This window comes from Hippopotamus amphibius, chromosome 5 (genome assembly GCF_030028045.1).
Source record: "Hippopotamus amphibius kiboko isolate mHipAmp2 chromosome 5, mHipAmp2.hap2, whole genome shotgun sequence".
NCBI classification, from domain to species: Eukaryota; Metazoa; Chordata; class Mammalia; order Artiodactyla; family Hippopotamidae; genus Hippopotamus; species Hippopotamus amphibius.
This window is the reverse complement of record NC_080190.1, coordinates 14,759,603-15,047,960: the sequence shown is the minus strand read 5'-3', so window position 1 is coordinate 15,047,960 and position 288,358 is coordinate 14,759,603. Positions and strand designations below refer to the sequence as shown.

Sequence of the window (288,358 nt, the reverse complement as noted above, 5' to 3'; positions counted from 1 at the left end):
CTGAATGAACTTTTTGGCCAACTCAATAATTGCGTTTTCTTGCATCTTACAATTTAACAATGCTCACTCTTTTTTTTTTTTGTACAGTTGATTTGTGGTTGACAGAAAGCATCCCTTATAGACTAGCTCATCCATTTTTCACTGAAATCCTATGAGAGGGGCTGACCGTGGAGGATTAGCTTCAGTTTTTCAGATGACCAAAGTGAGGTTCAGAGTGGCGTACACCATAGCACTTATCATCTTGACTGCATTTCCATCCCATTTTATGCTTTACTTACCACGGCTAGTTGTCTTTTCATGCACATGCGTCCCCATAACTAGACTATAAGTTCTTGAGAGCAGGGATCTCGTCCCTGAAGCTGTGGTCAGTACAGTGAGGTTATTGGACCCAGGCTTCTCGCAAAGAAACAGTGTTGAGGGGGAAGTAGCCCATGTGATGGGGAAACTTCCAGGTAACACAGGGTAAGAATTGGATCTAAAGAGAGGAACAGGACAACTGAGGCCCAAGCGAGTAATCAAGAAAGTACTTAATAGATTAGAATCCATGACAGAGCATTCTAGGCACAATTTTGCTCTTACAAGCCAAACCTCTGGTGTCTAAAAAGCAAAATAAGGAAGTTTTCAGAATAGTTGTAAGAAAGCATAGGGGTTATCCAGTTTGCTTGCTGGCCATAATCCTGAACTTCCTGCAAATGTAACACGTCTAGTAAAATGCAGTGGGATCATATTGCAAACCAACCAGTATAGTCAGGAAAAGCATGACCTTCTGAGTATAACATTTCAGAATTAGTAAATTTAGAACTAGGGAGTGCCAGGGAAAGGGTATCAAAGATAATCATAACCTTACAAAAATTATCTCCCACAAAACTGGAGGGTACTTCTTCTGTTCATAGGCTTCTCGGAGTCTCAACCCATCAGCAGGGAAATGAGAACTTCTTATATGCCTCCAGTCAGCTCAGACAGCAGGAGTGTACTTGAAAAGACGGTCTCCCAGACTTCAGGCAGCCCTTATGAAGGCTGGATGAATTTTGTCACATGCCTGGTATTATTAAGGAAAATATGTTGGTTTCAATGATCTCAACCTCTTGGTCAGTCTTACCTTGATATACTCCACTTGAATACTCCACTTTATTCCTACTTCTAGGTTCCCATCGTAAAACTAAGATTTTTTTAAATCCTAGATTTCTCAACTCTTTTTCATAAAAAAAGAAGAATCATGACTGTGAAGACTACTGTGATTTGCAGACTATGTCCATAAACGTATAACCGAAAGACCAATTGATGAAGCTTCACTTGTGTGTGACAAGTCTCCTGTGATCTAGGAGTAAAATATGTGATAGCAATATCATGGAGTAGACATTTTTTCTAGTGGCAGGGAGAGGACTAGGAAGCACTGCAGGGTTGCGTCTTGGATGCTCAGTGCTGTTCATTGTACACACAGATAATACTGATGGTCACGAATGTTAAGTGTTGATGCTTTACGTGCACCTTGTCATTTAGGCTTTCTAACAAATAATAGAGCACTATTACTCTTCATTTACCTATTCTCAAAGATAAGGCAACAGAAGCAGAGGGGTTAATAACTTGCTCAGAGTCACCAAGACAGCAAATGGGGGAGTGAGGATTCAAACACAGGTCTGCCTGCCTCTGGAGCCCCAGCGCTTAAGCATTTTGCCATCTCATCTCTCTCAATGGCTCTCTTGCTCTCCAGTAAGACCTAGGCTCTCAAAAGAGGATGTGTCGTGGTTGATGACGCTTCCTCTGGGTTGACCTCATACTTGTGTCATATTCTTTCAGATATGTTTCTGGTGGGGGAATAAAATTTGGCTGGTTTCCATGAAAAAAAAAAAAAAAAAAAAAAGACCTAGACTCTGAACAGGTTCTCTGCTAACCACAGGAAGGTAGGTTTGCACAGATCCAGCCTGGGACTGCTGGAGACAGGGACTATTCATTACCATCTCAGAGCAAGGTAAATCAGCATACGACCTTGGCCTCATTAGCATAAGGCTCAATCTCCTCAGGTTGCCAGTCTTGGCCAATTACACTTTTATTATAAGCAGCTGTTATGTTTGTGATTCCCAGGTTACTCATAGCTAAACATGAGTAATAAACTGATAGCAACTACTGGAGCGATGCCGACAATTAGCTTGCCTCAGGTCCAAGGGCAAAACAGTCTTAAGTGTCCTACTGACACTTTAGCTCCAGGACAAACAAGTCGGTCTGCCACTGGAACTGCCTTAAGCTAGATTACATTTTCCAGGTGAAAACACTTAGGGTGGTAGGCCTGCATAGGTGTAGGTAAAGAGAGAGATGCTTACGGCAGATCAGAGGGTTTCTTTCTATTCTGTGGGCTTGTTTCATTTTTATGGAAGATCTCAAGTGTGACAAAATAGCTCCAAAGAGTTACTGTTTATAAACGTTTGTCATGAATGTTAGAAATCTTGACATGTCATAATAGTTTATGTATATATATGTGTTTAACTTATGTGTTTAAAAAGAAGCAGAAAGGAAACACTATGGCCCAGTGGAAAATATCTGAGATCCTGTGGTTTCTAACCTTTTGCGGTTTGATGTTCAACAACACATTATTAGAAAATCCTTTAGGGGTTTGCTATTCAATAATACAAAACAAAACAAAAAATGAGACAACCATAAATAAATCCTATCTAGCTGATTTAAATTATGGAGCTCATGCAGCTTGAGCAAACCCTCTTCCTTTAGCCACGGTGTGATTCTTCTTGATTGAGAATCGAGTTTCTGAGCTCTTTCTTAGAGAATGAAATTACAAAACACAAGATAGCAGATTTTTAAAAAATTGTCCCCAGGTATCCCTGCTGAATATCAAGTGACTGGGTCAGAAACTCAGTTGGAAACTCTGCTTCAGGAAGAGCAGAACAAATCCCCCTTGCCTGGGAAGCCAAACAGAGCATTGTTTTAGTTCCGTAGGAGATGATGACAATGGAATAGGACATTGTCCCGGGTAATGGTCTCCTGCTGGTGGGGAACCGTGGAGGCAAAACCGAGGTGCTCAGCAAAAACAAACACGGGGCTGAACTGCTACCTTCTTTTTAAAGCAAACACTGTTGATCCTGGAACCAAGCCCCTCCCAGCAGCTTCCATTCAGTTAGAAAAGTCTTGCTTTTGGAGGCGCTCTGGGCTGGGGTGTCGCTGAGTGGGGAGGCGGGGTACAGAGGCTAACTGGCTCTACTGTTCCTGAATTGCTGGCTTCAGAGACAGGCTTTGGGGACCATTTTGAATTTCACCAGCTGCTGGACAAAACAGGCTTTCCATAAAAACACAATCCCTGCATCACGCGTCGGTACCAGATGAGTTCTCCCTGTCCCCACATCTCACTCTCACCCCCTCCCGTTTTAGGACTGCTGATCACACTGATGTACTTTGTGTTAGCCAAGTTCCACATCTGAGAAAACCTTTATTTTTTAAAGTATTAATCAGAGATGCCCAAAGACAAAAACCAATAATCCATTTCTTTGACACAGAAAGTCAGTACCTTCCCTTTTTTCTCTTTTTTCCTTGTAAAATAATATTAAATGTAGAGTCTCTAATGTGTATCTCAAAACATAATTTAAACCAGATAAAAAATGGAAATGATGGAAATTTTGAAATTTTAGAAAATAACAAATATCCTTTCATACTTGAAACAAAACATAAATAAAAATTCATGGCCAAAGTCGTCCTTCAGCCAACTGAAGCTTTTGTAGCAAACAGTTCAAACTCTACCACACAGATGGAAAATAGTTCATCCGAATACAAGCTGGCACTATTCTTTCAATCCACAAACTTCTACAATCTCCATTAAAGCTGCGTGGCATTCAAAAGTTGAGGTCCAATTCATCTTTGCTGTTAATGAGACATTTTGCAAGCGTATTTTTTTCTTGGGAAAAATTTTTGAATTGGACAAAACAAATGGGAAGTGGATATTTAAAAAAAAAAAACAAAAAACAACTCCTGCCTGGTCTAGTGATTGACTTGCTTAGAATTCTCTGGGCAAGCATTTCATTTCCTGATAACTGCCATTTCCCCTCCCATCCCAAATTCCCTCTCCTTGGGGCAGACACAGGTCATGGAAATACTAATTTGTTCTGCCGGAATTCCCTTCTTCAAGTGTTTCAAGAAGAGAATTATTTCATATCAGCTGTCAGGGTGTCCTTCCAACTTTTCCTTTTCCTCTAAAAACAGGTTTTCCTACAAAGAAGGATGCCAGAGAGATTGTCAGTTATAGGAATGAGGCATTTGGGGTTAGACACACAACTTTTTGATGTTTTGTATGGCCACTATTTGCGTTTTATAATGTCGCTAGCAGAAAAGGATCCTGACATGAATGCCTAATGGAGGGTGGCAATTTATATTTGTCTTACAGTAGTGAATCCGATATTGCTAATTTAAAGACATTCTTTTTTAAAAAATCAATGAGAAGATGTTTTCGCCCTCAGTTACTTGTATATGATTATCTCATTTTTCTCCTGCACCATCCTGGATTGACTTCCTTGGTTAAAGGATACTCCTTTAACCTGTGGGTGAGAAAAGGCATCAGTTAATTTTGAAGGTGTTTTGAAAATTGGTTCAGTAATGTAAATCACCATCATAGAAAGCTCAAGTGAGAGAAGAATAAATGGGGAGAATGGTAAGCAAGGAGAGCTAGTTTGAAGTACAGGAATAAAGTTGAGGGGAAAAGTAAAAATTATATAGGGACAGAAAAACTCTTTAATTTGAAGATCTAGTTGTTAAAGCACAAAATTAGAGTGTAAGAATTCAGATTCGACAGACAGTTCAAATTGTTACTAACAATATGGAGAGAAACTAAAGCATACAGCTTTCGGGTAAATCCCAGGTACTCAGAACTGGCTAAACAAAACGATCTCTGGAAAAGGAGTGAAAATTAGTAACAAATAGAAAGGTTCACAGACACGGTGGACAAGTCCGATGGCACTGCCTCCTCGTCCTCAATATCTGAGTGCCTCCTGCAAAACAAGGGACTCTTTTAATTTTGTCTTCATCCTCCATGAATCTGGCTAGTTTTTGCCTCTGCCTCATCTTGTCAGCACGTCCAGAATATTTGCTGGGTTTTACACTGATCCCACGTCCAAAATCCCGTCCACTCTGATAGCAGTGAGATGCAGAAACCTGCATTTCTTCTGGACTTGCCATAAAGCAGAGTTCTCCAGGAATGCAAAATTTCCCTCCTGAGAACCCTGATTCAAGAACAGGAAAGTCCAGGTACCCAGGAAAATTTAAAAAAAAATGCTCAATTCAAAGATTCTGGCAGGAAATTGCTGGTTGTGAAGGTTGTGCTCCAACTTCTGCTTTTTAAAAAGTCCCAGAAACATTATATTTAATGTGCAATTTCTCTAAGAAAAAGTTCATGGGAATTATTTTAAAGTTTTAGGGAAGTCTATTTGGTAAAGGTGGAACGTTTTCAACTTCAGAGACTTTTTTTAAGGAAACATTTCAATCACTTTAATATATACTTTAAAAGCAATTTAATATATACTTTAAAAGCAATAACTGTAGCCCTCTGATGACTAAGGCTACGCTGAACTTTCTAAGCTGAAACATCCATCCTTGTATTCAGGGAAAGTCCTCTCAGCAATTTTGAAAAATATTAAAAATAGAGAAGCAATTGTAAAATCACTTTCACCTATGCAATATCCTTTTTCATGACTGTTTCCAAATTACATAGGTAGGGTTACAGATTTTCACAAACACAGTTTCATTTGTGATAGTTATGTGGCTGAAATTCCAGGCTGCTATTTCATTCTATTGAAAGGTATAGGGCTATCTTTGCTCGCTCTTCCTCCTGTTGCTTAAACTAGCCAAGAAAATGTCAGGAAATTAAGAGGAATGTAAAACAGGAGGTAGAGATCATATTTAGAGGACTGAAATCCACCACATGGGAAAAATTAGGTTGATAATAGTTGGGGTTAACTCCCTGCTCCAAGTCCTCCATCTGTGCAATGGGCTAACGTCCCTGGGCTGGGAATGTCTGAGGCTGAAGAAAGAAGCCCTCAGCCGCTACAGAGATGCTAAGAAAACAGCCAACTGTCTCCTGACTTAGACTGTTTGAAAGCTTTCTGGCCTCTCCGTGGAAGCCGACCCAAATCCTCCCGGTGTCAGTTTGCCTTCTAGAAGCAATAAGATACGTGCATGGATCTGGGCAGTGCTTACATTTTTAGTTTATTGGCTTTATGAGGGTTGTTTGGGACTCTCTGCGATAAGCTGCAGAAGAGTGGGGGGCGGGGGACGAGGTGGGGAGGAAAGGAGCTGGCGAGGAAGAGAGTAAGAGAGATAAGCAGGGGGGTGGAAACCCAGGAGGGAAAGGAAATGCCGAAGGCGGAGAACGCTGCCAGAGGAGGGACTGGTAAGAGGTAGGGCGGGACCCGGGGCTGCGTACCGAGCGAGAGGGCCCGGGCTGGGCTCTGTTCGTGCTCGCCTCTAAGCCCTGGGCCGAGCCCGCCGCAGCCGAGCTGGGTCGCTTTGCTCGGCCTCCGCCCACGGCCCCACTGCCCACCCCCAGCCCCATCCGTCCCATCCTAGGTGGCCGCCTCGGGGAGGTAGGATCCGCGAGGATGCTGAGCTCTGCCCGCCTTCGGCCGGGTATCTGCACCAGCCAAGACTGAGCCGCGACGGGGGCAGCCGAGACCGGGTGGCTCGCCAGGCTGGGAGGTGGTGTTTGCAGGCGGGGAGGAGACAGGGGCCACTCGGGGCCTCCCTGAGCACCGCGGGCCGGGCTGGGGGCCGGAGTGAAGATGCGAGTCGGGCTCCTGGTTCTGCTTCTTGCTGGCGGCCGCCGAGCGCGAAGTGCAACCGCGCGAGCCCGCCGCTCCCTCGGTGTCGGCAGTCCTTCCCCCGCGCTGGGGAGGCCCCCCACCAAGTTCTGAATCGCGACGATCTCGGGGACCCGGTACGGATGGCCACGTGGGGCCCGGGAGTCGAGCGGAGAGGGAGGCGGTCTGCGCGCCTCGACCTCCCCCGCGCGCCGATGGCTCGGAGCGCAAGGGCCCCTCCCAGAGCGGGGGTCCCCGCCCGCCCCGCGACCTCACCTCGGCGTCGGGCCCCGCCTTGGGCCGCGAGCATAGAGGTCAGGCGCGGGCTCCGCAGCGGCCGCATCCCCAGCCAGCCCAGAGGCGCCTTCTCACCCTTTCCTCCCTAGGTCGGGGACCCAAACTCCCGGATCCCCGTGTGCGAGGCGGCGGCGACGGCGGGGAAGACAAAACAGTCCAAGCTTTTCGCCCGAGGCGCCAGAGGAACTTCTCCGGGGCGCCCCAGGTTCGGGAGTGTCGCCTCCCCCAGTGACTTGCGGGAGTGGGTGCAAGGCTGGGCCTCTTGACAGTTTCATCGCTACTTCTAATTTCTCCTTCGCTTTGCACTGGGGGAGCTGCCCCCTCCTCTTGGAGAAAGAGGTCGCGCCTGCACCCAAAGGGAATCCTCAGGTGACCTGGGGAGTGGGGCTGTCCGCCCTTGGTGCGCGACCAGGGGCCAGAAGTTAGAAGTTTCTGTTGCATCAGAGAAACACACGGTGTCGAGAACAAACTTATAGTAGGATTGGGCCTAAATTTAATTTTTAAAAAAAAGGTCTCAAATTGTCCAGTTTGCCTTTTTGCTTTTACTGAAAATATTACTATTTCTCAGTGGCAGAGAGGGGATGAAAGGTGATGGATGGGTCACCCTATGCTGGCGTTTAGTTTACCTTCATTTCCTTCTTTTCTCCTGCAGTTGTCCCAGCAGTGTCCACATAAAATATTTCCTTCTGTAGAACCCTTGCAATAGAATCGGATTTTTCTATTTGGATGATTCTACGTCAAAGACGGTCGGCGGCGGCCTCCGGCTTTGCCAGTGATTAACAGAAGGACATTTCCTACAATAAGGTAGAGTCAATGCAGTGCCCACAAGCCATTGATTTCCACCCCTGTGTCGTCAGCTTGTTGTTCACTTTCTCTTAAGATTATGGCAATAATCATAATAATAATAACCAGGACACAAACAGCTCCTGAGAAGTCGCTTGTAACTACCTCTTCTTGGAGGTGAGACACACGCACACCACCCTGTGGACCTGTGTTTTATTTTTGCCAAAGGAGCGGCAGAATTGCCTGAGTTTTTAAAAAATGATCTATTTACAGACTTGCTAATGCCTTTGCAGAAATCCTGTTTATCAGCCCCATAGTTGTGACAGGGTTAGAAAACCATTTTAAACTGTTAATCGGCCACAAAAGGGTCCCAGATTGATGCCTTTCACTTACCTTTGAAAGGCTATAAAAGCGATGCTGTACATTGGGATGAAATTAGACAGGACAAAATCATTACCTTGACTTCCCACAATAAAGACAGCCTTAAAGAGGGGCTATTGATGGTTTCAAATTACATAACGGTGGTTTATAAGTTCTTCCTCTGGGCTCACAGAAAGCAATTTTAAAGTGTGAATTCTTCAAAGAACAGTCACTGGCATTCAGATACTGACATGCAGCTGCCTTTTAATTTTATTTATTGCAAAACGGCTATTGAGGAAAAAAAGAGAAACACAAAAACAAAAATCCCAGCAAGAGCAGGCCGAGCCCAAAGAGAATCATGTTCGGGTTATATTTCACCAAGCTCCCTGGGCGCACACTTGGTCCGGGAGCTCGGAGTGCGCGACCTTTCCCTCTACGCCAGGACAGGGAATGGAATTCACAGCCTCGCCGGTGGGAAGAGCCCTGCGAACGTCACCGGGTCCTGTCTGTCCACTGCTTCTGCAGGTTTAAAATCTGGGCACAGCCTCCTCTAGGCTAGAAGGAAAGGCCTTCCCCACACAGCACCGATTCCGGGGGTGGGGTGGGCCTGGGGCTGGGTCCTGGCGCTAAAGGTCAGCCTTCTCACCCCCCACCCCTCTGGACTGGCTCCAACCTGGCCGACGGTGGGCCTCCACCTTACATCTGCCATTTCCTCCGACCGAATTCTACGTAAATCCGTAAATCCGGTAGGCGATCGAAAGCTAGCGACCCTTTTCTTTGCTCTCAAAGGGGCATCTGCATTTTCTCAGGCCGTCTCCTCAGACCCCATCCTCCTTGTAACCCCACCCTTGCACGCAAGGCCTGCAAAATCCCTTTGGGACACCCCGCCGCCCCAGCTTCCGCTTCTTTAGGACCAAGTCAGTGGTCGAAAACCAACCAGGTAGCCTGTCCTTATCGCGCAAAATCATTCGCGCAAAAAAATATCGCCGCACCGAGCCCCGCGCGGAGGGAGAGGAGCGCGACCCTTTAGCATATTCGCGCAAGAGGGCTGTTGGGGTCAGGAACGCTCAAGGAGCAACTTTGCAGCGCATTTGAGAGACCAGAGGGGAATCGGGGAATAGGCGGCAAGCTGGGGTTCGGCCACATTCGCTGCGCAGCACTGCCCCCTGGTATCCTGCGCCGAAACTGCCCCGCTAGACGGCTGTGGATCTCCCCCTCCGCGGCCGGGACCAACATTTTCTCCTTTCTTGGCCACAAACCCTGCCAGAGAAGCTGCCCCGGAGGCCTCAGAAAAGCCCTCGTGCCGAGCTCCAAAGCGTTCCTCCCCGCCACGGCCTAGGCACTCACCTCCCCAAAGAGGACTCAGGGCGCGGGCTGCCGGAACCAGGCCCCCAGTGTGGCCCGCGCGCCTTCTTGACTCTGGCACCCAAGTCCGGACTGATGTCTACTCAGAAGGCGGCTGGAGATGTGGGGGCTGCCAGGAGGCCTGGACTACAGGCCTGGGCGAGCGGGGACTTGTGTACGCAGAGACTCATTTGGGATTGGGAATGTTCATTCTGTAATGAACACCAGCTCTGTGGGCTTTTTTTTTTTTGGCATCTGGGCTTTGCAGAGAAGAAAGCGGGAGGCAGAGTGGGGTTCTTCCTCCCACCCCTAAGTGGGAGAGTTGGGCAAGGTACCAGGTGACCCACTCCAAACACCAGGGCACGACTGGGGAGGACCCAGAATCCTGCCCAGTTTGTCCCCTCATACTGGCCCTGGTTTCCTGCAGGGACGGAGGTGGGGGTGAGGTGGGGGGGTGGGGACTGCCCTCTTCTCCAACCCATTCTGGGCATCTGGTGCCCTGCATGGATAGCAGGCCCAAGCCCCAAGACACCCACTACCACCTGGAGGATTGGTCCCAGGCTTGGGGGCTAGGCTTGATGGAGAGGTAGGTGTTTAGATCACTGGACACAGGGAAGGAGCTTGGGCTCCAGAACCAGATCCGTTTGGGGTTCCAGCTGGGTCACTCGCTGATTGTGTGACCTTGAGATGTTTGGCCTCTCTGTACATCATTTTCCTTGTAAGTTTTTCAGGGATGTTGTGAGAATTAATTGAGATAATGTCCTTAAAGAGCCAGCATGTGCTCAAAGTCACCGTTGGTAATTGCAGGTGTTCCTTTCAGGAAAGTGCCTTAGAAAGCATCCTGTAAGGAGGGTGCCTGCAGCACCACACTGGTGCTAACTCCAGTTTTCAGGAGGGGAGGATACAGAGCAATGACAGCCCTGAAGGCTGTGCACTGGCTTCCCAACACTTCTTGTGTCTCTTCCACCGGGGCCCAGACTTTGCTGGAAGGGAGGACTTTGCTCACTTCCCTCAGCTCTGGGAAGCTAGTCATCCTCACTTACGATGGATGAGAACACTGGCCTAACCCCTGTCGTGCACCCAGCCTTAACCTGTGCCAGACACAGGCCTAAGAGCTGTGCATTCACTATCCCATTTCATCTTCACAGTGCTGGGACAGAAGTAGTTAATTTTTTAAGTCTCCATTTTACAGAGCAGGAAACAGCTCAGAGAGATTGGGTAACTTGCCCAAGATCACACAGCGCGGTTAAGCGGCACAGCAGGGATTTGGACCAAAGTTTTTTTTTTTCCCCAGAGGCCAAGCCCTCTCAGGTGTGGACATTAGAAAGCATAAGCTTTCGCTCTTCGGCTTCCACTCACTCTACATACTTTAAACTGCAATTTGCTCTTCCCTGCGTTGGCGCGGGCGGACGCTGAGACACGCTGCCGGGAGTCTCAGGCCTTGGTGCGCATTTCCACTCAGTTAATTAGTTCCGGGGCGTCCTGAGACTCTTTGGTCGAGTCCTCTTCGATCTCGAGTCCTCTGGGCGACCTCAGACCAGACTGACCCACCCGAGCACTGGGACAGAGGTCCGCGGAAGAAACCTCTCCCCTCCCTGGAGGCTCAGCTCAGCGGTCCAGAAGAAACCGTTTAAGAACTCAGGTGAGGCCAGGCCTGCTGAGTCCCAAGGAGGCGCGGGGAGGAGCACGGAGGGGGAAAACTTCGGGACTCCTCCGGGTGCCCAAGCCGCGCAGGGGCTCCCTCGCTCCCCCACCCTCAGCGAAGCTCTCTAGGACCGAGGGTGGTGGTGGGAGGGGGCCATTGTGTGTCATCGTGGGTCCGCGGCGCAGGGCACCGTCGCTAAGAGGCAGTCAGCTACCGAGACCCCGTTGAGAATGGACTTGGACTTGGAGTTCCTGAGCCAGCGGCTTCCTAGAGCTGTCCCTGAGCCCCACCCCCACCCCCGTCTAATGAGCGTCTCCTGGGTGCCAGGCCCCGCGCCCAGCCCTCTCCCCCAGACACTGTCAATTTCCAGGCCCACCCCAGGGCCCCCACTCTCTATCCTACCCCCTGCCCTCCCGTGGGGCCGAGTCGAGGGCGCCCCCAGCGCTGCTCAGAGTGAGCTTTCCGGTGGGGCCCGCCGCTTTCCAGGCTGAGCCAGGTCGCACCCAGCCCACCCTTCACCCGACAGCTGCCACCCGGCCCAGCCCCGCCGTCGGGCCGCACGGGGCGGGGCGCCCCCTGGCGCCAGGAAGCTGCGCTCGCTCGCCGCCCTTGCGGCTCCGGGCTGAGGCGGTGGCCTTGACCACCCTCCCACTTCCCACGGGTGTGGCCAGCTTCGTCCCCAGAGGCCGTCCGAGAGTCGCTCAAGGCTTTCCTTGATTGGCCCGGGCGCGCGGCTGTCCCCAAGCCCTCCACATTCCCCAGCAGCAGGCCTGGTCCTCCCTGATTAGAAATCAGCGATGCCAGATACTACCCTTCCCCCTCCCCCACCCCTCCCCCTCCCCCACCCCACCCCTCCTCTCCCCCACCCCACCCCACCCCTCCCCTCCCCCACCTCACCCCACCCCCACCCCGTCCAGCTTAATGGGACGCTAGGCCGCTAGGCGGCAAGCGCTGTGGTTGAGAAAAGACAAAACCCACCCCCGCAAGTTGAGGGGGTGAAGGAAAACTGTATTCATATGGGTTTTCGAAAAGAAAATGCCCCCATTCCACCACCACAAACACCCTCGTATCCACCGCCCCTTGCCCGTGTCTTGTGAACCTGAAGGGCAAATATGCCGCAACCTTCTCTGCTGTCACACGTGTGTGTGTCCCCGATGCCATCTGCCCACGTCTCTGTGTGAAGTAACTTCTCTCCCTCGAAAATCCCACCGGGAAGATGAGATGGAGAGAGATGGCTCATCCGAACCAGGCTCTGGAGGAAAACGCCCTGAGAGCTGTTCAGAAACCCAGCGAGCTTCATTTTCACTGAAATTCCTGGTTAAAGCTTCTTGGGTTTCATGCGTGTTGCAAGTCTGGGATCAGAACGACCTGGATTTGAATCTTGATTTTGTCCCTTAATAGCTGAATGACTTGGGCAAATTACCTTCTCTCTAAGCGCCAGTTTTCTCTCCTATTACAAGGGTGTTACCTCACTAGTTGTCATGAGGATGAAAGAATCATGCTTGTGAAGAGCTTAGGATAGGCCAGGGAACTGTATCTTGATGATTTCTCCTAAAACCAGAGTTCAATGAGACTTTAGCTAATGAAGTTTTGAAAATTGAATTTGATTTGGACTCAGTGATTGAGACTGGAGGCAGAGATGTTATTATGAGGTCAGTTTTTAATCCTGGGAGGGCTGAACTCACAAATGAGCATTAGTTGGGGTGAAAGTCTGCATCAGTGAGAATAAGTAAGGCTGGGAGTTGGGACCTTAGGGTTCTCCAAGGACCCCCCCACACCTAAGAGTTTTCTTGTACCTGCCTTGGGGCAGGGTTGGTCTTTCTGCTTTGTACTCTTGTACCCAACAGGGAGCCAGGCACTCCTGGTCAGTGCTGCCTGATGAATGGATGGTCTGTTTGATCATTCCAAATGGGACCTTACACGGGTTATCTCTCCCTTGGCTTCATTAATTCCCACCTTCTCTGAATGGGTCAAATTCCCCTGTCATATGCTCTCAGGGGACCATACCCCTTCTCTTCAGGAGGACTTACCACTGTTAAAACTTCACATTTATTTGTGTGATCATCAGATTGTCTTTCTTTTGCTGTAAGCTCCACGACTGTTTTCTTGTCCCTGTATTCTCAACAGTTAATACAATGGAAAATGGCTGAATGGCAACGAAATGGCTTTTTTTGTAGCTAGATTCAGAAAGTAGTTTAACCCTACCCCTCACCCTAATTAGCAGTCATAGTAGGTAATTCACAATACACTCTTTCAATATGTTGTAAAGAAATTAGCCTCCAAATGCACTACCAGGCAAGCTGTTCTAGAGGTGACAGAATAGAAAGGCACACAGACCACGTTAAATGCTTAAATCTCACAGATTATTGGATGAATTTAAAACACACAGGGAAAAGGAAGAGGAAAGAGATGGGGTAGGTTAGCACCAATACAATAAGGTGTAAGGCGGTGGAAGGACCAGTTTCAGAATCATGGGTTGTGTAATATGCAATGTTCATGTCCCCTTCTCCCTCCCCTCCCCCACTTTCCATATTAATCTTCCCCCTTAGTGACGTGGTTACAAGGACTAGAGTTGGGGGTGAGTAATGGAATAACAGACAGGAGGTGCCCAAGGCAATAACGTACACTTTCACCATTAGAGAGCCATGGTCAAGTTCACCTGGCCACAGCAGGAGCTCTACTATTAGCTTGCTGAACATCTACGGGTTTAGCTGTGCTTCATGGGCAGAACACAATTGGGACCAGAATGAGTATCACCAATGGGCAGCTGGATTAGAGGATAACAAAGCTGCCAGTCCAGAGATGGCACGATTGTACCTTATGATTTGGTCTTTTCGTCTCTGTGTAGTTAGCACTCCGGTTTGTTCTACTGTATTTTCTGTTTATTCTGTCCATCATCTTTAACATGTCATGCAGGTTGCTGATTTGCCTGCATGTGAATTCTGCCTGTGTCCCACAAGCTACTTGTGACTCATCCTCTATACTGAATACATCCTGTGTACTGCTTATATTTCATAGTCTACTGACTTGCTTACTATCACACTTATGAGTTTAATCCGTCCCGTTTGTTTTTCTTGTCTTCTGGAACATGATTCAGTATTCTCAAGTAACACAGCACACACACGTTACACAGCACGTTTATTAAATGCCCACTATGTGCTAAACATCATGCTGGGCAGCCTTCCATTTAGTGGAAAGACATAATCAAAGAATCCACACAGTCAGATGAAATGTGATAAAAGCCAGAAAGCTGGGGTGGAGGTGGGGGAAATCCGCTGTCCCAGGAATGTGAGATGAGCAGTCAGGGAGAGCTACCCAGAGGAGGTGGCATTTGAGCTGAGATCTGAAAGGAGAGCGCCATAGTCCTGAGGTTTCAGAAATTCCTAATAAACGAACATCAAGGTCTGTTATTTCCCCCATCTCCGTTTTGAGTCATGTTTAGCCTGTTTTCCACCCGATTTTCCAAGGGAACACTAACCTGTTCTAGTCCCCCAAATGCGCAAATGTTATGTTTTACACAACAATAAGAATGAAACACACCTATTGGCAAAAGACACTGCAGAACAGTGTTTAGGCTTATAAATGGTTCTAACTGGGATCAACAGCCTATAATTAGACTTTAACAATCCGAGAGAGGAGTAATGTGCACCCTGCAGGACAGATTGGCGTCTTTTTCTTTAGTTCTGCAGGTTTGGTGGGTAGATTGGCCCCCGACTTCCCTCCTACAATAACTGTCCCACCGAGGTAAACATGTCACAAACAAGAACAATGAGATCACCAATAATATAACACTAATACTATAAACAAAAGAAACGCCACCTTCGGCTCTGGTGGAATGAAAAACATAATGTGGACCAACTAACAGGGCTATTTAAAAAACAAATTACTCACGGCCAAGCTTCTTAGCTCTCCAAACACAATTTTCTGGGAACCTCAGTACAAGAAGTTTTTCCTGAAAGGGACCCGCCTCTGCTGCTTTTTTTGGACGGCGCTTGCTTACAGCTCTGAGGCCTTGGACAAAGAAGAAAATGCCCCACACAGACCCACCTTGATGCTTATTCTCATTTATTCCTCCTTATTTCCCCCCAAATCGAGACATTTCTAGGGTCACAGGTTACTGTGAATGGAGAGTCTGCAAGCGCATCCCCACAATGACATTTTCCAGAAACTTCAGGCTTTTCCCAAATGCCAGAGCCCTCTGATCACAGGCCACACTTCCTTGATAAGGACCTTTTTCTATATTTTCTTAAAGAATGTATAAATGGGTAACAGAATATTAGTTGTAGTGGAATTTTTAGAAATTACTTGGTCTATCGCCTTCATTTTGTAAATGAGAAGACAGACTCCAGGTGCAGACTACAAGACATGAAAGGCTTTGCTGTGAAGAAAGTGCAACATATTCTTATATAAATACATGAGACAGACTTGGTTGGGTATCAAGCAAAGTGCCTGGCTGGTTTTGTCTGGGTATTACAATTTACCGCCATTCCATGAATCAACTCATCGGACCAAGGGATGAGTAACCAGCATCCTCAATTAGCTTTCTTATGACTTGACAAGAGGGACAGAGACAAGGACCAAGCCCACTGTCTAGAACTGGAATGAATGTGTTTGTAATGGGATGACTGGTGTTTGTAGTAGAAAAGATGTTACACTGGATAGGACCTTTGAGCCAACTCAAAACTGACACAAGGAATGAAAGGCCTTTACATTGGATCACATAAAAAAAAGTCCAGGGAAATACCCATTCCAGGCATAGCTATATCTGGAGACCAGTGGTATCATCAGGTAGTGACTCTCTTGCATTCCTCATGGTGACAGGATTGCTGCCAGATACTCCAAGCCTGCATCCTTCCAGCTTTAATTGCTGCGAATGAGAGTGCTTATCTCTCTTTTTTTAAAATTTATTTATTCACTTATTGGCTGTGTTGGGTCTTCGTTGCTGCACATGGGCTTTCTTTAGTTGCGGCAAGCAGGGGCTACTCTTCATTGTGGTGTGGGCGCTCCTCATTGTGGTGGCTTCTCTTGTTGCTGAGAATGGACTCTAGGCACACAGGTTTCAGTAGTTGTGGCACATGGGCTCAATAATTGTGGCTCATGGGCTCTAGAGCACAGGCTCAATAGTTGTGGCACATGGGCTTAGTTGCTCCGCAGTATGTGGTATCTTCCTGGGGCAGAGATTGAACCTGTGTCCCTTGCATTGGCAGGCATATTCTTAACCACTGCGCCACCTAGGAAGTCCCAAGTGCCTGTTTCTTAATGATCACAGCAGGAGTCTCAGTGCTTCTGATTGGGCCATGTGCTCATGCCTCAATCAATCACTGTGGCCAAGAGAAAGCAAGGCTCCAAATGCTCAAGTCTGAGTTGCATGTCTATTCCTGACACAGGTGAAACATGATACTGAATATGAGGGAGAGCAGTCACTCTTAGGAAAATTGAGGTATTGGGAGAAAGCAGACAGGGTGATGGCTAGCAAAACAAAAGACATCCACCATAGATGCAAAATTGGATACAAGATATTACTTAGAGCCCTCTAGTGGCAGCACCAGGTCATGTGGGTTCTGGAGTCCAGATGGTTATCCAGAGATTCCCCCAAGCTCAGGCACAGCTACTTGATCAATATGAAGTGCCTCAGATTAGCATTGTCTCCTCCATGTGTCAGGCTTGTAAAATCAATAGTTCGATTTCAGGACTATCAATTCTACAGATTTGTAATATGGTTCCTGATTCACCAGACTTTTGGATGCTGGCAAGCCTCAGTTTCCTCATCTGTCTAATGGGGATAATACAATGAAAGTGAAAGCTTTTTGCAAACCATAAAATACCATTCAGAGGACATGAGGGTGGCTGGGGAGGTCAGGGTCCACAGACACAAAACTAATGGCATGGATGTTCTAGGCCATTTCAGATGAGGTGCAAGCTGATGTGTAGGTGAAAACCACAGTTAAGGGATCTACTCATCCCTGAACCAAAACCCTGTGTGCACCTGTTTCAAAGAGAGTGTGAGTTTTTGACCATGCATGAGAAGAAAGGAAACGCAAATGCACTCTTCATTCACAGAGCCCCAGAGGGCAAGAACATCGTCCATCCACCTCAGGTGAGTCGCGAATGTCACCTGAGGCCTAGGGAAAGAAGATAAGACCTAGGACAGCAGCAGCCCCTTGTTGGTCCTGTCACCTGACTTGGCAAGCACTCAGGAGGTGCCACTCTGGGAACAGGTGCTGGTGCAGGCCAGGGGGGCACCAGCACATGTGGGGGGGGGTGGGGCGTGAACCCAGAGCGGTGATTCCAGTCACCTATCAGCCTTCCAGGAGAAGCCTAGGGGACATCTGTCTTTGGATACCTTTCCAGATGTCTCCAGGGGCAACTGCCATTATTGAGAGGTCATGCATTCCTCTGATGTCCCCTGAGTACAGGAACAGTACACCTGACCATGTTGACAAATACAGTTCCCTGTTGGCCTACTGGCCTTCTTCGAGTCTGGAGCTCACAACAGCAATCTGTGCTGAAACCCCAAACCTGAAAATCCAGGCCAATTCCTTCTGTCCCCTCCCCAGCTCTGCTAGGTTGCCCCCTAGGTTCTGCACGAAAACCAAAGGCCCATGGGCCCAAGGGAACATCCCTCTTCACAGTTCTGTCTCCAAACAAGTTAAAAAAAAAAAGGGAAATTTCTGCAGGAGCAAAGTACTCTTGAGAAGAAGGAAAAAGCAGTTCTGACATCCTCACATGGTAATAAGGATGAAAACCTCGTGAACTCCAGCTATTCTAATCAACAAGTGATCTAAGCTGGGGTTTGTCATTCTCTTGGATACGGGTGCAGCATCTCCTCCCTGGGGAATCTCGTCGCTTCACCCTGGCAACGGAATACCCCGCTGCCGTATCCCCATCCCGACTGAGATGAGGATCTGCAGTAAAAAGAAGGCACGTGGAATCTAGTAGCTGCAAGCAATTTCCAATTTAATTTCAATGCCTGTATCACAGTCTGTCACGTCAGTGTTGTCATATGTTCACAGGGTAGCTTGGAAAAGAGGAGGGAGCCTGAGGGGTGGGGCTGGCACTCCTGCTGCTGTTGGAGACAGAATCTGGGTTTGGTTCTGGTTAGGAGAGCAGTTCCGGAGGCTGTGAATCCAGGCAGGGAGAATGCTGGTGTCTGACCCTCTGGAGACTGCACTATGGGCAGAGTGTAAAGGCAGGACTCCTGCTTTGGGGATCATCTGAGTCTGAAATATTCATGGGAAACTCGTGGAGGAGGGCAGCTATTCTGTAAACCTGCAGATCCAGCATCATTCCATCATGTGTACTTGTCACAAATGAGGAGTGAAGTAAAACTGTTAGGGGGTTTTAACTGGTGTTCGGACTTGCTGAAAGCAGAGAGCTGCGTTTTCCCCCTCTGCCTTCATAAACGCCAAGGAAGCAAAATTCAGACTTGTTCTTTGAGCTCCCTCTGGTGGCAATTACCAAAAATAATCCAGCTCTGTGGGTTTTGCGGGGAGTTGGCGACACAGTAGCAGCCTGTGTTTTCAGTAAGAAGTTAAAAGGAGAAAAGATCCTCTACCCTTTGAGTAGTGGGGCAAAAGGTCCGCTGTTCCCCCCTGCAAGGTTCAGATTCTGAGGAGTTGGAATTCATCTGGATGTGCGTGTATCCTGGGGTGAATGATTCCTGCAGAGGACTTGGAAATCTGCCCTGTGCTGCTTTGGGGCTCGTATTCTTATTTACCCTTTCCTAGATTGATCTCAGTTTCCCAACCAGACTGGCAGCCTCTCCAGCACTGAGATGACATCTTAATCACCTTTGAAGGACACCTCCTTCCCTCCAGCATCTAGCAGGGGGCTTTGCTGATTGGAGTGCTTCCTGCAGGAATGCTAGAGCCGGGGCAGGTCACAAGGTGAACTGCAGTGCGCTGCTGAGGCTGATGCTGGGTGACCGGCCGCATCAGCTGCTTGCCTGCCCCGTGTCCACTGTGTTCTCATAGGTCTTGACAGAAGGTGACGGCTTTGACTGCTCGTCAGCCCCGCGTGGATACAAGTCTCCAGTCACTGCTCTCAGACCACCAGCTCTGATTCTGAGCGCTGGGCTTTTCTGCTAATGCTTTTTGCCTTGGGAGATGGAGGCCAGGAGCAGCACGGCCGGAGTGCAAAGGCAGCACTGGGGTTGGAAGAGAAACCTGCTGCAAGAATCACAGGGAGAAGTGCTCATGTCAACACACGGACACGACTTGCTCTGAAAGCGCAAGGAAAGGGCAAGGAAAGCTTGAGAGAGCAGGAGGCGGTGGCACCCCGAGCATCAGACATGAAAACACGAGACCCGGGTTCCAGGCCTCGCCCTGTGGCTCTGGGCTGCTCCATGATCCCAATGTCTATATTTATATAAACTTGATGGACATGTTTTCCAAAGATCCTTTTCCAGATCCAATATTCTTTTCAACATACATACTATGTATTTTTAAATAGCTGATGATATGTTTAGCGGCCTGGGGATATTTGCTACCACTTTCAGTGATGAAGACTGGAACCTGCAACTCAAGAATTCTAATTTGTCTTCTTAACTGGTGGGGCATTGCCTGGACACCACTGCCACCTTGTGGCAGTGAGTCTAATTTTGTAGGGTGGTGAGTTCAACAATTTACAAAGCCTTTTTAAACTTGGGTTAATAAAGGGGTTGGAGACTGTCCCCAGTGCTTTACTCATGCCTGGAAAGAATGCATGCTTGTAACTAGATCAGATGCTTTAGTCATTCACCCCTTTAATGCCTTGACCTTACTTCAAGATAGTAATTTAGAGGGAATCTTTAAGTGGATTTATAGCCAGACTTATAGTGGATTTAAGTGACTTAAATCCACTCATGTATCGACTCACAGATTAAAATTTGCAAGCTTCCGAGACCTGGTACACTGCTACTTCACGATGGATTCATTAAAAGGAGAAATGGCACTAAGTACTGGTGGTACTTGTAGTTATTAAACATCCCATTTGTCTGAAGACCATTTTTTCTTTTTTCTTTTGATTGAGGTTAGATTTACATAACATAAAATCAACCATTTTTAGAAATTGAAGTATAGTTGATTTACAGTGTTGTGTTAGTTTCTGGTGTGCAGCAGTGATACACACACATGTATGCGCACACACATGTATTCTTTTTCATATTCTTTTCCATTATGGTTTATAAAATCAACCATTTTAAAGTGAGAGGTTCAGTGGCATTTAGCACATTCATAATGTTATGTGAATGTGCTAGTTCCAAAACACTTTCATCATCTCAAAAGAAAACTCCCATACCTATGCAATTAGTCCCCATTCCCCATTCTCCCTGGTACCTGGAAATCATCAATTTGCTTTCTGTCTCTATAATTAACCTTATTCTAGTACATGAAATGGAATCATACTATATTTGTCCTTTTGTATCTGGCTTCTTTCACCTAGTGTAAGGTTTTTGAGGCTCATACACCTTGTAGCATGTAACAGTACTTCATTCCTTTTTATGGCTGGATAATATTCTATTATATGTATATCACTCATCCACTGATGCCATTTGGGTTGTTTCCACCTTTGGGCTATTGTGGATCGTGGTGCTATGAACATCCATGTACAAGTATGTGCTTGAGTCCCTGTGTTCAATTCTTTGGTGTATGTATCTAGGAGTGGAATTTCTGGGTCATATAGTAATTCTGTGTTTAACTTTTTGATGAACTGAGTCTTCAGGAAGATGACATGTTCTAGCATCTAACAATTCCTATCAACTCCTTGTTTACTCTCGTGGATCTGCTGCAGGTTTGCCAGCTGGCTGGTGTGCCTTTGCTTGGGTCGGGGTGTGGTCTCTCATTGGCTCCACGTGTCTGGAACAAACAGCTCCCAAAGATGCTCTTTGTAATGTGCATAGCAGAAGCCCAATCCATGCAAGCACATTAAAAAGCCATTTCTGGCATCACATCTGCTACCATTTCATTGGCCAAAGTCTCATGGCCAAGCCCAACTTTAATGGAAAGGGGATGTAATAGTGTTGGCTCTGTTGGGAGGCACTGCAAAGTCACAGCCCTGATGGTGTGGCTGTATCATGGTCTTAGAGGCAAAGAGTAAGGAACAGGAACAATTGTACTCCCCACCATCCCCAATAAGGCTGTTATCTCTTTGCTGGGGTTATTTTAAATACTTAACTTACTTTTTCTATGTCATGTTTACATTGTATCAAAGACATTCAAGATCTTGATGCAAATGTGTTTGCACTGTGGGATGTTTGTAGTTAGAGAACCCTGAAATCACAGGGCCAGGGCAGCCAAGCATCCTGACTGCCAGAAACGCCTCTGGGGAAGCTGGGCTTACACGGGGCAGAAACCTCCCGTCTCCTTTAACCCAGGTCTCTTAAGGAATGTGAGTCAATAAGTGGCATAAATTATTCACCTCAAGGAACATTCTCAGAAATGAACAGCAGCTGGAGAAATCACCAGCAGGATATTCATTCTTTTCAGTGTTTGGACCTCTGTTCACCTTCTGAATGGCCGGGCAATTCTAAACTATTAACAATTCAGATCTCAGAGTAGAATGAATGTAAGCTGTGCTGAGATTTCAAGGCAACTCCGAATTTCCTTTTCCGCCTCTTCTGCAGGGTCAGGGTAACAAGCATGTAGACACAGTCTTGTTTGTGGGAGATGCCACAGGCCCCCTCTGTGATGTGATCTCAGGGCTGTGGAAAGGGCCTATCCTCTGTTCAAAAAGGTCTTTTCTACCTGTCTTCCAAGATATCAGAAATTCATTCCATCTCTGTAAACCATTCTGAGGGCTTTGCCTGTTTGGAAGATTGCTTTCAGAATGCAAAACCTTAGGTGCAAAGGGGAGGAAAATTAACATTTATCAGATACCTATTATGTGGATACATCCTCACCCACAAGATAGATGCACTGCATTTGCAGATTTGCTTTATTAGTTTTTCCTTTTAAGTAATTAGTATATCATAGAAATATGTAATATTGGAAAATAAAAGGTAAAAAAAAAGTGTCTGCATTTCAGCCTTCAGAGATGATCTCTGGTAGTGGTGTGGTGTATAACCCTCCAGGATTTTCTCTATGCTGATGCCCACCTGTATTTGCATCTCACATGACCTGTCAGTGGCACCTGACTGGGCTGATGACTCTAGGCTGTCCTGGCTTCAGAGATGGAATCCCCCATGATTCCTCACTTACTGCTCTGGCTGCCTGATCTCAGTGGCTTCTGTAGGTTTCTCCTCTTCTTGCCCCATGTGTTGGAGTTTCTCAGGGCTCAGCCACAGAGCATCTTCTCTACTCATTCTACACGTATTGGGAAGTCTTGTTCACTCCTTAACCATCTCTATGTACCATCATATACTATCTGCCCAATTATTGATCTCTAGCCTTCTTCTCTCTTCTGAGCTCTGACCTAAATACCAAACTGGCTTTTGACATTTTTCACTTGTATGTCTTACAGGAACTCCAAACTTACTTTAAACAAAAGTGAAATGTTGATCTCTCCTTCAAAATCTGCTGCTCCTCCATCTCAGAAATGGGACCTCCGTCTCCTGAATTGTGATGATATTTTCCTCTTCCTCATTCCCCTCACTCAATCCATCATTAAATCCTGTCAATTCTGCCTGCAGATATATCCGCATATTATGATATTCACATTTTATCAAATCTAAGATGTGTTGCTTCTGGCACTTAATCTTACCAGAAAGTGTCAATGGAATGTTTTCACCACACAACAACCTCACGATTGTTTCATGGTTGATAGCAATTAAAAGATGCTAGTGATTGAAGAATATGTCTTGATTTCAGAGAAGTATAAATGTGAAAATACGTGGCTCTTAGGGCGGGTGAAATAGAGAATCTTAAATCCATCTCTGTCAGCACTATTCTAGCCTAAAGCCATCTTCCATCTGGAGTTCCTGTCTCTTCTCTCAGACCTCACATTTATCCGTCCTCAAGGCTTCTGTTCTCCCATTCATTCATTTGTAAGTCCAAAATATATCTGGATTCCAATAACTTCTCACTATCTTCCCTGATATGACCCTAGTACAGGCCCCACCATCTCTTACCTGGACAACTGGTCTACATGCCTCCTCCACCAAGCCAGAGGGATCTTTCTAAAAAGTGAACCAACCACATCACCCACCCTTCATCTCAACACTCTCCAAAGGTTTCCAGTTGTTGCCTGGGATACACTGCATGGCCATCAAGGGCCATGATGGGGGTCATACTGAGGGTCCCCCGTCTGCTGCTCCATCCTCATTGGTCTCCATTTGGTACCTTGCTCCCTGTGCTCCAGCCACCTGGGTTTCACTCATTGCCATCTGAAGGTTTTTGCATTTGCCATCTGTCTCCTTCAAAAGCTCTCATCCTGGGTCTTTGCACAATAGGCATCAGCTCAAATGTCCGTTCTGAGGAGAGGCCTTTCCCAGACCAGCCTCACTAAAGCTGCTTCCCTATGTCCACTCCCATCAGCCCCCTCTCACCACTGAGTCACATTTGACCACATTTAATACCCAATAGTATCTGATTCATGTATTTATTTCTTTTTCTCCCCTCCTGAGAATGTAAGCTCCTTGAGGGCAGACACTCGGTCTTGTTCCCTGCTACCACCTCAGCACCTTAGTGCTTAGCACAGAGCAGGCGCTCAATAAATATTGATGAAATGTTTGGTTGATGTAATTTCCCAGTGCCTACTTCCTCTTTTGACCGTCACCTCTCCTCCTAAACTCATTTGCTAGACAGACTGACCTTTTAAAAGCAAAAATTCGGACCATGTTACTGCTCATTGCAACACTCAAGTAATGCTTTAGCAGCATCCCACTATATCTGATCTGTTGTAATTTCATTCAGTTCAGAATTCTTTCTAGTTTCCCTTGTGACTTCTTTGACTTATGGGTTATTCAGAAATATGTTAGTTTCCAAATATCTAGGGGACTCCCAGTTATCTTTTTGATTTTTAATTTAATTCCACAGTGACCAAAGAACATACTTTGTATGACTGAGATCATTTTACACTTATTGACACTTGTTTTATGATGCCCAAATATGATCCATCTCCATAAACGTTCCATGTGCACTTGAGAAGAATATGTATTCTGTGGTTGTGAGGAGGAATTTTCTGCAAACGTCAATTAATCGATTTGGTTGATAGTGTTGTTCAAGTCCACTATGTCCTTACTGACTTTTTGCCTACTTGTATCAACTGTTTAAAGAGGGGTATTGAAATTTCCAACTACAGTTGTGGATTTGTTTATTTCTCCTTGAATTTTATTAGTTTTTGTTTGATATATTTTGTAACAGTCTTTATTTTAAAGTCTGTTTTGTCTGATATGAGTATTGCTACTCCCACTTTCTTTTGATTTCTATTTGCATGGAATACCTTTTTTCATCCCCTCACTTTCAGTCTGTATGTGTCTCTAGATCTGAAGTGGGTCTCTCATAGATAACATACATACAGGTCTTGTTTTTGTATCCATTTAGTCTATGTCTTTTGGTTGGAGTACTTAATCCATATACGTTTAAAGTAATTATTGATACATATGTTCTTATTGCCATTTTGTTAATTGTTTTGGATTTGCTTTAGTAGGTCTTTTTTCTTCTTTTCCTCTTTTGTTCCCTTCTCTTGTGATTTGATGACTATCTTTAGTGTTGTGTTTGAGTCCCTTTTTATTTTTTGTGTGTATATCTATTATAGATTTTCCATTTGTGGTTACCATGAGGTTTTGATATAGTGGTCTATATGTATACATGATTGTTTTAAGTTGCTGATCTCTTAATTTCAAATGCATTTCAAATATCCTGCATATGTATTCTCCTCCTCTCACAGTTACTGGTTTTGATATCACATTTGTATGTGGATGATTTCCTACCTTTACTGTATGTTTGCCTTTACCAATGAGCTTTCCTATTTCATAATTTTCTTGTTTCTAGTTGTGGCCTTTACTTTTCTGCTTAGAGAAGTTCCTTTTGTTGTAAAGCGAGTTTGGTGGTGCTGAATTCTTTTAGCTTTTGCTTGTCTGTAAAGCTTTTGTTTTCTCTGTCAAATCTGAATGAGAGCCTTGCTGGAGTAGAGTATTCTTGGTTGTTGGTTTTTCCCTTTCATCACTTTAAATATATCATGCTACTCCCTTCTGAACTGCAGAGTTTCTGCTGAAAAATCAGCTAATAGTCTTATGGGGATTCCCATGTATGTTATTTGTTACCTTTCCCTTATTGCTTTTAATATTTTTCTGTCTTCAATTTTTATCAATTTGATTACTATGTGACTTGGCATGTTCCTCCTTGGGTTAATCCTGTATGGAACTCTGTGCTTCCTGGACTTGAGTGACTGTTTCCTTTCCCATGTCAGGAAAGTTTTCAGCTATTATCTCTTCAAATATCTTCTCAGGCCCTTTCTCTTCCTCTTCTCTTTCTGGGACCCTTATAGTGCGAATGTTAGTGCATTTGACATTGTCCCAGAAGTCTCTTAAACTGTTCTCATTTCTTTTCATTCTTTTTTCTTTATTCTGTTCTGCAGCAGTGATTTCCACCACTCTGTCTTCCAGCTCAATGATTCATTCTTCTGCCTTGTTTATCTGCAATTGATTCCTTCTAATATGTTTTTCATTTCAGTTATTGTATTCTTCAACTTTGTTTGGTTGTTCTTTATATTTTCTAACTCTTTTCTAAAAACTTCTTGCAACTCTTGCTCTGTGCATCCATTCTTTTCCCAAGTTCTTGGATCATCTTTATGATCTTTACTCTGAACTCTTTCTCAGGTATTTCATGTATTTTAAAGCTTAAGAGAAATCCATTTGACTATATGTCTTCTTGATTAATTGACCCCTTTATGATTATGAAATGACCTTCATTATCTCTGCTAATATCCTTTGCTCTGAAATCTATTTTATCTGATATTAACATAGCCATTAAAGTCTTTTCTTTTGATCAGTGTTAACATGGTATATCTTTCTCCATTCTTCTAACCTATTTGTGTCTTTATGTTTAAAGTGTGTTTCTTGTAGATAGCATCTTGCTTTTGTGTGTGTGTGTGTGTGTGTGGTTTTTGGTTTTGGTTTTGGTTTTGTTTGTATTTTTTGGCCATGTGGCACAGCTTGCAGGATCTTAGTTCCCCAACCAGGGGTCAAACCCAGGCCCATAACAGTGAAAGCTCAGAGTCCTAACCACTAGACCACCAGGGAATTCAGAGAATTCTGGGATCTTGTTTTTTAATTCAATCTGACAATCTATGCCATTTTATTGGGATGTTTAAACCATATATATTTAATGGGATTATTGTTATGGTTAGTTTTAAGTCTATTATCTTGCTATTTATTTTTTATTTGTCCTTTTCTCTGTGGATCACTATTTTTTGTTGCCTAATGTTCAGATTTGTTTGTTTGTTTGTTTTCTTTCTTTCTTTCTTTCTTTTTTTATATTGTTTCATTGTCTTTTTTCCCCCTGGTAAGTCTTATCCCTGTTATTCCATCTTAATTGGACCTATTGACTGTCTTTGAATTCATTAGTTCTTTCTTTTGTTGTGTCTGTGTCCTCAATTAAACCCATCCAGTAAGTTAAAAGAAAAATAGACTATTTTGGGTGCAGTTTTAGGTTCACAGCAAAATTGACCAAAGTACAAGGGAGTTCTCACATACCTCCTGCCCTAATACATGCACAACTTCCCTTGCTGTCAAGATCTTACACCAGAGTGGTACCTTTGTTACAACTGATGAACCTACATTGATACATCATTATCATCCAAAATCTGTAGTTTATATCAGGGTTCACTCTTGGTGTTGTACATTCTTTGGGTTTTGATAACTGTATAATGACATATATCCACCAATACAGTATCATGCAGAATAATTCCATTGCCGTAAAAATCATCTATGCTGTCTATTCATCCCTCCCTACCCCCTACCCCCTGGCAAGCACTGATCTTTTTACTCTTGCCATAGTTTTGCCTTTTCCAGAATATCACATAGTTGGTATCATTCAGTATGTAACCTTTTTTATTTGGCTTCTTTTACATAGTAATATGCTTTTAAGGCACCTCCATGTCTTTTCATGGCTTGATAGCTCATTTTCTTTTTAGCACCAAATAATAATCCATTGGTTGTATTGCAGTTAATTTATTCATTCATTGTTTTTTAAAATTTTTAAAAATTTATTTATTTATTTATGTTTTACATTGGGTCTTGGTTGCTGTGTGTGCACTTTCTCTAGTTGTGGCGAGCAGGGACTACTCTTCATTGTGGTGCAAGCTTCTCATTGCTGTGGCTTCTCTTGTTGCAGAGTACGGGCTCTAGGCACGTGGGCTTCAGTAATTGTGGTTTGCAGGCTCTAGAGTGCAGACTCAGTAGTTGTGGCACATGGGCTTAGTTGCTCTGCAGCATGTGGGATCTTCCCGGACCAGGGCTTGAACCAGTGTTCCCTGCATTGGCAGGCAGATTCTTAACCACTGTGCCACCAGGGAAGTCCCCTATCCATTCATCTATTCAAACACATCTTGATTGCTTCCAACTTTTGGCAATTATCAATAAGGCTGCTGTAAACATCCACATGCAGGTTCCTGTGTAGGTGTAAGTTTTTGACTCCTTTGGAGATGTACCAAGGAGTGTGATTGCTGGATTATATGGTAAGAGTGTGTTTAATTTTGTAAAAAATTACCAAACTGTCTTCCAAAGTATCTGTACCATTTTGCATTCCCACCAGCAATGAATGAGAATTCCTGTTGCTCTATATCCTCACCAGCATTTGGTGTTGGCAGTGTTCCAGAATTGGGCCATTCTAACAGGTGTGTAGTGGTATGTCATTGTTGTTTTAATTTGAAATCCCCCAATGACATACGGTGCTGAGCATGTTTTCAAATGTGTATTTGTACCTGTATATATCCTTTGAAGTGTCTGTTCAGATCTTTTGGCCATTTTTAAATCAGATTGTTCTTTTTCTTTTTAAAAATTAATAAAAATATTTTATTTTATTTTCCAGCTTTATTGAAATATAACTGACATATAACACTATGTAAGTTTAAGGTATATACTATGTTGATTTGATACTCATATATATTGCAAAATGAGGTTGTTCTTTTCCTTATTATTGAGTTTTAAGAGTTCTTTATGTATTTTGGATAAATCCTTTATCAGTCATGTCTTTTGCAAATATCTTCTCCCAGTCTATGGCTTGTCTTCTCATTTTCAGTAAGTTTTAAATTTCATATTTTTAAATTTTAAATTCTAGAATATCTTTTTGATTGTCTTTTTTATAGTTATAGATTCTCTGTTAACATTGTTCATTCATCCATTTGTCAACCTTTCCTTCTGTTTTCTTTAACATGTTAGCTATAATTATGTTAAAGTAATTGTCTGCTTACTCTAACATCTGGATTTTATGTGGGTCCACTTCCCCCCCCACTTGACTATGTTCACAATTTCTTCTCAATATGTCTATTAGTTTTTTATTGGGTGCTGAGCAGGCAGAATGGAAACCTCCATACCCCAACATTCTAGAATAATAGAAATCACAAAAAAACCCAAACAAAAAGCAAAACCTCAAACAAGAACATCACCCCTTGAATTTATATAGTGCTTTAGAGTTCCCAAAGTACTTTGAAAGCTTTTTACTTTTTGGCTTTCCTCATTTTTCCCTCACCAACCAGGACAATTAATTTTAGGCTATGATAACAAGTCATCTCCAAGAGGAAATTTTATGAAAGTCCTTGTCAAAGACTCAGAGATGTGCATCTCCATCCACAAGGGTGGCGACTTAGCAGCAGTCTCAGGATGTCGTTGCTCTGTTAGTGTGGTTGTGGTCAATTGTGTCCTCATAGTCAATTCTCCCCTTCTTCCTGGGCAGTTGCCACCTGCTAGATACTACATTTACATTTCCAGGTGACCTTGTGACTAGGTGTGACAGAATTCTCATCAACTGAACATGAGCAGAAATGATGTGTGCAATTTCCATTTCACTGGCTTAAAAGGAAAGCGGTCATCCTGAGTTTCTCTTTCCCTTCTCTTGAGCTAGAACAGGGATGAGCCTGAGTCCAAGTTTAAGTGTGCAGTTGGGGATGATGCCTTAGGGCAGTGCTTCTCAGACTTTAGTGTGCTTTAGAATCACCTGAGGGCTTGATCACAGTGCTGGGTCCCACCCCCAGAGTTTTGAATTCAGTAGGTCTGGGGTGGGGCCCCAAAACTTCCATTTCTTACAAGTTCCCAAATGATGGTCATGGCATTCTCACAGAGACCACACTTTGAAAACTGCTGCCCTAGGACATGGTGGGGGGGGGTGGGGGGCAACAAGATGGAAAGACTCTGGTGCTTAATGACTGGATGGAGTGGAGCTGCTGCAACAACATGGAACTCTTGCTTCCAGACTGTTATGCAAGAGATCGGTACACTTCCATTTCTTTTAAGCCACTATATATATTTTTTGTCCTCTTGTTAAAGCAACTTCGCCTTTATCCCACCTCGGACATAGGGTGATTGCCAAGAAAGGAACAGTGATCTGCAGGCAGGTTTTTGGCCAGTGATGGCCTTAAGGTTTAATTTCCTCTTTGGTCCTATATGTCCACCTTTCTCTGAAGGAATCATCCTTTTCCCGTAGGCCCTACTGTGTGGACAGCAGGCCACATGTCCCTATTTCCATGCCAAAGCCATACAACTTGATTGCAACGTAGCAATTTGATTTTAGGAACCAATGCCATGTTTAATGTAGGAGTGTAATTGGCTTCTCATTATTTTTGAAAGAACTGGTGGGTTCTTGTGACTGAGAAATCCACTCTCTGATTACTCATCCTCTCTTAAGAGTGAGAAATAGACACGCACACATATACACACAGATTGAGAGAGAGAGAGAGAGAGAGAGGGAGGGAGGGAGAACACTGTGGCCATGTCTCTCTCCAGGGCAGCCTGTGGCAGGAGAAAGCACAATGGCCAATGCAATGCTGCACCTTAGGGGTGAGGGTGGGGCTGCCCAGGTCAGGCTCTTCCTCCTCCCCTCCTAAATTGGAAGAAGTCCTCCTTGGCTGCTGTGGTAACACCACCCCCCTCTCCACTGCGTACCCACAGGTGGGGTATACCCCTGTCTGGAGTGAAGTACCCCATTGGGTTCCAGGAGACCAGGAGGTGGCCTCAAAGCTTGATTTTATTTTACCTGCATCTTATGCACCTGTGTTCTCTGCAAAAAAAGCCACTTGTTTAGAAGGGGGAAAATCCTTGCTATTATTTCCATCCACCCTTACCCCCACCTCCAGAACTAGAAAATCTGACCTCAGTTCAATCCACTACCGTGGATATGCTCTTGTCTGGCTGTTATTGAGCTCTTCCTTTAAAGTATTTTTTAAAAAGATTTATTTATTTAGTTAGTTTTGACTGCATTGGGTCTTTGTTGCTGCGCTAGGGTTTTCTCTAGTTGTGGAGAGCAAGGGCTACTCTTTGCTACAGTGAAAGGGCTTCTCAGTGCCGTAGCTTCTCAGTAGTTGTGGCTCATGGGCTCTAGAGCGCAGGCTCAGTCGTCGGTAGTCGTGGCACATGGGCTTAGTTGCTTCGCGGCATGTGGGATCTTCCCAGACCAGGGACAGAACCTGTGTCTTCTACGTTGGCAGGCAGATTCTTAACCACTGTGCCACCAAGGAAGCCCCTCCTTTGATGTATTTTGAGTGCTTTCTCTTTCATGAGGGCTGCTGGGGCCACTCCAGCTCACAGCGTCTCTTTCTTCTGACTCCATAAACCACGTAGTATTTGCATCTCACTCTGTAATTCATCCATCTCTCTATATAAGCACATAAACGCATGTATCTACATCCTCTCCTTTGATAGACATGAGGGACCCAAATTTCCCTCACATCATCTAGTCTCTAGCTGACCCTCAGGAAGTGCTTCTTGTCTGGTCCATCTGACACCTCATTAGGAGAGAGATTTAGGCTTCAGGAAGAGGTGGGCCTCTAGCTACCCTGTCTCACTTCCTCCCTAGGAAAAGGGGCCGGATAACCTATGGGACTGTAGGAAAATTTCTCCTTTCTAAAGACAAAAGAAACTCAGATCACCTCAAAGGAGTTGCGTGTAGTGGAGAGGGGTGGCTGTATTTCATGACCCTGACTTTATCCACAAGAGTCTCCTTTTCTTGTGGGTTCTTACCCATTCCTGCTGCTACCATCACATTGGCCGAAATGTGGTGAAAAGACTTGTACACACACATTGAGTAACATGCAACCAGATAATCTGGCCAATGAGCTGGAGCTCACTTACTGTCAGTTTGTGGCCATCACAGGGTCCTTCTCTTCCCAGCAATCTGTTGACCTCCAGCAGGTGCATAGCATCTTGATGCCCATCACCAAAGGTGATGAGTACACAGGCTCTGTTATTCTCTACACTCGTCTAGATGTTTGAAATATGTCTTCTAGAAAGAGTTAAAAAGAGGAGTACAAATACACTTTCTGACCTCTACCATCTAACACTTTCATCCATTAACAATGCTCCCAAACACATTAAAGAGCACTCAGAATGCATTACGTAATAAATAACAGATGACTTATGCATTCTTATCTTCAAATGTTGATTCTTGACTTAAGTAAATAATGATGGGTGCACACTAAGTTGTTGTTCCAAAGCAATGGCCAGGAGAGACATACTGTGTTCATGGCCTGGAGGGCTCAACACAGTAAGAGGTTGAGTCTCCCCACATTGATCTATGGGTCTAATGCAAATCCTATCAAAATCCCAGTAAGGTTTCATGTAGACATAGATAAGATTATTTAAAAACTTCAATAGTAAGGCCTTTTCTTTTTTTTTTTTAATTGCAGTATAGTTGATTTACAATGTTGTGTTAGTTTCAGGTGCGCAGCAAAATGATTCAGTTATCTATTATGTATTCTTTTTCAGATTCTTTTCCCTTAGAGGTTATTACAAGATATTGAGGACAGTTCCCTGTGCTATACAGTAGGTCCTTAAGGTAAAAGGGCCTTAAAGTAGCTAAAACAATCATGAAAAAGAAGAATAAGGTAGGAGGAATCACTATACCTGCTGTTAAGGCTTTCACACAGTGGGGGCAGGGAGGAAGATGGGTAGCCATCCGGTGACCCACTACTTTTTTTTTTTTTTTTCACATAAGGAAGCATTTATTTGAGGTTTAACATGAAATCATACAAATAAAATTTGTATAAACACAAATCCACATCGAGTCATAACACATATAGCAAAAGACAAAGTAAAAACAAAGGAAACTAACTGGCGGCTATATACAGTTGGACACCGTTGTGTCTTGTACACTAGAAAGTCTTTTACAAAATAGTCATCTTAGATCAACAGAAGACCAACCTTCAATGTCGTCCTGCAAGATGGGTTACTTTAGCGACCTCTTCCTGTTTTCTCCAACGTCCCCTTTTAGTATGGCTGGTGATTATTTTCGTGATTGCCACCCCCTCGAGATGCCTTGCCACAAGTGCTCTGTTGGCCACTGTAGTCTGCATATCCCTGTCCATATTCCTAGTTTCCATAGTTATACCCAGTATAATCAGAGCCGCCACAGCCCCTACAGTTTTGATCACCACCATAGGCACTATTGTAATTTCCATATCCTTGATCATAATAGTTATTAAATCCTTGGTTCCAGTTCTGGCCCTGACCCCGGCCACGACCCCTAGTACCACCTCGTCCACCAGCTGCAGCACCTCTTCCTCCTTTTTGTTGTTGCCGTTGCTGCCTATATACCTCTTTGGGTTGTGCAACTTTGATTTCACACTTCCCAGAACCAATTTGATGATATCTGCTTTCTAACAATGTCTTTACTGGCTCTTCGTCTGTATATGTTATAAAACAAAATCCTCTTCTTTCATTTGTTTTTGTATCCATGGGAAGTTTGATATTTTCAATCTCTCCAAAGGCTCCAAAATATTCTTTAATTTGTTCTTCGGAAGTATCTGGGCTCAATCCACCCACAAAAACCTTTTTTGGGGGTTCCTTCCCTTTTAAAGCTTTGGCCCTTTTAGGGTCTTATCAATTTGCCATCCAGTTTGTGTTCTTTCAGTTCCAAAACCTTATCAACACTAGCAGCATCTTTGAAAAGCACAAATCCAAATCCTCTTGATCGTCCAGTGACTGGATCTGTTTTAATTGTGCAGTCTACAACGTCCCCAAATCGAGACAAATATTCAGTCAGATCTTTCTTGCTTGTATCCCAGCTCAAGCCTCCAATAAACATTTTACCGTCATCCTGCTGATTCTTGCTCGCGTTGATCTTCGATCCCTCTGCGAATTCCTCTGTGCTGCTGTACTGGCTCCTGTCTTCCATAGCGGCGGAGTTGCCGGCCGGGAGGTGCTGGCGCGCAGTCCGTGTCGCAGCAGCAGCGGCGGCGGAACGTTGTATGGAGCGGGATTTAAAATGGCGGCGGAAGAGCGGTGACCCACTTCTTATCCACCTGTGTCTGTGCATGGACACACATAAGCAAGTCCGACCTGGAAAGGCTATGGTAACGAGGACTCAGACCCTTCAGGAATGCGCATTCGGGTCCTGCCTTTGGGAAATCCACTGAAAGCAGTCAAAGGTGGCAGAGGGGGAGGAGAATTTAGAATGAGTAGGGGAGTAGGGAGACCACGAAAATCAGCTGCAGTCCTGAGTTCAGCTGCCGTGGAGGCTGTGCTTGGTCCTACTAACCTTTCTTTCTGAGTTTGCCTTCAGGGGGTCAGTGCAACTTCCTAGAAACCATCCAAACTTACCCTTGTATCCCATCATTCCTCCCTATGGTTTAAATGCCTGAACTGTTGCACCTGCACACCACCCCAGCTCACCACTGGCGGGAGTTTAACAACTGGATGGCCACCTTGAGCCCAAAGCTGCCTGCACTCCTTCTGCTTACCAGTGGGTACTGAGCGACCCAGCGCTGAAACCCCACGCAAGACCCTGCTCTCAGATCACTCCTGTTGCGACTCGTGCAGGTTGGATCCTCTGCGAAGCAGACACAGAGAAAGGGATCCAAAAGCTCTGCTTATTGGGAAGCAAACGAGAAGCGAGGAAGCAGGATGGGACAAGAGGAGCCTTCATATCACGCTGCAGACCTGACAAAATCTCTGGCAGACCAACGGAGAGCAGAGATTTCGGGTTGGAGGGGTCCGGCAGGCGGCAGAAATGGTGACGCTCTTGTACCCCCATTGCTCAGCCACTGGACAGGCGCTTTTTGGAGAATAGGGCCTGAAAGCTGAGGCAAACCCCGAAAGAATGAAGAGCTGGAGGCTGTCAGGAAGCGTGCTCCCCGAAGCGGCATGGAGAATCCTCTCACTAAGGGGGATCTAAACGTGCACACATCGCCACGTCCGCCATCTGGGGCACGTGTTTTCTCTCGTGGCAGAGACAGGGCACAGGGCAGCAAGTCCCACGATACATTCGCGTTTCAGGCCTCTGCTTACATCATGTCTGCTAACACCTGACTGGCTGGAACAAGTCACGTGGCTTCGTCCAATGCTAAGAAGCGAGGAAGTGTGCTCCGCCCACCTCGAGGCCAAGGCAAGGCGGGGTGTGCGAGCAGGGGATGAAGCATTGGAACCGATAATTAGATCCACACAGGATAAAGGCCTTTTGTAAACTGTGGAGCTCTGGCCGCACTAATTACTATTATTTCTACCTGTCCAAGAGTCAGGGTACCAGAGACAACCCCAAGGAAGGATGCTCACTTGGCTAAAAACCAAAAGTCTCGTTTGGTACCTGGAAATGAAAAGTGCAACCTCTGGATGGGAAAGGCCAAAGCACAAAGCAACCAGCACATAATCCTCCCAAAGCCCCTGAAGGGCAGCTCCCGGACTGGCCAGGCTGCTGGGCGTGGATCAATAACAATTTGGGGCACTCGAGGGGGTGCTATCTGAGAAATTCGCAGGAACTGACCGCTCAGCGAGTGCTGGCTGCTGCCCCAGTCCTTGGGGGAACCGCTGGCACCATCCACTTAGCGCTGGAACTCGGCCGTTCTCGGAGCACTCCCCCTCCTCCTCCTCCTCCTGGAAGGGCCTCTGGGCTCCTGCCTCTTCCAGCAGCTCCTGTCTTGCCCACTCCTGGGAGGATGGAAGCTGCGGGGCCGCCTCAGGATAGGAGGTGCTGCTGGGAGGCCCTGGAGAAGCTCTTCCCTCGCGTCTGCTTCCTCTGCTCCCTGGTGACCTATGCACTGGTGGGTGCTGCACTCTTCTCAGCCATTGAGGGCAGTCAGAACCTGGGGGCAGATGACTCAGAGTTTGAGGAGTTCTTGGAGAATCTCTGTGACATCTTGAAATGCAACAGAACAGGTAGGTGGCTCACCTGGGCAAGGGGGGCTTTTTCTCTCTGGGTGAAGGCAGCCCTCAGAGAGCAGAGGGCTGCCTTGTAAGAAGCTGAGTCTGGGAGCCCTCTGCTTGCGTGCTGCCGACTCCTGGCTGACCTTAGGCAAGTGACTTCTCTCTGAGCCTCAGTTTTCCCCTCTGTAAAATGGGAGTGGCAATAATTGATGGCCTCTCAGGTTGATGTAAAGAATGTAGGAAAAGCACTGAGCAGCCAGTGGGCGCTTCCTTTCCTTTGCCTCAGCTCCCAGCCCCTCCTCAGACCTGAAGGCTCTGAGAAGGATGAATTGCTGGAGGTTTCATTAGGTGGGGTGGCATGGATGGGTGACCAGATCTAGAGTTGAGGGTTCTTAGGCTGGTCCCCGGAACTGCCTGCCCTACCCCATGATTCAGTTCACAGGGACTGGAATTCAAGGAACAATCCAAATTGGACCGCTAAGATAGCAGCCTGCCCCCTGCTTTCCTACTTCTTGTTTTAAGCAGTGTTTTTTGTGGTCGGACTCAGGGGCGGGAGGAGGGGCTGTAAGAAGAACTTGGGTCCTGGTTCCAGTCCCCGTTGCTCTCCCAGTTTGCTGTGTGATCTGGGGCAGAGTAATAGCCCTCTCTGGGTCTCATTTGGTCAAAGAGAAGAAGGCCCGCAGTCTCAGGCCTGCCGATCACAGGGACCCTGTGGGAAGCAGATGAGATAATGGGCACTTTATAGACGTCCTTATTGCTTTTCATTCATACTTGCCACTTATTTCCAGCCTGCAAAAATGTATTCAACAGAACAAGATAAAATAATAGAGAGTAAATAACAGACAAAGGAAAAACAGACTCTGAAGTTCAGGGGAAGAATAGGGTCCCATGGTACAACAGGTCCTCATCCAGGCTGTTAATGACTCCTCTGACCTGTGGGAGGTCCTTTCAGTGGAGATGGACCAGAGGCTGGTCACAGGCGGCAGAGTCTCCCCTCCGTGGAAGGTCCTACTCCTTCTCTCTGCATCTGTGCCAGACAGACACACACCTACTCAGCTGACCCAAGAGATGCCATCTGTCATCAGACATCATGAGCCATCACTGGGTCCAGACTGTCAACCAGTTCAGGGCTTTCCAAACCTGGCCATCAGAGTCACCCAGGGAGCTTGTCTAAACTACGCATTCCCAGGCTTTTCCCCAAATCCACTTAATCAGGATCTCCAGGGTTGAGCTGGGAATCTTATTTTTAATAAGTTTCCTGGGTGATTCTGATGCACAGACTGGTATGGGAAAACAGAGCTGGTCCATCCCCATTTTATACCGATTTTCAGTGGAGATTAAACTGCTCAATAAGTGCTGGCTTAGTGCAGACCCCGTGCCAAGTGCTTTCCACGTACTATCTCACTTAATCCACCCATGAGGTGGGTGTGAATTGGCCCCCTTTTACACATCAGGAAACTGAGGCACTGGGAGTTAAACAACATGCGCAAGGTCACCCACTAGAAAATGGAGCCAGGGATTCAACCCCAGGCATTTAGATTCCAAAGCTAGAGCTTTTCACCACCACGTCATGCTGCCTCCTAGACGGGGAAACTGAGGCTCAGAAAGAAGCCTCTTGTCCACGGCTACAGGGACTAGTCAGGGTCAGAACTGGGTCTAGATTGCAGGTGTCTGGACTGCCAGGTTGGTGCCCATTCAAATGAGTGGTGACTTCCAGCTTTGCCAGGCTCCGTGATATCTTCTTACAACTGTACCAGCTGGCGGGTGGCTTCTGGGATCCCCAAACCCACTGACTACCAGGCCAGAGGAACCTCCCTGAGAAACCAGGGCCCCCAAGCCTGCCTTCACCAAGGCTTCGCAGACGTCCTCAGGCAGCTGACTGCAGCATGGTCACCACACTCCATCAGCTTAACGGCTTCCAGGAGGGGGTATGGTTTGCAGTCATGACACAGCTTGCCTTTCATAAAAGCCTTTTTCTTTCAGTTTTCAAGATCCTGGTGAGAGAGACAGCGCAGAAGTTCATAGGCCCCTTTGCAATGCTCAGAAAGTTCAGAAAGGCCGCAGGGCGATTCCATGGCTGAGATTGGGCCAGACCCCTGTGGGCCGCTCTCTTGGGTGCTCGACCCATGGGGTTATGTGGCCTCCTAATCTCTGCAGATGCTGAAGCAGGACCTAAACTGAAGAGGACTTTGAAAAAAGGGCTCCGAGACCCTCCAATTACTGTCAATGGGGCCACAATGCAGGGGGTGTGGTCCCTGGGGAAGACACCCCTTCACCTGGGCGGGCCCTGTTTTAAAGTGTGGAACCTTCTCTGTCACTCTGGTTGTCTCTTTCTGGAGTTGAGGACGGCAGGAAGCGGGATCTTGGGAAGCTGCTGCAGAAGGTGAAGCCTCAGTGGTTTAGCAGGTCTGAAGACTGGTCGTTCCTGGGCTCACTCTTTTTCTGCTGCACAGTGATCAGCACAGTGGGTAAGTCCAGGGGCAAGGGCAGGCCTTAGAGAGAAAGCTGGGGGTGGGGGCGGGGGCCCCTTGTTGGGGATGCTGAAGTGTTCAATTTATTTAGCGCAAGAAACGGCAGTGGAGGGGCCTACCCTGTGCTCAGGGAGACAGCAGTGAGCAGGGCTGCCATTGGCCCATTTGTGTGAATTAGGAAAGAATCCCCTTCCTTCAGGTGGGGGTAGCCCCATCCCCAGGTGGAGGCCCTGGTGAGCCAGGTGTGGGCTGCGTCTCGGCTTCTTCTCTCTTGGTGAGCGCTCTTGTACAGAACACAACCTGCCACGCAGCTGCCTGCCCAGGTTCCTGGACGCGGGGGCCACCCAACAGGGTCAGTGTGACGTGCTCAGGGTATCGCGGGAGCACAGCTACCCCAGCCTTGGGGCCGGGGAGTGGGTTTCAGAGTCACCAGCATATTGATGACAACGGACTCCGAGGGAATGAAGGAGGGCATGGCGTGGAGAGGGAGGACCCAGCCAGGGCAGGACTGGGAGCGCGAACAATGAGGTCGAAGAGGAAGCAGAGCTGCAGCGCTGGCAGAGCTGGCAGTGCCCGCAGGGGCCGTGCTAAGCTGCCTCCTCCAGTGCCCACAGTGAACCCGGTTGGGGAGCCTGAGCCCAGAGAGGTGATGTCAGGGGCCGAGGTCACGCTGTGAGTGCTGCTGGTGCCCACAGTACCCACTGAGACTCCAAGTCCAGTGCTCTTTCCCCAAGGTAGGCGGCCAGCTCCGCAGGCCTGTGGGGTGCGGTGGGGACTCTGCCTGCCTCTGCTCAGGGAGCCCCAGGGAGAGCCTGGCTGCGCCTGGGACACAGGGGCCGCTCAGTTTCCTGTGTCCCTTTGGAGTGGGTGATGGTGCCCGGAAGGGATGGACCGGAAGGCCGGGAGGAGCTGGCCTCACCCTCTCTCCTGCACTGGCTTTACACATGTCTCTAGCCTCCAGGCGAGGGGAAGACTCCTCTGTGCAAGTCCTGGTCCCAGGGACGTCCCTTCCAGAACCCGTGGCAGAGGGGAGGGTGTGGGGGCACCGCTGCTTGCCCACAGTGACCACTTGCACCTTTAAAGTGGGCTCTGTGGACCCTCAGAGCCACGGATCCGCCCCTCGGTGGCCGCACAAAGGGTGCGCTCCTGGGTGACAGAGGACATGGGAACTGAGCTGTGGAGATGGCCCTTGCTGGCTTCTTCCCTGCTTCCTTCCCTTCCTCTTTCCTTCCTTCCCTCCCTGCCTTCTCCCTCCGTTCCTTCCTTCCCTCTTTCCTTGCTTCCTTCTTTCCTTCCTTCCTTAATTAACAAATCCTGAACGCCTGTGATTACGACAGCAGCAGCTGCACTGGCTAACGTGTATTTAAGACTCACCGGGATCCATTTTAGGTTCTTTGTGATGATGAGCCCGTTTAAACCTCGCAACAACCCTGAGGGAGCTGCTGTTACTATTCCCACTCTCTCGGTGGGGAAACGGAGGCAGGGCAGGTCCACCATTTTTGCGAGGTGACACAGCTCATGTGTGTCTGGGCCCAGGCTCTCTGGGTCTTAACCTGAAACCCCACAGCCTCTCTGTACATGATTTTTCCTGTGCCTGGCACGGGGCTGAACTAGCTGGACGCCTCCCTGCCCTCGTGGAGCTCCAGGTCTAATGAGGGGAACGGTGAACAGCTAAGCACACAGACGGGCTGAAGAGGAGAAGCTCGGGCTGTGGAGGCGGGCGGAGCAGGATGGGTGGGGGGTTTGTCCTGATTCGTGGGGAGGGGGGTGAGGCTTGTCTGCAGAAGTGACATTTGAGCTGAAGGATCTGTGAAGATTAACCAGGCAAAGAAGGCTGAGAGAGCTTTCCAGCTGGACAGCAGGCAAAACTCTGGGGCTTAGAGGCCCCTCGAGGAAGAGACCACTGAGGCTGGCAGGCTGGAAGGAGTGGGGCTGGTCTTGCACCCGGGCACCGTGTCTCTGGGGGCCCTAGCTTCCACTTGCGGTGCAGCAGCAGGGAGGGCCAGGTGGGAGGGGCCAGGCCAGGGCTGGCAGGGGGGCGGGGGTCACAGGAGTGAAGGTAGTGGAGCAGCCCTCAGCCACAGGTCAGGGCTCCTGGGTCAGCGTCCCCACCAGGAGTGTGACCCATTGCTCAGCTCCTGCCCCTCTTGGGCAGCAAAAAGAACTGGGGCCCCATCTTCATTCAAGAGAATACTGATCCCCGCGGTGGGGGCTGGGTTCACAAGGACCATGGCTGGGCACTGGTCCCGAGGTCCCCTCGCACTCAGGGTGGAGGTGGAGCACGGTGGCCAGCTGCGGACTCTGGAGGCCAGCCATCTGGGGTCAGAGCTGTGTGACCATAGTGAGCGTGTAGCCGGTCTGAGCCTTGCTCCCGAATCTATAACTCCCCCCAGACCTGCCTCTCAGGGTCAGCGTGGGGGTCAGCTGACAGTCATATACATAAGTGACAGCCGGGGTGCCTTCACCTGCCACTAGCAGAAAGCCCAACACAACTGGCTTAAACTACAAGGAAAATGTGTCACCTCCCAAGTGAGACGTCTAGTGGGAGACAGCTCTTGGACTGCTTGATGTGCAGCTCAGCTGTGACATTGACCATCAGGTTCTCTCCATCCTGCTCAGAGGGTCACCAGATGGCCGCCAAGGTTCACGTCCCATCGGGGCATGATCCCGTCTCATAGAGAAAAGGCTGGATGTCATACTCAGCAAGGAGCTCTTCTCAGAAGCCTCCCACCCCCAAGCCTGTCCCTGGCAAGGGGATTGGAATAGCAGGATGACTTAGACCGATTGGATCTATCCCTGAATCCGGTGAGGGAGCAGCGGCATTCCAGGGAGAGATGGGGGAATGGCTGCTGGGTGGACAGCTTGTGTCTACTGCAACACGCCTTATTAGATGGGTACGTATGCTTGTGTCCAAGGGCGCTCCCGTGTGGTTTCTTTCAGAACCAGTCTCGTTCACCTGACGGCTGATACAAAGCAGGGACAGGTAAAGGACAGAAAGAATAATGGTAACTTAATAGCTGCACTACTGAGCACTTACCGGCGCCAGGCATTGTGTTCATTTGCTTTATGTGCATGATTTTTTTTTAATTCTCACGACAGCCCTACAAGGTAGGTGCTGTGACTGTTCCGTTCAGCAGTGACCTTGGGCTCTGGGAGGGAAGTCGTTTTGAGCAAGGCAGAAGCAGGACGCAGCTGGCCTTTTCAGGGACCCCAGAGCTCGAGGGAATGCTTTGAGGGAAAAACAGTTATAGGGGATTAGCAAGTGCAAGAAAAAGACTGGAAGCAAAAGGGCTTGAGAGTATGGGGTTTCGTTAGTTTTCTTCTCAAGAACAAAAGGGGACTGATCTAACGCAGCATGTTTTAGTCTGGGCATTATTGGCATCTTGGACTAGAGGATTCTTTGTGGTGGGGGCTGTTCTGTGCATTCATTGTAGGATGTTAAGAAGTATCCCTAGCCTCTACCTACTAGAGGCACCCACCTTTTCCCGTGCTGTCTCCACCAATTGCATCAGTCAAAAATGTCTCCAGACATTGCCAGATGTCCCTTGGGGGGCAAAATTGCCCCCTGTTGAGAACCACTGATGTAAAAAAATGGTTACCAAAGCATGGTGCCTGGACCAGTGGCGTGAGCATCACCAGAGAACTTATTAGAAATGTGAATTAATTCTCAGGCCCCATCCTAGACCTGCTGAGTCAGAACTATGGATGTGGGGCCAGTGATTTGTGTTGTAACTGGTTGTCCACGTGACTCTGATGCATGCAGATGTTTGAGAAGCACTCTTCCAGGGCAAGTGTTCACAGGCCAGACTGCACATCAGGATCACCTGGGTATCTTTTACACGCCCCCATGCCTGGACCCCACACCAATCAAGTCAGACGTACTAGGGACAGGCTCAGGCATCAGTATTTTTCAGAGCCCCAGGTGATTCTAATTGTCGTCCAGGCTGTGAACCACTGATCTAATGGAAATGCATTAGCCTGGTTTATATCCCAAGAAAATGGTGCTGCCACTCATGGTACAAGTCCATTAGGACATCACGCCATCCAGTAATTATAACTGGAAGAGGATGCTGGGGAAGGTTCTGCACTGCCCGTAATCAGTAATAGTCCTGCTGGTATACTGCTTCCTGCCCTGCATCTCTGGGTCACCAGAAATGCACCTGGCCTTGATGCTGAAAAAGGGACCCCTGACAGGTATGAGTTTGGTCACTCCCCAGTCATTCTCAATTGGGTCAGCCCCCTTGGACTAGGAAGTGCATGGGCTGTTAAATACTCACAGGCTAAGTGGCATGGACTGATGGAATTGGAATGTATGCATGCATTGTAAGAAGTAATATGATTTTCCATTACGCGTTTCAGCATTCAGAAATTGGGTAGGCAATACATTTCCTTCACAGGGGCCTGTGCTCTCTGAGACTTCCTTGGTGCGATCTCTGCAACGTGGCATGTCCTCTGGACTGTGAACATATTCCTCCAGAGGCAGCCACAGTGATTTTGTTTATGAGCCACTAAACCGACCTTTGCCAAGGCAAGCATGTGGGGGGAGGTCTTTGGGCGAGGGGCGCACACCCGTGTCGGCCGTGGGCTGTGCGACCCTGGGCAAGTCACCTGACTCCCTTGTTCCTTGTCCATTAAATGCAGTAATACCGGTGGTTGCCAGCATTGGATGTTCTGCTCTGTGGGGAATTCTGACTCTAAAATGCACCTTACTCCATAAACCCTGTAAGAAATGCGATATTCTTTTCTTTAAGTAAAATAGATCTCACCCTGGGACTCCATCCTGGAGGTTGGGGGCTTCCACTGGGGAGCCTCTCCTGACTTTCCCAGGGGTGCATGAGAGCTGAGGGCTTCCAGGCAACACTTGGAAAACGGGGGGGGGGGGTCCCTGCCTGTGGGCCCTGCTGCTGTGGTCCCTAAGGACTGCCGGCCCTACAGCGCCCATGGCGAGCTCAGGCACGGGAATCTTGCTGACACCAGGGCCTGGACTCCTCCAAGACTCCATGGCCAGGGCTCCCTGAGCTCCTGCCCCCCCACCCCCCCGACAAGGGGCTCCAGGCTCCCTCCTCTCTCTTCTTCCCTGCTCCGGAGAATCTCTCGTCACCCTCCACACCCACCCTGGCTAGAGTGACCAACTCCCTGGTGTGCCCGAGGCTGCCATGGTTTTAGCACTTAAGGGTTTACCAGAACATGAGACTTTCAGTCTTGGGCACATTGGGCCATTGGTCATCCTATCCAGGGCCACCCCCCCGTCCCCCTCCCCCTCCCTCTCCCTGAGACTCCACCCCACCCCGATCCCCTTAGTGGTTCTGGGCTTTCACTGAAGCCTGGACAAGAAGCTGTCCTGAGGTCACTTGTGCAACCTCCTGTCCCTGAGGGAAAGGCCAAGCTGCTGGAGACCCGCAGGGAACGGGGAAGGGAAAGAGAGGCGGCAGAAACCCTGGGCACCCTCAGCAGGTCCTGCCCTGTGGAACAAGCCTGGGCTTCTGATGGGAGGTTCAGCCAATGCGGGCTCACTCCTGACCCTGGTGCTGCCGGGTCCTGCCAGACAGGGAGCAGAGGGATGTCAGAGCCCACAGCACAAGCTGTTGGAGCTTCTGGCGTGCGCAAGCCCTGAGCCTTCAACCAAGAGGGAGGAGCTTCTGTATTTAATGCCTGTGTTTTAATTTTTGATGTCATAAAGAATGATTAATACAGAAGACTCCAGCCCAATTATGTAAATTAATTGAAAGGCAATTCCCAAGGTGGGGAAGCTTTGCTTCCCGCTTGACTAGGAGCTCCCAGAGGGTGTGGCCTCCGCCTGTTCCTCACTGTACCCCCTTCCCACCCACCAAAGCCTGGCTTTACGTAGGTGCTCAATAAATGCGAATCAAGGATGGATGCCTTTGCTCTAATCTGATGGGCTGCTCTTTTACGCCTTGTTACTGATCTCCGCTTGTAATTGCATACTCACTAGGGTGGTTACTTGATTCGTATCTGCCTCCCCGACTAAAGCAGAAGCTCAGCGAGGTTAGACCCCACGTCTGCTCTGCTCACCACTGTGCCCCAGCGCGTGCAGTAAGCACACGTGTGCACGAACAACATGAATGCACACAGAGTTCACCACCCCGCCGTCAAATAGTACCTCATGGAAGCAGTGAGGGTGGCGTGGAGTGCCCTGGGGGGATGCAAACTGGTGGGACCTGGTGAGTGGCACAGCCCTCTCCCAGAACCCTGATGAAGATGGGCCAGCCGGACCCCATGCGTGTGCCTGGAGAGCGGAGGCTGAGGCCAGAGTTCGCACTGGAAGCTGCGGCCCTGGAGGAGGTTGGGGCTTAGCCAGCCCAGGAGTTGCCTCCCAATTAATTTACGTAACTGGGCTGGGGTTTCTGTATTAATCATCCTTTATGATATCAAAAATTAAACACAGGCATTAAATACAGAAGCTTCTCCCTCCTTGCTGAAGGCACCGAGCTTGCCCACTCCAGAAGCTCCAACGGCTTGTGCTGTGGAGTTTGACCTCCCTCTGCTCCTGCGCCTCTGTACACATGAGGGTGGGGGCTGGAGTGATGGGAGGAGGGGGCTCCTGAAGAGCATGGAGGCCTCAGCCCACCCCTCTCTTTGCTTGGCTGACCTGTTGGAGGGTCCTGCCGCGTTGGTGCTCCTGACCCAGCAGAGGGAGCTGGCTTGGGAGCTGATGGCCCTGGGGGTTTGACCCCCAACTCCACACTTTATCACACGTGTGCTCTTGGCTAAGTCGCTTCACTTCTCTGAGCCTCAGTTTCCCCATCTGTAATGGTGATAATACCCACCAAAGAAGGCTCGTTAATACCCAGCCCACAGTAAATGCTCAAAAAACAGCTGTTATTATTAGAATGAGGACACCAACCTCCTGAGAATGACACATGGTCTCTTGTAATCCTTCCAGCTGGTCAATGTACAAAGCAGGGACTGTCATCCCCATTTTACAGATAAGAAACCTGAAAATGTGCACAGTCATGTAACTTTCTAGTAGCTGGCAGAGCTGGAATTGGAAATGAGGCTGGGAAGATTCTAGATGCTGGGGTCCTCAACACTTCACTATCATTTATGAACATGTTTGTCTGACCCACTAAACCACAAATGGCTCTGAGGGCAGCAATTGTATTTTAGTCACTGTCCACCTTTCTACTGTCACAGATACCATGCACACTGCTGTACATGCCACAGGCACATAATAATTGCCTAGTATATAGAAACAAACATAGAGACTCAGACATCCCAGGAAGGACAGGGTGGCTTCTTAAAAACCAACATGTTCATGGAGGATGATGGAGTGATGGGTATGATTGCAAAGCCAGCATATCCTGTCACCTGTGCTCATCCTGTTCGTCCAGGTGAGCTGGGCCCATCCTCTTTCAGATGCTCAGGAACAGCAAAATGCAAGGCAGTCAGCTCACTCCCAAACATGGGCTTGTCTCCTGCCAAGGACATTTCAGGTCAAAGAGCTGGACAAGAGTTGTTCCTTATCCTAAAGAGAACTGGGTCTTACGTCCTGTGCCCCCACCGAAGCAGACCCAACATCAGACAAGCAGGTGAAAGTTTTAAGATGAATATTTTTAAACATGCTATGTAAAATGTCATATGCCAGGGAAAGGAAATGGCAGAAGGTCTCTTTAAGGCTTGTTGAGCTGGGGAGGGGGAAGAGCAGCCAACAATCCCGGGCTCTGTCCTCTTTTTCAGGTTACGGCCATACCTACCCTGTCACCAGGCTCGGCAAGTACCTGTGCATGCTCTACGCTCTCTTTGGCATCCCCCTGATGTTCCTGGTCCTCACGGACATAGGTGACATCCTGGCAACCATCCTATCCACGTCCTACAACCGATTCCGAAAACTCCCTTTCCTCCCCCTTCTGCTTCCCAAGTGGTACTCTGGACCTCCCTGCAAAAGAGGACCTGACACCAGTCCCGTGGACGAAGCCGTCCCAAGGACTGTCATCAGTGACCCAGAGCTCCCGGGCCCCAAACCTGCCCCCTCAGCTCCAAGCAGCAACATGGAGCTGTTCGAGAGACTTCTAGTACAAGAAAAAGAGAACACACTGCAGGTGCCCCCTCAGGCCATGGAGAGGAGCTCCTCGTGTCCTGAGCTGGTGTCCGGGAGACTCTCGTACTCCGTCATCAGCAACCTGGATGAGGTGGGGCAGCAGGTGGAGAGGCTGGACATCCCCCTCCCCGTCATTGTCCTCGTGGTCTTCGCCTACATTTCCTGTGCGGCCGCCATCCTCCCCATGTGGGAGAAGGAGATGAACTTTGAAAACGCCTTCTACTTCTGCTTTGTCACACTGACCACCATTGGGTTTGGGGACATCGTTTTAGAACACCCTCACTTCTTCTTGTTCTTCTCCATCTATATCATCGTTGGGATGGAGATTGTGTGCATTGCTTTCAGGTTGGTGCAAAACAGGCTGATTCACATCTACAAAAATCTCTTGCTCTTCTTTGCAAATGGGAAGTTTCACAATCCTGTGAAAAAGTGAAGGCTCCACTGAGTCTTGTATGATGCTGCTGCCCCAGCTGGCTGTCTTGTCTCGTCTTTCGGGGCAGTGTAGTTAGAACCGGTGGCACTGCAGCCTGTCACCTGGGACCTCAGAGTCACATCCTGCATGACAGCTGATTTCAGTCTCGAGGCCCTGCAGAAATGTGGCCAATGCCCTTCCTATCAGGACATTCGCCAAAAATTGTCACCATCCTTCAAAGTCTAATTAATTGCCCTGTCTTCATTTTTCAAAAGCCCCACCTAATGGAGATGAAACTACCTGACAGATGTCACTGGATTTCTTGCAGCAAGAGAAAAAAATTACCTTTGTATTTGCAGTGTGCACTTTCAGCTAAATTAAAATCTTCCCGTGCTGCTCCCCATTTACCCCTGATAAAACACAGCTAGTCTGAGCCACCACTTTTCTTGAATAACTGCATGAATGGGATCAGCCCAATCCCAGCTCTTGTAAAATATACTTATGGCACTGAGAGGAGTTGTCACCTGTGTTCACAGGGGCCTGGGATAGTTCCTGATTGCCAGATTCGGTGTAGACCAGTGTTCCCACCAAGCAGCACATGATTGCACCTCCTGAATGAGTTGGCATGTGAAAGTGTTGATGCTTTCGTGAGTGGTTGGATACGTGAAAGGGTTGGCACCCATTGGTGGATATACTTGGGAGCTGTTCATGAATGAGCTGGCATGTGAGTGGGGCATCTGTGTGGCAGATAGGTAGGTGCCCCACCCATATGGCCTGGTACTCCAGCTCCCTTTGCCTGAGGACTTTCTCTGGCCACTAAAGCATAGGCATGCACAGGGCAGGCTAGATGTGCCAAGGAGTTAACGCTCATGGGAGCATCCCTGAGACACTGACTGATGAGGGCGGGTGGATGTATGGCCTCAGCTGCTTGCCCCTCCCGTGGGATAACGTTCAACACTGTCTCCCCGAGTTCCCCAGGGGAACTGTCAGCTACAGTTGGCACTCGCCACTGGCATTTGCCATCTACCTCTACAAAGATGAAATCCTGTGCTGCTGCAGCTGCTGACTGTCAATGCCCCCCTGAAAGGTGTTCAGGGTGGAGAGCTGAAATGAGGCACTCTGTGCTCTGGGAAACACTGGCAGAACAGGTCTTTAGATAGATATTTTCAGGAGCCAACTTTATGGGCCCAATTCTTGTATCTCCTCATCTAGAAAAACACCAAAATCCTTCATGGTGACAACTGCTCCTTGTGACGAGCCAGCATGAGACTAGCAGAAACCTTCTGTAAACAATCTGTGCTTGATTGCATGTTTTTCCCTTTCACCAAAACCACATATATACTGATCTTCCCCCCGCCTCTTTGGAACAGTTTCTCAGAGCTATCTGGGATGCTGTCTTCCAGGCTGCAGTCCTCATTTTGCCCCAAATAAAACTTAACTTCCAACTCTCATGGTGTGCATTTTTTTAAGTCGACAGAATCAAGCCTCACTTGCCCGTGAATGCACCCAGTACGGCCTCCTTCATTTCTCTGTCTCCTGTGTCCACTCCTCTTGAGATCACCCCCAGATAACCCACTTGCACCAAAGCCTTGTCTCAGAGTCGCTCTTGAGGACCCCAGCCTGGGAGAAGATGTACCAAATCATGTATGAACTGGCTGACTCATGCCTGGAGTAGTACAAGAGTTGCACGGTTTCCATGGTCAGTTATTAGAAATGTCTCACTGGAGAGAATCCAAGTTTCTTAAATGCTTTTTGAGAGAATCTTGGAAAAACCAACTTGTGTCCTGTGATTGGCCAAATCAGTCAGCTCCTGGGTAAAGGGTGAATTTTGCTCCAGGGTATAGAACAAAAATTGCAAGAACCAATGAAAAGTGCCAGGGGGTTCCAGTTTGAAAAGAAAGGAAGCCAGCTCTCTGAGGGGGCTGCATGCCTTCCTTTCTGTATCTTTCCTCCTTTTCCCCCAAACTGTTAAGTTTTTTGCCCCTTCAGTTCTTTAAGACCTACCTCAGGAAATGGAATTGATATGGTGTGAACAAGAACCACTGAAAGATGTGGGATTTCAGGCAGCAGCCACTGGGACTAGAGTTTTTGAGGAGATTCCTGACATCCCTGAAGTCACAGTCGCCCAGTTTCTGTGCAGCAAAGCCCCTCAAACCCAAAGGTAATCAAGACTGGCCACTCCCGTGAGAGCACAGGATCGGATTCAAAGTTCAGTTCAGCAAACATTCATTGAATGCTTGCTGTTTTCCAGGCTCAGAGAGGATTCCAAAGACAATCAGGCATATCCTCAGAAAGCTGGAGGTAATTACAGGTGATGTTCAACCTCTCAGCCCCTCCCTTTCCAGGGCGGTAGAGAGTCCTGTTCAAATGCAAACATGCCGTTTGTCAGGGACACAGAGTATGCAAAGGAAAGGTCACAATCATTGGCTTATTTCCTCTGCTGGTGGATATTCTGCAGTTCTGAGGAAATGGTCCAGCGTGCCTCCCTACTCCTCATTTCTTGCCTGTCTGCCCCACGCACCCCATGTTCCATCACCTTGGGCTTTTCACTCCACAGTCCTGGGCAGGAATTCATTCCTCCAAGCCTTTGCTTGGTGGTTCTCAACTTTGCCTGTACACTGACACCTGGGGGCTTCAAAGAATTCATGTGTCTCCCCATCCCTCTCCCCTGAGATCCCGAAGTCATTGGTTGGGAGTGCCGCCAGGCTTTTTATTTATTTAAAAAAATTTTTTTTAAATTTTATTTATTTATTAATTATTTTGGGGGGGTACACCAAGTTCAATCATCTGTTTTTATACATATATTCCGTAATTCCCTCCCTTCCTTGACTCCCCCCCCCTTGAGTTCCCCCCACCCTCCCCGCCCCAGTCCTCTAAGGCATCTTCCATCCTCGAGTTGGACTCCCTTTGTTATACAACAACTTCCCACTGACTATCTATTTTACAGTTGGTAGTATATATATGTCTGTGCTACTCTCTTGCTTCGTCTCAGCTTCCCCTTCACCCCCTGCCCCCTCCCAAATATTTAAAAAAGTATTTACTTCTTTAATTTTTGGCTGCGTCAGGTCTTAGTTGTAGCATGCGGGATCTCTCGTTGTGGGCTCAGGAGCTGCGGCACGCGCTGGCTTGGGCGTGTGGGATCTTAGTCCCCCAAATGGATCAAATCTGCATCCCCTGTATTGGGAGGCAGACTCTTAACCACTGGACCACCAGGGAAATCCCACACCTGGGCTTTTTAAAAGGTCCCCAACCAATCCCAGTGTGTGGTCAGAGTTGAGAAACTCGCACTAGCTGTTGTCTCAGCCTGAATGCCCTTCTCCCTTCTAGGACCTATGAAGGCGTAAGTTCATGCCTCAGCCCACATGTCCCCTCCTCTGGGTGGTGTCCCCTGACTCCTGGTCTCCCCCATGCTCCAACTGCATCCACCATAACGCCTTCCTCTGTTACAGGATTGTAACTAGGGCCTCTCCAAACTTAGAGCTGCCCAAATGAAATGATGTTTTTTGGTCACCAGTGTTCTCTCTTTTAATCCTCCCATCCGCCCCTCGCAGTGTCTGCCACTTGCGGGAGAACTCTGGGCAGAGCTTAGCTGCACAAATGCCAAGGAGAGCAGCTACCACTTAACCAGACCGCTGCCACATCCAGACCCCAAGCTGGGTCCTTCCCCGAGTGGCCACCAGGTGGCGTCGCCAGACCGCGCGGACCCCGCGCTCCGAGGCCAGCAGGTGGCGTCTGCGCCGCCCGGCGCCTCGAAGGAAGAGGCCTCCGGGAATGGGTGTCTCCCCCTCCCGCCCCCGCCCCTAGCCCCGTGGTCCCCTGGGAAGGGAAGCGTCGGACCCCCGGGGAAGCAACATCTCGGACCATGTTCTCAGAGCAGCCCTCTCAAGGGGGCCCCTCAGCTGTCCCGCATCTCTCACATCGCGTCCTTCCAAAACTCGCATCAGTGCCTGAAATGTTACCACTTGAGTCTCAGCCACTTGACAGGTGGCGTCCTGTCAGTAACTCTGCCACTAGCTCCCTTTCACCCTGGATGCTTCTCAGATCCTCCGGCCTCATTTGGGAGAGCAGGGCCTTCCAGAACTTAACGAACTTGCAAGAAAGACACCTGGAATCTTCTACAATGTGCAGGTGCCCTGTCCCACCTGAAATCTGCTGGGTCAGAGGCCCTGGAGGTGATGCCCGAGAATGGCTGTGTTGTTGGGGCTGTGGTTCCTGTTCTGTTTCTCAGCAGCTGCGCATTCTCAGTGAGAACCACTGTCCTAAGTGGGAGCGGGCAGAGGCCCAGGACCAGGCCAGCTCTGACCGGAAGGGGCTTGGGGGGGCCTAGTGCTTCCTGGGAGGGCTGCTGGGGACAGAGGGACTAGGAGTCAGAAGACCTGGCCGGAGAGGCCGTCCTGACTGTGACCTTGCTTCTGAGTCTCTCCAGAGAGGAGGGGATTGGCCCGGGCGGCCCCTGTGGTGGTGGCGACCCCCGGGGTTTGAGTAGCTGCTGCTTTGATGGGTGGGAAGGCGGTCTGACCTGATTGCCTAGGAGACTGGCTTATGGGCTGCTGGATGCCTTGCTCTGACCTTGGCCTCAGCTTGGGAGGGTGCCTGGCAAATGGGAAGAAGCTTTAATGAGCTTTAATGAGCAACTAATACATGCCAGGCTCTCTGTCTGTGTTACACACTTAAACTTTTTGTTGTATTTGAGTGGTTCATGGTGAAATGGCCCTGGCACAGTGCTGGTGTGTAGTAGGTCCTCGGTATATGTCTGTTGCATGGATAAATCCCTATGACTAATCTACACAGAAGGTAAATATTGGTGCTCAGATCAGAGCCTTTGTCCCTGAGCACTTGTGCCAGACCACTGGAGTGGGCTCTGCTCAGGACTGCCGGAACCTTCCCTAACACTATCCCCTCCCTAGTTGGGGTGGACCAGGCCGAGCCCCAGAAGGTGGTGCTTGCAACAAAGGGTCAGAGACTTCCACTCACTCTGATCAAGGTCAGTGTGTCAAAAGCAGAGGTGATTTACCCAGAAATGGATGAAGCTTCTGCTCAGGGTCCTGGCTCCACCCTGATGGTCTGCTCACGCATTTGTATATTTTTGTATTTGTCGGCGTTTTAATTTGCTATTTTTTCTCATTCTAAATAAGTATTCATATTCAAACCTAGTTTTGGCTGGGTTTTGTATTTTTTTCTTAAAGAGGGACCGTTAAATTGAATAAACATCCACAAACCTACCCCTGGCAGACAGGTACTCAACAGAAGGAAATGCCGTCCACCCCTTCAGCCAGCCTCCTGCTGACCCAGTGTCCTCCCCAGGCAGGGGTCCAGCCACTTTGCCATTGGCCACTGGATGCCCTGCAGCCACATCAATGGCCTCACAGGCACACAGTGAATACCTTAGGTTGAGCCACAAACTAACAAGATCTGTGCCCTGGTTTCTGCCTGGTGGTGAGACTGCCCACTGCCCAGAGACACCCCCAAAGAAAGTGACTGATACAAAGAGGCAAGAGGAAGGTACTCAGATGCCAGCCCAGAAACTTCCCCAGGAACACCCTCAATGTGCTGACCAGGAAGAGACAGTGCAGCCTCATGGTTAGGGCCTTTGCCTGTGAAGACAGGCAGCCTGGTACCTACTTCAAAGGGCTGTCATGAGGATTGAACAAGATAATCCATGTGAAGTGCTATAGCCCAGCTTTACAAGCGCCTAAAAAATTCCTAGTTTTCTCCATTACTATGATCAGGAGGCAAAAAATGCCGTGTTTCTGCTTTCTCCAGCACCACCCCTCCGCCAAGTGACTGGGGAAAAGGGTGCATTTAGTCAGCTTGCAGGACACTCAGTGAGCCCCACTGATCCTGGGGCGGTCCCAATCCTGTGGGCTCATGCAGTAAGGGCCCCAGGTGGGGCACCTTCAGTGGCTAACACCCCGGCACACGTGGGGTGGAGGCACTCTTCCTCGGCTTCCCACTTGGTACCCTGAGGTCTCTGGACGTGACTGCATCCTTCTTCCCCCAACCTGTGTTTGTCTCTTTCTCTTGGTTCCCACAACACCACGTTGCCTGATGCTCTGTCTCTGATGGCTCTTTGGGCTCCAGGGCTTACACCTTGGACCCTTTGTTTCTTCCCTGTTTCTACTCCGTCCCTTTGGTCTCATCCACTCTGGTGGATAAAAACACCATCTCCAGTCCTGGCTTTTCCCAGAACTGCAGACTCACAACTGCTTCCCCAGCACCTCTTCCCCCTCCCCCTCCCTCGCCCCCTCAACAAGTGCAAGAAGGAGCTCTAACCTCTCCCGGGGCCCTGCTCCACCCCATCCATCCTGCAGTGGCAGCCCCAGCCTTCCAGTTGCTCAGGCCACATGCCTGGGAGGCTGTCTTGACTCTGCTTTCTTCTCTCTTTCGCTCTGACTTGAGAGGCAAGTGTGCAGCTTTTAAGAAGCGCACCCCCCCCCAGTCTTGCGTGTACCTCCCAGCGATTCTGATGCAGCTGACTTCAGGAGGGGCCTGGCATTTGCAGATTTTAGAGGTTCTCAGGTGACTCTGGATGCTGCTTCATTCATTTACACAGAACAAGCTTTTGTTCAATGACTGTGTGCCAGGCACTGAGGTATAGCTCTTAAGAAGAGCACTTCTGATGCCCAGGCATGTAGCTGGTGCTCATGTGTGTTGAGGTGGAGGTGGTGACCCAGACCTCCCTCCCCCAACAGAGAAACCATAACACAGCTGGATGACCAAGGGTCAGGCTGAGCGGGTGCTCAGACTCCCCACCCACCATAGCCCCTCTGTCTCCCCCACCCCCTGCTTCCTGGAGTTGGGCTGTCAGGGTTGGGCAGGCTGGGCAGTTTGGTTGTTGCCATGGTGACCGATGTGCATCTATCTGTTCAGCAGAGAACTTTGAAGTTGACTTGGATGCAGGACAACAAAGGGCACCTCCATCTTGGATGCAAATTATGGCTTCTTTTCATCCTCTTGAGCTCTTTACTGCTGTGCTTTTGTTCTTGCCATTTAGATCAGAGAATAAAACCCTTTCAAATGCTATAAATTCAAGACATAGGCAATTAAGGGACTTCTCTGAGGTTCAAGCTCCCTTTTAGTCTCTTTGGAAAGCAACTTCATGTGTGGAAAAACAGATGACCCCCACAGAGACAGTCAACATTGCTTGTATGTCACTATCCAATAAGTATTTACTAAGCACTTACTATGTGCTAGGACTTGGGGTGGGGTTGGGGTGCTGGGGTTTCAGTGTGGTACAAGACCAATCAGGTCTCTGCTCCCTCAGAGCTTATGGTCAGGACTGCATCTCCAGGCCTCAGTTTCCCCAGAGTACAAGGGGGCTGAAGTAGCCAATGGGTTTTCATACAGAGTTTTCTGAAACCCAGGCAAAGATCCCAGTCACTTACCTCCATTTTGACCTGAGTAGCTTGGCTTTGCTCTGTTTTATATATTTTGCTTCCCTGTAACATTTTGGTTGAAGAAAGAAGTCCATAAGTTAAAAAAGAGGGAGGGAGAGAGAGACAGGACAGAGACAGAGAGAGACAGACAGACAGAGAGACAGAGAGAGACAGAGAGAGAGAGAGAGTTAGGAATGAAAACCACTGGCCAAGGATTCACTAAGGCTCTCTCCAGATGGAATGTTCTGTGATGCAGATGCTAAGGAGACTGCAGGTTCTCCAGGCTGTTGGGCCACATAGAGACTGAAACACAGAAAGAAGTGCATTGGAAGGAATACACAGAAGGAAGGCAGTGTGTAAACCTGCCTGGGGTGATGACATCCTGCCTTCATTTTAAACAAAGAAAGGTCCCATTTGTTTCTTTTGATTTTATTTCCATGATTCTAGGAGGTGGGTCAAAAAGGATCTTGCTTTGATGGATGTCATCAAGTGTTCTGCCTATGTTTTCCTCTAGGAGTTTTATAGTGTCTGGCCTTACATGTAGGTCTTTAATCCATTTGGAGTTTATTTTTGTGTATGGTGTTAGGAAGTGTTCTAATTTCATTCTTTTACATGTTGCTGTCCAATTTTCCCAGCACCACTTATTGAAGAGGCTGTCTTTTTTGCATTGTATATTCTTGCCTCCTTTGTCAAAGATAAGGTGCCCATATGTGTTTGGGCTTACCTCTAAGTTCTCTATTCTATTCCATTGATCTTCCTTTCTATTTTTGTGCCAGTACCATACTGTCTTGATCACTATGGCCTTGTAGTATAGTTTGAAGTCAGGAAGCCTGATTCCACCAACTCCATTTTTCCGTCTCAAGATTGCTTTGGCTATTCAGGGTCTTTTGCGTTTCCATACAAATTGTAAGATTTCTTGCTCTAGTTCTGTGAAAAATGCCATTGGTAATTTGATGGGGATTGCATTGAATCTGTAAATTGCTTTGGGTAGTACAGTCATTTTCACTATGTTGATTCTTCCAGTCCAGGAACATGGTATGTCTCTCCATCTGTTTGTGTCGTCTTTTGAAAGGAACCTGGCTCAGACAGCAGTGGAAAGAGAACAAATCCTGTTCTGTTTCTTTCCGAGTAGATCCAGGGCTTCTCTCCTAAGGCATCTGCTTTCTCAGACTCTGGATCCCACGTCGAGGCCCCGCCCTTGCCCTGCCCCTCTTTCCCCGCCTCTCGCTCGCCTCCACACGCCCACCCTGTGATTGATGTCCGGGTCTGTCCCATCCCTCCAGCTGGACTGTGCTTTCTCAGGGCAGGATGCTTGTTGAAGAAATGTTAGTAGATGAGGTGCTGGGGCCCCGTTGGTGCTACTTATTCTCTGGGCCCCACTCTCACCCTGAGCCTTTCCTGGGTTTTCTCTTGAAATGCAGGAGGGCCCGGGGCGGGGGGTGGGGTGGGGTGGGGTGGAGGCGGGCCCTCTGTCACCTTCCTTCCCTCCCTCGGCAGCATCCTCCCTTCCTTCTTCCCAACACGTGACTGAGGGACACCAGGCCCCATTACAAAGGCTACCTGAGTGTTCCCCCAAAGTCAATCACAGGGTCCGGCCAATCCTGTGTAGAGCCGTCGCGCTCCCTGGGCCGGCTCGAGGGTCGCGCCGGTATTGTTACCCCTAGGCTGAGTCGTCTCATATTCAGACTTCTCTCTGAAGTCCAAATTGATGCAAAGAGCAAAGAGAGATTTCGGAAGCGAGAACAGCTTCTATCTAAATACCCTGAACTTGGCGAAGTTACCCCACTGTGTGGGACTGTTGACACGTGCTCTCTTGCCTGATCATGGCCAGGTGGGTCAGGAGATCAGGGGCGCTCAGGTTCTCTGCACGGTCCTGGCACACAGTGGGCCTGCAGTAGAGATGGCAGGATGAGCTGTTTGCCTCTGGATGTGTAGGCTCAGCAGCCACTTGGCTTTACCAGCTTTGGGGAATCCCTTCCTTCTGGGGTTGTGTGGGGTTCAGTGTCACCAGCAATCTTGCTAACCAGCCCCTCCCTCATCTCTGGGGAGATGTGAGCTGTGGGGAGTGGAGGGAAAAGCCTGTGTCAAGATCTGAAGCACGCCCTTCTGTCGGCACACAATTTACAACCCATTTCACCTTCTCATATTATATGTGCATAAAGACCTTAAAAAAAACTTTAAAAATTAGCAACATGTATTCACACAACTATTTTGGAAAGCATTTGACGTTTGCTGGGAAGGGTGACGCTGTGGGCATCCCACGAGCCAGCAGTTTCCCTCCCAGCCACGGACCCTGAAGAAACTCGGGCCCTGCATCTCCACAGCAGTGTTGCTAATAACAGCCCCACATGTGGGACACCCCAATGTCCAGAATGAACAAAGAAATTGCAATATGGTCCCACAGTGGAATACTATACAGCAGTGAACAGAAATGAACTTTAGGTATACATGATGCAGATGAAGCTCACCAGTGATATTGATGAGACTGAAAAGGAACCGGATAGAGAAGGAACATCTACAGGATGATTCCACTTATAAAAAAAAAAAAAAAAAAAAAACAGGCAAACCTCAGTTATATTTTTAGGGAAACACCATAGGCAGTAGAATTGTGAAAAGAGCAAGAAATAGAAAATCTAACAAGTCAGGAGTCTAGGGGAAAGGAGGTGATTGTGACAGAGGAGAGGCCCCTGGGAGCTCCGGGCCTTCCAGCTGAGTTTTCTATCTTGACCCCGGGGCAGAGGGGTTGCATGAGGCTCACTGAACAATTATTTTTTACACTATAAACATATGTTTTGTGCCCTCTTCTATATGTACGATATATTCCATAATAAAGATAAGAGAAAGCAGCAATAGAAGCTTGTGGTAAACAACAGTTCAAAAAAATTGGAGAGGCCTACTGCAATGAGAAGCCCAGGCCCTGCAGCAGAGTAGCCCCTGCTTGCTGCAACTAGAGAAAGCCCGCACGCAGCACCAAAGAGCCCATGCAGCCCCCCCAAAATTAATAATAATAATAAAATATAAAAAGAATACGAAAAGAAATTGGAAGGGCATAAAGTTACCCGTGGAGAGTAAAAATCTCCACCCTCCTACTCTCTCCTCCCCCCCCTGCTATTTTTAGTTCCCAGAACTAAATACAGTCAGTACCTTGTGGGTTGACCATCACCCACCCAGGACTGAGCCGTCTGCATTCTGTCTGCATGAGTGCACGTGCGTGCAGCCTTTTTGGTAACTTCACTTGTTTTCTTAAATGGCTCACAGCAGACACACTGTCCTGTGAGCTTTGATTTCACAAATCAAAGAGTGAAAAATGAAGAATGAAGAATGTCTTGGATACTTTTCCGTGGTAAACCCTGCACGACCTCATCTTCTGAAGTGGCCACTGGCTACTTCACCGTAAGGGTGACCACCACTTACTTTCACAGGCCCCAACATGCCGACACTCAGGAGGCTTCCAGATTTTTCCTATTGCAATTCTAAAGTCACACAAGTGACTTGACATACAAATGTCAACTAATCTTTGAAAGATTTCTCACCCTTAAATATTTTCTCTCATTTAGGGGATTTGGCAAAGTCCTGGGGTTGCGGAAGATACTCAGTCTCTCCATGTGGCCATTTTAAAGGGATTCGTTTTCTGCTCTCCTCAGAGGAATTAGGGTGACAAAATCTGGAACTTCAAAAATAAGACATAGCAGAGAACGACCTGCCTATTTAACCTGCAGGAAATGAAATAAAGTAATCATGATTGGAACTCTGAAAAAAAAAAAAAAAGACTTAGAAAGTCACCCAGGTAACAGCAGCTGTGGCCACCTGTGCAAAAAGGGTGGACCAGAACCTTCCCAAAACCTCCTAGAAAAGGGACAGCTCTCCTGTGTGTGTGTGTGTGTGCGTGTGCATGTGTGTATGTGTTCACATGTATGCACGTGTGTGAGGGTGTGTGTGTGTGTGAGTGTGTGTTTCCCTGTGGCACCCAAACACTGGTTTTGCAGGGAGACAACATCTTCTACAACAACAGTCAATGTAAATCCAATTGGACATAATGACTGGATTTTTCTCGCCCCTCAGAGATGGTGACAGTGATTCCTCAGATGCCTTTTAGTTACAGACAAGTTTCTGAACAAAATAATTAGGTTTGGGGCTTTGCAGTCTGCCCTATTGGACTATTGATTATCCACTAAAATCTCCTGCCCTGCGGATGTCTGGGTGTGCGGTCAGCACAGCAAGTGAGTGAAGACAGCTCTGAGCGGGGGGTGGGGAGGTGGGGGCGCGAGCCTCCACAGAGCTGCGTCCCTCGTCCCTCCCAGCATCCTCTGCTGCTGAGGACCACCTGTGGGCACCCACCTGTCAGCCCTGCCAGTGTTGCACATTAGCTGTCCCCAAACCGCAAAGGCCCAGGAAGCAGAGTTCCAGTCCTCGCTGCCCTGACCTCACACCTGTGTGACCTCAGGCAAGGCTCTGTTCCTCTCTGAGTCTTGCTTTTTCTTGTGGAGAAGGCAGCCATTAGACTCAATAACCTCCGAGGCACCTTCCAGCACGGATGTTCTATCCCCGCACTATCCAGTGGAAATATACTGTGAGCCACAAACTCCAGCCACATGGGTCATTTAATTTCTAGCAGCCATGTTTTAAAAAAGTAAAAAGCAACAGATGAAATTAGTTTTAATAATATATTTTGTTTAACCCGGTGTCTCTAAGATATTATTGTTTCAGCATGTAACAATACTAAACATTAATGAAATTCTTTACATTTTTTCATATTAAGTCTTTGAAATGCGGTGTGTATTTTATACATACAGCACATCTCAGTTTGGCCTGTGGCACTTCAGGTGCTCCGTGGCCACGGGTGGTGAGTGACTGCTGGACTGGACGGGGCAGGTCTACCCGGTCACGTGCAGATGAGGACACTGAGGCAGACCCACTGGGACAGATGACTCTGCCCAGGTCCCTCACTGTGTGTTCGATGCTGGTCTCAGGGATCTACTCTGTACAGTGCACTGAGAGAGACGGAGAGGAAGGAATTACTGCCTTTGCCATCAAGGGGCTAATGATCCAGTTGGAAAAAAAGAAAAATTATTGGAAGCCCAGATGAACCTATTGGGGAACAGTGCTGGCTGGTAGGTGCTTTTGTGGGGAACAGGCCATCAGGGCTTTGTGTGTTCTTAGAGGTAGACGCCCAGGGCAGGCTGTGGGTCTTCCCAGGCCTGACATCGTATGGAGAGAGGACTTGGGTTGGGCTACGAATAAGATTTGAAAAGTCAGAGGGATGAGGAAAGCACGAGTAATGTCTATTGCTGGGGCACTGGGGGGGCCAGTCTGATGAGAGCAGAGAGTGGGAACTAGGGGTGCGATGGGGTGGACTGTGGACGACCCTAAGCCTAAAACATAGGCAGAAGTGTTTACACAAGAGTATTAGGGCGCCACCCCAGGCTCTTGAGCGGGCAGGGGCTCGCCGGAAGCAGTGGTTCACTGAGATCCGCTGAGTCACTGGTGGGCTGGAGGCAGCACCCGGGGCCAGGGAGCGGGCGAGGGGGCTGCTGGTGCAGGAGGTGGTGACCTGGATTAGCGGTAAGAGGAAAGAGGAGGCATTCTACAGAATCAGAGGACGCCTCTCCCATGGCCACGGGCCTTTGGCTTCGATGGTGAGAACCTGACCGTGCGAGGACATCTGGGCATTTTGCTTCCTGCTGGCCTCCCCTTCCCAAGGGCAGGAAGCTCCTTCTGCAGGGATGGATCTGCCTAAGCAAAGACTCAGAGTCAAGAAGGAACAGAGGTTGGGGGGCTGGGGGGCGGGATGGCTGCAGGTAACTGCTGGGGAGGGAGGGGGCATGAATGACTCAATTATTTGAGGCTTTAACCAGCAGAGACAGTAATTCCTTATGGGGTCATAAATTGAGTGGGTTTTTTGGTGAGTTGGTGGGATAGTGGGAAAAAGGTTTTTCAAGCCCAACTAGGTAGGAGGAGGCAGGGGCTTGGGTAGGTAGAAGAAAAGGGGTGGAAGTGCAGGTGGAGGATGTCACTTTTGCAAAGGCACATGAGCTGGACTGGGCATAGCACTTTGCTGGCTCTAGACAGCCTGTGAGAATAGAGGTCAATTCCACGAGTTACCCACAGAGGGCGCGCACTGCTTAAGTGATCAGGGAACCTGAGTCAACCACTGCATTTATTGATACTTTGTGCCAGGCAGCATGAGGCTTGGGGGGGGCTGGGGGTGACATGGGGACCAAGATACTAGAGGCCCTGCCCTGGACTTAGCTTGCGTGGTGGAGGGATGCAAAAGTCAGACATTAATCGCAGTCACATTGGTAAAATTGTGATTAGGAGAAGTACCAGGAATGAAATATATAGTACAGGGGACAAATGCATAGGGTTCAGGGAGGACTTCCCTGAGAAGAAATACTTTTCAATCCATTTCCTTTCAACCTACCTATGTCTTGATCTGAGACATAAAGGCTAAGGGGGAACTAACTAGTTAAAAGGGGGAAGAGGGAAGGACATTCTAGGCAGCAGAAATGGCCTGAGCAAAGGCTCTGGGGTGAGAAGGTGCACAGGATGTATGAACAGATGGGAAACTAGGAGTGAGAAAGATAATCAGACAGAGGGAGAGGAAGAACTCGCACGAAGAAGGAATGGAGAGTGCAAAGGCCCTGAGGCAGAGAACCCTACTGAAAGGAGCCCTTTGTGTCTGGAGGGGGATGACAGGGGCCAAGTGACATAGGAAGTGTGGAGGCTGCATGACCAGGATGGGAAGGGCCTCCAGGCCAGGGGTCCTCAGGCTGCAATGCTGGGACCCTCGTGATACACAAAGACATCTGAAGCCATGTAAGAGCCCAGATAATTATAAGGGAATCCAATTTTAGATCAGAGGCAAGAGCAATGTGGCAAAAGAAGATGGAAACCGGACCAGGCAGTTCCTGTTGGGCCACATTGAAGATGTTTGACATTATCCCAAGTGCAAGGCCATTGAAGGTTTAGATAGGGAGTGGTGTGACCACCCTTGTGTTTTGGAGCTCTCTCAAGCTGGTGGCTTGTGGGAGGCCTGGGTGGCTGTCAGAGTAGCCACTGGGGATGATTGCAGAAGTCCAGGCAAGAGCAGAGAATTGAGGCATAAAGCTGATGAAACGCTGCCCTTCACAGCTGGCTGGCTCCTCTGCAGGCTTCAATTACAGCAAATGTCCTCAGACAGGTTAGTGATTCTATTAAAGTGGCCAAACCTGGAGACCCACATTTTACAGATAATACTGCATGAAGCCAGTTAATTCAGTGATTGAATTATTAAGTTAGAGCATCTATGACTTAATTTCATTGGCCGTCAGCAAGGTCTTCTTCAAGTAAATTGACATTTGCTTTGCCATTCTGTCTTAAAACGAGAACAGTAGATTTGGTTAAATTTTATAGAGAAAATGTGCCTTTGCAGTATGCAGAAGAAATCAGAAGAGAATGAAAATAAAATGCATTTTTTTTTTTCTAATTGTAGCCTCACTCTTTATGTGTGTGTTCAACAACAGATAGAGCTGGCTTCAAGGAGGAAAAAAAATTCTCTAGGACAGATCCTGGCTGAGACCTTCCATGAGCACTTGAAAAGAATGTGAAATCTGCTACTTGTTCAGGGTAAATAAGTCTCAATTAAACCAAGGAGGTTGGTGGCATCATTTTGATCTTCTACCTCTGCTGATTTTTTGGTCTAGGTGTTAGATTCCCCCAATCTGGATTGTGAAATTGTCTTTTTCTCTCTCTAATTCCGTCTGGCTTTGTTTCTTACATTTTGAAGCTCTACTGTTGGGCGTATACACATTATCATTCTTATGTCTTCTAGTGAATTGACCACTTTTATCATTACGAAAGCTCCTTCTTTACATCACCATTTAAAGTTTTGTTTTGAAATCTGTTTTGTCTGATGTTAATGAAGTTACTTTAGCCCTTTTATGCTTAGTTACCTCATAGTGTTTTTTTCATCCATTTACTTTCAACCTACCTGTGTCTTTATGTTTGGAGTCTCCTATAGACAGCATAGAGGCGGGACTGTTTTTAAAAAAATCTATTCTGACAATTTCTGTCTTTTCATTGTGTGTCCCTGAACGCAATTTCATTTCTAATATAGCTGGATTTTAATCTATCATTTTATTTTTTGTTTTCTACTTGACTCCTCTGGTTTTTTTGTTTGTTTGTTTTTTTCTCCTCTGTTCCTCCTTTCCTGCCTTTTACAAGTATTTGAATACTTTACAGAATCCCATGTAATTAAAATTTTCCTGTTAGCTCTTTCACTATTCTTTGTATAACGCTTACAGTGGTTGCCCTAGAGATTACAATACACATCCTTCACACTTTACAGTCCATTTACAGCTAATAAGATACCACGTCACATAAAATACGGGAATCTGGCCACTTTATAGCCCCACAACCACCCTCATCCTTTAAGTTATAGTTATTATAAGTAACATATCTACCCATATAAGGCCCTCAGTTATAATTTTAAATGTTATAATTTTAAACAGTTAAAAGTTTATAAAGAAGATAAGAGGGAAAAGGCAAAAAACAACAAAATAAGACAGAAGACCACCTGTGTCTTTTGCATTCAGCCAGAGAGCTTACTTTTTCCCGATGCTCTCCGTTCTTTCTGGGACCTCGTTTCCCATCTGCTCTCATTTCCCGTCAGTCTGGCTTGAGACAAAGCACAGCCCTGCCTGCCCCGGGAGATGTAACCCACAAGCAGCCTGTGTGCTCAGAACAGCCAACTCTGTACTGAAAGGCTTTGCCTTCTCTAGGCATACACAGGCCACAGCCCCCTTTGGGGAAAACCACGTGCACAGGAAGTTGAGTTGATTATCTGTCTCAGCTCTGAGCATATTATCATCATTGGTCTTTGCCAGGCCCATTTCTTGGTTTATTTCCACTTTTTTCCCCCACTTTCCCACTTCATCCTGGATGCTCACTCCTCGGCCCCTCCCCTGCAAAGGCACCCACTCTAATGGGCTTATTACGGACCCTTGAATAGAAACGAAGCCTCCAAAATAGGTGGTGCTCTCTGTGCTTTTACTGAACCAACATGGACACTTGCTACAGAACTTGCTCTCCTCCTTCCTTCAGTACTCAAGACTTAGTAAAATCTGTGCACAGACACGCGGGTAATCCCTTCTACATGGCGCTCCACCGTGAGCATCCTCCACATTTCACTTATTTATTCCCTAGTGATGGAAACAGAGGTTGCCACCGACAACATTGCAGTGACTACTCTAGCTCTTCCCCCTTAGGGATTTGCCTGAGATGTGGACAGGGAGAGACATAACTGGATCAGAAGGCGCACGCTGACTTAATTTCACCTAGCACTCCTGATTGCTTTCCAGAGAGGCTGCACCAGTCCCCTCTCCACCCCGAAGGAAAGGGTCCCCATTTCCTTACATCTTCACCAACAAGAGGCATTTATCCAACTTTTTAGTTTTTGCAGTCCAATGGGTGTAGTGCTACATCTTCCTCTCATTTTATTATTTATTTACTTATTTATATTTATTTATTTATTGGCTGTGTTGGGCGTTTGTTGCTGTGCGTGGGCTTTCTCTAGGTGCGGTGAGCGGGGGCTACTCTTCATTGTGGTGCATGGGCTTCTCATTGCGGTGGCTTCTCTTGCAGGCTGTAGGTGCGTGGGCTTCAGTAGTTGTGGCGCCCGGGGTTCGTTGCTCCGCGGCATGTGGGATCTTCCCGGACCAGGGCTTGAACCAGTATCCCCTGCACTGGCAGGCAGATTCTGAACCGCTGCGCCACCGGGGAAGTCCCACCTCCCTCTCATTTTAATTGGTGTTTCTCTGATCACTAGCGGGTCTGAGTGTCTCTTCGTGAGCTTGGGAGACATTGGGGCTCCCTCTTCTATGAAGAGCCTGCTCCACCCTGTGCCTGGCTCCCCACTGGGTACTCCACCTCCTTGCTCGACCCATGTGTTAACCAACGTGCCAGGTTTTGCTGGCCCACGAACCATCACGCCTCTTCAGGATGCTGTTGTTCATTTCTGCTCGGATGCATTGTTTGCATTTCACAGCGTAATGCCCAGGTCATAAGTTTGTTTTCCTTATTTCCAAGTTTTCTGGTGGGGGGAGCACCTGAGGATTTTCCGCATGGACCGCCTATACCTTCCAGGTATCAGCACTTTCACTTTCCCAAGGCCAGGGAACACAAAGTGTGAGCATCTGCTATGTGCCAGGTACTATGTGAAGGTCATCTCCCTTGATCTCCAAACAACTCTGTTGGGGGGCCTCTTATCATGTTTGAGTGACACATGAGAAACTGAGGCACATAAACGTTTAGTAACCTGCCCCAATTCACAGAATTGTAAAAGTGACACAAGTGACACAAAACTATGCCATCCATAGCTTAAACTCATGTTAGTTTATCTTGAATAATGCCTATTTCAAATAACCGATATGTTCCAGAAAGCTCCATGTCTTATCTTTCTTAAACATTGAAATTTAGTGAAAAAAGTCAACCCCGGTGGTACCTTTGTACCTTTCCAGTCCCCAGTGTTTGAAAAGGGTGGCTGAGCTCTGCAGTTTGAGTGCCCAGGAAAAGCAAATAAATGTTTGTGTTCACTAGGGGGCTTCCTCAAAGCCTGGTCCTGGAGGAGTGACCTCCAGTGGGGAGAGAGGAAGGAATGTAACCTTGGCCTTCCTGCAAAGGTGCTTCTCTCTCTGGTTCCCAAGGCTCTGTTTCAGAAGGGAACCTGACCTACCCAGAGCACATCATCTTTGCAGATATTTAATGAGCATCAGCTGCATTCTGGAACCTTGGTGATGACCAAGAAGAGTATCCTCAGTCCTGATACCTGGGTAGACAGAGATAACTGATCACACTTATGGGAGCATTGTTCCTCACAGACAGACATATGCTGGAGGAAGTAACAGTTCCACGAGGATTTATAAAAGAAGGGGAAATGTCTGATACTTGGGAGGGGTGTCCATGAAAGAAGTATCCCCCTAAGAAGTGGCATTAGGGCTGGTAATGAAGAATGAGAAGGTGATAACTAGAAGAAGAAGAGGAAGAACTTCCTAGGCAGAGAATGTACAAAGGCCTTGGGGTACGAAAACACTGAGAGGAACCAGTGTGGCTGGATGGGGAAGACAGGGGCTGAGTCGATTAAGAGGCTACAGAGTCCCAAATTCCCAGATCAGATAGGGCTGCCTCCCTGGTTGGCTCTTCAACCTGCTACTTCAGGACATGGGGTATATATGAAGACTTCCCAAGCCATAGGAAACCCTCAATTTCCATATGTCCTGTATTTAAAAACTGATGTGGCTGAGATGGACCCAGGTAGAGATGCGAGGATTCTCTTTTATCACCTCCCCTTTCAAAAATCTCCTGTCTCCCACTGGACAAGGAAAGGCTTACCTCCCATCCAACCTGACTCTTACCACTTTTCTGCCTCACATTGTTCTGAGGCATAAAAACATGCAGAGAAAATATGGTTTCTCTTCTATTAAGGCTCCAAAAATCCTCTCCCCACCCATCTCATTAGGTAATGCACTTCTAATACAATTTTGTGTGTGTGTTTAATATTTATCAAAATTCATATCATTTATATACTACTAATAATTGTTATAATAACACAATCTTAGAGAGAATTTTAAAACTTAGAACCTTATGGCCATAAGAAAAATTTAAAAAGCATATTCATGTATTTGTTGCAGTTCATATACAAGATAAGGTGGTGAATACAGAATTTAAATAATAAAAACATTACAGTTGGATAAAATTCTGTTGAAAGTGGAAAGAAAATATACCTTGAAGGCATAAAGGAAATAATGTGAATTTTTTGAGTGTTGAAAAGAAACTTGTTTGTATTTTTAAATATAATATGGGAGTTTTATAATCCACTGGCTACATTTAAAAGAGAGCTATAACGGTTTTAAATATAAAGGTGAATATACATGATACACCCCCAAACTATTTACATTTATGATAAAAGAACATTTTAAATGCCAAATGAGAAATATGTGAGGCATACCTATCTTTTTAAAGACTCTTTTGGGGGGGTCAACAAAAAGTGTGAAGACACTGTTGTAGGCCATGGTGCTCGAGGGGTGGTGGCAGAGATCAGGAGGAGGGGCACAGGGACTGGCATTTTCCCTAGTGCCAGATTCCTCCAGCTGGCTGGGCTGGAGTTGGTGTGGCTTCCTGTGTTCACTGTTGTGGTGTGGCTACCAGACGTGTAAGGACCCCAAGGATGGGGATTTTGTCTCTTTGGGCCATTAATGTCTCTCCAGTAGCAACCGCAGTGCCTGGCACATAGTAATGCTCAACAAACATTTGTTGGACAGATGAGTGGTGGGTGCTGACTCACCTGGTGCCAGGCACTGTGTTAAGGGATCCCCACTTAATCCTCACAACAACCCCGTAGTATGTCCAACTGGCATCCCCATTTCAGAGATGGGGAAACTAAGGCACGGAGAGGATACATAATGTCCTTGAGGTCACCAATCAAGGACGTAGTGGACTGGGACCCAGGCATCCCAGGGCCTGGATCTGTGTTCTGAAACTCCAGGTACTTTGGGGCACCCCTTGAACGTGATACCCTTCACAGCCATCTTAAACAGCTCCCTGCCATCTGTTCTCTCCTCCTAAGTGGTTTTCCTTCTCTCCTCCCTGTTTAATATTTAAGTTGCACACATCCTGGGACATCCTGGAGTCCCCATGTTACTGACCTACTTACTTATCCAACCATTTTTCTCACATCGGGGGCAGCACAGGGGGTGTCTGGAAGGAAGTAAGGAGGTGCAGAGAGCGGGGAGCCGCACACATCACCCTGCTGCTCTAAGCAGCCTCCAGCTGACAAGCAAACATTAATAAAACAAGGCCAGACTCTACTGCGGAGGCTGCAGCAGATAACGTTTATTCTAAGTGGCTTTCCAAGAAAACAGCTCCTGCTCCTCCCGCCCCCTAGAAGGGTCTTCAAAGCTCCAGCTATGTCAGGAGAATGTCTGTTTCTTTTCTGGTTATAAAATGGAGGGACTTGGAAATCAAAGGTGGGCTCCTACTCCTTGGTACTGAGGATGACAGCTCCAGATCCGCCACAAACAGGCACTTTGCCTGTTTTAACCATCTTTTCAACTGGAATCCCTGGGGAAAACACTGAGGGGAAAGGACTACAGCACACAGGGCCTGAGGCAGCTGCCCGCTAAGCCCTTTTACTAAGGCACCAGGCACTCACCTAGTCTCCAGTGTCCCCTGCTCAGGGTGACATGGTCCTACTTCCTGAGACCCGGACTCGGGGCCTGGGGCCCACACATCCCCTCTTTCACTGTGGGGTGACACTGAGAGATGTCCCCCTTTCCCCCTGTTTCCACATCACCATCTGGAGGGTACCCGAGGACCCGATGGTTAAAGACTCTAAGTGGCACCCTGCATCGTGACCGGAGGGGGAGAGGGGAGGGGTGGGGGTGGGGTGCAGAGTGGCTTCTCCAGGAAAGCGATCTGTCCGCGGCTCTCAACACCCTAAGCACCTCTTTCTCTATCACACTCACTAGCCTTCATGTCCTCAAGGCTGTTTTCAGGAACAGGGAGGCTCAAAGAGAGCTTTAGCTCCTAACTGGGGCCAGATGAAAGCACTGATCCCTGACTCCTTCCCTTGGCCCCGACCCCTGGACCCTTGACCCCTCGCCCCGGTGCTTCCGACATACGCCCTCTGCGACCCATCCACTTCACCCGGGCCCGGGTTCCCAGGGCGCACGGTCAACCGCAGGGGCAGGGGCGAGGGTCTGCTCAGGACTGGGTGACCTCAGGGGCCGGGCGAAGAGCCGGGGCGGGGACAGGAAGGGGGCGGCTACCCCCGCTCCGCGCCGGCCGTGACGTCAGAGCCGGACCCGGTAAACTGAGCGGCGGCGGCCAGGTGCTGGGGCGGAGACGGCGACCCGGAGTCGCCCGGACGGACAGAGCCCACGGCGCCCAAGGCAGGCAGCCGCAGACCACCCGAGGTAACGCCGACTCCGCTCCCGGCCCGCGGGGCTCGGCGCTGGGGGACGGATCGCCGCCCGGGCGCGGGGGAGAGCGGGGCCCGGCCAAGGGCAGGCGGAGCCCCCCGAGGCGCCGCGCGCGGGGCTCCGGGCCGTCTTGGGAAACCCGGGACGCGCAGGACGCAGGGTGCGCTGGGGTCCCGCGGCGGTTTCCGAGCGCGCTCGGGGTGAAGCGGGACCCGCGGGGAGAGCCGGGCGGCGCCCGGGATCGGACCCCGACGGCGCTCGCGGGCGTTATCAGCGAGGAGCGCAGGTGCGGGTGAGAGCGCGCTCGCCGCAGGTGAGCCGAGGGTGGGATGCCCGGGACCGTCCGGCGCCGCCTGGTGCGCGCCGCTCCTCGTGCGCCCCTTCGGCGGCCGGGCCGGGCGAGGTCTGGGTCCTGGGGTTGAGGGAGCCCGCAGCCCGGCAGGGCCCCTGACCGCGCGCCGCGCCCGCAGCCGAGCCCCGCAGCCAAGCCCCAGAGCCATGGCCCTGAGCGAGCTAGCGCTGCTCCGCCGGCTGCGGGAGAGCCGCCACTCGAGGAAGCTCATCCTGTTCATCGTGTTCCTCGCGCTGCTGCTGGATAACATGCTGCTCACCGTCGTGGGTACGTACGGACGGGGCGTCCCCTCCCCGGGCACCCCTTCCCTGGGCGCCCCACTTACCGGAGAGCCGTTCGGGAAAAGTTGGAGAACACGCTTTGCAAAAATACATTTCCCAAGCCTGCCGCGCCTAGGCTAGTAGCCCCGCTTGTGGCTTCGTTTTCCTGGCGGTCTGGTCAAAAAATGCGACATCAGATAAAACCCAGAACTTCTGTTTCCTCCTGATAATTTCCTGCTTCCCCTTGTCACTTTCAACGCGATGAAAAAAAAAAAATCTATTAAGGAGGAGCAATTCCCAGCACTCCAAATAATGGTATAGTAATTATTATGCCACCGGTAAAGGTGGGTTAATAATGTGGTCTGTCACCTAAAGGAATTGGTTAACATCCCTCCCTGCATAAAAGGAAGGGGCATTTAAATGCAGCGATTCTGAAAATGACTTGACATGGAGACATTACAGGATCCGTATCTAGAGCAATTTTAACAGTATTGGCTTTTATCTTTTTCCTATAATGGATTTTTGAAAAACTAAATCATTGACATCCAGTTCCCTTAACAGCAACAAATTTGACCTGCTTTTCCTTAAAAATATCCCAATTTTTAATGAATAAAAAATGATTTTTTAAAAGGGTTATTTCCCTTCTCTCCATTTAAGGTTCTCTCTTCATAGTTTTCAGAGCATCACATAGTCAGGATTTCACTTCCAGGAATATCAGAGCTGTGGGGATCATCCTGGTTCAGTAACAAGGGCCTGAGTCCTCCTTTGTCTTGAACGCTCTGTGATACACATGCCCAAAGCTTTGATTACATCAGTTTTTCTTTTCCTCTATGAGAGTCTCAGGAAGTCTTGAGTCTCCCAGGTTGTATGAAACATTGCAGCTTCCCAACTCAAGTAATAGAAAGATGAAGTGGGCCTGTTGCAGAATTTCCGAATTATTACTTCCTGCAGGTTTATTTTTTTCTAAGACACATAATGAAATTTAGGTTTCTGTTTCCTTGATTCATTCACTTAAAGGTCTTTCTAGCCTCTTTCTGAGAAGCAGTGGTTGACCCCAGGTCAGCACTGACTAGACTTCAGACTGCATCTGGCTTTCCTAACATATTTCTGTGAAGGGAAGGCCCACAAAGGACAGGGATCTCTGGGCGGGTCAGGTCTGCCCAGCAGCTGGCCCCCGAGAGAGCTCTCACAGCCTCTGGGGCTTTGTTCGCAGAGCTAAACAATGTGAAATTGTTCAGTGTCGGCTCAGAGGTCCCATTCCTGAGGCAGACAACGCCCCTTCTCTGGCCTCATTTAGCGTTTGACAAGACCACAGTTTTGCTGGCTTTGGCCCCGGGGGGAGGGTTTCGTTGTCATCACTACTCTCCTGCATTTGTCCCCAGTCCCCATCATCCCAAGTTACTTGTATAGCATCGAGCATGAGAAAGATGCGAAAGAAATCCAGACCGCCAAGCCAGCGCTCACAACCTCCACCTCGGGCGGCTTCCAGAACATCTTCTCCTATTACGACAACTCCACCGTGGTCGCCGGCAACAACACCGGCAGCCTTCAGGGGGCGCTGCTGCACGAGGCCACCACGCTGCGCCCAGTGACCAACGTGTCCGCCGCCGCTTCCGACTGTCCCAGCGGAGACAAAGACCTCCTGAATGAGAACGTGCAGGTCGGCCTCTTGTTTGCCTCGAAGGCCACCGTCCAGCTCCTCACCAACCCGTTCATAGGGCTGTTGACCAACAGGTAGGTTATATCATTTTGGTCAAAGACTCTGATATTTATATTGCTCCAGATCACTTCCCCCTGGGATTTTGTTTCTCCTTCATTGATCAGAATCAGGAGAACCACAGCTGGGGAAAAATCCAGTCTCCTTTGCCTTACATTTATGTCCTTAGGCAGTCACGCTTTCCCATCTGGTCCTCCTTTTCGTTGCCACCACGGCCATCATCGTGGGATTGTACGTGCCACGCGGCTTTCTCTTCTCTTCTTCCTCTGGTCACGCACTTCCTAATAGACAGCCGAGGTGGTCTCCCTCAGAGCTGGCGTGGTCAAGGCTCACGTGGGTGGCCAGGTGGGGCACGTGGCACGTAGTCTGCAGTCCTGCTGCGTATGTGAGCCATCTCGCTGACACTGGGGTCCTGGCCAGCGTGCTGGTTCTTCCCCTGCCACTCACTGAGCTGCAGCCACGTGGGCAAAGGGAAGAGAATTTTCTTCTGGATAATTCAAGCGGCCCAAACTGGCTTTATCTTCATCCGGATGTCCTGGAGTCTTTGGGGACCCTCATTATTTTGAATAATTGTTCACATTTCCGTTGTTGGTGGCCACCCAGCAAGTGTTTGTTCTTCTACAGCTGAGGTGGCCCAGCTCTGCCTGGTATGTGGGGGCTCCAAGCCCAGGGCGGGGGCTTGCCGAGGCGGGGAGGGGGCGGCCGCTGCACAGAGTGGGAGCTGGTACCGTGTGAGCGGTGGTGTGGGCTGCTGCATAACAGTGTGACCCCAAAGGCAGACATGTGACAAGTGGGGCAGGGGGCGGCGCCCAGAGTCCTCCCTGTGAACCAGGCCGAGCAGCACGAACAGAGACGAGGACTAGAGACGGAAAAGAGAACAAAAAAGGGGGCCGGGGTGAACTGAGGAAGGGAGGGCTGGGGGGACCAGGCGGGGCTGAGCTCTAAGAGGCCTCACGTGCTAGATGAGAGAGGCGTAGGGGTTTGTCTGGGGAGCACTTGGGAGCCACTAGAGGCTCCAAAGCCAAACTGAAACATCAGGTAGCTGAGTGCAGCTTTAAGCAGGTCAGCCCAGTACCCGCTGTAGGCTGGGAGCTGGGGGGTGGGGGGGGGTCTGTACATTTACCAGGCTTTGGCGTTGGGAAAGGTAAAGCAGGGCAGGCTGGACCTTTTACTAAAATATTATTAAACATTTCAAGATGGCAACAACAGAAGCATTGAACCAAGCAGGGGACCCTTCTCAGAGTGGGAACCTGTGTGACTGAGAGTGGGGCCAGCTCTGGAGCGGGGAGGGTGTCTATGAGGTGATGAGGCCGGGGGTGGTGGCAGGGGCTCAGAGAGGGGACGGCAGATCCACCTTCCTCAGCACAAGCCATCCTCTGCCACAGAGGTTGCTGGTAATGTACCCATGGTGAGTTGAATGGAAGCACATTTTCAACTTCTGAGATTTGATTTTCTGGACTGGGTAGTGCCACTGAGTCCATTTTAACCATCCCAGGCCGCATCCAGCCTGCAGTCTGTTGTGCAGTGTTATCAAGCTGCTGCATAAAATGCGGAGCAAATTAACGTAGGATGGTGGGCTGACTGGGAGCCCACCAAGAGGCACCATTATTAAGGTCACGTTCAGCGGTTCCTCTGTTCTTCAGGAGGAAAGCCAAACAGACCTCCATAGTTACCGGGTTTTCTTTCTTTTCTCAAGCCTAAGAGCGCTTCTTAAAATGCATCTGGTGTAATTGCAGAAAACAGCTCAGGGTTTTGTATTCTGAGAAAGCAAACAGCTCAAATACTATATGGGAAAATTGAGGACATTATTGTAATAACCCCTTGCCAATCACTTGGGCATGAATGTCACTAGCTGTACAGTGTAATACTTAGAAACTCAGCTGAAATGATGTGAGTGTTCCAATCTTCCAAATGTAATGGCAAATGAAAAGCTTAAAAAAAAAATTCCATTTTTGTTTTTAATGCTTTGCTTATGCCACGGGGAAGCAGCTTGTTTAAAGCCAGTGAGACCTTTCCCCTAGTCAGTATTCCAAATGCTTTGACATTGCGGCCACCTGAGGCTCATGTTTGAGGCTCCAAAGAAATCATCTTCCAAGAGAAAACTAATTTCCTTTAGTGACCTGTGAAATTCAGTCTATTTGTAGGGTGACTAATCCACTTTGGAATTTATGGATGGAGAGCAACGTTTTAATCCCTAGCTGATTTCTCCCACCTCTCCAGCAAATTTCAAAATAATCTTCATCTTCTAGCATTGCCTTGTAATGTGGAAATGCAAACAAGTTTTAATATGGATGTAGGCAAAACAGTTGAACAATCTCTGTGGTCCCCCCCAAATGATCATGATAAGTTATTTTTGTCTAATATTTTCCAAGCCAAGGAGATATGAATTTGGGGACTTACAGCATTTCTGGGCACTCCACGGCTCTGCTCGGAGAAGTGATGAGTGTGTTGCCCTTTACAGACTCTTCCCTTGTGAGCCATTGCAAATAGCCTTTTGATGTAATTTGTGCCAATCACATCTGCAATTACCAACAAGACGTGTGACTCACATTTTCAGTATTGTAAGGAAGTGAGTTTAAGATAGCACTTTACACTTGGTTAATATGTTTCTGATTAAAGAGTAGTTAAAACATGAAGCATCAGATCTGGAGGAGACTTTAGCAAAAGCTTTTGGGTCCGTCTTAGTATTTTATAGGCAAAGGTGTTTGCCACTCAGGAGGAGAAAGCATTTGTGCAGACTCCCTGGCCAAAGGCTTCCTCCCTTCTTTCCACCTGCTTACTGTTACACAGTTTGTACCTTTGGCTACGAAATATAAATAATACAGGTCAAAATCTGCCTTTTTTGCATCTACGTGGGCTCTTCGTGGTTGTACCAGGCTGCATGAGGAAAGGTCCAAACAGTGAGTTGTTGGGTGCTATTTTTATTCAATGGGAGGGAGTTTAGGAAAAGTCAGCCTAGTATTTGGGACGTGGATTCTCCCTCAACTCCCTGGCCCTAGAAAAATGTCTTTTTCTAGCCCATGATGTGAGCTGGTCCATCTTTGCAATGTCTCCGCAGTGCTTCTGACAGTGGGGAAAATAAAGGCCTCCTGCATCCCCAAAGGTGTGTGGGGAGCTCCCTAGAGACAGGCTGGTTGGAGCTATTCCTTTCTAAAGCTTCTTGTCATAAGCAGGATCCACTCTGAAACGAGATACCCAACATCACACAGGTCAGAACCCAAACCCCCATGTTACAACCCAGAGCCCCACAATTCATGGTCACGATGCTGCCGTGTGAGTGGCTTTGTGGTGATACAGGAGGCAGGCTGCCTGTCTGTTTTAAATATTGGATAAGGTCTCGTGCTAAACCCTGAAACTGAAAAATAACTCTTGGGAAGCTTTTAAATGCTCATTGGCTGTTAATATGACACAAGTAATTCTGTTTCATTTATTCTTTTTTTTTTTTAATTTATTTATTGGCTGTGTTGGGTCTTCATTGCTGCGTGTGTGCTTTCTCTAGTCGTGGCGAGCGGGGGCTACCCTTCATTGTGGTGCATGGGCTCCTCATTGCAGTGGCTTCTCTTGTTGTGGTTCACAGGCTCTAGAGCACAGGCTCAGTAGTTGTGGTGCATGGGCTTAGTCGCTCTGTGGCATGTGGGATCTTCCCGGACCAGGGCTTGAACCCGTGTCCCCTGCCTTGGCAGGCGGATTCTTAACCACTGCACCACTAGGGAAGTCCCTCACTTATTCTTTAAGTGCTATATTTTCACTGAATGATATGTGACCAGATAGAGAGCAAAGGACCTTTTGATTTTGGCGCGTGTGGTGATCACAGTTCCAATAACACACTTTCCAAAGCCCATGGGCGCCTTGCCTGACTTGATTTCCATCTATGAGGCTTGTGTGACTTATGTTCTAATATCATTTTAACTATTCATGATTGCAGTTGTGAGTAAAAGGGGGTAGAAGGACTTATGCTAGCAATACCTGTTGTCATTTGGCCCAGCAAGTGGCTTTTAGACATATACACACATGAAAGGAGTGATCCAAGCCAGTGAAAACAATGTGAAAACCACCTTTACATTTCTCTCTTCTGTAAATCAGGTTAAGAATGAGGCATCATGGTCTTCACTTGCTTAACATAAGGCTTACATAGTGGTTGCATCTTTAGACCCAAGATTTTGCAGACAAACCCAGCGGCTTGGGAAAGGGTTAGCACCGGGGACGGGGGAGGGAATGGCTCCCTCCTCAGCTTGTCACTGTGTCAGTGGTCTGCTTCTTCTCAAGCTGGTGTCAGTGGCTTAATTTATTTCCATAGTTACCTAGTATCTTTGAAAGCCAGTTATTTTTCCGCACAAATCTTAGCTAACATCTGAACGCCAGGGAGAAAGCTGCAGGGCATGAAATCACTACAAAATCTACTGTGGGTTTTTCTTTTTTTCCTCTAGCTTCAGGCAATTGGTCTGAAGTGGGCTTTGTAGGAATAAGCAGTGACCTTTTCAAAAAGCGTCTCCGTGAAGAGGGAAACCAGTTATTCTGGAAAAGGATCTCCCATCCTAGATGTTGTTAGGATGGTGGAGATGGTGTGATGGAGTCTTTGCTTCGAAATCAGAAGAAGCTGGCCGTGGAATTGGGTACTTCTCATGGGAGCAAAGCCCTCACATGACCTGTGTGTCAGTGAACACCTGGGAGAGTAAGAAATCTCCAAGGCTCGCGTAACTCACCATGCACATCTAATAGCTGAAAAAGACCCAGGGGCTAAACCTAAGAATTTTGTTTAATTTATGAAATGGTTGACCATAAGTTTCCGAGTATATCCTAGCAAATGTAAGATATCTTTCCATTTTCTGCTGTTCACCTTTTAGGAGTATGTTGAAATCATTGAAAAGGGAGATGTCACCTCTTGTCTCGTCTGGTGACAGTTTGTACCCTTCCTGATCCCCTACTCTGTGTCCTTGCTTTTGTCACTTAACACAGCAGAGGGAACCCAGGTCTTTGCAAGCCTGGGATGAGAGCTGACATTAATCTCTATGGTAAAGACAATCTAATTCGTAGCATTAGGGAACAAGTATAGGTTGCCAGTGACAATTTAGGGGCACGATGGGGTTTCTCTGCTGACTGTGATATGTAATGAATATAACTTTTATTGCTTTGCATTTTTCTCTAGGACTCAAATATATGATTTTTATTCTTATTCAATTGGATTAACTGCTCCCTGATGCTCTATGGAAGATGCCTGTGGGCCAGGATGACTCATGAGGGGGTGATAACAGGATAGTCGGTTAAGGGTTTGCTATATCAGACGTGGCTCTGCTTAGTAGCACTTTAATTGAGATGGCATTGAACTGGGACAAGAGGCCGTATCAGACACTTATGACTAATGTCAGTTGAGGTTCTGTCCATTTAGGAGACATTGTGGGGAAGGAGAAAGGACGTGGCGATCTGCCCATCACTCAATGACCCTGGGGCCTTGGGCAAGTCTCCTGAGATGGGTGTTCAGGGGGCTGGGAGAATCTGTGGATGGGGAGCTGGGAGCTGCCCATTGGGCTGCATTGGCCTTGGGGCTCAGCTCCAGGGAAGGACACTGCCGAGCACTTTCCACTGGGTAGTCCTGCCAGCGGCTTGGCCCGTGTTGAAAGCCTAGGGCACACGTGTCTGGTAATGAGAAGGAAGCAGTGGGAGCCCAGTGGCATCAGAAGTGACTGGCTTGCTCTGCGACGGTGGGTGAGCTGCTCACTTCTACCTCTGAACCTTGGCTTTCTCATCCAAGTTGGGGGTCTGGACTGGCCAGCTTTTGAGTTTCTTTCTAGCTTTGCCATTTGGATATTACATTCATGCTTTATCAAAACCCCAAAGGAATTAAAACACAAAACAGTAGATAAAGCATTTTTCAAGAAAACACAGCACCTGGCCTTGGTAAAAAGAATCCTCTGTAAGCACACAGCCCTGTTGGTACGGAGGCACCTGGTTTTAAAAGATACTGTGGACCCTGAGTTCCATTCACCCCGTGTGAACCTCTGCTCCTGTGACTGGTGTCCCCACCAAAGTGTATGCTAGCGGGACCTGGCACACCTTAGACACGCGGGATATGCCCATTGCCCTGAATTTGGGGTAAGTTACTTAAATTCCTTGAGCCTCAATGTGGCCATCTGAAAATAGGGATAAAGCCAGCTATCCTGGAATTCTCACGGAATTGTGGTGAGAATCACAGGTGACCCTGCATGCTTATATAGCCTCTGGGAGTGCTGGAGCCTCCTGGTAAGAAGGAGCCCACTCCCGCTGTGTCCTGCCGGGTGACCTTGGCCAGTGGCCGGGCTGTAGACTGGAGATAATATTGCTGGTATTCCAATAGCTTTGACATATGTATGGTTTTCCAAGTAGGATGTTGAAAGGGATGAGAAGCCTGTGTTTATTGCAGGGCAGTTGTATGTACGTTCTTCCCCCAGACATACAATAGTTGCTGAGAAAATAAACTGCCTGTGAGTTCTCTCTGAGCCTCCTGGCAGTTTCCTTCGTCAGTACTCAGCAGTGCCGTGTTGGACCTGGTGGTGTGAATGGGTTTCTTTGCCTACATGAATAAGAGCACAGAGCAGTCAGCTCAGGACTAGTTGAGACCAGAGAAGCTGCCATTTCGTGGCATCTGAACTGCAGTTCAGAACCCTGGTGTCTTTCCTAGGTCACCAGATTGGCTTCAAGCCCTGCTTTGCGAATTATGAGCTCATTTCAGGTCACAGTAGAGGAGTCTTTGCCTGGGTTTGTAGGAGGGCGACTGCCTGGGAATGCCATGATTTTGCGATGCTATTGGTTTCTGGATGCACACGAAACAGTTAAAAATATGTTGTAACTGTGACCAGCACTTTTAGAAGGGTTGTCAATATTTAAAGCCACATATGCCTTTTGGCTACCTGAGGTGGTAGCAAAGTTTGCAAGGAAAAGTCCTGGACTGGACGGAATGGTCATGAATGAAATTAGCCCTAGGACACTTGACAAGTCAATTTTTTGTAGCTGTTTCCTCATCTGTAAATGGGGAGGTGGTTGTCTGCCCTTACCAAATCATTGGGCTTATGGGTGTAAGTGCTTGGAGAATGGAGTGTAACCTTTAGGCAGAGGTACTGTTGTTATGATTTTTTATTCAAGCCTAGAATAGGGGAGCTCTCCCAGGCTGTGTGACTGGGACTCAGGGTTCCTTGTTCCTCATTTGCTTTCTCTCTAGGATCTGGAGGGTCTGGGACTGGAAGGAGATGAGCCTGAAGATGCTCAGGGCTATTCTGGGCTGACACAGACCTCCTCTAGGGCAGTAGCTCGGCCAGTGCTGGCCCCTCTTAGGCCGGATGGTGGCGAGAAGGAAGCTGCCTTCACTCTCATGCCCCGTCCATATGGCAGGGACCAACCTGCTTGCTTAATCTGCAGAAACAGAGAGGTAAAAAGGAAGAGAATGAGGGAGGAAACAAAATTTCTGAAGCACTTTTTCTGTGCTGGGTGCCCCAGTAGCAGTTTAACATTTCATACCCACTCCAGCTCTGGGAGGTGGATAGTGGTCTCTCTGTGGGACTGAGGGGTGATTTCTCTGGGTCGGGTGGCAGGGCCAGGTGTGTAGCCAGGGGTGTGATAACCAGGAGGCCAAGGTCTCCCCACCTCGCCTGCCCGCCTGGTAGCAGGGCCCTGTATGGACAATGGTCTTACAGAGCAAATAGGATGCTGAATTTTTGCACAGAAAACAAGGTCTGTCTTTCTCAGCTGGTTTCATCGGGGTCAACGTGAAGACAGATCTGAAAATTTCCTTGCTTCCTAATGTCTCCTAGATGTAGTCCCATTGTGTCTGCTGCCTGTTGAATCACTTGATGACCTTTTACTAGAATCATTTGATTGTAGCTCTCCCTTTGGGGAAGTTCTAGCAAAGACTATAATTAAAGAAATTTTTACAAAATGATGGAAACGGGCTGTGTATTTGAACATGTTCTGGGTTACTTGCCAATATTTTATTAACATTCATTCCAGAGAAATTTCAGAGTGGCAGTCCGTAAATGTATTCACGTTCCGAGACAGTCAAACACGAAAAGGTCACGTAGGAAGCACCAACTGTATGGATTTTTAGAAAAGTTGACCAAACACTTATCTACCTGATCCCAAAGGGTAAGCAGGAGAGACTCAATATAAAGGCTTAAAAAAATGCAAAGCAGTCACCAGGTTTTCATTGTGGTTCTGTTTTGCAGAATCGGCTATCCAATTCCAATGTTCACGGGATTCTGCATCATGTTTGTTTCAACAGTTAGTAAGTGTCTGACGTTTGCCTTCTGAGTGTGGGTCACCGGGTGGGCTCTGACCACCACCAGCTGGGAGTTGAGAACACAGCCAGCGGGGTGGGGTGGGGGGGGGTGTTTTGGCAAAGACTGCAGAAAGAAGTCGATAGGAGAGGTCTTCAAGAAGCAAAAGCACAAGGCGGTTAACATGGAAATACCCCATCGGATAGAGGGAGACCTTCAGAAGGTCCCTGTCTGAGCCGATTTGGTCGCAGCACTGACCTGGGCCGGCTGCTCTCTCCGCAGTGTTCGCCTTCTCCCGCAGCTACGCCTTCCTGCTGATCGCCAGGTCCCTGCAGGGCATCGGCTCCTCCTGCTCCTCTGTAGCCGGTAGGTGTGGACATGCCTAAGTCAGTGCCCTGGGCGTCTTCTGTCCGCCGGAGGGGCCACTGGCATTGCCCTGGCTGGTGGCCCTTTACAGAATGAGCTGGAATAATTCAGGGAATCGAGGTGTTGGTGGTGGTGGCTTGTGGTGGGTTCTTGGGGAAGGTACCACCTTCTCGTTGGCTGCTGCTTGGCCTCATGGTTTCTTGGTCTGGCAGGTGTGGGAAGACCACAGTCTGGGCGGGGGCGGGGCGGGGGGAGGGCAAGTCGTGATTATTCTGTTGCGCCCAGAGCTTGGCCGTCACCGTTTCTTTTCCTGCTTAGGGATGGGCATGCTGGCCAGCGTGTACACGGATGACGAGGAGAGAGGCAACGCCATGGGGATTGCCCTGGGAGGCCTGGCCATGGGGGTCTTAGGTGGGTGACAGCCACCTGGGAGGAGGGGCCTATCTGGCGTTGGGCAGGGAACCCCTTTCACACTACTGTCCTCTGTTTCCTCCCTAATTTCATGGAGCCTTTGAAAAATGGTGGGAAGGGTCCTGACCTGGGAGGACCTGGGCTCCCCAGACCTCCCTCTCGGGCCCAGATGTAAAACCAAGTCTTGAACAGGATGGTCGGCCAAGGTCCCTCCCCGCCAACGTTCTCTGAGTTACCATCGCATCTGAGCCCCTTCCCACTTTCTGAGGCTGCCTCCCCCACCTGCCCTGGCTGAGCTCCCGGACCAGGTGCAGACACCTTCCCTGAGAGATCCGAGTCCCCTCCGCTCTCTGTTACCCTCCTGGCCTTCGTCTGGGAGCCCGCAGTCCCTGTCTGTGCAGCTTTGTAAGGACCATGAAGTCTTCACGGGTCCATTTTCCCATGCACTTCTGTGGCCTGGGTCTTGTTTCTCTCTGACCTTTGCTTTGGGGGTGATTCCATGTCTCAGGTGTGAAACCACTTGGAGGAAGTTGCCAGGGCAACCTCACACTCCTGAGGAGAATGTAGGGTGGCTACCCCACGTAGTGTTTGGAACAAAGTAGAGGGAGAAATGCAAGAGATGCGAGATGGTTGGGGGTGGTCGTCAGTCCCGGGCCTGGCACCGGCCCCTCTCTCTCTTCCTTGCAGTGGGCCCCCCCTTTGGGAGTGTGCTGTATGAGTTTGTGGGGAAGACAGCTCCATTCCTGGTGCTGGCTGCCCTGGTGCTCTTGGATGGAGGTGAGTGAGCCCATGTGAACCCCTTGGCCGTGACCTTGGGGGCCATGAACTTGGCATCCCTGTGGGCAGGTGTTTGGGGCCACATCTCTGTTTTTTTCCTCCCATAGCTATTCAGCTCCTTGTGCTCCAGCCGTCCCGGGTGCAGCCAGAGGTGAGCGGCAGGGGAAGGTGGGCGCTGTGGTGGCCGTGAGGCCTCCCCTAACCCCTGTTTTCCTGACAGAGCCAGAAGGGGACGCCGCTCACCACCCTGCTGAAGGACCCGTACATCCTCATCGCTGCAGGTGGGGCTCCCCCAGCACCCCTGGTTCTTCCCAGCCAAGGGGTCGGGGTGGATGGCCAGGGCCAGTGTTCATTTTGCTTCCGGAAACGTCGGGCTGTAGAAAAACGTAAAAGGCACAACGAGGTTATACGTCAGAAGGAATGGTTTTCTTCTGTCATTGATTTCTGACGCAGCCAAGCTCCTTTGTTGTTTTTCATATGGGGCAAAGATGTCTGAGTCACAGAGATGCCCTCCACAGAGGACTGTTTGGAGCCAAACTTGCTCACCGTGTTTGTGTCAGAGGCCGTCATTGTTTGTCCTTGAACTTCCGGAACGGGTCCGTGGCCTCCCTGCAGGCGTCTTAGGTGGGCGGTCTGATTCACCTTGGTGTCTGTGAACGCATAGAGACGGACAGCAGGGCCCCGGCGGGCCGAGGGCTGCCTCCGTCTCCGCAGAGGGCATCCTGTGCAGTGGCAGACAGGCCGCCGCAAGACACCCTTTGGATTCTTGGTTGAGATGGGCTCAGAGGATGCCCTGGGGCACGGTGCCTCTTGCGGATCCAGCCGAGCGACTGTCCGCCCAGGACCATCCCCGTGACACAGGCCTGGCGCTGCCTGGGCCGGACACAGGGGTCAGCAGCGGCCCTTGGCACCAGGCCAGGGCGGGCAGCCGTGCAGGGTGGCCTCGGGTCGGGTCGGGTGTGTCGAAGCAGCCGTCACGGACACTGGGGCTGGGGGGAGCCTGGGTGAACTGGGGCGCGCCCTGCCTGAGGGCACTCGGATTCAGCCGCTGTCCAAACCCCAGGCTGGTTCTGTTAAGCTGTCTGCGGCTGGGTTTGGTCCGGGCCACACGTACGAGGCCCCGGTCTAGACCTTGTCTGTCATGCCTGTTGACCAAAGGGTTATAAGCCTGGTGTGGTGACCTCCTCATGCAGGGGGACCTCCCTGTGCCCCCAGCAAGACACAGGGAACATTCCAGAGCTGAGAGTCCCCTGGAGTCCTGGCTCTTCAAGCTGGGTGTGAGGACCTGTGTGGTGAGAGATGGGGGCCCAGAGATGTGACTCACTGCCCCTCGGGGCACACGTGTGGGCAGGCCGTGCTGTCTGGGCCCTCACTGCCCCTGCCCACCCATGGAGGAAATACAGAGATCCAGCCAGCACTGAATGTCAGGCCGTCAGCCGGTCTAGGTGGCCTGGGTGGCTGGGGGTGGGGGTGAGGGGGGTGGAGTTGTGGGCCAGGTGGTGTCTCATTAGTACCCCTGGGATTTAGTTTACAGAGGTGACTGAGTAATGAGATGACACGGAGAGCTTAAGAGCACCAAAGGAAGATTTTGTTATGTTTCCAGAGAAAAGGGGGCAGGCCACGTCGCTCAGGGCCACGTGGGGAGGCACCAGGTTTGCTCAGGAGGCAGAAAGGAGCAAGGGGAAGACCCAGGCCAGAATCTAGAAGTTGCCATGGGAAATTGGAGTTTCCACGGGAAAGGTAGGGCAGGGTAAGCAGCTTAGGATTGGCTAGTTTAAATAAGTCCAGTCTGGGTGCTCTCCCCGGTTGCCTGGGTGGATTTAGGGCAGGGGATACTGGTGAGGTGGGTCAGAGTTAGATAAAGAAGGGACTCAGAGTATGGGCTCTGGATCACAGGGAAGACAGGAGCAACTCAGGTTGTGAGTTCGGCCCCGTAATCAGCGTCAAATAGACAAATACAGAATCTAAGAAAACACGGAACAGGTGGGCGAGCGGAGTCCAGCCATTTCAGCATCATTTTTATGTTCTGTCTTTAATGTTACAAGGAATGAAAATACCTTTCATCGTATGTAAGCACCTTGATTATGACTGTACGATGTTCTTTGAGTCAGGAGTCTGGCAAATTAGAGGTTCTGCAGCGCACAGCACAGGAAGCTCTTAGAATAGCGGGGACAGCAATGTGTGTTTTTTTTCCCAGGTGGTTCTACATTTACAAAGGGTTCTGGTTAACACAGTGATAATGGATGTTTGCATGGATACCCTATAGGTGTAGTTGACTCAAAAAAATCCCTCAACAGCACATTTGTACTTAATGCACTGGAATTTTGGGCAACCAAGGCCATCATTAGAAACATCTGTGTTTGTTGTACAGTAAAACATAGGTGTTGGACTTCCCTGGTGGTGCAGTGGTTAAGAATTTGCCTGCCAACACAGGGGACACGGGTCTGGGAAGATCCCACATGCCACAGGGCAACAAAGCCCACGTGCCACAACTCCTGAGCCTGCATGCCGTGACTACTGGAGCCGGTGCCCCTAGAGCCTGTGCTCTGAAACAAGAGAAGCCACTGCGCTGAGAAGCCTGCGCACCGCAACGAAGAGTCACCCCCTCTTGCTGCAACTAGAGAAAGCCTGTGCACAGCCATGAAGACCCAACACAGCCATGAAGACCCAACACACACACACACACACACACACACACCCTCAGGTTGCACAAGTCTGTGTTTGGCCAGCCCGAGCTGCTGAGTAGCTTCAAGGAAGTTACTTCGTTCATACATTGGGAAGGTTAAACCTAGTGATCTCCAAGCCTCCCTCCACTTCCAAAGTTTATGACTCTGCGATTCTAGTTGTTTTCAGTAACGGTAATAATTTAAAAACCAACACTCCCCACTATCCCCTTGACCTGTTATTTGTCTTTTTCTTACAAAGGTAGACGTTCCTGGTATCTGAGCTGATTGTCCTGGCTGTGGGCACGTGGGATTTAACTGTGTTTGGAAGTGGTAGGGGATACTCGAGACCCAAAACAGAAGGACACTAACCCTCTGCCTCCCTTGAAGGGTCCATCTGCTTTGCAAACATGGGGATTGCCATGCTGGAGCCGGCCCTGCCCATCTGGATGATGGAGACCATGTGTTCCCACAAGTGGCAGCTGGGTAAGACTGGGCTGGGCGCTTCTGGTTCTAGAACTTTTGTCCCCCGTTGGGTCTCATTATTGTAGTCCTGCTGAGCTGGCGGTAGCAGGATGATAAAGTGACGGGTTCTGTTTGACACTTAAAGGGGTCAGTGCTTAGGTTAGCAGTGAGCTTTGGGGTTTGTTTTGGCTCCGGTTTTTGTATCATCCCTGATAGAGGCACCGTTAATATAAGGGCATTGGACCTGGCAGAAATGAGAGATGAAAAATACATTCAGCGTATCCTCATGTTTCTGAACTGGACTAGTTATATTAAATATATGTGGACAGCAATAAAATTTATGGGAAAGAGAATAACAACAAACTTAGTTTTATTTTTTTAATTTAAGTCTAGTTGATTTACAGTGTTGTATTAGTTTCTGGTGTACCTCAAAGTGATTCAGTTATACATGCATATACATATTCTTTTTCATATTCTTTTCCATTATGGTTTATTATAGGATATTGAATATAGTTCCCTGTGTATACAGTACGACCTTGTTGTTCATCTATTTTATGTATAGTAGTTTGTATCTGCTAATCTCGAACTCCTAATTTATCCCTTCCCCCACCATACCCTTTTGGTAACCATGTTTGTCTTCTATATCTGTGAGTCTGTTTCCTAAATAAGTTCATTTGTGTCATATTTTAGATTCTACATATAAGTGATATCATGTCTTTCTCTGATTTACTCCACTTAGTATGATGATCTCTAGGTCCATCCCTGTTGCTGCAAATGGCATCATTTCAGTCTATTTTTTATGGCTGGGTAGTACAGTGGTATTCCATTGTGTGTATATACCACATCTTCTTTATCTATTAAACACTTAATTTTTAAGAGGATGAATTTTTGAAAGTATTTTTTATTTAGAAAGTAATTCATGCTTGTTGTTAAAAAATCAAAGTACAGGGACTTGAAGAAGTAAAAGTTGTGAAAATCTCATATTCATCCTTCCGCCTCTCCCAGCCCAGTCCTCTGGTCCTTGCTAAGTTCTGTGTGTCTTTTCCTCAAATGTTCTGCATTGATTACCATCTGTGTAAAATGCTTGAGAACACAACCCAGGTAGAATCTTGCCATTTACACACTGTGACCTCGTTTTTCCATGTTTCTGTGTCAGAGTGGGTAGATTTACTTTTCACAATTAATTAAATTTTAATTTTTTATCAAAGTTACACAAGTACATAATTTTTAAGTTAAATGTTGTAAAAATCATAATGAAAAAACAGCAGTCTTTGCCCATGCCTCCTCATCTCCAAATCTCTTCCTTAGATTTGATCACCCTCAATTCTTTTAGTTGTTTCTTCCACTAATTTCCTTTATGTCTTTAAATAATGTGTACACTCCTATTTTTTGATTTTCCAATTTCTGACATTGTCCACCAGCTTCCTAATATAGTAGATGAGGATTTAATGCCATTATTGCTCTACTTGAAAATATCAAACAGCCAACTCACCTGTTTTCCCACCTTCTGTTCTCCTAAAACAACTCTATTACAGGTTTTGGTTAGTTTGGCATTCGGTATTGACCGTGTTGTGACTATGTAAATAGTATTCAAATATGAGCTCTGTAGAGTTCTGTGATTATTTCCTTTCTTTTTTACAAACTTCTTGTTTTTCCTGGTGTTAGTAACTGCAGTGTCTTTCCATTTTCTTAGTTTTCTGTGTAGCATTTATGAATATACCCCTCAAACTTTCTTACAGAGATGCAAGACCCTCTAAATATGGTCACGTACATCTGCAGACCTAACCTTTCTGTGGTTTTGCTTGTTTGTGGACACCTGTCCCACGTCCCTCTGTCTTCCTGCTCCAGTCTAGACTTGTTGTCTAGGCCATCCAGAGGTTTTCCTCTTGTAATATCTAGGCATCTTCTTTGCCTCTCTGCTGTTTCCTGTATCCTCCTCCCCTGTATTCCTCTCTTTTGGTTTACGTCCTTGTTGTGCTGGCGCATGTCCCACAGCAGCCTCCTGAGAGCAGGTGCACAGCAGGTAAAGCTCTGTGGGATCCTGCTTATCAGCAGCATCTTTACCCTTGCCTCAACTTCATCCCGAGTTTGGTTGCCTTAGTCTGTTTGGGTATGTAATTCTTGGTTGGAAATCCTTTTCCTTCAGAGTCTTGAGGCCACTGTCCTATTGTCTTCTGGCATCCAGAGTTGCTGCTGAGGAGGCCAGCATCCTCATTCCCCTTCTTCTGTAGGAGCTGGAAGCATCTTCTCTTACTCTCTGGGTTATGAGCATCCGTGATGGTGATTTGCAGGGAGTCTCTTTTTTCCTGTACTGTGCTGGGCACTTGCTTGGTCAGTCTCTTCATTTGGGAAATCCCTTCTTTCAGTTCTGGAAAACCTTTGTGTGTTATTTCTTCAGTCCCTTCTGCTCTTCCGTTTTCTTTCTTCTCTTTTCTGGTATTCAGGTTGGTTGGACGTTGAACATCTACGTTTTCTACTTTCATATCTTGCCTTTCCTATTTCCACTGATCTCTTTATCCTCCCCCTCTAAACTCTATTGAACTTTTATAATTGGTGTCATCGTATCATACTTTTGAAGAGCCCTTTCATATTTACCCTGAGTGCTTTTGTGTATGTGTGGGGGCAGTGTGTGTGTGTGTGTGTGTGGGGTTGTTGAAATAATATCCTCTGTACCATTTAATAGGAAGACTTTTCTTCACCTCCCGTTTCAGCCTCTTGTGACATCCCTGGTCTCCATGCTGCCTGGGGTCCCTGAACCTTTTCAGTTCTGTTTCCCTAAAGAAACCATCTCCTGCCAGGTGAACCCCTGAGGGCCGGCGGGGGCGGGGGGTGGTGGTGGTCCAACCACTCTTAAAACGATCCTCTTTCTCGTTGACAGCCTCCGCCCTCAGCCTTATGTTCACAGTACCTGGAGCCTTCAGTTCCTTAACTTCCTGGGTTCTGAGGCACAAAGGTGTTGCTGCTTCTGCCTGGTCTGTGTGCAGGTGGACACAACAGAGATCACTGGAACCTTCCATCTCTGCTCTCTCTCCACTTACTCCTCCCTCTTGTTTCTTTTTCCCTTTCATTTGCCTCTCCTTGGGCAGAGAGGAGGGGGTCTATAGTTTTCTTTTATTCCTTTACTAAAATTTAAGTGGAATTTAGAGTGGGAATGGAGAAAAACCTGTAGATTCATTCTGCCCTGTTTAACTGGAAACCCGTCACTCCTTCTGCTCTGATTGCCTTTTATTCCATATTAAGGTTATACCATATGTTTTCAACCCGTCCTTATTGCAGGACATCTGGGTTCGTTCCAGTTTTTGCCATCAGAAAACATACTGCAGTGAAATAGCCTTTCCACGTATTCCTGCTCATGTTTGGAAGTACACGTATCTGTAGGGCAGATTCCTAAACTTAAATTGGTGTTTTGATGTTTGGTAGCATTGCACTAACAAGGTGTTAGCAGTCTTTCCCAATCCAGTGTGTGAGGGGGTCTCATTTTGATTTGTTTTTACAAATTCTTTGTGAGTGAAATTGAGTACCTTTTCATATGTTTATTATCCATATTTATTCCCTTTACTGTGAATTTCTTATTAATACCCTTTGTCCATGTTTTCTATTGTTTTGTCTTTTTTTAAAAATGAAGTGTTCTTTGTATGTTAAGGTATTAATCCTTTATCAGATGTTTTGCAAATATTGCCCTTTGTTGTGTGTCTTTTGATTTTATAGGTGTTTTTGTTTGTTTGTTTTGGGTTGGTTTTTGCCACTCGGAACATTTAAAATCCTCTGAGTCCCATTTAGCAGCCTTCCCCTTTATATCATTGTCTTTTCAAGTCAAGCTCAGGAAGGCCTTTCCTATGCCAAGGTTATTTTTTCACTATGTTTCCTCCAATAAATTTGTGATTTGTTTTTTACATTAAACTCTTGGATTTACACGGAGTTCTTTTTGCAGTAAGATGTGTGATGGGTATCTGGTGATACTGTTTTCTGTCTGGCCGGCCAGCCCGACTGCCAGGAACCCTAGGCGTCCATCTGATATTTCCCACGGCTGTCATGCTGGAAGTGACCATGGGTTTCTCGGGTCTGTTTCTGGATTTCTCTCTTCTGTTCCATTTATCTGCTTATACTGCTGTGTCAATACCCTCCTTCTTAATTACTGTGGCTTGAGAATATTGCTTAATATCTGGAAGGCCAGTCCCTGCACACACACACACATTGCTTTAAGAATTTATCAATTGTTCTTCCTAGAGGTTTATTTTCTTTTCATAGTTCTTTCACCTTACACACTGACGTCTTCAGATGGGGACTTTCCGTTCTGAATAAGCCCAATTGTTAGTGCCCCGAGCCTTCCTCAGGTGAACCTGCATTCGCTCTGTGGAGGTGTCTGGGCGGATGCTGCCTCCTGGTTTGGGCTGGTCCCTGATCTTCAGGCCTCACTCCAGTTGGCCTGTCCTGGGCCCTAGTCCTTTTGGGTTCTGCATTGAATTTCTGGGTTTTTTCATTTGAAAAAAAAGGAAGAAAAGAAAAGAAAAAAATGCTTCATTAAAAAGCCCCTAATAGTTGGAGGTTGGGCTGGGTGTGGAGGGACTGCTAAAGGGTGTGAGGTTTCTTTTGGGGGTGATGGAAGTGATCTGGAATTAAATAGGGATGGTTGCACAGCCCTGTGAATATACTAAAAACTAGTGAACTGTGCACGTAAAAGGGCGAATTGCATGGTATGTGGATCATGCCACAAAACCAAATCAAAACCAAGATTCTGAAGATAAACTAAGACTAGTTCTTAGGCAGAAATTTTGCGCTGAACTTCCTGGCCATGGAGACAGCAGAGGAAACCCAAGGCTCTCAGAGGTCCTAAGGAGAGCTCACCGCTTCTCAAGAGGGATGGACTTTTTCTTTCCTCCAGTTAGCAAATAGCAGTTTCGCAGAAGACAAGGAGACGTTCTTCGCGTCCCGATGCTGATACAGGCAGGTGACACGAGGGGAGCTGTTTTCCTGGGGCTGTTTCCCTCTGTGCCTGTGCCGACCGGGGCCTCCAGGTGTCCTCAGGAGGCTCCTGGTGTCGGCGGCACGTGGCTGTGAGTGGAGCTCCCGTGTTGGCTTTGCACGTTCTCCTGGGCAGAGATGCTTTTCTGGTGTTTCTTTTTTCTCCACTTAACTGACTTATCACCCTAATTGAACGCGTCCTGGCCATGTGCAGGGCTCTTCAGCTGCCTTGCCCTCCTCCTCTCCAGACACAGCCCGAGGCTTTTTGTAGAAAGTCTTTCACGTCAGTCAGGGGCCCGGGCCATCCGGGTTAGATAGCAGGCCGCAGGCCGCCTAGATTTCATCAGGAGGTCCTCTCGTGGGGCTTATCACCCTGGCCAGATGGTCCGACCTCGTACCTTTCCAGCAGTGAGGTGGCTCCTTCCTCGCCTCAGAGCTAGACTTGTGTCCTCAGGAGAATCAGATGTCTGTTCCCCTTTGCAGTGTCATCTCCAGTGTGAGGGGAAGCGCCCCACCAACGTGGGTCTCAGCACCTCGCAGCCCACCTTTCCCGAGCCCCTCAGGCCCCTCTGAGCCTCGGTGGAAGGCCCCGTGCGTAGGCCTGACCCCGAGGTGAGGACCCAGTGCCAGGACGTGGCACGGCCCCTCCCCAGAGGCCTGGGCAGCCTGGCCCCTCCCTGCTCCGGGTCTCGTGTGAGCGCTCTCCAGCCCAGGGTGCAAATGGAAGCCCTTCTGTTCTGCCTTTTGCGTCCCTGATTGTTTCTGGAGAAAGACTGTAAGATTTGAAGAAAGCAAAACTATCTTATGAGCTGTGTGGGGGACACGTGAGTACTCCTGTCGAACTCTGTGTTTTGGGCCCTGATTTTTAGGGGACGGGGAAGACGAAGCCCATCTCTCCTCCAGAGGGCTCCCTTGCGAGCCTGTCCTCCAAACTCCTTGTGCTGCCACTTGGGGGTGGCCCTGGGCTTGGGTTGGTGGAAAGAGAATCGTCGTGGCATCTCTTTCCTGCAAGTGCTGGGTCAGATGACCTCTCCCCGACACCCTGAGGTTTAGGGAATCAAAGTTCATGGTCATGGTGAGGCCCGTGACCCCTAAAGCATAGGCTTTAAGGAGCAGGCCCCAGACGAGGGTGGAAACAGACCTTTACTTCTGGTTCTTTAATGGGCGTGGTGGTGCAGTACGGGATGGAGGGAAGGACGCTGGCCTGATGGTGGGGGGCCGTACTGCTCCCAGCCCGCTGTGACCTCGGGCACGTCCTGTGCCAGCCTAGCTGGGTGGCAAAGACAAGACGATGGTCAACATCCTGTGGTTCTGGGATGTGGTGGCTTCCACCTCCTGAGCCTCCCCCAGGGGAGTCCAGATGGGACCACAGTCCCATTCTGGTCCCTAGCTGAGCCCTTGGGGATGACAGGGATGGGTTACTTGGAGCTCGGAAGGAGCCCAAGGCCTCACGCCCACAGCCACTTAGGGGCTGCGTGTCCCGCAGCCGCTCTCTGTGGGCTTTGTGATGGTCCAAGCCTCTCCCTCGTGTGCTGGTCAAGCCTGTGGTCAAAGCCAGACTTTCCATAGAGGCACTGGGGGTGGGCGGGGGGTCCCTCCTGGCAAACTTTCTTGCGTGAGCAGAGGTGAGTGAGCAGGCCCTGGCACAGCAGGGGAGGGGGAGGGGCGCGTGTGTGGCCCTGGCACTGTGCGTAGCGCAGCCCTGGTCAGCACGTCCCATGGGGCTGGGGAAAGGCCTGGAGAGAACTCTTGTTGTGTTTGCAGGTGATATGAATTTGGGAGAGGTAAAGATGTCCAATTAGTCGCAGATTCAAAAAGATCTCCGCAGACAGAAATGAGGCCTGAAAAGGACACTGTGGGGTCCTCTGGTGAGAGGCTGGAAAGCGCCCCGTGAAGGCGAGGTGGGGGGCCTGGAGGAAGCACAGGTGTGTGCGCTGCAAGCCCGGTGAGCGCATGCTTGCTGGGGGTCCAGAGCCACTGGAACAGGTGCAGCTGCCCCGGAGGCGTGTGACTGAGGGGCCAGACCTCAGAAGAGCCCTGCAGGATTCCTTTGGCCCTTCTTTCCTTCCTCAGATGGTAGTGGTTCTTTGCTGTGTGCCCGTCGTGGGCTGGGGCAGTTCTGGGAACCAGGTTTCAAGGTAGAGAATAACTTGAACTTGTACAGAGCGGCCGCGGTAGGCACCCTGTCACTGGGGAACAACCCAGAGCCCGGGCCGTGTTTCACCGGGAAAGCCAAGTGGCAGGTGGGATGTCTCACTCTTGGCCGGGCTAGAGGAGGGGGTTGAAGCCAGCTTCTCCTGGGGCTCCGGAATGCAAACCAGGCCCCGTGGGTGGAGGTGACGGGGAGGCTTGGGGCTTGCTGTTAGGATGCCTGCCCTGTGGTAGGAGGTGCCCCTGAAGGGCTGTCTGGAAGAGTAGTGGGCTCCTGGCCCCAGGTCTCTGAGCAGAGCTAGGTGGCCCCCTCCTGGGACACGAGAAGGGTTCGTCCACAAGGCACACTGAAGTTTCTTTGCGTTCCGAGAGGCTGGTTCTGTCAGTTGTGTGAAGCTGTGGAGGTCCTGCAAGACAGAGGATGCTGAAGCCATGTCAAAATGGGAATCAGGAACTTGGAACCTGAGGTCCAAAGAGTGCATGGCTCCATCCTCAGCTTGGAAGTCGAGGAAGGAGGACTCTGGGTTCCCGACCACATCCTGTCTGTTACCCTACGGGGCAGGCTGTGAGACCAACAGGGGCACCTTCAAGGGACGGCCTGGAATACTTCAGCTCTGGGAAGTGAATGTCCTCATGCAGGGTCTTTCCTCTGAATGGTCCACCGTGTTCTGGGCACCTCCTGTGTGCCTCCCTGGAGCTGGGCTGCAGGAAGACGGACGAAGTGGTCCCTGCCCACAGGAGCTTACTGCGGTTTGGGGACAGTCAGGAGGCCAGGGTGAATGGTGGGTGAGCTGGGGTTTGTGTGGAGTGACAGGGCACAGGGATCAGGCTGGGAGGGCTGGTGCCAAGGCCCTTATTGTGCACTTTGCCATGTGATCCTCAAAGCCCCCCACGAGGTGTGTATAGTAGGAGCTGTCACTGTCTCTGAGGCTCTACGAGGTTCAAGTCACCCACTCAAGCCTCGGCTGTACGTTTCCAGCTGAAATGAACACCTTGGTTTGTGCCTCCTAATCCCACGCTTTTGGCTTGAGAATCTTGAAGTGGGTGTTTGCTGTCTGAGAGTACAGTTGACCCTTGAACAACTCAGATCTTAGAGGCGCTGACCCTGTGTACGGTTGAAAATTCGCTGTAATTTATAGTCAGCCCTCGGTGTCTGTGTTTCCTGTAGCCGCTGTTCCACATCTGTGGGTTCAGCCAACCATGGACCGTGTAATAATGTAGCATTTACTATTGAAAAAAAATCTGCATACAAATGAACCTGTGCAGTTCAGACCCGTGTTGTTCAAGGGTCAGCTCTCTCTGCCGTCCACGGAAAATAACGTGTGCTTGCTCCCAGGTCACACGTGTGAGCTCAGCACCCTGCTCGGTTCAGCAACACAGAGCTGGTCTGGGACTTCCCCTGAGCTTGTCTGCATCCCTGCTTTGAAGTTTTGGCTTCAGAGCTGCTTCCCATGCTTCACTCCTGGAGTCAGGAGTCACCAGCACGCTGTTCTGGCCGGATTCTCTACCAGCCACTTCCTCCAACCTGTGCTCATGTAGAGTGTCTCTGGGCCGGTTTCAGCCCATAGGTAGGTTTGACTTGGCTGGTGTTAGCCTGCGTGAGGTGTATGTTTTTAAAAAACGAATTGCCATCATTTAAAAATCAGGAGGTTTCACCTAAGAATCCAGAGTTCCAACTTTTCTAGAAAAACCAGATCTTCCCATTTGGGACTGGGATCCTCCAGGGCAGGAACTGGGCAGAACGGCAGCTGCCTCCTGAGATAGGGTCTGGGGCCTCCCCATCTGTGTGCCTTTTGTTTCTCTGACACTGAGGCCGAACGTCAGTGGCTCTTTATCACAGTAGCTGAGCTGTCGTTTTCCTGATGCTTTGCTTGCCTCATTCATGTATGCCTGCCTGACAGTCATCCTGAGACAGAGTCCCTCGTGATTTCTTACATCTCCAGACTAATTTAGTTCTCTGCTGAGCCCCTTTCAGGGTCAGGCTTAAATACCAGCTGCTTTGGGGAGCTTTGCCAGCTGCAGACTCTGGTTCCCAGAGCACTGCCCTTGTACCTGCGTGTCGCCTACTCAGCCATGTTGTAGTTCAGACGTCCTCTGATTCCTCCTTTGACGAGGCTCTCGTGATGACCAGAGCTACCTCGTGGCCACTGTCTCTGCTGCGGCCCAGCACTGGGCTCAGCACAAGCTGTCGGTACTGTTTGCCGTATCCAGTCACACCCAACAATCACGTGGCCACTGTATGTTGCTAAGTGTGATGGAAATGGTTTCCTGAAATGTGAAATAAGATTGTACTTTATTGTTATTTTCCAGATTATCAAGTCTAGAGTTATTTTTTTAAAATATTTTATTTATTTGTTTATTTAGGCTGCTGCTCTGGGTCTCAGTTGCTGCCTGTGGGATCTAGTTCCCCGACCAGGGATCAAACCCGCTCCCCCTGCATTGGGAGCGCGGAGTCTTACCCAGTCGACCATCAGGGAAGTCCCGTAGAATGATTTGGTTTTGGATTTAGCTCCTGCAGGCAGTCACTTTTGAAGTCCCTTCTGTGCTGGGAGGCTCAGCCTTTCTGGAGGTTTGATGGCTTGCGTTAGGGCCTGCAGAGGGGCAGTGGAAGCTAGCGTGTCCTTGGAGAGTCAAGGTCACACTTGCCGCTCATGTGCTGGTGAACCGCCTGGACAAGAAGGACCCTGGCCTTTGAAGTGCAGTGGGGACCTGCTGAGCATCTGCTACCCATCTGCATGTCTAATTTATGCAGTCAGATGATTGAGAAGAAAGCAACGTTTACCACTTGTGGGCAAGGCTTAGGAACCAATCTAGTATTTCTAGATTTCAAGGAAAAACACTAAAGGTGTCAAAAGTTTGAAAAGGCATCTTTGGAAAAGAGATTGTCCTGTTGTCCTGGTAATGGATGGGAACCAGATAGAGCTGATGTAGATAAATCCCCTGGCTTCCAAGCCTGGGCTGGCTTGAGTAGGCTTTTCTGCTCAAGGCAGAAAAGGCAACGTTCAAGGCACCACCGCCACTGGCAGCTGGAAACCAGGCTCGGCTTGGGGCTCCTGGGAGAGTGTGAAGCCTTGGACAGGAAACTGTCAGTCCTGTAGGACTTGGCCGCAAAAAATGGCCACGCAGACATTTACTTATTTATTTTTCTGGCATGGAAAGATGTTCATAAAGGTAATTGAAAAAACCAGGATGTAGAACCATAGGTATAATCCCATTTATCTGGGGGAAAAAAAAACCCAAAACCAAAAAAACCCTCAAACAAACCCAAATCCTGTGTACACACGTTTGTTTACGTACATCAAATTTACAGGGAAAAACAACTGTAGTGATGATCTGAATGCAGGCGCGGGGGATAATTTTAATGTTTTCCTTTGTGCTCATCTTCACGTTCCTCAGTGTTGTCAGTGCCCGTGTCCTTCTCCTGTCGTACAGATAACGAAGGCGTGGGGGGGGCGGGGGGCGGGCGTGGACAGAAGCAGATGCCACCACCGTTCACCAGCTGTGCGGGGTGGCCGCTGGCAGCCCCCCAGCCGGGAGCTGTCGGCGTCGTCCCAGGTAAAGCTGGCCGCCAGGCGGGGGGCGGGGGGTGGGGGTGGCCGCGGCGAGATGACGCTGATGATAAAGGGAGGAATCTCATTTCTGGAGTGTCTTGGCGGCTGCGGGCGGGCGGATGAGCCGCGCGGGGCCCAGACTGGCTCCGCCGGATATTAGCTGCTTGGGGTGCAGGCCCCGGGGCTTCATCTCGTCAGCTCTAATCACCAGTGTGGTTCTCCCAGTGATTAGTTTTTCTCACATTTGATGGATATCAGTACTGATAAGGGGTCCTTTTCATTCACTGACAGGCATTGCTTTCTTGCCAGCCAGTATCTCTTATCTCATTGGAACCAATATTTTTGGGACCCTCGCGCACAAAATGGGGAGGTAAGATGAAACAGTACTCCCTCTGTTATAATGATATAGTTCTTTTTTTTTTTTTTTTTTTTTTAAACGGGAGTATACTTGCTTCACAATGTTGTGTTAGTTTCTGCCACACAGTGGAGTGAATCAGCCTTACGTATACACACATCCCCTCCCGCGTGGACCTCCCTCCCCCACCCCATCCCACCCAACTAGGTCATCACAGAGCATCCAGCTGAGCTCCCTGTGCTGTATAGCGGGTTCCCACTGGCTGTTTCCCACATGGCAGTGTATGTGTCAAACCTAATCTCCCAGTCCATCCCACCCTCCCCTTCCCCCACTGTGTCCACACGTCTGTTCTCTGCCTCTGCCGTTCTGTTCCCGCCCTGCAAATAGGTTCATAATAACGCAGTTCTTTTTTAAAAAAATTTCGAGTGCTTCTACCTTCGCTACTACAACTAATTGTTTTGATTTCCATTGACAACCTGGATGGGGAGGGGGAATCATTTATCAATGGTGCTTTTTTGGTCTTTTTGACAGGTGGCTTTGTGCTCTTCTGGGAATGATAATTGTCGGAATCAGCATTTTATGTGTGAGTAAAAGATGACATTTGGCAGGTGGAAATAATCTGTGAATGAAACTTTTGCTTTGGGCAAGAATCACCAAGAAATATTTTATAGCAGTTTGAAGATTGTTGACCTTTAGTTTTATTACATCTTCCATTTTCTTCTCATTTTCTATCATCTTCAAAATTTTGGACAAGACTCTCCAAAGAGTTTATTTTCATTTTATGTCGGTTGGAAATTATTTAGAATGTTTTATTGCATAGTTTTTATTTCACTTTGTACCCCCTCCCCCACATCTTAAACATTACAGTGTCTTAAACACTTTAGGGCAGCTAGCCAGAAACCATAGCAAGACGTTTTTCTAGAATAAACCATTGTCTACCAAAGGCCAGTATCTACCCCAAATGAGACCTTCTTTTCGAGAATGGAGTGTGGACTAGGCTGAACTTCCACATATGGCAGTGAGCTAGCTTTTCGTGGTGCTCACAAAACCCATTTTAACTCTGTTAGAGATTGGGAGGGTCCACTTCTGCCCAAACCCTATCCTGCTTCCTCCTTCTGCTTCTTCCAGAAGGGAACATGCATACCAGGCCAAAGAAAACATGTCTTTAAGACTTTCCAAGATGATTTAGAGTTGGATAGCATGTTGTTTTAGTATAACATTTATTTCCTCTTACAGATTCCTCTTGCAAAAAACATTTATGGACTCATAGCTCCCAACTTTGGAGTTGGCTTTGCAATTGGTAAGTTACACGAGCCTCGTGCCCATGTTTAAAACTTTGTTTTCCCATTACTAAGAAAGAGTTACTCCTACTTGGGCACAATTGTAATTAGTCAATCTAAAATTTCTAAAAGCTTGACAGGAGGCTGTGGGCAGCTTAGCTCATGTATAGCTTATAGATTGTCCACAGAAAGATACTGGCTTCCACGTGCTAGTCACCTATTTCCTGAAACCAGTCTTGTAAAAGCCTGCTATTTACAGAAGCAAAGTGATACTCCACTGCTGAGCTTGGGCAAACAAGAGAACTGCTTATTCAGAACCCATTTGTTTGGGCTCATATCTGTGCACAGACCTTCTCATATGAGGCTGGAGGGCAAAGATGTCATATGTAATTTTTTAAAAAAGTTTTTTAACAGTGAATCAGCTATATGTATACATATATCGCCGTATACCTCCCTCTTGAGCCTTCCTCCCACCTTCCCTATCCTAGCCCTTTAGGTCTTCACAAAGCATCGAGCTGATCTCCCTGTGCTCTGTAGCAGCTTCCCACTAGCTATCTATTTTACACTTGGTAGTGTATATATGTCAGTGCTACTCTCTATGTCCTAGCTTCCCCTCCCCCCACCCCTTGCCATGTCCTCAAGTCCATTCTCAATGTCTGCATCTCTATTCCTGTAATTTTTATAAAGTTTGGTACAGAAAAGGTAGGCTGATGTATTGATGACCAGCTGTACTGCAGGAGTTTTCACAGGCACAGGGGACCAGTCTTTGCAGTAATGTGAGGAACAGTGAGTAATATGTTAGGGAAAATCTTGTTAATATTTTAGACAAGTAGCACATGCTTGTTTATCATTTATAATATACAGATTGATCATGATAAAAGTAAAGGTAAATCTGTCACAGGGTAAAGGCAGGAGTTGCATCTTTGGTACAGTAGAAAGGATGGAGCCTTTGAGGACCCCTTAGACCAGGTTAGACTCTCCTAGCTTGTATGTATACATTTACATATACACATACACATATACATAAGCTCTCACGGTACCTTCATAGCGTCAATCAGAATCGTAATTTATTTTCAACTCTTGTTCGTTTTGTTCTCCTCTGTGTCCCAGCACCTTGCACATTTCGGGTGATCAGCAAATGCCAGTTGAATAAAAGAAACGTCCCTTATCCTCCTGCCTCTGTAGGTGTGCAGGTGAGGGATCTCACGTTTGAATGCCCTGCGGGGTGTGTTCACAGTCATCATCTCATCCAGCCAATCATTATCTCCATTGTGTCGATGGGGAGACTGATGCTCAGAGAGATGAGGCATGATGATGCTCACCCAGCCAGGGATTTGCACCCAAAACTCTGAATACATGTGTTCTTTCTTTATGCATCCTGTCCTGACTATTCAAGAGACCAGAGATTCTAACCCAGGCCTGACAGTGTGGTTTTTGGCTTTTTAGCCAACTAAGTGAGCAAACCTCTTTTGATTTTAGTTTCCTGAGTAGGGCAGTATGATCCCTCAGACTCCTCCCTGTTCTGGTTCCTTCTAATTCTCCCTAACTTTCCAACTTTAACTCTCATAATCTAAGTGTGAGGCCATGTGTGGATGGGGAGGAGGCTGGGTGAGGCATGTAGGTGTGCCCATTCTTTGAGGCCAGAGGACAAGTAGACCAGAAAATAGTGAATCAGGAAAACACCTACAGGAAGTAGGCTCTGGGCCCACACAGCCAGCAACCAGCATCCCTCTGGGTCTGAAGAACGGCAGGTGAGTCACCAGAAGACTGGGTGCCGTCCACCAGACAGTAGAGGACAAGGTGAGGCAAAGTGGAGAGCAGCAAATGGTGGTCTGGGTTGCAGTCCCGGCCTCAAGCACCTTCAGTCTGTCTTCAGCAAAAGGTATGTTGCAGGGAGTTTGCCTGAAGACTTGCAGGTAGCAGTGAGGAATCGTGGCAGGGTTGTGAGTTTAGGACACAATCCCTGACATTCAGCCCATTGTTGGTTTCCATCAGTTTTCTATAGACTGTGTTCCCTGACTGTCCACAGGAATGGTGGACTCATCAATGATGCCCATCATGGGCTACCTGGTCGACCTGCGGCACGTGTCCGTCTATGGCAGCGTGTATGCCATTGCTGATGTAGCATTTTGTATGGGCTATGCTATAGGTAAGGACATTGGCTTTTCAAAACAACCTTTTTTCTCAGTGCATGATTGATAGTGCCTACTGAAAAATATTTAAACCTTTTCATCTTTCTGCCTACAAGACATTTAGAGAGAGCTTTATCTAATTCTCTGTTTCCTGAAAGGTCCTTCTGCTGGTGGGGCTATCGCAAAGGCAATTGGATTTCCATGGCTCATGACAATTATTGGAATAATTGATATTCTGTTTGCTCCTCTCTGCTTTTTTCTCCGAAGTCCACCTGCCAAGGAAGAAAAAATGGTAAGAAAATTTTAGGATGCAATGAAATGTTTCCTGATCATTTTAGCATGGTCTTTTGGATAGTGTCTTATGGCTTAGTTCTAAAATATATTTCTGCACCTTTTGAACGGAACTCCCCAAATATAAATGGTAAGAGTTCCTTTTTAGTTTATATCCCATAGGGCAGCTACTTGTTTTACTGTATCAAGTATTATGTTTATACATTTGAAGAATGAGATTATTTTTGTACATAGATTAGCAGTCAATATAGCTCTTTTTGTCAACCAAATATAAACATGGATTGTTCAATTTAATTTTCTAAGGTTCTTATAAATCTTGAACAGAGCTTTTTTGCCTTCTGTGCTTACTCCTAAGATCAGCCGTTTTTGGTCCTGTTTGCTTTTCTCCTAACCCTTACAGCTTTCAGTAATAATGTCTTAGTCCTTACTGCATAAGATTCTGGAGATGGTTCTAATATAGGTAACAGGCGCTTATGGACAAACATTGTTTATGCACCTTTGGGCACACATGAGCATGTATATATAACGTTTAAGTTCATAATTTCATGACCAGAATTATAGCTATAGGCAAGATGTAGTATTGAGTGTAAATTGTTCCTCTTCTGAATAAATTCGAACTTATTGATTCTAAATTTGAATTTTGAAATGCATTGGTCATTTTATCCTTTTTGATAAGCGTTCATACCTGGTGGTGCTGCTGCTAATTTTTTTTTAAACATCAAATGGTGATAGACACTCGTCTAGTTAAAAGATGAGGGCCTTAGATTAAGGGTGTATGGGAGAAACAAGGCCAGGGGAGATGGTATTTTTGCATTTAGGAATGGATGTGAGGTTCTCTTGTGCTGTTCTCTTGGGAGTACATCAGATGTTCTCTCTGATGTTTGAACTGAAAAGGGTTTTAAGGCTTTGGCATTTCTTGTCTGCCCTTTTATGATTTTCCCCAAAGAGTGGATTTAGAGACAGACACAGATCCCGAAGTTAGGTCATGTGCAGTCTTTGTTTTGGGCATTTTTTGCATTTATTAATATACTCAGTATATTTAAAAAATATATCCAGCACTGAGCACTGGTCTTGTGCCCTGTATTATATAGGATTTAAGCAGATAATTTTGAATTACGCACGACCCGTTTGACTCTTGCTCTTTTGCTGATGCCTCCCCAGCTCTGAACAACCGTAGCACTGTGTCGTAGCTCTCTCAGGGCATTTCCTGCCTTCCAGCCTGGGTCTGAGTTCCTTGTGCACCTTTGTTTGTCTGACCCCAGCACAGTACCTTGGCCCCAGTCAGGGCCAGAAAATTCTCTGTGCATCCACAGAAAACAACTCTTGCTCTGTTGCCACCACATCAGTCTGATTAAGGCTGAATGACGATTACTCCCAACCCTATTCGGAAAAAAAGAAAATCCCCTACAAATGCTTCTGTCACCCAGGAGACAATTTAAGACTCAGGAGACAGTGCAGGGCCAGCAGGACGCCCGGAGCCCAGCTGTCTGTCGCCCGGGAAAACCACAGCCTCGACCTCACAGGGTGGTCGTGGAGATTAAGTGAAAGAATTCCAGCAGAGTGTGACCCCCGAGTCTGCACACAGTAAATGCTCAATAAGCTGTCACGCGTTCCCGTATCACCCCACTCTCCTGTCTTGCTCTCACCTAACCCTGCTTATTCTGTCAGCCCAGTGGACCCCCAGTTTCCTCCCTTCCTTCCTCTCTGAGATGAGCACCTCCTTTCACTCTCAGAGCCCAGGGCTGCCCCGTGGGCTTCCCTCGCCAAACAGCAGCAGACGTTAGTGGCTGTTGTGTTATCCGTTTGTCGGCAGCAGCGTGAGGGTTTATCTGAGGTCTTGGAGGAAATGGATGAGGTCAGGGGACCGGCGGGTGAGCTTGCCCCGCTAGCTCCCGCTCTGGGGTCCGCAGCATGATGGGCGGAAGGCAGCCCTCAGTGCCTCTTGCTGCATTTAACCAAGGCTTTTTAGTTCACTTAAAAAGGAAAGTGCTGAAGGAAGTGGAAGAGACAATCCTAAAAGGCAAAGCAACAAGAACGACAGGCTTCCAGAAGCCACTTCCACTGTAAAACGTCAAAACCCTTAATAAGTGCCTAGTGAGATGAATCATTAAAAACCTGAGAGAATGCGCATCTCCCTGCCCATAATTGATGCCCATAATTGAAGGCATCACGTCAGATGCCGTTCGACTGGCATAATGGCATCATGCGAAGGTGGCAGCCCACAGCCGCCGCCTACTCACTGCGCAGGCAGAGCGGGAGGCAACCGGGTGGAAACCAATAGCGCCGAATGGTGGGGGCTGGGGAGGTGGGGCGCAGGCAGGAAGCAGTGCGTGCTGTGGAGGAGGGAGACCGACTACTGCCCACTTGAGAAAACCCGATACAGGCAAGTGCTGGCATTCAGGATCAGCAGTTACCAGATGCAGGGGACGGAGAGCCGTAAGGCAGCATACAAACCTGAGCAAATAATCCTTTCATTAGGAAGCCTTCTGATTAAGTGGTGTTTGGACTCAAGCTAGAAATGGAAAGTTCGAGTGCTGTTTTATGGATCCCAAGTCATCCAGTCGTGAACCAGTGTGTGAGCACTTGAGTGTTTCTTCCATTTGGTTTATTGGATTTCTGGTTTTTTAAAAAAATAATCAGTGTTATCAATACAGGCAGAGAAAAAACCTGTTACTCCAGTCCCTCTGCAAGTAGAAGAAACACCAACTCTGTCATTTGAGGAAACTGTGTTCTGGTTATAAGATGACTGCTTGCAGTCTCTGGTTCTCAGAATACCCAGTGAGGAAAGCTGTGTTCTGGAGTGCAGTTTTATTTTTTCAGGGTGAATTATTTTTATTTTATTTTTTTTTTTTAAAGAATTTTTTGATGTGGACCATTTTTTAAAGTCTTTATTGAATTTGTTACAATATCGCTTCCGCTTCATGTTTTAGTTCTTTGGCCTCGAGGCATGCGGGATCCTAGCTCCCTAACCAGGGATCGAACCCACACCCCCTGCATTGGAAGGCGGAGTCTTAACCACTGGACCACCAGGGAAGTCCCCAGGGTGAATTATTTTTAAAGAGAGGGCACATTTCTTAGGTCTTACTCTTGAAGTTTTTCTTTTTTTAAGCTCTTTATTGGAATATAATTGCTTTACACTCTTGTACCAACTTATGAGGTACACCAAACTGAATCACCTGTATTCATACACGTATCCCCATATCCCCTCGCTCCCGCGACTCTCCCCCACCCTCCACATCCCGGCCCTCTAAGGCATCACCCATCATCGAGTTGATCTCCCTTTGTTATACAGCAACTTCCCACTAGCTATCTATTTTACAGTTGGTAGTGCATATATGTCTATGCTACTCTCTCATTTCGTCTCAGCTTCCCCTTCGCCCCCTGCCCCCCCAACCCCGTGTCCTCCAGTCCCAGACAGGAAAGTAGGTGGCTTGATGACTGCAGCGTTCTTTCACTGGGTGACCCTGGTGCACAACCATCACTTTTTTATTTTTAAAGATGTGGTAAATAAACCTTTTCTAGCACATAGGCCTGGTATCTTTCAAAGTCTCGAAGCCTGGAGCTCTTACATTTTAATGCTTTTACTGTTTCACTGTCCTAGCTTTGTATCTGTGTTATTTTTACACTTCACTTGATCCAGCATGTTTTTACTACTTTGGAAATCCTGACTCTGCTGTGTCTGATGTGAAACCAGGCATCTGGCAGGACCAGGGCTTAACTCTCAGGCACCGGGCTTTGTCCTGAATTCAGATGACAATCCCCACCCCTCACCCCTTTTTTTTTCCTTCAGTCCAGAGTCAAACATACCTTTCTCCACATAGCAGTCCATGCAGCACTGCTCCCCAGGCCACTCTGCATGCATCCCCCATGCACTTGACTTACCCACTTGATCCTGTTCATGCGTCTCTTTTCATGACACTTTTGGACTGCTACGTGCCATCTGGCTTAATCATAACTTAAAAAAAACAACAAAACCTATGGCACAATAAATGTTTCAAAAGAGGTTCAGAAGCCAGTAAGCTGGATTTTAAAAGCTACAAAGGATCTTTTAAGAAAGAAAACTTCTTTACCTGATATAGGTAGTGTCAACAAATGCGGTTTGGTTAACTGATGAATTTTGACCATTTAAGTCTGTATGATGCCAAATAACTGGTCTGTCTGAAGTTCTTCCCTTGCAATGTAGTTTTTAAATTGAGTCCATATTACATGCCCAGTGCTATGTTCCAGAGGTCCTTCAGTCTACATGAATGTACCATCAGGTATGATGGTGGACAAACCAAGGGAGAGAAGGGAACCGTGATAAGGTGGATAATGGCTGTCCTTTCCAAGGCTGCCTCACTGCCTGTGGGCGGGGGGCCAAGGCCCCTTGCCTGGCAATCAGGGCCCTGCCGTCTGGCCCCCGTTGGGTTTTCCCATGAATGTCTCCCTGTGCTGCACCATCAGATCTCGGGGGGTAGGGGTGGGGGGCAGGCTGTTTTACTTAATGTCCCGTTTGATAAATAACCTCTGCCGTGCTCATTCCCAGCTTCCTCACTGTGCAAATCCTTTCCATCATTCAAGCTTCAAGTCCATTCCCATCTCTTCCACGTTGCTTTTCCTGAGCACTTAACCCACAGTGAGCATTCCACCTGCAAACCTTGTGGAGCCTGTCACTCGTGTGCAGTGAGGTACCTAAGTTGCTGGTAGAGGACCTTAAGGGCACTCACACACACACCTGGTAGGTGCCCAGTAAGCTGTTGTCAGTGTGTGACCCTGCTATGCCCTAGAAAATGCCACATAAGTTGGTGGTGTTTCTTGCAGCACGTTGACACCAGTATCATCCTACCAGAGGGTAGGGACCTGGGATTTCAGTTTTAACCTGCCCCCTCAAGTGATTCTTGGGCACCTTTTTTTGAGGATCACTAATCTTGAGAGGCAAGACACTGAGCTCTTTGGTGGCTAAACCTTGTGTTACAAGCACCCACCCACATCGGGAGAATGGTCCTGGTGTACAGTGTCTATTGCCTCAATTGCTTATTTTTTAAAAAAAATTTATTTATTGGCAGTGTTGGGTCTTCGTTGCGGTGCGCGCTTCTCTTCGCGGTGGCTTCTCCTGTTGTGGATCATGGGCTCTAGGTGTGTGAGCTTCAGCACTTGTAGTATGTGAGCTCAATAGCTGTGGCTCGTGGGCTCTAGAGTGCAGGCTTCAATTGCTTATTTTTAGAACTTGAGCTCTTTATGAGGTCCGTGTATCAATTCACTTGGCAAGAAGCATAATGAAAAAAACAGTTAAATTTGCAGCTGACAATTTGAGCTGGCAGCCTAACTTGGAGGGTCACGGAAGTCCTTATCTTAACATGCCACACTGCAGATCATTTTAGAATTTCTTGGGAAATGATAAACGGGTTAGGCACGGAGTGGAGACATAGCAGCTTATCAAATCTGTGGGACCAGAACTGGGAGGAGTACCTAACAAGTGCCATGGCAGGTTGCAATAGGCCAACAGAAGATAAATTTTAATCCAGATAAACGTAGCCATTTAGATTTTCAAACTGCACAAAAAGGCAGTGGAGGAATAGTTTACGTGGAGGAAAACTGAAAGACATGCCTGATGAATTCATTTCAGTTGCCCCGATGTTGTGCTTTGCATGGCTGGCTGCCCATGGAGCACCTCCAGAACGGATTTTGGCAAAGGCCGCCTGGGCTCGCATCTGCCCCATTTAGCTGTACATCCCTTGGTCAAGTTGTTTAACCTTTGTGCCTACACAGAGGGTTATCAAGCTACCATATAGGTTTATTGTGAAGTTGACATATTGCATTGAAAATGCTTAGCACGGTCCTGGCACGATAAACCTCAGCTGTATACTCGGACTACGTGCTTGGTCTGTATGCTTTCACGAGGAATGACTATAGTGCTTATCAACTGAGGATGTTTATCAGTTGAGGATCAATTGACCTTTAAAAAAAATTTTCAGTAACAAAAAGGGAGTGCACGAGATTTTTATGTGTATGAGAGGAATGTATTTTTACACTTGAGCAAGAGGAGGCCAGCCAGGATTTGGGGAGAGGTCCTCCTGAATGCCATTTTAAAAAAATAAGGGCCCTGTGATGTTTAGTGTAGGGAAATCTGAGGCCATGGCCATGGTCTTAAAATATTGTAAGTGCAGGCTGTAAAGATGGCTGGAATCAGAACTTGCTCCACGAATAGAAACACAGAGATAGGTTTTAGTCCAGCCTCAGGTACGTTTCTAACACAAGAGCTCGCATCATTAAGGAGGGAGGACCTCCTTATTAAGTGTTGTTACTGTGAAGGTGCATTGGGTGACCTCTAGGATACTCCCACCCTAATTCTAAGTATAACCTAAACCTAACCTGCATATCCCTTTCTTCACAGCTTACAGGTTCCTCCAAATCGACTTAATAGCCCCTTGCTGGTTTAATGGGAATACTGCAGAGACTGCTTCTGCTGCCTCTTATTGCCTGGAATTTTCACTGTTTAGAACTCCAGGTCTTCTAGGCCAGGCACCTGGCAGTTGCACCAGATCACTGGTTGGTTAACAGCAGGTGGTACTATCTGTAGTTTTCAGATTACTAATCCTTAGAAAGAGGTTAAGATGATCTTCTCTTTATGAAACAATACGTTAATATATCTACACTTTGCTCTCTTTTAGGCTATCCTCATGGATCACAACTGCCCCATTAAAACAAAAATGTATACTCAGAACAATATCCAGTCGTATCCGATAGGTGAGGATGAAGAATCTGAAAGTGACTAAGACCCTCAAAAGTCATCCAAGTATCTAATTGTATAAAAGTGTTTCCAGTGCAATGACTCATCCAGAACTGTCTTAGTGATACCACTCATCCCTGGTGAAAGAGTAAAACAACCAAAGGTTCTTTCTTTTCCATGGTTATGATCGATTGCCAACAGCCTTATAAAGAAAAAGCAGCTTTTCTAGGGGTTTGTATAAATAGTGTTGAAAACTTTATTTTATGTATTTGATTTTATTAAATATTATACAATATATTTTGACGAAATAGATATAGTGTAAATCTATAAATATTTGAATCCAAATCAAATATAATTTTTTAACTTACATTCACGAACACCTGGGCAAAAGTCTTATATTTTTTCTGAATATTGGTAATGAGTGTTTAAAGCACACATTATCTCCAGAACACTTCCAAAAATAAGAAACTAGAAGGAAGTCTGAAAAACAGAATCAAGTAAGACGGCATATATTATGTAGTGACACGGAATGTTGAGTTACTGAACTTGTAATTACAGTTGACCTTGAACAGGGTTTGGGGGTGCTGACACCCCATGCAGTCAAAAACCCGCGTTACAACTTTACGAGCCCTTCGTAGCCATGGTTTCACATCTGTGGATTCAATAAACCACAGACCACGTAGTACTGCAGTCTGTGTTTATTGAAAAACCGCATATAAGTGGACCCGTGCAGTTCAAACCATTGTTGTTCAGGGGTCAACTGTACTGTCAATATATTCATGAGTCAAAAGCTAGTTATCTCGAAAGCAGAGGACAAGAACTCGAGTCAGTCATCTTTCGGAGTTATCCATGAATCTCAGCTGGCATTAGTTTTCTATGTAATCACCTACCTGGAAACAGATGGTTGTAAATTATATGTTTACCTGTCATGTGGTTGGCAGCAAACATTAAAGCCAATAAGGGTAAAACAGTAAATGTTCTGAAAGCAGAGAAAAGCACCCAAATGTATACTAATGAATAACCAGAAGCTTTCCCTTTCAGATATATACTTGTCTTACCAGATGACAGAAAACTGAGGACAGACATACCTTATACTGTCAGGGTTGTTTAAGCATAATGAGATATATCAACATCTAGCTCAGGTTTTACAAAAGAAGTTTAAAAGGCTAATAGCTTCTGTGATGTGAAAAAAATCAGACTATAATTATCTGACTTGGAAGTCATCCAAGTGTTTTCTAGGGATCTATTAATTTTGAGTTGTTTTGAAACTTATTTTTTAGACTTCTGAAAGTTGTTCATATCAATGTGAAAACAACTTTTAGATGAAGGAATAAAATTGTCTTGAGTCATGTTAGGAAAACAGGTAAAAATAATAGGGTGGTCAGGGCACACCCCCTTCCACAGGCAGGAAAAAACCCAAACATCTAAAAATGTCTATGTAATACTGTTTCACCTAGTGCTGTGTGATGTTGTTCTTCGAAGCATGATGACATGGATGTGCCTTTTCGATGTGATAGCAAGTACTGTGTTTGTGAACACTGTCAGTTTACACTGAGTTTTGTATGATATGAAGAGTGTGTGGAATGTCTCAAATAACATTTGTGTATTCTGTAGCTCTGTAATGGTAAAAAAAACAAAAACTACCTGTCAGTTCTTTGTTAAGCTAAAGTTGTGTTCCTGTTAACTTGGAAGGACTCCTCAACCTTATAGTTCTCTAAGAAAGCTAATACTTTTTTTCCATTTTCTTTATGAAGCTTTTTTCTGGGGCTTTGATCTGAAGTCTGGTTTTCAGGTGCATGTGTTGGAAGCAAATAAGCTTCTCTACTCATGTATTTGCACTGGGTGACTTTCACAAGGATTCTGCTTTGCTGGAGGCACTTCTATGACTAAAGTAAAAAGGCAGGATTGTTCTCTACTTCTGTAGGGGAGAGCCTTAAAAAAGAATGTGCTGCAAATGAATTCTCTTGGAGGGTTTGTGGCTCTCCCCATTCCCAATACCATGTAACTTATTCCTCTTTTATTTTTGTCTGTAAGGCTGCAGTCTCTTTGAGAATGACTGGCAGCCATGTCTGCTCGGGGTCCCTAGAGATCACATAAAAGATATGTTTTTCAGAACTGTTTTGAGAGCAAAGCAGTTGTATCTGAAGAGGAAAAAAGGTCTTTTATATGACTAATATTCTGGGGTTGGCAAGACTATGAAAAGAGAGGATTTTTTTTTTTTTAATGTGTGTATCAGAGTAAAGAATCCACAGCTCTCTGAACATTTATTTTTTGAACAGAGGTGGTTTTTATGTTTGTACCTAGCAATACAAAAAGCTTAATGAGGTTAGTGATGAATATTGTTTTTTCTTTTGACTGCTAAGTGTATCCACCTACGTCATGTTTTAGCTAGTTAATAAATCTTCTGAACACTGCTGTGCTTGTTGTATTCCTTTGTTAACCAGATATTATCATTGGAATAAAATATGTAAGAAGATATTGTTTTGACTGTGGGTATTCAGTTAAAAACTATTCTTTGCTTGCAGGCATCAGGTAAAATCCACTCCAGACTAGTCTGAACCATATTTTTTGACTTTGCAAAATTTGTTTTAAATTGAAATATGTAACTAGCCACACGGTGTCAATGTGGAACAAACCAGTAAGTTATCCTTGCATCTCTAAAGTTATATTGTTTTCCTGATTGCTATGAACAAATAACTGTATCTGATGGAAATAACTATGATATGCAGCCACTTGACACAGTAGTTCACAGCCCCTGGAAGTTCCACAAAACTTAGGGTGTGCATGTGTGCATCTTTCAGGGGTGAAAAATCCATGGTTTTAAACAGTTATTAAAATGGATCCATGGCTTAAAAAGGATTAAGGGAACCTACCCCAGCCCTGCTTTTAAAGGAAAGCTATTATCTCTCAATTTAGAAATAAACTCAATGCATTTTAAAATTAAAGTGATTTTAAATTTATTCACTTTTAGGGGACTTAAGATTTTATTATCTTACTATTAGTAAGAGCCAAATATCTTCAAACTGCCTTTCAAAAAATTAAAAAATACCTAAATTTAGAATTGACAGTACCCTCAAATTTTTAGCATGTTTTCTCCTCTCAAAATCACAAAATGGCCACACAGTATTTTAACTAGTTCTTTACACTGAAGAAAGTAAGGCTTGATATTAAGAAATGTAGCATATGAATTGATAGTAAGTGCTAAAATGTTGCTCAGCTTGACTGTCTAACCTAATCATTCATCTAAATACCAATGTAGAAAATACACTTTAGTCTAATTACTACTAGACAGCAGAGGCAAATGCATAAATCTAATTATTTCACAGCATAAAAAAATAGTAAAACCAAAATTTAATGCTTTTAGACAATTTTCAGAATAGCAATTTTGTTTAGCAAAAGAGGACTTTGTTAAGCTTGTCTTCATGGCCCAATTATACACCAGGCAATAATTCCACAGAGATGCAGCAATCACCTTTTTTCAGATATCATCAAATGAAGATATTCTTGTTTTCTGTGGTAGTTTTTATTTATTATTTTTTAGCTATTGATAACATAGCATGGCAGAAAGATTACATCAGGAATGTGATATAATACAACTGTTTTCACTGAAGCCTTATACCTTACTATTCCCTAGGCTATTTGGAGTGTCTCCCCTCCTTGCACTAAAGTATGACTGTGATGCCTCTATTGCCTCTCCCAGTAAATAGAAAAATATTGCACTACATACAAGGTATATTTTACAAATATCATTAGCAGCATTACTGAGCTTTCCATAATTGTGGTTCTACAGAGTTAAATACTTTTAAAACATGAGGAGATTTTTATGAAACCAAAGTTTTTGCATTATTTCTACAGCTCTTTCAAATACATCAGTTTCAGCAGCATGCTTGGATGTCACTAAAACTTCCATGGCATAATCCAAAACCACCAGCCACTTACTCTGCCTTCCAGGTTGTCAGTGGTAAGTGATTTTTTTATGATAAGATCAAAGTTGGTTATTACATTGGGCAGATTGTTTCAAGCTATTGTTACAGAACATTTTAACTTTCAGAGAATTTGTTGTATAAAGACTTCTATAGCAGTATCCTTTTAGAATGCAAGCATGCTTAAACAAAAAAGGGGGGTATACATAGATATATTTTTGTTATAAACTTCGCCAAGAAAGTTATTTAGTTTCCTAATATTTTACTTAATAATAAAATTGCAAGAATGAGAACTGGCTATTGATTTTAAACGTGGAATAGCTTTTCTACCCATAAAAATGTTTTTACTGTCCACATAACCCTTTTATTTGAATAGCTTTTTACTATTCAGAGAACTTTCACAGTTATGCTATTTTCCTCACAACAATCCTGTGAGGTAGTTAGAGTAAGTTTTGTTGATTCCTACTTCAGAGCTGGGGAGACTGCAGCATGGAGACCTTTTGTGGCTTGCCTATGCTTACACAGTTCACTAATAGCCAACAGAAAAGCTTGAACTTAAACTCTTGTATGGAGTCCTGGTATAGTTACAGACCTGGGCCAGAATCCTTACTATACCTTTTCCTGCCGGCCATAAAAGCTGCTTTAAATTCTTGTCACTTTCACTAATATAGCAGTTATCATAGTAGTTACCTACAAAAGGGAAAAACATGTACATATCTATTGTATAGACATATAGAAGGCCAAAACGTTTACGATATACTGACGAAGGTCCTGCTTACACGTTTTCCCTCAGTCCTGTGTTACTGGGATCCACGCGATGGCCTGAGTATCGGAGCGGACCTTCATTTTAAGAGACCTGGTCCCAATTCCTATGTATCTATGCTGTCTGGTTTTTGTTTTTTTTTTTTAAATAAGTAAAGACAGTCTGAACTGTAGAAGCATTCAGAATGATCACCATTCCTTTAAGCCTGTAGGATGTCAGACAAAGCAATAAATCTATTTTGCATGATTCCTCTCCCTCACGAAATTCTCATGCATGAAAAGTTTTCTAAAACAAAACAGCCAAACCAGTTATCAACAAGGTCATTTTAAGAACAGTCCTCTGAAACGTCAAACATCCTTGCACATGCTTTATTTCCTATGGGAGAACTGAAGATGAAAAGTAATCATAAATGTTTAGAACTTCCATTTGAAAGGAAAGTGTCAACATTTTGAAAGATTATATTTCAAAATCCTATTGGTTACTGTTTTTTTGTTTGTTTTTTAAGTCATCCTGTCATCCTCTCAAAATTCTTGACCAACTGCATTCTATATTTATTCCCTATTACATTTTGTTTTTCAATGCAAGCTCTTCAAATTAATCACTATATTCTCACTATACTTAAACTGCACAGAAGCTTTAGAAAAAAATTTCATAGAAGCATAAAAAACAAGCAATATATGTAAAGTTTTTTTTTTTTTTTTTTTACTAAATCAGCATAACTAACTAAAGCTGCAGCATCTGCTTTCATGTTACATTTGGCAAAATCAAAACGAAAAGCACCCCCAAAACCCCAAAATAACAAAAATCTGAAGCAAGTAGAGATTCAAAACACAAAGTGAGATTCAAAACCTGTTCCCTCAATGACTGCTGTTGTCAGCTTGGGCATGCAGCAAATCTGTTGTTATAACCGTGATGGAAATGAAAACATTTCAGGAATCTGGACAGTATCCTATATTTAACACTAATTCAAAAACTAGGAAGAGGAAGGAAAAATAACACAATGAGACATCACACATACATAAACACGAAAAGTTAGCTTACATAATTACATAATTAGAAAAAGTTAAAAATAAATTAGTAAAAATAAATTCCCAGTATAAACCCAAAAAGCGTAGCTATAAATGCAATCTGAAACAACCAATTTAGTGAGCTGGTCATGTTTTTGCTGGAAAACCACCTTTTCCACTCTATTCTTACACAAGCAAATAACTGTGAAGAAGCAGGCCAAACTGCATAATAAGAGGGTTTAAACATGGTTGTATCGGTGGTACTTTTTAGATCCAACTTTTCCTCAGTCACTTGAAAGTTTAGACTGTTACACAGACTCAGGTGGGCCAAATAAGTCATCTGATATGCTACTGAATGGCTGAGAGTCTATTAGTTGGGTTATTTCACTATCAAGGTCTTCTTCTGTATCATCTGTGTACTTGCTTATTTTTTTGGCGTGCTGGTCTAAAGAAAGACTTTCTAAAGATTCAATATCTTCAATGCCTGCTCTGTAGTGGATCATAAGAAGTGTTAGAGCTTGTAGTCTTTCACCTGATTTAGCCAAAGCAGCAGAGAGAAGTGATCTTTTCCTTGTATCAGTTGTCTCTTTTTCTTCTCTAAGAAGGGAATTATTATGTTCCAGCTCCTGATCAATTTCATTCTGTAGTTTATCTAGCATGAACTCTAGTTTCTGGATCCTCTCCTCTGTAGGCAAGCCCCTGTATAGATCACGACCGATTTCTTTGACTGCAATGAAAACACTGTCATCCAGACCACCCTCCTTTCTCACCAACTTTATTCCTGTGTTGTTGCCCCGTTTAGAAGGGCTGTTTGGACCACAGACCTCTGTGTCACTGCCTTCGTTGTCTGATGTGTTGGGTGTGTGTTTTGGTGAAGGTTCTACTAGATCAGTTCCTGGCTCAGAAAGGCGAGTTTTAGAGGCCTGACGCAGATTTAACAATCGAGAGCTCGTGTTGATAATATGTCTCGTCAAACCTGTTGTTCTGTTGACTGACTTCCCAGCGTCAGCATCAACACGAGAGGGCAAGCCTAAGAGGGTTTCTTGTCCTTCCAGCCTGAGATTTTTCAGGGCCCGGTCTATCCGCTGATCAGTCGCTCCACAAAGAGGAGTCTCGGCTAGACACTTTTCCTGACATTTTTTATGGCAAACATAAGCACAGAACATACATTGGGAAGCAGCTTTAGTCCAAACTTTTTTCTTACAGTAATCACACCAAGTTGGGTTCTGGAACTGAGTATCCTGGAAACTATGTTTATTTTCTGTTAAACCCATCTGTCCAACAAAGAGCTCCTCTTTAGGTAGGGCAGAAACCTCTTCAACCAAATGGAGTTCTTTTTCTTTCTCTAAGTTAGTAACTACATGGTGGTCTGGCTCTCCTTCTTTCAAATATTTGAAGTGAACAGTAATGTCACCGAAGCAAAATTTGTCATTGAACCCCTTCTGCATACTGAGATTGCGCAGTGCGGTTCTCGTGACCACGGCCTTAGGGGATGGGGCTTCCAGTCTGAATTTGGAAAGGTATTCCATGTTCGATGTAGCAAAGCATCCTAAAGCCACCTCTTCAAGTTTTAAGCTGACATGGCCTAGACAGATGAGACCCCCTAACTTGAAAGGATCCCTGCACCAGAGTGCGATATTTAAGTACCTGTGGCAGGCCTCTATGTCAAAGAAACAGCTGGCTCTGGTTTTTGTCCATTTCCCTAGCTTATTACGGTAAGGAATTTCTGATGATTCCCACGTTTGATGGTCATCTGTACTGTCCTTAGGAGGGCAGGAACTTTCTGAAGTCAGATCTTTGGCCACTTCTTGCTTGGCTAAAAACTGCTTCGCTGCAGCTGCTTCTTCTACGTGATCCAGATTTTTCGCTTGCTTTTCAGCAGGTTTATCTGCAGGAGGTGGTGGCAGCACCTTCTCTGGCTTTTCAACAAGAATATCTGATTCTGTCTGATTTGGGGCATCAGCAGAAGGCAAAGGAACTTTGACTTGTGGTCGTGGTGGCACAGGTGGTTTGAAAGTGGATCCTTGGGTGGGTTTTGACACTTGTGCTGGTTCTGTTATCTCAGAAGATTTTAGGGCTAAGGGCTTATTTCCTTCTTTGGATGGAAGTTTTGGGGGTGGTGGGTGGCTTCCTACAACTGATTTACGGTTTAAAACTGGTGATATAGTTCCAAGGGGTTTAACAGAAAGTGTTGTTGGAGTACGTTTGGGGCTGTGACTTAGTGACTGTGCCTCATCTTTGACCTCAGTTTGTGCTCTCACATCACTCGCTAAGTCTTCAAATTCAGAATCCAGGTCTCTATTTTCAGCATTTACTGCCAACCCAGCTGTTTCCTCTTCATAGTTTGGTTGGCATGAGCCTGACAGAAAGTTTTCTTCCAACTGTCCAAAGTTATCTTGCAGCACTGCACCCTGATTACTCTGGCCAACAGGCCTTTCATAATATACCAGGACTCGGTCACCAGCCTGCTTGATAAGCTTCAACACTTGCAGTGTAGATGTGATTTTCACACCTGTTTTAAGATTTTAAAAGGGAAGATGTGTAAATTACTACAATAAAAATTACCTAAATTCTCTAAGTATAACTGCCATTAATTCATGATTACTTAACTAATGGAAATGTAATAGTGAAGCCTCTAAAATATCTTTTGGGCTTATGGATACATCAGTGTACTGATTCTTAAACCCTGACTGCTCCAATGTCCTGGAAATGTCTACCTTTTCAAACCAAATGGTGACGTGAAAATCCTTAGGAGGGTGTCAAGCTGCTAACTCCTAACTGCTTCTCATTCCTTCCTAGGTTTAAATGACGTTTTCCCTCCGTCTGAATTGCAGTGAGCAGAGTGAGACCTATTGAAAAGGATTTTATTAATGGTTAAATCAGGCTTAAAACGATGGAAAACTGTGATTATACTGAGGGAAATTCTAAAATGCATCAGGGATTACAAGCTATATGGTGAATGATTCAAATTAAGAGACTAGTGCTTGAAGTAAACGTCTTAGCAAAATACTGGGTTGGCCAAAAAATTTGTTCTGTTAATGAATACTCTGTTCAATAAAATGCTTGGTGAAAATGAAAAATGTGTTTTATTTTTACTTAAACCAAACGAATTTTTTGGCCACCCCCAATACTATGCTATGAATAGTGGACTCTTACAGATTTTTTAAATTAGCCCTATCCATCAAACTAATCTTTTTCAGGACCAGAAAGAATAAGGAAGGCATAATAGGAAGGCTTTAAAGTTAAACAAGCTGTTTACTATCTGTATCTATATCAATAATATCCGTCTTAAGTTTTCATTTTATTTTCTAATAGGTGCTACGTTAATTAGTTCAAAATTCAAAAAGTACAGAAAGACGTACAGTGAAGCATCTCCCTTCCACCTCTATCTCCCAGCCATATTGTCCCTTCCCTGAGGCAATCAAAGCTAGGGGCTTCTGATGTATTCTTCTAGGGTATTCTAGGTGTATCTTTTAAAGGCTCTATTTTTTTCCTGCCCTCTCCCTACCCTCCCCCAAATAGTACTTACCTAAGCTATCCCTTTCTGTAGGACTTAGAGAAAGCTGAGAAGGGGTCTTTGCTTTCCAAAGGTCTTAAGGCCATCCTAAATAAATCAAAGTAACATCAGCCCCATCTAAGAACCTAACTTCAGAGTTCTTCAACCTCTATATTCTCCTACTTTGGTGGCCCAGGCAAGACCATGCTTTAGACCTGGTCATCACTTGGAACTTCTCCACATCAAAGACCTTTTACTTGGAAAATAACCTCTGATTACAATCTCCTATTTCCACCTATAACAATTCTGTCTGCTGAATCTGTTTTGAAGTAGTTTCCACGTCCAACCATTCCTCCTTTGCTCTCACGGTCCAGCTGGTCTCCTGGTAACACTCGCTTTTCTCTCCAACCTCAGTCTCAAGACTTCAATGGTGCTCACATCAAGCTTTTTTATTCTTTTGCCCCAGTCCTTTTCTCTTCTACTATCTACCTATCTTTCTGAACCCCAGCTTTGCTAGCCCCTTATCGCTCCTTCCTGCTCCTGAGCTTACCACCAGGATACAGCACCAAATTACGCCATCTATCTGCAGTGAGGCTTTCAGTGCTGCTTTAGCATTCTTTTGACTGGTTTCTAAACAACTAAGTCTCCAAACACTAGCTTCAGACCTTTCTTATTTCCCTGAAACCCACCCCTCCTACTCTCTTTTATTCTGTAGATGACATCACCTTATTTACTGAGAAGATCAATAAGAAGCCACCTCTTCTCCCTGCCAATCATTTTCAGGATTAAGCTATCTTAGAGGAGGAAGTATCCCTTGTACTTTGGACCCTACTCCCCATCTCCTTCAGGATTTTGCTCTATCAATTATCCTTGCTAAAATTTTAATTCCCTTCTTTCTCCTTTAAAACCTTCCTTTCCTTGGTTTTCACTACACTGTACTAATATGGCTCTGATCGTCTCTCCTTTGCTTTCTTTTCCCCCCACCTACCTCTGTCTCTTGCATGCAAACGTTCCCCATGGTTTTGTAATTGGTTTTCTCTGCCTTTTTGTCCTCTCCCTAGATTAAACCCATCTCAGTAGCTTCAACCATTAACTTTTTCTTTGGTTGGTGTCCCCTCTTCTTCACTCTAGTCGTACATTCCCAACTACTTCTGGATATCACCACCTGGATGTTTCATTGACACTAAAAATTCAGTGAAGTTAAAATTTCTCTTTGATCTTCTCATCCTCCTGTCCTCACTACTATGTGAATCAATTTGCCACCCTCCCAGTTAACCCGATTTGAGTCATGGAGATGGCTGACTCCCTAGATTCATTATGCTGTCAATCCTATTAGAGTTTCAGTCCATTTCCATTCCTGGTTCAGATCCTGCTGACCACCCGCTCCCATTACAGTAATAAAGAGCTTTTTACTATGACCCCTCACTTATACCTTCCCTATTTTAATCACCAAACATATATTGCTTCCCAATTTTCCTAAAACACTGGCTCAAAAACCTTTATCCTACAAACTCATCATACTGAAATTCAGAGCTTTCTAATATGACTTCATGATTCATCCAGCCTTAATTTTTACTGCTTCCCTCTAACCATGCTATGTCCCAGCAAAACTACAGTTCGACATAAATGAAAAATAAGTCCATGTAATGATCTGAGGTAGGCAAAAAACTTCAACTCAATCTAAACTCATTCTTTGTGAATTAACACCTGCCTCTTGGGACTAGTCAGCCAAATCTGGATTATTTTTCTTTTGGAATATTTCAAATATATACAAAAGCAGAGGAAATAGTAAAATGAACTCCATCACTGAGCTTAATTATAACAAACATTTTGCCAATCTTATTTTAACCATCACCAATCCCGATACTGAATGTTTTTTAAATGTTGTATACCCATATAAATGAAGCACAGCTATAAAAACAAAGAATGTATTATACCCGCCCCTTATCTCAATTAATATTATTATTATTATTTTTTTTACATATGTTAGACATGAAGAGATAACTTTTGCTTTTTCACCCTGCCTATATTTACATTGCTTGGATTTATTTATTTTTGAGAATAGATATTTACTACTCAGGTAATTGAAAACAAAAAATCTTTCATAAAAGGACAAAAAGAAGAAAATTTTGTGCTGTAGGTAAAACCAAAACAGGGTATGTATACATATAAAAAATTTTTACTGAACTATGATTTTTAGCTGAGGCATAACTGTTATGTTTATGTTAAATAATTACATAACAGATGAGGTCTATTTTATAGCCTTATTATCCTAAGTGTCTATGAACCAGGACCATCATCTGGGAGCTTGTCAGAAATGTAGAACCTGGAGCGCCACCCCAGGTCTACTGAATCAGAATCCACATTTTAACACCATGCCTGGGTGAGTGGAACACTCAAGAAAGTTTGAAAAGCACTGTTTATGACATAATCAGAGGGATTTCCATGTGAAAATATTGACTTAGTTGGGCTTCCAGGTGTGTAACTAAATAATTTTCATTACTTTATTGTCACGATGGATATGAATTAAATGCAGAGTTTCTTAGACACATAACCAAGGACAACTGCTCCTTAATTTAGGAACTAATCTACATTGCTATTTATTGTTTTAGCTCTGAGAGAATATTCCATGTTGCCTTTAAAAGCTCAAATGTAACCATGTGTTCAAGAAATCTCTTGATGAGCCTAGAATGGGTGGGCCAGGTACTGTGAAGGTCTGAAAAGGTTTGGACTTTTCCCCCACTGGTGTCCACAGAGTCTTACTGCGTATTTATAAACATGCAAGCAAATAACTGCCTAACAATAGAAAGTTTTTGTTATCAATCTAACTGATAGGAAGGGGACTTCCCTGGTGGCGCAGTGGTTAAGAATCCACCTGCCAATGCAGGGGTCATGGGTTCGATCCCTGGTCTGGGAAGATCCCACATGTCACAGAGCAACTAGGCCATGCGCCACAACTACTGAGTGTGTGCTCTAGAGCCCATGAGCCACAACTACTGAAGCCCATGTGCCTAGAGCCCGTGCTCTGCAACAAGAGAAGCCACTGCAATGAGAAGGCTGCGCAGTGCAACAAAGAGTAGCCTCCGCTCACTGCAACCGGAGAAAGCCTGCGTGCAGCAACGAAGACCCAAAGCAGCCAAAAATAATAAATTTATAAAAAAAAACCCACAAAACTGATAGGAAGGCAGGCAGGTGACACATTTTCCTGCCAGTGACAGTGATTTGGGCTGCACTCTGAATGACAGTCTAGTAACAAATGGCTGGCCAATCAGGAATAATATGGGACCACCAATATGGGCCACAGGACAGTTCAGGTGTGCCCTCTTAGAAAAGGAATCTCTCTCCTGTTCATTATCTTGTGCTAAGTGATGGGGGCAGTAGTGCTAACACTGTCAATTTTAGGCTCAGAGTAGTAATGGTGGTGGTCATACAGAAAGAAACTGTCAACCTGCCCTTGCTTTCACATTTAATAAAAAAAGAGAAGTAGAAGGAGGAAAATGGTCCAAAGATGAAGTATTTTAAAGATTTATAATTAGAACTAAAATGACGTGTTTTAAATTTTTTAAGGCTTCCTTCAGATTTTTATTTATAGTATAGTTATTACTTTCTTTCCATTATAAAAGTAACGTGCTTAAAGAAATAAAGAAGGAAAAGAGGAAACCCCCCCAACATCTATTCTCTGGTTTTCTCTGTAAATGTCAGGCGTATTACATATCAGCATAATTACCTCCAATAGCAATCAGTCGATCTCCCCGCTGAAGATCAGCAATGGCAGCAGGTGAGTTTGGGGCCACGGTCTCAATTATGACCTGCCCACCATACCCGTCAGCTGACTGGACGAGACGAAGTGCAAGTCCGACACTTTGTAAATTCCCCTTTATTAATTCAACCTTTGATAAGAGAAGAAAACGAAAATGGATTCAATGGGTTCATAGTCGTGGAGTGAGAAAACACTAACACACTGACTAACAACACTACATTTGACGCTGACTTTTATACCACGGTGATTTGTTATTACAGACTAATAAAGGAGGGAGGAAATCTTTACTGTGACAACATAAATTAATATATGCTCGGACTGCACATCTGGGCCATCAAAAAAATTAAACACTTTATCTTCAGTGTGTCTTATTAAACATCCATGCTCACTGTAGAAAATCTGGAAATTAACAGAAAGGCAAAATGAAAAGAAAACCACTCCTAATCTAGAACTACTGTTAATATTTTGTACTAATATATGTATTTTAATAAAGTTGAGATCCCATTATGAATATAATCCTGAGTCTTGCTTTTTTTGGAATACAATGGGAATAATCCTCTAATGTCATTAGATGTGCTTTGGAATCTCCATTTTTTTTTAGTGTACTGTTAAATTTTGGGGGTGGAGGGAGTTTATGCTTATGTTTTATTAAGAGTTATGAAATATCCTGTTCTAACGCATCAAGATCATTTTGTTTTCTAAAGAAGTATCATCCAATTTATCAGGAGTATGTGTCCCAGATTCACGTCATCTGTGAGTTAAAAAACAACACATGCTATCTGTCATCAACTGAACCACTGATTTAAAAAAGGACAGAATTCCACAACCCTCTAGATGACAAAGAATTCAATCTGTGTTTATTGAGCCAAATTACAGATCAGTCTAACTGTATTATCATTCAGGCCAGATCTATTCTTCAAGATACTTCATGAGGGACTTTGCCAAATAACCTGCTAATATCCAAATACATCACTGTCTGTATTGCTTTAATTTATAAGTCCCACTTAAAAGCTAGAAATTTAATTTTCCTATCCAATGATGTTGGCCTAATAATGCTACTGAAAGTTGTTCTTTAATATGGGTGTTAACTGATACTGTAAAGTTGCTTTTAGATTAAGGAAAATCTTAATCATATTATGTTCAAGAAATGGGAAAGACAGTCAAATTTTTGATTACCTAAAGATTTACGAAAAACCAACAAAAACAACCCTTCCATAAGAAATTGTGCTTAAACCTCCAAAAACATTGGTCCAATTCTTGCCTCATGATACAGTAAATAATCACTGTATAATGGTAAGTGTTTTTCAGTTAACAAAAGCCCCTAACATCTTCTCTCAAATCCATGAACATAAATGTATTCTTAATATGTGGAGTACCAAAGCTAAAATTCAGAATGCAAATTTTTCTAATATCAAAAAGCTAATGGTGGCAAATGGGCAGAAAATTAAATTGTATGAGTCTGAGTACTGCAAACTTCAAAAACACTTGGAATGTGTTTTTTGTGATTTTACTCTTTGTTCCTAACGTGGAAGGGAGATTGGGGGAATGGGGTTGAGAAGGGAATTGAGGCTAGTACAGGCTTTTGTGTAATTCAGTTTCTTTATTTTCTCCCTACAAATCATATTATTCCCTTTGCTCTTCTTATTTCAAATGTTCCTTGAAGTAAACATTCCAGATGGAAAAAGAGATAAGGTTTTTAGTAGGAATAATTAATAAGGGCAAATACTAAATTACTTCCTTTTCTCCCCAATTTTTACTACTGATTATTAGTAAATGTTCTTCATTTCATACACTTACAGGGTACAGAACTTAAGACACTATTTCTTTCACCTCTTTTCTTACTAAAAGCTTATTTTATTTCCTTTTCAGCTCACACTGCTGACCCATCTACTTTTGGAATTACAGTTTCAGCCTTCTCTGAAATAGAAATCTAAATCTTACAATTAAGTTCTGACAGTAATTCGAAAGTTTTAAAGTATAAAAACATCTATTAAAAACCTGACAAAAAATTTAAATAAAATATTTAAAAATGAATATCACACAAAATTTTATTTTAAGGTAAAATTTAAGATAAGGTTTACAAGAGCATCTAAATATACTGTAACTTTTAGAACAAAACTGACATCTCCATTGGGATGAAACTACCATTTTTAAATAAGAATAGCAAGAGAATAAATTATATAATATATACTATTTTTAGTATTTTTTTTTGCATGACATACCAAAAAAAAAGTTTATCAACTGTCAATTGCTGACACATACTAAACAGCAATTACATGAGCTAAATCACTAGTCAATACATACAAGATCGCAGACAGCCTGAATTTAAGTTCACCAATAATGTTAGACACAGGTTAAAAAATTCTAGCTGTATGTGTACCTATCCGGTCGAGAGCAATTTAGTAAAAATACCAAGAAAGCCTTTAAGAGCTCTCACACTCGACATCCTTTTAGCATTTTCTGGACCAAGCTGGGATGCCTTATTTTCACCTGGGGTGGGTGGGTGGGCAACAACGTATGGATTTTTTTAATCTCTTCCTAATATGGACATAATTTTATACAATGGATAAGAAGAGGATATATGTTAATAACACATCAATATAACTCTTTTACAAACTGTTCTCTCTTTTTGAGCTTGTAACATTGAGCAAAAAACCAAAAATGCAAGAAAGAGTAAAAGGATCACTTAGTGAAAGATGCTGAATTACCGTGACCAGGTATACTTTTTGGTATTCTTTCATCAAAAAAGCTTCTGAAAAAGACATCATGAGGACTATTTCTTAGCTTTTTCAGTAGAGTAGGGGGACAGGAAGGGGAGAAGTGACACATTAACCCGTACACGTATGTGCACAACACCTGTATAAAACTGAACTTTTAAACAGTTGGCTTTTAGATGCAGATAACCATTCCCATTCCATAACCATTCCTGGTCCATAATATAAACCAACACCTATTCTACCAGAATTTTCATTATATTAAAATAAAAAAAGATGCCCATGATATTCAGGCACACTGGTGTATTCTATGCCTCCTTTCCCCAAAATGAAATGATGGTAATATTTTCAGAAAATCAATATTGACCTAAAAAACACATATTTAACTTAACCTATTATAAAACTACCGAGGAAGAAAAGCAATGGAAAGAAATGCATTAAGTGATTCACTCACTCATTCAAATGCTTAGGCACTGTGCGCTGGGTCTGGGAGGTACAGCTGTGCACAACATAGAGGAGCTTCCCTGACCTCATAGTAGTAGAAAAGGTAGGCATGAACAAATAATTACTTGTATGATTTAACAGGACTCACCTAACTAACATTTAGAGATCAGGGAAGGCATTCCTAAGAAACAAATTTAATTTGACACTAGAAGGATTATTAGGAGTTTGCCAGGCCAGGTCAGAAGTGGAGGCAGTATATCTCGAGAGAGCAGCAGGTTTAAAGGGAGGAGATAAGGGCTAGCGTGATATATTTGAGGAAGTGAAAAAAGTTCAGTATTATAAGTCTTTGACAAGTTTCAGTCTATGTGAAGAGGGAGGGAACCCTGATTCACTCAACTGAAAGATCTCTCAAAAGAAAGCAGCGTAACATCAATTCCACTACCAATTTCATGCTGTAGATAGTCGAAGTTAATATATGGTAACTGGTATAAGAAGCATTTGAACGTGCTAATGAATGCTACAATGTGGTTGAAAACTTGAATGCAGATAATACTTAATCCACATGGTTCCATCCAAACCCTTTTAAAAATAATCCCAATTTCATGAATATTCATAAGAGGAAGGTTTTTTCCTTAAAAAAAAGACCCAACAAACTTAAATGTTTAAAAGTGTTTCAAATTGCTTCAAAGTTTGATTGCTTGCTATAAAGCATACCATTTACAAGAAAGTTTCATAAAGATACACGTATTTGTAAACCATTACGTGCTTCTCCTTTCAAAGGCTACTTCAACATTATCCATATTCCCCGAACTCAAGTACTCTCAAGGCCATAAAGCACAGAACTAGGGGGTCAGAATACAGACTTCTCCCATGGATACATTTCATTTACCTAATCAAAATCTGAATGTTGAGAAAGATGCACTTTAGAAATTGCGAAATGAAGCCTGAGGCCCTAAAACTAAAATCATAAACAAAGTTCTCCCTGCTTTTCTCAGGGAAACCCGTTGAGATGAGCACACTTATCACTTGGAGAGACTGCTCAGACTGACCGCTCAAGTGTAGTAATGAAAAAATGCCCGAGTTCTGAAATCCTACACATAATGGCCAAAACGGTGAGAAGTACAGAAACAGGTCTGACTTGGGTGGCACACGCACTAGTTCTAAGTTCCTGGGCTAGCTCAGGCCAGCCTTGCTGCCTGCCCTGCCCCAGGACCAGCCAAGATCCAAGAGGAAAGGTCTCTGGTCTATTACTTTCCCACCTATCTGGGCATACTGAAACCTAAATCTCCTTTCTCCCTTCCTTCATTTTCCTGTGCATAAGGCCCAGAGCTAGCCAACAAAGACTCAGGACAACAAGGTTAAATGCAGAAGGGAAAGTACACTTAACACAGCTCTTTTCAGATGGCCAGGGACTGGACTACCTCAGGGCAGTGGTGGCCTGGAACAACAGAAGAGTTTCCTCTAGGAGTTTTTTTTTTTTTTTTGAGAAGAAAAGGATGCCAGACGGCTAGTGACAATACCACCTGACTCCAAAATGGGGGCGCCTTGAAGAAGGAGACATCTACATAGTTTAATCCCTGTTGTTAAACATTTCTTGGAAGGGCATCTCCTATTCATTGTACTAGTCAACTACTACTGCACTGATCTGCAGTGGTTTTGTTGCCTATATTTTTTAAAAACTGAAAACATACACCCTGTGAGCTATAACAGGGGCTTCTGTAGACTGGCTAAGGAACCTATATAAGCACAGTTTATAGGGAAGCTCCTGTTTCTGTCAAGTCAACACCTCTACCCTCTCCTCCTCGTGGTCTCTTCTCAGTACCAGGCCAGCTCTCTAGCTTTACCTGCTTTCTCATAGGGTACAGAGATTTGGTCTGCTTTCCCTTCCTTTTTAAGAATTGACACCACCTAGGATTCATCCTGGCTTCCTACTTCTAATACCCCAGGAAAGTGTACTATTCCTCTGGCTGGGGAAACATCTTAGATGGGTAGAATTAGAGTGAGAAGTATAGAGATTCTAAGAGCAATTAGCTTATAAACTGAAGTTTTCAAAAATACATGCCTGAAAGTAGAACTATTTGTTTATGCCAACCAAATACGCTGGATTTTCTGGGATTATTCAAATTTTTTAAACGGTATTTGAAAGTCATTCTATTATTGCAGCATCCAAATATTTCTGTCAGAAAGCCACTTGGGTTTACAAAATTTGGTTGCTGTTTTCATGAAATACAATATAGCTCCTTTGGTCAAAGTAACCAAAACTCTACATGCTAAGGATTTCCAGAAAATGACTAAAAATCATCATTTTTGACAGGCCGTTGTGCAGATCACCTTTACTTGGCTTGCCCTGGGATGTGGCAGTTGAATTCTGAATATCAAGGACCCAGGCAATTATGATTAGATTATTAAAGATTTATCCCCGAACTGTGATTTATATTTTTTAGAAGTCAAGATTTCTAAAACTAGAACAACTTTTATTTTATTTATTTATTTATTTTAAAAAAAATTTTATTTATTTATTATTTTTGGGGGGGGTACACCAAGTTCAATCATCTGTTTTTATACACATATCCCCATATTCCCTCCCTCCCTTGAACAACTTTTATTTTAAATAAGTTACTGAGCTGTTTAAAAGGGGAACTTCGAGGTACAACATACTTGGCACAGAATGAGTGAGAGGTGTAATCTTCTGGTCACTTGCTTGAATACCAGATGTCAGACCAATTTGTTTACTGTTACAGGGCACAGATTACTGCCAGGCTAGGGACCAACAGCTTCCTGTCCATCTCAATTAGAAGTAGCAATGAGGCTGTTGAAGATCTAGAGCCAGATTTCATACTTTACCATCACCTTTAAAAATCACAACCATAACTGACGATTCCACTAACTCCATTAGTGCCATGCTAAACACTCCTTCTCCCTCTTCCTCTCCCCAACACAAACACACTTGACCCAGTAACGCAAGTAACACTGGGCTCAATTTTGTAGTAACTGAGTTAGAACTAGAGTACTATTACTCAATTTCTGCTTTTAAAACATATGTCAAAAAACTATAACTCTGAGATAAAACAATGTCTAGGTTCTCGAATGAAAAAGGAAACACGTAAGAAAGAAAATTTTGAGTCTCTGAAGGGTCATTCTGTATCAATTTACTTTTACACTCAGGTGAAATATTTCATGGGACTCTCAGCTACTGGGTATCTATTTTACTTCCAAGGATTCAACTAAATTCTCAATTGTCTTCCATTCAGGTTTACCATTCTATCAGAAAACAGGAGATACTATGTTTATTAGCTGTCTTCTTTGAAACTCTCTCTTATCAGCAAAGAGGATTCACAATTGGGATGCATGCCATCATACTTTTTCACAGAAAGTATAACTCTTGAAACAGACATGTGGCAAATGTCTTGTTTTTATCTCATGGCATACAAATTACTATCAACTCCCACAAAACTTTTCGAAGACCTGTCAATAGAGTTTGACGTCTTCATAAAAGTTTAAATTATAACAGATATTAAACTCATAAGCCAGATAAAAAAGAAACTGTCAGGTAAAGAGAAGTGCCACTGCAGAAGTAAATTTTCATATCCTGTCCCAAATGATGACAAAAGTTATTTTTAAAAGGGGGTGGTTCTTAAAAGGGCATATCTGAATAGCATAGGGAATAAACCCTAAATTCTCTCACATGGATTTTACATGTAAACATTTTCTTTGTCAGCAGAATACCTAAATTTCAGTAATCACCTCTTAACAAATAGTTAACAAAACAAATAACAACAAAAATACTGAAATCAACCCCTCCTTAGTACTAGGGCAGATTCAAAATTCATTTTTGAAGAAAAACTGCAATGTCTGGGATGGCTGTATTCAGTGTTGGGTTTTAATTCTAGCTCTAACGTTTTCTAGTTTTGTGGTCTCAGGCAAGTGAGTTAGCCTCTATGAGTCTTATTTGTAAAAAGGGGATACTAGTAACTACCACACGGGGTTGTTGCCAAGATGAAATGAACTCCAGAAATAAACGTCCAGGCACTTTCATTATCTCTCTTCAGGTGGATTAGGAAGACCTCTTTCTGGGGTGAAAACACAAGTGAGGCCCCTCAATCTCTAAAAAGGAATGCCAGCTTGGTCATCTGATAACCTTGTCTCTAAAGCAACTGGATGGTAAATGAGGACTGCATCCTTTCACGGCCTCATCTGAGAGACAACAAAGATGTAGAAATATGCTGAGAAAATAAAATCCATTATACAAATACAATTGACCTAAGAGATCCAAAAAATAAAAATGATCCTTTGCCCAGGTTCAAAGGCTGTTAGGGAAGTAATCATATCCAAATGATTACCTTGCAATACACTTAGGTTTCTTCTCTCTTTTGCAAATGTGATTGAAGTCTCCATTAATAATTTGATCTGAAACTATAATAATATAAATTTTATACAACTATTCCAGTGAAATAAAAAGCTTTGAAAAGTATGTAAAGTCTGAGTTGTTATGGAAACAATGGAGTAGAACACTCTTGCTGTTTTTAATTCCTTTGTCAAATAGAAACAGCTCTGATTCTGAATCACCAAGTCAACCCTCAGCATCATATATTATCACTGTCCTTCTGCAGGGTGATTTACATCTCGCTAAGGAAGCCTCATAGCCTTAGGGCCAGATTGTTTGGTTTTTATTACTTTTTATCTTGAAATAATTTCAAACTTACAGAAAAGTTGCAAAAATAGTCCTAAGGGTTTCCACTTATTCTAAATCTAGATATACCCAATTATTAATATTTTCCCACATTTTTCTCTCTCTGCATATTTTTTCCTGAACCATTTGAAAATAAGTTGCAGACATGATGCCCCCTTACCACTAAATATTTAAGTGTGTATTTCCTAACAAGGACATTTTCTTATATAACCACAGTACAATTATCAAGGTCACAAAATTAACATTGATACAATACTATTATCTAATTTATAGACTTGATTCTACCTGGGATGTGATTTTGAAATACAAATTAATAGCCTTTTATTTTTTGCATAATCTTTGACTAAGGAATCATTTAGATCAAGGGTCAGCAAACTATAGCTGTTTTAAAAGAAGTTTTATTGGAAAACAGCCACACTCATTTGTTTATATATTGTCTCTGGCTGCTTTAGAGTTAAAACAGCTGAACTGAGTAGTTGCGGGCCAGCAGTATGTGGCCCACAAAGCCTAAAATATTTCCTATTTGGCCCTTTATAGAAAAAGTGTTATAAACCATGAGTTAATAAATGTGCATGAATATATATACACTGCCATTATGGATTTCTCTACAACATCAAAAAATTGGAAAAAGTCTAAACGTTTATCAATAAATGACTGGTTAAATAAATTATGGTACACAATGGAATATCATATAGACATAAAAACAATAACACATGTATATGGAGGTAAAAATAGGCCCTCAGTATATTGCTAAATTGGAAAAAAAGTAGGTTATAAAATACACAATATCATTTTATTCTTAATTAAAGAACCACAAACATACCTAATGAATAGTGTGTGTATGCTTGTATTTACAAAGTTCTTCTAAAAAGTTACTAGTGGTTTCTCTGAATAGTAGGATTATGGTTGATTTTGCAGTTTTCTTTACAGCCTTCTCAATTTTTTTTTAAATATGGGCAAAAAAAGAAAGCTCATACCAATTTCCAAATATGTATCACTTTTATCTTAGAGAAATTACTGATTTTATTGTCAAAATGTGCAAGTATCCTCCAATTTCACAAATGAGTGTATCATCACAGAAACTAAAACTCTGCTTCATGATACCTACTTCCTTATGCTCGATGGTTTCTTATTTAGGCTTCTGACAACATTCTCAGTGTTTATCAATTTACGAAAGATAATTCACAGATCACTTAGAAAACAAGCCATGCTGTCCATACTCTAAGAATCACTTGATAACCCTTAAAGAAATATAATAAATTACCCAGGAGTAGTCTTTTTTTACAGCAACTAATAAAACATTATTTCTTTCATTATAGAGCATACTATTTATATATAAACAGCTTTCAAATACAACCACATATTTGCCTAGTACAATCTAGTATCAACGTAATCAACATGCTTACAAATGGGAAACACAGCTGTCCCTAAACCCACTTTCATGGTTAATATTTATGTGAAGAAATACATAACACCTTATGGAAATACTGATTTAATAGGGCATATGAATTAAGCGTTGTTGTTGCTGCCCTTTCCACTTGGCTGTCTGAAGAAGATAACACAAATTTCAACCTGGTTTTACTTCTGGCCTATTCATCTTAAAGTACCTTCAGTCAGTAAGTAAATGATAAACTTCACATTTTTAGTAAAATGCAAAAGTGAGTGCTAGAGATCTCTACTACTTCCTAAATGTTCTAAAATTGTATTATTAATTACAGACATCTAGATTTTTTTTTCTATGCTATGACATTAACACTCTTTATTCCTAAGAAGTTCTTAATTATCTTAAACTTTCCTGAAATGTAAATGTTTGCCAATGCTTTACCCTCAGCTGAAATGGGCAACAGCTCTTGATCTCCATCCTTCTTATAATAGCCTTTAATAAACTTGCTGAGGTTCTTGAAAGTCACCATTTGAAACTCTTGTCTTAACACTGTCCCTTAAGGAAGCTATACCCCTGTCCTCCTTGCCTTGTTCCAGGAAGGATTTAAAAGAGAGAGGGGGATTTATAAGGATATACAAAATATGAGATAGCATTAAAAACACTGGAGCAAAAGAGGTGGCAGTTGGGTCAAGTTCAATAATAATAGTTACTGTTAATAGTTACCATGATCCTGGGCTAAGTGTCTAACCATTACTATTATCTCTGTTTTAGAGATTATGAAATAACTTTTCACAGGCATAAAACTAGAGTGGAAGAACTGGACTTGAGGCCACCATTCATGGAGATGGTATGGTAATGAAGAATAGCAGTACCAGCTCTGGAGTCACACTGCCTGGGTGTGCCGACTGTCTTTATCACCTGCTTAGCTGGCTGATCTGGATAAGTTGCTTTCTCTGTGTGTCTCAGCTTTCTCATACATAAAACAGATGATAATGCCTATTCTCATGGTGTTGTTATGAGAATTAAATGGTTAATGCATATGTCTTAAAATCCCGAGACACACAGAGAAATCACTCATATCTTGTTATTGCTCCTAAATACCACTGGACTGAAACATGTGGGCAAGGAGTAGTATACACTGCAGGATCTCTGACAAAACTCTAACACTTTTCTAAATTGTCTGTTTCCTAGTTCTGTATCCTGCATCTGAGTGTATGACTTAGGAAATGAGCTATTTGGTTAAGTGGATTTCTATGGGAAGGTGCTACTGTGCCTTGAATTTTTTATTCACTAAGTTCATGACAAAGTATGGACTTAGTGAATCAGTTTTACTTGGATTACAGTGAACTAGAGGGTTCTAAGAAACAGAACTGCAAACCAATGTTTGTTTCATTAATATTATTTCCTTAACTTGTTCTTAAAAGCTCTATCAAAAAATATTTAGATTCTTATTATTCTTTTGCGAAACCATTTTGCTTCTCTTTATCCTACTTGAAAAAAGAAATCTAAAAACAGAGCACATACCCCAAATAAAGTGTTCAACTTACCAGATATTAAAACCTCCATAAATAGCACTAAAAATCTTAAAAACGAACAAATGAAAAAGAATAAATCAAAGCAGCACACACACACACAAATCTACCTCTGGACTGACCTTTGACCATCACTATACCTCAACTTCGACACATCTAGAGTAAGATCTCCTTTCTCTCCTTCCTTCTCCCTCTTCATGGCTCTTGTCTTTTCTGCCTTCCTCTCATTCTCCAAAATACCCTTCCATTTCTGGTGCTAGCTGAGTCACATTGATTCTATTTTCCATTTTCACCACCAATCTGTCTCAGACTTTCATTACCTTTCACCTCCTCTATTTCAAGTCTTCCCCTTGTTAAATCATCCCTGACTTTACCCATTTGCTGCCAGATTTAGTAAACATCTTACAACCTGCTATATGCCAGATACTGTGCTGGACATTTCAATATACAGAATCTCATTTATCCCTCAAACAACCATGTGAAGCACTATCTGTCCCATTTTATAGAGGAATAAAAATGTGGATGAGATGGGTTTGGGGACTTTAAGATCCTACTGCCAATAAGTGAAATAGCTAAGACTCAAAGTGAGAGCCAAGTTTGCCTTAAAGCAAGATCGTGATGAGATCACTTTCATTCTAAAAGCCTCCATAACTGCTAACTGTCTGGGAGTAACAGCCAAAACTTCTTAGCCTGATATTTAAAAGCACTTCTACAACAGGGCCCCAACCCTTTTACTCTCCTTTTGCATGATCTTCCTGCATTACCATATTCTTTAGCCAACCTGGATGACTCAATGTATCCTAAACATACTCAAACACTGATACTTTTTATTTGGGTTTACCCCATGTTTTCCACCTTGAAATGCCCTCTCTACTACCATTTCAAAATCCTACATATACTGTGAGGCTTGGTTCAAATGTCACCTCAAAATATTCTTTCCTGTTTTCCCAAAAGAATGCTATCTCCCCTTAATGGAATCTCACAGTACTTGATTATGAAACTCTCTTAGAGCATTCACGTGCTAACAGTAATACTGATGCTCATCACACTGTTCATCTCATTTCCTCCTCCTTGAAGGAAAGGACCACATTCTCACTGCCTGGCACCTCATATTCAGTTTCTTCTTTCTCATACTCAGTGCTTTACACTGACTGATTTGGAGCTACTTCTGTATTTTAACCTAAGTTCCTATTCTTTCCACAGAATTTCACCACCATACTAAACACCTTTAGAAAATATGGGACAGAAAACCGCACCCCTCATTTCTAACCAAGATGAACTTTAAGAGTGGAAATGCTGAATAGGATTTACTACTAAAGCTTCAAGGCACTGAGTTTATTTAGGAAGCCAAATTATAGAATGTTATACATGGTTAAAATTTTACTGAGTCCCTACTGTATTTGCAAATATTATCAAAAGGAACTAAACCAGCGTTTTCATAAAAACTGACATTTTCAAAGAAGCTTTATTTGCTTTAATCTTTCTTTTCCTTTTGACAAGATTAAGACTGTAAATGGCAAATGGTTAAACAGGAGCACCAAAAAATACTATCTGCAAGGCATCTGGCCTTAAACAAACACACCAAAATGCCAGCTCTGAAGCATCTAGCCTAATGTATTTATAAATTGTCTGCCTCTCATGTTCTTACTTGAAATCACAGTTGTTTAGGGAGCTCTTTAGACTCTCTGTATGTACACTCAACAATTCGTAGACAAATATCATTCAGCAAGAACTTCGAAAACTCTCCAAAACTAAAAGGGAAGTAAGGCAAGTAAAATTTTAGATCCCACAGTCATTTTATTTAGGCTATGTTGAACTGCACGCATTGGGTAAGAAGTTCTGATATTTTTAATAATGCCTTTATACCATTATGTACCGTATTTGTAAACTCCTCACTCTAAAAATCGGGCTTTTTACAGAAGGAATATTGAGCAGTAAATCTAATTTTGTGGACTTCCTCAACCTAAACATTTTTATTTGCTTAAAACATACATCAGAGATAGCCTTGAAGGGAGAAAAGAGACAGAAACATGACTAAATCGCGCTGAAAGTTTGGAAGAAAAAAGGTTAAGGATAAATGGAGACTCATAGCTAAACAGACAGCTTCAGTCTTCCCAGAAACATTTACTGAATACCTACTAAATGCCAAGTGCTGAAAGCAAAACCAATCATGGTATCTGCTGTAAAGGAAGATACTGGTAGAGAAAACACCAATCAAATTATCATACAAATATAAATGAAAACTCCCAGCTGTGATAAATACTACCAAAGAGTTTCACGTTCATTAGGAAAAATTTCCCAGCGAAATGAAGACTGGTTGGTGAATCAGTTAGGGACAGATAAGAATGCAGACAACACACAAAATTTGAAACGGAGGGACTTTAAAGTGAGGGAATGGCTACTCAGTGATGGAAGAACTGAGAACCGAACAGGAGAACCAAACAGGAGACAGCAACTCAGCCCCTACTACCCTTCAGCTGAAAGGACAAAGGGAGGAAGTAGTATTAGGTGTTAGGCTAGGGGCTGGAGCATCAAGCAGAAGCTGGACGCATGGTGAGCCCATCCTGTGAGAAGTACAGAGCCATGAGGGCCACTTATCCTCCCCCTCCCGCTCCCAGGACATTCACTGAACAACTGCAGCATGCCAGGAATTCTACTACGTGCAGGACACCTTGCATAAACAGAATATAGCATATGTGTGCTCCTGCAAAAGTCTATTAGCAAGTATGTAGTATTACCAAAGGCCTTTTAAGTACCCTTCTTTCAGCATTTATCATCTGATTATCATCAGGGCTATGAGGTTTGTCTTCATAGACCTATTGACTCAGTTCCTTGCTCCGTAAATTTGTTGATCATTCTATTATTTACTTTTTATATTTACATGCTTCTGTTAATCATTCACCCAGCTTTGTCTTTTCAGCTGAAGAACATTAATTTTTTTCCCACACATTTATCTTTATATGGATATCTCACTTCCATGTAAAGTTTACTTCTTTCTCCCCACCTTATCTAGCAATTATAAATTTCTTGTATTACAGAAACCAGAAATGAACAAATAATTTATTCTCTCTGAGAATTTCATAGTTTTAAAATAAGCATATTCAGTCCAGAGACAAACCCTCGCACCTATGGTCACCTAATCTATGACAAAGGAGGCAAAAATATACAATGGAGAAAACAAAGCCTCTTCAATAAGTGGGAAAACTGGACAGTTACATGTACAAGAATGAAATCAGAACATTCCCTAACACCATACACAAAAATAAAACTCAAAATGGATTAAAGACCTAAATGTAAGGCCAGACACCATAAATCTCTTAGAGGAAAACACAGGCAGAACACTCTTTGACATGTATCACAGCAACATCTTTTTTGACTTACATCCTAGAATAATGAAAAGTAAAACAAAAATAAACAAATGGGACCTAATTAAACTTAAAACCTTTTGCACAGCAAAGGAAACCATAAACAAGATGAAAAGACAACCCTCAGAATGGGAAAAAATATTTGCAAACGAAGCAACTGACAAAGGATTAATCTCCAAAGCATACAAGCAGCTCATACAGCTCAATACCAAAAAAAACAAACAACCCAACCAAAAAATGGGCGGAAGACCTAAATAGACATTTCTCCAAAGAAGACATACAAATGGCCAATAAACACAAGAAAAGATGCTCAACATCACTAATTATTAGAGAAATGCAAATCAAAACTACAATGAGGTATCACCTCATACTGGTCAGAATGGGCATCATCAAAAAATCTACAAGCAATAAATGCTCGAGAGTGTAGAGAAAAGGGAACCCTCATACAGTGTTGGTGGGAATGTAAATTGATATAGCCACTCTGGAAAACAGTATGAAGGTTCCTTAAAAAGCTAAAAATAGAACTACCATATGGCCCAGGAATCCCACTACTGGGCATATACCCAGAGAAAACCATAATTCAAAAAAACACATCCACCCCAAAGTTCAGAGCAGCACTGTTTACGATAGCCAGAACATGGAAGCAAACTAAATGTCCATCAACAGAGGAATGGATAAAGATGTGGTACATATATACAATGGAATATTACTCAGCCATAAAAAGGAATGCTCATTGTAGAGATGTGGATGGACCTAAAGAGTGTCATACAGAGTGAAGTCAGAAAAAGAAAAGCAAATATCGTATAATAATGCATGTATGTGGAATCTAGAAAAATGGTATAGATGATCCTATTTGCGAAGCAGAAAGACACAGACGTAGAGAACAAATGTATGGATACTAAGGAGGAAAGGGGTGGGGTGGGAGGAACTGGGAGACTGGGATGGACACATATATGTTATTGATACTATGTATAGAATAGACAACTGATGGGAACATACTGTATAGCACAGGGAACTCTACGTAAGGCACTGTGCTGACCTAATGAGAGGGAAGTTCAAAAGGGAGGGAATATCTGTATGTGTATGGCTGATTCATTCTGTTGTGCAGTGGAAGCTAACACAACACTGTAAAGCAACCATACTCCAATAAAAATTAATAAAAAATAAAATAAAAAAATAAAATAAGCACCCACTCTAACGAAAAGTTGTTTTGTTTTGGAGGTACGATATACTGTTTCTTTTTTTTTTAATATCTATCTACCTATCTATCTATCTATCTATCTATCTATCTATCTATCTATCTACCTACCTATCTATCTATCTATGGCTGTGTTAGGTCTTTGTTGTTGTGTGCCAGGCTTTGTCTAGCTGTAGTGAGCCGGGGGGACTACTCTTCATTGAGGTGCACAGGCTTCTCACTAGGTGGCTTCTCTTGTTGCAGAGCACAGGCTCTAGGCTTGCAGGCTTCAGGAACTGTGGCTTGCAGGCTCTAGAGCACAGGCTCAGTAGTTGTGGCACATGGGCTTAGCTGCTCTGCGGCATGTGGGATCTTCCCAGACCAGGGATGGAACCCGTGTCCCCTGCACTGGCAGGTGGATTCTTAATCACTGTGCCACCAGGGAAGTCCCTGTCTATTTCTTTAGGGAGCCTAGAACTCACATCTTTTGGCATAATTTGGAATTCTTTCTTACATATTTGTCCTAAGAGAGCTTTCTCAATTTTGTACCTTTTAACTTGGCATGTTTTATCGATAGAAGTTTTATGATGTGCAAATCTGAGTATTATATTGTACGTTGCTTCCTCTACATCTGTGCTGTTTTACACAGTCACCACTAGCCACATGTGGCTGAGCCCTTGAAATGTGCCTAGATGAATTGTGATGTGCTGTGATTGTAAAATAGGCACAAGATTTCAAAGACTATAAAAAAATCTCCTTAATTTTTATGTTGATTACATGTGGAAATGACAATGTTTTAGATGTATGGATCAAATGAAAGATTACTAAAATTGTTTACCTGCTAATTTCTACTTTTTAAACTATAGCTACAAGAAAATTTAAAATTACCTAAGTGGCATGCATTTTATTCTACTGATTGGTGAAAACTGATCAAAGTCCTGGACTCAATCATTCGGGATATTACACCTGGTCATTTTTACCCTGTTTCGCCTGTCCTTAAGGCAGATCTATCTGTGGTCAGATATTCTCCTAGTAACTAGATGATTTGGGAACCTCTGGTATGGATCTTCATCAGAAGCTTTCTGAAAGTTGAGAATGCATTTACTGTTTCCATTTCTTTCATATGCTTGTTTAGCATCCATATATTAATCCGTTTATTTTTAGAACATTAGTTCTAACATTAGTTCATTAGTTCACTAACTCTAACACCACTCCCAAACTGTCTTCTAATTATCAGCATACCACACACAGTCTAGTTTTTGTTAGAGTTAGTGGGATTTAAGGGAACAAATACAGATCTTATAGGCAAACAACTTTGGCTTTTTGTATACAGTAACTATCAATATTTCATAGACTCTGAAGTACTGCATATGTGACATATTTGGTTCACATGTCTCTTTTCCTACACTGACAGTTCTTAGAAAGCAGGCATCATCTCTTCAAATATCTAATTGTAGGGGTATGTTTAAAAGAAAATGGAAGGGAATTTGATATAAATTATTTCTCTCTCAGAATCAGATCCTTTCAAATCATGAGGTTTTGATAGGGAAGCAGCAGTAGAGAAAAGGAAAAGTACCACTCAAATCAAACAAAAAGATAAAGTCCAGACTCTAGATGGATTCTTCTGACTTTGTAATTTTGAGCGTGGTTGACCCTATCCTAAAGCCCTTCTTATAGCAGTGGCCAATTTCTAGTTGCCAGGTGACACCATGTAACTCTCTGAAAGGAACACATTCATTCTGATTAAGAGTTCCAAATTCTTATTTATGGACTCTCCCCAAGCTGAATGCTTTTCAGGAATTTATTCTTATTTTTCAGACAGATCTGAAATATCACGCTATCTCCTAATGTCTCTAACCACAGTTCCCTCTGGTACCTGCACACTGGGCTACTTAAGACATGAAGTGTTCTGGTAGCCCTTTTTTGTCCACCTACTATATATTCAGGGAAGATTCCTTTCTAAATTTTCTCCACTTCAAAGGAAGAAATCGATATTCTTCCTTCCTCTTTGGTAGTGACATATTTATGCCAACGGACTGACTTAACAGTTATTTAGAATTTTAGCCTTCTATCTCTAATTAGAGAAGGAAAGACTTGACCCTGACAAAGGACAACTGCTATCAAGTGTCTGAGTGCACTATAGTGTGGTAGGCTGGAAAGAGAGCGAATAGCATTAGTATCAAAAAATGTGCATTAAAAAGCTTGTTTTTAAAACTAAAACTCCTTTCATAACTCCTTTTATTCAACATGGAGAACAAGGGAAAGAGCTAGACTGAACAGCCGGGTACCAAAAGGCCCCCACTGCTTTTTCCTCTACCCCAGAACTCCTAGATTCAGAGGCTCCACAGCTCATTTTCATGGTGCCTTCTCCTCTTCTCTCCAAATGGCCTCAAGAATTCCAGGTTGCACCAAGAATAAAACAGTGTTTGAAGACTCCAGTGACAGTGACTCCAGGGACTCCTGAAACTTTTTTAAAATCTGAAAACTCCTTAAATTTGTTCCTTAGTGAAAGGGAAGCAAATTATCATCACCAAACCTGCATAATGCAACAGAAATCTTATTTATTAAATAAGGAATCTTTCCTTATTTATTATTTTTAAAGAACAAACATTACCACAAAGTACCTCATTTACCCTGAGGTGTTTTACTGTGCAAATGAGCTAATAAGCAGGGCACTGACCTGAGTATCTGATTTTGATCCAAACTTTCCTCAGATTTCTAATACAGTAGGAGGTAGGTTCTATGCAGGGTATTTATTATATTATTCTTTTCAACTATCCCCTGACATTCCAATTTAAGAAAAATTCCACTAAAAATAAAAAGTCATCAAATAAATTTGAATTTTTCTTGTGGCAAGACTGTGGACTGGCGACCTAAAAGGCATTCATAACTCTTTCCCTTGCCTTCTACTTCTACCGAGGCTGAAAAACTAAAATGATTACCCATACTTCCTTCCTGCTGGGGGAGGACACGTGATTTAGTTCTAGCCAATGAGATATAAGTGGAACTTCTAGTAAAGCATTTTAAAAAACCAAAACCTGGCTGACATGCCTCTTTGGCATGCCCTAGACCTCACCCTTTTTCTTGAAAGATGGATACCTAGAGGTGCATCAAATGTCTTGCAACCACTGGGACAAAACCCCCATGCTATGGATGATGGAGGAGAAAGCCAGTAAGAGCCACGCTCCCTGATTACAATATTGTTGAGCTGCCATACACAACAGGGCTTATTACACGAGACAAATAAGTCCTTTTCTTGCTTAAGCCACTATTCATTAGATTTTGCTACGACTCGCAGCTACTGCATCACAACTGTTCCATCTCCACTCTCTCTCCCACATTTGTGTAAATACTACAAATTTAAAACTTTCCATCTATTATTGATCTTCCCCAATTTAAGAGCATGAAAAGGTACATTATGCTTTTAAAAAATCCGAAAAACTCAAAGGCATATTTAAAATATGTAATTAAGTTTCTTTCATTCTGCATATTCATTGAAATTGGTGGCTAACTTCACTTAATACATTTCAAAATGAAAAAAACTGATTTAAACCTGAATTATTTATTTATACAAAGATAGCTTCTAAACTCAAATACTTTTTAGCATACTTATTTTTTTAATGATGTACTGTTTTCTAGCCAAATTTGCAATATATCTCAAATTATTAAATCCTATTCTGTAACACTTTATGTAGTCTTGAGAAACACTCAATTCTCCTCCCTAGAGTTATTAAATTCAGACATATGTAATTTAATACCTGGAGACACTTCAGTGCTGACATTTTTGACACCAGATGTAATTAGTAACTGAGAATGCCTTCTCCAAAGCTACCTATGACATATGCTAAGATCTAAAATTATAACTCAAGATTAAAGTCTTACTAACATTTGCTACAAAATATTAAAGCTGTCTAATCTCATATTTTTGCAAGTATAATAAAGGAAACTGAAAATGTCAACAGCAATGGCAAATTATGACCATTTCATACCCAGACAAAACAATACTACTGCCTTTTCATGTATTTATTTATTTCACAACAAATTGTAAAGCTGGTTATTTTCTCTGAGGAGTTGCTTCAAATTGCTTGACATATAACTTAAAGGAAAGGTGGCATGAACAACCATGAGAGAAAGGAGAGATTTTCCTAAAAACAAACAAACAAACAAACAAAAAAAAACTATTTTGACGCTGTCATTCCAATGCCCCAAATCCTATGCTCCCAACTACTTTCATACAGTCAGACTCTGGGAGTCAGCCCATCCTCCCTTTCCAGCTTTACTTCTTCCAACTTTCCCATAGTCATTAAAATTACTCTATTTATTACAAAAGAATTTCACACTGCTCAATTTTTTTATGTAAGAATGGTCACAACAATTAATACATAGAGAAGTTGGAAACAATTTAAAAGTCAAAGGGACATCCATAAAAATACCACATAACCATTAAAAGTCATAATTTTTGAGAACATGGCAATATGCTTAAGTATCTAGTTAAGAAACTGAGAATTGTAACTGTATTTTTAAAAATGTTATGAAGAATAACAGACTATCCTAGAAATATGAAAAGCACATTACTTCTACTAAAAAAAGCTAGGTAGTACAGTTCAAAAGTACCTATTCACCAGTATAATGAAGACATAACAGAGTGATGGTTTTCCTAAATACTGGCTACAAATAATAATCATAGGACTAGATATACTGCTACCAAGAATTAAGTGTGATAGAAACAGCTAAGTATCTAACTTATTAAATACAACTTTAAAGAACACAACTATAATTTATTCCTGCAAAAAACTACTGAAGTGCTAAACAGATCTTACCTTAAAACAGACTAAAAGTAACTCTGGAGAGGTTTGGGGGTTCCAAAAACACTCTTGGAATGTTATTATTACCAAACCCTAAAATGGTGTAGAAAAAAATCGGAACGAACTTTTTGGCCAACCCAATATTTCAGTATATGCTTAGTAAATCAAATAACTTTTCTTTTAAAAAAAAAGGCTGAGGGTGTCTTTAGGACACTGATTTTTTTTCCTTCCCTGTTTCAGCCATAAAATTCTAGGATTCTATTTTCTTTGTGAAACTTCATGGGCTTATTAATAAAGAAATACTGTAGACAACATCTTGACAAATGCTCTAAAAACTTTGAGACTACTATATTTATGCAAATTCCAAGAAGCATAACATAATTGTTATTAAAACTGCTATGCAGAATATTCAGAAAACACCAACTCAACTTTGCAAACAGATTAGCTAATAACTAGTGACAATTTTTACTCATTTAGGGACCCAAAGAATCCAAACAAATCCAATTAAAACATGCTGAGAGTAAAGCACTGTTTTTTGTTTATTTTTAATTATAGCACTTAAAATATTTTAAAAGCCTTTACATTTTGTTCAAAGTCTTGCAATTTTGGTGACAGTTTCTTTTGAGAGAGATCAAAAGAGAAACTAGAACTCTAAGTCCTTCACATACCAAAAGTATGTCCCAAATCCATTCTCTTCTTTCCACTTCCATGGATACTACCTAGTTAAAAGTAGCCAACACCTCCCCTAAATGCCTCCTAACTGATCTGATCTCTCTGTAGGTTTACCCCTGTCCTCCTATAATCCTTTCTGTCTACAGGTAGATGATTACCAAACCTCACCCCTATAACCGATCAGAAAAACAGAGTCTCTTGTCTTGAACTGTTCCCCCAGCATCTAACATAGTACCTGGTACAAAGTGAGTGCTCATAAAATATCTGGTGAATGAATGAATGCTCTGAATTTACATGCTTTCTAAGGTGTTCAGAATCATTTCCTTCTGATTCCACAACTATGAAGCAACTTTAATGTTACAAAAAGAAAATTAGTCTGACGATTTCTTATGCAAGCAAGCAATTGATACTATAGTTTTATGTGATTCATTTTGTTATGGATGTACTGCAACATGACAAATAAGAGCTATTCATAATTTTTTGCACATGACCAAAATTAACTCTAGGATATAGAAATATTAATAAAACAACACTTACAGAATATAAAATTTATACAGATGTAAAACTATGCAAATTTATTTTACCGTCTTAATATAACTCCTTTGTTTTTCTTCCCAAACACCACTGCTCAGCTCAAGTGTGCAATGAATATTTGCCTCTCTGTCATAGGATCCAAAAATAAGTAACCTGCAGTATAAAATAAAACAAGGGGACTATTATACTAATTATACGTATTAAACTTTTTCTTTCTCATTATTATGCCAAAAAGTAATAAATTACTCCATTAACAACGGAAAAAATTTAATTAAACATTTGGTACACCCTCTAGTGGAAAAGTAAAGTAAAGCTAAAATTTAGGTGAAATTCTAGGACAAGCTGTTATTTAGCAGTTAAATCAAAGAAATAGAAGGTAGTTATCTATTCATGAGGTAAACAAATTGACCAGATATCTATACACAGTAGCAAAAGCTATAGATTTTCAAATCAGGCAGTTCAATTTTTAAAATAAGTTGCAGAGTGATGCATATATACAGTATGATTACCATCTCTGTAAAAATTAAATACAAAATAGTACAATATAGTTGCTTATGAACACACATACATACACGCACCTCTATACTAATGTGACCTTGGGCAAACCATTTAACTACTCTAAACCCATCTCTTCCTCTGGAAAATTCAGGCCAAAAAGAATACTCACCTCTTAGAGCTGATGGGAGAATAAAAGACAATGCATATAAGGCATTTAGCATAGTATCTAGCAAACAGCCAGTGCTCGATAAATGCTTATTATTTCTATTATCTTGAAAATAACTGTCAGGGAATAACTGCATCACTTAATTTTACTGTTTACCATTCAGACCTAAAAAGGACCTCTTGAGATGATATAAAGCAGTTTTTCTCACTGAAGGAAAAAACTGTTACCCACACGTTCAACTTCTATATTATCTATCTTTTAAGTCAATGTAAGTCTGCTAATGTTTCTTAGGAGTAAGTTTGAGAATAGCTTTAGCATTAATCAACATTTTGACTGCTACTCTATTACTTTATCTCTACAGGAAGACCATAGGGATAGGAGTGAGAAAATGAAAGAAAAGTGGACAAAAGATCTTAGAGTAATAAGAGAAAATTGTGTCCTAAGGTTGGAGAACTCAAGCAAATCATGTCCATACCTCACAAAGTGGCTACATAACTGAAAAGCCAGAATAAACTCATGCCAAAAAAAAATAGTTCCTAAATGTAAATAATTTTTAATCGTAAAAGGAAATTTAAACTTACTACTTAACAACTACTGCCAAGCGCATTAAGAAGATTCATAATTATAAAATACTAAGCTTAGAGAAATGAGAGTTTTCATTCATCAAAGCTCTGCTGCCACCATCTGTTCAAAAGAGCAAACTACCCAAAGGTCTTTACTGTCACACAGAGAAGGCTATGCACCAGCTAGTACTCCCAAATTCTCAACAGATATTACAGGATTCAGGGATGAGAAAGCATAATTCTTGGAATCCTCCCCTGAAAGCGTTAAGTCATTCTATATTTTTCATAACATCTTTTTTTACATTTTAAAAATTACAACAAAAATTAACTCCAAGTAAGTCACAGAACTAAATGTCTTATAAGACAACATAAAAGCAAATCTTTGTGACCTTGGATTAGGTAATGATTTCTTAAGATAGGACACTAAAATCACAAGTAACAAAAGAAAAAAAAGGTGAATGGGACTTCATTGAAATTAAAATTTTTGTGCTTCAAAGGATACTACCAAGTAAGCAGAAAGATAATCCACAGAATGGGAGAAAATATGTGCAAATCATGTACCTCATAAGGACCTAGTACAACCCAATATAAAAATGGACAAAGAATATGAATAGACATTTCCCCAAAGAAGATATGCAAATAGCCAATAAGCACATGAAAATACGCTCAACATCATTAGCCATTAGGGAAATGCAAATCAAAACCACAATGAGATACCACTTCATACCCACTAGGTGACTAACTAAAAGAGAGACAATAACAAGTATGGGTGAGGATGTGGAAAACCTAGAATCCTCACATTGCCGGAGGGGTTGTAAAAGGATGCAACCACTTTGAAAAACATTTTGGCAGTTCCATAAAAAGTTAATGTAGAGTTAACATACGACCCAGAAATTCCACTCCTAGGTATATAACCAAGAAAAATGAAAGCATACATTCACACCAAAACTTAACTAACATGAATGTTCGTAACAGCATTATTTATAATAGTCAAAAAAGTGAAAACAACCCATATGTCCATCAGCTCATGAATAGGTAAATAAGATGTGGCATACACATAAAATAGAATATTATTTGGCAACAAAAGGAAATGAATAATGATACATACTACAATATGGATGAAACTTGAAAACAAGCTAAGTGAAAAAAGCCAGTCACAAAAGACCACATACTGTATGAAATGTCTGGAAATAGGCAAATTTATAGAGATATAAAGTAGACTATTTATTACTTAAGGGCTGGGGGAGGCAGGCTAGGGGGAAAAGGAATTGACTGCTAATAAGTACGGAGTTTCTTTGAGAGGGACAAAAATGTTCTAAAATTAGATTGTGATGATGGTTGTACAACCCTTTGAACATACTAAAACACACTGAATCATATACTTTAAATGGATAGATTGTATGGTATGTGAATTATATCTTAATAAAGCTGTTTAAAGAGAAAAAGAATAATAAGCATTCATTAGAGTTATACCAAAAATCTCAAAGATTTGTTACAAAAAGATATAATAATGAATGCTTGGTTTATCTTTATTATGAATCAATATATTGCAATTAAGATTATATATTTCAATAAAATGTAAAGTGGAGTTTTATCTGCTGTTGCCATGTGATAACAGAAAATATTAAAAGGGTCCCTTAAATTAAATTCCAAATAAAAATCATTTAAAATATTGATATACCACAAATATTTAACATTTAATAGTTATCTTTCTTAACATGAAATTTTAAAGTACATAAAGCACTAACTGCCCTATCAGATAGTCAATCTTTGTTTTATGACAAATATTCCAGGTGTAGAAAGCTTTCATTTTTAAAAAGCAACCAATCAATTATTAAAAGTACTTCCAAAAACACCTTTAGGTTGGGTTGTTAGGATCTATGTTCCTTTAAATTAAGTTTATTTCTTTTTTTAGGGATGAAAATATTTTGTCTGATTACCCTGAATTTGATTTTGCCAATGAAATAGATACTACTTTTACTAATTATGATTTTAGATCAATTTCCAATTCTATGTTAGAGCATTCCACAACACTCACTTCTTCTACTCTTTACATTTCTCCTGTTAAAGTACTACAAAGATCTGTAGCCTGTGGTGAATATTCTGGAAAAACTGAGCAAACATTACTAGTACTCTAGAAAAGCTAACAACACTACACAGACACATGTATCATACGTGTCAATTTTATAAGGATCAATTTTGCTTAGAAAACCTGTTATTTCTTTTAAAAAAAGGTATTATTTCTTAGGATTTGTATAAAGTATACTATGTATATAAACTTCTTAATATACATTTTGTTTGCAAGAATGACACACCATTCAGGACTTCTCTGGTGGCCAAGTGGTTAAGAATGCACCTGCCAATGCAGGGGACACGGGTTTGATCCCTGGTCCAGGAAGATCCCACATGCTGCAGAGCAACTAAGCCCGTGTGCCACAACTACTGAGCCCATATGTCGCAACTACTGAAGCCCGCATGCCTAGAGCCCATGCTCCACAAGAGAATCCACCACAATGAGAAGCCCACGCACCTCAACAAAGAGTAGCCCCTGCTCTCCACAACTAAAGAAAGCCCATGTGCAGCAACAAAGACCCAATGCAGTCAAAAATAAATAATAAATAAATAATAAATAAATCCTTAAAAAAAAAAGAACGACACACCATTAGCAACAGACAGGAAAAAAGAGATACCTGAGACTGACTGCTTAGATTGTGACTGCTTCTCTCCTACAAGCACCAGATCTGGTTCCCAGGACATAATTCTTATGTTAGCATTTCCTGAACCTGCTTTTGAATTGCAATCAGTGGATTCCTTCAACTACTAATGATTCTATGTTGATTGTTAAGATTTAATTCTTTTAGAAGAATAATAACAGTATACCCCATTTTCCTGATTTCTTGACTGATTTGGAAAAACATATAATTTTCTAGAGAAATGTGAGAAAGGAGTTTCCACTGTACCACTAGTACCAGACAACTGGGTGAATTATGAAGGCATTTGCTTCAGTTTAGGTAGAACATTTAAAAAAAGCATCCATTTTCATTCTACATCTACAATTCAATCCTGAGTTACACAAAGGTTTACCATTCAAATTATATAATCACCAGAAACAAGTAGCAATAGCCACAGGTTAACACATATTTTGAGCAAAATGAACACTCAACATATACTGAATTAGCAAGAAATGAGTACAAATACATTTCTGCTATTACTACTTCTTAAGGGAGTAGGAGTCTGTACTGCCAAACAAAAAAGACAAAGAAAATTGCCTTTAGACTCGTCTGTCTCTGGAAAAAAGCTATTAGCTCTATAAAAGTTCTTTCCAAATTCAAAATGTTTATTTTTTTTTAAAGGCAAAGGTATATTGAAACTTCATGTGGAGCATAAGCACAAACACCACTTATCAAGAAACAAAGAGAGGAAAGATGGCGGAGAAGTAGAAGGACGTGGAATACATCCCTCTCCACAGATGCATCAGGAATATACCAAAAGATGCAATAATTCCCACAGAGAACCAGCTGAACACCAGCAAACGACCTCAGACACCAGAAAGGATTGAAAAGATCCCAACATAACTGGGTAGGACAAAGGGGGTAAAAAAAGGACAAAGAGGAGGAGAAGAAAGGAAAGGGACAGCTCCCACACCCTGGGGCAGGGGGATCTGAAACAGAGGGGAGACTGCCTAATTCGGGGAAATGTCCCTTATCTGATGGGGAAACCCCTTCTCCAAGGGGGAATTTCCCAGGGTCAGAAGGGAGGCATTTGGGACTGTTCAAGGAGGGTGAAGTGGCTGAGCTGTGGCAGATGGGAAAATGCGAGAAACACATGCAGGGTCTGCACCACTGCTCAGCATGTCCAGACTGAGACGTCGGTTCACAGCTGAACAGGGGGTCTGGGAGCTGGAATGTGGGAACCGGAGAACTGGTTCAGGGTGAGAAACATTGTTGGCAGTGGAGAGATGGACTTAGAGGACAGGAGGGAAGAAATTTGCAGCGTAGAGGGCCTACCGCAGAAAGCTGGGCGGACATGGCGGTGGCTCGATACTGCCGACTCACAAGCAGCGGGGAGGAGCTGCGGGTGTAGCCTCTCTCTGGGCGCCTGCGACGGGCAAAGGCAGGACCCCTCTAGGCCTGGCTAATGCACTCAGCGATAACAAAGGCTCCTGGGTGGGGCTGGCCTACAGTGCCTGCAGCCGAGAGCCAAAAGTTCGCAGAGTGGCCCAGCTCTGGAGACATTCTGTTTACACTTGACCCACCAGCATCCCTCTGCAACAGGCACCGCCAAGGCCGACTGAGCCACCATGACCCAGGCAGGGTGCCCCAGCGGAGCTGTAGTGGGGGGAAGAAGCCGCAATTGGAGTCGCTCTCTAGGCCTGAGCTGCTCAAGCCTCCGTGACCCAGGCAGGGCGCCACTGCTCACTCACTCCCAGGGGAAGGAGCCACTATTGTACCCTCTCTCTCCCCACATATCAGTGCTTACAGATGAACAATAAAGGAAGCTCTACTGGTTGCAGAGTAATACAAAAAGTCCAAGGCGGGTAGAAGGATACTTACAGCTGAGACTCCAAGGAAACAGAAATATTATTATTAATTCTACTGATCTGGTCCATTCTGGGGTCAGTTCTAGGTGTTTTGTTTTTTTTTTTAATTAATTACAATCTTAGCCTTAAGGGATCTACACGTTTTATAACATATTTTTCTATTCTATTTTTTATTCTATTTTTAGTTTCAGCGTTTTTATATATTTCTATTTCTAGCTAAGTTTTTTGTAGTGCTGACTGTATCTCTCCTACCTTCTTTTCATCTCTATCTTTTACACACTTCTGTTTCTTTCTTTTTCTTTTCATATTTCCAGTCACACTATGCTCTTCTGTTGCCGTCTTCTATCCTTTTCCAGTTTATTTTATCTTAATATACTTATAAGCAATATTATCAGTCTGCTCTGTTTCCTTGCTTTATTCTCCAGATGACACACTTCTTTGGTTTTTATTATTAGGTTTTGTCTTTATCTTAGTTCTAAGCATAACTGTCTGATTTCATTCTGAGAATCTTCAGTCTGTCTGGTGGTACTCTTGCTCTTTATTATATTTGATCCTAGCTTTCAAAATCTCCCTGGATTTGTGTTTGTGTGTTTTTTGTTTTTTGGGTTTTGAATTTCTGTTGGTTTTCTCTTTGATTGTCTGATGGCATACTGGGGTTCTTCTGTCAGGTCTTTCTAGTGCCTTATGTTCTACTGGATTCAGTATTTGTGTGTCTTATACAGGTACGTGTTTCCTTGACTTAGTATTTGTTTGAGTCAACACTCTGCCATCAGCCTGGGGTTTCGACAGTCTTCTTTAAACCCCTTTATTGCCAGGACAAGCAACCTCTGAAGTCTGGACTACTCCATCAGAAGTCAAGTAGGAGGCTCTGGAGAGGGAGCACTGAACCCAGGATGCTAGACTACTAGGGAGTCCTCAGACACAGGGAAGATTAAGTGCAGAGGACTCTCACAGAGCCCTGTATCAGAGTCTAAGACTCAGCTTCACCTGACTGTCTGCAAAGGTCAGTGCTGGACACCTCACACCAAACTACAAACAAGACAGGAACACAAACCCACCCATAAGCACACAGACTACCTAAAGCCACATTAACCTCACAGATACCCTAAAACACACCAACTGATATGGCCCTGTTCATCAGAGACAAAAGACACAAAGCCACATGCCAGAAAGCAGACACCAGACCCCCTCCACCAGGAAGCCTACTCAAGACACAGAACCAACCCCACCACAGGGGGCAGAGGGCAGAAACAAGAGGAATTACTACAAGGCAGCATAGGGAAAGGAGACAGCAAATCCTATAAATTACACAAAATAGGAAAACAAAGAAACACCATGCAGGCAAAGGAGCAGGAAAAAAACCCACAAGACCAAATAAATGAAGAGGAAATAGGAAAAATGCCTGAAAAAGAATTCAGAGAAATAACAGTAAAGATGATCCAAAATCTCGATAACAAAACACAGAAAATACAAGAAACAGTTAATAAGGATTGAGAAGAAATAAAGAGCAAACAAATAGTAATGGACAATAAAATAACCAAAATTAAAAATACTCTAGATGGTATAAACAAGCAGAATAACAGAGGCAGAAGAACGAATGAGTTGGAAGATAGAATGGGGGAAATAACTGCCACAGAGCAGGAAAGAGAAAAAAGAATAAAAAGAATGGAAGACAGTCTCAGAGACCTTGGTGACAACAATAAGCACATCAACATTTGAATCACAGGCATCCCAGAACAAGAAGAAAAAAACAAAGGGTCTGAGAAAATATTTGAAGAGGTCATAGTGGAAAACTTCCCCAACATGGGAAAAGAAATAATTAATCAAGTCCAAGAAGTGCAGAGAGTCCCATACAGAATAAACCCAAGGAGAAATACACCGAGGTACATATTAATCAAACTAATGAAAATTAAACACCAAGAAAAAATATTCAAAGCAGCAAGAGAAAAGCAACAAATAACATATAAGGGAAAACCCATAAGGATAACAGCTGATCTTTCTGCAGAAACTCTGCAGGCCAGAAGGGAGTGGCAAGATATACTGAAAGTCCTGAAACTGAAAAACCTACAGCCAAGAAAACTCTACCCAGCAAGAATCTCATTCAGTTTCGACGGAGAAAGCAAAAGCTTTACAGACAAGCAAAAGGTAAGAGAATTCAGCACCACCAAACCAGCCTTACAACAATTGCTAAAGGAACTTTTCTAAGTAGGAAACACAAGAGCAGGAAAAGACCTACAAAAACAAACCCAAAACAATTAAGAAAATGGTAACAGGAACATACATGTCAATAATCACCTTAAATGTAAATGGATTAAATGTTCCAACAAAAAACACAGACTGGCTGAATGGATTCAAAAACAAGACCCTTCTAGATGCTGCCTACAAGAAACCCACTTCAGATCCAGGGACACATACACTGAAAGGAAAGGGATGGAAAAAGATATTTCATGCAAATAGAAGTCAAAGGAAAGCTGGAGTAGCAATACTCATATCAGACAAATTAGACTTTAAAGTAAAGACTATTACAAGAGACAAGGAAGGACACTACATAATAATCAAGGGATCCATCCAAGAAGAAGATAAAACAATTGTAAATATCTATGCACCCAACATCGGAGCACCTCAATACATAAGGCAAATGCTAACAGCTATAAAAGGGGACATCGGCAGTAACACAATAAGAGTAGGAGACTTTGACCACCCACCTACATCAATGGACAGATCATCCAAACAGAAAATAAATAAGGACACACAAGCTTTAAATGACACATTAGACCATCTCGACTTCATTGATATTTATAGGACATTCCATCCAAAAATGACAGAATACACTTTCTTCTCAAGTGCACATGGAACATTCTCCAGGATAGATCACATCTTGGGTCACAAATCAAGCCTCGGTAAATTCAAGAAAATTGAAATCATATCAAGCATCTTCTCCTCTGACCACAATGCCATGAGACTAGATATCAATTACAGGAAAAAAACTATAAAAAAACACAAATTCATGGAGGCTAAACAATACTCTATTAAACAACCAAGAAATCACTAAAGAAATCAAAAAATATCTAGAAACAAATGACAATGGAAACACAACAACCCAAAATCTATGGGATGCAGCAAAAGCAGTTCTAATAGGGAAGTTTATAGCAATACAGTCCTACCTCAAGAAACAAGAAAAATATCAAATAAACAACCTAACCTAACACCTAAAACAATGAGAAAGAAGAACAAAGAAATCTCAAAGTAAGCAGAAGGAAAGAAATCATAAAGATCAGATCAGAAATAAATGAAAAAGAAATGAAGGAAATAGCAAAGATCAATGAAACTAAAAGCTGGTTCTTTGAGAAGATAAACAAAATTGATAAATCTAATGGTCTAGCCAGACTCATCACGAAAAAAGGGGAGAGGATGCAAATCAACAGAATTAGAAATGAAAAAGCAGAAGTAACAACTGACACCACAGAAACACAAAAGATCATGAGAGACTACTACAAGCAACTATATGCCAACAAATTGGATAACCTGGAAGAAATGGATACATTCTTAGAAAAATACCATCTTCCAAGACTGAACCAGGAAGAAATAGAAAATATGAACAGACTAATCAGAAGTAAGAAAATTGAGACTGTGATTAAAAATCTCCCAACAAACAAAAGCCCAGGGACAGATAGATTCACAGGCAAATTCTATCAAACATTTAGAGAAGAGCTAACACCTACCCTTCTCAATCTCTTCCACAATATAGCAGAAGGAGGAACACTCCCAAACTCATTCTATGAGGCCACCATCACCCTGATACCAAAACCAGGCAAAGATGTCACAAAAAAAGAAAATTACAGGCCAATATCACTGATGAATATAGATGCAAAAATCCTCAACAAAATACTAGCCAAAAGAATCCAACAGCACATTAAAAAGATCATATACCATGATCAAGTGGGAATGCAAGGATTCTTCAATATATGCAAATCAATCAATGTGATACATCATATAAACAAATTGAAGGATAAAAACCATATGATAATCTCAATAGATGCAGAAAAAGCTTTGGACAAAATTCAACATCCATTTATGATAAAAACTCTCCAGAAAGTGGGCATAGAAGGAAATTACCTCAACATAATAAAAGCCATATATGACAAACCAACAGCCAACATCATTCTAAATGGGGAAAAACTGAAAGCATTCCCTCTAAGAACAGGAACAAGACAAGGGTACCCACTCTCACCAGTATTATTCGACATAGTTTTGGAAGTTTTAGCCACAGCAATCAGAGAAGAAAATGAAGTAAAAGGAATCCAAATTAGAAAAGAATAAGTAAAATTGTCACTCTTTGCAGATGACATGATATTATACACAGAAAACCCTACAGATTCTACCAGAAAACTGCTAGCACTAATCGATGAGTTTAGTAAAATAGCAGGATACAAAATTAATGCACAGAAATCTCTTGCATCCCTATACACTAACAACGAAAGAGCAGAAAAAGAAATTAAGGAAACTCTCCCATTTACCATAGCAACAAAAAGAATAAAATACCTAGGAATAAACCTGCCTAAGGAGGCAAAAGACCTGTATGCAGAAAACTATAAGACACTGATGAAAGAAATCAAAGACAATACAAACAGATGGAGGGACATACCATGTTCTTGGATTGGAAGAATCAACACTGTGAAAATGACTGTACTACCCAAAGCAATTTACAGATTCAATGCAATCCCCATCAAATTACCAATGGCATTTTTCACAGACCTAGAACAAGAAATCTTACAATTCGTATAGAAATGCAAAGGACCCTGAATAGCCAAAGCAATCTTGAGAAGGAAAGATGGAATTGGTGGAATTAGGCTTCCTGACTTCACTATACTACAAGGCCATAGTGATCAAGACAGTATGGTACTGGCACAAAAATAGAGGTAGATCTATGGAACAGAATAGAGATCTCAGAGGTAAACCCAAGCACAGATGGGCACCTTATCTTTGACAAAGGAGGCAAGAATATACAAAGGAAAAAAGACAGCCTCTTCAATAAGTGGTGCTGGGAAAATTGGATAGCTACATGTAAAAGAATGAAATTAGAACACTTCCTAGCACCGTACACAAAAATAAACTCAAAATGGATTAAAGAGCTAAATGTAAAGCCAGACACTATAAAACTCTTAGAGGAAAACACAGGCAGAACACTCTATGACATACATCAAAGCAACATCCTTTTGGACCCACCTCCTAGAATCATGGAAATAAAATCAAGAAGAAACAAATGGGACCTAATGAAACTGAAAAGCTTTTGCACAGTGAAAGAAACCATAAACAAGACAAGAAGGCAACCCTCAGAATGGGAGAAAATACTTGCCAACGAAGCAACGGACAAAGGATTAATCTCCAAAATATACAAGCAGTTCATGCAGCTTAATATCAAAAAAGCAAATAACCCAATCCACAAATGGGAGGAAGACCTAAATAGACATTTCTTCAAAGAAGACGTGCAGATGGCTAACAAACACATGAAAAGATGCTCAGCATCACTAATCATTAGAGAAATGCAAGTCAAAGCCACAATGAGGTATCACCTCACACCAGCCAGAGTGACCATCATCAAAACATCTAGAAACAATAAATGTTGGAGAGGGTGTGGAGAAAAGGGAACTCTCCTGCACTGTTGGTGGGAATGTACATTGGTACAGCCACTATGGAGAACAGTCTGGAGGTTCCTTAAAAAACTAAAAATGGAACTACCATATGACCCAGTAATCCCACTCCTGGGCATATACCCAGAGAAAACCATAATCTGAAAAGAAACATGTACCATAATGGTCTTTACGGCACTATTTACAATAGCCAGGACATGAAAGCAACCTAAATGCCCACCAACAGATGAATGGATAAAGAAGATGTGGCATATATACACAATGGGATATTACTCAGCCATAAAAAGGAATGAAATGGAGCTATATGTAATGAGGTGAATAGACCTAGAGACTGTCATACAGAGCGAAGTAAGCCAGAGAGAGAAAAACAAATACCGTATGCTAACTCACATACATGGAATCTAAAAAAAGGATACTGATGAACCCAGTGACAGAGCAAGAATAAAGATGCAGATGTAGAGAATGGACTCGAGGACACGGGGTTGGGGGGGCTGGGGGCGAAGCAGAAGCTGGTACAAAGTGAGAGAGCAGCATAGATACACTATATATACACTACCAAATGTACAATAGATAGCTAGTGGGAAGTTGCTGTATAACAAAGGGAGATCAACTTGATGATGGGTGATGCCTTAGAGGGCCAGGACAGGGAGGTGGGGAGGGAGTCATGGGAGGGAGGGAATATGGGGATATATGTTTAAATACAGCTGATTCACTTTGGTGTACCTCAAAAGCTGGTACAAGAGTGTACAGCAATTATATTCCAATAAAGTGCTTAAAAAAAAAGAAAAGAAACAGAGAGAGAGAGAATTTATATGACTCAAGACCAAAGTACTGAGAAAAGGAAAGGAATTCCCCGTGCACTCTTGTATAAGAAAGTCATTTTTATAATCAAAAGTGAAAACCAGATCCATCAATCCCTCCTATCAGGAAGTACGCAGGAGCCTCCTAGGTAGCTTCCTCCACAAGAGGGCAGATAGCAATATTAAGCAGTAGCAGCAGTATTTCATCTTGTGGAACTGAAAACCACAGCCACAGAAAGATAGAGAAAATGAAAAAGTAGAGGACTTTGTACCAGATGAAGGGACAGGATAAAAACCCAGAAAAACAACTAAATGAAGAGGAGATAGGCACCCTTACAGAAAAAGAATTCAGAATAATGATGGTGAAGATGATCCAGCACTTTGAAAAAAGACTGGATGCAAAGATTGAAAAGTTTACTAAAGACCTAGAGAAATTAAAGTGCAAACAAACAGAGATATGCAACACAATAACTGAAATGAAAAATACACTGGAAGGAACCAATAGCAGATTAACTGAGGCAGAAGGGCAAATAAGTGACCTGGAAGACAGAATGGTGAAAATCACGGATGCAGAAAAGAATAAGGAAAAAAGAATGAGAAGAACTGAAGACAGCCTAAGAGACCTCTGGGACAATGTTAAACACACCAACATTCGCATTACAGGGGTCCCAGAAGGAGAAGAGAGAGAGAAAGGGCCTGAGAAAATATTGGAAGACATTATAGTTGAAAACTTCCCTAACATGGGAAAGGAAATAGCTACCCAAGTCCAGGAAGTGCAGAGAGTTCCAGGCAGGATAAACCCAAGGAGAAACATGCCAAGACATATAGTAGTCAAACTGACAAAAATTAAAGACAGAGAAAAGTTACTAAAAGCAACAAGGGGAAAATGCCAAATAACATACTAAAAGCAACAAGGGGAAAACTCCCATAAGGTTAACAGCTGATTTCTCAGCAGAAACTCTGCAAGCCAGAAGGGAGTGGCATGATATATTTCAAGTGATGACAGGGAAGAACCTACAACCAAGAATATTTTACCCAGCAAGGATCTCATTCAGATTCGACGGAGAAATCAAAAGCTTTTCAGACAAGCAACAGCTAAGAGAATTCAGCACCACCAAACCAGCCCTACAACAAATGCTAAAGGAACTTCTCTAAGCGGGAAACATAAGAGAAGAAAAGGACCTACAAAAACAAAAACAAAACAATTAAGAACATGGTAACAGGAACATACATATCGATAATTACTTTGAATGTAAATGGACTAAATGCTCCAACCAAAAGACACAGAGTGGCTGAATGGATACAAAACAAGACCCATATATATGCTGTCTACAAGAGACCCACTTCAGACCTAGGCACACATACAGACCTGAAAGTGAGGGGATGGAAAAAGATTCCATGCAAATGAAAATCAAAAGAAAGCTGGAGTAGCAATACTCATATCAGATACAATAGACTTTAAAATAAAAAATGTTACAAGAGACAAGAAAGGACATTACATAAAGATCAAGGGATCCATCCAAGAAGAGGCGATAACAATTATAAATATATATGCACCCAATATAGGAGCACCTCAATACATAAGGCAGATGCTAACAACTATGAAAGAGGAAATGCAAGGCAGAAATAGAGACACAGATGTAGAAAACAAATATATGGACACCAAGTGGGGAAAGCGGGGAGGGTTGGGGGGGAATGAATTGGGAGATTGGGATACCAAATTGTACACTCTAAATATATGCTATTTATTGTCTGTTAACTGTATCTCAATAAAAGTTCTTTAAAAAAAAAAAGTGAAAACCAAAAATCTTTTTTCCTTTTTTTGGATGATTAAATTTAATTTGAAAGGAGAATCTCACACCTGAAGGGAGCCAAGCATCAACTCAAGGGTTGTTAAAAGAATCAAACTTGACTGACCTCCTATATATGCATACCTCTGGCCTATACTCCTTCCCCTTGGAAATCATTCCCACCCAGGACTCAACTCTCCCTGTCTATGATGAAGACCTCCAAACCTAATCTCCAGACCCGTCTTTCTCTTTGTCCATGTCTAAACCCTCCACTTTTGCAGAGCATTTCTACAGAGAAATCTAACCGTGCCCTACTCTTAAGATATACAAAGTCAAATTCACCTCCTTCTGAAACAAGCACCTCTATTTCCCCTACTAGTCATGAAAGGGAGAAGCTTTGTCTTAATCTTTATATCCTCTAATTTTAGAAAATAATTAATACTTGATGATCAAAATAAAGTCAATGAGACCATAATTCTCCTAGACTCAAATCCTTAACATTCTTTTGTCTCTTCCACCTATAACCATCCACATATTCAGTCACTCACTAATCCCTGTCCTAGTTATACCATTTATCCGTTCCTGTTTCTACTAATACATGTCTTTCAAGAACTTACTTCTTCCTCTTTAACCTAAATACCTCTTAATTTGTCTCTGGTCCTTCAATTTCATTTTTTTTGCAATTCATACTATAAACAGCAATTTCTGAAAACAAGTGTATCTTAATGTCACCTTCAGACATCTTCAATAACTTCATCAGAAGCACTGATTGACAGTTATAGCATAATGGCGCAAAGAGAGAGGAAATTCAGATAAAATACTCTTTTCAATTCTTCTTTTTCTGACCAAAGTTCATTTCACATTTCACTTTTTTTTTTTTCTATAAATAAGTCCTTATGTTTATTTTTTGGCTGCATTGGGTCTTCGCTGCTGCACACAGGCTTTCTCTAGTTGGCAGCGAGCAGGGGCTACTCTTCATTGCAGTGCACAGGCTCTAGGCGTGTGGACTTCAGTAGTTGTGGCGCACGGGCTTAGTTGCTCCAAGGCATGTGGGATCTGCCTGGGCCAGGGATCGAACCTGTGTCCCCTGCATTGGCAGGCAAATTCTTAATCACTGAGCCAGGGAAGTCCCTAGAGTTCACTTTTGTTGAAAGTATCATATATAAGTAGATAACATGCCAACATCACATTTAAACATTTTGGAGTTTGGCATTTTAAAATGTAGTGTTGGCTTTATGTCATCTGGGTTCATAATTTTCTTAAATTCTTTTACAATTCAGACATTAGAAGAATTAAAACAACTGTTTTACTCTATAAAATAGCAGTAGAGGCGTACCCGCGTTTTAAGCACCTTGCTTTATTGCTTTTTGCTTTACTATACTTTGTAGATATTGCATGTTTTACAAATTGAGGGTTTGTGACAACCCTGCATTGAGCTAGTCTATCAGCACCATTTTTCCAACAGCATTTGCTCACTTTGTGTCTGTGTCACATTTTGTTATTTGGAGTATTTCAAACTTTTTCATTATTATTATATTTGTTATGGTGATCTATGATCAATGATCTTCGATGCTACTACTGTAATTATTTTTGGGGCACCACGAATCATGCCCACATAAGATGGCAAACTCAAGTGATTTAGGAAATGACAACAAAGGATTTAGACTATTATATAAACTAAGTTGATAAAGCAGAGGCATGGGTACTTCCCTAGTGGTCCAGTGGGTAAGACTCCACACTCCCAATGCAGGGGGCACAGGTTCAATCCCTGGTCGGGGAACTAGATCCCGAATGCATGCAGCAACTGCGAGTTCGCGTGCCACAACTAAGGCATCCACGTGCTGCAATGAAGATCCTGTGTGTTGCAACTAAGACCCAGCACGACCAAAATAAATACATAAATAAATAAATAAACACATACATACATACATACATACATACATACATACATACATAAATACATAAATATTTTTTAAAAAAGCAGTGGCAGGACTTGAGAGGACTGAGTCCAATTTTGAAAAAAGTTCTGCTGTGAGTAAAATGTTATCAAGCAGCACTGCATGCTACTGAGGAATCATTTGTAAAAGGAAGAGTCATTCAATGCAGCAAACTTCTTTGTTGTCTTATTTTAAGAAATTACCACAGCCACCCCAACCGTCAGCAACCACCACCCTAATAAGGCACAGCAGCCATCAACATCGAGGCAAGATTATCCGTGAGCAAAAAGATTTTATGACTCACTGAAGGCTCAGATGATGATTAGCATTTTCTTAGTAATAAAACATTTTCTAATTAAGGTATGTACTTTTTTTCAGACATAATACTATCACACATTTAACAGACTACAATATAGTGTAAACATAACTTTTGTATGCACCAGGAAACCAAAAAATTCATGTGATTTGTTTTACTGTCATATTCACTTTATTGTGGTGTTCTGGAACTATGCCTGTGCAATTACAAAAGCAACAATACTATTTTCCAACACAGTAATCTAAGGGAAGAGGAGGTGTGGGAAGAAAAGAATACCTACATAAACCCAGGACAAATGAACTCTAATTTTGGAATCTTCTGAAAAGTCTGCTTCTGGTCAAAAGCAACTTAATTGTAAGGAAGATTACTTAATTATACCCTAGAGAAATGTACAGAAACTAAACGCAAAACATCTTTCAATTATTTTATTTTATTTTTTATTTTTTACTGCTAGAGGAACTTAAACAGCTAAATAAATACAGGTGTAGTCTTAAGATATCTACAGGAATGCAGTTCATCTGGTGGAGTTAGGTCCAAATTCAGGCTTACAGACCTTTATGATTATAGATCTATACAGCTTTAAAAACCTCTAGGAATAATATTCAGCAACAGCTCCAAGTAATTCCTCCGTTTTTCAACAGCATTCACTTTGAGTGGAAGTTTTCCCTTATACAAACTGAAATGTCTCATGTTTGAGCTAAATTCCTTCTATCTCTCCTCCATGAAGGAAACAACTTCAGCCTTTATATTAATGATGCTTCATTATTAACACACATTTCTATATCCCAAGATCTTCTTGAAAGGTAACGACAAAAAATACTGCTTGCTTTCAAATAGGTAAAAAAAAAAAAAAAAAAAATTCCAAATTTATATGAATATGAGAAAATTAAAGACCAAATTTTTCTTCAACAAGTTAAAAAAAAGGCTATGAAGATAGAATGAATGAAGTATTTTGAAGTGAAACAAACCTAGTCCAAATTCCAGCTATGTGGTCTTGGGCAAGTAACTTATAGATCTCAATTCTTCATCTATAAAATGGATATAATACTAATTTCATAAAGATGTTCTGAAGGCTGAAATAATGAAGGCAAAGTGCCTACCATAGATTATATATTGCAGGTAATAAGCAAATGCTATTAATAATAATAGAGGTATTTGTAGAGTCATGCCCCTAAATATATTCAAATTTAGCTAGACATTTTCTCTTTTTTAAAAAAGATAAACTGTCAAAAATTAAAACAAATGCACAGTATAAGGAAAACCCATTTACCAAGTACTGGGGGGGGGGGGGGGGGGCAGGGAGTTAATATTTAGCCTTACTTACTTCAGATAAAATTTTTTTAAAATTACCACTTGAGTCAAAAATAAATAAGTGAATGTAACCAAACAATACTAAAATAAATGGAAAATCATAAACAAATGCAAGCTAGAAATATTTCTTTGGTTTCAACTTCTAAAACAGCTCATCTTGTAAATGAATTTCCAAATTCCATGTTAACAGCCTTCTCTATAGAAGAACTAAACATTTCACTATATAATATGGATATAATGCCACTTAAAGTATTAATTTCTTCTACCAAATTTTTACTTTTAAGCTGTCTCACCTAATAAAAAGAAACAAGACTAGCCGATTTTATTTCAAAATAGTTTAATCACGTAAGTAAATCCTTTCTTCTGTCTTATAAAATCAAAGTAAAAGTATGTATTTCTGGTTCTAGATGGATGGCAGTCATAGTAGCATGATTTTGAGTCTCCCCAAATCCTCCAATAAAAGCACAAAAAACCATCAGGAAAACAAAAGCAAAACAAAGGCAAAACCTGTCAACAACAACTACAACAAAATCAGGTGAACAGTACTTTAGGTAATGGTGGTAAAGTGGTCACACAAACTCACCAACAGACTGCTGTTACAAAAACTGGATACAAAGAATTTTAAAAACACATTTAAAGACAATAAAAACCTTCCCAAAGCAGAAAGAAGCCAGAGGACAGTCTAATTTCACAAAACTGCAACAAGAAGTACAAATTGCTAGCACAGGGTTTTCATAGCTCAGGGCTAGGGCTGCAGGAAAATGGTGGCATAGTTCAAGCAGCAGAATGTTGAAGCCTTGTGGGTTCCAAGAATCAGAGAATAGAGTGAAAAGCCAGACGAGCAGCTAGAAATTATGGGGAAATCCCTAGGAGCAAAGAAATCACTGAGAGGGTAAATCCCACCTCTGCTCAAATCCTTGGCTAAGTGCTGAATAAAGAAGGAGATCCCAGGGCACCAGTCTAAAAAGGCAGCAGTGGGAAGACAAAGGATGGAACAGAAAAATATGCTGTTCCTGGGAAGATGGGAAGAGTAAGGAGACAAAGTTTGCAACTTGAGAACAGGCAAGTTAACTGCCCACTAGAACATAAAATCAATCATCCTCAGAATATAACAGAATCCAGAGTTGCTACAACTCATTATCTACAATGTCCAGTTTTTGATAAAAAAAAAAAAAGAGGAAAGTATGCCTGATGGTCAACAGGACAGGCAGTCAACAGAAACTGACTCCTTATGGGCCCAGATGGTAAGACTTCAATGCAGCATTTATATACTTTTTTTCAAAGAAAAACCCAAACATGTGTATTCAAAAAACTGAAAGAACATCTTGTTCAAAGAATTAAAGAAAACACAACAATGAGTGAAAAGATAGGGAATCTCAACAGAGAAATGATAACTACAAAATTGAACTTCTAGAGCTGAACAGCATAATAAATGCAATTAAAAATTCTCAGTAGCAGACTAGAGATAGCAGAAGACTCAGTGAACTTGAAGATAGATTGGTATTACTCAAATCAAAGAAAATGGAGGAAAAAAGAAGAGTTTAAAGAAACAAACTGAACCTCAAGGACCTACGGGGAAAATGAAACAGTCCAACATATTTGTAATCTGGAATCCCATAAGCAGAGGTAAAAACGAAAGAGGCAGAAAAAATATTTGAAAAAATAATGCCCCCAAACTTCCCAAATTTGATTGAAAACATTAATGCACACATCACTGAAACAGAAGCATTAAAAACAAACAAACAAAACCACCCCTAGACATAGCTGAAGGACTGAAAGCCAAAGATAAAGTGAAAACTTGGAAAGCAGCTACAGAAAAATGACATGCTGCACATGCAGAGGAGCCATACGATTGACTGCTGACTTCTCATTACAATATGGGGTTGAAATAATTAAAGTGTTGAAGGAAAATAATTGTCAACTTAGACATTTACATCAGGAAAACTATCCTTCAAAATTGAATGAAAAATCAATTTCCAGATAAACAAAAAATGAGAGAATTTGTTGCCAGTAAACCTAAATAATAAGAAATGCTAAAGGAAATCCTTGAGGCTGGAGGGAAGGGATCCCAGATGGCAACTTTGATCTAAAGGAAGGAATGAAGGGCAACAGAAATGTTAAATATATGGTAGATGCAAAAAAAGTTTTTTCTTTTTTCCTTTTAATTTCTTTAAAATACATAGGACTGGTTAAAGCTAAAAATAACACTATTGATGGGTTAATAACATTTGTAAATGTAACATATAGGTTTCCCTCTGCTACCCAAAAGTAGAGCATTCTTATGAAACCTTTTATAAGCAAAAATGGCATAAAGTGCAGAAGCAATTATCATAGGAAACATCTTGCTAACAGATGCACGAAATAAATCAAGATAAAGCATGGATGTTCACAGTTACAGTTCAAAGCCTATGGCGCCTGGATGCTGGGATGCTGAATGTAGTTCCTAGAGAAGGAGCTTGGTGGTGCCACTCTCACTGCTGCTAAGGGTACACAGCTACCTCTGTAATAGCTTGCTGCAAAACAAAGGCTGAACGACATTTTCTCTTTACAATTTCTGTAAAAGTGAAAATCCTCTTCAAATTTCTTTCAGTTAGCAAAAACAGGTATTAATGTAGGTCTTTAATAAAAGTGAAGTGGTATAAAGCAAACTTTCAAAAAGCAGGGGATACCTGTATATGACAACACTAACGATGTGAGCATAAATGGAAATATACTGTTATGAGGTTCTTGTAGTATACCTTAAATAACAATATGAATTCTAAGTAGATGGGACACATTAAAGATGCATACTCCAATTCCCAGAGCAACCACATACATAGTGTAAAACTACAGTCAGCAAGTCAATAATTAAAATGGAATACTAAAAAATATTTGATTCACAAGACAGGAAGGATGAAAAGAAGACGATGAAGGAGCAAAGCAAACAAACACACAAAAAAGATGAGACAAAAAACAGATGGCAAAATGGCAGACCTTAAAACACAATCTCATCAATAATTACATTAAGTGTAAATAAACTAAACACTCCAATGAAAAGGCAGAGATTGTTATACTACATATAAAAGCAAGAGCCAACTGTTTGTGACATATGATACACTTTAAATATAAAGATACAAACAGATTAACAGTAAAAGGTTGTTAAAAACAGAAACACACACACACATATATACACCATGAAAACAACATCAGAAATCTGTAGAAGCTATATCAATATCAAACAAAGTAAATATTAAGATGAGGAATATTATGAGGCAAAGAGGGACCCTTCATAATGATAAAAGGATCATTATGGTCAAGAAGAAATATGCACCTAATAACCAAATTACAAAAATAGAGATACATTAATAATGGTTAAAGATTTAAACACTCCATTCATTAACTGACAGAAGTAGATTAAAAAAAAAAATCAGTAAAGAAGATCCAAATGATAGTAGCAGCAGTCCTCACTTTGTGTTAACTGCATATCAGAATTACGTCCCTACTTTGCACTGTTCTGATATGCAAGGTTTTGGTTAACATAGTGCCAGGCTGCGTAGGGGCTATCTGTATGTATTTCCGTATAGTTTTGGGTTTTAGAAACATGTTGATGCTCTACACATTAAAAAATAGGAATCAATAAAGACAGAAAAGCAGGGGTGGGGGAGACTGAAACCGAAAGGCAAACTGAAACAAACCCAACTGCATTTCAAATGAACAACATAATCACACAAAAGGGGAAAAATTATTCTAATTTATGAATACAGTACTTAACCATATGCCCTCAATGGGTAGGGTAGGGGAGAAGTGCAAATAAATCCTGAATTCCTTTTAGTAAGTATGCTCTCTGCACATGTAGGAACAAAGCAATTCTGAAACTATATGAGATGTAGTACAGGACTGAGCAAATGAGTCAAAGTGCTGATGTTATTGGGAGTCAAGGTTCAAAGGACCTAAAAATACGAAAGCGGGAAGAACCAAGGCAAGAAACAACCCTATGAGGATGAAGTAGATTTGGAAGTATCAAGTAAACTCATGATTTCTAAATTGTGTGTGTGTGTATGTATGTATGTATGTATATGTGTCTACACATCATGTATTTCTTAACTCTGCTCACTGAAAGGCCCTATGAATACATGAAGTAGCAACGAACACACCCAACACCCGGATCATGATTCCTAATACCATTCTCTACTAAAAGGAATCAGGACTCCTTGGAAAAATAGCTGATTCTAGGACTGTGATAGGGAAGATACAAAATGAACCTGGAACAGCTTGTTATATGTACCAGAAAGTAGTGAAGACTGAAGGAAGAAAGGAAGGAAGGAAGGAAGGAAAGAAAGGAGGAGAATAAAAGCAAAGAAAAAAGACAGGGTCATGTCATAAGCATACAGGAGACAGTATGAAGAGGCTTCTAGTAACCAGATGTGAGATAATTTAGGCACCAAAATAATTAAGGATGGTAAAGAATTATAACCATTGAAAAAAACAGGAATCCATGAGCCCATGCTGATAACAGATAATTATGGAATAAGGGAGAATACTTGGTAATAAAAGTAGAATGTCAAGTGCTGTGGTTTTTCTGTATTTGTGTTAACATTTAAAACTTTTAAGAATGATGTATTTTTGGAACCCAGTAAAACAAAACAACACTCTAAAATGTGCTGAGAAAATAGAGGCTTTAGAACAGTGTAAGTGTGACTCAGTGAAGAACTGACCTTAATTAGAACTTCTATCTATAATTAGGACAGACTATCCTATATATACTGCTTTAGAGTACAGAACTCTCACACAACAAAACTTTATAGGCTTTGCCTTCACTGACTATAATCTTAATTTGTTTTTAAAAAACATAACTGGTTGCTAAAACCAGGAAAAGAAGAAAGAGGAGGGGAAGGAAGGGGAGAAGAGACGAGACTCATTACATTGTTCAATGTCTTTTACACAAAGAAGTAGGGGACAAATTCCTCCCAGAATCTGAAGTCAGAATTTCTTTTCCCCTGAAAAACATGCACAGTTTATCAAGAAATAAAAACTAAGATATCCATCAAGTTTCCTTTGCTGCCAGAAAACTGATCATCTCTTCTCTACATGGTTGTTTTTTATCTAATTTATCTTCTATTTCACTGCACATGGGTATATTATTTTCTTTGCAAAATACCTAAAATCCTTTTAGAAGGTGGACTATAAATTATAAATTTAAAAATAATAATCTTAACATGACTGCAACACTAATGTGAAATAATTTAGTCTTCTAATAGCAGTACTACAAAGACAGCAACTGAGTTCCTCTGGTTAAAAAACTAGTTTTAGTCAATGCAAAAAAAAAGGGCAACTACTCAGAATGACTGATTTTTTAAAAATTTGGTAAAAGCAAAGTGTTAGAACCAATTTTTACAAATAAAACTGTGTTACCATTCCCAAGCTTTATTTGGAAAATTCAAAACTATATTTCATATAATTAGAAAAGAACTCCCCTTTACTGTGTGAGACCCTTTCAAGTTAATAAAATTCAAATTCCAGTTCTCACAACCAAATATGCAAAAAAGAACAGTTTTGTTTAAAGATTTGTTTTCTTCTTAATAAAGAGGATAATGCTCACATTAAGGCATAATAACAGAAGCTACATCTACCGAAGCCTTACTACGTGGTAGGCACTGTGGTTTATTTACCTATCTCTGATCACAATTAGCAGCAAGGTAGCACCCTTGTCCATTTTTACAGATGTGTAACTTGCGCGAGAACATATAACAGTAAAAGCATATAGCTAGATGTGAACACAGCACTTTATAACTCAAAAGCCAGTATTATTTCCACTTCACGCTGCCATCTGAAGCATAAAGCTTCCAGCTGTACAACAACTCCAGTATTTTCATTAAACAGTTTTCTATGAATACTTCTAAGTTGTTTCCTCATTGGCAAAATTCACTTTCAAAGCCTTACAACAGCTACGTTTGATAAATCTTCACACAGACTTCTAAGTCTAAAATTACTTCAAAATAAAGTTAAAAAAGAAAATAATCCTTGCACAGAAATATTTTATTTCAAAACAAACATTTTAAAAAATAAAAAGGAAGTCTTTGCATAGAGTCATCCGTGGATGAGTGTGATATTCCATTTCATGGATTTTGGGAAAAAATTATTAAAGTTACATTCTTTTTTACCTGATTCAAGGTCAAGTTCTAAAAAGCTTAAGAAATAAACATTTATAAGACTATTAAGCTAAAACTATAACAACACTAAGTGATCCCTATGACATTATAACAACACGGACAGGTTTAAATAGATCTCGCTCAAGCAGGAGAATGTGAACGTGCATGCCTAAGCGTTAAAAACTTAAGACACTAAGGAAGATGTGGTACATATATACAATGGAATATTACTCAGTCATAAAAAGGAATGAAACTGGGACATTTGTAGAGGCATGGAAGGACCCAGAGACTGTCATACAGAGTGAAGTGAGTCAGAAAGAGAAAAACAAATATCATATATTAACACATATATGCAGAATATAGAAAAATGGTACAAATTAACCGGTTTGCAAGGCAGAAATAGAGACACAAATGTAGAGAACAAACATATGGACACCAAGGGGGGAAAGCTGGGGTGGGGGGGGTGGTGTTGGGGGGGAATGAATTGGGAGATTGGGATTGCCATATATACATTACGAATAAGAAAAAGAATATCAAATTGTACACTTTAAATATATGCAGTTTATGGTATGTCAATTGCATCTCAATAAAAGTTCTTGAAAAAAAAACTCAAGAAACTTCAACTCATGACAGCATGCTAATTCAAAACAACTTTATATATGTACAAATGGTCTATGGAAATGTTCTAATCTTAATTGGCTTATGCTTTCTTAAAAATCTGATCATTCTAAAACTTTCTTCTATTTGATTCAAATCTTCTCATATCACTAAGTCGTCACGGTAAAAATATCTCAAGAGGTCTTAAACCTTAAGTTTCCAAAACTGAAATAAATGATAAGCATTTTTTTGTCCTTTCTCCAAAAAGGAGGGCACTGTTATTTGTTCTTCCATTTTCTCTACAGTCTTTTTCTATTTTAGAGATTACCATAAACCATACAGATGAATTTATATTCAGTAGCAGGAAAAATGAAAATAATTAATTATAGCAGTATCTCCTCTTTAGTTTGAATCTTACAAACTTGGAATCTATATGAATTGAGAATTCTATTTTTCTACTAACAAAAATGTTTAGAAGGAAAACAACAGTGTAAGAAAGATTTTAATAAGACTATAAGAAGAAAGTTTAGGCTTCACTATAAAGACAAAAATGCAGGGATGAGTTGAAAATAGTAATTAGTAATTTATTCTCTCCTTCATTAACAATTTTAAGTAATCCTTAAATTGTGTGCATAATGCATAGCCCCACAACACTAAGTAACTTTACATGGTCAGGTTTATAAGGATAATTACTAAATAGCTACTGAGATAGTGTGCTTGTTTCCAAGATTAAGCTGTCACCTGGGGAAAGGTGCTGGCAATATAACCAAAGCCTACAAGGACTAACATAAGAACATGCCTTCTCCTTCAACTCTCTAGAAATATTGGTCTTTATTTTTAATTTTTTTGACAAGGTGATACAGTCACAAAAATCAAACAATATAAAAAAGTTTATAGTGAAAAGTTTGGCTCTCACCTTCACCCTTGTCCATTATCATTAACTTGGTTCCCTTCACCTTTCCCCCATAAAAATTTGTACTGGTTTCTAGTATATTCTTCCAGAGATTCACTAAACTGTTCCTAAAGTAAAGTAGGATACATATACTTCACAAATTGTAATGTTTTTCTTTGTATCATTTATCTCAATTCAACATGACCTAAAAAATGCCTGATGACACTTTCTCAGTGCCTTCATGTGGTCTTGGGCTCAAGGCTGACCCAAGGCTTTAAGTGAGCAGCATCTCAGATAAATCAAGAGAATGGTGTAGCAAAGGAGACAACAATAGCTAGTGGTTAAAAAGCCACAAGCAACACACATAACCAATCCATAATTCCATCAGCAACACCAAGGCAAAAGAACTATTGTTTTAAAGTTCCTAGCACAGTACCTATTACACATCATATACACTGTATTAAACAAATATCTGTTCAATGAATCTTCTTCAAAACTATCTTTGCAGGTTTGGGGATGGGAGGGGAATGGGTATAGGTAGGAATTAACAACAGGAGAGTCAAGAAATTTTATCCAAAGCTGTCTTTCAAATGTTTAGAAGTTGCTATGATTATTTTGGAAAGGGTAATCCACTGATATGATTTTGATGCCTGAGAACGTACAAGAAAATTCACTGAAAGTCACGGTCCAAAATTTCCTTACACATAGGCCACTTGAAAAACGTCCTTCCAAATGATAATATGACAAGCCCAAATTATAATTAGATATTTAATACTTATGCTTATCATTGCATATTGGCTTAGCTAGTTCAAATTCAGACTTACATAGAGCCATATTTTTATTGTATGTATCATTTTACTGTACACTGCAGTTCCTCATACAAAACTTACAGCATATTCAGTCTTTGATAAAAGAATTCCCTTTAAACTAGACTTTGTGACATAATGGTACACAATATTGATTCACTCCAAGACTTAAAAAAATATTTAGCATATTATTAGTATACTCAAAATTAACCTATTAGCAAGGACACAAATATAATGGATATAAAATAAAACCTCTGGACTCAAGCACTTATTTTAATTATGGACTGAAAATAAAAATAGAGTCATTAAGCATGGAATAAGTGGTCACAGAAATGCAGCATAAGGATAGTATACTTGTACTTGAAACGATTAGGAGACACAGTAAGGAGGTAGATTTTAGGGTGAAGCAAGAAAGGCTAGTTTCAAGGAATAGCAAATGGGGTAGGGCCTTCAGCCAAGAAAAGAGTGGAGAGTCCCCACAAGGAGCTTGGTATGTTAAAATATCCAAGGCAAGGAATGGTGAACTACGGACCACGGGCCAAATCCAGTCCACTACTTGTTTTTATATGGCCTGTGAGCTACCAATGGTTTTCACATTTTTAAATGGTTGAAAAAAACAAATCAAAAGACCTCTATGACACACAAAAATTATAAAATTCACATAATAATGTTTTATGGGTACAGAGCCATGCCATGCCCATTCATTTACCTATTGTCTATCTATGACTGTTTTTACACTACAAGACAGAGTTGAGTAGCTGCAACAGAAACCATGTGAATCACAAAGCCTAAAATATTTACTATGTGGCCGTTCAGAGAAAAAGTTTGCCAACCTCTTCTCTTAGGAAGGCCTATGTGGCTGAAGTACTGTGAGTGAGGGGCTGGGTAGAGAAAGAAACTAGAGAGGTAAAGAGGGGCATGCAAGCCTTGAAAAAGATTTGGGTCTATGTTCTAAGAGGAATAGGGAAGCCATTAGAGAATGTTAAGTAGGAAAGTGACAATCAGATATGCATTTTGAAAAGCTCATTCTGGTTGTCATACTGGTAACCAGTGTTAGGAGAAAAGTAAGGAGGCTAATGCAGTAAGCAGTTCAAGCAAAGTATGAACACAGGTTAGACAAAAGGGCTGGAAAAATAAAATAAAGAGTCTGGGCAAGGTTACTTCTGAGATTCCTTTCTAGCTCTAAAATTTTAAGAATCACAGTGGTTTACAAGTCTGGTTTTGTAACTTCTCAGGATATTTCCAATTACCAAACACAATTCTCAAAACTGCTATGCTATGAAGAGCTTTCTAATGGGTAGTGAGAAATATGCCACAGAGCATTATGCATCTAAAAGTCTGAAAATTACTGCAGGATAAACGATCCGTCCCCCCCATTAGAATGCTTTCTAAAATATAGTTTATATTTTTTTAAGTCGGAAAGGACTACTTTTATGAAATTTACAATGAAAGAATTTACAGATAATACAATATAAATTAACAGAGGGGAATAAACACAAATACTGTTCAAGCACATGTTCAGTGTACTTTCTTTCATATAATGTAGTAATGACCAAACAAAGAACATACCTGCTACATTCTAACAATGTAACTTGAAGGCGGCCTTCAGTGAGTGCCCACTGTTGTATATGGATATGCTCTTCGTCATCTTCTTCAAATCTTTGCAAGGTTTGGAATGGGAAAAACGGCTTAAACCTGACAAAAGTAAAGATAAGTCTAAATTTCTGAATAATAAACACCACACTTTAGAGCATAATAACAAAACCTATCTGTAGGAAAACAAAAAAAAAGAAACACATACTGCATGTGCCCTATAAAACCAAAGCCTACCATACTCCCCCATAACTGGCGGCAAACGGTGCCTTCTTTGCAGCACCCAGACTTCCTGGTTTTGGCATGCCCTCACTGACAAGGCAGGACAACTACAACAAAGGAAAAGAAAATCTAGAGGCCGCCAGTAGGCCCTGTAACTTGGGTGGGACAGGAGAGAGATTCTCTCTGGATCAGATGGGAAGGGTGCTCCTACAATAAAAGATCACAATTCAGAACGCACTGTTCCATGGAAATGATATAACTGGATAGTGATCAGTACTAGATAATGATTAATAATAATAACAACAACAACAACAATTAACAGCAGCAAAGATATTTATCAGAGATGTTTATTATTTGCCAGGCAGTATGCTAAGAGCTCTACATGCTTTACATCTTATTCAATGCTCAAAATCCTGAGTGGGCACTATTACTAGCTTCCCTCTCCAGATAAAAAGACTGAAGGTTAGAAAGGTTAAAGAATTTGTTCAACATTACACAGTGAGAGGCATAACCAGAATTCAAGCTAGTTTGACTTCATCAAAGCCCAAACTACATAACACTTCAGTTACCTATGAATTATTCAGGTCTTTTTGTGCTCATTGTTAATACTCTTGGGTTTTATGGAGAAGCTTGTGGTGAGTTATAAACTGTAGGCTTTAAAAAACTTTAATTTGAAACATAATTCGTACTCTTCTATTAAAGCAAAGGACAAAGAAAATGCGAGAAAATTGGGCTTATGGGCCTATAGTTTTCAATTAACCCCACACGCTGCCACTAGAGATGACATTTGTCTGCTCAAAAGCTTTAATGCCTTCTTGACTAACCACACACTATAAAAGACAGTCAAAAGTTATTAGTTTCACATTCAAGGTCTACCATAATTAATCTTTCCAATGGTATTTTTCCTTGTTAGAAACCTTCCAAACTAGGAAGTGTAGTCACCTCTTATACTCAGAAGATGCCATGCATTATTCCTGCTTTCAAGACTTTGGTACCAACTGGAGGTTTTCCCTATTCCTCAAAGCCTATCCAAATCCTAAACACTTTCTCTATTCAGCTTTACGTCTTACATCACAGCAGACCACGTGTACTGCTTTCACTCTTCTTCATCTTGCAGTCATTTAAATTGCTGGGCATTTATGTCTTGAAATCTCAAATGTGACCTGGTCTCACAATTATCTATTCCCCTTACACGCACTATCAGGACTGAAGTATGTATGGATCTGACTTATAAAAATCCAACATTAAAAATGAAACAAGCATTTAGAAAATATGAATAGCCCACAACAATTTATACTGAAAGATATTGATACAGGGGGAAAATACTATTTTACAGTTTCCAATGAACAGGATTAAAGAAAAAACTTCTCAGGGAAAGATAAGTAGGTATACAGGCAATGCTCAGTGCTTTTCCCTGCTTCTGAAATAGATGGAAAACAGAAAACCCCCTTTAGTTTCTTAATTTCCATTGAAATCATTTGATTCAGACAGACTGGCACCAAATTTTGAGCAGGAAAAAAGTTAGAAACTACATCTATTATGTTAATACGATGTTGTAGCTGAGTATTTTTAATAAACAAGTCTTATGGCTCCTGAAGTATATATAACTGTCACTCTATAAAGAAAAAATCAGGAAAAACACTATACTAACAACTTTGAATATAATAATCCAAGTTTGCTAAATCACAGCTGCTCTATGAATCAACTTTTCTGTCAAATATGAAGCTAAAATTCAATTAAAAAATTTCTCATAGGTGTGTAACTTCAATGTTATAAGTAGTGAAATCTAATTTGGGTTTATTAATGCTTCTAGGGGGTTTGCTAAAAGGATTTCTGCACAAAAATAAACTAAAATCAGAAAAAAGGTACTCTATTTAAAAATAACACACAAAACAGTGCGATAAAGCTGCTTACCCTCTCATAACACACAAAAATAAACTTAAAATGGCTTAAAGACTTAATTAAACATAAGACATAACATCATAAAACTAGAAGAGAATATAGGCAAAACATTCTCTGACGTATATCGTACCAATGTTTTCATAGGTCAGTCTCCCAAGGTGATAAAAATAAAAATGAAAAAACTAAATGGGACATAATCAAACTTACAAGTTTTTGCACGGCAAAGGAAACCATAAACAAAATGAAAAGACAACCTACAGAATGGGAGAAAACATTTGCAAACGATGTGACCAAAACAAGGGCTTAATTTCCAAAATATACAAACAGCTTATACAACTCGACAATAACAAAAAACAACCAATTGAAAAATGGGCAGAATATCTAAAGAGACATTTCTCTGAAGAAGAAATACAGATAGCCAATAGGCATATGAAAAGATGCTCAACATTGCTAATTATTAGAAAAATGCAAATCAAAATTACAATGAGGTACCACCTCACGCTGGTCAGAATGGCCATTATTAAAAAGTCTACAAATAACAAATGCTGGAGAGGGTGTGGAGAAAAGGGAACCCTACACTGTTGGTGGGAATGTAAGTTGATGCTGCCACTGTGGAAAACAGTATGGAGGTTCCTCAGAAAACTAAAAATAGAATTATCATATGATCCAGCAATCCCACTCCTAGGCACAGATGCAGACAAAACTATAATTCAAAAAAATACATGCACCCCTATGTTCATAGTAGCACTATTCACAATAGCCAAGATGTGGAAACAACCTAATGTCCACTGACAGATGAGTGGCTACAGATGTGCTAGCCATAAAAAAGAATGAAATAATGCCATTTGCAGCAACATGGATGCCAACTAGAGATCATCATACTAAGTGAAGTAAGTCAGAAAGAGAAAGACAGATACTATATGATATAACTTATTTGAGGAATCTAAAACATGACACAAATGAACCTATCTATGAAACAGAAACAGAGTCACGGACACAGGGAACAACTGGTGGTTGCCAAGGGGGGGGGGTTGGGGGGGGGGAGAAACTGGAGGCTGGGGTTAGCAGATATAAGTTTTTATATAGAGAGAATGAATAAACAACAAGGTCCTACTGTATAGCACAGGGAACTATATTCAATATCCTGTGATAAACCATAATGGAAAAGAATATGAAAAAAGAATGTATATTTGTGTATAACTGAGCCACTTTGCCGTATAGAAGTAATTAGCACATTTTAAATCAACTATACTTCAATAAAACGAAAGAAAACAAAACAAGCTATTTGTTGAGCAAGCTAGTAAACAGAATCCACATATTCACAAAGAACACTTGGTTTTCAAAACTTTTAGTCCAAGTCTTTAAGGAGTCCAAACCCATAAAGGAATCCGAACAATGAAGCAGGCTACTTCTGTCCATTCCTTTTATCTTCCCATTCTAACACAAAATCCTTCCTTCATTAGCCTTTATCTCTTGTTAACCTATCAACTTAAAAATATCACTGTTTTCTCACTCAAGTTCCCAGAAAACGAACCTTCTTTTACAAGCTATCTGTACTTCCTCTTGTAGAAAACTTTAAAAACCAGCCTGGGAAGATGGACTTTTATAATGACAGCATGAGACACTCCATTCACCTGCTCCCTTTGAAACTGGTGAAATCATTAAAACAAATATAAAAGCCTCTGGAAATGGTCCTAAGGTCAAACAGCAAATAAAGAAATTTTCATTCAAGAAAACCTATAGAAGTATAGTAAGAAAGGTCAGAGTCTGTGATTTGGAGCCAAGACTGCTCCCTCCAGCAGGCTCAGCAAGGAAGAGATTCTACTCTGGACTGCTGAAGCCAAGAACACACTGCCACGCCCCCCACCCCCTTCCCCAGCTCCCTGTCACAGCACTTTCTTCCTGGGAAGAGCAGGGCATCAATGTTTCTCATCTTGCCCTTAACTACCTATTACTAGGCTAAGTTCCGGGCAAGAATGGTCAAGAGATGGGGAGCTCCTCAAGCTCCCACTTGAGGAACAGAGACTCTACCTTGGGCACAGCACACTAAGAATAGTGAGGCCTTGACTGTCCTTGCCCTGGCTCAGGACACAGTAGTTCTATGCCAAGAGAAGCAAGCCAAGAAGACTTCAGGCTGCTACCACACCTCATCCCACCTCCACCTAGCATCTGACAGCTAGAGTTGGGCTGTCATTCACAGAGAGGTTGCCACTGCCCCCACCCCTAGCTCCAGGGCCCTGGCTCAAAGATTTTGCTGAGGGAGATGGAGAGGGAAAGGCAGGCCATAAAACGGTTCCAAAACTCTTCCCACACTTTGACTGGATTTGTGTGTAGAACAATATCTCAGGGCATTACTGAAAACAAAAGGCACGTCAGAGACTTAACACTCCACTAAAATAATCCAAGTCAATCACTAAAACACAAACAAATAATAAATCCTGGGAGAGGGGGGCCAGTATCCAGAGTTACTACAATATATTATCTAAAATATTTGGTTTCCAACAAAAATTATGAGGCATATAAAGAAACAGGAAAGTATGACCCATAAAGCAGAAAGAAAGCAGGCAACACAAACTGCCAGTTAAAGTGACAGGTGCTGGACTTAAAAGAAAAAGACTTTAAAACAGCTCTAATAAATATGTTCACAAAAAAAATTTTAAAGCATGATTAAAGAAGTAAAGGGAGGTATTATGACAATGTCACATCAAGTATATAATATCAATAGATATAGGAATAATTTTTTAAAAGACCATTGGGAATTCTGGAGTTGAAAAGTACAATAAAATTTAAAGTAGAGTGAAAATTTGAAGTTCACCAAAAGGGCTGGTGATATGAACTGACAGATGTGAACTGGCAGAGGAAAAAAAAGTAGTGAATTTGAAGACAGAGCAACATAGGTATGTAAGCCAAAGGACCGAGGGGGAAAAAATGAAGAAAAATAAACTGAGCCGAAGAGAAATGATATCATCAAGTACATCAACATATACATAATGGGAGTGCCAACAGGAGGGGAGATGGGTAGAGAGAGAAGTGCAGAAAAGATATTCAAATAGAGGCAGCTGGTAAGCCCCAAAGCCACAAATTATGTGATTTCAATCATATGAAAATCCAGAATAGAGAAATCTATAGAAACAGAAAGTAATTAGTGGTTGCCTAGGGTTGGGGGTGGTAGGTGGGTTACGAGGATGATGGGCTGAGGGTATGGGGTTTTGGTTTTGAGGTGATAAAAATGTTCTAAAATGACTGCGGTAATAGTTGTATATATCTGTGAACATACTTAAAACCACTGAATTGTAGGTTTAAATAGGTGAATTATATGGAGTATGAATTATATCTCAACAAAGCTACTTTCAAAAAAAACTAACCCAGTCACCTGGAGATGGTGAAACCATAAATGACTCAGCTCCATTAAAATAATTTATAGTCCCTTTTAAGGCTTATGAAAAACAAAGATTTACTGAAGGGCTACCATACCAGGTACTGACTATATAATGCACTTATTTGCTCACTTAATCTCCCGGAACCAGGCATTAGCACACTGTACATAAGGAAGCAGTCCTAGAGGTCTCTTGTGTATACACAAGAGCCAAAATTGGAACCTATACTAGTTTCCTAGCACTTCCACAACAGAATATCACAGACTGGGTGGCTTAAAAACCAGAATCCTATTTTCTCACAGTGGAAGTCTAAGATTAAGGTGCCAGGAGGGCTGGTTTCCGATAAAACCTCTCTCCTTGCTTGCAGACAGCCACTTTCTTGCTGTATCTTCTTACGGCTTTCTCTCTCTGCAACCATACTCCTGGTCTCTCTTCCTTTTCTTTTAAAGACACCAGTCCTACTGGATTAGAGCATCGTCCTTATTACCTCATTTAACTTTAATTACCTCCTTAAAGGCCCTATTATCTCAAATACAGTTACACTGAGGGTTAGGGCTTCAACATTTTGGGGGACACAATTTGTCCATAAAAGAACTCAAATATAACTCCAGAGCCTGGTCTGTAGTTCCTGAGGCTGATTTGATTACTAACCTGTTTTCTGCTGGAATACCTGCTCTAAACCTGGTCTGAAGTTATCTGACAAGGATGGTCATGGTTTCACATATATTACTGTGCTTGATCCTCACTCACAATTACGTGGTGAGGCATGGTTACAAATCATTTCCCCATTTCACACGACAGAGAACAAAGAGCCTTGCTGGAGACTGCATCCTTTATTAAAAAGTTACATGAAGATATATGTCAGCAAAATGAGGCCCTAAAGCAAGAAAGAAGAAAGTGATCCAGAAAATAGTGGATCCAAGTCAAGAAGGCAATGATGTCCTAAACCCAGATGACAGAGGTGTGGCAAGCCAAAAGTCCAGACTGGGGAAGGTAACAACTACTCCAAGAAGGAGGTCTCCAGGAAACAGGGAATGACTAGAAGAGGCAGAAGATATGAGAAGGAAGAGGTTCATTTTTCAATTAAATCTTGAAGGTTTGGTTAAGGCAATTTGGTAAGAGAATAAAAAAGAACTCAGACTTGACTCTAGGAACACAGTGCTTTGAATGGCACAAAGATTTTGAAATTGGAATACAGAGAAGGAAACAAACCCACATATTAAGTAGCTCTGCAATAAAAAAAAACTGTATCAACCTAACAATAACATAAATATTTCAATCAAGGAAGATTTAAGTCTGAACAGAACATAAATGTTATCATATATAAATAAGGATGTAGTTCAAAGAATGAATTGAAAATAGTGACATAATTAGATTGGGAAAAGAGAAGGAAAGGTGAGAGAGGGTATCACTTAGCTAAATCTTCATCTATCTTAGCAGTAAGTCAATCAATAGAAATATTTAAAGTCGCTGAATCAAGACAGCTGTATGACTATGTTGAGCAATATAAAGGTAACATCATAATTAATTAGTATAGCTAACATTTGCTGAGTACTTACCATATAAAAGTCATTACATTTATTAATTCTCACAATTCTATGAGATAGGTACTATAATTAACTCTCATTCTGTAGATGAGGAAACTGAGACAGAGAGTTTAAATAACTTGCTCAAGGTTACACAGTGAGTAAGTAGTGAAGCCAAGAAAAGAATCTAAGCAGTCAGGCTTCAAAACCTGTGTTATTAATCACTGCCTCTTAAAAGTTGCTAAAAACATAAATAGTACTTATAAATGGTTACTTCCAAAGAATGTGACTTAGGGGAGGAAAGCAGAGGGTTTAGGGAAGTAATTGCTGATTTTAATTCTAAGTCCTTCTGTTACATCTAATTTTTAAATGACATACATTAACTCAAATGAAAAGATAAACAATATCAAGTGCTGAAAGGGATGTGAAATTGCTAGTGTGCTATTATAACTACTTCGAAAACTGTGTGGCAATAGCTACTACACCTGAATAGATGCTTAACCTATGACCCAGTAATCCTAGATAGCCAAAAGCAATGTGCATAAATGTTCATCAAAAAACACATATAAGAATATTCATAACAGCAATATCCAACTGTCCATCAACAATGAAGGGATAAACTGAGGTACATGTAGAAGACACCACAGCAAATACAATAAACAAACTACATCTGCACACAATAACATGGATTAATCTCACAAACAGACTGCTGAGTCAAAGAAGCTGGAAAAACAATGAGTGCAAACACTATGGCTCAATGTATATAAAGTTAAAAAACAGTCCCCCACCCCCCCAAAAAAAGCAATGGTGGTAGACGTCAAGACAGTAGTTACTCTTAGGTAGAGCAGGGAAGGTAGCATATGAAGGACTTCCTCGTTGCTGGTAATAATTCTATTCCTTGCTCTGAATGCTGTTTTGTTCATTTTGTAAAAATTCAATGAACTGGATTTTTACAGTTAGTGCACTTTTTAAGTAGTGAGTTACACTTTAGTAAAAGCTTAAAGAAAGAACATGTTTAATTTAAAAATATGTTACTTTGATAACATTTTTAAAATACATATTTAAAATTTTACACCTACAAGAGATGCCAAGCCTTATTCTCATATGTGGATCCGAGAGAATCTTTTTTAACATCTAAAATATGGTTTTGCTCTAAGATGTTTCTTCAAGACTGTTCTATAAGCACCCTGAATGCCAGCTGGTGACATCTTCATCACATGGCAGCAGTAAAAGTGTTTGCAAACACTGATCTTTAGAGAAAAAAGGTTTACTACAAACCCAATATAAAAATATTCTGAGGTCTAAATCTACTCTTGACTTCAGCATGGGTTCTTGTGTCCTTGCCAAAATAATAAATCTGCTAGAGTTTTCAACTCAATAAAAGGGAAAACTTTCTAATAATTAAAGCTAGTCAAAAAGGACACAACTGTCTCAAAAGGCTACATGCCTTCTATCTCTAAAAATATTCAGGTAAAGGCTGGATGAGGCTTCGTCAAAAAGGGAAGGTGTTGTGCAAAGAACACAAAATTTAGAACTATACAAACACAGATTATGGTCCCAACTCCTAGAGATCTGTTTCAGAATAATCAAGGGAGGGGAGCGTGGGAAGATACAGATGATCAAAAGTGGCCACAAATTAATGATTGTCTGGCTACAGATAATGGGGGTTCTCTTAACTTCTGAGTAAGTTTGAAATTTCCCATAATGGAGAACCAGAAGTTTGCTGTGTATACTAAAACAACTTGGGTTCTCTCTTCCTGTTTCTTTTCACTTCTATACTTTCCTAGCAACATCATTTGCTCTCACTGCTTCTATAAATTCCATGTATGTATGCTTAAAAGTAAATGGAGGGCTTCCTACGTGGCACAGTGGTTGAGAATTTGCCTGCCAATGCAGGGGACACGGGTTCGATCCCTGCTCCAGGAAGATCCCACATGCCGCAGAGCAACTAAACCCGTGCGCCACAACTACTGAGCCTGTGCTTTAGAACCCATGAGCCACAACTATTGAGCCCATGTGCTGCAACTAGTGAAGCCCATGTGCCTAGAGTCCGTGCTCCGCAACAACAGAAGCCACGGCAATGAGGAGCCCGCACACCACAAGAGTAGCCCCCACTCATCGCAACTATAAAAAGAAAGCCTGCACACAGCAAAAAAAGACCCAACACAGCCAATAAAATTAATTAATTAATTTAAAAAAAAAGCAAATGGAATACCTTTTCTTCAAACTTACTCCTCTTCCATTTTCTCTTATTGGCACCACTGATTTCATAGACTCTAAGAAACCTGAAGTTACCTTTTACTGCCCCCTTTCTCACAACCAACCAGTTCCACCTCCATTCCCCCAACTTCATATTGCTAAAATGTCTCTTCTACTATTGTTCTGTGTTCCCTACCGGCTTGGTTCAGGTTTTCAATGATTATTTAGAATTTTGTGACTTCTAAAATTATGTTTCCTTTTCTTAAAAAAGACTATTTTCGTAACCAAAAACAAAAGCCTCTTTTATTTTCTTTAATAAAAAGCTACCTCACAGGACTGTTACAAAGATTTAGGGAGTTCATACATGTGAATCACCTCGTAGAGTTCCCAGCATGGAACAGGTACATGAATCCTGGTTTTCTTCCTTCTCTGTGCTTGAGTCTCACCAAACTGGCTTCCTTACTGAATCCCTGAAGGTATCATACAATGTCCTGATTCTGTTCTTTTGCTATTTCTTCTACCTACATCGAACTTCCATCCCATCTCCCTATGTCTAAAGCTATACTATCCTTTAACAATCAGCTCAAATGTCATCTCATCCCTTCAACAAATATGTTCACTGTATTCAAGAATAGAGAGACCAATCAAAGTCAGGCACTCAGAGACTACAGTCTTATTTCAGGTTCAGGAATACAAACAGCACTACATCCTGCCTGAGGAAGAGAGCAGAACAAGTTGATAGAAACAGGCAGCTGGGAGTTCTGTGTGGTTTTTGCCTTGTAGTCTGACAGTTTTGACTCTCTCACATTAGGAACTAGCAAACACAAATGTGCTCCCAAATCTCCTAAACCAAATATATAAACTAGAGAAATCAGTGGTGATCATTTCAAAATGCGTCTTCACTTACTTTTCTTCAGAGGCACCTCAATAGTCTTAAATGACTTCTCCTGCTGCATTTAGATATCATCACAAAGCTCTATTAGCCATAACTTGTATGGTGCACATTATTATGCAAAGTATGGCAGACTAATACAAAACCACATACAACTAGAAAGAAAATAAAGTACAAGTAGTTTGAAACACTCTTAATTTTCTATATTTGTAAACCATGAACCTAAATTTCAAATCTTTTTTTAAGGAAGATAATTCAAATGATATTACATTAAAAAGACAATTCACACCCCAAGCTCCTCCACACTTAGCAAGCTCAGCACAGCCACATTACTTCTCCTGAGAGACCTGTCTGCCTGCTAATCACTCTGATCCCGTAACTAGCCTCACATGGTAAGCTCCTTTCCAGTATTCAAGTTCTCCTTCAAAGTCACCTCCTCTTTAACCAGCACCATCACCCCCCCCCCAAACACCTGGTCATTGCTTCCTCATCTGTGTTCTAAAAGCACTTTATACACTTCTGTTATGCCACTAATAACCCCTTTTACATGTCTGTCTCTCTGTAGTTCTCCCACACCTCCCATCCTCCCAATTAAATAGGGAGTTGTCTGAGGAGAGGAAACATATATGGAAGGCAGTACAGAACTGTGGTTAAGAGCAGACTCTGGAACCAGACACCTTGGCCTGGGATCCCATTCTGCCACTTTGCAGCAATATGACCCTAAGCAAACTCTTGCCTTTAAGCCTCAGTTTCCTCATATGCAGGAGGGTAATAATTACACTTACCTCACAGTGCTGTTACAAGGATTACATGAAATAATATAAAGCACTTAGCATCCTTCACTTCTCAGCTTCTTTTTGACATGATAGTTTAAAGCAGTGTTAAGGAGACAGGTTTTAGTTAGGGCCTGGTTTTGAATTTTAGGTCCAATACTTATTAGTTTTGAGACCTTGGGCAAGCTATTTCAACTTTGAGAGCCTCAGTCTCTTCATCTGTAAAAGTAGGATAATAATTAGCACCTATCTTATAGGGTTACTGTAAGGATTAGAGGAGAAAGTTCACATAAAGCATCTGGCACAGGGAGGTGCTCTAGAAATATTTCTTGTCAAACTTTCTATTTATTTATTTGAAGGCTGGTCTCCTAGAAACATGTCAAACAGCAAATTTCTTCCCTTCCACAAGCAATCATTTTAGGACTTAGCATTCACCATGCATGATGTTCAAGGTTATAGCTGTTTGTCTTCCTTGGACTTCAGATTTCCAACGGTCATGATTTCAGTCACTATACTCGTTGACCTTTTAAAAATTGTGTCCTTTGTGAGGATATAAACTTGCAAGTGCAAGGAAACAAGTTAATAATAGCCAGTATGCTTTCCTACCTTAGGTATCACCTCTATACCTCTGTATCATTAAGCTTTTTAACTAAGGCTTATATTATAAAGAATATATTAAGAAACTGACTTAAGGAAACCCATGCAGAATTGTTCTATTTATGGACTTGCTTGGTGTACACTAGGCTGACAAAGTTCATACTTGGGAAAATGATTTTAATTTCTGTACTCCTAGGGAGAAAAAAGTTCTCCTGAGCGGTAATGAAACTAATAAGAACAAGAATAACAAATACTGCTACAAAAAACTTTCCCTCCTGCTCATCCATACACCGTCTACCTAATATGAAATGTTCACTTTTATCTAAACTAATCAAGATCTAAAATGTTTCAAAATTTTCTGAAGTGGTTTTATATATACGCTGAACAAGAGTGATAATAGAGGCTGCAAGTCCCTCATAAAAGAACTCAATAGCTGGTGACTCAAAGGTGAGTCAGTGTTAACTGATATCCTATGCAAGAGAGAGGGGAAGTATCAAATGAGATGAGTTGCTCAGGGAACCAAAGTAATTCTCTTGACCATCTCTAATAAATCTCCTGTCTTTTTATGTTTATCACAACCTACAATGTGAAGGTCTCCTACCACAGCCTATGATCAATTAAACTGAAACTCTAGGCTTTCACAAAGCTTAAAAAAAAAAAAAAAAAGGGCAGAACAATGAGGACTGTCTTCAAATTCCAACTCCTCCTCTATTCCTCTCTACCAGCTCTCCCAATACATATCTTTGAATAAGGGAATATAAAAATTACCACTTTATACGATTCTAGCACATTTACAAATGACATCATAATTTCATAGACATCCTTGATTCTCATAACTCATAACAATGTACGGTATTGTAAGTCTTATTTTACATGTGAAAAAACTAAGGATGAGGAAGTTCAAGTAATAGCTTTCTGTGATCACACAGAATGGTAGTTAAAACTGCAACACATCCACCCAAGCCATGTGCTCCTTATAACACCAAGATGTACAAGCAAAACTATAAAGCAATGAAAAATAATGATGTATTTAATATTCATTAAAGTTGACTTAGAAAGTGAGGCAATAGGGGTAACTCCTTTACATATGGCAAAAATAAACTTCAGGTTAGACCAGCAGTTCTCAAACATTTTGTTCACAGAACCCTTATACATTTAAAAAATTATTAAGGACTCCAAAAAGCTGTTGTTTATGTGGGTTATATCTATTTATATTTACCACATTAGAAACTAGAAATAATACTTTTAAACATAAGAATACAAAAGCTCACATTCCATTAGCCTTCAGGGTGATGATGTCATCACACATCAGGAAACTCCTGGAAAACTCCATTGTACACTTATGAGAGAATGAGAGTGAAAAAGGCAACTAACATGTCTGTATTATTATGAGAATAGTTTTGAGTTGGTAGACTCCCCTGTAAGGCTCTTAAAGTCCAAAGGGGTCCTTAAACCATACTTTGAAAACCACTGAGTCATGGCAAATCTCTTAAATTCCAGGCTGTAACTAATTATTTTACTTTAAGTACATTGTTTCTCACTACTAGGTTAAAAAAAAAAAATCTTGAAGGAAGGCAGGACTGTTTTATTTATTCCCTCACTGCACTAATTCTCTTCCCAGAGGACAGTGCCCTGGTCAAAGATGGTATCAAACATTTACTGAGCAAACTGAATCTCTTCTGAAATCTAGTGGATGCAGGAAAAGAAAACATCTTATGACAAAATTATCACCTCCCTACTACGTAAAGATATGAAAGATAAAGTATGTAACACAGAGATCTGTCTTCTTAAGCCAGCTAGATGTGTCGAACAGACGAAAATTCCATTCCAGATATGAAGTAAGAAACAGCAAAAGATCTGAACAAGAGAGATGAAGTAAAAGTTAATACTTTAAGGTCATAACTGTCCAGCTTTCCCCTCATTTTTCTCTATCCAAATAAAAGTAGCAAAGCATTTTCTGAAGTATAAATGATTTTTAATATTATCCATATCTATGCTGCTCTTAGTTCATAATCAATCACTTAACTAAAGTCAGAACTTATTAAATGAAAATATTTTAAAGATGATTTGCACCTGCACATTTAGAAGAAATTCCTACATTAGACCTATGCAGAAATAACAGGGAAGTGAATAACAATGCCACCTTAACTTATTTACATAATTCTTTTCTCTAAGAACTTTAAAAACTTTAGATTTTTATTTCATTCAGTATCAAAAATTACAAGTTGTATGACTTACCCAAGTATACACTAAATCAAAAAACCCACAGTAAACAGATGTTCCTCATCATCTACTCCTACTGTTTCAGGGCAAGGGGCTGAGTTACTTTCAAGAGAAACCTCAAGAACATAGAGGCTCCAACAATTATTACCACAGATTCTGGTCTAATAAATGCTTGCTGACTGGCATGAATCTCAGGATGAGTCTAAATCCTAACTCTGTAGTAGTAAAAAATTCAAATAGTTTGAATAATTGGCTCAAATATTTTAAGTAAGCAGTTTACTCCCAAAATGGCCTACAATTTAGATAAATTGTATTCATGGGCTTTACTACAGACTAAGATTGTCATGAATTTTCTCCTTACACTTCACTAATTTCAAAATAGCTGAACTAAATTCAATCTGTGCTATCTACCATGCCAGCATTAGTAAACAAAAGGAATCATATTTTGCTACAAACATTTACTTAAATTCTTCCCATGTCAAGAGTCTGCAATTCTAGTCCTGATTAAAATCCAAAGTTAAATACTGAGAACTAATAACCTTATCAAATATTAAAATAGACCAGACATCATCTCCCTAAATTTTACAAAAAATAATATTGTACATAATAATGGTGAGAACAAAATAAAATTTTCAGCATATTATAAAAATAATTATCATACAATGAAATTAGCTATAGAAGAATGGCTCTTAACTTCAGCCACAGCAAGTTCACTGAACTAAAAGCTTTGAATTATTTACCTGCTTGACCAAATAACTAAGGGAGTGAGACTATGCAGTCAGCAACCACATTCATGCTGAGTAATGTGTATGAGTGTAGTTTAACATGCATGAAAAGCTACTGTGTGAAAAGGACAAGGAGCACACACCAGATGCGCTATTCAGTAGATACTGATGTCTGCATGAAATAGTTGTACTAGGAAAACAATACAGTCATTTTTTAAAACAGAGCCAGCTACTAAACAGAAATAATATCTCCCTATTTTTCCTACTTAAGATTTTATAGCAAAGAAAACAACAGTCACTTATAATTGCAGATTATATAGGAGGATATGGAGTTGATCCTAGCAGAAACACCATTTCTAAACATACTTAGGTTACAAATACCTATTCAATTGACACATATCTCACCAATGAAACAAGTACACATAACAGGTACTTAATACAAAAGAATAAATCCAACTAACACATCTTTACTGTGCTTGCTAAGAAGCATTTTTGTTGTAAGTACATACTGAGAACTAATTATGCTGGGGAGTGGAAAACTGTGTAGTTTGTTTTGTTTTTTAAATCAAAGTTATACAAACCAAAGCATGGACATTTCAGTAATCCACCTACCATATCATCAGCTCCATTCTCCCTGCAATACATGAAGAATCCATGGGCATAAACACCCAATGCGCTGATTAGAGAAGAAATACATGTTCTAAAGTATTCTGCCAGTTTTAAGAAAACTAGTAATTATGCACCAAACCAGTGAAAATAAGTTTTACTGTTATTCTATATCAGTCCAAGGGAAGGATGATAATCTGCAGTTTATCAATACTGACCTTTCCTAAGAATGTGAAATTAAAAACCAAGGCTTTTGGAGTGTCAGAGAAGGTTGCAAACACATTGGTGTTTTGTCTTTATTTGTGTGTGGGAATGAGAGGAGGAGAGAATGGTGTCCATAAGGTGCCTGACAGATCTTGAAGTCAGCACTGTGAACTGTTGGAAACCTCAATCAGCATCATTCGAGTGTGTGTGTGTGCCTCTGTGTGTGCTGCAGGAGAAGGCATTCCTCTTCAGTACTGATTTTACAATCAGAATTGCGTTACATATCATCAGTCTGTATTTACAATGACAATCTTCAAACATTAAAAAAAAGGTTAATATGTTCTATACATTCTGTTTAAAGAAATTCAATGAACAAGTATTCTTTAGACGGAGTAACTTCAAAATCCCAGCACTTCAGTTACAAGGCTGAGTTCACTTTGTGAAAATTTATTAACTGTATACTTAGAATTTGGGCGGCTTCTGTATACACATGCAGAAGCACACACCAACACACTATGAGTCAGTAAACAGTTTGTGCAAAAAAAAAATTCCACATTTAACACGCTAATGTACTTTTTTATGTAGGATAGTTGAAAGGTGATATGGAAGCAAGGACCTGAAAAGTGACAGGGTGAGCTCTTTGGCTATCTGTGGGGAAAACATTCCTGGAGAAAGACTAGCAGAGGCCTTGTGATGGGTGCAGGCTTGGAGCGTGAGAACTCCCAGGAGGCCAGAACAGACTAAGTGAGAGGAAGGGTTATAGAAAATAAGGTCAGAGCTACAGAAAATAAGAGTTACAGAAAATAAGGTATGGCCAGGAGTAGAGTAAATCAGTGAATGAGTTAGACCCACACATACTGCCTGGAGGGATGTCTATGTTACACCTACAAACCAATTTTCAGGGTCACATTTATATTATACTCCTCATTTTATTGTTAAGGAAAAAAGGAGGGGGAGATGGAGAGGGAGGGGCAAATGGAGAGGGAAGGACAGAGGGAGGTACCAGCACCTCCTCAGTATATAAGAGGCTTGTATATGTGTGTTTGAGCATAAGAGGCGTACACTTCAGAGGCTTGTATATGTGTCTTTGCACATAGAGCTGGGTGTACACCTCAAATTTAACACTGAGTATATCAGAGGAATGAAATTAAAAGGGAGATGAGTACATTTTTAACATCTTAATGATTCTGAGTAGTACTTGAACATTTGCAAAAAACTGGCAAAAAAAAAAGGGGGGTAAAAAACCCCCACAAAAAAAACCCAAACCCAAAAAACCATACCCCCTCCCAAATCACAAGAAAAACCTAGTATCTACTCAAAGATATACATATACGGATGTTTATGGTATCACTATTTATATTAGTGAAAAACTGAAGAAAAAAAAATCAACAAGGAATTGGTTAACTTGTGATACTTCCAATGTAAAGCTAAGCACCTGTTAAAGCGAATAAAGTAGGTATATTAAAAATCTTAAGATACAGTGAGTAAAAGAAACAAAAGCAAGATGCTAACAGTGGGATACCACTGTTTCTATAGATTTGTAACAAATTAGAATACATTCAGAAAAATATATGGAAGAATAATCCCTGCCTTTAACAGTTTTCTTTAAGAAAACATGTTACCAGAGATTTTCCACTTTGATATTTCATATTTTCTAACTGTATGTATTTTTATAGTGTGCTTATCACTCATCTGAAAAGGGAAATTTTTTTAATGTATCACCTAGCAAATGTCTGACATATCTCTAGCAAAATGTCTGACCAATGTAGGATAATCAATAAATGTGTGTATTCAATTAGTTACTAAAGGAAAAGTACATTTATTCTGTAGGTATCATGTGACATTTATTATCTCCAATTAGATATCATTTCCATTTCCATTTTACAAATATGGAAACTGAGACTAAGAGAAGACAAGGCCTTTTGTCCAAGGCCTTTATGCATGGTAGTGCTGAATTCAGGTATACTTTAATCCAAAATTGTATCTACTGCAATAGACAATTTTAGTACTTCTCTACAGCCTCAACCAAAAGAATGAAATAATTCCATAGTACTGGGCAGTCTCTATGCAGCACCTCCAGTTCTACCCATTTGAAGGTAAATAATTAACACTTACATCTCATTTTTCCCTAGTACAAATACAGTAAGTATGTGGTTTTATGGGAGTCCTAGCAATTTGGCAAGAGAGATTTTGAAACTACTCTGTAAAACTTCTGCTAATGACCAGGTAGTTGTTTTACGACTTTCCAATGAAGTGTGATGTGCTCTCCTGCCATGCCACAAGTGTTGGTAGGTCCTATGACTCTAGAAAGGAATGAAGGGATTTAACAGCACTTGTTTCCTGGTGACACTGTTCTGAGGAAATGGAGAATGTGAAGGGAAGAAATGCTGGGTCAGTATTTAACTTCTAAAGGAGGTATTTAGTGGTAGAAACTAACTTGAAATACCAAATATTCTTATTGAACAACTGATTCAGAAAGTCACAGCCTGCTATAGGGAATCTTACTAAGAGGGAAAAAAAAGACAGGTTATATTCTCGGATAGTGAAAGGTTTTTTAGAAATGTCTGAGCCATAGAAGCCATACAAGAAGGTCAACAAAAGTATGAAGTGCTTAATATTTATTTTAGCAGGTTAGTTTCAGTTATATTTATGGAAAGAAAGTTGTATCCCTCTGTCCATGTTTACTACGCAACCTGAAGTTAAGGACCCCAGACAGGTTTCCAGGGGACTAAAAAAATCCATGAAATTAAGCTGTTCATGCATTTTTCTGCAGAGAGTATCCACAGTTTTCATTACCTTTCCAAAAAGATAGGACCCTCAAAAAAGTTAAAACCAGCACTAAACTGGAGCATACTTAGGTGTACCCAGGAACCAAAGGTCACAAAATATTACACAACACAAAGTAATCAAGTGTTTGCCTAGCAGAGACACTGATCTCTCCTCTTTCTGCTTCTCACAAAACTGAAAGTCTTAAATGTAACCAAATGTCATTATAATGAGCTTTAATTGTTCTTTGTTTTCCCCAGGAAGACTAACCAGCTTGAAAGCATGAACTGTGTTATAACCATTTTTTATCACTGTACTCTCACCACAACACTAGGTATGGTAGTTTTCAGGAAATAGGAAAAATAGGTGACTATTTTTAAAATGACAATTATTTATCTAAGACGATGATCTTACAATTCCATTTATATAGAGATACTCATCTCAGCAGGAGTACAAGAAAAAGCACAACAGATAAAAAATTAAAGAATATATCATTACTCCAGAACAGCTAGAGTGATACCCCAATGTCCTTGTCTCCACGCTCCCAAAGTATCAAAGGTAAGTTATATTTCCTACTAACATTAGTAAGTAAAACCATGATTCCTACAATCTAAGGCATTTTAGTAGCTATTTTAAAGTATTTTCCAGCCTAAGCAAAGACACCTTTTAAAAGTTGTCCATATACAGAAAGAAAAGCATGAAAGTGTAAGTGAATAAACACAGTACTTTATACTTAACTTTACAAATGATTTTGTCAGCTTTCAGTGAATTTAAAGGTTTTTAAGACGACATCAATTACTCAAAACTATCTTTACCTCAAATAATCAGTAAAATTTAAAAAGCTATAATTAACATTAAGAATAAATGTTTTTCTTCCTCATCTCAGAAGACCAAGGAAGAAATAACACAATTACAAGCCACAGTATACAGTATGAGGCTTTCCAGACTATGCCTAATTTAGTTCTCTGAAATTAATGGTATATTTAGAGAAGATACAAATAAAGATGCTAAAAGACCCTATTTAACTAAATACAGCCCTGTCCTAGCCTCCTCAATCTCCTCAATCTCCAGTCACTAAGAATCTGTGAAAATTTTCTATAGATATATATCAGAATATTTTTAAGAGTAAAAGAACAAAACAGTTATGACAAAACAGTCATGTTCAGAAGACATTCCATGAACCTGAAAAGTGACGTTTTCCCCAAATATTTGTTCCATACTCATTCATTAAATTCAAATAGTGTCAGTAAGTAGATGCTACCTTATTTGTAAGTCAGAGAAGTAAACACGTATATATAGTTAATTAATGACCCACACCTTGCACTAAAGCAAAAAGTCCTCCAAACTCAAGGGAAAAGCAGCCACTGTCTACTTACTATCACTATACTGCAGAGAAACGAAAAATGTTTTAAGGGATTTTTAAAAGATTTCTAATAGAATGATTTTTTTTAACATTCAACATTATAATGATAATGTCTTTTACATAATAAAGTTGCTCAGTGAAAGTCTCTCCAAAGATATAATGTTTAAAGAGGAATAAAAATTATCACCCTCTACTATCCAGCTATTAACTCTTCCCATTTTCAATGAAGAGTAACAGTAATGCTCCTCACTTAGTAAGTGTCTCAAACTTATATAATGCCAGGCCAGGCAAGCACCATCAATAAATGTAGCAAGTAGGTGAGGACTACAAGCTACAGGTAAGAGCTCTGTGCAGTTGCTACTAGACTCCATCTCTCCAGCTTATTATTGCTAGAACAAATGCAGGCGTACTGCTACAAGATCTTCCAAATTTTCCTAAGAGAAGCCAGAAATTCAAATCATGCAAAATTTTCCATTTTTAAATGCTGGCAATTAAGAAACAAAAAAACTACAGTGCAGGCCAAATTAAAAGTAACTACAAACTGAATCTGGCCTTTCAGTATGCAACCACTGCTAACTACACAGCAATAATACCCAAGGAACAGAAGCATCAGTAAGAATCTCAAATATTTGACTCCCAAACCCTAAACTCCTCAGGACTATTACTCAGATTTCATGTTGGAGATGGATTCTCCATGTAGCCAAGAATACTGGTGGTATCTTTCTCTCTTGAAGACTAATTTTTGGTTAATAATTAAAAGTATACATTTTAAAATATACTTTAATATATCCATTACTTTAACACATACATTTAAGAAAAAAATTAGAGCAATTAACATTGAGGTGGTGAAATGTAGAAAAATGCACACTCATTAAAAAATACTATGATGCTTTACAAACTGTGTTAGTTGGGTTAAATGAAGTGTCTATCAGCTAGGTCCCTAGAAAGCAACCAAGCACTTGAGCTACCTTCTCATCTCTTGATGATACATCAGGAACTGGTGGTCCTGATGGGCCACCTATACTTTAGCAAAATGAAAATGGAGAAACAAATGAAGAGGGGGAAGAAGTGACAACAATGTTAAGTGGCAAGATATTTCTGTTTTATAATAGTTTCAAGTGCCAAAAGATCCTAAGACTCTAGACAGTTTTCTTTACTGCTTTAACTCTAAGTAGATGAGATAGCTAAGAAGGATAAACTAGCAAGACGTTCTATTTGGAAACAAAATCTGCTGGATTAAAAAAGAAATGCTAAGTGGGGCAGCACCCAAAGATTTAACCTTATGATTTAATCTTAAAAGGATCCTTTCTCAAAATTTCCCATTTAAGAAAAAAAAAAAAAAAAAACGCTTTATAGTCATACTCCTCTCAAAGTTCTCCGTTAATTTGGAAGGATTTCCCCACATATGTTATTTTGATGACATACTTAAAAAAAAAAATCCCTGAAGAATACCACAGTATAGTTTAAGAAAAAAGGACAGCTTGCTTTATCAGAGCTGGATTTCACCACTTGACAGCTGTGTGACTTTAAGCAAGTAATTTAACTACTCTGGGCACTATTGCTTCATCTATAAAAAAGGACAAACCATAGCTACTTTCTCATTATGAGAATTATGATACATCTTAAATGTACTTTAATTCATTGTCTTAGCTGAAACTTGAATCTGCTCCACAACATCAGTACTTTAAAATATTCCTGGCAGAACAGCTACACACAGATGAGAGAACTCAACACTTCTTGAAGCAGTCCTTTTCATCCTCACACTTCTAACATTTTCTTTTACTAAACTAAAATCAGTTTTCTAGTTACTTCAACCCCATCAATCATATTCTAGTTTAAGTCCTATTAAGTATAGTTAATTCAATTCTCAGTAAACACCAACCTCCATAAGAATTGAGACTGTTCAGTATTGAAACTCCAGCACCTAGAACAATGATAAGCACATAGCAGGTGTACAATAAATGAGTAATATGTTCTGTACAGTATTTTCTCTTTGACCACTGAAATGCCTTGAATACAAAGAGCACACGTGTATACTTCTGGAGGTGATCACTTAATGTTTAAGGTTAAAAAGTTGAAATATCATACAAAACCAAACATACGCGTGCTATGTTTTTTAAAAATCCCTTTGGAACCAGTAAATAAAAGCATCTGCTGTACTTTAAATGATAATGCTATTCAATGATACAGATGATAAAGTTCCTTCAAAGCAATAAACCTATTAATGGCTCCACGACTCCTAATCATAATTTCCTTCAGATTTAACTGAATTCCAAGTCTACATTAAAAACAAAACAAAAAATCCATCTCAAAATGACATGTAACCTCACTAACACTGGCTATCCTGCAAATAACCCCCAAATAATAACTTAGTCAAGTTTTATCATCTTAAAGTCACCCAGAAAACATCAGAATTGAAGCTGTAATGGAATATCAACGTCTGTAACAATTCTCTCATGAGAAAATTGGCCACACACTGCTATAAACACCTCACTGCTTAAACACTAGAACTCATTTATAATTTAGTCACTTATATTCCAGAGCTGAAAGAGTAGGTTTCACAGAGTACGTTCTACTTCACAGAACAGGAAATCAAACAGTGGATGACCAGTTCACCATCCTCTGCAAATCTATGGAAATATTTCCATTATAAATTTCCCCTGCCACCTGACTGTTTTAAGCCATCACTCTGTGCTATAAGTATAAACAAAACACAATTGCTAAGGTAAATCTGCCACATAACACAAGTCAATACTCCATCCCAAACCCAAACATAAAATATTCCTGAATTATCTGGGTCACTGATGCTTGAAACTGTGGTAAAAAATTAGTTATCTAAAAATGTGTAACGTCCACTAAAAGGAACCAGGTAAAGCAAACACCAGATTGACATGATTTTATAAAAAAAGAACAAAATCCAAAAGGATCAAACATTTTAATGAACACAAAATTAAAGGAGGATAGAACGCAAAATTAAAAATTCATCTGTTTTAGAAAAAATGGCCATATATGACCCTTTCAACACCGACAAGCCTTCCCAGACCAAAGTGGATGAAGCCTCTAGCTCTACAAAACTTCCTTTCCCCCTCCACTTCCATGATATTAAAAAAAAAAAATCCAAAACTCTTGTACGTTAATCAAAATAGTATACTACATAAAATCAAGCCACCATATATAGGAAGGCTTTAAAAAGTTAAAATCACTACCTCTATTTAAAATACTATCTGCAGGGCAATTTCAGGTACGGTGGGAGGAACTTACAGCCACGAAGAGTTGAAACTTGAGGGACTGTCTGGGTCTGTGCTATATGAACCTACCCCCAAAGGGCAGATGCCATTAACATAAAATGTACAGAGCTACTATACCTATAGGCTCCCAACTCCTTTCCAATTTGCTGTGGAAAAGTATTCCTTCCAACAGCCACTCCCTTTGGCCTGAAAGTTGCCAAAGCATTACAGCGAAACTGGCCTGCGGTTGCAAAATATAGCAGCCCTGGGCCACCAGAACACTCTTCATGCCTGTACTTTGTGTCCAGGAACAATTTCTCAACGTGGCCAAGGTGATGCAGCAACCACGCACAGGAAAAGTTTCTCAACAGCCCAGAGCCGTCCCGGGGAGGAGCGTGGACTTCCCTTCCGTTTTCAACACGCCGCTTCCACCTATGCTGACAGCACCTTGGATGCCCAAAAACACACGAAAAGGTTTCTAGCTCCTATTAACGCCCTTCGGAAGCAAAGCCTGTAGGCATACCTGCCTTTATCTAGAGCCCAGTTCAGGATTGGGGAGAGCCCTGGAAAGCAGGGACTGGGGATAAGTCGCTGCCCTTCCCACCAACGCAGGCGGCAGCGTTCCGCCAGACCCCGGGTCCCAGCAGCCAGGCCCCCCGCGCCCGAGCCACCTTCCCCACCTCCTCCCTCTCACCTGATCTTGTAACTCGGGAGGGTGTGCTTGCGCTTGATGACTTTCTTGAGCTGGTTGACGATGATGGAGGTGAGCTGGGGCATGGGCCGCCCCTCGAACTGGGAGCGCACCTCGAAGTCGATCAGCGGGTCCTCCACGAAGGAGAAGAACCAGTGGGTGAAGGGCACGCGCGTGAGGACGAAGCGCAGCCTCCCCACCACCCGGGACAGCTTGACGAACAGGTAGGCGGACTTGCCGAAGACCAAGTCCACGTCGATGGCCAGGTGGAAGCCCCCGCTGTACTCCACCTCCGCCTCGAAGGCCAGCTCCTCGGGCGAGGTGGCGGGCAGCGCCTCCCCCTCGGGGCCGTCGGGCTCGCCGGTGGCCGAGGGCACCACGGGCCGGAGGAGCCGGATGGTCTTGATGAAGGGCACGGCCTCGCCCAGGAACACGTCCCGCAGGCTCAGCCCCTCCAGCAGGCGCCCGGCCGTCTTGGTCTGCAGCAGCTCCTCGAACTCCACCTTGATCTTCTTGGTGACCCAGCGGCGGGCCAGCGCGGTGTCCCGCAGCTCCCGGAACAGGAACAGGATGGTGGCGTTGAGGAAGTAGCAGGTCTCCCGCGTCGGCGGGGCGGGGGTCTCGGGGGCCGGGGTCGCGCCGCCCTCGGGGGGCCCGCCGGCGGGCTCCTCAGCCCCGCCGCCGCCATAAAGGTACTCTCTCAGGGCCAGGCCCGGCACGGGCTTGATGTAGCGGAAGCCGTCGGCCGCGCGGGCGGCCCCGTCCGGCGGCGGCTCGGGCTGCTTGCGGTAAAGCAGCAGGAACTGGGTGAGCAGCGTGAGAAAGGAGCCCAGCACGGCCGACGCCAGGATCATAAGCAGCAGCCCCATCCCGCCGCCACCTCCGCCCCGGGCGCCCGGGCCCCTGCCCCCGAGCCCACAGCGCTGCTGTCTTCACGCCGCCCTCCCCCCCGCCTCCATCTTGAGGACATCGGGCGGCGACGCACGGGCGAGCGGCTCCCTGGGCCTTGTCCGGCGGCTCCGGACGGCGCGCTGCAGCGCCGGAGCCCGCGGCGGCCCGCGCCTCCTCAGACACTCCCGGAGGCGGCTGCTGCGGCGGCGGCGGCGGCGGCTGCGGCGACGGGGGCGGGAGGGGGCGGAACGGCGCCTTCCTCCGGGCGCCGCTCATTGGGTAAACGGCTCGTGACGTCAGGAGCGTACTCGCTCCCGGCGGCGTCGCCTGGCAGCCGGCGCCCGGGCACGCGTACGCGGGTCCTTCACCTCTCGGGCGTCCTTCCAGCCCCGCCCCCCACGCCAGCATTCCAGTCCCCCGCGATCCACGTGGCTGTCACTTATGAAGCCGCTGTGCGGATCTGGGAGGGTAACTGGGGCCACCGGTTGGAGGACGGTGTGGCGGCGCGCTCTTGACCCCGGCCATCCCGTTATCTTCTAATGTGCCCATCCCCCCTCATTGGCCGCGGTCCCTGTCTGTTACCTCTGCTGCAGTGTGATTCTTCCACTCGCGCCCCTGCGAGCGGGCTGGCGGCTTTCCCTGCAGGGCAGCGCCGCAGAGGATCTGAGCTGGCTGTTCGGAGGCTTCCCAAGCCGAGGACGAGACTGCACTGCCTCAGAGACCGCCGTCGCCGACCATCAATCTGACCAGCAGACGCTCTGCGTCCGCGGAGGGTGGGCCAAGGGAAGGAGGGACAGAGAAAAAAGGCGTCAGATGCGGACTAACTTTACTACCTAGGTGGAGATTCGAGATTTAAATAAGCAGGACATAAAAGAGCCTGTACGAGGAATGACGAGTGAGATGAACTGGTCAGATGATTGGAAGAGGAATCGTCACTGCCAAGCTATTGCAGTGCGTTAAGCCCCTGAGTGTATTACCACATTTAGTCCATTTAAGAGACAGTTAGAGTTAGCCACCACTCATTTCACAGATGCAAAAGCAAACACTGGCACAGAGAGGCAAAGGAAGTTCTAGAGGCACACAGTGGAGCCCGGTTTGTCTTAAACTAAACCCTAAGTTCTTGGCCACTGCTCTGTACTAGGATACCAAGATTGCTAGAGTTGGAAGGGGGCTTATTGGCTGCATGGTGCACAGGAAGGGGGAGTTGGGAAGGGGGCTGGTGAGGAAAGACTTCAGGGAATTTTGCACAGGGTAGCACCTTAACCAGAGCCATAGAATTAATGAAGCCAGGTTGCCCATCAACAGTGTTACTCCTCCTGATGTCTGGTTACATCATAAATGCTATGTGCTCCAACCACACTGATATCCTAAACATCTACCCCTAGGCCCACAGGGGTCAGATATTCCATACCTAAAAGTCAGGTTGTTCTGGCTGGCCTTAAGGGGCCAGGGCAGGGCTCCTCTCTAGCTCTGGAAGATCCCCAAGCCAGTGACTGTCCTGAGTCTGGGTGATTCTAGAACAAAAACAGAATTCTCACCCATTTTGACCTAGCTGGAGCAGGTAAAGAACTTTGGAACCAAGCTGTTCTCATCTTACTTACTCACGCCCAGGTGTGAGACCAGAATGGCTTCTTTACTATGAAATTGTAAACTTGCTGAGGGAACCAGGATAAAAACTATATTCCACATCTTGTCGAAGTCCAGAGCCCTGCCAGGATAACTGGGAGCTCCAGGCAGCTTCTTTTCTTGTGGTCACCTCTGGGCTGCTGTCTCAGTTCTACACTGTTTCAACCCAAATGGGAAATGTAGACCCTTAAAATCCACCAAAAACCTTATTAAGAATACTCTTGCACCATTGTAATAAATGTCACAGAAGCTAGAGGTGGGTGGGAGCTTATCTGAGTAATTTTCACATTACTGAGATACAATATCCTCAAATTGTGTGTTAATCCATTCTGCATCTTAAAATATTCTTCAACTGCCTCCCTCCCCCACAAGGAAAGTTGGTGATTTTCCTGGGAGTGAGTTCTCAGTCTCACACTCCATCTTGCAGACTTCTGCATCTTGGAGGCTTCTCCATCTTGCAGGCTTCTTCCTCTTCTCCCCTCCTCCTACCTCATTAGCAACAGAATGCTCATTTTATCATGAACGTCAATATCAAAAGACACTTACTCCAGAATCTCCCTTACCTCTAGATGTGTCCATGTTACTGGTTTCTGATATGTAAGAAATTGTGTAGGACCTTCTGGAAGTCTCTTAAAGGGAACTGACTCATCTGGAAGCTACACCATTTTGCTTTCCTCTCTTTGTTCCTCTTTCCAGCTGTCTGGAATGCAATCATGATTTCTGGAGCTCCAGCAGCTACTTTGGATCTTGAAGTAACTTTGACAGTGGAAGCCATATGCTAATGATGGCAATGTAGACAGATACACACGAATCCCTAATGACTTCTTGGAGCTACCATAGCAGCCCTGGATTTTCTGATATAATTGGTCAAACCTAATCTTAATTGTTTCATCCAATAACCATCCTGCCCAAGTTGCCCCCTCCTCTGTGTTCCCTACCATTCAACCACCTGTCCAAACTTTGCTTGTCCTCCTTACTCCCCTCACATTCTTTTAATTCTGTCTCCTTAATATATCTCAAATGTGTCCTCACTTCTCTAGCCCTACCACCAGGCCCTTATTTCAGGCCCTCTTCTTTTCTCTTGCAATTACTTTAATTCTTCGTTATTTCCTACCTAGTCACTCTGCCTGTCTTGCCTCCTGTAATCATTCTCCACACTGTTGCTACAATGATCTTTCTCGAGTAAAATCTAATCTTGTCACTGTGTTGCTAAAAGTTCTTCAGTGGTTCCCCACAGCCACATTCATAATAATGACTCTCATACATCAAGAGCATAGTAAATGGGAAGCATTGTGCTAAGCACTTTAGAAGCAGTTACATTCTCACAATTGTCATTTGGGGTAGTACTGTCAACTCCAGTTTATGGATGAGGAAATAGACACTTAATGCAGATAAATAACCTGCCAAAGGTCACTAAGTTAATAAGGGGAGGAGTGGAGAGTTGAGTAAACTCTGTCTAACCCCAAGGCCTCTCATTTTAGGTCAATATTCATTTAGGATACAGTCCAAACTCATTAGCATGGCAAACCGTGCCCTTTGTGAGCTTGCCTTTGCTTACACTTCAGCTTCTTTGCTCACTGCTCCAGAAGTAGAATTTGAAGATTTTTTCCCTATCTTTATTTTTTTAGGTCCTTGTTGTTTATCTGCAAGGGTGAGTGAAAAATTATCTGCACTCCAGTTATATTAAAACTTCTGTTGGCCACACTGTCTTATCAGCGTTTTCTGTTCAAGGCTACTGTCTCCCAGTCACTGCTGTGCAGGTGTGTACATGTTACATCAGTTCATTTGTAACTGTGGTGCGAGCAAAAATGGATGCCCCACTTGTGATTTGCACGAAAGAAGAGCAGTGTGCAGTGATTCGTTTTTTGTGATCTGCGGGTGTGCATGTCTGCACACTTCTGCCAACACTGTCGACACTCTGCAGAAACTTCATTTTGAGTTATTGAAGCATCCTCCCGATAGTCCTCATCTTGCTCCATTGGACTTTCACCTGTTTGGTCCCCTGAAAGCAGCCCTATGAGGACAAAGATTCACTTCTGATGAAGAAGTTAGGATAGTGGCACATTCGTGACTTGCAGCTTAGCCTAAAACATTTTTTTTTTTAATAAATTTATTTATTTATTTATTTCATTGGCTGTGTTGGGTCTTTGTTGCTGCACACGGGCTTTCTCTAGTTGCAGTGAGCGGGGGCTACTCTTCATTGTGGTGCGCGGGCTTCTCATTGCGATGGCTTCTTGATGCAGAGCACGGGCTCTAGGCGCGTGGGCTTCAGTAGTTGTGGCACGTGGGCTCAGTAGTTGTGGTTCACAGGCTCTAGAGCGCAGGCTCAATAGTTGTGGTGCACGGGCTTAGTTGCTCCGCGGCATGTGGCATCTTCCTGGGGCAGGGATCGAACCCATTTCCCCTGCATTGGCAGGGGGATTCTTACCCACTGTGCCACCTAGGAAGTCCTAAAACATTTTTTTAATGAGGGAATATGAAAGCTTCTTGACTGATGTAAAAAATGTATTGAAAAGCAAGCAGATCATGTTGAAAAATGATGTATTTGTCTTTTGTAAAAGCTAATTAACAAATTGTCACTCTTTGCAGATGACATGATATTATACACAGAAAACCCAAAAGATTCTACCAGAAAACTGCTAGCACTAATCGATGAAGTTAGTGAAGTAGCAGGATACAAAATTAATGAGCAGAAATCTCTTGCATTCCTATACACTAACAATGAAAAAGCGGAAAGAGAAATTAAGGAAGCTCTCCCTTTTACCACTGCAACAAAAAGAATAAAATACCTAGAAATGAACCTGCCTAAGGAGGCAAAAGACCTGTATGCAGAAAACTATAAGACACTGATGAAAGAAATCAAAGACGATACAAACAGATGGAGAGACATACTATGCTCTTGGATTGGAAGAATCAACATTGTGAAAATGACTGTACTACCCAAAGCAATTTACAGATTGAACGCAATCCCTATCAAATTACCAACGGTATTTTTCACAGAACTAGAACAAGAAATCTTATGATTTGTATGGAAACGCAAAAGACCCCGAATAGCCAAGGCAATCTTGAGAAGGAAAGATGGAGTTGGTGGAATTAGGCTTCCTGACTTCAAACTATACTACAAGGCCACAGTGATCAAGACAGTATGGTACTGGCATGGGCTTCCTAGGTGGCGCAGTGGTTAAGAATCGGCCTGCCAATGCAGGGGACACGGGTTCGATCCCTGCTCCAGGAAGATCCCACATGCCATGGAGCAACTAAGCCCGTGTGCCACAATTATTGAGCCCATGTGCCACAACTACTGAAGCCCACGTGCCTAAAGCCCATGCTCCGCAACAAGAGAAGCCACAGCAATGAGGACCCCGTGCACCACAACAAAGAGTAGCCCTCACTCGCCGCAACTAGAGAAAGCCCTTGTGCAGTAATGAAAACCCAACACAGACAATAAAAATAAATAAAATAAAAATAAAATAAATTTATTAAAAAAAAAAGTATGGTCTGGCACAAAAATAGAAAGGTAGATCAATGGAACAGAATAGAGATCTCAGAGGTAAACCCAGGCACATATGGGCACCTTATCTTTGACAAAGGAGGCAAGAATATACAATGGAAAAAAGACAGCCTCTTCAATAAGTGGTGCTGGGAAAATTGGACAGCTACATGTAAAAGAATGAAATTAGAACACTTCCTAACACCATACATAAAAATAAACTCAAAATAGATTAAAGAGCTAAATGTAAAGCAAGACACTATAAAACTCTTAGAGGAAAACGTAGGCAGAACACTCTATGACATACATCAAAGCAAGATCCTTTTGGACCCACCTCCTAGAGTAATGGAAATAAAATCAAGAAGAAACAAATGGGACCTAATGAAACTGAAAAGCTTTTGCACAGTGAAGGAAACCATAAGCAAGACAAGAAGGCAACCCGCAGAATGGGGGAAAATACTTGCCAACGAAGCAATGGACAAAGTATTAATCTCCAAAATATACAAGCAGCTCATGCAGCTTAACACCAAAAAAGCAAATAACCCAATCCACAAATGGGAGGAAGACCTAAATAGACATTTCTCCAAAGAAGACATGCAGATGGCTAACAAACACATGAAAAGATGCTCAACATCATTAATCATTAGAGTAATGCATGTCAAAGCCACAATGAGGTATCACCTCACACCAGCCAGAGTGGCCATCATCAAAACATCTAGAAACAATAAATGTTGGAGAGGGTGTGGAGACAAGGGAACTCTCCTGCACTGTTGGTGGGAATGTAAGTTGGTACAGCCACTATGGAAAACAGTTTGGAGGTTCCTTAAAAAACTAAAAATGGAACTACCATATGATCCAGTAATCCCACTCCTGGGCATATACCGAGAGAAAACCATAATCCAAGAAGAAACATGTACCATAATGTTCATTGCAGCACTATTTACAATAGCCAGGACATGGAAGCAACCTAAATACCCATCAACAGATGAATGGATAAAGAAGATGTGGCACATATATACAATAGGATATTACTCAGCCATAAAAAGGAATGAAATGGAGCTATATGTAATGAGGTAGATAGACCTAGAGACTGTCATACAGAGTGAAGTAAGCCAGAAAGAGAAAAGCAAATACTGTATGCTAACTCACATATATGGAATCTTAAAAAATGGTACTGATGAACCCAGTGACAGAGCAAGAATAAAGATGCAGATGTAGAGAATGGACTTGAGGACACGGGGTTGGGGGGCTGGGGGCGAAGGGGAAGCTGGGACGAAGTGAGAGAGTAGCATAGATATATATACACTACCAAATGTACAATAGATAGCTAATAGGAAGTTGCTGTATAATAAAGGGAGATAACTCAGTGATGAGTGATGCCTTAGAGGGTCAGGACAGGGAGGGTGGGAGGGAGTTGTGGGAGGGAGGAGATATGGGGATATATGTATAAATACTGCTGATTCACTTTGGTGTACCTTAAAAACTGGTGCAAGAGTGTGAAGCAATTATATTCCAATAAAGAGCTTAAAAAATAATAATCTTAATGTGAACTTTAATATATCTACTTTTCAAATTTTCCATATATTTTCAACTACTTTAATGTTCTGGAATAAACTGGCCGTTAAAATAAATTAAAAGTTATATACGGGGATTCACACATTGACTGAAGAAAGACACACAACCTAAAAGTTGCAAGTTCTGTTTTATTTGGGAAACTTACTGAGGACTATGGCCTGGGAGATACCCTCTCAGATAGCTCTGAGGAACTGCTCCAAAGAGGAAAGGGAAGAGCCCACATGTATAGGAATTTTTGCTGAAAACAAAACAAAACACGTAGTTGAACATCAAAAGATTACTGCTAGTCACAAAAAACAGACATCTCTCGTTAATGATTTTAGTGCTTTTCTATGTATGGGAAGACGCAAGAGTCTGGGTTCATTGAAATTATTCCTTAGATATGAATCTTAACTGTCTAGGGCCAGTATGCTGTTTTTCTCCGCCCTGAATTTTCCTCAGGGCACACGGTAGGGGGCAGCTGCAGTGGCTGATGACTTGATGGCAGGCAGCATTCTTTGTTTAATGAAATGGCAGGCAACATTTTTTGATCCACACACATTTTTCCTTTTGTCTCAGGCTCTGGTATTTCTTGGCATGGCACTGTCAGTCCTGTCTTTATTTAAAATCTTGATATTTTATCACAGATATCATATTATTTTTATTTTTTTAGATGCTGCATTAAATGTTATCTTGTTGATTGTATTTTTTGGTGCCCCTTCAATTTTTCTGCCCAAGGTGAGTGCCTCACTCACCTCACCTAATCCTGGCCCTGCTCTTCAGCCATACGGGACTGTTTGCAGACTCCTAAACACACAATTATCTATCTCACTTCCCTTTTTTTTGTCATTATTGCTTAGCACATGGGCGGTACTCCATAATTACCTGTGGATATATGGATGAATGCTTTTCCTCCTGACCTTAACACCCTTCGGCCCCCCTGCCCACTGTCTGAATAACTCCTACTTGGGGGGTTTTAAGACTGAAATGAAGGGTCACCTTTACCAGGAAGTTTTCCCTGACTGTCCACACCCCTGTCCCTCCTCTAAGTCTGGGTTAAGAGCTTCTCCATTGTCCTCAGTGCACTTTGAGGTCACCTCGGAAATAGCATTTCTTACCATGTTCTGAGAGCACCTGTTACTTGCTCTGAATCATCCGCCCACTTGTGGGCTTCTCAAGAGCAAAAACCATGGCTTTCTCGTCTCTGTATCCTCAGCCCTCAAAGCGCATGCTGGGAAGCATGCTTGTAGGATGGATGGATGGCTGAATGGATGGCTGAATGGGTGGCTGAATGGATGGAGAGATGGGTGAGTGAGAGCTGTTTTAAGATATAACTGGTAGCAAATTTCAGGTGAAGTCTGTATCAAGGGAGGGTGAGATTTATGAGGAACCTTTGCCAGAATCCAGGCAAAAGTGGATCAGGGGTTAGACGAAGGCAGTAGGTTGGACTTATGAGACGTTTTAGAGGAGGAATCAATGGAATTGGTTGGAAATTAAGTGGATGGAGAAGAAAAAGGCAACTGAGGTTTTATAACTGAGTGAGTAGGAAGACGGGGCTTCTATAAGTAAAAACAGGCAACACAGGAAAGCAAGCTATAGGCCCATCACCTACACATGGGCATTGACCCAGAGAACAGGGAGGACAACCATAGTCAGATTCTTCTTAGACAGATGAGGCCTTCATCAGCATGTATATTCCTCCTAAATTCTTCCCCAAGCCATTCCACTCTTCACTGTTCTCGGAAACTGCTTTAGTCTGGGTCAACATCTTTGGTCTAAATTCCTGCCACTGCCTTCTAATTGGCTTACCCACCTCCAGGTTTCCTTTCCTTTCCTTATTCACCCTTCTCAGTCAAGCCAAATTCAGCTATTCTTTGTTTAAAATCTTTCAACAGCTCTTCATAGGCTTGGAGTGAAATGCTGATTCCTGAGCACAATCCCGCAGGCTTTCACGATCTAGCCCTTGCCTACCTCTTCCACTTCACTTCTTAATACACCCCCCCCACCCCACTCATGGTTGTGCTCCAGAATTCCTAACATTCTTGTGATTCCTCCTTGTCCTTTGCTCTTTCTCTTATCTCTAGGCCTTTGCAGGTGCTACTTCTTCTACCTGAAACTCTTTCCCTCCTCCCTTTGTAGGCAAATGCTACCCTTCAAGTTTAAATATTTATTTCTAGGAGATTGTCCCTGGTCCTAGCTTTAACGTGACCCCCTGGTGTATACTCAAATAACATCCTGTTCTTTCCTGATGCTTGTGACAGAGACTGCTAGTTGCCTATTCAACATCCACACAGATGTGATGTCCATCTTACAATCACGTGGGAACCTTGAGGACAGATGCCACACACTGAACGTCGTTAAACAGAAAGATAGAAGAATGTTGGGACACTAATGATACTGAAGCTGCATACAACCTTGCATTCCTCACCTCTGCAGTCCTTTTGCACTGGAGAAATATGTTCTTTAAGCTGTGAAGCTACTATTTCTCAGGTCTCTGCTACGAGCTGCCAAATGTAATCCTGATATAGGCTCATCACACCTTTTTGTCATCGCTTGTACGATGTGTGTCTTGTAAACCAGTGTTTCCCAGACCTCAGCGTAGATCCTGGAGCATAGTAAGTGCTCAACTGATATTTATTAAATGAATGAATATATTCACATGACCTCCTCTCCACTTTTGGTGTGAAAGAGCTACCCTACTCTTCTGAAACTTTGAGACCACTTGTTAGAAGGAATAAGTTAGGGAAGAGGGAGCACTGATGCTAGAAGGCCTCATTGGGCTGGGAGAAGAGGCACTGCCATTGGCTGGGCTCCCCTGCAAAGCAGGGGAAGGTAACCATGGGGGAAAATAACAGGCTGCAGCCGCAAGAGGCTTGGAGATTGTAAGTCCTTGAGATCTACTGGTGGATCCAGATCTACTGCTGGGAATCAGTGTAACTGTTGGGGTCCCAGGCACACTCACCTCTTCCCTATTTATATTCCCTCCTTAAGTGATCTAACCCAACCTCATGGCTTCAAATACTACCCATACACTATGCTTCCAAACGTATCTAATCAGTCTGGACCCCTCCCTTGAACTCGTCTTGGGAATCCATATATCCAACAGCCTACTGGACATGTCCATTTGGGTGCAGAATGATTTACTGTGTGCAAAACTGAGCTGATATTCAACCCCACGGGTTCTTCGGGAAGGCTTCAGTTAATGGTGCCTCTGTTCTTCCAGTTACTCAGGCCAAAAGCCTTGTGTTGCCCTCGACATCTTTCTTTTGCTCATACCTACATCTGGTCTGTTGACAAATCCTGTTGGCTTTATCTCCAAAATATATTTGGAATTTTTACCACATTCATCATCCTGGTTCAAGCACCCTGTTGGGCCTGGATTTTTGGAGTGGACTCTAAACTGGCCTCTCTGGTTCTTCCCTTGCCACCCTGATGTCTGTTCAAACACAGATGCCACAGTGACTATGTTAAAGCACTCATCTACATGCCACTCATCTGCTCAAAACCACCAGTGGTTCCTATGGTGGGCGGAATAGTGCCCCCACCCCCACCCCCACCCCACCCCCCCCCACCAAAGATGTCCACATCCTAATCACTGGGACCCGTGAGTATGTTGTGTTATACGACAAAGGGCAATTAACGTTGCAGGTGGAATTTCGGTTGCTACTCACCTCGCCTTATAGAGGGATATTATTCTGGATTATCCATTTGTGCCCAGTGTGATCACAAGAGTCCTTAAAAGTGGAGAAAGAGGACTTCCCTGGTGGCGCAGCAGTTAAGAATCCGCCTGTCAATGCAGGGGACACGGGTTCGATCCCTGCTGCAGGAAGATCCCACATGCAGTGGAGCAACTAAGCCTGTGTGACACAACTATTGAGCCTGCACTCTAGAGCCTGCGAGCCACAACTATTGAGCCTGTGCGGCTAGAGCCCATGCTCTGCAACAAGAGAAGCCACTGCAACGAGGAGCCCGTGCAAAACAGTGAAGAGCAGCCCCCGCACTCCACAAATAGAGAAAGCCTGTGTGCAGCAACAAAGACCCAATGCAGCCAATGAATAAATTAATTAAAAAAGAAAAGTGGAGGAGGGAGGCAGAACAGAAGAAAGTCAAGAGTGATGTGACGTGAGAAAGACTCAGTTCACTATTACTGGCTTTGAAGAGGACGAGGAGAGTGAGGTGTGGGCAGCCTCCAGAGGCTGTTAAAGGCAAAGAGCCTCCAGAAAGGAACACAGTCCTGCTGACACTTTAATTTCAGTCCAGTGATACGTGCTGGAAGTAGGGCTTTTGACCTCTAGAACTGTAAGAGCATAAATTAGTGTTGTTTTAAGCCACTAAGTTTATGGTAATGTGTTAAAACAGCCACAAGAAACTGAAACAGTTCCCTGTCTCATGCAAGGTGAAAGCTTAAGTTCAACAGTGAAGTCCAAGGTTCCAAATGACTTGGTCCCTGTTACCTATTATCTCCCATTTTCCACGTTATTCACTCTTCAGCCACACTGCCCTCTTGATCCAGCCATTAATCTAGAGCTTTGTGTAAGGAATGAATGATTCTGAAACTTCATTTTCCAGAAGAAAGAGAAGAAAGGTGACTTGGCCCTGGTGCCCCAGCAGGGACTTGAACTCAGGTCTCTTGCCCAACTACCAGTGGGCAGCTAACTTTATGGTATTTAGCTGTTACTTCAGTTTCCTCCCCAAGAAAAGTCTTGTGGTCACATCTCCCTGGCCACCTACTGGTGCTTAAATTCTCCTCCAATGAGGGACTCTTTCTTTTGACCATATTCCTTGTCAGAAGAGGAGCTCGTTTCTTGCTGTCTGAAATTCAGAGACAGAAACATTTTCCCTTGAAAAGGCAGAGGAAGATATTCCCAGGGCATCCGTTTGTAGCGATTAAGACAGGCAAATTTGGAGGAAAAGTCAGGCCTGGCTTTCCTTCAGCCAAGGAGGTTTGCCCTGTGGATTCCTGTTTATACCCAGTGGAGGAAGCTACACAGAAACCAGGACACATTTCTAAGTGGTGTTGGCCTTGTCAATCTGAGTGCAAACAGCCTTCCTTATTTTGCTGACCTGGCACTAAGATTCCCAGAAGAGAAGGTCTGATTGGTTACCGCCCCTCAGGGGAGCTTCTAAACACCCCCACCCCACGTTTGTGCCGAGTCACCTCAGTGTTGATCAGCCTCCCTTGTGTCCAGCTGACATGTGTTGCAGGCTGCTCTGGGACTGATCTCTGTCCACTCAGCTCTGGCCACAGGAACAGAGGTGGCTTCCTCTACAAAGCTTGTGGGTACTGGCCTGGCAGATATTACAGGCCTAATTATGTCGTTTGGATTTTTTTTTTTTTTCTTTGTCTGCCCAGTGTTGGTTTCATTTGGGAACTCCCCCTGGATCAGGGGTCTGCAAACTTTTTCTGTAAAGAGTGAAGAGTAAATATTTTAGGTTTTGTGGGCCATCAGTTCTCTATTGTAACCACTCAACTCTGCCATTGAGGCCAAGCACAGCCATAGGCAGTAGATAAACAAATGAATGTGGCTATGTTCCAAGAAAACGTTATTTATGAAAATAGGCAGGGGGCCATAATTTGCCTACTTCCTGGTCTGGGAGGCCTGGAACCTTGCCCTCTATTCACAGTCCAGCCACACTAGCCTCCTCTCAGAAACTTCATGCTCCAATCCACAGGGTCCCTTCTTCACAGGGCTCCCAGCTGGGAATATTCTCCTGAACCTTTGTATGGTTAACTCCTACCACCACCCACCACCCAGATCATTGCTCAAATGTCACTTCCTTAGGGAAGTCTTCCCTGATACCCCGAGACTGGGGCCAGATTCCCCTAGTACACTTTCCTAGGGCACCTACCTCTCCTTCATCGCATTTTGTATCGTTGTAATTTTCAGTCTTTTCATGTTAATTTGCTGTCTGTCTCCCCATTAGGCATACGTGTGAGGCCCTGTCTGTTTTGTTCAGTACCTGGCATAGTGCTTCGTGCATAGTAGTAACTCAGTGTGTATTTCCTGGGGGAGAGAGAGAGAGGGAAATGAAGGAAAGAAAGAAGGACTCAGTCTTCTGAATTTGCTTGTTAAATGACTGAGCATCTAAGAGTAATGAAAATAAACGGGACATTCTTCTTACCTGTGCACTGTTAAAGTCAGGAGAACATGAAGAACTGGCAACACTGGCACTCCTGCCCACCTGTTCAGACATCTGATAGCTTTTGCTGTTTGGGGATGTTCCCTGGAGGTGACCTCACATCTCAGGTCTGACTGCAGAGCCAGCGGGAACTTGTCCTCGAAGCCCTTTCTTTCAACACCCTGACCCTCCAGCATCACTTTCCTTCTGTCCAAGTTCCCCATAGGATGTGCATAAAGGTTGCCTCCCCTAAGCGCCCCTTCCCAAAGTTACTCAGGCCTCCTGGGGTCAGATCCCAGCTCCAGGAGTTGGTGGTTCTACGACCTGGAGCACATCACTTAAATCCTTCAAGCCTCAGTCACCTCTCTATAAAGCAAGGGTAATAAAATTACCTGTGACATAGGGCTATCCGGAGGATTTAATAAAGTAGTATGTAGAAAGTACCTAATAGGAAGTGTGATACATACTTAGTGTCAATAAGTTATTACTAGCTAAATTTTAGAAAAAGAACAATCTGATTGAAGCAATCGGGCCCATGCTTAAAATATGTGGGGTCAGGGCTGGAGTACAAATGCTTGAAATTTTGAAAATTATAAATCAAGCTGTTAAGTAAGACATCTTCTCCCTGTATATTGACAAAAATGGCTTCACAATGGCAAAACTTTTAAACATCGGAAAACTCTAGTTTTTATATGACTGAAAGTTGGCAAAATTATCGAAGACGACTGAATTTAATTACTATCGTGCATATGCTATTGAAGGCCGAGAAATATTTGCATTGTAACAAAGACTCCTACTCAACCCCTGAAGAATCTGTGGGATGAATGGGACCTTGAAAGGCAATTTTGAGCCAAAAAGATGTGCAGCGCCTTCTGCCCTCTCTGTCCCTACTGCCCCCACACGTCAGAGGAATGGGCTTCTTCAGCTCTGTGTCACCATTCTGACTCTGCACTCTCTATGCTTTTGCTAAACAGCAGTAGAGCCACAATTGCTAAGTAACAAAATACAAAGCAATCAGATGCTCTAATTCTTTACTTCCAGACTGATAGCACAGTTTCAGGGAAGTACTTTGACAAGTAACAATAATAAACACATCAAAATAGAACTAATGAAAGAAGAATAAGATACTAATCTGCAGAAAATGCCAACACTTTTTTAAGTCAGGAAAAACAAAGATATATTGCTCATAAATGCCTATTAAAAGCCTTTTTTTTAATTTTTTTAATAAATGGATTGATTGGTTGATTGATTGGCTGCGTTGGGTCTTTGTTGCTGCACAAGGGCTTTCTCTAGTTGCAGAGAGCGGGGGCTACTCTTCATTGCGGAGCATGGGTTTTAGGCACTCGGGCTTCAGTAGTTGTGGCTCGTGGGCTCTAGAGCACAGGCACAATGGTTGTGGCACACGGGCTTAGTTGCTCCGTGGCATGTGGGATCTTCCCGGAGCAGGGATCGAATCCATGTCCCCTGGACTGGCAGGCAGACTCTCAACACTGCACTGCCAGGGAAGTCCCAAAGGCCTTTTAAAGCAAAGGTAACTGCAACAGGCTAGACCTTCTAGGTAAGGGTAGAATTCCTATTTTACCGAGAGGACATAGAAGCACAAAGAGGCTAGGCAACGTGTAGAAGGTCACGCAGCTACTAAGTGGCAAGGGAAGAATTCCAATCTAGGTTCATCTGTGTCCAGACTCCGACCTGGTGAGCATCGTGACACACTGGCTCTTTGCCCCCTACCGCCTTACATCCAGAGAAACCAAATAATCAACATTAGAGAGGAAAAATTCAGTCGGACCCCTGGCTGAGCATCTTTATTCTGCTTACTCTTCAGGTTCTTCAAAAAGACAAGTGTCTTATTAATACCATGCAACAGTTAACAAGCATGTGTTAAAATGTTAGGTTATAAGATGTTGTAAAACAACATTTGTTGACCTACCCTTTCTTATTGAGTAAAAACGTGACCGCTGAACTTTAAATTACCTCTTCCCTCTAATTACAAAACACTGACTTGCTTAACCTTACTTTTGAAGACCAGGAGGCTTTACAAGGTCATTACAAGTTAAAAAAGTGCTAAGAGGGCCTTGAGTAGAAGGTAGGGAAGCATGCTGTAGTGATATGAAGATATCGACAGTATCTTTATGTTTTGTCGATATCTTTATCATTAGTGAGATTTTTTAATAGCTTTGTTGAAATACTTTTTACATGCCACAAGATTTACCTATTTAAAGTGTACCGTTGATTAGTTTTAATATATTCAGAGTTGTGACACCATCACTATAATCTAATTTTAGAACATTTTCAACACCCTAAAAAGAAACCCCATGTCCATTAGCAGTCACTCCCCATTTCCTCTCACCTCAACTCCAGGCAACCACGAATCACCTTCTGTGTGCTTAATCTGGATATTTCACGTAAAAGGAATCATACAATATGTGATTTTTTGGTCACTGGCTACTTGCACTTAGCATAATGTCTTTAAGATTCATCCAAGCTATAGCATTTATATGTAATCCACTGTTTTTTATGACCAAATAATATTCCACTGTATGACTATACAATTTATTTATGCATTTAGCAGATGTTAGATATTTAGGTTTTTCCACTTTCTGTCTATGACGAATAATGCTGCTATGAACTTTTGTGTACAAGTTTTTGTGTGGACATACGTTTCCATTTCTCTTGGATATATACTTATGAGTACAATTGCTGGGCGATGTGGTGGCTCTATGTTTAACCTTTTGAGGAACTGCTAGGCTATTTTTCAAAGCACTTGCACCATTTAACATTGGCACAGCAGTGTATGTAGGTTCCAATTTCCCCACTTGTTTGCCATTGCCTGTTTTCCTGATTTTAACCATCATAATGGGTGTGAGGTAGGATCTTATTGTGGCTTTTTTTTTTAAGCTCTTTATTGGAATATAATTGCTTTACACATTTGTACCAGCTTTTGAGGTACACCAAAGTGAATCAGCTGTATTTATACATATATCCCCATATCTCCTCCTTCCCATGGCTCCCTCCCACCCTGTCCTGGCCCTCTAAGGCATCACGCATCATCGAGTTGATCTCCCTTTGTTATACAGCAACCTCCCACTAGCTATCTATTTTACGGTTGGTAGTGTATATATGTCTATGCCACTCTCTCATTTCGTCTCAGCTTCCCCTTCACCCCCAGCCCCCAACCCCATGTCCTCCAGTCCAGTCTCTGCATCTGCATCCTTATTCTTGTCCTGTCACTGGGTTGATCAGTACCATTTTTTTTTTTTTTTTTTAAGATTCCGTATGTATGAGTTAGCATACAGTATTTGTTTTTCTCTTTCTGGCTTACTTCACTCTGTATGACAGTCTCTAGGTCTCATTACATATAGCTCAGTTTCATTCCTTTTTATGGCTGAGTAATATCCCATTGTATATATGTGCCACATCTTCTTTATCCATTCATCTGTTGATGGGCATTTAGGTTGCTTCCATGCTTATTGTGGTTTTGATGTGCATTTACCTCATGTCTAATAATGATCTTCTTTGGAGAAATGTCTATTCAAATCCTTTGCCCATTTTTAAATTGGGCTACTTGTCTTTTATTATTAATTTGTAAGAGTTCTTTGTATTTCTGGATACAAGTCCCTCCTCAGATATATGATTTGCAAATATTTTCTCCTATTCTGTGAGTTGTCTTTTCATTTTTTTGACAGGGTCCATTGAGGTATAAGCATTTTCAATTTTTATGAAGTCTAATTTATGTCTTTTTTTCTTTGGTTGCTTGTGGTTTTTGCTTTGAACCTAAGAAACCATTGATTAACCCAAGGTCATAAAGATTTACTCCTATCTTTTATTCTAGAAATTTTATAGTTTTAGCTCTTACATATAGGTTTATAATCCATCTTGAATAGATTTTTGTATGGTGTGAGGTAGAGGGTCCAACTTTATTCTTTTTCATGTAGATATCCAGTTGTCCCAGACCATTTGTTGAAAATGCTGTTCTTTCCTCCATTGAATGGTCTTGTACCCTTTTCAAAAATCAGTTGACCATGAACGTGAGTGTTTATTTCTCAGGAGTCAGCTAATCCTGGTTGTCTGCATATATTTAAGAGAGGTGGGCCAAAAAGCTGATGGGATCTGTGTGTATGTTGGCGGGCTTCTAGATTTTGAACTTTGCTATAGAATGATCTGAATCAGCCATTCTTAGGGTAATTGTTCCTGCTGTATCTTTACATATTTCCTCTTGGGTAAATCAGATTCCTTAGAGAATGCTCTTTGATTTTCCGGGCTTGAAGATAAAGATCAGAAATGTCAGGGTTCTGGGAACTGAATAAGGGCAGAAATCAGGAGGAACTCAGAGATCAGTACGCATCCATTTATTAATTTGCCATTATTTTGCTGCAGCATTGCTACCTTCAGCTGTGTTTTACTCACTCCAAGGATTATACCTCCAGTCTTCTGCCAGGGTGAGAGAGGGGCAGTCACCAGTGACATGGAGTGGGAGAAGGAAATCTATTTCTCAGACAGCTTTCAACCAGTCCTCCTAATTTTAGTCTCCCACCTTCACCCTCACTTTAAAGGTAGGTGGTGCCACCAATTCCTGAGTCTTTTGAATTTTCTCCATATTCCATTCTTTCATGTTAGCTCTCACATTCCCCATCACCAGTTTTGGATTTGGCTTCCTTGTATCTAAGTCAACCTCTTTCCAGAATTTTGATCTTGTCTCTTAGCCAACACTTCCTGTCCTTGTGGGTTTAGGTCTTACAAAAAATATTCCTTTAATATAGTTTTAAAAGAGTTTTTTTTTTTAAAGATATTTATTTATTTATTTATTTATGGCTACATCGGGTCTTCGTTGCTGCGCGCAGGGCTTTCTCTGTCTGCGGAGAACAGGGGCTACTCTTTGTTGTGGTGCTCAGGCTTCTCATTGTGGTGGCTTTTCCCGTTGCGGACCACGGGCTCTAGGCGCTTGGGCTTCAGAGGTTGTGGCACGTGGGTTCAGTAGTTGTGGCTGGCAGGCTCTAGAGTGTAGGCTCAGTAGTTGTGGCACACGGGCTTAGTTGCTCTGCGGCATACGGGATCTTCCAGGACCAGGGCTTGAACCTGTGTCCGCTGCATTGGCAGGCGGATCCCCAACCACTGCACCACCAGGGAAGTCCCTTGAGTGAGGTTTTAAGAGGAGGAAAGTTGGATGCTTGGCTTAATCCACTATCTTTACCTGGGAATCTGATAACCATATATTGTAAAAATACCAAGTGAAAAAAAAAATACCACGTGAAAGGTGAGTGATGGAGTGGAGGTCTTTCCCTTGGATTCCATTACTCTGTCCTCTCCCAACTTATGTCTGAAATCTCTGATTATTTATTTTGGTTTCCTTTGATGCCTCTTCTTCCTCTCTCTGTCCCCTAATGATAGGAAGCTCCACATTTGGGTCCTTAGTCCTCATTTCTGACCTTTCCATCCTTTGCCTCTTTAACAGCCTTCATCTCAGAATAGTCTTCCCAGACCATGCCTTCTAAGCTGCTCCCCAAACCCATTACTCTGTCTCATCTCCCTGATTATTTCCTTCATAGCACTCATCACTATCTGAAATTAAGTTTATTAGGTTGTTTATTCTGTCTTGTCCCATCAGAATATCAACTCCACGAGGGCAGGAACTGCATGTGTCTTGTTTGGCGCTGTATTGAACAGTACCTGCCTGCTGCATAACAGGTACTCAGTAATGCTATCTGAAGCAGTGAATGAAAGATCTGACCTCTCCCAGTGTGGAGTAAAGGGAACCCTCTTACACTGTTGGTGGGAATGTAAGTTGGTGCAGCTACTGTGGAAAACAGCATGGAGGTTCCTCAGAAAACTAAAAATAGAATTACCATACGATCCAGCAATCCCACTCCTGGACATATATCCAGACAAAACCATAATTCAAAAAGATACATGCACCCCTATGTTCTTAGCAGTACTATTCACAATAGCCCAGATGTGGAAACCACCTAAATGTCCATTGACAGATGAATGGATAAAAAAGATGTGCTAAATATATACACTGGAATACTACTCAGCCATAAAAAAGAATGAAATAATGCCATCTGCAGCAACATGGATGCAACTAGAGATTATCATACTAAGTGAAACAAGTCAGAAAGAGAAACACAAATACCATGTGATATCAGTTATATGTGGAATCTAAAATATGACACAAATGAACTGATCTATGAAACAGAAACAGAGTCATGGACATAGAAGACACACTGGTGGTTGCCAAGGGGGAGGGGGTTGGAGGAAGGATGGAGTAGGAGGCTGAGGTAAGCAGATGTAACCTTTTATGTATAGGATGGATAAACAGCAAGGTCCTATTGTATAGCACAGAGAACTATATTCAATAGCCTATGATAAACCGTAATGGAAAAGAATATTAAAAAAAGAATGTATATATATGTATAACTGAATCACTTTGCTGTACCGCAGAAATTAACACAACATTGTATTCCAATTACCATTTTCTTAATTGATTTTGGGTTTGTATTTGTAGGTGTTTTCCTTTTCTTGTGTTTCCTACTTAGAGAAGTTCCTTTAGCACTTGTTGTAAGGCTGGTTTGGTGGTGCTGAATTCTCTTAACTTTTGCTTGTCTGGAAAGCTTTTGATTTCTCCCTCAAATCTGAATGAGATTCTTGCTGGGTAAAGTATTCTTGGCTGTAGGTTTCTCTCTTTCAGGACTTTCAGTATATCCTGCCATTCCCTTCTGGCCTGCAGAGTTTCTGTAGAAAGGTCAGCTGTTATCCTGATGGGTTTTCCCTTATATGTTGTTTGTTGCTTTTCTCTTGCTGCTTTTAATATTTTTTCTTTGTGTTGAATTGTCGTTAGTTTGATTAATATGTGTCTTGGTGTATTTCTCCTTGGGTTTATTCTGTATGGGACTCTCTGTGCTTCTTGGACTTGGTGAATTATTTCCTTTCCCATGTTGGGGAAGTTTTCCACTAGAACCTCTTCAAATATTTTCACAGACCCTTTCTTGTTTTCTTCTTCTTCTGGGATGCCTATAATTCGAATGTTGGTACGTTTAAGGTTATCACTGAGGTCTCTGAGGCTGTCTTCTAGTCTTTTTATTTTTTTATCTTTTTCCTGCTCTGTGGCGTTTATTTCTTCCATTCTATCTTCCAACTCACTTATTCGTTCTTCTGCCTCAGTCATTCTGCTGGTTAGAGCATCTAGAGTATTTTTAATTTCAGTTATTTTGTTATCCATTGCTGTTTGTTTTTCTGAGTTCTTATGAACTGTTTCTTGTACTTTCTCTAATTTGTTATCGAGATTTTGTATCATTTTTACTATCATTACTCTAAATTCTTTTTCAGGCATTTTTCCTATTTCCTCCTCATTTATTTGGTCTTGTGGGTTTTTTTCCTGCTCCTTTGCCTGCATGGTGTTTCTTTGTTTCCTCATGGTTGTCCAAGCTTTTGGGGTTGCTTGTCCTGGTGATAGAGGTGTTTATAGAAGACTGTCCAAGCCTCAGACTAATGTCCAAGTATTGGATTAGACGAATATTCAGTCTATTAGAATGGCCAAAATCCAGAACACTGACAGCACCAAATGCTGGCGAGAATGTGGAGAAACAGGAACTTTCACTCAGTGCTTGGGCGTGTCGCGGGGTTTACTGTCTCTCTTAGGAAGAACGCACAGAAAGGTAGAGAACTTAGGGCCAGTCGTGGCGGGCGGCACCGGCCGCCTGGGCCCGGGAAGGGGTTCTCAACACAACATTGTAAATCAACTATAGTTCAATAAAAAATACTGATTAAAAAAAAAAAAAGATCTGACCTCTTCCTATGTTTCTTCACCATTATCTTACATGCCTTCCTTCTCTGTTCCAATACTCACTATACCTAACCATCAACAGTCCCCTGAATACTAAGACTTTACACTTCAGGTCCTTTGCACAAGCAGCTCTCTCATAGTGGAGTGCTCTTTCTTTCCTGCCAGACTCCCCCTTTTTTCTTGAAGGCTCTCTATTCCTTCCCCAGGCATTCCGACGCCTCTTCCTCTGGACCTCACTGTTCTCGGTACACACTTCTATCCTTGACTCTGTCACTCCACAGGGGCCTTTAACTTGCTAACCTGCCTGTCACTCCAACAAAACTGTGCTTCTATCTGTTTTTATAGCTCCAGGCCCAGGAATTGAAAGTGTGTTGAATGAATGATTTGGGTTCAGTTGGGATATATGAACTCCTGTGGGTAGGTGAGCACACTCAAATTTTACAGCCATTGACCCTAGAAGTCACATCTGCAGGCATGTTTCTTATACAAACTGAAGAGGAGCTTTGACAATTACTGGATTCATTGACAAGTATTGGTTTATTAAGGGCCTTATCAGGCTTTATACACTCATATTTAAAAGAAATCCATTTGAGGACCTGAATGCATTGATCCAATAAACCGATGGCTGTCAAAACTCCTCTTTTCCTGGAACTCTATAAAAATTGACCTAGATGCTTATTCAACCCCAGGAAATTCTGTTTTCATTTGCATTAAAGCTACTTTCCTCAAACCACGCTTGGGCTCATTACATCCTCTGATACCTTTGGATCAATAGGTGGAAGATGCTCATGGGTTTCAGATGTTTTTACCCTCACTGTCTTACTTCCTGGCTCAGACTGAAATATCTTTGGACTGAACACAGTTCAAGAGCTGGCTAGAAACATCGATCCTGCCCAATTTAGACCACATGCCTTTTTATGGTCTTTCCCATCAGAGTGGGAGTAATTAAGACTCTAGACTGATGAGTGTACGATCTTGTCCATAAAATTGCTTAGCTGGGCACACCTTTTTTCTTCCATGTTCTTTAATTACTTCAAAAGTCTATGGAGGTGGGGTTGGGCGTGGGTCTCCTTCTTAAAGAAGAGGAGGACAATTTCCCACCACAAAACTTAATACTCCACGTATTTCCAATGCAACATGAAGGTTAGGAATCTTCCCTTTTGAAACTGTTCCACACGTCTCCACTTTGCAAAGAATCCTTCAGTGGATTTCATGCTACTTTTAACCACAAAGCTGCTACAAATGACTTGCACTACTACCTTCCCTTACCCTTTGTGCCAGAGTTCAGAGGTCATTTGTAAAGCTTGAATGAATTGCATGTAATTTGTGAAATCAAGGATTCCCTTTTGCTGTACTTTAGACATACAATTTTTATTAAAGCATCCTTAACCAGTCATTCTACAAAACAGTAACATTTCAGAAGAGATTTTAGAGACTTCCTTGGTGGCACAGTGGTTAGGAATCTTCCTGTCAATGCAGGGGACACTGGTTTGATCCCTGGTCTGGGAAGATCCCACACATCGTAGAGCAACTAAGCCTGTGTGCCACAACTACTGAAGCCTGCGCACCTACAGCCCGTGCTCCACAACAAGAGAAGCCACTGCAATGAGAAGCCCGCGCACTGAAACGAAGAGTAGCCCCTGTTCACCCCAACTAGAGAAAGCCTGTGTGCAGCAGTGAAGACCTGACACAACCAATAAATAAATAAATAAGTAAATTTATTAAAAAAAAAAAGAAGAAGAAGAGATTTTGGAGCTACAATCTGTTAGAAGTAACAAAAATGAACAATAAACGTCCACTTAGGAAAGCCCTAGTTGAAGAGAAGGGGAGAAGGGTCTGAGCTGTACTCCCCTCCCCTCTATTCTCCAATCAGTAGGTCACCTCTTCCTCCTCCCTCAAGGGTAGAAAACAGACCTGTAGCCTCACTCTGATGGAGTTTCTTTCACATGGAAATATAAAAAGGCTCACCACTCACAAAGGTTTTTTTAGTCCAGTAATGTAGGGAAACAGCAGGCTAACCTCTGATAAGCAAATCAGACCTCTAATAGGCTCACATGTGCTGTGATTCTTAGGGGACAACACGGTGGGTAGTTTTCTCGAAAGGCACTCGAAAGGCATGGAACACTTTCTTCCCAGATCATCTCTCTTCAAGGTGAGTGTTCCGTGGAACACACTTTGAGAAAGGCTGCCTGAGCAGCGTCTAACCCCTGATTTTGCACATGAATTCATACTTCTTTATCCACACCTAGGAACTTTCCTTTCAAAAAACTATCACTGCCCAAAAAGGACTGTCTGTACTGCTGAGGGCATCTGTGGCTTAATTCAGGGAAGAGTTGCCATGCTATTTGGCCAGAGCTAAGCCATGTTCTCTATTATAGCTTTATCAGTAAGAAAGGAGATATTTTCATTTCCATCTGTTGGAATGCTGTGTCTCTCAATTTGTTCAAAACTCAGGCCCATTTCACTGGCCCATTACAACCCCTACAAGATGAGTTATCCTGGAGTCCCTCCAGATACATTTTGAAAACAACTGCTGTAGGTTGATGGGGGGCCATCACAGAGTTGAAAGCAAAGGAAGAGCAAGACCTAACGAAGAGCTAATATAGGTAGGGAGACCTGACTGAGTCCAGGAAAAAGATGCTGGAGACCTGATCCAGAGCAATGATGGCTAGCAGAGCGAGGAAGTCATGGAGGTGGCAGACAGGTGAGCAGGACTTGATGGGGCCCGGGGGAGCTGAGGATGATGTCCTGGTGGCTGACTTGGGTGGCTGTGTGGGTGGAATAAAAGGGGGAATGAGTTGTGATCTTGATCTGCACTGTGTGTCCTCAACTCTTAAGGGCAGAGGAGGGGAAAGATACCATTGGCAACAAGGAGGAAGAGGGAAACTATGAGAATAATGTAAAGCTTTTGAAAGGAAATCCTTTCCTGGGGTTGGGATAGAAAACTACTAAGACAAAATACGTACCAAGAGAAGCTTGGTACGTGGTTAAGCATCTGCTTGCTGTGGTTAAGAATCTGCTTGCCAATGCAGGGGACACAGGTTCAATCCCTGGGCTGGGAAGATCCCACGTGCCTCGGAGCAACTAAGCCCATGCACCATATCTACTGCACTCTAGAGCCCACGAGCCACAACTATTGAGCCCACGTGCCTAGAACCCGTGCTCCACAACAAGAGACGCCACTGCACTGAGAAGCCTACGCACCACAACTGAAGAGTAGCCCCCAATCGCCGCAACTGGAGAAAGCCTGTGCGCAGCAATGAAGACCCATTGCAGCCAATAAATAAATGAATAAATAAATAAATTAAAAAAAAATAGAAGCCTTCTCTTTGGGGCTTGACCTTGGAGGCTGCTTCACTTCAGTTCTCTCCAAAGCCCACAACTTGGGAGGTGACATTAGCAGCTTCTCTAGCAAGAAGAGTATTCTAATTCAGGAGGTACTTTCTCACCTTCAGGTTACAACTGCCATTCTGGTGTCTACCTGTGTCTTGTTTCCTTAAATTGTTAGTAGTTCTGTAGAGGCTGATACTTCTGGGCACTGAAGAGCAGAAACACCTGGGACTCTGTCCCACTGACTTGAGCAGGTTGTGTTCATGGGAAGCCCTGGCTAGTGTGATCAGCCTTCCACAAATTTCTGCACCATCTCTCTCATGGAGGAACTATAAAAATCAAAGGAGATAATTGTGAAGAACCAAAGGCAGTGCTTGGCACAGAGTAGGTGCTACCCATATTAGGTCCTTCTCTTCTGATATCCATAGCCCTCAAAAGTGTCACATCTCCAGAAAGGTCATCCTGGTGATGAAAAGTACCAACTTGGTACTAGATCAACTTGAGTGAGATTCCTGGGGATAATAATACCACCCTCAGAAGATCACTGTTTTGCCCCATAAAGAGCAAAGTACAGTGCCTGGTACCTAGCATGTGTTCAATACACAACACTGTTATCATCAATACAAATCCAGGAGTCTAGAGAAGACAGTGAGTTCAAATGTGACAGACCAAGGCTTGGCTCCATCCAGAATATTCAAAAACAATTTGCCACAAAGCACTTTTCCCACAAAAAATGCAAATTGCTCTTTATTTCATTTACTCATCCTTTAGAATCTATAAACAGTTTGTGTTGTGGACTATACAATAGCTGGTCACTGACACTTTGCAAAGCTAATCAGGAATGTTTGATCAACTCACCCCAGGGCTCAGTGGGTTACAAGGTGTAATGAGTTGAATGGTGGCCCCCAAAAAGATATGTCCAAGTCCTAACCAACAGTGACTATCAATGTGACTTCATTTGGAAAAACGGTCTTTGTAGATATAATTAAGTTAAAAATCCTGAGATTAGATGATCCTGAATTAACCAGGTGGGCTCTACATCCAATGACAAATGTCTTTAGAAGAGACGTATGGGGAGATACAGGCAGAAAAGCACAAGTCCCTGTGAGGATGGAGACAGAGATTGGAGGGATGCAGCCACAAGCCAAGGAACATCAGGAGCCACCAGGAACTGGAAGAAACTAAGAAGGATTCTCCCCCTACAGGCTTCTGAAGGAGCATAGCCTTGCTGACACCTTAATTTCAGACTTCTAGTTTCTTGAACTGTGACAGAATAAATTTCTGTTGTTCTAAGCCACCCAGTTTGTGGTAATTTATTACAGCAGCCATAGGAAACAAATACATAAGGAACAAAAACACACTCAAACTAATTTTGGCAACAAGAAACTTGGAGAGAGGGCGTCTTCTAGGAAGACACAGGGTGTATCATGGATTCCAAGGATGGGAAGTTCAGGCTGGCCTCAGAAGGGACAAGGACCAAGACCTTGTCCTGGGAAGCTGGGAATGGGGTGGCTCTCTTATTGATGGACACTTGACCTCTCTTGTCATCCTTTCTCTATCTGCAGGCTGGCTTTCTCTGGTTTTTCATACATGCAGCCAACATAGCTTCAACGTGATGTGTCTGCACATTGCATTTCAAGTGCATAAACAGTCTATCCACCAACTTGACAGGTCAGGGAGAATCTGACCTTCTTTCCAAGTCTTCTTTCCTGAATTAGACAATGTCCTTAGCTTTCTAACCTTCTGTGTCCTCAAACTCCTCTCTCTGGTGTAACTGCATCATATCACAGAGAGGGAGAAAGCAAAGAGCTGTCCATTAGATTGCTTTCCTGTTCTAAACATGAAGTTAATCTACTGGAACAAAAACATTATTGATTTGAATCTATGACAGCCTTCTGAAACAAGTGTGTGCTCCTCTTGGCAAAATAGTTGGCTTGTTTGGACCCAGATCTTAATTTTTAAAAATTCCTGTTCACTATTTTTGCACTCTGCCTTCGAAGGGGTCCTTTGGGCCAAGTGGCACAGGAGATAATTGGAGGTGGAAGGACTTTGTCTCTGCTTATAATGTCTTTGATCCTCAAAGCCAAGCCTCAAATTAAACAGAAATCCAAGCCAGGCAGGGGTGTGGCAGAACAGGAGAAACGGGTTCTGGGGAGAATCTCGTTCCTTGAAATTCATTCAATAATCAAGGAGAATTTGCTGACTGCATAGTACGCACAGAGCACTGAGCTAGAGCTAGGATTACAGAGAGGAAGAGGCTGGACGTTGTGCTTCCCACATGGAGCTTGTGAGCAGGGGAGAGGTAGGCAGAGATAAAAGAAAACGACCGAGATGAATGCATAATTGCAAGCTACAGCAGAGGTCACAAAGGAGAGGCGACTGGTACAGTGGGAATGAATAACTTGGGCAATTAGCCCAAGGGGTCAGGGAAGGCCTCTCTGGGGATGGTGCATTTCTCTGAGATCTGAAGGGTGAGTAGCTGTTTAACTAGGTGAAGCTCACAGGGGTGGGGCCATGGGGGAGATTCTAGGTAAAGGGAACACTGTGTGCAGATATTGATTATGCCATCCAGGTAGAAAGCCATAAAATGTAAATTAGAGACACACATACCCACATAGACCCACTGACTTGCGAAGGAATGACATCAGGCAGTTACGCTCTGCTTTTTTGCACATTTACAGGTACAGGAGGCTGCCCGGGGCTTTTCACCAGGCCTCTGACCCCAGGTAGCGCTCTCTAGAGCCTCCGGCATCCCTGGCCTGGTTGAGTGCCCTTGGGTCTCCCTTGGGGTCAGCATCCTCTGGAGTGTATCAGGAAGCTCAGTCGAAAGGAGCCTAGGCTGACAAAACAGATTTTGTCAGAAAGAAAATTTACTCTGAGAAGAGGAACTGTTTTGTTTCCTTTTGTCTCTAATGGGAGAAGATGGGATTCCTAGGGCCTGGGGAGATGACCACCTGAGATTTTCCCACCTGAGGGGTGCCCATCTGAGGTCTGCCAGCCCTCCTGAGAAGGCCACCTGGAGGAGTAAGTTTATCTTCCCAGCAGAAGGAATCCATGTAGGGAAAAGCAGAGGACATTAGTAGGGCTACCTGGCTTCTCCCAGGACATTAACCCTCACTGGCGATTCCTGATGGCCCCACTCCTTTCCGTGTATCCCAGGAGCCTGGGCCACGCCCTTCTCATGGCCTGCTTTATAGTGCTTTGCCCACCTGGTCTGTCTCCCCAACTCGCCAACTGGGCTTTTTGAGGGACTGTGTCTTTTTCAGTATTTTTTTCTGTGCCTAGCACCTGGCATTCCCAGGATAAGCATTCAATAAATATTTATTAAAGGAGTGAATACACAAACCTGATTAATTTACACTCTGCGTTAGTCCCAAACACTGTGAGGCTGAGTTGCATTGCTTAGAAACAGATGAGAGGATGCTAAATGAAAGGTGTGGTTCCCACTGCTTTGTACATAGATAGTGCTCAACTGTGACTAACTGAATGGGGGGTTATTAACATGGAGATGTTACACATCCGATACATATATGTAGCACCATTTATTTCTTCATGGCATTGATTCTGTAACACAGCAGCACTTTGGGGTGGGATTCACACACTCCTAAGCTAGTTATTTCAGTGAAGCAGAATCTTCCAGTTACCATTCTCTTTATACATAAGAGAATATACTTCTGCTCTTCCATTAAAGATAGGACATAGGGTTTTGTTTGTTTGTTTGTTTTGTTTTCTTTCTTTTCTTTTGTCTTATCTTGACCCTTGTAGATCAGGACATCTAGTTCCCCTAATGTGTATATGAGTGTGTGTGTGTGTGTGTGTGTGTGTGTGTGTGTGTGTGTGTTCAGGAAACAAAGGCTGAAAGTCCTTCAGCAAAGGCAGCTGAGGTTCCTGTGTCTGCTCCTTGCATAATGAGTCCTGCCAGTTAGGGCTGCAGAGGGTGGGAGGGGGTGGCGTCTTGCCAGCATGGTCTGTGGCATTTGGATAAACAGACATCAATATTTATCAGAGCTGCTCCGATGTGCTTCCACGGCGGCTGCCAGAGCAGTCAGCTCTCCCTGTGCTTGTATATAGTTTTCTCTGTATAAGATAAAAGTTTGGGGCCATTAAAGGAAAAAAAAAATGTTTGTACTCTGCTCCCCAGTTACCTAGGCTAATTTACCGCACTAGGAGGCCTTGTAGTTCATTAATAATATACAAATACAAACCAAGGGAAGAAATTGCCTTGTTAATTGATTTGCGATGCTAATCTAGGACTCCTTGGCTTTAAACACTACTCAACAACTGCGCTTACACCAAACACTTTGGAGAAAGCAGAAAGCCACCCAATGCAAATGCTTGAAATCATTTCCTCTGGGATGTATAAACAGACATTCTGCTTCACTGATTCTCTTTAGGAGGCTGGAGGTGGGAGACACAAGGAAAAGATGCAAAGAGAAGGGGGTAGACTCAACCATCCTATAATACAGCACAGACATGCTACAAGTGAAGGCCAGGCCATGCCAGGCAGTGCTGGGCTGTGTAGAGCGCTGCCAGGCTCTCCACTCCAGACCAGATGGCTGCAAAGCTTGATTGGAAACAGTATTATTAGGCTCAGCTGACTGGTCCAATTAGAAGCAAAGTTCATCAGTGTCTTAAGAAACCAAATCTTCCCCCTCTGACATCCCTAGGCTAGGCTTCTGTCTCTTGTCCTCTCTGATCATTGCCTATGGAGAAGACATGGAGCTTTTGTCACTTCACTAATGATGAACCAGGAGGTAGCAGAGTTGAGTGAAGAGGTTTCCCAGGCCAGCCTTGATAGGCAAATGGATCTGAATTTGAATCTTAAATATTCTCCCACCAATTACCTATCCCTGCAAGTCTGGGAGCTGGAGTTTCAAGTTCATGAATGTGACCTTGGGGATTAACAAATTCCTTATCCCTGTGAGCCTACTGGGGTCACCTGGATGACAAATGTAGTTCCTCCTTGTAGAAGCCACTCACCCATGGTGTGGGGAGCCGTATAGATTTTCCTGCAGATTTCACAGGGTAGACAAAGGGGAGCCTGTAAGTTGCATGCCCACAGCATACAGCTTAATCCTTCTGCTTGGCTCTTCTATTCTCCCCAGGGCCCTCCTTGATTGCTGAAACTCTGGGACTTTTCCTCTCTGAACTTGCTCTTTGGAGTCTCCTAATTCCTCTCATTCTTGCCTTTTTTGATTAACAGAATAAAAGAAAGAAAATCGGATCTGGTGTGCTAAGCTTGAGATTCATTTTTCTGTTCTGTAAAATGGGGATGATAGTAATTCCTACCTCATAAGGTGAGAGGGAGAATTAAATGAGAATTAACTGTGAACTCTAAAGCAATGTTTCTCTAACACGACCCATGAAATCTGTTTACTGGGTTGTCACCAGCATTTAAAAAAATGGAGTAAGAGAAAATAGAATAGAAAATATCAGAGGGCATCCCTTGGAGTAGGGATCAGTCTTATTTTGTGAACCTTTTCTTTCAGCTTTATATATTTGTGTGCACGTGTGTGTGTGAGCACTGCTGGATTGTAAGTGGATTTTTTACTGTAGGTTATGGTAAAAAAAAATGTTTGAAATATTTGTCGTTAAAATTTGCCTTCAGCTTTGAGGCGATAATCTCTGAGAGGTAGGGAGACACCAAATCCTAATGTTGAAAAGATCAGAGACCTTAGGTCGAGCCCCCAGCCAGGAGGCTGTGACATCACACCAAAGGCACAATCTAGCAGCCCAGGGGCCTAGTTCTGGTAGCAGATATTTTTGTTCGGCTCACATTGCATTGATCAAAAATGTTTGAAATCTTTACTGTCACTTGAAAATCAGGAAGCTGGACATAAAAATCTAGATTTTCAGCTTCTCTGGAAAATTCAGAAGATTTGACCATACCAGGTATGGTCTTTCCCACAGTCTCTGTCCTGCCTGCATCCTCATTTGTCTTCTGCCTGGGCTCGGGAAGCACGCAAAGCCTTGACTCTGGGTGGATTCCATGGGCTGTTCACTCCTTGACCTAGAGTCCTTCCCCAGCTAAGGCTCGACGGTCGTTTTAAAGAATCACAAAGCTGGATTCCTTTGGTCCAAACCCTCATTCGTGGGTGGAGGAAAGAGGCCCAGGGAGGAGGAGGTGACTCATCCAAGGTCACATGGATCATCAGTGATGCGGATGGGAAAGTACCCAGATCTCTACCCTCTTGGGTCAGCGCTCCTGTCCTCATAAAAACGGAGACTTTCTTAAGAGATGTGCTTGATTCACTTCAAAGGTCATCAGTCCTCACTTTTTCCCACTGTCTCTACCAACGCAAATGTTTACCTTGCAAGAGTGAAATTAGATCCAGAGTGGTTCCTGCTTGTTTTACAAGGTGTTCACATGACTCCGCCTTTGCCCTCCCTGACTTTTCCTTGTGGCCTTGCTGTGGCTGCAGCCACACGAGTGCAGCTTCTGCAGGAGGAAGACACCTGGGCGAAGGGATTCACCTGGGTGGGTGTTCAGAAAGGACATGTATCTCCAATGTTGTCTGGCTATTTGTTTCACCTTATGTAGTTGAAAGGCAGAGAAAACCAGCTTTGGGTGCATTTTTTGTCCAGCATGGTCACAGGTAATGCCAACATCAGTAGGCTGTTGTACGTGTAATTCCCTGATCACCCTACAAGAAGGTGCAGGATGGCCCTCATAGGGCCATTCTCAGAGGTGGAAGCCTCCCTCTGCCAAGCACATGGCCAGGAGCTTGACAGATATTTTGGTTGTTTTTAATTTTTAAAATTTGTTTTGAATTATAAAAACAGTGAAAGATACACACAAGTAGAAAGCGTAATACAATGAACCCCCAACACACATCACTCAGATTCAACATTTATCAAGATCTTGTTATTTATACTTCCTAATCCTCCTTTAAAATTTTTCATTGACATATAATTTATATACAGTAAAATGCATAGATATAAAGTGTACAGGTATGAGTTTTTTTATTTTGAACTTTTATTATTTTGAGATAACTTTGTACTTACGGAAAGTTATAAAAATAATACAAAGACTTCCCATACACTCTTTAATGCGATTCCCTAAATGTTAAAATTTTACCACATTTGCTTTATCATACTTTACACACACATTATCAATCATCATCACCATCTTTATGAACCATTTGCAGGTTGATGACTTTTCCGAATATTTATATCCATGTATCAATAATTATCACTCAAATCAGGTTATAGAACATTTCCAGCACTCCAGAAAGCTGCCTGGTGCTCTTTTCCGTTTCTCGTTTTTCATTTCTCTTCATTCATTTCATTTCATTTCATTTTCATTTCAATTTTCATCCTCATTTTTACCATCATAGATTCATTCTGCCTGTTCTTGAACTTGATGTAAATGGGATCATTCCCCACTATAGTTTAGCTCTATTATTTCAAACCCCCAATTTCATGTTGTTTCATCTCTATATACTTTGTGTGTCTCTCTAAAAGTTACGGGCGTTTTCTTATATAATCACAATGCCAGTGGGATGATGTAAAAAGTCTTAATAACAAGTTGCTGTGATTATCTCTATTTTACAGGTGAGTGTACAGCCCCAAGGAAGTGGAAAAACTTGCCCAAGGTCACCCAGGAAGCAGCTGGTGGAGTAGGCACTCTTCCATCAGAGTCTGTGCTTAAGGCTCCCTAGTATCTGCTGTGGCCCCTGTGCAGGGTCCCTGCAGAGGTTTTTGCTACCTCTGGGACGCAGGGAAGGCTGGCACCTCTGTAGCCTCTTTCTTGCAGTACCTCTCAGCTGGTTCCCCACAGCACGTAGCACACGACAGACCAGAGATGCACTCAGAGTGACCCTTTGAGCACCCCGCCCACACACACACTCACTCACACCAGCACATTTGAGAATGCCGCCTGCAGCCTCTGCCTGCCTGTCTTCAAAGACAGAAGAGAGAAAACACTCAACCCCCCAGGGCCGAACAGATGAGACGGCAGATGTGTTTGAGGGCTGCTGAGAGCTTCCCATTCACTGGGATCTAGACCTCAAAAAAGGTGCCAAGACAAGTTAAATAGTCCAAATGCAGAAAACACATTTCCTGCCCTTAATATTTCAGATCAGATTTGCAAATGAGTTCCAATAATATGCACACTCACCTTTTATTAAAAGAAAGAAAGAAAGAAAAGAAAGTAACACCCCCAGCAATCTGTTCTTCCAGGAGATAATTAGATAAAAACAAATCTAAAAGGGTGTTTTTCTCCCTGGAAGCCCAGCACAGAACTCACCGGGACAACTTGTTGTAAGCCTGAATCAACTGCTAGTAATCATGATTTTATTCAATCTCATAAATTGTAGGGCCCGTGAAGCAACTAGGTAATGTATTCACATACCAAATCTTACACTTTTTCCCAGAAGGCATATTTGTTTGGTAAATACATCCTTATTGCTTGTTTCTAAAACAGAGTTGGATGGAGCTGTTTAAATGGAAATAGATTTTCAGCAAAAGGTTATTTCTCAATAACTTAGAAATAGAATCCTCCCCTCTTCCCCACTGTCATCGTCCCTGTTCTCCACACGATGGGCCTGTTGAATCTCACAAGGTTTTTAAGCTGTGTTTCCTTTCCACAGAAATCAAAAGAAGGGTCTCTTGGACTAGGGGATGGAACGTAGGGAGTGGGGGACCGAGGAGAGATGGTTGGAGCTTCCCTGTCTCTCCCTTCCTCCTTCCCTCCCTCCCTCCTAAAAAGCTGTTCTGGCTCCTTTGTAACTGGTTTTATGTACGAAACCTGTGTATGAGATTGCCTTTGGAGAACCACTGGCCTCATCGATCTTTTCTTTCTCTAGTATGTGAGATGCTGAGAAAGTCAACATGAGGGGGTATAATTCCCTAGGTTGTCAGCACCTTGCAGGCCTGGGAAGCAGCCCTGGGTTCTGCAGCTGTAGATTCTGGTCTGATGCTCATGGACTTGTCGCCGTGGTTCTTCCCCCTCCCCAATGACTTGGTACCCAGAGAGGAAAAGTGTGATTTTAAATGGGAATCAGCAATACAAAGAGGCTTGAGAGGCCTTTCACAGTTCTTTACCTCCTCTTCCTTTTTCTTCTCGTCCTTATTATCATTATAAAGATACATGCCCACGGGAAAATTAGTAAAACACAGAAAAGTAGGAAGAAGACCAAAAAAAAAAAAAAAAATCCTCATCATCCATTGGCTAGACGCAGGAAGATATATTTTCATCTTGAAATAATTTTAATGCATTTTGACATAGCTGCATCATACAGTATACACAACTTTGTAATCTACTTTTTTCATAGGCCTTTTCAACACAAAGTTTTCACTGACTGTAATATCCCATTGCAGTATGGGACCAAGATTTCCACAGAAGTGGGGGTTTGCAGAGGGCTTTCTTTTTTTTTTTTCTTTTCTTTTTTTTTTGTATTCTTTTTTTTTTTTTATTTTTTTTGGGGGGGTACATCAGGTTCAATCATCTGTTTTTATACACATATCCCCGTATTCCCTCCCTTCCTTGACTCCCCCCACCTCAAGTCCCCCCCACCCTCCCTGCCCCAGTCCTCTAAGGCATCTTCCATCCTCAAGTTGGACTCCCTTTGTTATACAACTTCCCACTGACTATTTTACAGTTGGTAGTATATATATGTCTGTGCTACTAGGGGGTTTTCTTTTCTATGAAAATTGCTTAAAACATTTCCTAACCTTGCACCAAGGAGGAAGCTCATTCTCCCTCTTTCTCCAGCAGAATCCAGAGGGCTGCAGAGAGCCTGTGCTGATGAAGCAGGCAGCCGCAGAGGGCAGCTGAGAACGGACTTCTTATACTTTCTGACACAAAGACTATTCACGTGCAGCATGGTGAGTGCCCGGCCAAGATCTGTGACCCAGGAAAGTGCGCTCGAGTTCTCCCCAGTTAGTGGTGCTGGAGCACCGCTGTCGCTGGGCGAATAAATCACTTCCCGGGAGCAGTTTCAGGAGGGCTCACTGCCCTCCGGTCTCATGAGTCATATATATGTTTCAGGCCTCTTGAAGCCGTCCCCAAACCTTTATTATTCCCTCCAAAGGACCCAGAAAAAGGTCCCCTCCTCTCCCTGCACATCCGAAGGCACGCTCTAACATACAGCACTGTAGAATGTAATGCCCCGAAAGGAATGACCGAAATATTTGCTGGATGTCTCTGCACCAGGCATCATGCCAAGGAATTATGCATATGAGCTTTCATTTAATCCTTAGGGGGCAGGAATTGTTCTCCCCACTTTGCAAATGAGGAAAGTGACCCTCAGAGCTTGAATTATGTGCTTAAGGCCCCCAGGTAGGAAAGGCAGAACTGCGGCTAGGACCCACCTCCCTGCCTTAACCTGCTCTGTCCTGCACCACCGGACAAGATCAGCTGCATGACCTCTTTGCTGTGGCCAGTCAGGGCTCTGTTTCTCACCACCATTCTCCTGCTCCTGGCTGGAGGAGCCAGCAACACCCCCTCCCAGGCCTTCTCAGCACCAAAGGTGAAGGGGTACCCTTGGCCCCCCGAAAAGCCCTCATGATCTCCCCTGATCTCTCCTGATGGTGTTCAGAGAAATGAGGCTGGAAGAGCTCTCCGGAGACAGGGCTTTTTAAGTTTTATTTCATTTCACAAACACAATGCAAAGAAAAATTCTGCTAATAGGATTGCTGATTCAGCATGCCTAGGCAAGCAATTCCAAGTAAATATAAAGCATCTTGGCACACCTTGCGACTGATGACAAGTCAGGAACAATGACCGGCAGCCAGAAATTAATCAGGAGAGTTGCCTTTTACTAAAGGGAGGGGTAGGGAGAGAGCAGGCAGGAGAGCGCAGCCATTATAACCAACTGCCGTTGATTTCATGCCTGTTTCTCTTGGGGCCCCCAGTGGCTCCCAGGAGCAGAGGAAGCAGCCAAGTGGCTCTCTGGGCTGCCTGAGTGCTCCTGACTCTGACCAAACTGCCAATCTTCCTCCACAGGGAGTCTCGCTGCCTGTAAAGGAGGGGCTTCCTCTGGTCCAGGTGTGATAAACATGTGGTCCTGAGCCCTGTCCTCCAAGCCTCGCTGGCAAGGCAAGATGTCTTCTGGGCCACTACGGCCCTCCTTCTAATACTGGCCTGGCACCAGCAGCTCTAACTTGGGGCTGATGGACCATGGCCAGCCTCCAAACTGCTGTCTGCCATCGCCTGGGTTGGGCTGGTCTTCTGCACCTTCTGCACGTTGCCCTTCCCAGATCTTCTTCTCTCTTATTTTCTCCAGGCAGCTGACTGTGGTAAGGGAACTGGGAAGTGAGCGGGCTGGTGTCCGCTGGGGGTGGCAGAGAAACACAGGCCATGCTCTGCTCTGGGCATGTATGACTGACAAGCCCCCTTCTCTTTCTGGTCACAGTTAGCTCACCTGGAAAGTGATCTGTGCTTGCTCAGTTCTTAGAAAGTGTCGTCTAAATGTGTCAGATGACATTTAGGACCTTCATGAGCTTACCCCTGACCCCATACCCTCTGCCTTGGGCAACAATTTTCCAGAATGTTCCATGCTCACACACCCTCTCTTTGCTTCCTATCTATGCCTTTACTTGGCTACTTAAGTCCTAGCTCCGGCATCACCTCCTCCCTGGTTCTCAGGAGGCCTTATTCCTCCTGTGTGTAATCCCCACAGCTTCTCTGCCCTCTAAATGACAGGTAAATGTCACCCAGTTACTGCTACATACTTCTAAACCCAGTTCAGTGCTACATTCCAAAGAAGTATACCCAACAGAGGTGTCTCAGGCATGACTTTGTAAAATACAGGTACATTTTAGGGGTGGAAGCACTGGGTCCATTTCTAAACCCTGAAATCCTTCTACGGAGGTACCAGACTCTCTGTTTTCTTTTGCTCTTCAGAAGGTCTTCCTGAGCCTGAGACCTACCACAAGCAACATTAGGTTTCTTGCATTTATTTTCATTTTAAGATTCAACAGTAACTGTTAGGAGTGCTAATCCCTGTGGATGGGAAGCACTGCCTGCTCCCTTGGTTTTCACTGTCTCTTTCCCACAGAGCGAAGGGCAGAGCAACATTGTGGTGTTGGAGCCTTTTACATGCTTGACTCCCACATCCATGGAGATCTGTCTTCAGGAGGCCCTGCATTCCCTCTGGAGGGAGGACACCCACATCTCTGTAGGGAGAGATGAGCAGAAAACATCCAAGTGCCCATTTGCACGGCAGGGAGGCCTCAGAGGCTTTGGGCTCACTGGGGTAGCAGTCTGGTAGATGGGAACTAGAAGACCTAGACTCCACCCAGTGCTGCACTTGTAGGCCAGTAGTTCCTTCCTGCTGGTCACAATGCAACAGAGTTTCATCCTCTTCAACCAAGTTTATTCTCCAGCCCCATTAGGGTCTCTGGGTACCTCGTTTTCTAGTTCTATGAGATAGAGCAGAGGGATGCTCACATCTTGGGAGAATGTTGGGATTATAGAGAAATTGCCATCCAGAAACCACAGATGGGTAGGAGTTGGCAGGGTCTTGAGAGGTCAGTCAGCCCATTTCTGTCTTACCACTTAAGAATGCAGAAAGTTGGAGGGTTTGTTTTGTTTTAATTCACTAAGAGCACTATGAAAGTAACTGAAGAGGCAACACGGCAGTCAAAATTACCAGGCACCAAACGGTAGCAGATACCCATGAGGGAGAGGCCCAGATCATAACAATTGCCCTTTCCCTGAAGGAGGCTCACAGAAATAGGACCAAGTCTGGCCTATGTGGTCCCATGTCTGTGTCACACCTGTGCAATTGATGAGTTCAGTGCTGGGCCAATCAGAGTTCTTTCCTGGGAAGTTAAAAAATTGGAACCATTTGGAGGTGGGAACATTGGGATGTGAGATAGAAGGTGTGAGTGAGCATGCTCTCAGCCACATGGAGAAAACTGGGCTACAGGGAGAGAGAAAGGTGGTGTTGGGAACTCCTGGTTTCAGTAGCTCCTATAGCCCAGCTGTAGCTCTCTCTTTCCCATGGTTGGATGAGATACCTCCTTTTGGTCTGAGCTACTTTGGGTTGCATTTCTGTCACTTGCAACCCAAAGTGTCCTGACTCACAGAAACAAAACTGTATCAGGCACGTCACATGCTTGGAGCTCTTTGTCCTTAAAACCCCCACATGGATCTTAAGAAAGACCATAGCATCTGTAGGAGATGACGTCATGAGAGAGTTCAGCAACTTGGAAGTGTCTGTATCGAAATTATATTAGGCTCCCAGAAAGAGCTTTCAGCACAAAACAAATAAACAAAGTGAAACTCCTGGTGTCCCCTAACTACTTCTGATTTCAAAGTTTCCTCATTGCTGCTCTGATCCGCTATTGTTCATCTAACCTCTCCATGGGTTGCTAGGTAGAAGGAACACTGGATGGAGAGCCTTGATTCTGTTCCTTTTAATCATTTGATGTCACACCACTTACCCTCTGTGAATATTTCCTCATATATAAAATGGTGATAATAATAATGCCTAACTGCCAAGTGTATTGTAAGGCCCAAATGGGAGTGAGGTTCCAGATTCAAGTGCTATGACTACCTCTTGTGAAACACAAAACAGGACACATGGTCTGACAACTCTTAGTCATTTGATCCAGTTCTGTACCAAGCAACAAATACTGCTCAGTGGCCCCCACACTACACCAGTTCTGTTTTGCATGCTGGTGACCCTGCAGTGAGGAGGACAGATGAGGGCTGTTCCTAGGCAGCTGATGTTCTCGTGGGGACAGCAGAAAATAAACAAGTCAACCAAGAAATGAGCACGTAGGAAAATTTTGAGTGAAGAGAAGTGCTATGAAGAAAGCCAAATGGGGTGTAGAGTGAGTGGGTGAGCTCCTGAAGAGAGCAGGGCAGGCTGTTTGAAACTGGGCCCGTTCTAGAAGATCTGGGGCATGTGGCTACCATGACCGTAAACCCGTCTTGTTAGGTCGTACACCCAGCATGCAGTGAAGGGCCGACGGCCAATGAAGGATGTGGATACATGGCTGGACACCCCATGCACATTGCCTACCTAGTTTTGGACTCTGCAACCCAAAGAATTGATATCAGACTCAACTTCAAGAAAAAAAGACAAAACAGAATATTAACTGAACAATGGCTTGAGTAAGGAAAAAATGCAACTCACATTTCCTTTCCTTCCTTCCTTTGGCATTTCTTTGCTGTGGATGATATCTTGGAACGTTTCTCGGTTCGGGCTGATTTGGCATCAGTTTTTCCCTTGGGCGATTGGGTCCCCCTCAGTTTGTCTAGCTGCTGACATCTTTAGAAAAGACTTTGGCAACTGGGCTTTTAAATCCTTCTTCCGTAATGATTTTAAATGTTGGGAGGAAGGTACTAAACCCTTAGACATTGTGCCAGGCACACTCTGCCATTTAATCCTTACAAGACTGAACATGGTGAGGTTTTGTGACTCACTCTAGGTCACCATGCTAGTTACAAGCCAATCACGCCTGCCTCTAAGTCCTGGGTTCATTGCCCTGCCACTTGGCTTCTGAGCTTTACCAGTGATTCTCTGTCTACAAAGGACAGGAAGCATCACAGAGCAGGCTTTAAACAAAGTCATTTTATGGGTGCTCTTTTGTACCCATTATCAGTTGAGTGCACAACAGGCTCTGAGGTGTCATGGACATTTTTATTATGACTTGTCAGCATCCCTTATTCTCTTTCTCAGCTTGGCTCTCCCTTTTCAAGGAACTGCACCTTTCTCATTCCAACGAATTGGGTCTAGAGCCATGGCAATAGATCCTGCACCAACCAACCAACCAACCAACCAACCAACCAACCAAACAAACAAATAAACAGGGCCTATCGTGGAAGCTCACTCCCCTGGCTGCAGTGACTGGCCCAAGGATGTACATGTGACCCAAGCTGGGATAATCAGATTTGTTCTCAGGGATTTTCATACTTTGAGTTGGAGGAATGAACCTTTTTCTGTGAAGCAATAATTGTGCATAGGTGAGCCCAGAGCCGAGGGTATCGGTATTCTAGCCTCGTGAGAAAAACAGGTTTGGGGGATGAAGCCAGAGGCTAGAAGAGACGGAGAATCCTGAAGTGTTGGAAGCCCTTGCTTTGATTCCTCCCACCCATCCTCTGTTTTGTCTAAGCTAGTTTGGGTTAACTTTCTAGGCCATACATCCAAAGAGCTCTCACTGAGAGGCCAGCAGGAGTTGTTTCTCGGGCAGCGCCAAGGGGCAGTGGTAGAGGTGGCATGTAGGTTTTTAGAGGCCATTTAAGGGAAATGCCCCCGTAGATGATATGCAAAAAAGTGTCTGTCTCTGTATGATGCAAATGACAGAAAACTCCTGTAGAAACTGGGTTAGGGAGGAAAGTAGATTTAATAGCTAATGCGATTTACAACTGGTTTGCAAGGCAGAAATAGAGACACAGATGTAGAGAACAAACATACGGACATCAAGTGGGGAAAGTGGGGAGGGTTGCGGGGGAATGAATTGGGAGTGCCATATATACATTACTAATAAGAAAAACAATACCAAATTGTATACTCTAAATATATGCAGTTTATTGTATGTCAACTGTATCTCAAAATTTCTTTTAAAAAAAATAGCTAATGCGATTGAGAAGTCTAGAGAAATCCTGCTTTCAAGTGATGCTTGATCCAGGCTCTAATGATGCCCCTGAAGTCACTTCTTTACCTCTCTACTCTACCTTCCTCGGAGTTCACAGAATGACCCCCAAATGCTTCAGGCTTCGAGATTCCCCTAAAGGAGCAGCCTGCCTCAGTTCCAGACCTTTGGAAAAAGAGAGGATATTTTTACCATTGATTTTTTAGAAGGGCTGGGATTCACTTTTCCTTAATGGCTCAGGCTGCATCAGAGGCCTACCCTGGAGTCAGCCACTGGCCTGGGAAGGGGGGTATGTTGCAGGGAGGGTGGGAGGCAACTCTGTCCAGATTTCATGGTAGACAATGGAGGAGGAAGAATTCTCTAAAGGAAAATCCAACACTGCTGGGAGAGAAGCAGGGTCATGTCCTCTCTCCTGCTCTCCTCGCCTTCTGTGCTTCACCTCCCTGAGCCAGGCACTAGTTAGCTATGCGTAGTCCTATCTGTTCTCAGCAGAGGGCAGGAATGGGGGGCCATGCTCATGACCCTTCATGCTGACAACTGCGGCTCCATCAACGTCTGCTGAGTCAAAACCTTTAGGGTTCAGGCGAAATTTTCCGAGTCTTAAATTCTGGCCAAACTCCCCTGACTGTGTGGTGATTAGGAACATATAGCTTCAAAATATGGTTCAGGTCTTTTGCTTCTGGAAATCTGACCTTTCCAAATGTCTGAACAGCTGTTCCTTTTGCATTAGGCACAACAGGGAATAATTAGAGGCAACCTCCATGTCCACTGGTAGGGTTCCTCTCTGTTGGGACACTCAGCTGCTCTTTTTAATGTGAGTTACAATCACATTTCTTCTCGTGGACAGACGTCTAAGATATATGTTCAAATGACGAAACAGATTATTGGACAGTATGCAATACACTGGCTTGGGAAAGGGGGTATGTTGCAGGGAGGGTGGGAGGCAATTCTCCCCCAAATGCACAAAAGCCACTGACAGGCTCCCCTCCAAACTCTGATTCCCTTTGGAGAATGGGATTGGAGCAGGGCACTTTCATGTTTTACTTCATTTCTGTATTGTCTGATGTCTTTGACAGTGAGCATGTATTCCTTTTGTAATTAAAAGAGATTTAAATAAAAAATTAAAATAACTCTAAAATAAAATAAAAACAAGCCATTGTGGGGGCATGGTACTCACCATTCATTATACTCCCCTTCTGGTGTCCCTTCCATCATGCAGAAGCCAGAAACTGAAAAAATACATTTCCCAAACTCCTTTGTAGCTAGGATTCTGGGTGTGGTTTAGATTTAGCCAGTGAGACACGGTTAGGTGAGGTTAGGAAGGGGCTGTGAAGTAGAGGCTGCTCAACTGTTGCTTGCATTGACAGGCTCGGCCAGCTGAGGGGGAATTGGGCTCTTCTGAGGCAGTGTTAGCAAAAGGCTCCATGTCCCATCACTGGCTCTGTGGGTGCAGGGGGCAGCGCACGCCTGCTGCTCTGGATTGCAGCTGCTGAGGACTGGAAGCCTCCCAGGTCAGTAGGTGGCTTCCTGGTAATAGAAGAGTCAGCTGCTCCCTTGTGGCCTGATTCTACTGTGTGACTGGAAATTACACTTTTTTTTTTCAGCCCTTCTTATAATTCTATAAACTGTAATAAACCCCTTCCGGGGCTAGAATAGATTTTTTTTTTTCTTGACTGATAACACATATACAGAAACCTAGAAGCAGCAGCATAATATTTCTTTGGGTTCAAAGCCCTCTGATACCTTTAGGAAATATGAGAGAACTGGCTTTTGTTTCTTTTAAATTAAGCTCAAGTAGAAAGACTAGACTAAACTTTAAAAAATTCCATTCCCGTAATTTATGAAATCTGATGGTGCAAATTGAAAGAGTCAGGAATGTTGTCTTCAAGCCTCCAAAATCACCTCCCTGTTTTCTCTCCTATGCACACATCATTTCTCTATCTCTGGTCATCTCATAATTTCATTTAGAGACACTTTGCAAGACCAGTCTTCCTAGGCAAAACCTCTTCCAAATATAAATGGAAAAACAAGAAATAAGGAAAGGTATAAGGGTGTAGTCTACTAGTGCAACTGACATTAACAATAGCTCTCTTTGATATTAGAATTAAAGGTGCCTCATATTTTTCCTTTGGGTTATGATTCTATTTTTAAAAACCTGTTTGATATATAATTTTTGAAGTTAGATGGCCCTTGAAGTTACTCACCAATGTTTATCTCAGAGATCTGAGTCCAGAGGAAAATGCAGAACGCCCTTTTCTGATGAGGTCACCCTGGCAGCCTGAGGCTGAGTCTCCAAAACCTCCGTGAAATTGGAAATTGGAAGCGTTATTTGCCATCTGGCCAAGCCTCCAGATCATAGTACTTCTTAGCAGCTCCTCGCAGCTCCAGTTTGCCCTGCCATACCCATCACCATTTCATCCTAGCAGCCTCAGCTGTACAGCATGTTGCAGCTTACAAAACGCTTCGCAAACATTCTCGTTTGACATTCACCACAACGCCACGAGGCTGGCTGAGCAGGTAGCGCCAGCCTCACTTCAAAGGTGGGGAAGCTAAAGCACAGAGAATTTAAGGGACTTGCTCAGGGTGACACAGAGCAGCCAGTCTTGAATCAAGGTTTCTAACTTAAAATCCAATTTGTTTTCCAAGGCCCTGAGACCCTTTCACATTTCAGTTTTTTATGGTCTTAGCACATTGTCAGTGATGGTCCCCCTTTCTCTCTTTGACTCTAGGGTCATCATTCAAATAATCCCTGGGCATCTTGTAAACTGGCAGGGCCTTGGCCTGGGTTGATGGCCTCTGGCTGCAGATCACACAGTTCTCCAAGTTAACAGCACCCACTGGTAGCTGTCAGCCTCCATGGCTCCTCCTTCCTCTGGGGGAGCACGCACTGGATTCTGGGAAGAGAGAGATGCAGCACTTCAGGCAGAGAACCCTCTGTGACCACTGGATGTCAGTACTGATCTACACCAGATAGCTGACCCTCTTCCCAGGCCAGGCAGAGCCACCAGCACCAGGATTTAAAATGGAACAGGAGAGGCACGTTGATTAAAAGCAAAGTATACAGTGACTACATATTTTAGTTAAACAGTTGGGTTTCTATGGCCCATCTCTGAAGGGATTCCCTCTCTAAGTTGTTTGATGCAGCTGTTCTGGACCTGATCTAGCAAGAGAGAGAGAACAACTGGGATTCGAAGCAAAACTTCGAACATCTCTGTTGACTGATTCATTTCTTTTCTGAGGATGGTACAGCTTTAGATGTATCAAAAGTATCATCAAACAGAGTTTAAGTGGTTGCCTTTGAGATGGAGAAAACTGGGGGGCAGGGAGCTTTGTAGAGCTATGTGATTCTTTAAATTAAGACTATTTGAATGTGTAGTATGAATAACATAGAAGCAAAAATGTGTTATAAGGCAGCCACAAAATGTGGAAGGAGAGGAAAGAATACAGGATGGACTCATGAGCTGGCCACAAAGGCACTGGGTGTTAGAGTTTCAGCGACCTAGCATTAATGCACTCACTCCTCTTTGGGCAGTATAGCAACCTAAGGAGTTACTGCTAGAAGAGGAAATGAGGGTTTAGAGAGGTTAAGTAACTTGTCTGAGGAGCCGGTGGTGGAACCGGGCTTCAAATCAGTCTGAGGTCTGCCTGATTCCAGAATCCATTTCTTGGCTGCTGTTATGTTGCCTCCCTTCACTTTAACCCAGAGGGTCTAGGTGACTGTCCAAGACCACACAATGTTTGGGGCTGGGGAAAGTGGAGCGGGCCAGGGACTAACTTCCCTGACTGTCTCAAATGTTTTTTCTATGGTCTCACTGGGCCTTGCCCAGATGTCCATGTTAGAACCAGGGGAAGGTGAGCCTTGAGTCTTGGGGAGTGGCCCCAATGGCCATGGCATCATTTTGGAGTGGGAAGGCAGATTCACAGCCCACACAAGCACAGCTCTGAACCAGTCCAGAGGATAACTCACACTTCCTAGGACCCTCCCTGCCTTTCTTCATGCAGCCTGTACCCCCAAGCCTATTCTGCTATCCCACAATTGGCAGATGGTCCTTGTCTTCCCTATCCCTCCTCTTCTGCCCCTGCAGCTGTTTGTAGTTCCAGGTAGCTTTCCAGGCTTCTCGATCTGGTGCACATATTGTCAGGGGCCTTTTCCTAATACGTGGAAACCTGGCAACAGGGACATCAAGGATGCACTGTGGTGTCTGGCAGGCGAGTGTATTCTAATCTAGCCACCCAGGGCACAGTGTGAGATGACTTAAGAGAAAGGTTAGGTGGATATTTGATGATTCAGGGCCCAGAAACCCTGGCTCTAGGTCATCTCTAGACTGAGCATAACCAAGAGGGAATTTGTATGCCTTCCTTATCTCATCAGGCCCATGGTGTGGATTTCTACCCCTGCTGGAGACAGGTCAAGCCTCAGAAAGGCACATCAAGGGATGGGTCAGTCATGGGGCCTTATCATCATGGACTCTGAGGCAAGCTATGACCAGGGCTGGTTCATGGACATATTTACGCATCTTTGTGGACCTTGGAAATATGAGGAAAATGGAAATATTTATTCAAAATGTATTTTAAATAGGATATACTTTTTAGAGCAATTTTAGGTTCACAGCAAAACTGAGTGCAAAGTACAGAGTTCCCGTATTCCCCTGTCCCCACACGTGCATGGTCTCCCCGCTAACAACCTTTGTTACAATCAGTGAATCTACACTGACACATCACTTCACCCAAAGTCCATGGCTTATATTAGGGATCACGCTTGGTGTTGTACATTTTGTGGAATTGGAAAAATGTATTACGATGTGTATCCACCATTATGGTATCATACAGAGTAGTTTGACTGCCCTAAAAATTCTCTGTGCTCTGCCTATTCATCCTTCCTTCCCTCCCTCCTAACCCCTGGCAACCACTCATCTTTTTACTGTTTCCAGTAAAACGTTTCCAGGAAAAAGTTTACTGTTTCCAGCAGTAGTTTTGCTGTTTCTAGAATGTCATATAGTTGGAATCGTGCAGAATGTGGCTTGTTCAGATTGGCTTCTTTCACTTAGTAATACTCCATGTCTTTTCATGGATCGATAACTCATTTCTTTTTAGTGCTAAATAATGTTCCATTGTCTGGGTGTACCACCTCTTATTTATCCACTCACCTGTTGAAGAACATCTTGATTGCTTCCAAGTTTTGGCAATGATAAATAAAGCTCCTATGAATGTCCATATGCAGGTTTTTATGCAAACACAAGTTTTCAACTCATTTGGATAAACACCAAGGAGTATCATGGCCAAATAAGAGTATGTTTAGTTTCATAAGAAACTTCCAAACTGTCCTCCAAAGTGGCTGTACCATTTTGCATTCCCATCAGCTACAAATGAGAGTTCCTATTGCTCCAAATCCTGGCCAGCAATGTGGTGTGGTCAGTGCTTTGGATTTTGGCCATGCCATTAGGTGTGTTGTGGTATCTCGTTACTGTTCTAATTTGCCTTTCCCTTATGACATATGATGTGAAGGATAGTTTCATAAGCTTTTTTACTACCTGTATATTTTCTTTGGTGAGGTCTGTTCAGATCTTTTGCCAATTTTAAAATCAGGTTGTTTGTTTTCTTATTGCTGAGTTTTAGGAGTTTTTTGTATATTTTAGATAATAGTCTTTTATCAGATATGTCTTCTGCAAATATTTTATCCCAGTCTATGGCTTGTCTTCTCATTCTCTTGACATCATCTTTCGCAGAGCAGAAGTTTTTAATTTTGATGAAGTCCAGCTTGCAAATTTTTTTTTTTAATGGATTGTGCCTTTGATTTTGTATCTAGAAAGACATCACCAACCTGAGGTCATCTACATCATTTTCTCCTGTGTTAGCTTCTGGCAGTTTAATAGTTTTGCATTTACATTTAGATCCATATTCTATTCTGGGTTAATTTTTGTGTAAGGTCTGTGTCTAGATTCTTTTTTTTTTTTTTTTGCTTGAGGATGTCCAGTTGTGCCAGCATCATTGGTTGAAAAGATTATCTTTTCTCCATTGTCTCCAAATGCCCTTGTTCTGTTATCATAAAATGTGTTTGACTACTACTACCTAGGTTCTGGGACTAGAGCAGAGAAGAAAACAGACTTGGTCCCTGCATATGGGAGTTATTATCTGGTGCACATAACTTTCTTAAGCCAAGAAGCAGGAGGGAGCTGGGAGCAGTGACACTGGGTGTGTAGGTTCCTGTCACCACTGTTGTGTCCCCAGGCTGGTGAGGCCTGGGCCATGGGGGTTACAACCATAAGGAACCAGAGATCCTGGCTCTCAGTTTTAGGTCGGGACTGATTTGCTGGGGTCCTCTGCTGATATTTGACCCCAGGTCTGATGGTTGTTGGGTAAGCATGGGGGCTTTACGGTGTTTATATAGGAAGCTCTAGGGTCTTAGAAAGAAGGAAGAGCCAGGGGAAAAGCCTTTTTAGGAATACTTGCCCATCATCCTGGGGAGTGGAATAACCACACTAATTTCTTTTTTTTTTTTTTAAGAACTTTTATTGAGATATAATTGACATATAATAAATTGCATACATTTACAGTGTACAGTTTGATGTTTTTTTTCTTATTAGTAATGTATATATGGCAATCCCAATCTCCCAATTCATCCCATCCCACCCCCACTTTCCCCCCTTGGTGTCCCTATGTTTGTTCTCTACATCTGAACCACACTGATTTCTGGGTTGAAGCCCAGACTGGAGTGGTTCAAGTGGTGGGACTCAGAGGAGAAGCCCCCAGGTCCCCAGTTAATTGATGGGTGGAAGGCCCTAGTTTCCTCACCTGTCAAATGGCCAAGTGGAGCTGGAGGACCTTTCATGTCCATCCAGCACTACTGTTCGGTGTTCCTAAAGGAGGCTGAGTTCAGGGTGTGGCCTGAGTAGTCGCCTTTGGCTGACCTCATTCAGGACACGCGAGGTGGGTAGACTCTCAGCTCACCCTTGACAGCGGGTGAGTGATTTAATGAAGCCCCAGAGGGGAGAGGGCCTGGGGGAAGAGCAAGATTACTTTTATCTTGAACCAAATGAAAATCCTTACCCAAATGACAGTTTTGGTTTAGGAGGTGAGAAAGCACCTTTGAGGTAAGTGGCAGGATTTATAGGGAGGCTGGGCATTCTTGCAAATTCACCCCCATCTTAAGGGAACACCGTATAACCTGGTGAAGAGGACTTTACAGGAGCGTAACCACGGTGGATATTGATGTAGCTGAGTGTGCAGTGTGGGGACAGGTGGAGCGCCGGGAGAGGAGCAGGCCTGGTGAACACAGCGAGTCGCAAAGACATGAAAGGACATTTCACACCGCAGTGCGTGTGTATGCTGTCGGCCAGGCAACGTCCTGCTGTAACAAGGATACTGTTACAGCAAATGTCACAGTGCCTGGATTGCCTCGAGGGCCCCCAATGGGTCTCTCAGCCTCCCCAGTGTACCCACCACCCTTTCTTATTTTTTTTTAACACTGAGTTGTTACAATATATTATGTAAGATATCCAGATTTCATGAAAAATTATGATACAAGCAAAGAAACAGGAAAGTGTGCCACACACTATATTAGCCATTATAAATGTCCATGAGAAGGACCATATTTTGGATTTAGTAATAAAGATTTTAAATGTTATTTTTTTTAACAGACAATAAAGTGCATATATTTAGAGTGTACAATTTGTTATCCCAATCTCCCTTTCTGCACAGATGAATCGGCCAAAAGCACCATGTTCATCTCATTACTCCCAGATCTTCCAGGATGAACTTCCTCCTTGAAGGGACTTCTGACCTTCCCTTACTTGGCCATAGCCTCTCGCCACCTTTGTTTTTTGCTATTTCCCATCACATCTGCATACACACACACAGACACGCGCTCGCTTGTGCTCTCTCTCTCTCTCTCTCACATAAGTCTCCACATACTTACCTGTGTTTTTGCCCATTTGCAATTCTCCTACCCTCCTCCACATTCTCGTCTTTAAAAAAAAAAAAAAAAAGCTTTATGAGATATAATTCACATGCCATACAATCCATCTAGTTAAAGTGTAAGATAAAGTAGTTTTTAGTATATTCACAGGTATGTGCAATGTTTCACAGTTAATTTTAGAACATTTCCATCATCTTAAAAAGAAGCCCCATATGCTTTAGCTATCACTTCCCAATCCCCTCAGCCCCATGCTACCAGACCTAGGCAACCAGTAATCTACTTTCTCTCTTTATAGGTTTCCCTGTTTTGGATATTTCATATAAATGGAATAGTACATGTGGTCTTTTGTGACTGGCTTCTTTCACTTTGCATAATGTTTCCAAGGTTTATCTGTGTTGTAGCATGTGTTAGTACTCCATTCCTTTTTATGGCCAAATAGTAATATTCTAATTCTTCCTATCTTTCAAAATTCAGCTGAATCTTCACCTCCTCCAGGAAGCCTCTGTAATTCCTCGGGCCCTCCTGACCTCTCCCTGGGATGTTTTCAGTGTAGCATGGGATTGTTCCTGTGTCCTTTCTTCTCCTGTGAGATGGTGTCAAAGGCCAGTTCCCTAGGAAGCAGGCTCTCAGCATGCAAGGTGTTTATTGGGGATGCTCTCACGCCCAGCCTCGTGGGGGAGTGACAGCTGCAGGAGTGGGCAGAGGGAGAACTTGAACTGCAACCCTGCCACCAAGGTCTCAGCCAGCCTCCAGGAGCTCTGAACCTGAGAGGACCCTCAGAGTTGGGCAACGTCTGGGCCTTTATACCCCCATGTCAACAGTCGTCGGGTGCAGCTGCTCCAGGAAGAAGGTGTGACCTTGGGAGAGTTGTCTCTCCTCAGCCAAGGGCAAGTCCTGGAGAGGGACTCAGCTGAGAGCTGCGGCTAGCAGCACCTCCACCAGCGGGGGGACATGAGGGCAGCATGGGGTCCCCTATGGATCAGAAGCTCCTGGAGGTTGGGGGCCATGTCATGCTTCCTGCTTGCCTCTCCCCTCCCCTAGCACCTGGATTTTGCTTGAAATCAGGCTTTGGGGTCAGAGGGACATGGATTCAAATCCCAGCTTTGCCACATAGTATCTGAGGAACTTTCCAAATCCCTTTAAGCCTGGGTTTCCTCATCTATGAAATGGGGCTAATAACAGTCCCTACCTTACCGTCACTGTGAATACTGAGTTGATATTTGTAAAGCATTTAACAGTATTGGTACATACTAAGCTCTCAATAAGTGTTAGCTACTGTTATTATTGTTATCATTAGCAGATGCTCAAGGCCACCTGATCACCAGCTGACAAAGGAACGGAAGCTGGTATAAGCTAAGGGACAACAAATGAACCAGATGTCAATACTGAGATGTCAGCATTCTGAGGTGGAAAATTATTTTTTCAATTAGGAAATATTTCAGACATCCAGAAAGGCATAGGGACTTACTGAACATTCACATTCTCACCATTGAAACTGATTTTTAAAATTACAAGTATATCAATATTTGACACCTTTTGTGTACCCCTCCCCAATATGCACCTGCCCCCAAGGTGAATCTTACAGGTGATGTTATTATTCCAAGGAATGTCTCAGCGCTGTGGTAGGTGTCTGAATCTCTAGATAATATATGATCTTCTGTATGTTCTAAAACATTTATATAAATGAGCTCATAGTGTACCATCCTTCTGCTTTTTTCACTCAACACAATGCTTGACTGAAATGTGAGATGTGCCAAAAAATGTGAGATTCGCCTGTGTTTTTACCTGCAGCTCTGATTCATTTATTTTCCCTGCAGTATAAGGAAGAAAATGCTGCTCCCAAAGTATAAGAATAAGTGGAGGGAAAGAGATCCTCTCTGACTGAGCTCCTTGGTCTCAACTTCTTTCCCACCACCCTCTTCTTCTGGAGAGGTAGTGTAGCCTAGAGGTTAAAGCCACTGGAGCCAGATTCTGTAGGTTTGAATTCCAAGTCTGCCATCTGCTAACTGGGAAACCTTGGATAAGTTCCTTAACCTCTCTGTGCCTCAGCTTCCTCATCTGTAACTTGAGAACAGTTAACACCTCACGCCTGCTTTAGAGGACTACTTGTAAACATCTCATGCTGCCCCTCACCAAGAAATAGAACCTAATTCCCTTCTAGAGTCTGGGCTGTTCTTAGTGACTTGCTTGACCAATGAGATGCAGCTGAAGTGATGTTCTGGGACTTCTAATGATAGGTCTGAAGAGCCTTTCAGGTTCAGCCTACATCTTCTTGAAACATTTGCTTTTGGATCTGCTACATAAGAAATGTGACTACCTTTCTGGAAACACCATGTTGAGAGGCCCTGAGACTAAAAAGAGGGTCCCAGCTGAGCCCAGCTTTCCAGCCATCCCACTAAGGCAGCAGTTGTGTGAGAAGCCATCTTGGACTCTCCAGCCCAGCCCAGTGGCCAGTTGGAATACCACTGAGTCACCCTAGTTGAGACTGTGTGTAACAGAAGAATCACCAAGCTGAGTCCTGCCTACATTCTCAACTCACAAAATCATGACGTGAAAGGCTTGTTATTTTTTAAGTGAGTAAGGTTCGGGGTAGTTATGTAGCAATAGGTAACTGGAACATTGACACTGGGCTTCCAGAGATGAGTAAGACACAGTTTCAACCCGCAGAGAGCTCATAGTCTCTTGGGAGAGATAGACATGTGAACAAACAAATCATAATTTGATGAAACCAAACACGTGCAAGATAATTCTATGTAAAAGGGGCTGGCAAGGCTTCCCGATGGGGTCATGTCTGTCTGGGCTCTGGCCACTGCTCTTGGGATGCATGGCCCACAAGATGTCATTTTTTCCTAAGAATCCCTTAATACTGAGAGAAGGGTCTCCAGTAGCCAAATCTATATTAGGTCACTCTGTTCCCCTGGCTATAGCTGAGATATCAAGGGGTGGACAAATCCTCAAGGTGGGCCAATCAAGTTCTGTTTCCCACTACGCTGAAATTTGGCCTGGAGAGTCTCAGAGGCTGGGTGTCTCACGAGCCAAATCATGGTGATGGCAGCTCTCTAGAGCAGTTTCTCAGTCTTGGCACCACTGACATTTTTGGTTGATTGATTTTTTATTGGGGTTGGGGGAGCTCTCCTGTGCACTGTGGAAAGTTCAGCAGCCTCCCTGGTCTCCCCTTAGCAGCTGGCTCTAGCACCTCATCTCTAGTCAGCAATGACCCAGACATTGCCAAAATCACCCCCTAGTCGAGAACCACTTCTCTAGAGGGATGGCCCTCAAGTTCATGAGCTGTCCTATCCATGTCCATATTGAGATGTGGTACTTAAACTCTTCTTTTAAAACTGTGAGGCATCCCAGAGCTTTCTAATCATTCAATGTCAGTTTCCATATCTTGCAATCAAAAACATCCTAGCTGCTACAGTACTGAAGAGTGGAAAGGAATTTATTGGGAAGGCATTTGGATGTGGAGACATGAAACAGCACTCTGGAAGCCCTGGGTATGACTGGGGCTGCTCAGAGAAGGTAGGTGGTGGGCTGGAGGCACACGAGGGCCAGCCCATGCTTTGCAGGCCACACTCAAGTTTGCAGCCCTGGTGACTGTGGCTCTGGGAACCTCCATAACTTTCCTAAGCTCAGCACTTTGCACTGAACCAAAGGCCTCCTCCACGTCCCATTGTCTCAGGAGAAATGTTCTTGAATGGACATTAAAGTCTAGAGTTTGGGATTTTAGAAGATTACGTTCCACTGAGAATATTTTTCGTTTGTTGAGGAATCAATTGCTCCTAGATTTTAACCCTGCCTGTGTTTCACAGACAAACTGAGGAACAGAGGACACTTCTTGAGTTTTGCTGGATCTCACATGTCTTCTCGATGTGAAGCAAAGGCGGGGTCCTTCGGGCTTGTGTCAGTTGGATGAAAGTGTCCTATCGTCCACCTGGCTCTGTGTGTGTGTGTGTGTGTGTGTGTGTGTGTGTGTGTGTGTTTGGCTGTGTGAACGAGGATCTTCTGGGTCCCAGAGATCAGAGATGCACTCAGGTTGTTTCAGGTTACAGGGCACAACGTGAGGTGCTCCCCATCTTCAAGCAGCCACGCCCTGGGAGCCTTCTCTCCCTCCAAGACTCCCTTCCTCTCAACAAATCGTTCCACTGCTCTTGCTATTAACCCAGTAACAGATTTTCTGCAACTCTCAAGTTCAAGTTCCCCAGGAGAGAGTCTGGTTGGTTTAGGCTCTGCTCTCAGACAGAGCTTTGGCTCCTGTCAACTATAAGTCCTGCCTTTTGGGGCTGGGTCCAACTTCAGGTGAACTGGGTGCAAAGCATGCTGGACCCTCTGTGGGAAGAGCATCTCAGAAGAGGCTTGTGAGGAAGCAGGACCCCTAAGCTGCCCCTGAAGGGGAAGTGTCCTTGGCAGGCATGGTTACAAGGCCTGGAGTTAGGGCTGAGCTGTGCTACCAATGACCCCTTGCAAATTACAGGCTATTGTTCTGAACCTAGAATTCCCAGTTTTCAACCAACTGGCCAAATCCAGCAACCTTGGACTAGGTGCACCCAGGGTAAGACACTTTTGAGAATTTCGCTTCCAGGAATAAATTCCCTTGGGAAACTCTGAGGGCAGCTAAACCTCGAGAAAACAACTCATTGGGAGCTTGGGGAGCTGTTAATTGCCCTGTCCAGCCAAGATGCAGTGCTGCCGTGTCAGCTTGATGAAAAATAATGAAGTCACTAGAAGTCCCAGCTCCCTCCCTGTCTGCCCAGGCCTCCTCCTGCTTCCTCTTCCTCCTCTCACCCCAGGCACTGGGGCCCCTTGCTGCCCTGCTACCCAGAGACCCTTGTTGTGGTGTTCAGTAACCTGTCTGTCTCTGGGGCAATCAGATTCTCAGAAAGGACATACAGAACCAGGCAAACAGTTGTTTTGCTAAATTGCTAATGTATTCACCTGAAAGTTATGTTTACAAAGGTAAAAGGATTAAATCACATGGAGCTACTACTCATTTTTTCTTAGAAAAGTATGACAGCTCAAGAAATTCACCCAGTATTGGGAAAGCTGTGATTTTCTGTTGCCATGGCAACACCCACATCCTCTCTGTCCTGGTCCTATACTGGAGCAGGCTAGTTGCAGGCTGGAGAATAGTGCAGTGGGGGCAGAGAAGCACTGGAAGAGGAGCTGGGAGGCTTGTGTTTTAGTCCTAGCTCTGATGCTAACCAGGTTCTCTGAGCTTCCGAAACAGAAGTGCTACACTATAGATCTCAAAAGTCTTTTCCAGCCGGAACATTCCATGGTATCTATCTACCTCTCTATCTAGGCACACCACGAGGCTTGAGGGATCTTAGTTCCCCAAGCAGGGATTGAACCTGGGCCACCGCAGTGAAAGCACAGAGTCCTAACCACTGGACTGCCAGGGAATTCCCCCGTCCCTAGTAATTATCCGAAGGCAAGGGACCTTAGATCCTTTTAAAGGGATCTAGCATGTGAAACCGCTTGGTACTAGGGGCATTCTCCCACACTGTGGATTCAGATGAGAGGCGGAGCCTGCAGCTCCTTGAGGAAGTGGGCATTGGGCAGAGGTCGTCTCTCTGTTCTCGCCCACTAGGGGGCAGCACCTAATCTGTGCTGGCAACTGGCTCTCTCCCCTGGGACCTAAAACCTGGTGAGTGACCCAAAGAGGTGGGCTCAGGTAGAGGTTTTTCAGGGTGGCAGCTGCTGAACTGCCAAGGCAATGGCCGTGGTGGGGAGTGTCCAGTGGTGCCAACAGTGATGTCTCAGTCAAGCTTTTCCTGTGGCATGAACATGGCTGTGTTCACTGTTAACTTCCACGGTCTTGCCTTTTTCCTCTTCTTGTTCAATTTTGTGAGCAACCCAGTACTTTCAGTAAGGATTTGGTGTTTTCTCTTAAGTTGGCCAGAGCTGATTTCTCTTTCTCTTTTTTTGGCGTTGGCGGGGGGGGTGGGGGGGAGGGTTTGTAAGTAATTTTTTAAACTGAAGTGTAGTTGATTTACAATGTTTCAGGTGTACAGCAAAGTAATTCAGTTATATATATCTACATATTATATATATATACACACACATATCTATATATATGTTCTTTTCAAATTCTTTTCCATTGTAGGTTATTACAAGATACTGAATGTAGTTCTGTGTGCTGTACAGAAGGTCCTTGTTGTTTATCTATTTTATATATAATAGTGTGTATCTGTTAACCCCAAATTCCTAATTTATCCATCCACCCCCCCCCCCCGTCCTCAGAGTTGATTTCTATTGTTCGTAACCAAGGAACCTCGATCAGAACCTCAGTGAACTAATTACCCCGCAGTTTGCTGTTCATGATTGAAACCACTTTAAGGTCTCACCTAATCCCAAAGATGTTTATGGTTTCAAGGAGGATGCTGGCATCAGTGATATACCTGAACCCAAGGAGGCCATATAGATATTACCTCACTTGTCAGCTCTGCTTAATTGGCAATGGCTACATGGGGCACCGTGCTGAAGATTCTGAAGCTAAAACTCACTAGTGATGTCTGCCAGTGGGCAGAGGGGAGAGGGTGGCAGTGCCCCTACCACACACGTGCTTTCCATGTTGTGATATGGTGCTTTATGAGAAAGATATATTTGGTTTTTCAGATGACCAAAATCTATTTCTCATATATATTTAGTCTTTGTCCACAGTTCTGGCTCACAGCTCCCCAAACCTTTGGAATTTCCTAACTGTTGAGAGTGATATAGGTGTCTTTTGTTAGGGAAATGAGGTGACTTTTGGACCCGCCCCAGGGTGGTGGCTGGTTGCCGGGACAACCAACTGTATGATTAGAGGGCTGAAACCTTCAGTCCCACCCCCTGATTTCTGGGGAGGGTAGAGGGGGCTTGAGGTTGAATCAAGTGCCCTTGGCCAATGATTTAGTCAATCATGACTATGTAATGAAGCCTCCACAAAACCCCCAAAGAACAGCTTTTTGGCTCCCTTTCCCAGAGAGCTTCTACTTGGGGGACCCAGAACGCTTCCATGTGCCACCGTGCCAGGTTCCAAGCTCCTTGACATGGATAGAAACTCCTTTGCTCAGGCCCTCACCCTATGTACCTCTTCATCCGGCTGTTGATTCATGTCCTTTAATATCCTTTTATAATAAATTGGTAATGTAGTAAGTGAATGGGTTTTCCTGTGTTCTGTGAGCCATTCTAACAAATTGATCGAACCCGAGGAGGGGGTCATGGGAACCTCTGATTTATAGCCGGTTGGTCAGGTAACAACCTGGCCTGTGACTGGTGTCTGAAGTGGAGAGTGATTTTGTAGGACTGAGCCCATTACCTGTGGAATCTGATTCTATCTCTGGGTAGACAGAGCCAGAATTGAGTTGAATTTTTGGACACTCTGCTGGCGTCTGAGAGTTGCTTTTTGATGTGGGGAAGCCTCCATGCACACACATTGGAATTCGGTCCAGGGACCCCTTTTGCACATGTCTACACACAAAGGGAGGATTTCAGGAGGTTGGAAAGGTGCATCTGGTGGTGGTGATGGGTTATCCCAAATCCCCTCAAATTTCCTGCCTTTGTGGAAGGCAGCTGGACTCCCTTCGTCATCATTCTCTGGCAGGACAGCCTCTCTGACAAACCAAAGTGCAAAACGAAGATGAGATCAACATCCCGCATGAGACCCGGCATCGGCAGATGCAGTGTGAGCTGCCCCAATGACTTTAGCCACACAGCCCAGAGGACGAGCCTATGGAGTCAGAGTGTCAGACCTGGAAGGGCTCTTAGAGGTCATTCCCTCCAATATTCCCATTTCACAGATGGGAAAATTGAGGCCCAGAAAGAGAAGGGATGATGTGCCCATGACTCCTCAGTCAATTTAGTGGCAATTTGGGGTTTCACACATCAGTTGGCTCCCGGCCGAAGTTCTTCCCGTATCACCACTGTCTCATATCCACTTGACTTTAATCATCTGTATCTTTGGAATATCCCACAGTATGAGTTTCCTGTGGCTGCTGTAACAAAGTACCCAGAATTTAAACAACATGAATTCATCTTAGAGTTCTGCAGGTCAGAAGTCTGATGCAGGTCTCACTGGGCCAAAATCAAGGTATCAGCCGGGCTGCCTTTCCTTCTGGAGGCTCCAAGGGAGAATCCACTTCCTTGTCTTCTCTGGCTTCTAGAAGCTGCTCACATTCCTCTGCCCGTGGCCCCTTCTTCCTCCATCACCAAAGCCAGCAGTAGCCGTTATGTCTTTCTCACACTGAATCACTTACTGTTCTGCCTCCTCCTCCTTTTAAGGACCCTTGTAATTACTTTGGTCTCATCCAGGATAATCTGTCAATTTTAAGGTTAGCGGATTAGCCATCTTCATTCCATCTGAAGCCTTAATCCCCCTTTGCCATGTTAGGTAACCTTTCCTAGGTTACAGGGGTTAAGACAGGGACATTTTGGGGGGGGTCATTATTTTGCCTTCCACACCCACCTTCTCTCTGAAGTCAGGGTTTCTCATCTTGAGAAATCATTTCTTTGGTCCGGCTACCTGCATTCAGGTGCCACCCAGCTCTCCTGGATTCCATGCTAAGCTTCTCAGAGGAGGGTCTATTTTTGCTGTTTCCCATCCATTATCACTCACTGAGTTTCTCTCTTTAAATTGAGATATAATTCATATACCATAATAGTCACTCTTTTAAAGTATACCATGTAGTGGTTTTAGCGTATTCACTATGGTGTGCCACTGTCACCACTATTTAATTCTAGAACATTTTCATCACCCTAAAAAGAAAGCCCGTTGGGCGCAGTCACTCCCAATTCCTCCCTTCCCCGGTCTCTGGCAGCCACTAAACTACTTTCCATCTCTGTGGATCTGCTGGTTCTGACCCGGACATTTCATATAAATGTAATCATAGAATATGTGGCCATTTGTGTCTGGCTTTTTTCACTAAGCATAATGTCTCCGAGGGTCCTTCACCACCCCCTCTTTTAAAAAATTTTTATTGGAGTATAGTTGATTTACAATGTTGTGTTAGTTTCAGGTGTACAGCAAAGTGAATCAGTTACACATATACATATATCCACTCTCTTTTAGATTCTTTTCCCATACAGGCCATTACAGAGCATCGAGTAGAGTTCCCTGTGCTATACAGGAGGTCCTTATTAGTTATCTATTTTATATATAGCAGTGTGCATATGTCAATCCCAATCTTCCAATTCATCCCTCTCCCCCTTACCCCCTGGTAACCATAAGTTATTTTCTACATCTGTAACTTTCTTTCTGTTTTGTAAATAAGCTCACTTGCACCCCTTTGTTTAGATTCCACAAATAAGCGATATCATATGATATTTGTCTTTCTCTGTCTGACTTACTTCACTTAGTATGATGATCTCTAGATCCAACCGTGTTGCTGCAAATGGCATCATTTCATTTTTATGGCTAACATTCACTCTTAAATACCTCGTAACCTGGCTCCGTGAACCTGCCCCGTGCTTCACTTGCTGAGCTCCCCATGACATCCATCCTAAAGCCCCCAACTCTCATGGCCTTTCTCAACCCTCAGTCAGTCACTGGTGGCAACCTTCCTCTCAGAACATTTCAACCTTGGATTCTGCCATGATGCCCCTTCTTGGTTCTCCTTCCATCTCTATGTTCCTGCTTCTCCTCTGGCCTTGGTCTCCCCTGGTCTTCTGGAAAGAACTGCCCTCCCATCCCCGCCCCGGTGGTCAACCTAGGCTCTCTGCTGTTTCCTGTATTCCAGAGGTTCTAGCAGCCCATGGGCAGAAGCTTAGACCATAGACGACGTTTTGTGCATGCTTCCATAGCTTTCATCCGCTTCTCAATGGGTCCATGAACGGTAAAGTGTTACAAGCCACAGTTATGTAATCTGCCTTTGAGAACTGAGGTAGTCAAGAAACTGGGTTGCCAGTGATAGAAACCCAAATGTAGCCAAGTTGAACACAAAAGGGAATTTAATGACATGCCTGGAGTAGCTCAAAGAACTCAAGGAAGCACAGCAGCTTTGGAGGTTTGGGGGACTGGAATCGGGAACATGTTACTGTCAGGATTCTCTATTTCTCAACTCTGCTTGTCTCTGCTTGGCTTATTCTCGCCTGAAAATTAGCTTTTTCACATACCACAGAGGATGGTACCTGGCAGCCCTCAATTCCTTCCCACTCTGGGACTCAAGGACCAAGGCTTTCTCCTCCAACTTCAAGTTGAAAATCCTGAGGAAGGGCTCTGAGCACCCTGTGTTGGGTCATATGTTCACCACTGGAGCAATTGCGTGGCCAAGGCAGTTGTGTACTGGGATCAAGTGGGCCTAGGCCTGTGGTCTACGCTTTTATTTCACGGGGCAGGGCTCGGCAGTCCTGCCAGATGTCCCTGGTGGGAGCGGAGGGGGAGCAGTTCTTCGAAGGGGTGTGTGTGCATGTGCTGGACAGTGGAAAACAGCAGATGTCTCCTTCAAGAGCTCACCAACCATTGCTGCCATGGCTACCACCGTTTGGATAACTCCCACAGTCCCCAGGGGCCAGGTGCCTACTGAGGTCTACCTGGAGGCCCACTGGCACCCGCAAACTGAGCATCTCTGGTGTCCCCAGACTTCGTCAATGGCCCCACCCCCAGCAAGTCTCCCAAGCTTCTCCCAGTTCCTTGTCCTGCTGAATGGCTGTCCCCAACTCCTACCTAGGTAGCTGCTAAGGCCCTCTGATCTTAGCACTTCAACACCTTTCCCAGCTATTGTTCTCATCCCCAATGCTCCCTCTCTAGGTCAGACCCTCGGTGCCTCTGGCTCAAGCCACCCTCCGGATCTCTTAGTGAGACTCCCTGCCTCAAGGCAGATTCAGCCACCATCTATGAAGGCCCCACTCCATGCCAGAAATGTGCTCAGCATCACTTAAAAAAAAACCTTCATAACAGTTCCATGAGTAGAATAGTGTTATCACTGGTTTATAGGTTAGGAAAGTGAGCCTCAGTAAATTAAGGGTTTGCCAACGGATGCAGGGGTGGTGGAAGGAGGATCTGAACTTGGGTCTCCAATACCAAGTGTAGTGTCTATTCTGTCCCCTGCACTGTCTTTTCAGATAGTTGCCTAATGAGTTTTATTTTAGTTTAGTTTATCTTATTTTACTTATCTTCCTAACGAATTTATGAAAGATTTCATTATGCTGATTTCTTTCTTTTGGCTCACACCACTGTTCTGAAAGCATTGTAGTTTACAAACAAGAGTCCTCAAGCAGCCCCAGGCCCTGCCATTGCCCACAAAGGGAAGTGCTGTGAGGTCACCCTGATATCCGGGCCTCCCTGAGAGCTGTGGGGTCCCTCCCTCCTGCTGGGTGCCTGGGGGTGGCAGGAGGGAAGAAAGCCTGTGTCCTAAAAGAGTTCAGTGGAAGAATCCAGTGGTAAGCGCTTAACACGGAGTGCTTGGTAATAAGTAAACACCTGATGAGATTATTTACCACATAGCTACATGAGACGATGTTATGAGATAGTTAACCACAGCTTTCAATCAGAGTTCTGGGGGTGGGGGTGGGCGGGTGGGGGTGCAGGGGCAGGGCTGCCCTGTTCTGACTGCCCTGGAGGAGGTGCCCTGTGGCCTCCTCTGGGAGGCTTTCCACAGGCTCTGTTGTTTGTCTGCTTGCTTCTGTGCCGGTTTATGTGGTCTCTCCCCACTCCCCTCAAATAAGCTCCAAGTGGGAGCCTTGCCTGTCTTCTCCGGGATGAGCGCCAGACCCATGAGTAGATGCTCAGTAAACACTTATTGGATAGATGGATGGTTGGATGGATGGAATGGAAGGATTGAGGGAAAGAGTTCACGTCTTAGAGTGAGATATTTTGAATTGTTATTACATCTGGTTATTCCACCCAAATGGCAATTTATTTTCTACTGAGTAGACCAAGTGTGCCCAAACAGGGCAACTCTGCAGAGACAGGGCATCTAAACAGTTATTGAAGACTCTGTGATAAAGGCCCTCCCGGCCACCCCTCCCACAGTTAACTTCCTGCTATAAAACACTGGGCTGCTCTCTAATTGACCTTGAATGAGGCGGTGTTTACAGCTGCAACTTAGCAGCCATTGATCTTGAATTGATTAAGCCAGCATTTTGAAAAGGAGAACTACAGGAACAGGGACAAAGAATCCCATGTATTGAGGATTTCACACCATCCATTCACCTCCTTTGCATCTTGTGTGTGTGTGTGTGTTTTAAAAAATAAACAAACAATTAATGAATTACTTGGAGAGAAGAGGAAACAGGTCCAACTTTTTCTCAGCAAGAGGGCAGAGTGGCTGCCTAGAGCCTTGAAAGGGCATTCCCAGCCCTCATTAGTTGGAAGTGGAGAGGCCTGTCCATTCCCCTAGAGCGGGCAGCTGATCAGGACTCAGCGGGTTGGGGCTTCGTCAGCGATTGTAAATTCTTTGGATCTGCTTTTTGTGTGTGTGTGTGGCAGTTCCAGCACTTGGCAGGGCACCCAGAAAGAGCAGAAAACTTGGGTTCTCCTCTTGGCTGTGCCTGGCTGAGCTTGCCTGGGCAAGTGACCTCCCTTTGGGGGCCTCAGATCACTTGCCTGTAAAATGAGGGGGTTGGAAAAGAACATTGGTTTCCAAACCTTTTACTTTTTTTGCCCTGGAATCTGTTCTTTAAACAAAAGCTAACTGGGCCACCTCTCTCAGTACACATGTTAAAAGTAAGTTGGAAAGAAAGATGGGGTAGGAAGAGGCAGTATGGTCCCATATGCCCCCACTTCCAATCTCCAGTCTGAGTGGGGGGGGCTCTATGGAAGCCCCCAGCTTCTGTGGCACACAGTTTGAAAAACACTACAGGCTCCCATCCACTCTAATTGCAATTGTTCCTCATCAGCAGAAGCCTAATGCTTGCAGCAGCTAGGAATTGTACATGGGTTGCTAGTAATAGGAACCTGACTAATAAAGGTTTAAGCAGGTTAGGGGGGTTATTCGTTCATTCATTTATTTGGTAACAAGAAGTCTGAAGGCAGGCACTCCAGGACTAGCATGGCAGCTCCACAGCATCATCGGGGAGAAGAGGCCCAGGGTCTTTTTATTTTTCTATTCCCTTATTCTGAGCATATGGCTGCCATCCTCAAATTTGGCTCATGGTTAGAATATGGCTGCTGAAGCTCCAGACATCACATTCACATTCTAAACAAGCAAAAGGAGGAAGGGGAGATGGGCAGATAGGCACATGCCAATTCAGTCTGCTCCCTTTAGAAAGCTTTCCTGGGTGCATTGCTGAAGATTCCAGCTGCTGTCACCTTGGCAAGAACTGTGTCACATGACTACTTTTGAGTGCAAGGGAAGCCAGAAAACATTAGCATCATTGTTTTTTAAACCAAGGCGTATTGGCATCCAGCATAAAACCAGAGTTCTGCTAATAATGGCAAGAGAATGGATATTAAGTAGGTCACAGGAAAAACCAACAGCTAACACTTATTGAGCACTTACTAAGTACCAGGCACCATGCAGAGAACTTTGCATGCATTATCTCACTTAATTCTCATAACTGCCCAGTGAGGTAAACACTCACCATTCCCATTTTATAGCTGAGGAAGCTGGGCTTCCAAGAACTTACGTGACTTGGCCAAGATCCCATGGCAAACAAGTGACGAAGCCAGGATATTAACCCAAGCACTCATGCTAGAGTCCAAACCCTTAACCACCAGATTATACCTCTATGGTAAAGACCAAAACGTAAATTACATGCAAGGGTTTTCAATGCTGTTTCAGCATCTTTAAAAAAGGAAGACACACAGCAGTCTACAGAGTGCCAGGGCCTGCCTCTTCTGTTTCTCTGCAGTTTCCACATCGTCTTTCTCCTGGTAATGACGGCAGTGGTGGCAGACTGAATCAGCTATGATGTATTTACCAGAAGGTTAGTGTTTTACATACAGTTTGGAGGGAGTTTGGGGGAAACGTTTTCAAGGACTTGACTTACAGAAATGATTTACGAAGCAAGATTAAAAGAGCTGAGTCTATATGGGCTGGCGCAGTATGAAAGGGACGGAGGGAGGAAGGCGGCACAAAAGTCAAGCACGTAGACAGCCCGAGAGTTCCAGAAACTTAGGGGAGGGCTGGGGCAGCATGAGGAAACGAGGTCACAGCTCAGATCCAGTTGAGAAAGGAAAGATAGCAAGCCCCTGGCTCTCTCAAGCACTTGTTTCTTCAGTGCGCGCTCTGCCATCAGCTCTGTGATGGGGGGTAGGGTGGTTCCTGCCTTCCTGGGAGCCAAGAAGCACCATCAGAAATGGAGCCATTTGCTGGGGGGGATAATGGTGCAGGCAGAACTCCCAAGAGCAAGGGGGCGATGTCTTTAAGTAGAGTTTCATATTTACAGACCACTTGGGCAACATTTTTCTCTTTTAATCACCACAACAATATTATCCCCATTCTGCAGATGAGAAGCCTAAGGCAGAGCTAGCTCGAGTGACTTCAGGTTCAGGTGACATCACTCATCCCAGGCAGTGGCAGATCCAGGAGTGTGGAAGGCACCAAAAGTGGCATCTTCACTCAGCATAGCCGCTGGCACATCTTAGTTACACAATAAATGTCATCTGTATCTAACGTCGCTTAGAAACAATCCACGGACATATCCCTTGTTGGTCAGGATTTCTCTTAAGGGAAGTTCAGCTTCAGTTTGTTCATCAGGAGAAAGACTTATAGAAGGGAAAGTGGAAATACACTCCTGTAAGACCAAGGAGTAACACAAACTAAATTTTCATGAGCCAACACGGAATGAGCTAGCTACTATCCTGGGATTTTATTTTCTAATTGAATTCTTTTTGTTTTAAGGAGGGCTTTCTGGGCTTTTGGTAACATTCTATATCTTGATCCATTTGTGAAAATTCATAGAGCTTTTATTATTTGCATACTTGAATTATAATAAATATATACAGATTTTCTTTAAAAAAAAAAAGCATCTTCAACATTTCAAACTCCTGAATTGGCATTCTGGTTAAGACTGTGATGTGGCAGAGACCACTATGTGTCTCTCAATCTCACTCCTTTTCCTCCTTGTAACTCAGTTCTGGGCAACGGGATATGATGTAACTATAGTGTGCAGTTTTTAAGAAGTCACCTTCTTTCCTTCCCTTCTCCTTCTTGCTGGCTTGAAAGTAGATGAAATGGCTGGATCTTTGCAGCTATCTTAGTCCAGGAGGTGGAAACTGTGCTGTAGATGGTGGTACACAGACAGGTGGTACACAGGTGGTCCTTGAGTATCATGGAGCTCCCACAGCAGCCCTGAACTGCTTTCCTCCATGTCTCTTTTTACAAAGGTGAATAAACTTCTATTTTGCTTAAGCAACTGTTTTGGATTTTCTGTGATTGGTAGCCAAGCTTAATCCCAATTGATACATAGGATGGGCACCAAACTCAGGTTATTTTGAGGAGGGGGAGGAGAGAGTGTGATCAGCTTCAACTGGTAAAAAATCTGTTCTTAAACTGGGTGGTAGGCATACAGGTGGTAATTATATTTTAAACTTTTGAGGTATATCTAACTGTCATATATTAAATCTTTTAAAAAGGTACTGGTAGAAACAGTGTCAAAGCAAGACCATGAGACACATGGAAAAATAATCAAATGTTGGCAGTTTTGGGCTTCACCCTGGCTCCATGTCCAGATCATCTTCGATGTTAGGCTTTGAGTGCTGCCTCTGAATAAGCCTAATGGACAGAGAGAGCAAGACTTGAAGGGGCAAGGGTTCAGCCTGTGGGTACCAAACTCGTGTCTGGAAGCAAGAAGGAAGGAAGAAGAAGGCAAGGGCTGGGCACCACTCCCCGCTGCATGCTGTCTGGACACCGTCTGGGTTGGGTCACCAGGAAGCTCTCACTGCAGACAAGTCATGGAAAGGTCTCTTAACCCCATCCACCCACCCCATCCCTCTGCTCTCCACCAATTCCCACTTTCATTTTAAGGGAGTAAAAAAAAAAAGTGTATTTAAAACCCCACATTTTCACTGCAACAAATTCAACCAGACGTGATTAAAGTAAAATATGGACATAGCTGCCTCCTCCGAGCTAATCCTACCCTTCAGAGCTAGCCATGCTGAATAGCAGAGTGAGCATGTGACTGCTGGCCAAGCCAAGTTAAAGGCTGGAACCCCAGCAGACCTTTAGCCACTGGTGTCCTCTGCCTGGATACTGCCCATGGACACTATAGGCTGCAGTGGCAGGGAAACGGCTGCTGCTGTTGAGCGGGTAGACCTAGGAATGCCTTGAACTTGTAACCCAGGCTCACCCCTGGGATCAGGACATCCCAGAAGAGGCAGACCTATATCTTACCTTGATCGGCCTTCAGCCTTTTGGCCACACCTCACCAAGAGAGTCCCCAGAACCCAGGACACAGCTTTCTCCTACCTTTGTGATTCTCTTTCAAGTACTCCTGAGTACCACGGTGATAGACATCACAGAAACACACGGAGAGACAGCCATCTCAGTGGGATATCTCGAGCCGAATGAATCAGTGTGTCAGAAACTGGCAACCTCAGCCTCTGAGGGTTCACAGCTGCAGTGGCAAGAACAGCTTGTGGGGACATGCACGTCCACACTGTGCCCATGACAGCACGACGGAACACTTCACCTCATCCCTGCTTTGTCAGGGGATATAAAAAGCTATGCTTACCCCATTCCCTGAAAGAGCCATGGTGACCTCATTGCTTGAAACAGGAACTGAGATAGAGCTTGAGGAAGGCCCTTTCTTGGCTTTTACAATTAGAATCATAGAAAGGCATGAATGCTGAATTGCCTTTACTGAAGAGTTGAGAATGTCCTAGTAAATTCAGACTCCCTGTGTCTGACTCAATATTGAGGCACCAAGAATTGTTGTTAAACGGATTTTTGCACATGGGTTATCTCATGAAACCCACGTGTTAAAGCCCCACATGGGGAAATAGGTAAAAATTATCCCCAAATTACAGATGAGTAAACTGAGACTTAGAGGGCATAAAAACCTACCAGAAGTCACACAGCTAGTTAGTAGTGGAGTGCACATCTGAACTCAGGAAGGCTGACTCAGTGCCAGAGCCCATGGGCTTATGGTGTTCTGCCTCTCTGGAGTCCTAAGGGAGCCAGATTCCGCTTAGGTGCTTTGGAAGGGAGGTGTGGTTATTCATACAGAAAGAAAAGGGCATTGTTATAAGGGCAATTGGAACCAACATGAATCCTTGACAGAATTCCTTGTCTTCTTGTGTTACCTAAGATGCTTTTTGCTGGTGAATCAGCAACAAAACCAAACCAAAAACAAAAACAAAAAACAAAACCACCACCACAACAAAAAGACCTAAACAGTGATTTAACTAATAAGGAACATTTACTATCTCATATAACCAGAGGTCCAGAGGTAAGGTGGCTCCAGTTTAATATTAACTTAGCAGTTCAATATTAAATGCAAGGCTTCAATAGGAAATGTAAGACCCAGGTTCTTGCCATGTTTTCACTCTGCCATCTTCAGCATATTGACTTTTGCAAGCTTGTCCCTCATGGTCACAAGATGGCTGCCATCACTCTCACACCACAGTATCCAAAGGCCAGAAGGTCAAAAGAAGACATAACTGTTCCTCACGTTCCTTTTGAAGAATATGGATGAGACTTCCACAAACATATTTCATACCATAAACATGCCATGTGTCCACTCTTAAGTCAATCAGTGGCAAAGAGAATGGAATTACTATAATGATTGGTTTGGTTCTTAACCATAACTGCACATTAGAATCACCTGCAGAGTTAAAAAACAAAACAAAAAACATCTACGCCCAAACCCCAGTCCTAGAGACTCTTTTTTAAATTTTTATTTATTTTTTAATTTTAATTTTTAGAAACTCTGCTTTAACTGATCTCAGGTGGCATCTATTCATGGCTATCTTTAGAATTTCCCCAATACTCAAATGTATATGCAGGAATGAAAACCCCTCATTTAGACCAATCAAGATTCCTGGCTGGGGCTGGGGCTGGGGCTGGGGACCAGCCTGCCATAAAACACCTGATTCCTGAACAGGACTGGGGTTCTATTTTGCAAGAAAGAACACGGAAGGGTGGACCAGGGAAGGGAGCAGCTACTGGGGAGGCAGCCAACAACATCTGCCTCGCCCCTCACGTCTCCCTATATGTGGAGGCTGGGATTCTGGCAGAGTTACCGCACAGTTAGGAAATTTATTCTTTCCTAGCTCATGGGATGCCTTCAATGACGCAATCATGAGCTGAGGTCATACCAGGAAAGGAGACAATGGTGGCGGGGAGCGGGGAGGTGCCTTCAGCTCAATACTTTTGTGAATAAAGGGGATGCCAAACTTCAGTTTTCTCAGTGTGGTCTCTGACCACCAGGGCAACGGAAACTGCAGATTCCTGGGCTCCACTCCAGACCTGCGGAACTAGAATATTTCAGAGTGGGACCCGAGGATTGGCATTTTAACGGACACCACAAGTGATTTCCTATACACGCTCAAGCGTAAGAACAACTGAATTAGATGCAGCAGAAACAAAGAAAAAGTGGTCAAAGTTTTCCATTTCTCCAGGAGGAAGAAGCTTGAATATTAGCTTTCTTATCATGTTCTTTTGGGTCACAGTGCTTTGGGAAGATGTAAAATGCTTGCCTTAAAGTTGGCTACTGGGGCCGAAAAGAATCAACTCTGAAAAGCAACATGGTGATGACAGTTGAGTTGCCTGGAGGTGTGCTCAGCGACAGGCCCAGTTCTACAGCTGGGGAGGCCATTCTGTCCCGAGAAAAGAGCAGCGTGGGATGCCCACTCTGACTTGTGTGTGTTTCTTTAAGGTTCTCATGAGGTACTGGGTGGGGGGGGATTATTAATTGAAGCCTATTCCTTGAGAAGCCGATTCTTATCCCAGAACAAGTGAAATGGACACGGGCAGCTGAACACAAAGACCTTCCGGGTCAGACCTGTCCTAACTGAGCCCTTCAAGCTTCAGGGCCTCTAGCCTCCCCCGCGTCCGTGCTGCACAAGGCGTGAACCTGGTCATCTTTGTCCCTAGTCCTGGGCTCCCCCTGGCCCAGAACACCCACCTCCGAGGTCTGCGCCCCCCATACCGACCTCCCGGCTGGTGCCCCCTGCCTGCTTCTCTGCCTCCCCTGGGGTCTCCCCTCTGCTCTGCCACATGGGATCCCCTGTGGCTCCCAAATGCCTCCACGCCATTGCCTTGACTTCTCCCTCTGCCCGGCTCTCTCTGACTCATTCCTCAGTTCTTACAATGGGGGAGCCCACCCAGGAAGCCAGTCCTGATCTCTCTCCTCCCTGCAGGAATCCCCACCCCCACTTTTGGGCCCCAACAGCTCCCCATGAAGACGTCATGGAAACACTTGCAGCCTTTTATAGCATGGATGTGAGCACGTGTCTCCTCTGGCCTTGGAGAGCCCCTGGGGGGAGGGTTTGTTTTCATGTTCCCTGAGCCTTCAGACCAGCAGGAGCCCATCACATGCTTGCTGACTGAATGAATGGCGTTTGGCCCAGACATCTGTTTACAGCCACATCTAAGACATCCTATGCTGTGGGAGAGTCTCCTCACCTTCCTGGGTGACAAGGCCAGGCACCACAATCCTCTAACCCAACAAGGAAAAGCCACCAGCCTCTGCCGGGCAGAGCCCTTGAAGAAGTGGGAGAAGTTTCCGGAGCAGGAGCCTGGCCTGCTGGGAAGGCCAAGGGCGGCCTCTACCTTGAGGGCCTGGAGATGGACATGGAGGAGAGAAGGCAGCAAGGGGGGCAGAGGGGGGGAAGAGCAGGCAGCTGAAGCTTTTTTGGGGTCCACATGCTTTGTAGCAGCATTTTCTCTGTCATCTCTATGAAAGCACCTCAAAGTAGGTGTCACTCGTCTCTCCATTTCACAGAGAACACTAGCTCAGTGCGAGAACTTGCCCAAGGAAAAGGAGGCCTGGCCTGGGCCAGTCTGCTTGTTTTTTTGGCCATGCTGTGCAGCATGTGGGATCTTAGTTCCCCGAACAGGGATTGAACCCGTGCTCCCTGCATTGGAAGCATGGAGTCTTAACCACTGGACCATCAGGGAAGTCCCCAGTCTGCTTGTTTTTAAATAAGCAAAAGGTTGGGCCAGGGCATGCTGTGAATGCTGTGACCACCACTTACAGGCCAACTGGATGGAGAGGGTGCTCGCCTGCTGGGAGATGAATTCAACCTAAGTAGGAGGACAGGTAAGATGCTGCCAGACAGGCACTCTATATGGACCCTATACACACATCCCTTTATACACTGAGGTAATAAAGCACAAAGGTCTTTAGTTCTGTTGTTAGAGCTTGTAAGAGGAAACTATATAAAAACACGTGCATGCTGGATAAGTCCAGGAGAGAAGATGCACATCTGGTCAGGAGAGATTCTGAAATCACTTCTTAGCTGAGTGACTTTGGGCAAATGACTACACTCCACTGAGCCTCAGTTTCCTCATCTCCACAATGGAAACAGCAATGCCTTTCTTGCCTAGTTTTCACCGATTGCATGTATATGAAGTATTTAACTCAAGCCTGGGCCATAGTAAGTGCTCAGTGAATGAGCTGTTATTATAATGTCATTAGTGCTACTATTAGGATACATTTTTGTCTATTCCAAGCATCCAGCAGAGTGCTGAGCCCACAGGGGCAGGAACTGTATCTCTCTCACTCATTTCTGCATCTCTGGTGCTCAGACATAGTCTGGCATGACCGTGGCACTTAGTAAAGGTCTGTTGGGTTGAACTCAAGGCTTGTTATTCTCCACTGTTATATGGTACTTTGCCTTTTGTCAAATCCTCTGAATGTATTATTCCACTTGAGCCTTTCCAAATGCCTGTGGGGGGACTTCCCTGGTGGTCCAGCAGTTAAGACTCTATGCTCCCAATGCAGGGGACCCAGGTTCGATCCCTTGTCAGGGAAATAGATCCCACATGCTGCAACTAAGAGCCTGCATGCTACAACTAAAGATCCCACATGTCGCAGCGAAGATCCCGTGTGCCACAACTAAAGATCTGGCACAGCTAAATAAATAAATAAATAAATATTAAAAAACAAAACAAAAAACCCCACAAATGCCTGTGGGGCAGGTAGGACAGCTGATACTATTGTTCCCATTTTATAGGTGAAAAACATTGAGGCTTAGAGAAAGGATGCTTCCTGTCCAAGTCACGTGGCTGAGCTGAGGTCAGGCTCTTCAGATGGCAGGTTTCACGGCCACTGTTTGTGAAAACCATCCAGACAGTGTTGCAACAAGATGAGTTGGAAACCCCCAGGGACAGAGTCCCCTCTGTCAAATCCCAGGGTTGTTCGCTGATAGATTCAGAAAGGGCTTCAGAGAATGACCCCGTGTAGGTCATCTGGTCACAATGATCTTGGCCCATCTTTCTACCCCAGCTCAGTCCCGCTCTGCATCCAAGATGGATCCCAGCTGGACCTCCTGGCCCCCATCAGAAAGTACCTTGAAAGCCTGTGGATTTCAGCACAGGTCAGACAGGCACTGCCTGGAAGTCCCTGTCGGAAAAGCTGGAAGCAAGAGGCCTTGCCTTGCTGCAGACGACATCCAGAGTCTGCATCCTAGCCTGGCTAACAGCCTCACTGATGGGTTTAGTACCAGGTTTTATGACTTCCAAGTTCAGTCACTGCCTAAGTCAGTCTGCTCAGAAACAAACATTTAGCAAAGCCATGACCCAGATGCTTAAGCAGGGAGAGGCATATCCTGCCCCTTGCAGAACTGGCCTCTGGAGCTATGTCTGGGGACACAGGAGGCAGCGAGGCTGTGGTCGTGGTATATTTCAGTGACCACATGGTTGTCCTTTAATTTCCCCAAGTTTCCACTACTGAATTTTAAGGGAGTAGGAAGCAGATGCCTGTTGCCTCCAGAGACAGCCCAACATAGGCAAAGGCTTCTGATCCCTCTGCCAGGCTGTCCTTGAGAGCTGAGCCTGAAGGGGTGAAGAGCAGAGGTTTGGCACATCCTTTGGCAGACAAATCAACCCCCGCTCCTGGCTTTCAGTTCATGCACTGAAGATGGAAGACCAGTCTCTGACCCAAAGCAGTTCAACCCTGAATCCTGACACATTGTTCCCCAGTCCCCACTCCCCACTCCCTATTTGGCTTCTATGAAAACCAGAAGCCTCTCCAGAATCTCTCTAGCCTTGACCCAGATCTGCAGTCCTCCCTCCACCTGAGGCTGAAGCAGGCCCAGATGCAGTGGGGATGCACCTCGGGCCCAGGTGGGTGCAACAGAGACGTGAAGAGAGTGAGGTGCCCTGACTGCACAGCTGTCTTGCTGTGAGGACACGGGATCCTGCTGGGGACCTTCCCTCTAGCTCATTTGGGGTCATTTGGGGACCCCTCCCCAGGCTGGAAAAGAAGTGATGTGCTGCCTAGTTAACTAGAAACCGGCTCTGACCCAGAGTTGGGCTCTGTGGCTCGTAACTTTGGATGGGGAGAAAGAACCTGGAGGATGTCGCTGATATTAAGTGGGCTTACTTGCCCAGTTCCTTCACAGTGTGACTTTAGGGCACTTGGTCACATCATGTGCTTTCATTCTCCAGGCGCTCACTTAACCCTTTCACCCTCCATCAAGTCACCATTGTCACTTGCCTGATTATAACCACAAGAGCCTCCTCACTGATCTCCGGGTTGGAGGGATAGCTCCATTCCAGCCCCTTGAAATGAACAAAAGTAATCATTTTTTCCTTCTTTCCCTTGCTTTGGGGATTTTTCTTTTCTTAAATACAATCCATCTCATTCATTTCTCTTTCTCTCTTTCCCAGACACTGAAGTTTTATTCTAAAAATTGCTCTCTATCTCTAGCTAATTATCATACAACAAAACCTGCTGTAGTGCTATTAAGCGGGGACTAAAAATTTTACACACATGAAATAGGGTGGCATCACTGATAAGTTTATAAAACAACTGGGGTGAGCTTGGGCAGCTGGGCAGCTCCAGGCCCTAGGGGCCAGTTGTCAATCACATCACATCCAAATTTACATCATCACAGGATCAGTTATCAATGCAAAGGTTTTGCTGAAGCAGCACCAATACCTACATTTTGGGCTTTGGCTCCAGAAAGTCCTAGATTTAAATCCCAACTCTGCCACGTGTTAATTTTATGACATGGGCCAAAGAATAAACCTCAATTCTAGTTTATCCATGTGTAAAATGGTAGAGAAAATACTTCATAGAGTTGTTGTGAGGTTGAAATACTGTATCAGCTAGGTACTGCTGTGTAACAACTATCATATCTCAGTAATATCCAACAATAAACTATTATTTCTAATGTTTCCAAGGGTCGGCTGGGACCAGCTATTGTAGATGGGCTAGGCTGGGCAGCTCTGATTCAAGCTGCGTGTCTGGATGACTTCAGTCTCCTCCATGAATCTCACTGTGGGCTCAGGCTGAAGTGGCAACAGCTGCCTGGGGGAATCTCTTCTCATAGCAATGGCAAAGACACAAGAAAAAGACTGCTCAAGCACATTTCAAGTCCTTGCTTGCATCTTATCTGTTAACATCTCGTCTAAAGTAAGTCATGTGGCTGAGCCCAGTGACAGGGATCAGGAAGCACAATTAGCCCATGGCAAGAACATGCGTGCAGGGAGGAGTGAAGAATCAGGGCTGATAATTCAGGAAATCACAGATGACAAGTCTCATTCAAAGCGGCTATTCAGCTCCTGACATGGTGGGTGCTTAGAAAAAGGTAACCGTGATCATCGCATGACCCCTTAGATTTTGGGTAAAGCCAAGTGTCTCAGTCTCATCCTTGGTAAGTAGCAAAGTCAGGAATGGCCTCAAAGCATCTTGCTACTGTTCAACATTTTTTTCAAGGGTCCCATCACCAGCCTCCCATATCTGACTTATCCCAATGCCATACACTGAAGGAAGTAGGAAGGATAGACTTTGGGAATGTATAGATGTTGGGAGTGTAGAAGCAAGAACCTTAGGCCACAGCGGCCTAAGACACCATCCAAGACTTATAGATTGAATGTCAAAGGGGAGACTGATCAGCCCCTCCGTGCCCATTCGCTTAGTGATGGGGAACCGGTGGGAAGAGCAAGGCTATGGGTTAGAATCCTGGTACTGTCGCTCACTGGTTGGGTCACTGTGGGCTCCTGCAGACGGAAGTTCTCCCTGAGTGGTCTGTCTATATCAGGTCCCCACGTCATTTGCTTTCATGGTAACTTGGCCTTTTTTTTTTTTTTTTTAACTGTATTTTATGGTGGTGTATAATCGTATATTCATTTGTGGGCTCACTTCTTTAATGTGGGCCTTGCTCACTAGACTGTAAGCTCCGTGAAGGCAGGGCCCATGTCTAATTGCGTCAGTTCTTATCTAGTGCTTGGCATGTTCATCTGTGGGATGAATGAATAGCTCTACTCTCCTTATATGAAATAGGAGATAACATGTACTTCAAAGAGATTTTTTATTTTTTGAGAAACGTAAAGAAAATTATTAGGGGCATGTATGCCTTCCATGGGGACTGGCACAGTGTAGGTACAGGGCACACTGCCCAGCCTCCACCAGCACTTACCATCGAGAGGTTAAATGTGCAGAGTTGAGATGCTCAAAGCAGACCTGTACTTCCAGCTTCTCTTTCCAGCTCATTCCCCATCTCCACAGTGACACTGGGGATCTTAATCCTAGATTCCTGGGCTGCTTCCCTGAGCTGCTCTTGTCTACCAGCAGGGAAACCCCTCCTCACTGGTCCCCCTCTATCTCTGCCCCCTTCCTCATGCCCCTAGGTATTATTTGTTTGTCCCTTTGTTTTTTGGCCACGCTGTGTGGCATGCAGGATCTTAGTTCCCTGACCAGGGATCGAACCCAGGCCCCTTGCATTGGGAGTGTGGAGTCTTAACCACTGGATCACCAGGGAAGTCCCCCCAGCCAGGTCCTTCTGACTCATGGTTGTTATTTGCTGAGGACACACTGGTAAGTCCTCACAGTGATTAAAATATCGAAATCCTCTCATACCAGATGGTAAAAAGTATGAGTTCATGAGACTACAAACCATCAAATGACATTGGCCTTGGCAGCCCAGAGGTTACCAGGTGGCTGGATGTGGGAGAGGATGCTGGCAGCCCTCGCTGGCACCAAATGGATGGGGGCAGCGAGGGTAAGTGCCGTGCCTGCCCACCACTCTAGAGCAGCCGGCGTTGGTGGGCACAACAGGGCAGGTGGCAAGGCAGGCAGCAGAGGCTCTCTGCCTCCAGACCACAGGGTAGGCGTGCGTGTTCCTAGCCATGATGTGTGGGCACAAGGCCCTGCTTCACTGGCTGTAACAGCACACCAGGTGCCAGGGACCCAGTGACCATCACTCTGATGGGGACGTCCTTGGAAGAATTTGACACAGTCCCGATGGTCAATCGTAGCTCAGACGGGGCCTCCCAGCTAGTGGCAGCCAGAGCAAATTAAAAAGTCACTCCACAAATGAGTTGGTAATTACAGAGGGATAGAATGAATGGTTTGTGTTACAATGTTTATTCCTAAAATGAAATGTCAGCATAAATAATTTTGTTAACCTAGAGATAGGAGGTAAGAGCCTGTTTTGGATTTACATATAGCCCAGGCTGTACATATTTTGCACATCCCCTTACCCTGGGCCCCTCCGCAGGGTCCCTCTTCACTTCCGCAGTCACTCAGTCCCGCTTGGCTTTGCACCTGCTCTGACCTCAGGCTGAGGAACCTGCAAGACAATCAGGTCTTTCCTGGGTCAAAAGTGACTGCTCTTGCACAGCACTTACGTGTTTTTATGCTAAGTGGCCTCTCTTTTTCTACTCTGAGCCTGTGATGGTTAATTCTATGCGTCAGCTTGACTGGGCCAAAGGACGCCCAGATATTTGGTCAAACGTTGTGTTAAGCATGTCTCTGAGCGTGGTTTTGGGTGAGATTAACGTGTGACTCCATAGATGGTGTGAAGCAGATTGCCTTCCACCATGGGTGGGCCTCACCTAAATAGTCAGAGGCCTGAATAGAACAAAAAGGTTGACTCTTCCACAAGGAAGACAGAATTCCTCCTGCCTGAATGTTGAGCTGGTACATCAGCCTTTTCCTGCTGTTGGACACGAACTGAAGCATCAGCTCTTCTTGGGGCTTTCGTCTGCTGGCTTTCAGACTGGAACGTACACCATCAGCTCTCTTGGTTCTCAGAGCTCTTCAGACTGTACGTGCATATCTCCTATTGGTTCTGTTTTTCTGAAGGACCCTAATTCAAGCCCCCACTCCCCAGACTCCCTTTAATTCTCCTAGTTTGGATGTTTGTTGGCATCCATCAAGGGCCATGGGGAGGAAAACCTCCCACTCCAGGTATAATGGTATTATACCTCTTATTTCCCCTGGGTCCTTCCCTCTGGCTGCCTCCCCACGTTGCTGAATCCTGCTCCGGGGTGGGCAGAGTGATCCTGAAAAGACGGTGACCTGGCCCAGACGGGTCATTCCCCAAAGCACGATCAGAGGCACAGGGAGACTTCCACAGAGGCTAGGCTTCGTGGGTGCTGATTTATGCCACTTTTCCCGAAGACGAGAGGCTGAGGGTCAGGGCTGCTAATCCGTCTCCGAATGGCTCCTGGCTCAACGCACAGGGAATTAAATCCAGAATTAACATTCAGAGCTTGTTCTGGACTCACAGGGCAGACTTCGCTGTTTTCCTCAGGGATAAAGAGAGGCCCAAGGCTGGCTTCAGAGGTATCGCAGCAGTTTGGAGCAGAGGGGACACTGGGTTGGTGGACTGTCTGCTGTGTGTTGAGAGGAGACAGAGTCACTGTCACCACGGGGTTTGCAGATGTTAACAGGGGAGCCTGGAGGGGGCATGGGAGGCTAAAGGGCTCTCAGTCAGGGAACAGCCTCCTACCCTCCCTGTTCCAGAACATCAGCTCTCCCTGCAGGCAGGGGGACCTGTACTGCTGTCCTTGGAGCTGCACCTCCTCCTTAGCCTCGCTTTAAGTGTGTTAAAACATGAAATTCGAATGAGTAAACCTGAAGATCTAATTGGCTTGAGTCAATGATTCAAGAATGAAGAAGCAACCCACCTAGTAAGCAGAAGGGTGCTCAGAGGGGCTGTACAAATTGGAAGGTTTTTATAGGTAGGAGGAGGGTGGGGCAAGGAAGCTATCAGCAAAAGAAAAGAGAGGATTGTTTCAGACCAGGTCACCTTCTTTTGGGGGGAAGGATGAGGGTCTGTCCTGCAGGTTACCTCTTCATCCCTTGGTGGGGGAAGGGAGCGGGCCCCGTGATAGATTACCTCGTTGGCGCTGACCAGAAAATTCCAGACTGGCCAATTGCCATTACCTTCCTGGGGCAGGTCAAAACTACACGTAGGTCAGGTATGAAATCTAGGTCTGTTAGCATGGGTTTTAGCACAGGTGAGGCCATTTGGGGCCTTTGGTTTTTCTCTTTAACAGGTGGCTGCCTGTTTCTTTCCTAATCCTCTGGTGATCCTCTTCCCGAGGCTGCCTGTGGCCATGGCAAGAGGAAGACGGCAGACAGAAGGATTCAGGTGGGAAGCTGGTCGGCTCTTGCTTCGCCCCCAGCAAGCCTGCTCTTCGCTCCACTCAGCCGTGGCCTCAGGCCTGGGCCCAGCCGTTTCTCAGTTCAGTTTCCCAGGTGCCCAGGGTATAACCCAAACCTGGGGGGGAGGAGGGGGGGGCGGCCCACGTGGGGAACCCACTCGTGCGGGGAGGTGGCATAGTGGAGTGGTTAATTCTGGGAGGACTGTGTGGGTTCAGCTCTGCCCCTCGGTAGCTGTGTGACCCCGTGTCAGTGCATGCCTTATGTGTCTCACTTTCTTCCTCTATAAAATGGGAAGGATAATGGTTCCCACCTTCTCGGGTTGTTCCAGTTGTCATTAATGGATTAAGTGAGTTAAGACCATAAAGCACAGGGTTGGGTTTATCACAGGCACTCGGTAATGCTGATTATGATATAATCAATTGTGATTAATTACGGGCGGGCCACCATGACCTTCTTTGTTGCTCCATGAGATGATACACTTGCCAGGTGTTGCAAGGGTCCAGGGCAGGTTCTCTGAATTCTTATTCCTTCCCTTGCTCCTTGGTGAAGGCCCTTTTCTCTCATTGCTGGTTGTCAGAGACTCAGCCTTAATCAATAACACCGTAGAAATGTAATCAGGAGGGGAGACACCCTTGTCTTGAAAGGCCCCGCAGCTGGGGGCAGGTCCTCGTTGGCCCCAGAGTTGGGGGTGGTGATTACTGCCCCAAAGCCTGCTTTCTAATGGTCCAGGCCCCGTAGGCCCTTCCAAGTTCGCCTGCCTCCATGGCATACCCCCCACTGCCACAGGACCAGGAAGAACTCACAAAGGGGAGCCCCCAGCCCCGCCACAACCCCCAGCCTGACCTGGAGGAGCCAGTTTTTCTGCCTTCCCTTGCTTCAGGGTGAGCACCTCCGTTTCCCTCCTGATTTGGAGATAACCGTTGTCTCCCTTTTCTTTGGGTGTCTGTGATGAGTAATTCTATGTGCCAACTTCCCTGGGCCCCGGGGTGCCCCGATATTGGGTCACACACCATTATGAGTGTTCCTGTGAGGCTGTTTCTGGATGAGATTAACATTTGTTTTTTTTTTGTTTTTGGTGCACGGGCTTTGTTGCTCCGCGGCATGTGGGATCTTCCTGGAGCAGGGATCGAACCCGTGTCCCCTGCATTGGCAGGCGGATTCTCAACCACTGCACCACCTAGGAAGCCCCGAGATTAACATTTGAATCAGTGGCCTATGTAAAGCAGATTGCTCTCCCTACTGGGGTGGGCCTCGTCCAAGCAGGCGAAGGCCTGAACAGAACAAAAAGGTTGACCATCCTCTGAGTAAGGCAGAATTCCTCTTGTGTGACTGCTTTCTGACCAGGATGTTGGCTTCTTCCTGCCTTCCGACTGGAACTGAGGCACTGGCCCTCCCTGGCCCTTGAGCCTGCCAGCTCTTGGAATGGAACTTATACCAGTGGCTCTCCTGGTTCTCAGGCCTTCAGACTCGGACTGGAGCTACACCTTTGGCTCTCCCGGGTCTCCAGCTTGTCGACTCACCCTGCAGAACTTGGCACTTGTCGGCCGCTGTGATCATGTAAGCCAATTTTGTAGAAGAAATCTTTTCCTATGTATATGTACATCTTATGGGTTCTATTTTCTGGTAGTGCAGCGGCCTTCCTTTCAGGCTCCATAGTCCTTCCCCCATTTCTCCCATGTGGCCCAGGAGCCCTCATGCTGAAGAGGCTCCCCCAGTATCCTAGCCCTCCCAAAGGGGCATGTCATTTGACACCCCTGGGCCTGTGACCCCTCTGAATCCATAAATGCCTGTGTGTTCTGGGAGCTCTGCTTGACATCAGTGCAGGCATGCTGCCAATGCCCCCTGCATCCTGGCTTCACTTACCCAGAGGGAAGCAGAAAACGTGATGAATAAAACCCATCACGAGAGCCTTGACCTGGGTGTTGATCAGACCTCGTGCAAGAAGCAGCAGTGTTACAATTAAGTAAATGGGTGACCTCAATCTGGAGGCAGTGTTTGTTGAATTGAATCTTCAGTGGGTTAACTTTCCTCAGATGAGTAAAAATGATATTTGGGATTAAGTTTTCACTGCACTGAATGCATTACTGGATTTCTGCTCCTTGTCACTGGAAAGGGGACGTAACCTTCACTAAGGCCCTCTGCGGGGACCAGGACAGCTGGCAGAGCCACGGAGCGCTGACTGACCACAGGGGATTAAGGCCAGACACAAGTCATTCCACTCTGAGAATAAGCTGATTTGTTTTTGTTTTTAAATAAACCTTATTAAATTGGCTGCCACTCACGCTGGATCTGCGGGAGCATCACAGGGCAGGGGTTGGCCGTCCCTGGCTCGGCTGGCAGAAAACCTCTCTCAAACAACTGCTCCTGCCTGCGTCAAATTGGGACTACCCTGGAGAGCCTTGTTGCTGGGGGCCCCAAGGAAGGGCTGGAAAGCATACTCCCAGGGAGCAGTTGCGTGTGGGCAGCCGCGTGCCCACTTGCTCAGCTGCTTGGGCCGCTGGACCAGGTCAGGTGGGCATGGCTGGGTCTCTCTGCACGTCTCCCTGCAGCCTTTCTGGAGCTCCTCCTAATGGGGCCTTTCCCGACTCTACTTGACTTTGCATTCAGACACCCTCCCCTCCCTCTTTCCCATCCTCTCTACAGGCCCCTCTAGAGACCCTGCCTTAGGTCTAGAATACACCAGCTGTTCTCAGAGTGCTTTCTGGGAATGTTCGGGAGTCCCCCGGACCCTTTCAGGGGACCCACAAGGTCAAAACTATTCTCGTAAGAGAATATTATGCTGATATTTGCCCTTTTCCCCTTCATTCTCTCCTGAGTGCGTGGTGGGGCTCGAGACCAAACAGTTTGAGCATCTCTGTTCTGTATCTTTCCTGTTTTTTTCCTTCAAGGTGAAGTACCATGTTTATTGTCATATTTATGTATTTTTTAACCATTTAACATGTGTAAAACTGTGCTACTGTTTTGTTAGCTTCCTACGTATTTTTTAAAACGTGTAACTGACCAAGTTTTTGAGTGTTATGTTCCAACTCCATTTTTCCCATGAACTCTACAATTTTCATTATGCAATTTTAAAAATTGTTCTAATTGTGATAAAATACACATAACATAAAATTTAACGTTGTAATCACTTTTAAGTGTACAGTTCAGTGGCATTAAGTACACTCACATCATTGTGCAACCATCACCACTTTCCATCTTCAGAACTTTTTCATCATCTCAAACTGAAACCCTCTACCCATTAAACAAGAGCTCCCCATTTTCCCTCCCTCCAGCCCCTGGTAACCACCACTCTACTTTCTGTCTCTATGAATTTGTACTCTAGGTATGTCATATAAGTGGAATCAGATGGTATTTGTTTTCTAGCTCTTTCTTGATTCCCTCCCACCAGTAAAACTACCTGGCCTCAATGTCCTGTAAGGTGACCTATAGGGTGACAGGAGCTAAGGTGTTCTTGTCCTATAAAGATGGATCACGAGGCTCTCCCTACACAACATTCATGTTGAGACTGCCAGCCCGGATGGCAGTGGTATGTTGGAAAGGGCACAGACATCAGACAGGCCTGGCCTTAAACCCTGGCTCCTCTGCTTTTAAAGCTATGGGGCCTCAGCGTGGGACCTAAATGCTCTGAGCCTTATTCTCCTCTCCAAAACTAGGATAAAGAGCTCCTAGTCTCAGGATGGTTGTGAGGATTAAGAAAGCTCCTGGAGGAGAAGGCAGGCAGTCCCGTGGGAGGGCTGTGGTTGTGTGAAGGCCCCGCAGTGAGGGAGCATCCGGCACAGGGAGGGCTGGGAGGTGAGGACAGGGCAGCAGCTTGATTTGCCAAGGGAAGAGTGGAAGGTGAGGAGAGGAGAGAAAAGAGGCAGAGCAGCCGTATCCTGATGGGTCTCATGGTTACTTGGAAAGTCTGGACTTTGTTCGGAGGGCAGTGGGGAGCCACCGAAGGTTTTAGACAGAAAGGGACAACGGGATCTGCATTTCAGAAGGTCACCCTGTCAGTGTCGGGGGGAATGCACTGGTGTGGGCCACAGTGGGAGACGGTGAAGACACTGTCAGAGTAGCTGGAAAAGATGCAGCCGGGTGCCAGGACCATAAAGCACCAGAGAAATGCCACGGACATCTCTTTGTTCTTTCCTCAAAGTTTCTCTCCCCTGCTTCACGGTTCCTCTTGCTTTTTGTGTACAGTCTCTCAAAACTTCCTCACTATCCTGAGCACTCCTGGGTCCGCCGGCAGCGCTCACCCCCCTCTCGATGTAAGCCAGGTGGTTAGCTGGACAGAAACTACCCCCATTCCTTGAGTTGCCCCTTGGGGTGTCTGCCTACCCCTCCATCCAAAAGCTTATCAAAGTATTCACAGGAAGAAGCTGGCTGTCTTGCGAGGGTGCCTTTGCCGAGAGAATGCGAGCTCATGCATTTACTGAAGTGTTTGCTCCCAGTTCTTCCGTCATCCTGTGCCCCTCCCCAACCTGGGGCAGTCAGACCATCACCTCAAAGGAGGATCACTGTACGGGGCTTCCTGGGTGGTGCAGTGGTTAAGAATCCGCCTGCCAAATCAGGGGACACGGGTTCGATCCCTGCTCCAGGAAGATCCCACCAAAAAAAAAAAAAAAAAAAAAAACAGGAGGATCACTGTAGCACCTCAAAAGAGAACAAAAGATCAATTTTTGGCTTTTGAGTTTTGAAAGCCTAGGTCCAACTATGGAAAAAAAGATCTGGAAGGCTGTGTGATCAACCCAAGCCAGTTCCCCCTGCCCCCAGGAGAAGAGATCCAATGAGTCCCCATAAGGGCTGGGTAGTAGGGGGTGAAGGGGAGCAAGAGGTCTGAGGTGGGCTCCTCCTCCCTGGCTGAGTTCCTGTGTACATTGTGAGCAGGGAGAGGGCAGGGAGGGGACACAACAGAACCTAAAATACATTTGGAGATCTGAGAGCAGAAATGGGTGCATGCCCAGGAGAAGGACGCAGGGAAGGGCACAGGTGTGTGCCCAGGAAAGGGGTCTGGCTTCTATTCTAATGGCTTAGGGAAGCCAGTGGGGATGGAGCAGGGCTGTGATGTAATCTGATTTACATTTTTAAAGAACACTCTGCTTGGGGTGGAGAATAGATTAAAAGAATGAACCTTCTGGTGCGGAAAGGAGAGAAAACTTTTTGCTACTTACAACCCATGCTCTTTTCTAAGGAGGGTAGATCCCATTTTATGAAAACCCCTTCTGTCCAGCTGTTGCAAAATCTTGGAGCAAAGGCTGGGATGAACTGAATTTCAGTGTATAAGAAAAGGGGAGGGGGAATTCCTTGGTGGTCCAGTGGTTAGGACTCCACACTTCCACTGCAGGGGGGCACAGGTTCGATCCCTGGTGGGGAACTAAGATCACACAAGCCACGCAGCCAGGCAAAAAGAAAGTAGGATGGATTTGGCAGTTGTTCTTCTGAGAGAGGACAGAAATACGGGGAGAAAGGGAAAGACCAAACTAAACCCCAAAGATCAGAGCCCCATTTCAGAAATTTTGGGGGGAGTTTTTAGCAACAGGCATATTGAACTTTGAATTTTAAGTTATATATATCTTAAGATATAAGTCCTTTCAGTTCCCCTAAAGTGTCAGTAGTCTGTGTGCATATGAATAACTGTGTATGAGGAGTGTGTGTGTGTGTGTGTGTGTGTATGTGTGTGTCTGTTATAGAAAAGGGCTTAATGTGGATTAATGTGACACAGGACAGAACAGCATGTGTGGGATTATTAACAGAGTGATATCAGAGTTGCCCAGAGCGAGGAATCAGAGGTGACCCTAAAACTGCAAACTCCTTCCCCTTCTCTCAGAGAACTTCCAGAAAATTTGGCAGGGCACTGACTTAGGAAAATCTGGAGAATGGGAACTGGCAGCATTATTACCTAGAATTTAAGGACCAAGTTATCACCAGCTGCTATCTGATCTGTAAACACTTTGGAGTTTATACAATAATCTCACATGTTATTCAACACCTAAATGTGACATGAAATTTTTAAAAAAGGCTTTCCCTGAGAAATTATCACCCTCTGGTTTTGGGGTTGAAGATCATTCTGAAGGAGCATGAATTGCAAGATCTTCTTGAGAAGCTATCAGGCAGGCGGTGCCTACTACAACTTGAACACGTTTCCTCTGACTCAGCAATCCCACTCCAGGACGCTGCCCTACAGCACCAAACCCCAGTATGTCGGGAGAGATGCATAATAATTATTACAGGGTCACTTATAATAATAGCAAAATAAAACCAAACCCCCCAAACAACAACAATAACAAAATCCAACCTGGAAACAATCTGAATGTCCATCAACAGAAGACTGCTTATAAAAACCATGGTTACTACAGACTGAATGTTTGTGTCCTCAAATTCATATGTTGAAAACTAACCCTCAACATGATGGTAATTGCAGCTGGGGCTTTGGGGAGGTGATTAGGTCATGAGGGTAGAGCCCTCATGAATGAGACCTGTGCTCTTATAAAAGAGACCCCAGAGAGCTCCCTCACCCCTTCTGCCACATGAGACACAGTGAGAAGGCCATCCATGAAACAGGAAGCAGGTCACTCAACCTACCAGTGCCTCGACCTTGGACCTCCCAGCCTCCAGAGCTGTGAGGAATAAACTCCTGTTGTTTATAAGCCACCCAGTCTGTGATACTTTTGTTATGATGGCCTGAAAGGACCAAGAAGACAATGGTACATCCACACAATGGGATGCAGCAGAGCTGTTAAAAAAGGATGCCTCGGATCCGTATCTCATGAGCTGGGATGACACCCGGATACGTTGCTAAATTTTTGTAACAAAGCAAGTTTAGGAATACTATGTGTCCCCATTTTGTCTGGGGATAGAAGCCAGTAAGTCAATGTGTTTTTATAAGCATTAAAAAAAAAAATCAATGTACACATCAAAATAGTAATCCTCAGAAAGGTAGGATTAAAAGGAGAGAGGGAAAGACCACGAACTTAAAGTACACACCCCCCCCCCATATAATACTTTTTATATTGTGTGATTTGGTTCTATATTTGCACAATGAAGTAGAAAAAAGTCCTGAATTGCTCTGAGGAGGTGCTGTCATTCCAGGCAGTGGGGGACATGTCCTGGGGTTCAGTGGATACCTGGTATTTCCCCAGGGGGCAAAGCAGGACAACCAATATCTGATTCTCTAAGTGTCCCTCCCAAGTAGTGCTTTCTGCACAAGAGTGTGTATGTGGGTAGGTGGCGGGTGGGGGAGAGGGGTATAGCTCCAGCCAGACCCTATAAATCCCTTACCTCACACATCTTCATCCACAAACCTTCCCGAACAACCAAGAGTTGAAAACAGCCAGTATTGAGAATGGGGTTTCTAAGACAGAGGCTCCCACCACACGCAAAGGGAGTACATGGAAAATTTGACAAAACCCTGGAGATGGCTGGCAGAGTCCCAGGAAAACTTAAATTATCTCCAGGCTTGAATTTTCCTGGTAGAGCCTTAAAGTTTCCTCATCCCCTTGCATGGGGAATCCAGCTGGCAAAGGAATCCCAAGTAACATGGGGCCCTGCTGGCCGTTTTCTCCCTCCACTGGCCAAGTCTCTGCTTCCTGTCTCTCCACTTCCTGTCTCTCTGTTCTGCGTCTCTCTCCATTTCCTGTCTCCCCACCTTCTTTCTCAGTCTCTACTTCCTGTCTCTACTTCTTGCCTGTCTCTCCTCTCCTCACCTGTCTGAACCTGCCACTCAGTGCCCTGGGGCTGGCCTGGGTGCCCAGACCCCGCTTGGTCTCAGCCCCTGCAGAGCTGGCCCCTTAGAGGGAGAACTGTGTCCAGGCAGGCCCCCTCTGGTTCCTCAGAGCAGCGTGACTTGGAGTTTTATCAGCTGTATTTCTTTCCTGATTTAGTTTTCTCCCTCCCCCCATTAACAGCTCCGGGGTGAGGAAGGCTAGGAGGCAGAGGTGGATTTGGGAAGCTTTTCTGCCAGGTGAACCAGGACTTGGACTGGAAGGAAAAGGCTGAGAGGGGGTCCAGGCTCTGCAGACAGCGCTGGGCAGTGGAAAGCAGACTGCTCAAGTTCCCCAGGTTTCCACAACCCTCAGGTTTTAACGAGAGGCAAGCAGCCCACCAGCTCCTCAAACAGTGCCTGCCAGGAACGTTTCTAAAGCATGTTCCTTCAGGGCCCTGGCCAGAGCTCCAGCAGACTGGGGCTTGGGTCACTCAGCATAAAAATTATTAAACGAACAATGACTGTCTGCACACAAGTGGCAACTTTCCACTGGGGGGGGGGTTTAGTTTCCACTTGAAAAGCTAATGAAAACCAGTCACGGTGAAAAACCCAGCCAAAGAAATAGCTGAGGCTTTCTTTTCCTCAAGAGGAGAACAGCACCAAGTTCTGGGTGGTTCTTTGTGGAATCTAGACTCAGGGAGAAGAGGGGGCTGTGACACTTGGAGTCCCCCAGACTCCCATTGGAAACTGGGCCTTGGAGTTGAACAGGGAGCTGAGTAGGGCTGGCAAATGGCTGGTGGGGCAGGAAACGTGCTCATTCTTCAGAGGGGTGTGGGGAATGTCTGGGTGGAGAATTCTGGAACATCTAAAAATAGCAGGAAAGTCAGAGCTAGAGAGCTATAGGGACTCAGCTGTTTTAATAAACCTGACACTTTCTTAGCCGTTTCTTTTCTAGTTCCCTGCGCTGAGGTGGGTGCAGGGAAAATCTGGGCTGCGTCTAAAATGCTTCAGATGTGATGTTCTCTGTTCAGTGCTTAATGCGACAAACTGCCTTGCCTTCTTAGCACGCTGCCTTCGTTGGGGCATTAGGCCTGGCTGGATCTTCCTTCCCAACAGAGGCCCCTGCCTCCGGGAACTTTCTCAGATCACTCCACCCAGGCTTTTCTCCTCATCACCCAGGGCACTGACAATACAGCTCACTTCTAGTGTCCTGTGATCCTTTAAATATTCATTTGGTTGTGCCAGGTCTTAGTTACGGCAGGGGGGCTCCTTAGTTGTGGCTTGCAGGCTCCATAGTTGTGGCATGCATGTAGTATCTAGTTCCCTGACCAGGGATTGAACTCGGACTCCTTGCATTGGGAGCGCAGAGTTTTAACCACTGTGCAATCAGGGAATTCCGATGCTCTGTGATCTTTTAGATGCTCTCTCCCCACTTAACAACCTTCAATGGCTCCCTATTGCTTCCAGAAGTTGCACCTTTTAGGTTGTCATTCAAAGCTCTTTATAATTTTGCCCTGCCTCTCTTCACAGCTGTATCTCCCATCACTAGCCGGAGAGCCGCTTAAGTTCCAGAACTAAACAAAGGATGTATGCCCCTAACTTTTACACCAATGTGCTTTTGCACATGTGCTCCTGCTCCAGGAATTCATTCAACACCATTCAACCCATAATAAAGGTCCATCAGGAATCTCACCTCCTTGAGGGAGTCGTCTGCACGCTCACGTAATCTACCCTCTCTGAACTCCTTCAGCACAGGATGTATGAGGAACTCAGTGGCTACCTTGCGTGTTTATATTCTGTTTAAGGCTGGATTTAACTCCAGATGGGTAGCATTTACAATTTTTAAAAACAAGCACAGTAGAAACTCTCTTATCTGATGGTATTAGGACTGATGGTTAGGTGGTAAACTGAAAATCTGAGAGGAATGCCTGCAGAAGGCTTGCTAGCAGCACAGGCCCAGCATGTGATGGATGGAAGGTTTACACAGGTACGGAGAGCTAGGTCAACCACTGCAGTGGTTAAATGTAAGTTGAATTGTGAAAATGACTGTACTACTCAAAACAATCTACAGATTCAATGCAATCCCTATCAAATTACCAATGGCATTTTTCACAGAACTAGAACAAAAAATTATACAATTTATATGGAAACACAAAAGACCCCAAACAGCCAAAGCAATCTTGAGAAGGAAAAATGGAGCTGGAGGAATCAGACTCCCCAACTTCAGACTATACTACAAAGCTACAGTAATCAAGACAGTACAGTACTGGCACAAAAACAGAAATATAGGTCAATGGAGTAGGATAGAAAGCCTAGAAATAAACCATGTACATACATAGGTGGAAGAATATATAAGGGAGAAAAGATAGCCTCTTCAATAAGTGGTGCTGGGAAAATTGGACAGATACATATAAAAGAATGAAATTAGAACATTCCCTAACACCATACATAAAAATAAACTCAAAATGGACTAAAGACCTAAATATAAGGCCAGACACTATAAAATTCTTAAAGGAAAACATAGGCAGAACACTCTATGATATACATGACAGCAATATCCTTTTTGACCCACCTCCTAGAGTAATGGAAATAAAAACAGAAATAAACAAATATGACCTAATGAAACGTAAAAGTTTTTGCACAACAAATAAAACCATAAGCAAGACTAAAAGACAACCCTCAGAATGGGAGAAAATACTTGCAAATGAAGCAACCAACAAAGGATTAATCTCCAAAATATACAAGCAGCTCATGCAGCTCAATACCAAAAAAACAAACAACCCCATCCAAAAATGGGCGGAAGACCTAAATAGACATTACTCCAAAGAAGACATACAGATGGCCAACAAACACATGAAAAGATGCTCGACATCACTAATCATTAGAGAAATGTAAATCAAAACCACAATGAGGTATCGCCTCACACCGGTCAGAATGGCCATCATCAAAAAATGTAGGAAGAATAAATGCTGGAGAGGCTGTGGAGAAAAGGGAACCCTCCTGCACTGTTGGTGGGAATGTAAATTTATATAGCCACTATGGAAAACAGTATGGAGACTCCTTAAAAAAACTAAAATAGAACTACCATATAACCCTGCAATCCCACTACTGGGCATATACCCTGAGAAAACCAAAAATTCAAAAAGATACATGTACCACAATGTTCACTGCAGCACTATTTCAACAGGACATGGAAGCAACCTAAATGTCCATCAACAGATGAATGGATAAAGAAGATGTGGCACATATACACAATGGAATATTACTCAGCCATAAAAGGAATGAAACTGAGTTATTTGTAGTGAGGTGGATGTTCCTAGCATGTGTCATACAAAGGGAAGTAAGTTAGAAAGAGCAAAACAAATACTGTATGCTAACACATATACATGGAATCTAAAAAAATGGTACTGATGAACACAGTGACAGGGCAAGAATAAAGACGCAGATGTAGAGAACGGACTTGAGGACACGGGGGTGGGGGAGGGGAAGCTGGGACACAGTGCAAGAGTAGCCTTGACATATTTACACTACCAAATATACAATAGACGACTAGTAGGAAGCTGCTGCATAACACAGGGAGATTAACTCGATGATTGGTGATAACCTAGAGGGGTGGGATAGGGAGAGTGGGAGGAAGGCTCAAGAGGGAAGAGATATGGGGACATATGTATGAACACAGCTGATTCACTTTGTTGTACAGTGGAAACTAGCACAACAGTGTAAAGCAATTATACTCCAATAAAGATCTGAAAAAAAAAGGAAGTTGACTAGGAGAGACTCTCCTGCACTAAAAGCAAACAGCAGCCCTCAGGATGAATGAAAACTGGGTGCAAAGTTACCCAACCTCCCATTGAGAATGCATTTTTTAAAAAAGAAACCATTGACACTCCAGTCCACTTAAGACTCCTCATACCTGATACCTGGGTGTCAAGGGAAGTGGCTGTACAACTTGGGGGGTTTAAAAGTGGAAAGAAATTCTGGGCTGCAGTGAGGGGCCCCAATGGAACCTGGGTTCAGAGAAATAAGGTAGTTTTCCGAGAGTTTAACTATAAAACAAATATAATAGTTCAGAGCAGAGCAAAGTAGAGATTTTGTTTCACCTGATTCACAGTATTAACGCACCCAAAAGAGAGAATGTGGTCATCAGAGGGGTGTGTGTGTGTTTGTGTGTGTGTGTTTGTGTGTGTGTGCGTGTGTTTGTGTGTGTGTTTGTGTGTGTGTTGTGCATGTGTTTTTGTGTGTGTTTGTGTGCATGTGTGTGTGTTTGTGTGTGTGTTTTGTGTGTTTCTGTGTGTGTGTTTGTGTTTTTGTGTGTGTTTGTGTGTGTGTGTTTATGCATGTGTTTTTTGTGCTTTTTTTGTGTGTGTGCTTGTGTGCGTGTGTTTGTGTGTGTTTGTGTGCCTGTTTGTGTGCGTGTTTGTGTGCATGTTTGTGCGTGTGTGTGTTTTTGTGTGTGTTTGTGTGCCTGTGTGTGTTTGTGTGCCTGTGTGTGTTTGTGTGTGTGTGTTTGTGCGTGTGTGTGTTTTTGTGTGTGTCTGTGTGCCTGTGTGTGTGTGTTTGTGTGCCTGTGTGTGTTTGTGTGTGTGTGTTTGTGCGTGTGTGTTTGTGAGCGTGTGTTTGTGTGTGTGTGCGTGTGTTTGTGTGCCTGTGTGTGTGTGTTTGTGTGCCTGTGTGTGTTTGTGTGTGTGTTTGTGCATGTGTTTGTGAGCATGTTTGTGTGTGTGTTTGTGTGTGTTGTGCATGTGTTTTTGTGTGTGTGTTTGTGTGCATGTTTGTGTGTGTTTGTGTGTGTGTAGTGTTTTTGTGTGTGTTTGTGTGTGTGTTTTGTGTGTCTTTTGTGTGTGTGTTTGTGTGTTTTTTGTGCGTGTTTTTGCATGCATGTGTTTGTGTGCATGTGTTTGTGCATGTGTGTTTTTGTGTGTTTTTGTGTGTGTTTGTGTGTGTATGTTTGTGTGTGTGTGTTTGTGTGTGTGTGTGTTTGTGTGTGTGAAGGTGTATGTTCAGGTATGTGTTGTGCGTGGTTGTGTATATGTATGTGGGTGCACACGAGTGCGAGCATGTGTGTAGATGCGTGAACGTGTGTGACTGTACATGATCATGTGTGTGCGAGTATGTGTATACACAGCTAGGGAGACCCAGGGAAGAAAGGGCAAGACTTAGCAAAGCCAAGCAGCATGTTCTTGCCTCACCCTGGGCCAGGACCTCGAGTGCCGGGCCTGTGCTGAAGGTCTTTCCCTTTAGGGGGATCGGTACATCACAGGCATCAAGTTTTATAGCGTGATGCCTCTGTGATTAATATCACTCCCTCATCCAACAGTCCGCTGCCCACCATCAGATTCCAAACTTGCTCAGCCACTGACTGACTGTCGACTGGCTTCCCAGGAGCTCTCCCCGCAGGCAGGGAACGTGCGTATGAGCAGAAGTGCAGACCCAGCCCCCGGGTGGGGATAAAGGCAACGAGCCTGCCCTGGGGTCAGCCTGCCTAGGCGTGAACCCCAGTTCTTCTCCTCACTAGCTGGTGTCATTTGGAAAGTTACCTAACCTCTCTGAGCTTCTGTTCCCTCATCTTTGAAGTAGGTTTAATAACAGTATCTGTCACCTAGGCTGCTGTGAGGATTAATGAGATGATCCGCGTGAAGTACTCAGCACAATGGTGAGTACTTCCTGGGCCTTAAAAAAAAAGTATGCTACTATCCTCATAATCACAACTATTATAATAAATAAGCACATCAGTTTTATTTTTTATACATCGGCCACATGCCCTTGAGAAATGGATCCATTCCCAGGGGCTGGCTGTGCAATAAGCTTCATGAGGACACAATGTGCTTCTTCATCTCTGGACCCCCAATGCGAAGCACCGTGTCTGGGGTAACAGATGCTCACTCAGTGTTTGTCGAAGAAATAAATGAATGAGTGAATTAGTTGGGTGGCAAGTCACGTATGGGGGTCCAGGGAGGTGGTGAATTCATGAAGGTAAGCTCCCTACACAGTTGGGCCTGGTGACCAGCCTCTTTTCCCTGGGGACAGCTGACCCCAACCTACCCCTGCACAGTGCTTACTCTTGGTGGAGAGAGCAGGCGAGTTTGCAGGAGCTTCTGGTGCAGTCACTTGGCCAGCAGGCCAAGGCTTGGGTCATTTCACCGAGCTTCCCAGGCTGCTGAACTGGGTCATCTACACCTGCTTTCGCTTTAGAGTCATCAGGAGGGAAGCGGAAGTGGTGCTGAGCCAAGGCAGCATCTCCCACGCCTTGTTACTTATTCTCAGTGTGTTCCAAGGACCAGCAAGTCACCCTCAGCTAGGAGCCTGTTAGAAATGCAAACTCTCAGGCCACACCTATGGCATCAGAACCTGCATTTCAACAAGATCCGCAGGGGCCGTGCGTGCACATGTAAGGGTGAGAGTGCTGCTTTAGGGCAACTGCCACGGAGAACCTACAGTTTGGTCACCTCTGGAAGAGAAGCTAGCACACAGGAGTCGCCATTTCTCCCCCCACTCCAGAAAGTGCTCCCAGCGTCTGACCAAAAGGCCGAGGCTGCCCTGCCGGGGCACGCCCTGCTCCTGCCCTGCCAGAGGATCTCCACTCTTCTTTTCTGAACCTCTCATGCTGCTCAAGAGCCCTGCCTTTCCTCATGATTATAATGAGAAACCTCTGCTGTTTGCTGATGGAATTGGTATTTGTTTCCTTGAATAGCATGTTTTTAATTCAAGGGAGTTGTGAATGCAGGCTGTGCTGCTGTGAGCTTTAGCACTCCTCTGTGGTATCACCCCAGGCCCTGGCATGCGCCCTAGGGCACCAAAGGAGAAAACAGAATGTTCAGACTCCCACAATCCTCATTCCCCTCCTCTGTATCTTTCCCCATCTGCCCAGCTGTGCAGACCTGGCACCCGGGAACGCCCTCCCTTAACTCTCCCTCCTCTTACCTGCTCAGGAGAGAATACAAACATATGTCAATGACAACACAGTAAAATCCAGTGCAGCCCAAGAACTCCTAACTCTTCCAAACTGCCACCTGCACTTCCTCTAACTTTACATCCTAGCATGCTGAGCCGACCCGCCCTCCTGGGTCTAGCCCCAGCAGCTGCAATCAAGCATCTGCTCATTCCAGCTGTTTTGGGAAATGCCGGAGTTCCAGGTACCAGCCTCCTCCTGGCCGCACCTTCCAGAGTTGGTGACAGCTAAGGAGCAGGGGCCCAAGAGGGTAGGGGAAGAGAAAATGGAACCCAGAACTCTCCCAAGTTCAACTCTTGCAAAGGCTCCCTTAGCTTTCCACATGGAAAACCAACCAACCGACCAGCAAATGAATCAATTCAGTGACGCTGACACAGGAATCCCAAGGCAGGCCACAGGATAACCCCCAGTGGGTAAGGTTGTGGCAAAGAGGTGGTACTTCTTTCCCAAGCAGCTCTATGCTATATGTGGGAATCCAAAAGAAAGGTCTGGAATTTTTCTTGAGCAGCTTCTGTCCTCAGGTTCAAGTTGAAAATAGTGGTTGGAATTCTGGTGTCAATTTTACCAGACGAGGGAGGAATGGGGAGGCTCCTTGGAGGTGATACGACATTCTGGTTGGCTCCTGCGGCCCCAGCATTTCAAGCGGCCTCGTGAGACAAAGGCTCTGGGGGGCCCACTCCCTCATCCTAAGTGCAAAGAGGTCAGCGCTTCGCCTCCAACCCTTTTCTACTCGGAAGCAGAATCTTCCAGTTTGGGTGAGAGAAGCAAAGTCATCTAAAAGTTCATTTCTAAATGCAGAATTGATCATTTTTAAAGTGGCCTGCCTCTTTTATCAGCTGACTCTATAATAAGACAAAGCGCGATCATTTCCGTTCCACTGCCGACTCCCCAAAGCGAGATCAATTAGTTCAGGGTCTATCAGGAGACAGATGGCATGCTCAAATAGGAAAATGTAAGGTCTTCTTTAAAAAAAAAAAAGACTACTTACAAAGATGTGGGCAGGGTATAGGGAAACCAACGGGACAGTGGAAGACGCTGAGGCTAGTCACTGACTGTGGAACTCTTACCACCCCTGGGCCTGAAGGGGCAAGGGAAGAGTGCGTTATGAAAATCTGGAAGGAGACAGTCCAGTGGGGAGGGTCACTGAGAGGAGCTGAGGCCTTCAGCCCAGGGGTGCAGCCAACCCGAGTGAACCTGCGAGAAGGCAGCCAGAGGAGGAACTATTCCAGCTTCACCATCCCCCTTGCCTCCAGGCTTCTGCTGAGCCTCACACTGTCTCCCTGTGATGCAACCTGACCAGGAGCCAGAGAGGATGGAGCCTAGTCAGGGAGCACAGACAGATCAGTCTCGCTGGGCTGGATGCAGGGTGAGAAGGGTAGAGGGAGACAGTGGAGGGGCCAAGAGGTGAAACCAGGCACAGGAGGCATTCTTATATTCATCTCCGACACCACCTGACTTACTCCTCACCGCTGCAGCCACACAAACATCTTGTAATTTTGCTCTTGAACCATCCACTCCTGTGTCGTTAGCAGGTTACACTGTCTAGTTATCTAACCTGCCAAAGCAGCTTGTAAACTGGGGACAGAGACTGCCTCTTACCTCACCCCCCGCCCCCCGCCACCCATGGCCCTGGGTCCCTCCCTTGCACGCAGAGGTACTCAGGAAGTGTGTGCATGTGTGTATGTGCGCATCAGCACAGATAGGCTAGGCTATGTTGCATTAACAACCACCAGATCTTAGCAGCTTTACACAGTGAATGCTTTCTATTCACGCTACCAGTCCATTTCAGGTCAGCAAGGGGTGCTCTGCATGTCACAGTTACTTTGGGACCCAGAATGGCTTCATCTTGACACACACATCCACAACCACAACATAAGGGGGCAGAAGACGGAGTGAATTACACACTGGCCTGAGCGTTCTGCCCAAAGTGTCACTTTTGCACACATTTCGTTGGCCAAAGCAAGACTCAGGGCCATACCTAGCTTCACAAGTGGGGAAGCAGGATCCCAATGTGCTCAGAAAGCAGGGAGCCAGAATTATGTTGTGAACACTCTCCACAGTGGGCAAGGGTGCTCTCCACTGGGCAGCCCTGGAGGAGCAATTGATGTCTTTGAATTTAACTGAAGAGTAAGTGTCAATAAAAATTAAATGACTAAACAAATCTATGCCTTTTGACAAATTCAGTTCAAATCAGTCAAGTCAGCAACAGCAACAGAAAGTCAGAAATCAGGAATTATGGAAACCAAACAATTTTTTAAATGGACAGATTGGTTTATGTTACAATATTCCATTTCTGGCTGGTTTCAACACAGCCTGCTTTGTTTGCTGTGAATTGTTACTGGGATAGGGATTCTTTTTTTTTTTTTAAGATTTATTTTATTATTTATTTATTTTATTTTTGGCTGCACTGGGTCTTCGTTGCTGCAATCAGGCTTTCTCTAGTTATGGTGAGCAGGGGCTACTCTTTTTTGCGGTGCATGGGTTTCTCATTGGGATGGCTTCTCTTGTTGAGGAGCATGGGCTCTAGGTGTGTGGGCTTCAGTAGTTGCGGTGTGTGGGCTCAGTAGTTGTGGCTCACGGGCTTAGCTGCTCCGCAGCTTGTGGGATCTTCCCGGGCCAGGGATCGAACCCGTGTCCCCTGCATTGGCAGGCAGATTCTTAACCACTAGGCCACCAGGGAAGCCCTGGGATATGGAGTCTTATTTCCGCCCATCAGGTTATGCCATCATTTTCTAGATTCTCATGTCCTTGGCTATTCTTTTAAGACTCTGACAAGTTGATGTGGATATGCTGTTGATCCTGATGCCTCCGTTGGCTCAGCTCCAAGGAGAAGGTAGCTGCTGCCACACTCACCTCCCACTATGTGTGGGGCGCCCCCCAGGAATGGTACCCTATGCCATCCCCAAGCATCAGGCTACACACTTGCCCCAACCTGGGCCCCCAGGAAATCCCTGGACCTCACAGCAAGTCACTTCACCTCAAAAGTAGGAAAGGGTGAAAAAAATTTTCGGGTCTAGGCAATTTCTTTGTGGAATGTAAATATTTTAAAAATTTAAACCAAGTTCTCAGTATCGTTTTCATAAGTAGAAAAGCATATTCACTCATCTTCAGCAATTGTCCACATCTAAGAACGGTTGGGTGGGGACCCTGGTCACATGCAGTCACCATCCAATTTTGTCTACTCAGCTTCTCAACGAAATTGCCTTCGAAAAACATGAAGAGACTGTGACTAAAGATGTAAAAGAGAATTATATTTTAAAAAGGCAATATCTCCTCTCTGTTCCCTCTTATTTTTTTTGTAGTCTTCTGCACACCATGAACCCTGAAAGCAAACACCAATACTGCTTCCTCAAGATAAACTGTCAAAGGAATTTTGAAGGCTGGACTTAGGTAGATGGGTATTTAATTTCCAATGGCAAACCAGATCTTTTGGAATCAACATTAATTCACGAGATCTCTAGGGGCCTCTGGGGGTGGCAGTGAGAAAAAAAGCATGAAATTGACTCTTGTGACTCAAAATGCTCATGGTCTTCATGATAAAGTAAATGTAGCAGCAATCTCAGAAGTTTACAAAAGTGGCTGGCTGGCAGGGTCCTTACCTGTCTCCCTGGGGGGTTGGGTCAGTTCAGCTCTGGGATCTTCTACAGGGTCTTTTTGTGGCCCTGCCTCTCATCTTCAGCTTTTTCAGCAATTCAGACTCTGATGTGACCTGTCAGAGAGAGAGTGAGAATGATCAGAAAGAGTAGCTTCTACTTTTTATAATTCCTTTACCTAATTATAAAAGTGGTACATACTCATTTGCAGAGAATTTGGAAAATATGAGAAAATACCAAAAGGTATCCACATTTCCCTGCTCAGTGATAATCACCACCAATGTTCTGATGCCCCCTCCCCCTTTCTAACTTTCAGCTTTCTCTTTAATGATTTTTAAATTAAATATTTCCATCATTCATTCATCTTTATTTTTTTTATCACAAACTGTTGTCCTATTTTCAGCATTAGTGATATAATGGTAGGATAAATGGAAAAAGTCTGTTCTCATGGGGATAAAATATTATCAGGGACAATTATTAAAATCTAAGGAGCAGAAAGATACCAGGAAAACCTCCAAACACTTGGAAATTAAGTAGTACACTTCTAAACAATTCATGAGTCAAAGAGGAAATCTCAAAGGAAATAAAAAACACATAGAATTTAAATGAAAATTAAGATATAACATCAAAATATGTGGGGTGCAGCTAAAGCAGAACTGAGAGGCAAATGTATAACACCAAATGCCTACTACATTAGAAAAGAAGAAACGTCTCAAACTAAAAATCTATGTTCTCACTTCAAGAAACTAGGAAAAGGAGAACAAAACTAGACCCAAAGTAAGCAGAAGCAAATATTAAAGCAGAAATCATTGAAATTAAAAAGGAAAATAACAGAGAAAAATAAATGAAACAAAAAGTTGGTTCTTTAAAGACATCAATAAAATTGATAAACATCTGGCAAGACTGACAAAGATAAAAAGACACACATGATCAACATCAGAAATGAGACAAGGGTCACTACAGATCCTACAGCCATTAAAAAGGTAATGAGCAAATATGTTGAACAAATTTACATTCATAAACTTGACAACTTAAAAGAAATGGATCACAAACCACCAAAACTCAACCAAGATACAATTAATAATTGGAATAGCCCTATAACCATTAAATAAATTGTCTGTAATTTTAAAAGCTTCTGAAAAAGAAATCTTCAGTTCCACATTGGAGAATTCTTCCAAACATTTAAAGAAGTAACATAAAATTTACATCATCCTTTCCAGGAAATAGAAGAGAGGACACTTTCCAACTCCTTTTATGAAGCTAGTATTACCCTGTTATGCCAAAAGCAGACAAAAGATAGTACAAGAAAAGAAAACCAGGAAACTTTCAGTTTCTGGTCTGGCATGTACAGAGTTTAGAAGTCACCACTGCATCCTAACAAATAAAAAGCTGAATAAACTGAAATATCAACAACTCTTCTTAAGTTCATCAGAGAAGTGAGGTCACAGGGCAAACTTCTGCTCCAAAAACTGGAGAAACAGACAGGAGGATACAGAAAATCACAATTTAGAGCAGAAACCCATGAGCAGAAACCTCTGTGGAAACCAGAGGGGGTCCCTACATTTTTGTGAGTTTTACCTCCAGGGGATCCACCAGTGAATAATGGAGAAAAATCTCCTTGTGCTTCCAGCAAGGGGATGAAAAAAGGAACCATTTTGAAATATGCCAGAGAATTCTGTTCTTAACAAGTCTGCCTTCAAGCAAAAGTATTTACTAGAGACTAACTACTGGGGTTTTATCAGAGCCTAATTGACCCAGGTGGAGAGAAATACTCAGGTCCAGCTTGCTTTAGCCTTCCATGTGGAAGAAGGAAAATACCAACTTCAGCCCCCTGTAGCCATCCTCTCCCACCAAAGTTGGAGGGGGTGGGGTGCAGGAAAAGATGCATTGGTGAAGTTCACAGACCAGGGGCATGGACTCACCAAAAGACTGAGAACTAATCATAGGACTAAAGTATGCTTCCCCTTCCCCCACATCTTACCACGACATGACTAAATGCCTCTTTTCAGCAGTTCCTTTAACCTAGTACATCATGTCTGGCTTTCAAAAAATACGACAAGGCATGCTGAAAGGCAAAAAGCACAGTGTGAAGAAATTGAACGAGCATCAGAACCTGAGTCAGCTATGGCAGGAATGTTTAAATTATCAGACCAGGAATTTTTTTTTAAAACTATGACTAATATGCTAAGGGCTCTAATAGAAAAAGTAAAGAACAAGTAAGAAAAGATGGCTCATACAAGTGGGGAGCTGGAAATTCTAAGAAGGAGTCAAAAAGAAATGCTGGAGATCAAAAACACTGTAAAAGAAATGAAGAATGCCTTTATGGGCTCATTAATAGGCTAGACATGGCTGAGGAGAGCGTCTCTGAACTTGAGAAAATCTCAATAGAAACTTCTCAAACTGAAAAGCAAAGAGAAATGAATCCTGGAAAAAGTGGAACAGACTATCCAAGAGCTGTGGGACAACTAGAAAAGGTATAACATATATGTAAGGAAATACCAGAAAGAGAAGAAAAGGAGAGAGAAACAGAAACAATATTTGAAGTAACAAGCACTAGGAATTTCTCCAAATTAATGTCAGACACCAAACCGTAGATCCAGGAAGCTCAGAGACCAGCAAGCAGGGTAAATGCCAAAACAAACAAAAACAAACAAACAAAAACTACACCCAGGCATATCATTTTCAAACTCCAGGAAATCAAAGTAAAAAATTTTGAAAGAAGCAAGGGGAGATGGCGTACACCTTATTTATAAAGAAGCAAAGATAAGAATTATATCCAACTTCTCCTCAGAAAACATGCAAGGAGAAGAGAATGGAACAAAGTATTTTAAAGTGTTGAGAGACAAACCCCCACCAATCTAGAATCCTACACTCTGGGAATTATACTTCAAAACTGAGGGAGAAATAAAAACTTGGAGGGAATTTGTTACCAGTAGATCTGCCTTTCAAGAAATGTCAAAAGTTCTTCAGCGGGAATAAAAATTACATCAATCAGAAACTCAGATCTAAACGAAGAAAGGAAGAGCATTAGAGAAGGAATAAGTGAAGGTAATAAAAACCTATTTTTCTTAATTGGTCTAACAGATATAGTTTGTTTGAAATACTAGTAACAATGTATTAGATTATATATCCTTATATATGTAATGTAATAGACATACATACACTTATGTATGCTTATGTATAAGCAAACTGAATGACAGCAATGATATAAGGAACAGGAGGGAAGAATTAGGATTTTCTTGTTGCTGTTTTGTTATCACATGTTATTTCTGTTGTCATTATAAGGTACTGGCATTACCTGTGAAGCGGTATAGTGTTTGAAAGTAGAGGACTTGAGGTAGTTGTAAATATATACTGCAAACTTAAGGGCACCCACCAAAAAAAGTTTTTTAAAAAAGAAGCATAATTGATATGCTAAGAAAGGAAAAAGCAAAATCATGTAAAATGTTCAAAAGCCACAAAAGACAGAAAAATTGTGGAAGACAAAATCAGAACCAAAGAACAAGGACAACAAATAGAAAACATATATGGTAATATATTGATATTAATTAAATTACATAAATAATCTCCTTAAACGTCAATGGTCTAAATATCTGAGTTAAAAGACAGAGATTGTCAGAATGGATTGAAAAAAAAAAAAGATGAAGGACCAAACTAATATATGTTGTCTGCAAGAAACCCCCTTTAAATATAAAGATACATATGGATTAAAAGTAAAGGGCTAGAGAAAGATATACCATGCTAACATCAATCAGAGGAAAGGATGCATACCTATGTTAATTTCAGAGTAGACTTCAGAGCAAGGAAAGTTATCAAGGATAAAGATGGGTATTACATAATGATAAAAGGGTCAATGTTTCAAGAAGATATAACAATTCTTTTTGTCCATTGATTTGGACATTTTATTTAATTAATTTATTTTTTATTTGGCCACACCACATGGCATGTGGGATCTTAGTTGCCCAACCCGGGATTGAACCCGCGGTCCCTGCACTGGAAGACGGAGCCTTAACCACTTGTCTGCCAGGGAAGTCCCAAGAAGATATAACAACTCTTAATATTTATGTGCCTTATAACAGAGCATCAAAATACATGAAGCGAAAACAGATCAGTGAGGAGGAAAAGAAGACTCCAACGCTACAGCTGGAGACTTAACACCCCTCTATCAGAAATAGATCCAGCAGGCAGAAAATCCCTAAGAACACAGTTGAAGTACACAGCACCTTCAGTCAACTGGATATAATTGACATTTATAGACTAGTTCATCCAATCACAGCAGAATACACATTCTTCTCAAACTCACATGGAATATAGACCATATTCTGTGCCATAAAACACACTTTAACAAATTTAAAAGAAATGGAAATCATACAATGACAGCTTTCAGACCACAGTGGAATTAAGCTAGAAATTAGCAACAGACAGATAGCTGGAAAACGCCCAAACACTTGGAAGTTAAACAATACACTTGTAAATAACATATGGATCAAGTAAGAAATCTTAGGAGAAATTTTAAAATATGTTTTAAAACTAAATGAAAATGAAAATGCAATATATCAAAATTTGTGGGATGCAGTGAAAGCAGTGCCTAGAGGGAAATTTATAACACTGAATACATGTACTAGAAGAGAAGAAATATCTAAAATCAATAATTTAAGCTTCCACATTATAAAGCCAGGAAAAGAAGAGCAAATTAACACAGAAGAAAACCCAGATGACCTAGGGTATGGCAATGACTTTTTAGATACAATACCAAGGGCACCATCCATGAAGAAGCAATTGATAAGCTTGACTTCATTAAAATTAAAAACTTCAGCTGGATGAAAGGCAATGTCAACAGAATGGGGAGAAAATATTTGCAAAAGACACATTTGATAAAGGACCGTTACCTGAAATATACAAAGGACTCTTAACACTCAACAATAAG

The 288,358-nt window shown here is 43.8% G+C and overlaps 3 protein-coding genes and 1 pseudogene across 9 annotated transcripts; 2 read left to right on the top strand and 2 right to left on the bottom strand.

The window, feature by feature from the left end:
* Positions 1–32,548: 32,548 nt before the first annotated feature.
* LOC130853815 (heterogeneous nuclear ribonucleoprotein D-like) lies at positions 32,549–33,470 on the bottom strand (annotated as a pseudogene).
* Positions 33,471–35,211: 1,741 nt separating this feature from the next.
* Positions 35,212–46,382, top strand: KCNK18 (potassium two pore domain channel subfamily K member 18). Its single transcript, XM_057734313.1, has 3 exons — positions 35,212–35,431; positions 37,759–37,887; positions 45,589–46,382. The coding sequence occupies exons 1-3, from the start codon at positions 35,212–35,214 to the stop codon at positions 46,380–46,382; spliced, it is 1,143 nt and encodes a 380-aa protein (XP_057590296.1).
* A 21,808-nt stretch (positions 46,383–68,190) lies between these two features.
* SLC18A2 (solute carrier family 18 member A2) lies at positions 68,191–104,607 on the top strand. The gene is made up of 15 exons (XM_057737075.1): positions 68,191–68,311; positions 69,687–70,038; positions 78,214–78,272; positions 78,547–78,630; positions 78,949–79,041; positions 79,729–79,818; positions 79,926–79,969; positions 80,039–80,099; positions 82,872–82,967; positions 93,902–93,980; positions 94,497–94,548; positions 95,202–95,265; positions 97,275–97,394; positions 97,536–97,669; positions 104,319–104,607. Exons 1-15 carry the CDS (start codon positions 68,191–68,193, stop codon positions 104,421–104,423), a joined length of 1,554 nt encoding a protein of 517 aa, XP_057593058.1. The 3' UTR covers positions 104,424–104,607.
* On the bottom strand, positions 97,533–190,630 carry PDZD8 (PDZ domain containing 8). Of its 7 annotated transcripts, none has more exons than XR_009053994.1 (6): positions 189,528–190,603; positions 166,208–166,333; positions 138,694–138,796; positions 117,294–117,456; positions 100,123–100,284; positions 97,533–97,649 (listed from the first exon to the last, which is right to left on the bottom strand). XR_009053994.1 is itself a non-coding variant. In XM_057737068.1 (5 exons), exons 1-5 carry the CDS (start codon positions 190,391–190,393, stop codon positions 100,274–100,276), a joined length of 1,269 nt encoding a protein of 422 aa, XP_057593051.1. In that variant the 5' UTR covers positions 190,394–190,603; the 3' UTR covers positions 97,667–100,273. The 7 variants fall into 7 exon arrangements, 5 of the variants coding, with proteins under 5 accessions (XP_057593051.1, XP_057593054.1, XP_057593050.1 ...); XR_009053995.1 differs by lacking the exon at positions 97,533–97,649 and adding an exon at positions 101,551–101,907 and having other exon boundaries at positions 97,665–100,284; XM_057737068.1 differs by lacking the exon at positions 97,533–97,649 and having other exon boundaries at positions 97,667–100,284.
* Positions 190,631–288,358: the final 97,728 nt, after the last annotated feature.

Excerpts from the sequence above, each read along its gene's own strand:
- KCNK18 (XM_057734313.1), top strand. The coding sequence starts at position 35,212 with ATGGAAGCTGCGGGGCCGCCTCAGGATAGGAGGTGCTGCTGGGAGGCC. Across the intron at positions 35,432-37,758 it reads CTTGAAATGCAACAGAACAG|TTGAGGACGGCAGGAAGCGG; the intron begins GTAGGTGGCTCA and ends CTCTTTCTGGAG. Across the intron at positions 37,888-45,588 it reads CACAGTGATCAGCACAGTGG|GTTACGGCCATACCTACCCT; the intron begins GTAAGTCCAGGG and ends CCTCTTTTTCAG.
- SLC18A2 (XM_057737075.1), top strand. The coding sequence starts at position 68,191 with ATGGCCCTGAGCGAGCTAGCGCTGCTCCGCCGGCTGCGGGAGAGCCGC. Across the intron at positions 70,039-78,213 it reads ATAGGGCTGTTGACCAACAG|AATCGGCTATCCAATTCCAA; the intron begins GTAGGTTATATC and ends TCTGTTTTGCAG. Across the intron at positions 78,631-78,948 it reads CTCCTGCTCCTCTGTAGCCG|GGATGGGCATGCTGGCCAGC; the intron begins GTAGGTGTGGAC and ends TTTCCTGCTTAG.
- PDZD8 (XM_057737067.1), bottom strand. The coding sequence starts at position 190,393 with ATGGGGCTGCTGCTTATGATCCTGGCGTCGGCCGTGCTGGGCTCCTTT. Across the intron at positions 166,334-189,527 it reads CTCCCGAGTTACAAGATCAG|GTTTAAGCCGTTTTTCCCAT; the intron begins GTGAGAGGGAGG and ends TACTTTTGTCAG. Across the intron at positions 117,457-138,693 it reads AAAGGAGTTATATTAAGACG|GTTGAATTAATAAAGGGGAA; the intron begins GTAAAATAAATT and ends CTCTTATCAAAG.